General features: G+C 38.1%; 10 protein-coding genes and 1 long non-coding RNA gene across 53 annotated transcripts; 8 read left to right on the forward strand and 3 right to left on the reverse strand.

Moving 5' to 3' along the window:
- Positions 1-51,685: 51,685 nt before the first annotated feature.
- Positions 51,686-77,571, forward strand: LOC126368046 (synaptotagmin 1). 6 transcript variants are annotated; one of them, XM_050011909.1, is made up of 11 exons: positions 51,686-51,828; positions 62,475-62,594; positions 62,835-62,963; positions 63,887-64,029; positions 64,543-64,641; positions 67,904-68,098; positions 68,480-68,656; positions 72,898-73,015; positions 73,570-73,703; positions 75,155-75,362; positions 75,630-77,571. In XM_050011909.1, exons 2-10 carry the CDS (start codon positions 62,477-62,479, stop codon positions 75,347-75,349), a joined length of 1,308 nt encoding a protein of 435 aa, XP_049867866.1. In that variant the 5' UTR covers positions 51,686-51,828; positions 62,475-62,476; the 3' UTR covers positions 75,350-75,362; positions 75,630-77,571. The 6 variants fall into 6 exon arrangements, with proteins under 6 accessions (XP_049867866.1, XP_049867867.1, XP_049867870.1 ...); XM_050011910.1 differs by having other exon boundaries at positions 75,633-77,571; XM_050011913.1 differs by having other exon boundaries at positions 72,907-73,015.
- LOC126368102 (electron transfer flavoprotein regulatory factor 1) lies at positions 76,767-78,920 on the reverse strand. The gene is made up of 2 exons (XM_050011988.1): positions 78,762-78,920; positions 76,767-78,539 (listed from the first exon to the last, which is right to left on the reverse strand). Exons 1-2 carry the CDS (start codon positions 78,804-78,806, stop codon positions 78,330-78,332), a joined length of 255 nt encoding a protein of 84 aa, XP_049867945.1. The 5' UTR covers positions 78,807-78,920; the 3' UTR covers positions 76,767-78,329.
- A 2,079-nt stretch (positions 78,921-80,999) lies between these two features.
- LOC126368305 (cilia- and flagella-associated protein 44) lies at positions 81,000-103,934 on the forward strand. Its single transcript, XM_050012212.1, has 42 exons — positions 81,000-81,042; positions 82,065-82,242; positions 83,852-84,014; positions 84,561-84,715; positions 85,067-85,230; positions 85,528-85,658; positions 85,736-85,840; positions 85,982-86,131; positions 86,232-86,291; positions 86,370-86,612; positions 86,856-87,032; positions 87,639-87,830; positions 88,338-88,480; positions 88,640-88,773; positions 89,292-89,490; positions 90,494-90,659; positions 91,536-91,639; positions 91,888-91,993; positions 92,595-92,767; positions 93,257-93,466; positions 93,797-93,907; positions 94,290-94,458; positions 95,189-95,362; positions 95,574-95,771; positions 96,256-96,406; positions 96,535-96,634; positions 96,721-96,823; positions 97,101-97,220; positions 97,708-97,906; positions 98,096-98,258; positions 98,339-98,477; positions 98,554-98,756; positions 98,934-99,162; positions 99,276-99,380; positions 99,689-99,796; positions 100,280-100,434; positions 100,815-100,964; positions 101,419-101,560; positions 102,013-102,169; positions 102,511-102,624; positions 102,917-103,056; positions 103,356-103,934. The coding sequence occupies exons 1-42, from the start codon at positions 81,000-81,002 to the stop codon at positions 103,875-103,877; spliced, it is 6,648 nt and encodes a 2,215-aa protein (XP_049868169.1). The 3' UTR covers positions 103,878-103,934.
- Positions 103,935-105,448: 1,514 nt separating this feature from the next.
- On the forward strand, positions 105,449-122,700 carry LOC126367992 (signal-induced proliferation-associated 1-like protein 3). The gene is made up of 15 exons (XM_050011812.1): positions 105,449-106,407; positions 108,385-108,618; positions 109,179-109,464; positions 109,654-110,254; positions 110,881-111,016; positions 111,998-112,113; positions 115,279-115,411; positions 115,792-115,959; positions 116,452-116,621; positions 117,339-117,501; positions 119,269-119,411; positions 120,101-120,280; positions 120,916-121,017; positions 121,802-121,966; positions 122,475-122,700. The coding sequence occupies exons 1-15, from the start codon at positions 105,774-105,776 to the stop codon at positions 122,583-122,585; spliced, it is 3,342 nt and encodes a 1,113-aa protein (XP_049867769.1). The 5' UTR covers positions 105,449-105,773; the 3' UTR covers positions 122,586-122,700.
- Positions 122,701-127,019: 4,319 nt separating this feature from the next.
- LOC126368010 (zinc finger protein 64-like) lies at positions 127,020-135,607 on the forward strand. The gene is made up of 17 exons (XM_050011852.1): positions 127,020-127,201; positions 127,319-127,434; positions 127,906-128,248; positions 128,353-128,490; positions 129,351-129,479; positions 130,194-130,394; positions 130,966-131,063; positions 131,398-131,465; positions 132,000-132,047; positions 132,635-132,914; positions 132,995-133,080; positions 133,416-133,545; positions 133,620-133,691; positions 133,946-134,102; positions 134,851-134,987; positions 135,360-135,404; positions 135,485-135,607. Exons 1-17 carry the CDS (start codon positions 127,198-127,200, stop codon positions 135,545-135,547), a joined length of 2,115 nt encoding a protein of 704 aa, XP_049867809.1. The 5' UTR covers positions 127,020-127,197; the 3' UTR covers positions 135,548-135,607.
- Positions 135,608-136,403: 796 nt separating this feature from the next.
- On the forward strand, positions 136,404-150,353 carry LOC126368061 (galectin-4-like). Of its 3 annotated transcripts, none has more exons than XM_050011934.1 (7): positions 136,404-136,768; positions 142,572-142,681; positions 144,870-145,013; positions 146,338-146,557; positions 147,571-147,689; positions 147,991-148,195; positions 148,824-150,353. In XM_050011934.1, exons 1-7 carry the CDS (start codon positions 136,652-136,654, stop codon positions 149,007-149,009), a joined length of 1,101 nt encoding a protein of 366 aa, XP_049867891.1. In that variant the 5' UTR covers positions 136,404-136,651; the 3' UTR covers positions 149,010-150,353. The 3 variants fall into 3 exon arrangements, with proteins under 3 accessions (XP_049867891.1, XP_049867893.1, XP_049867892.1); XM_050011936.1 differs by lacking the exon at positions 136,404-136,768 and adding an exon at positions 137,239-137,304; XM_050011935.1 differs by lacking the exon at positions 136,404-136,768 and adding an exon at positions 137,452-137,788.
- Positions 150,354-151,599: 1,246 nt separating this feature from the next.
- Positions 151,600-162,149, forward strand: LOC126368001 (glycogen phosphorylase). Of its 2 annotated transcripts, XM_050011835.1 has the most exons (10): positions 151,600-151,757; positions 151,902-152,145; positions 152,422-152,653; positions 154,429-154,613; positions 157,280-157,391; positions 157,614-158,731; positions 158,922-159,029; positions 159,327-159,505; positions 160,234-160,435; positions 161,134-162,149. In XM_050011835.1, exons 2-10 carry the CDS (start codon positions 151,906-151,908, stop codon positions 161,284-161,286), a joined length of 2,529 nt encoding a protein of 842 aa, XP_049867792.1. In that variant the 5' UTR covers positions 151,600-151,757; positions 151,902-151,905; the 3' UTR covers positions 161,287-162,149. The 2 variants fall into 2 exon arrangements, with proteins under 2 accessions (XP_049867792.1, XP_049867794.1); XM_050011837.1 differs by lacking the exon at positions 151,600-151,757 and having other exon boundaries at positions 151,821-152,145.
- An 80-nt stretch (positions 162,150-162,229) lies between these two features.
- LOC126368116 (uncharacterized) lies at positions 162,230-163,809 on the reverse strand. Its single transcript, XR_007566541.1, has 2 exons — positions 163,709-163,809; positions 162,230-163,459 (listed from the first exon to the last, which is right to left on the reverse strand). It is a non-coding gene; the product is annotated as an uncharacterized LOC126368116 (long non-coding RNA).
- Positions 163,794-229,140, forward strand: LOC126367980 (Down syndrome cell adhesion molecule-like protein Dscam2). Of its 35 annotated transcripts, XM_050011797.1 has the most exons (43): positions 163,794-163,891; positions 170,123-170,297; positions 184,180-184,364; positions 185,709-185,847; positions 191,337-191,516; positions 192,883-193,032; positions 194,726-194,777; positions 195,998-196,020; positions 197,283-197,331; positions 200,240-200,388; positions 200,992-201,175; positions 201,262-201,365; positions 201,454-201,710; positions 202,250-202,407; positions 202,624-202,778; positions 205,423-205,710; positions 213,620-213,739; positions 213,822-213,995; positions 214,071-214,159; positions 214,474-214,681; positions 214,823-214,979; positions 215,070-215,321; positions 215,397-215,507; positions 215,583-215,824; positions 215,902-216,057; positions 216,149-216,297; positions 216,369-216,501; positions 216,594-216,703; positions 216,786-216,945; positions 217,223-217,374; positions 217,544-217,626; positions 217,776-217,952; positions 218,178-218,242; positions 218,322-218,423; positions 218,790-218,987; positions 219,324-219,500; positions 220,818-220,922; positions 222,388-222,560; positions 222,943-223,056; positions 223,665-223,803; positions 224,045-224,194; positions 225,601-225,661; positions 227,242-229,140. In XM_050011797.1, the coding sequence occupies exons 2-43, from the start codon at positions 170,249-170,251 to the stop codon at positions 227,318-227,320; spliced, it is 5,958 nt and encodes a 1,985-aa protein (XP_049867754.1). In that variant the 5' UTR covers positions 163,794-163,891; positions 170,123-170,248; the 3' UTR covers positions 227,321-229,140. The 35 variants fall into 35 exon arrangements, with proteins under 35 accessions (XP_049867754.1, XP_049867747.1, XP_049867745.1 ...); XM_050011790.1 differs by lacking the exons at positions 191,337-191,516; positions 194,726-194,777; positions 195,998-196,020; positions 197,283-197,331; positions 218,790-218,987 and adding exons at positions 188,053-188,214; positions 194,519-194,642; positions 218,596-218,769; XM_050011788.1 differs by lacking the exons at positions 191,337-191,516; positions 194,726-194,777; positions 195,998-196,020; positions 197,283-197,331; positions 218,790-218,987 and adding exons at positions 188,053-188,214; positions 195,209-195,332; positions 218,596-218,769.
- A 180-nt stretch (positions 229,141-229,320) lies between these two features.
- On the reverse strand, positions 229,321-232,099 carry LOC126368097 (ATP synthase subunit delta, mitochondrial). The gene is made up of 6 exons (XM_050011983.1): positions 231,955-232,099; positions 231,471-231,597; positions 231,104-231,194; positions 230,534-230,640; positions 230,012-230,116; positions 229,321-229,465 (listed from the first exon to the last, which is right to left on the reverse strand). Exons 2-6 carry the CDS (start codon positions 231,594-231,596, stop codon positions 229,400-229,402), a joined length of 495 nt encoding a protein of 164 aa, XP_049867940.1. The 5' UTR covers position 231,597; positions 231,955-232,099; the 3' UTR covers positions 229,321-229,399.
- A 222-nt stretch (positions 232,100-232,321) lies between these two features.
- Positions 232,322-241,300, forward strand: LOC126367989 (breast cancer type 1 susceptibility protein homolog). Its single transcript, XM_050011809.1, has 9 exons — positions 232,322-232,557; positions 232,858-233,057; positions 235,138-237,287; positions 237,381-237,568; positions 237,673-238,257; positions 238,513-238,609; positions 238,901-239,035; positions 239,420-239,549; positions 240,634-241,300. Exons 1-9 carry the CDS (start codon positions 232,478-232,480, stop codon positions 240,807-240,809), a joined length of 3,741 nt encoding a protein of 1,246 aa, XP_049867766.1. The 5' UTR covers positions 232,322-232,477; the 3' UTR covers positions 240,810-241,300.
- Positions 241,301-243,793: the final 2,493 nt, after the last annotated feature.

Below are 243,793 nucleotides of genomic sequence, written 5' to 3' on the forward strand. Positions count from 1 at the left end.
AAAAAGAAAGAAAAACAACAAAACATCATTTCGAAGTTCTGTGAAGTTGTGCGCGCGCGCGCGTATCTGTGTGTGTGTGTGTTTGTCAATACAACACAACAGAACCTACCTAGTAGAACGTGTACAATAGTGTAAGTACATGTTGTTTATGAAAGATCCCGGAAGTTGTTTAGTGTTCTACTTTTGCAGATCACGGATTGTTGTCTAATGTGATGTACTGCGCAAGTTTACGAGCAATAAATTCTAACATCTGGGTGTAAATTCCCCTCCGCCAAGAAACGTACGAAGCTAAGTGCGCGCCAGTAGGAATTATAGTCGAAGTTGCATCCCTCGTGCATCACTGTCGCTTATTAGCGCCCGCACCTGGCTGTACAGGATATACATATTAGAGCGGCAAGGATTTGTGCCGCGTGGCCATAATCAGAACTAACGCCGCGTACGTACGTACGTACGTACGTAAACAGCCTATATACGTCCCACTGCTGGGCACAGGCCTCCCCTCAATCAACCGGAGGGGGTATGGAGCATACTCCACCACGCTGCTCCAATGCGGGTTGGTGGAGGTGTTTTTTACGGCTAATAGCCGGGACCAACGGCTTAACGTGCCCTCCGAAGCACGGAATCATCTTACTTTTTCGGACAATCAGGTGATTCAAGCCTGAAAAGTCCTTACCAAACAAAGGACAGTCTCACAAAGTGATTTCGACAATGTCCCCATCGGGAATCGAACCCGGACCTCCAGATCGTGAGCCTTACGCTCTAACCACTAGACCACGGAGGCTGTTCACTTGAACTAACGCCGCATCAAAATGTAATTTTTTACGGTTGTTATGCAAAATGGAAAACGTGGAGTCCGCGTTCCGATAAAGTACCGCGGCCAATGCGCTGGCGTCGCAGCATCTGCATAGAATTATTACGACTTGTTTGTTCTATTGTCATTCGCGGAACTTCTTTTGTGGCGCGTACTCTAAGACTGACAAGGATGTTTTGGCGCGTGATTGACATTGGCAGGACCACTCTGAAGTGCACTATTTCCACACATCATCCATTTATAACAATTGAGAACCGAAGTAGCCCAGTTAGTAGAACGCTTGCCTTGCCTCGAGGTTGCAGATACGAATCCAGCACAAGTCAAAACCAGTGATTGTCGAATTTGTTTTCGAATGCATGTTTGGATCGTAAATGATTATCACGAGCTCAGCGGTGAAGGAAAACATCGTAAAAAAACCCATATTCCCGAGAAATGCATTATCGGAGGTATGTGACTTAACCTGTATTGGGCTGGTTTTCCCTTCGCGGGAAGGTCAGACAGGCAGACGCTTCTGTAAAAAACCGGACCTGTCAAATCTTGAGGTTTGATAAGCGGACCCTGTGAGAGACGGAATAACGCTAAGGAGATGATGATGACGATTTAGTTCCATTGTTATCCGCGAGACTTCTTTTGTGGTGCGTACTCTAAGACCAACAAGGATGTTTTGGTGCATGGATGACATTGACAGGAGCACTCTGAAGTGCACTATTTACAACGATTGACAATAGGCTAGTTTCCAACTATTCAAATCAGTTACTTTTTACTAAACGTCAAAACACGAACTTACTATGGAATTTGTATGAAAAAGCACACTGTGACGTCATAGAAAACGTGATAAAATGTCGGACTTATTAGTTCGTTTTTGTTGATTAAAATTCATAAATAAGTTAAATTTAATAGGAAAATGAAAATGTTTTTCGCCAGTTTTAGATCTGTCTTTATTTAGTAAACAGAATTTCATAATTTATCTTGAACCTAGTACACGTCCCAATTGTTTTCAGAGGAGGCGTTAGCTCGCCGTTTCAAAACATACATTGATGTAAGTATAATTACTATTAAGTTAGTAAGTGTGTTACTATTGGTTAACCTTATTGAAAACATCATTGTCGGTCTACTTATATGGAGATAATGCATACCAAAGCCCTCCAGTATCATCCAAGTGCCACAAGAGCCTTGGCCCGATAGCATAACAACACTCAACCAGTGTCAAAAGATGCGCTGCTTGTAATCTGAATATTTTAATGGGGTCAGTTTTCTTTACGTAACGTCGAGCTGTAAGCACAATTTATCTAACAGAACAGGCAAAATCAAAGTTTATCTACAAATAATATTGTTTTAATTTTTAACCCATCAAAGAACTGTTTACTTTGAGACGGTGAAATAGTGCATTTTCCCCATAGCCTTTTTTTTTCAATGGAAAAGTTTTTGTAATTTCACCTCGCAAAATTTTTCAGTGAAACTGGCAAAAGCACTTTTTAATTCTACAAACTGAAGTCTCCGCTAAGTGGCTATTCAGTATAAGAACTTGAAAATTCCGTTCCAAATTTTGCAAAGAACCCTTTACAAAGTGAAACTACACTTATCTAAAACACCATTCCATTTTCCATGCTGAAAAAATCATCTCTTTTGACTAGCAAGGTATATTATATAAGTATCAACCTTTGGGGCAATTTCCTATATGTACCTACTAACTGTACTAAGTTTATGATTCAACCCGAGCAATAGATAGTCATACAACGGCGACACGTAGTAATGCACAGACTGACCTATTGTGCTACTATTGTACGTACCGTACTTACCAATAAATCTCTGTCGGTGAATACAGCGACATAACATAGTGGCGAGACAACGACAGATGGATTTTCTGCTTCAAGTGCCGAGTTAGGGAACGTCCAGTAATAGTGATTTACGTTCTAACCGATTTAAAACTAGCCAGTACTTTTAAAGCAACAGTTATTTAGTATTGTTCCGTGTTCAAAGAGTAGTAAAATAATTAGTCCTAAGAAGCGGTTAATAGGGTTGCCATGTCCAGACACTTCAGAGATATTTTTAAATGGGATGACTTATCTTCTTCTATCGTGTGGGTTGTGAGGTAGAGTACCAACCTCATCAACCCCAGGGTTGATGAGGTTGACACCAGTGTCAGGGTTACTATATAAGGGCCCCTGACATGACTCATGTAACGACTACAATACTTATTACAATATTGGATTGGTATTTATTATTCGAGGTATACCTAAATATCTCAAATGTCAATTATATGTTTGTGTATTAGAATAAAATTAAAAAAAAAATAAAAGCACAAGGTCGAGTGAGTTCTTATACAAAAAAAAATACATTTTATTGTATCGAATCGTGTATAAAACATAGCATTAATATGCAGTAGCTTTAAACGATCATTACGGTGACTAAAACGACCATCAGTGGAGGGGTTAATGAAAATATTCGAATTTTAAACGGCTCTCCCGGGCGCCATTATCGACGCTTTGTGGCGCCTGCCGTGTGACGACATGAGTACACGGTACACCAGTTTGTACTCAATGTGCTTTCATATTAGATACGCATTATACCTAGCAAGGCAGCTGCAACGATGTAGAAAATTAAGCCTAGATAGCGTATCGGAACTCCTTTGATAGGAACCGATTCTATCCCTGTTTTAAATTGTAACATTATTCGGAATTTGAACACGGACCTGAGAAATAATTGTTGTTTTAGGTTGTTGCTAACTTATATTATGAAACGTCTTAAGTTTAAAAAAAAACTTGAATTTACGTAGATCTATCAAAAAATTAAGTAAGTCTTTCTTAACGTCAAGAGGAAGCCCGTATTAATTTTAAAAATATCAACTCAGTGGAAATTACCACTTAAGGATTTTTATAAAAAAACATTTTTTGCGGGTAATTAGTATTGTGTACTAACATGTAGTTTATATACATATATCAATTATATTTATAAGGTATATTTTTCTCAGAACAAAATTCTGAAATTGAACACATTTATTAACCAAATTTCAAACACGTACCTACTAACCTAACCTAACCTCCTATTAAATAATAATGGTAGCATTAATAGTAATAATGCCTGGTAAATAATGTAATAGTCATAAATATAATAGCATATAGGCATAACTGCGTGTTTTCATGTCATGCTTGTGTTGGTAGCTATATGTAGTGACGTAAGCAAAATATGATGTCGACAACCCTGTAACGCCGAGCAGGTGTTTCTGCCAAAGTAATTATTATAACCTAACAACCCAACCTGTTAGCTTGGTGCTCGCGGCTTTCCCCGAATTCATTTGCCTGTACGTACAAGATTTAATATACTTCGCAACAACGACAGTGTTTTGTAAACGAATTTACACTGACGTCCTATAAAAACAAATTTGTTTTTTTTAGTTTTTGAGTCTATTAATAGACTCACATTCGCTTTGGAGTTTTTTTTTTAATAAAGCGATCGAACCGTGTTATAGATACTTTTATATTAAGTTATGTAGATATTATAAATTCGTACCCTCAAATTAAAATGTTATGGCTGTTGAAATAAACCCGCCGTCGCTTATGACAAAATGTGCTGCGGACTCTTTTTTACGGAGATTGGTTGTCTATCTATTAAGTATATGAGATATATGCGAATATCTAATAGGTTTAACGTGAGGTGCAAAACGAACAGCACATGCTAAATCTCACTACTGAACATATGCCAGGGTATGTAGGGGTTAAGGAATTTTTAAGGTGTATAGGGTATAGCTAACGATAATGCAGATTCAGAAAAAAAGGTAACTTTTAAGTCATTCCTAACACTTTAATTACAATAACTTTAAATTAGACTTTAAATAAAATGTAGCAATAATAATAAATAGTTACTTAATAATTTCTCCGTGTTGTTAGTTGATTGCATCTCCATCATCCCATCTGTTTGATTGAGTGAACGCCTATGCATAGCAATGGGACGTACAGTTACTTATATTAATATTCACACCATTCATCATAGAAGGGAAGCTACAAAAGAGAGGAAGGGGAAGACCTAGAAGAGCTTATATGGAACAGATTAAAGAGAAAGTGAAAGTCGTGTCGTATAAGGAAGTGAAAGAATTGGCCTTTGATAGGCAAGAATGAAGAATGCTACCCCGACAAGAGCGTGGCTCTTAAATTAATGATGTCATGTTAATATTGTTGTTATTATTGTAAAAAGAAAACCTCTAAATGTATAAAATTCTATGCTAATCATCATTTATAAATGTTACAACCTGACAGTAAGGACTTTTCGTCCAGCCTTTCCTAATAGGGATTATTAGCATGTGTGTATAAATCAAAATTGGACAATTTGTAAACGAAAACAGGCCAACGGGAAAAGGGTCGGTAAACTAATCATCCCAAATATCGTATTACGCCGACCAAGCATGAAATATTGTCGACAAACCGCGCGCAGTCCATCAATCAATTCGCTAAAGAGAATGCATTGAAAAAAAGCCCACATCAGAGATCCCCATGTGCAGGTACAAGCTTAATCCGATCAGTAGCTCGCGAACAGGAGATAGGCAGATGGACGGGGAAAAGCCCCCGCCTAATGGCTTTCCATATTTCACGAAACGAAAAAGTAGTTAGTGCGAGACTGAAATATACTCGTGTTAATTTAATTCGAAAGAAATATTTGTGAAAACTGCGCGTATTGTATGCCCCATCCATTGTCTGCGAAAACAATAGTAGTAAACGTCGTATCGCGAGCGATCGCTTCCGCGGTCGCGGCTCGCACGGGGCGCGGCGACAGCGAGAGCAGTGAGACGCGTAAGTGCAAACACGGGGCTCCACAGGAAAGTATTTGTCGCACAGCCTTGTCGCTCCTTCCTTTCTCGTTATGATTAATGACACGTTATTTTTCATTGAAGCAGCTGCCGCGTATTTTTTCCACTCTCAAGTCTTCTGTTCCACGACGCGCACCTATTAGTCACGCTCTGAATGGGCTTCGATGTGGATTTTTAACGTTATTTTCGATTTTCCCTATTTTCCAACGCTTCGTTTGACTTTGACTCTGAGACTTTCGTGTAATCTTTGTCCTCTCGACCTTTTCCAGGGGTTTTTATTTGGAAGCGGCAATTAAAGGTCCGTTTCTAGTAATAGTCCCGATAGCATTTTGTTCCTTTGTGCAAAAGCCAAAGTTTGTCTGTGTCAGCCATTTTCCATACAGGTTTATTTTTATGTTTTTCCCTGTCGTTAGGCGTCCGCTAATTAACTACTTCTAACACAAATGATTAGTAGTTTTTGGATCAGTCTTTGAAACTAGTGCACATCTTGCAAATTCTTGGTACAATAACCTTCGTGGTTGTTATATGTCTTAGTACATAAACTGAGTCAAACTACTAAAAGCGCTTTTAAATGAAAATTTTACACAAAATGAAAATTTAGTTTCACAAAATTTACTTAGATAGCTCGACGGTTTTTGTTCTAAAATGTAATAAGCTTTTCTGTTCAATCTTGAATAATGGTTTTTCATTTTCATCGAAGTTGTTAGAGAAGAGTGGGATCTAGTGAAGCTCTGTGAAGGTTAAAAATATTATTTTAGTGAGAGGTCAGATGGGGTTGTAGGAGGTTGATTGCAAAGAGTCGCAACGCGCGCGCCGTTAACTTCATTTCCGCTCCCTGAGAAAGTTTCAGCGCTTCCTGGATTTAATGGATTGGACCTGACGGTAATTTTAATCATTTTACTAAAAGAGGATTCTGCCGCCTTCATCCTAAATAAGCAAAGTCTCGCTAAGGTTAAATAAAACCCTTCCTAGTTGAAACAACAAAATGAAACATTCATGAGCAATATATCTCCATCAACATTCTAAATTAGATATTTCTTCTTTGTATATTATTCAAACAGGTAATTGAGAAATAAACTAGTCAGACAAAACCCCAAGAGATTAAAAGGATATGCTTATGTTTCCGAATATTTGGCAAATACGTTTGGAAATGTGAAATTATGGGTGAACATTATTATATTGGAATATCTATCATTTAACAAGTGTACGGTGTGTTATTATACTACATTTTATAACGACTTACTTAAAGAAGAATCGTCATAACAAGATATTAAATAGGTATATTAGGTGTAAAATATGGTTACAATACATACATACATAAACTGCCTATATACGTCCCACTGCTGGGCACAGGCCTCCCCTCAATCAACCGGAGGGGGTATGGAGCATACTCCACCACGCTGCTCCACTGCGGGTTGATGGAGGTGGTTACAATAGATATAAAAAAAGAAATAACAAATAGGCACATAACATAACATTTAGAATTAGATATATTAACGTACGTACTTATTGAAAAATATGAAGTACCTACTTAAATTAATTTTTCTAACATTGAGTTTTCCGAGCATACAACATTATCCATCAAAACAAAGTAAAACATTTACTCAAATATTCGTGATTTAGCATTTGCTAAATGCGAGGTGGCTAATTCATATTCTTTAAGAGTCTTGAAATAAATCAACAGTTAATTAAGTTTGAGACGACCAAGTCCCCGGCGATTGTGTGAAGCAAGTTTAAAACAATAACTTGTAGCTATTATTTATATTCACGGGCGCATTATCTTGGAACTTCACAACTTGACTGAAGCTTTATAATTCTCTGTAGTTTTTTAATTATCTCGTCCTCTTTCAACGCAATGGACTTAACAAACCATGAGTTTGTAGTTTATAGTTTGTTTATTTTTACCATTTAAAGTTTATCGCTTATACTATATGTACGCTTAAATCTTTAAAACTACGCAACGGATTTTAAAAAAGAAAATAAAATAAAAATAAGCAAAAAAAATAATAATATGTAAATATTTGCTTAAAAGTTGTCCCAAACACGAGGATTGTTGGATTTTTGGTAAATAAATAACTTGTGATTTTTTTTTTTTTGAAGAGAAAGGTTTAAATGTATAATAACATCCATTAAATAGTGGAGAAATACTGTTACTTTTGAGGTTTTTTATGTGATGTCGAAAATAATTTCATATTTTCCTCAGCATTACACCCGAGCGAAGCCGGGGCGAGTCGCTAGTTCATTTATAAATTAGATAGAAATAATATGATTTCACGACTAAGTAAGAGCCTAGTACGTAACATAGTAAAATAAGACAGCACATAGTAAAGTAATGTTACCTATTGAAAACAATACCCAATAAACATTGTAATAGTAGTTACTATTCCGTGACACAGCTGGAAGTACGATTAAGGTATTTTGGTGTTTGTACCAGGCCTGGGGACGGGAAAGCGTCCACTAATTCAAATGCATATCTTCTGACTGCGGACATTACCAAATAGCTCGCATACCACGGGAGAGATGTACGTAATTTCATGTGAAATCCAACCACAGCCGTTACTAAAACTTTCCTCGAATTCCTATTATTTGGACCTGTATCGTAGACTGGTACCGACGTGAATAGTAAACGACAGTGCACTCAATGGTCATTCAACCTGCATCGACTACAAAGGCCTTCTGTGCAAACTAATTATTGTTCGGGAATCAAAACCGGGGACATTGTGTATAGACACTAACCGAAATCATTGGTTTAGGTCAAACAGGAACGCGAAATTATCGTCAATCCATGAGGTGTACTCAGAACAAATCTCTGTGTATAATCAAAATGTTCGCCCGGAATGGAACGTACCTTGCACACAACAGAGAGACGCACTGTCAATTCAACTAACCAGCCAACGGCACACGAAATCAATTATAACGACAACTGGATGAATGATGAACACTTCGACAACATGAAACAAACAAAATCTGTGTCAATAGTACATTTCAGTTAGAATAATAATTATTACATATTTATATCAAATTATTTATCATTGTAATGAACCGTTCGGTCGTTGCAAACCACAACAATTACCTCGTTTCGTTTCCTAATACAAATAAATCACGTAATATGTTTAAACACACAAAACTTTACTCACAAACACGATTATTTGTTTGTTCTACAATCACGCAAACGGCTTAGGGCGAGTCTACACAGTCGTTACAACAAAAACCTCGTTAAAAGCTAATAAAGCTGCCTAAAATGAAAATTAGATTTGGATTTGCTCGATTAAAGTGGGAATTGAGACTGCTGAATAATTATAATGAAATCGTATTTAGGTTGGTTGGTTTTGGCATACGAGTATTAAATCGCAGAGCACGGTAGAAACGCGATTACTTTTATCATAAATATAACTAGACATGCCAGTTCTGACAACATTGACCGAATATTTATGAACATGAAAAGTAATTTATTGCTTGTAATATAGTCAAGCACCCTTGCAATATTGAAAAGTTGCTATCAAATAAACACTCAAATACTTAAGTAAGTGCCTATGTTTATTTCCAAGCAGTTCTCAATAAATTATGCTCAGATTTTTTACTAGGACTAATGGTCGCATTCAAATTAGTCGCGTTACGGCAGCTGCGCGACTGAATTTGTATGGATTTACCTTGCATGGCGATCGTCGCGCTGGCGCAGAGGTAGCGCTGCACCAACGCGACCAATTTGAAAGCGCCCTAAAGTTCAAAACCTAATAAAAGCGTGCTATAAAAGTACTCGTCCCACTTTTCACATTCAACGTTTCCAATAGAATAATAGTGAATGCAGGAATATCTCCTATTTCGTCGGGTAAAATTAAGTGGGTAAACAACTAACCCAGTTGGTACAGCAGGTTCATGTTTTTGATATGTTTTGTGAGCTTAATCAAAGTCAAAGTTACGGTCGCGGGAGGCTAGAGAATTGATAATTCACTCTGTTTCACAGCTATGTATGATTGATAAGTCTGTACATAAAGCCGAAAACAGACAAAAATTCTTTCGCATAGTACGCGTTATCAGAATGTTTTTGTTTTATTTGGAGTTATGATTACTATTAAAGAATAGATAATATCAATTTTTGTTTGTATTAATATTAAACTCCACCTTGTCGCTTACCAATTAAGGTCAAATACTTCCAGATCAAGTTCATTACCATGGTCATGATTGCAGACCCATTACCATGGTCAATTTTCTTATGAAAGTAATCACGAGTATTCAGGACTTCTTCCAGGTTTCATTTAAGCGTAAACATTTCTTATGGCAATGCTCTAGTAATCGCAAACCAATTCCTGGGATTTAGTCAGGGTTGCCGTCTCCAATCAACCTGCAAATGCGACGGCTTAGAAGCTTTGCAGATAAACCAACCCACTGTGTTTACATTTGCTACTAAAATAAACAAGCTACACCAATCCCGTAATAACCGACAAATTAATGGATTCCATGCCGTGTTCATTGGGAAACCATCTAACAATATAATATTCATAATTTTGATTCCGGTAACGAGCGACTGTTTCAATTATACCACTTTATCCTAGATCAGAATTCCGTCCAGAATTAGTATAAAAAATAATAATTTATATTGTGTCAATATAAATAATATGATTGGTTCCATATTGCTGGCAATAATTACGTTATTATTATTATTAAATTCTTTATTCAAGTTACTAGGACTCATAATTTGTTAATAACAAAACTTATATACTTATATATCAAGGAAATCAAGGAGAGTTGAGCCGCGTTATATGTAGATAATAGTAATTCGCTTTGAAAATATCAGTAAATATTTATTGATAAAGTTATTTATGCACTTACATCTCAACTCCCAAAGATATTATATGAGTTTCCTTAAATGTATCCCCAAGTGTGATCCTCTTCGATTATAATGGAGGCGAGGCAGTAATAATAAATATTAGATACTTACTTATATAAAGAAACTTTTCCCCTCAGGTAAATCAAGTTTAGATGGGACGACCTCTAAACTTTAAAGAGTTAAATATTCCACGGAATCATTTCGTATTCATAACTTATGACACACGCAATCCGATCCACGATATAGGTAGTACATATATTTGCAAATTGGAAATTGCATTTGTAACAGATTATGAATTGAATACAGCCAAGTTGATTACATTGTAATTGCCTGAATTTAGCATAGCAACGCGTTAAATAAGTTTGAATTATTGCCCGAACGCTTATTAATTTAGACTTGACACATTAATTTATGATAATTGGACAACGATGTCCAATTTGCCCACCGGAATCGGGAACAATCACATTGTTTATAACCACGTAGCCACTTTCCTCGTTGCGGATTACGGTTTTCAACAACCTCCTAACTGCTTTTAACTTCGCAACTCGGCAAACTTTCCCGTTATTTGTACCTTTGCATTTGTTGAATCGGAAATACGTGAGAAAAAATATATATTCCAAACAGATTTCGCTCTAAACGTCGCGCTAAAATGATCGGATTTGTTTATGAATTTTTAAAGTCACATATTGAATATGCCTAAATCCGATTGATCCATAATCCGGTGAACATGTCAGTAGGTATGTTTTTCATCAAAACGCAGGAGTCAGCAATTTAAAATATTTCATTTTCTTTGTTGCCGATTTTTACATGAAAATCCCTTAAAATATTACTTTTTCTGCCTATAATACCAATATCAGTTGCACTTAATAGAACAAAGTAATTATAGAGGGTTCCCCGACACGAGGTAGAAGGAGGGAGCCGATAATCGGACACTCAGTTTTCAGACTATTACATTCGGCGAGATCAGATTATCTTCGCAATCTTCCCGACGAGAGGATTTCTCTTAATTGAAACTAAGAATTTGTGAATTTATTTAAAAAATTCTAGACGAAAAAGTCGATTGATTATTTATTTTCGTAAACTTTGAATGCACAGTTGTTCATTCCAACGTAAGTACGTTTTTTGGTCAGCAGATACAGCTATAAAGCATGTAGCGCCCTAAATAAACAACTTAAAAGTATTCAGTAAATAAAAATGTTTATTTGACCGTATAAATCCTCATACATTTTATATAGGGACCTAGGTAAATTTGAGTTTTCAGAGCGTCGTTGTCGTCGTCTAACCAAGCGCGGCATGAAATATTTCACCAGGGTAGGTGAGTATATTGGGGACAAATATTAAAGGAATAAACCTTCTTGCACCGCGAAAGTACTGTAAGTGTCAAGATAACGTCTTCATAGAGCTTTACGAGTACCTATATGTACTACAGCAACGCCTCGCCGAGGTGTATAAAGGGCGCCGCACAAAACAGCAAATTCAAATAATGTTTCGAACGATTTCAAACTTAGCGTGAATATCTTTCATTTCCTCTTTAATGGAGATTTGTTTGCAACAATTTAAAGTTTGTTCCGTCTGAATGGAATTAATAAATGAAAGTTTGTTAACAGGTTTTCGATTCAGTGGAGGGAGTGACCGCGGAGCTTATCGGTGGCGCGTATAATGAGCGGTACATACGTTCAGTTGGTTGACAGCGCTCATGTCTCACTAGTGGTTAGCAAACCAAATCACACGATATCAGCCGCAGTTGCTCGTATGGCTGGCTTCCATGTGTCGAGGTTATGTAACTGCCGTGTGTGCCAACCCGCACTGAATTAACTGTGGATCGCACACACGCAGTATTGTACCTGTGATTGAAAACTAGACTACATAGTCAGCGCGTAACTGCTTGAACATGTAACGGGGTAAAATACTATCTAATTGTTCACGGAAATTAGGAACCTCTAGCGACGATCCGAATACCAACTTTGGAAAGGCATTGTCACATCTCACAAATTAGGTTTAATGAATTTACTCAGTCGAACGAATCGGTCGATCGTTTCAAGTTGTAGTTAGTTAGACCCTGATTGGGATTCCTCGGTCGGCGGCAACTAGGCTCATTGAATTAAATCAGTAGCCAGTAAGCATGTCAGGGGGTAACAACCCATAACTCACAAGTAGAGAGCGTCTCGCGGCCCATAACATTCAATCGTCCGAACGAGGGGAGAATTTTGATGACCTCAAGGAAAAGTTTGCGCTCGGAACACTCTGTATAAATCCGGGGAGTCATGTCGGGATTTCCTAAATCGCCTTTTTTATTTATTGCGGCTACTACAGTAGGCAGCCGTTTAGGAGTGACGTTGTGTTACTTGTACGTGATATTTTTTCGGTCGGATGACGAGATATTGGTACCTATAACTCATACAGGCTATGGAGTGGTACCGACGCGTGCGAATTGATGGGAGATTTCATTCGGCTATTGACAAAATGGCACGCGTAGATAATGAATAAACTTTTTATTCTCATTTAACGTAAGTATTTCTTAAATGATTCATTTATCACATATATTTAAGTGACGAGTGTGTACGTAATATAAGTTTGTCTTCCTGGTGTTGCGGCTAGGAAAACATTTGAAACCACCAACTTAATAGTGGAAGTACATCACGAGCACGTTCTTTATTATATTTGAATAGAATAGGCAATAGAGGTGGAAGTTTGAATTTCGTACTTCGATCTTTTATTCGATTCCATATATTTGGTAGAAGTGTCTAAAATTGTATTGTTAAGTACTTAAACCTTATGATAAATATACTTTATTGGGCATACTGAATACAAGCCTTTTAAGAGTCAATTTTCGAAATACTTATCCAAAACATCATTATATCCACCTTAAAATTTTGTACCAAAAGTGGCTGCAAGTTGGCTCTGTCCACCCCCTTAGGTATCACTAGTGGGAGTTGTATTAGAGGTTGTACATTACCCCACTACTGATTATAGAACGAGCACCCAAGCAAACTCGAAACAATATTGAAACGTTTGATTAAATAGTTACTCGGAATTGAATTCAGGTCTCTACGATAGGTCTTTACCAACAGTATATTATCGTATGATGAACAACTGTGCTAAATGTAGCTAGGTATATCAAAAAAGCATTTATTCTTATACTGATATATTATTGAAAAATACACATATATTATTGTATGTACTCATATATTATTTAAGGAGAAATAATTGCGCTTCTCGAAATCCCAACTTGTAATTTTCGTAAAAAGCAGGAAGCTCTAGATTTTGCTCTAGATTTTGCAACAAAGAATGAGCTCGGGAAATTTTAAAAAGGGCTGTTTAAAATAAATGAACCCTTTGCTTAAAACGACAAATCCTGACAGTGACATGAGTATTAAACCCGAAAATGTACAAATGGCTCTGAGACATAGAATAAATATCGTTTTAGGGTTGTATACGGAAATCCATGCGTGGCTTTCCCTTAAAAAATATTCTAATAAAAACCTTACGTAGATTTTCGTTTCGGTTCGGTTTTCGGTTCGTCAATTTGCTATGAAATTGATATGGAACAATTTTGGTAGCAATTTTACTAGACAGAATTTAAACATAATTCTGGTAGACATAAAATAAATATCATGTAGTCAGACAACATACCTAACAAATAATAACAGACTATTATTTATTTTGTACAGTTTGCTTTCTTGGTTGTTTCTACGTTTAACTCGTGTTTCAAAAGTAGAAATAAATAAGTTCAATAAAATAGAACGTAAATATTTGAATTTCATATAACATACATAAACTCACGCCTATTTCCCACCGGGGTAAGCAGATACTATAGAATTCCATTTGCTTCGATCCTGACACACTTCCCTCCTTATGAATCTTCCTTCCTCCTACCTTTTTTTCTTCCTTTTTCCTTCTTTATGAATTTCACATAAAATTTACTTATAATTTAATTTAAAACAGCCTCCGTGGTCTAGTGGTTAGAGCGTTAGGCTCAAGATCTGGAGGTCCGGGTTTGATTCCTGATGGGGACATTGTCGAAATCACTTTGTGGGTGAATTTCAACAAGTCTCATTTTTTTATCATTTCGGTGAGATTTTTTATTTTAATACTTTTCTTCACATATTTGACGACAAATAAAACTTTAACCTATTTTGAATTATGTGCGTGAGTGGGCATCAAATACGATCGAAACTTACTGAGATATTTAAAATTGAATTTTTATGAGTCCACTGAAATGATAAGTACCCACTGAAATGATATAAATGTACACCGAAATGATATAAATGTACACTGAAATGATAATGAGTCCACTGAAATGAAATTAACCCACGGTAATGATGCAGTCAAGAAAAATTGTGCTGCTTAGCTAGGGTTCCGTACAAAGTGAAGTTCGATTTATAGATAAATAGCCTATATACGTCCCACTGCTGAGCACAGGCCTACTCTCAATTAACCGGGGGGAGGGTATGGAGCATACTCCATCACGCTGCTCCACTGCGGGTTGGTGGAGATCGATTTATACATTCTTAGATAAATAGTTCAATACTTGCTAAATAAAAAAATAGTTTAATACTATTTACTAATAGTAATAGATTGTTGTTCGTTTCTTTCATCGAGCAATAAAAAATGCATTTAGTTGTTGTCAATATGTGGAGCCGTGGTACCCTAGTTGGTAGAACGCTTGCCTCTCACTTTGAGGTCGCAGGTTCGAATCCAGCACAGACCTAAACCAGTGATTGTCGAATTTATTTTCAAATTCATGTTTAGATCAGAAATGATTGTCACATGCTCAGCGGTGAAGAAAAACATCGTGAGGAAACCCACATTCCCGAAAATTCCATTTTCGGAGGTATGTGATCTAATGTGTATTGGGCTGGTTTCCCCTTCGTGGGTTGGAAGGTGAGACAGGCAGTCGCTTCTGTAAAATACTGGACCTGTCAAATCTGACCTGTCAATACTGGACCCTGTGAAAAATCGGGATAATGCTAGGGGGATGATGCTTATTGGCAATATGTCTTTTTTGTGGCTATTGTCATTGCTTCTTTATTACTTACCTACATTTTTTAAAAATAATATAGGTTCACGTAGGACCACAATCTCACCTGATGTTAAATGACGATGTGGTCTAGGGTGGATCACACTTACCTAGCAAATGCCTATTCACCCTAGTCTTGAAGTCTCCTAGATTATAACGAGTTGGAAGTTATATCCATACCCTAGAGCTCGAGATGGTTGGTAATTCACTCCGGAAAGTCCCAGTCAGGAGAAAAGGACTCATGTCATGGAAGCGTTGAGTCCAACCTACTTGTTGTCACCCCAGTCTGAGACGGACTTAAGAAGCAGTTTCACACGATTCACAAGATCCTCTCTGAGGGCACTATCATCTCTGGTGCTTACGCGTGCATTGGATATGTATCTCTCCGTCACTGTGCTATCGTCTGCATGCCTAAATATACCGGGCATAATCAGCAGATCATTGATAGAAAAAACGTGGCGGAGAGAACAGATCCCTGAGGGAGTCCGGCATTAATAGCATGTAGATCAGACAAGCACCCATCAACTACTACCCGAATCAATCTATCCCTATCTATCCAATTACATAGGCTAGAAGGGATCCTGAATATATCAAGGGACACAACAAGATCCTCGCCTTGATTCTAGATTGCCTCACTCCATAAGCGTGTGGCATACACAAGAAGAACATCAGTTGACCTATCTCTGAGTAAATAGTTGGCTTCAAGGTACGCCAGGAGGCGGTTGTTCAGGATTAGCGGCGGTTGTACCGAGATGGGGCGGTAGTTAGCAGGGTTGGTTCGAGTTCGATCGAGAGTACGAGTGCCTTTTTTGGGCATACAGTGCACATTGGCAAGGTTCCATGGTTTCGAGAATTGTCCTGAACCCAGAGAGAGCAGGTAGAGGCGTGTCAGTAGGAGACTATTCAGGTGCACAGTTCCGCAGTACTATTGCTGGGATATCATCAGGATTACTGACCTTATTCACGTCTAGAGTGCGAAGCATTTTTATACGGCAGAAGTTTGCTTCGACCGATTTGACTAGCGGCTAAAAGGTTTTACTACCAGCTCAGTCAGTTTGGCATCAATTTGGCCAATATTGTCGAAACGTGCCCTGCGCATTGTCTTCTTGCAAGACTTTGCAGCGGTATTCAGGGAATTTTTCAGAGCCCGCATGTTAGGAGGCATATTAGAGCTTCTGCACTAGCATACTCCGCGATGTACCATGAGCGAGCCTTATCGTCAGATGATATGTCAGAAAATGGGATAGAGTATTCCATTGCCTGACAACTAATATGGCATCTCCGCAGCTCGTCGAGTCTTCTGAAGAAAAGCAAACCTCACGCCAAGGATAGGATGCGAAGAAGTGCCGCATCTCATCCCAATCTGCTAGCGTGTGTCACCATATTTGCCTCGATCCTCTGGGGCTAGAATCAGGTGGGGAATAGACAGACACATATCTCACCAGACAATGGTCAGATGTTCCCAAGGGGGAAGTCACTGATAGAGATTGATATTGGTCCGGATCAGTTATCAGCAAAAGGTCCAAGCAGTTGGCGCTATAGTTAGCAACGTCAGGTATCTTTGTAACGCAATTCACCAGATGTGAGAGATTTTGCCACACATGGCAAAAGCTTGCGCCTCTTTGACAGCATGGTTGGTCTTCTGGAATGGGAACAACCACTCTTGCTGGTGGGCGTTGGAGTCCCGGAGAAGAACAAGTTGCGCTGAGAGATACCTCCGCCGTGCCAACTCCAACTCCAACGCCAACTGTCCTACTGAGGTAGGTGAATAACCTGCTTGTCTCAGAGTTACCGCTGTGCGATCGGTAGACACTGGTGTAAACTATTTTATCCAGGCCAGTGTCTACCAGGATCTAAAGAATGGATAAGTCTGGGTATTCAAGGTTACCGAGAAAAGCAGAAAGAGGAGTTTGATAGAAGGTTATATGACGTTTTCCAATCACCCAAAATGGTTTTGGAAAACCATGAGATCATCTCGAGGAAAAATAAAATAGCTCCACAGAACTGTTAAAAAGGCCCTTAAAACAATACCTAATTCGAAACTAAAATTTAACACACGGATCTCTAAAACTTAACGGTTTTATCATTTCAGTGTTACTTATCATTCCCATGGACTGTTATTGGCATTTCAGTCCACCGAATCCACCGGAATGATAACACCGAGATGATAAAAAACAGGTTATTTTTGTATAAACTGTGAATTTAAATAACTATCGAAAAATCGACACTTCTCAAACAAAACAGTACTTGTAGCCGATTTGACATATTAATATGAAATAAATTGAACTAATCTAACACGAGTTATAATGGCTACCGAAATGATTTTTTACTGATTTTTTTTTGTCCCCCTATCACCGAAATGATAAATTTCTTTTTTTGGCGGGAAACCGTTACACGCTGTGACGGGTATGTTCACGTCTAGCGGTCGAGCCGAACCAATGCGAGGTGTTAGAAGGTAAGGAGGTGTCGTAGACGCAATGTTGACGGAGTTATTCTACCAAAACTTACTGTCCTCTGAAATGATAAATTTTTTTCGGACAAAATTTAACTGCCTGTCAAATGTATGAGAAGGAAGGTAAACAGACAGAAATAGTTTTTGTTGTTAGATTATTTAATAATTTAACGAAATTCTATCAATTTAAATCCCAATAATAGAAAATAATTGTAGAGCAAGACATTTTATAAGCGATAATGGGTTACGGACAAGCTACCGAAATGATAAAATGACACTTTAAAAAATTTTTTCAGCGTGTTACAGTTGCTGAAACTGAATGATTTTTTTTGCCAAGGTAGAGGACTACTTACTTTACCCAGAAAAATTATTCAAAATCATTTAGCAGAACTTTGCACTACCGTTCTCAGCCAAGACAAGTTTTTTTTTCGCTTTTGCAATTCACCCTTGTGAGACTGTCCTTTGTTTGGTAAGGACTTTTCAGGCTTGAATCACCTGATTGTCCGAAAAAGTAAAATGATTCCGTGCTTCGGAGGGCACGTTAAGCCGTTGGTCCCGGCTATTAGCCGTAAAAACACCTCCACCAACCCGCAGTGGAGCAGCGTGGTGGAGTATGCTCCATACCCCCTCCGGTTGATTGAGGGGAGGCCTGTGCCCAGCAGTGGGACGTATATAGGCAGTTTATGTTATGTTATGTATAAAATTTAATATAACCGTGTTTAGTAGCCTAAACCCACGCCTTTAACTCCAAAAGTTGCGAGTTCAAATCCCGCCTACCCATTCACCTACAAGTACCCACTATGTGCTTCTGTTCGAAATGTGCTCAGAGTCTTCTTCTTCTCTTCTTCTATCGTGTGAGTTCTGAGGTGGATTACCTCAAGCAACCCCGATGTCCAGGTTATTATTGAGCCACCAAAAGCCCCTGACATGCCTCATGCATGTAACGATTACTCACTTACATCAGTAATCAGTAACCGGGACCAACGGTTTAACGTGCCTTCAAAAGCACGGATCATCTTACTTTAGGCCAATCAGGTGATCAGCCTGTAATGTCCTAACCAAACTATTCGAACCCAGGTCCTCCGGATCGTTAGACCAATGCTCAACCACTGCACCACAGAGGCCGTACAAGTGGATCTGGGTTTTACATATATTCACATTATTACATATATTTTCCCCGGCTATACAGGTTGTGAGAAGCTGCAGTAGTTTTAGGCGGATGAGACGTTTGTTATGTAAAAATTGACGATTCAAAGTGTAACTATGTTACCAACTGAATAAAGATATTTTTGAATTTGAATATAAATAAGTTGCTATGAGTCGAAGTATCAGTCAAAAAAAATGCAAAAAGTAAGAAGCAAGAAAAAGTGAAAGACCGCCGGCGATGAATTAGTCAACGCATGTAAAACTTTAAATCAACTATTGACTTAGGTATTCAACGCAAAACTTTACTACATGGTTTTTATAATACGTATGATGTACGCAAACAAATCAAAACCGTGGTATTAGACCCGTGGTAGCCCAGTTGGGGGAATGCTTGCCTCTCACTTTGAAGCAATAATTGTCGAATTTGTTTTCGAATTCATTTTTGGATTCTGTGGGGTCATGCTGCAGATATGAACAGCATTTTTGTTCTGCAAAAGCGAGCCATTCGGGCGATTTACAAATTGGGACCCAAGATGTCACTTAGAAATAAATTTAAAGAAATTAATATTTTAACTTTGGCAACACAATATATCTTTGAAAACATAATATATGTAAAAAAACATATAGGATTATTTGCAAAAAATAGCGATCGGCACATTGTTAATACCAGGAATAAAAATAAACTTGCTTTACAAGTCAGTCGATTACATAAGATTACTAAATCTTTTAAGGGGCAATGTATACGTTTTTACAATAAGATTCCCATTGACCTTCAGAATTTGCCTTTCAACTGTTTTAAGACAGTAGTTAAACAAAAACTTTACAAAAAAGGTTATTATAAAGTTAGTGATTATTTAGAAGATATGAATGCATGGGATTAACTGTCTGAGAACTGATATTAGGCAGCTAAATTACTCAATTGTATACCAGTATTTTATGTTTTATGTTTATTTTTTTAAAGAACGTCTAGGGCCCTATTCCGAGGTTTTTCTTGCAGCTTCTTTTCCCCGGCTATACAGGTTGTGAGAAGCTGCAGTAGTTTTAGGCGGATGAGACGTTCGTTATGTAAAATTGACGATTCAAAGTGTAACTATGTTACCTACTGAATAAAGATATTTTTGAATGTGAATTTGAATTTGAATCATTAATGATTATCACGTGCTCAGCAGTGAAGGAAAACATAGTGAGGAAACCCACATTCCCGAGAAATGCATTTTTCGGAGGTATGTGACCTAACCTATATTGGACTGGTTTTCCCTTCGCTGGTTATAAGGTCAGGCAGGCAGTCGCTTCTGTAAAAACCGGACCTGTCAAATCTTCAGGTTAGGTAAGCGGACCCTGTGAAAAATGGAATATTGCTAGGGAGATGATGATAAAACAAATCAAAAATTCGCACATGCTATAATTAAATTTTCTTTTTTTTCCAAATATCGTTTTTAATACTCCTTAAAAGCAAAAATACATTATATTTACGTAGTACTTACCTATTGTTTAACTATCTTCTAATAATCTGTGGTAACCAACATAGAAAATACAAGCGATGGAATTTTATGGTCACGATGTTGAGTTTAGTTTACAATATGAGATATTATCCGGCATGTAAGTTGGTGGGATCGGGTCGCTCGGCTCCCTTGAGGCCTCGAGCTAAGGGGCTCGGGGAGCCAGAGAGAGCGGGCCGGACGGACGTGACGTCATACCGGCGCCCGCTTCCTCCGTCGACCTCCATCGTCACATCCGCCGCACTAGGGGGGAATTATTTTAACGCCAGCTAGAGCTTATACGAGAGCTGCCACTCGGCAATTACATTAAGGGCCTTTGATGCAAAGCTTTTTACTGCAGGAGCCCATTTTCAATAGAGCTACAGTATTCATTTCGCATACGCGGACTATAATTAGCAGATAGTGTTCGGAATTTTCCAGCATACACAAAATGCCCAAAGTGTACGTTATACCGATGATATACGATACCCATCAGTGGTACGACGTAATGGGCTCGGGCCTCGAGGCTTCGTTAGGCGTCGATATATTATTCACGGCTAGTATTTTGTATAGGCCTTTAAATGGACGAGCATAGGAACTATTCTCTTTTAGTTTACAAAAATATTGTGCAGTTTTCACGAATGCACAATATTTCATGCGTATTGCTTCAATTTTCTTTGAAATTCCTAGCAACAAATAATGTACTTAAGGAAAGTATGAAATACTGTTAAGTACTTTTAAAATATTTCCTCGACATCCAAATGACACAATAAACCTCCTTCGGAGTTCGGAAACGGGAAGATAAGTGTGACACGCTATCGGAGTTAAAAAGGCGCGTAAGATTGTTCGATCTTTGAAATCTCGTAATGGCCGAAACGACGTCTCGAGTACAAACCACCGTTTGTCACATCACTAATGGTGCGGAAAATCGGAAAAGTCGCGCTTTCTTAACAGCCAAGTATAAAATCGATAGATTTAAACGGAATAACGCATATGGATTTTAGCATACGTAGGCATATTAACTACACTGCTGAGTGTCATATAAGATTTATTTTACCTTATTGTAATATGTAACCTATGAAGCAATTACCAGAAAGACTCTTATCCAAGAGAGCGACTTATCCCAGTTGCCAGATACCTACTTCCTCCCGACTTGTTCTTTCTTTAGTACTTCCGGAGCCTATAAACTCAATCGAAGTCTTAACAAATTTGGGCAACAAATCCTCAGTACGTATACAAATCTTCAGTTGTCACGGTGATCCAAAATATTACATTCTTCTATCGTGTGGGTTGATGGGGTTGGTAATTCACCTCACAACCCACACGATAGAAGAATGTAATATTTTGGATCTCCGTGACAACTTGTGTCAGGTTTATTATTGAGCCGCCAAAGACCCCTGACGCGGCTTATCTAACGACTATTTACTTACATCAGTAAGTAGTAACCGGAACCAACGGCTTAACGTGCCTTCCGAAGCACGGATCATCTTACTTTCGGAGGTCCCGGGTTCGAATCCCGGTGGGGACATATCACAAAAATCACTTTGTGATCCCTACTTTGATTAGGACATTACAGGCTGATGACCTGATTGTCCGAAAGTAAGATGAATATTACATTTAAGTACTACTATTACTTCCCGAAAATAATATAATATATATTCTAGGTAAATGCTAACTAACTACCGGGCGATCATACGTACCTACGCGAAGAATTCAGTGGTTCAAAAGAAAGCCACGTTCCTACACCACTTTTCATAATACAGGGTGTCTCGTAATTAACAAGTAATTTGATAATTATTGGCTCGTCCTCCTTTCTCTTGCTTACTCCTTAAAGTCGCAATACCGAATGTCCTTTTTAAATCAAAACTATTTTGTCTGGAAGTCTCGGCCTTAGGAGGTTAAGGTTGCAAAGTTTTTTTATTTATTTTTAACTTTAACTTTTTTAAGTATAACTTTTTTGTATCGTTTTTTGTGAATCACTCTAGAATGGTGTTCGTATTCAATACACTAAATTGTTAAATCAAATTATTTTTTATTGATTAGGGAAGCTATCTCCCACTTAAGTTTTATCCATTATTTACGAACACCCTGTATGTTTAAAGAGGACATAAATATCTTTACCGCGCAGTGTAGGCAATAAATTAAACTCAAGTGTAGCAGATAATTAATGATATCCGACAATCTTCAACAACTCCTGGCTTCCCGTAAAATATATTTGAAATAAGTTTTCGCTCACCTATCGACTAGTTCGATATCAAACGCGACTTTATACTGATTCGAATCGACTTTCAATTATAGAGCTCGACTCTATACCGTCGGAAAATCTTTTGATCCTTGTGCGAGAGCACACTGGCTGCTCAATAAGCTAGATTTCTTTACTATTGTGTGTATTGGTATCATGAATGGATGTGGATTTTCTTAATAAAAATCTACGATAATATTCCTTTCAGAAAACTTATGTGAGTTTTTTTATATTATATATATACCTACCACGACGCCTCGAAAGAGATGGCGTGACGACTTGGACGCTTGCCGGAGTACGCACAGGGCCGCGAAAAATGGAAAGAGGAAGGGGAAGCTTTGCTCAGCAGTGGGATCTTGTAGGCTAGATTAGATTAGATATATTCCTAAGCCAATAAAGTCGAAATACGAAAATGTAATTTACTAATGCTTTGGAAATACAATAGTGTTTTATACTATGTAACATCACGCTAACTATAGAAAATCAATATTGTAATGGTTTACCTACATCTTTCGTTAGACATAAACAACTCACACTGTAAGTAGATAAGCTATATACTTACCTGAAAGTAAAACATGAAATAAAATATATTTAAGAAAAGAACGACTAATAACTTGTACACACTGCACATCATGTTTATTTATTACCTGTTGAATTTTTTCTTGCCGCCGCAGTGAAGATTACAAACATAAAGTTATTATGCTATGCATGTAGGTATGCTTATTTTGAAAACCTATCGCAATGTTCGCGTTTCGACGGCTTCTCCCCAGCGTAACAACTTTATCTAGCAATTTTCCTCGTTTCTTTGGGCACACACAGTAAATACTCTTAGTATCACACACGATAACTCTGCACACACCACGCAGTTCTGACGAGAACGTATACATTCATACCACAAAAGCGTACGGAACGCTAAGATTATACGCTTGCTTAAATATTTTCGCTCCAATGCAAATAAAGGCTGTAGGGAGGAAAATTCTGGCGAACTTTTCGATTCTATGTACATGTAACGGAGTACAAAGTACGTAACCGTAATCCGGGGCTTGTCTCGAATGAATCGGTACTCCCGAATTTGGACGCGCGTAAAGATTCTTTGAGTTCATGTTGCAAAGGATGCGACTAAAACCAGTGCTCGCCTCCAGCGAATTTCCAAATCCAATTTACGGTGACAAACTTCAGCGTTTTTAAAGTTAGCCGGAGGCTTACTAGGAAAATGCAATTTTCGTAATAGCTTGAACAAAATAACAATAAAATCAAATAAAACATTGATGGGTTTCCATTGTTCAGTTTTTAATCCAAGTGATTGTTGTCAGGTAGTATTGTCTGTTGGTTTTAAACATAGAGCACTCCATTTACTGTAATAGTTTATAAACAAAAATAAGCACAAATATTTTCATTTTGTACAAAGCTAGCGTTGGTTACGACGTAAACAGTTTCATAACTTAAGAAAATGAGTCAAAACTCACGCCACTAGCTCTCGGAATTTGAATATCATCCAAACACTACGGACATAAAGCCAACCTAAATACGCGAAAAGGGGACATGGGGCTTATTAATGTTGGATTATTTCGCAGGAAAAAGCGGGAGCAAAAAGTGGACCCTTCCTACTGTCCAAATAACAACATTATAACCGGTAACGAAGAGTTTAGCTCTGACACGGGGGAAGCAAAAACATAGCCCCGGCCGTTGATTCACGTCACAGCCGCGGCAAAATGTCGAGCCGTTTCATTTCCTCGCAGTATGAGTGCAAAAACACATTTGAATTCAAACTCTACCTAGTGTTCGGGATAAGCCTGGAAACAACTGTATTTGTGGATTTCTCAAAATAATCCATCGTGGTATGTCGCGTCGACTCAAATGCTAATTTTATATGTCATGTAACTATCGTAAATGTGGGTACTAAATGTGGTAAAACGACCGTAGATAATGTTTAACTAACCATATCACCTCCAAAACTGATATTGAATAAACTAAGCTTGGATTCTGATTGAAGCTAAAACATACATCCGTCCTCAGCCAGTTTGATACTTACACCCGGTAAATGTAAGTAATCTCGATAATTTTTGACTGTTGTTTTTAAAGGGACAGAATAACCGCGAAACATATATCGCCGTCCCCGGAGAATAAAAGTATAAGTGCAAAAAGTCAACTTTTCAGGAAAAATAAAAAACTGAAATATCGTCATAACTTTGTAACAAATAAACTATGTCAAACATCAAAGACTGAATTAAATAGCTAATTTTTTACACTAACGCTTATTTATTATTAATTTGCTTTTAAGTTTACAGTTTGGGAGATAATGTATTTTTTTTACTTTAGCAAAAGAACAAATAATTAATATTTTTTTAATAGTCACTTGTCATTTTATTCTCGTAAATTTTATTATGCAACATAAAAAAAAGGAATCAATATCATTTTATTCGTTGGAAATATTAGAGTGAAAGCTTGCCGATTATAGACAGTAGTATTTTTTTTCTGGTTATTTGAGTTATTGTTCAGGTTGGCAAAGTCAAATATAACTTTGTTCTAGTACTTAATATAAAACAAAATTATGTTAATGTTATATAAGTATATTAATTAGGAAATATTATTTTCATGAGATTAACTTTTTTTGATAGAGAATAATTAATTTAATAAAATTTTAAACAGTAAAGTGAAAACAATTTTGATAAACTAGCATTTCACCTACTTTTGCAATAATATTTAATTTATAATTAAAGGAAGGCAATATTCAGAATAATTTATTATGTTATACGAGTAATTAAAACTTTATGTTTTATCCATCAAAAAAACTAATAGAAAATATTGCTCAAAGTGCCATACGTTGAAACATAGGACTGCCTTCACCCCTGAGCAGATGTATGGAATCATCATAAATGCGATGAAGTAAAAGAAATGAATCAGTCTTATTTTTTCAATATTAAAGAACTAGTAACAGATACAGGAAGTAACTAGACAAAAGACTAAAGTGGACAAAAAATAAAATCATCAAAAATTATGGAGGTTTGCGCTTGTCATACTCATCTAAATGGCTTATATTTTTAATGTAATTTATACAAAGAATATTCTATATTGCATACAATTAATTAAATGTGTCTAGAACGATGAGACGCCGACGAACAGTGACAACCACTGCTGCTTAAATCAAGTTAAAGTAAACATATTATGGACGTTATTCAATAAGTTAAGCTGTGTGTAATAATTTGATCAGTATGTGCAATTCAGAGGCCATACCTGCCCACTATCCTACATTCTATCAATCACTTACCTTTGATGATGCCACTGTAGGAGGTGACAACAAAAGTGAACATAATAGATAAATACAGTTTAATTAACTTGTGCTTGATTTAACTCCTTAAATCTAGTTAGTAGCAGTGGTTGTCACTGTTCGTCGGCGTTTTATCTTTCTATACACATTTATTGTATGCTATTCGGAATATTTTTTGTAAAATCATTAAAAAATATAAGACGTTTTGGTAAGTATGACAGGTGCAAACCTCTATAATTTTTGACGATTGTATTTTTTGTCCACTTTCGTCTTTTGTCCAGTTACTTCCTGTATGTGTTACTAGTTCTGTAGTATTGTAAAAACCAGACTGATTCATTTCTTTTCCTTCATATTGAAGAGAAGTTACTTTCGCATTTATAATAAATGCATACATCTCTCAGCTGCTCAGGGGACAGTCCTGTATTTCAACGTATGGCAATTTAAGCAATTATTTCTATTAGTTTTGATATTTTTATAGTATTCTTATATCTTTAATGGATGAAACACATAATAATGAGAACTGCTTTTGGCAAAACTGTGTAGTTCTCATGGACAGTGTCCACAATTCACACATTTCTTAATTGCTTAATCCTGCATTGATAAAGGCATGGGACAGCTCAATGTTCGACTGTTGCAAGTCTTATCACCAAAAAGTGAAACACTGGGCTGATTTTTATACTCTGAAGTGGTACTTCACCTATTACTTGAATGTGCTTCATTGCAGAGTAGCTTCTGTGGAAGCTAGCTGACCTTCACTAATTGGGAACTTTTGTTATTTCATTTGCAATCAGTTCGTATACAAAAGATAGTAAGCGTAACAAACACCTTTAAGGGTGAGAACACGAGAGCACTAAGGTATGGTATTCGATGGACATGAAGTTTATTTGAAAACTCAATCTGGGCTACTATCACACCAATATTGACAGACTACTGATGTTCTTCAAGAGGCAGTTGCAAACCACATTTTCAACTGACGCTACCTACTTGCACAAATTACCTACTACGTATACATCCTGAAACACAACTACAGCTGTAGACGTCTTCTAAACCTCGTGGACAGGGTCCATATAGCTCAAAATCTGTCTATTCTGTGAACTCTAGTGGATACTGACATTAGAAAATTTAAGCCTGTATCTATACTAGTACAGCAATAATGCTGAGATCGCCAGACGCTTCAGCTAGCTCCGATACAGGAGAATTAACTCAGTAACCATATCCTCATGGGCCACTTTTTTCTGGAGTTTTTCTAGCGTAATCGGGTGCTATATGTCAGACGATGGAATATTTTATCGTATCATCTGACGCCCGTTCTTCATGCAATGCGGAAGTTACCAGGACCGAGGCACCAAAGCAATGGGCATAACAATTAAGCGCAGACCGATGGTCATATCTCCAAAGCTGACAAGTTTTCCAAGGGGTCGACGTGCAGGGCTCGTTTTAACTATTCATTAACAATCGGAATGGAAATTTGGTAAAGTACTCTTCTGGTAGTACATTTTGGTTACCATCTGGTGAAAGTGAACATTTGGTCAATCTCATCACAAGGAAAATGTTTCAGGTGGTATTCCGGCATTTGTCCCCTGTAACCGTGTGCCTGAATTATTTCGTTCCATGGCTGATGCGCCTCTGTTGTCTATCTGTGAGGACAGTACGTGTCTCAAAATCTTGAAAGGTTGTCAAATTGCAGCCTGTTCCCGAAAAAAAGGCAAATGGCGAATCAAATCCTCCATCTACTGGCGATCTTCTGGTGTGTGCAACGCCCCCGATTTCAGTGACTGAACCCTTGATGTCTGTTTGTCCGATCTACTTGGTTTTAATGCCTGTTTTCTCCCTCTTCATATTAAAGATCTGTTGTTGACGCCTAGTATCTATGGCTATGCAGACGATATAACAGTAACAGATAAATACTTGTTCAGTGCACGAGAAAACACAACAGATGTCTGTGCTTTCAGAATGTTCTTTGACATCGTGTGAATCTAACCACATAGTTTAAGTGGCCGCAAACTAATGTCATAGGGCTAGATTGCGGCCATGTAAATCTTATACATTCCTTAGGTAAACAACATTTTTAAAACATTTAAGCATAACAGCGACCGTAAACTAATCGAAATGTTCCTTACGCGCAATAATATTAAAAAAATAATCGTAACCTAACTTAACTTATCACATGAACCAGAAGGCAAGAAAACTTATACGATTCAGTACGTCAGTCACCTGCCACTCAGCCGTAAACCTGTAAAACTTATATATTAGTATGCGGCCGTTCTGATTTATACGTACATGTATTTTTGATATTTTTAACCAAATAGATTTGAAATTACGTTAGTTAACTAATACTGCTACTATAAAAACACATCGGAACTGTAGAAGTAAAATAGAAGACTTAATTATTTGCTTCGGAAAAGACACGTATTTACTTATTTTTTGTAACATTGCGAGATTTTGCTTAAGGTTCGTATGGGTGACGAATTTAACAAAAGTTTGTCGCCGTATGGTTGATATTATCCTGCCAATTAAATAGCCTTCAATTGTAGTAAGTAAGTAAATAGTACTATTCTACTTTTCCAAAATCGTAATTTCGTGTGTAAGAGTGTGATAAAACGCCTAAAATTTAAGTTTTTCTTCGTCACATCCTTCAAAAGGCCGCAAATCGGAGAGGGGCCGCCAACCGGTGCACTGGCCATACTAAAAAATAAAACAAACAAAATTGACCTGGACGAGGATGAGCAAATGAACGATATCGTTACCTTACTTCCTATTCCAAACATTTTATTATATAATAGGATAAGACAATACTAATAATCCTGATTAACGCATGATTTGAGACGACTAAACATTGCTTGAAATCAAGTTCGTGTTACCTTTGACTCCGATAACGTATTGTTATGGTGGAAGGTTTCTTTATTTTATTTTGCTTATCATTCATTAGTATTTAAATAATGAATGTATCAATGTGATAAGAAGATATTGATTAAATTTTATTATTATTTGGTTACAAGAACATAGTTACAAAATGTCTTAAAAATGATTGAAGATAAACGAATTTCACCAATAGACATTATCAAAGTAATCAGTGAAGTAAATTTTATTAAGGGAAATTAGTGAATGTAGTTGCTTTCTAGTTTAACAGAATAAAATGACAAGTGCTCTTAGCTATTTGAGTAACTGGATAAATCTAAGGGAACAATAATACACGTGCTATAACCAAATTAAAGTAAACTGAAAGTTTTTTCTAATGTGTTCATATTATAATCTTCTAGTTAATGCTGTAATTTAAAATTAAAAAGAATAAAATAATAATCTTCAGTATCTCCGTAAATAATCACTAGAAAAATGTGGAAAAAATTGACAAGGTGTATTTCAACTCATAGAAACAGAATATCAAAAAACATTAAAAAAACGATATATTCGTTTGTCATTTTATTCTCCGGGGACGGCGATATAAGATTATATAGTTGTAAGCCAAGAATACTTTACACGTCGAAATATAGCCAGTGGCGAAGGTGAGACACTCTTTTAAAGAGTGTTCAAACGACGGATAAAACGAAATCCCAAACGACAAAACACGGGAAACTAAGTACTATGAAAGGCAGATAACGAAGATATATCTAGTAGGTAAGATACATATTTGTTTATATATGTTCCGGGACTCGTAATCTAGTGGGTACTGGGTACAAATATTATTACAGGGTGTTAGTAACACCATAACGAAAACGTAGAGAGATGATTCAGACCATGATTCTGAGTTAATAGCAAGTGGAATTTTCCGTCGCAAAAGTATGGAACTGAAAATTATTAAAAAAACAGTAAAATGTTCATGAATGTTCCGACAGGAAATTCCACTTGATATATACTCAGAATTATGGTCTGAATTATCCTCTTCAGTTTTTGTTACGGTGCCACTAACCACGCTTACTTGTATGGCTACCTGTACGTACAAGTGTACGGGGCGTAAATAACATAGTATGACGGAAAATTCCACTTGATATTAAGTCAGAATCATGATCTGAATCATCCCCAGAGTATTCGTTACGATGTCACTAACACTCTGTATTTATTATAATAAACTGGGTAAATAACGCTCTAACCACTAGACCACTATATACCAATACCCCCTCCGGTTGATTAAGGGGAGGCCTGTGCTTAGCAGTGGGACGTATATAGGCAGTTTATGGGTAAATATACTGACTACATAGTCACTGAAATAGACTGTTATTGTAGTGACTGTGGTTCAGTGGTTCACCGGCTTGCTTCTCAAACGGAGAGCGCTGGATGGAATCCCGGTAACTACCAAGACTTGCACCAATGAGTTTTTAATTTATCTTAAGAGCAGTTTTCACTGACACAGATGGCTCGAACATTATAGACGGCGACACGGCTCAGCACCTATCACGTTGATCTAACAGAAAGCTCGGTGAGGTGTGGGTACTTAATCTTGCGATAGATGTACCTCTAACTTCCCCATTTGGAATATAGTCGTCAGCTTATGTTATGTTATGTAAACTAAGTAAATTCACGCAGTATTTGCAGCCTCAAGATTAGCCCGCGAATATACCAGGGGCTGACTTCCTTTAATGATTAAGTACTTACGTATAATTTGAAGGAAGCGCGTGCCAGGCTTTAGCTAAGTTTCAAACAATCTTCTTCTTATCGTGTGGGTTGTGAGGTGGAATACCAACCTCATCAACCCTGGTGTCAGGGTTATGATTGAGCCGCCAAGGGCCCCTGACATGCGTCGTGTAACGACTACTCACTTACATCAGTAAATAGTAACCGGGACCAACGGCTTAACGTGCCTTCCGAAGCACGGATCATCTTACTTTCGACCAATCAGGTGATCAGCCTGTAATTTTCTAACCAAACTAGTGATTTTTGTGATATCTCCCCACCGGAATTCGAACCCGGGGCCTCCGGATCGTGAGTTCAATGCTCAACCACTGGACCACAGAGGCCGTTGACGGTTATGACTGTGAAATTATGAAATCGATAGTCACAGTATTCAAAATGTATTGGTATGTCACCATATTGTCACATGTCGATCCTGAAGGCAAAGCACTGGCCTAAATTCGATATTGAGAACTGAAGACAAGGTACTTATAGGCCTACTTTTAATCGTGAATTTCGAATAATAAATTACTAAAATCAAGGATGTATGGTCCTCAATCAATTATAATATGTAGTAGTTTACCGTACTTACATTTAATTCGTAAAAATGAAATAAGTACCTACTCCAATAACTGTAACAGTGACGCTAACAAACATACGACGCTACCAATTATTAGTTCACTTCCCGCACACACGAACACTTTGACTACCGGCTCATACATTAAATAATAATTATGCTGCGGTTAGGTGATGTTGAATTATTACTCGGCTTTAATTATTTCCGACAAACAAACACGGTATTTTGGTGATAAAGAACATTATCGGGCTGGAGCGTCCCGTAATGCACAGAGTATACCGTGATACAGGAAGGAGGCTGGTACTAGCAACGCCAAATTGCTCGTTCAACCGTACAGGGCTGGCGGAGTCGTGTAAAGTAAATTTATTTGATGAGGAAAGCCAGGTGGACTGCGAACTTACTAATGTGATGAGCACAGAGAGAGGACGGCCACCCTCCCGGTACTATATTTCATTCCACTTCGTAGCAAGCATAAGTTTTAATTAATAGGTAAGTATTCTTCTTCCTTCTTTAAAGGAACACCGCCAAATCCTTCTCAAGCCCTGGCTGCTCAGAAACAAAACTAATTTATACATAGAAAGAGGTCCACATGAATATGTACATGAGAATTCATATTACAGACACGTCACACAGATAAAACCACCAATACCTAATCCAAGTATTGCAAGAATGAACCATAAAACCCCAAATAGTTACAGCTGTTAAAGCAACTGTCCCATATCGTCGATCTCGAGACACATTCGCATGAACGAGGTTCATATTCGTAAAGATAAAACCATCACGAGCTCTACGACTGGAGCAACGAAAGTTACCGATGAAAAATGTCTCCACTCAAATAAAATGAGGGTCACAGCGATAGACAAGATTAGGTCCAACGAAGACAAACTTCCGATGTGACACCTGTGTTTCCACTGCTATCACTCTACAAGAAAATGTATTGGCTGAGAAATAACGAGATGAACACTGTGTAATCAGTAGTGTTTTGTGATGCAATGTACTGGATAATTCCCGGGGAGTGTTGTGATGGAAAGCATGTGATAGGATCACACTAGAAAGGCAGTGGTCGTAAACTTGATGCAACGACTACCTCTGTAAGCTGTTCATACTAGACTTGTTTTATGGTGATTGCAACCATAAGGATATTGTAACATCTTCACTAGATTTTGCTACTATTTGTATCAATACATTTTATTTGATTCAACGTAACTTTTTGATACTCTCTTTAACATTTCATTTTAATAAAGATTTAATAACACTATTAAATGATAGAACGACTGAATATTAAAAAAATATACATAAACTGCCTATATACGTCCCACTGCTGGGAACAGGCCTCCCCTCAATCAACCGGAATGGAGCATACTCCACCACGCTGCTCCACTCGGGTTGGTGGAGGTGTTTTTACGGCTAAAAGCCGGGACCAACGGCTTAACGTGCCCTCCGAAGCACGGAATCATCTTACTTTTTCGGACAATCAGGTGATTCAAGCCTGAAAAGTCTTTATCAAACAAAGGACAGTCTCACAAAGTGATTTCGACAATGTCCCCATCGGGAATCGAACCCGGACCTCCACGCTCTAACCACTAGACCCCGGAGGCTGTTATTAAAAAAATATATTAAGTTAATATTAAATTACATACAATTAAAACTTAGTGATCAGGTTCAAGCATTTTATTACCTGCCGTCTTTGACTTTCCTGCTGTTATTTCCCTATTAATACTATATCAAAGGACACCCTTCCTGATCAAATTTTCAAAGGCTTTTCGTGGAAAATAAAGATAAAGCAAGCGAAGTGTAAGATATTCGTCAACCCTATAAGTATGTTGGGTCGTCTGAGTATATTACGTCATAAATCTAGCAGCACGCGGATCGCTGTCGCCTGTCGATTATCACGCGGGAAGCGATTCCAGTCAGCGATCGCGGTACAAGTCATGAGTAAACAGCGTCAGTAACTAGATACTTTTGTTATTTTACAATTTTCATTAATAACATTTCGGTTTTTGAAGAAGATCACTATTACGATGCTTTCAGAATCAAACAAAGAACTATTGATAGATTGTAAAAAATACAACATTACCAAAAGAACTGTCATCCATGTACCCAAGGGAAAACATTTTATTTATATTGGTATCCCTCTGCACGAGTTTTTCTGGGTAGTTTTGTTATCCGTAATACCTATTGATTGATTGCATAGAAGTATCCCTATTGGGGTTGTGTGTGTGTGTTGTTGTTTGCTGTTCTGGGATGGCGAATGATACACTTGTCACTCAATCGTAAACTGATTTATTGTTCACGGAAAACTTACTGTTAAATGTTGCGAAAATGTTATGAATGCACGTCCGGTACGTAAGATACAGATAATTGCACTGAATATGAGTTAATCGGCGGAATTAGGCCGCACGTGTTATAAGGTGTTCGATTACATCGAACAATCCCAATTACAGTCAGGCGAAGCTAATACACTGAGAATAGTTGGATGATAGGCTCCAGGGTAAGACTACCTGTGCAAGATAGCACATTTTTTATAGAGTTTTACCTCTTTTATATACATAGTTGATTCTTTTATTGTCTTTGATTTTGATAATGGCTTTTGTTCTTTTGTGCTTCTTGTAAAAATATATTATATTTCTGTTTGTACGAGAACCGTTTTTATTATTAGACGTCAATACTACCTATTAGATAACAGTTATCAGTACGTCCAAGATGGCCTTACAGCGGGAGATATTCATAGTCAAAGTCAGGGGTGTGCGAATACTCCGTTCCGTTCTATCAATTCGTTATTTGTAGCTGATTGTAACTTGTTTGCCATTTGGAACGTGTAACGACAAATGAACTCGTCATTTTGCATGGTTGTTACATTTAACTTTTCAACAAATTTCGCCCATCCATTATGTCTATTTTGCGTGTTGGCCACTCGCACTGATCATAGCGTCCTGTGTATCCTAAGTGTAACCACACTTTCATTAATGAAATGTAAATACACTTTGTACACTTACTCACTTAAAATATCACGTTAATAGTGTATTGTGTTACATTTAGTGATCATCATTATATACAATATCATATTCCCGTTATAACTTATAACTTGGGAGGAAATACGACGCGCTCAGAATATATCCCCTAGGTAATCGGATACGGGCTTTCAGCGAAAATTTTTGTCTCTCTTTATAAATTGATGTCGAGTTTGTGAATCTCTCCAAGTGTGACTCGATTTAGGTTCTGTTTGTACAGTCCACATCGACAGTTCCTGAAGATATTCCAGTAATGTACCACGCTAGGTTGCATTATACTTGAGGGTCTGAAACTAGGCTAGACCGGACACTCCATACAAAAATCTCGTTCTTATAGTGTGCCGTCTACCCCATGCGAGCCAGACAGATAGTCCATGCGCGCGCTCCCTTTTTCCTTAATAAAGTGACCCCTCATCGGGCGGGTAAGATCCCTCCAAGCTCGTATTGGTGCGGTGCAGAAGTGTCTCTTCTATTCGTAGTATTATTGGTTATTCTATGCCTCTAATGACGCTTTTATATCAAAGTTTCGGAATTGTTAAAATTGCATGTACCTATATATCCGTACTAAGCGATTTGTTAAAAGTTATGTTTATATTTTTTTACTTTCTTCATAGTTAGTAGTGTTATTTTTAAATAAATGTTTGTAATTGCTAAATTATTACATAATTCATTTCAATTGAGCCTTTTCAACTACTGAGAGCCATAAATTATTTTGGGCAACTTTGTTTACTCGATGGTAAATGATTGAAGTTTCGATTGTCCTTCGTATTCCTATCTTATCTATTCACAACAAGTAAAAGTTGTCTATAAAAAGTACTAAGGGAAGTATCTGTTCATTTAACTTATATAATACACGATGATCCACGTACCTATTTTCATTGTAGAGAACTAGTGCGACAAACACCTCGGGCCATTACTTACCAACCATTTGACAGATATTATAACTATAATATTTGAAACGTTGTGTGCCCACCACTACCACCACATACCACCACCACCTATCACCATCACTACCACCACCACTTACCACCATCACTACCACCACCACTACTACTACTTACCACTACAACCACCACCACCACCCACTACCACTACTACACCACTACTGTACCACTACATTATATTTCGTAATAACGCAACGTATTTAAATTACTTACATTCGGTTCTAAAAATCTCTTTCACTAAGCAAATATCGAATCATAATCATAATGAATTGAGCTAAAAGCTAAAAATACGTCGACGGACGAAAATTGAAAGCATTGACGCTGTTTTAAATCAAAAAGTCCATCAATAATTTAATAGCGTGATTAATGGATTCATCCGGCGCCCTTTTTTGCTCTAAAGAAAAGCAAAATTTAATCCGCAGCTTTCTTCTGCCCTCTGCAATCCTACATTTGAGTATTACCAATTTTTGTTCTGAAACTAGACGGATTTCGTTAGAAAAGTAATATTCAGATCCGAGGCGATGCATCCAATTCAAAGCTTAGGACAAACTCGCGCGGATTATGGTATAACCGTAAACATAGCCGCGGCTTTGTTTTCACCCATCTCATGGATTCTAAGAAAATAAATATTCGAGGTATTGTGGATTGCACAGCTTTTAAACTTTACAGTCACAATCCTAAATCCTGATGGCAATAAATATTGTTCTTTTTAGCAAATGGTAGTGGTGTCCTCACGAGGTGTCATTCATTCTAAACTCACAAATATATATTATCACTCCGGAACGTCAGGGGTAGATACATTATACCAGATTTCTTTGGAATAAAGTCTAAAAGTGTTTTTACTTATTATTTAAGCCTGCATCAATCGTTATATAAGTGAGGCAGAGAGAATATCGATATAACAAATTAACAGCATACCAATTACGATAAGTTAGTAACTTCGTAGAACAATAGCAATGAACGTCCAACAGCAAATAAGCGAGCAGGTAACGCTTTCAGTTGTGTAAGTTACAGGAGGAAGTTAGTACTGAACACTTGTGCAAGTTACTTGCAGTCTGTGACCGCTTATGGATAACTTGCTAGTACTGACTGACACTCACTAGCACTTACCTGGGTGGAGTACCTACTCCCGTAGAATAAAGAGCAATGCTAACTCTCCGCCCCCCACCAAATCGTGTCGGGCGCCGAGCAAGATTTACCTCACCCCCTCTGGGACGTACTTACTTTGTAAGGAGAAGCGAGCGCGAACAGTCTGTCTCGCTCACACTTACTCAGTAAGGCAGTACATGGTAAGAAAGAGGTTTTTGTATAGAGGTGTGGTACAACATAAATAATAGTTCATATAGCAAATGTAAATTGTTACTGGCAATAAATTTATTTTATTCTTATTCTATTCTTATTCTTACGCCCGTATTAATAATGGAGTGGGCAGAACCACAATAATTAGAAGACAACTCGCGTCTACTTTTGACACTAAGTGCAGATGGATATGATGAACTTTATAAGTAGTGGCAGATGGAGAGCTTAACCTCCTTATAATGTCCATCATCTTGGAAAGCACTAGATTATCCTGTCGGTTTTAACGACATGCCAAGGAAGATAAGCAGCTGAACGTGTTATTGCACGTTCTTTGTTTTTGTTTCGTTGCACTCTATTTCTATAATTGAGTAAACCCAATAATTATGTAGGTTAATTTTATTTTAAATTTTAATTTATTTTTTACTAGCGACCCGCCCCTACTTCACTCGGGTGTAATGCTGAGGAAAAATGAAATTATTTACGACATCACATTAAAAATCTCAAAAATAACAGTACTTTTTCACTATTTAATGGATGTTATTGTATATATAAACCTTCCTCTTGAATAACTCTATCTATTAAAAAAACCGCATCAAAATCCGTTGGGTAGTTTTAAAGATTTAAGCGTACATAGGGATATAGGGACAGAACAAGCGACTTTGTTTTATACTATGTAGTGATATCATTTTAATGTAACTATGGCTTTTTTGGCTGAAATAAATGAATATTATATTATAATACAACTCTGTCTCGTCTGGAAATGATTATAAGTAAACAATATACCTACTTTATTGCGCACAAAGAACAGTATTAAAGAGAAGGCTTAGATAGTTTTATGGTGCTTATTACCTTCCACTCCGCCCGGGCTTGCCTAAGCCCGTCTGTCTACTAATGGAGTGCTCAATAAATACTAAACCAAAATAGAAAGAAAGAAAAACAAACAATAATAATACTTAAATCAACACTACTACTGCTACTAACTACCTACCTTTTTTTAATACCGTTTAACATAAATAGCGTATATACGTCCTACTTATCATTACGGCAATGCAGGACGGAAGGGGCAAGTCACAGGGACTGTAACCTGGAACCTGTCAGAGGGCAGCAGTAACTGCCAGTGCTATTCATAGGCGGACGACAGGAGTCCTAGTATAGCTTTGAAATAGACTACTCTGGGCGCCATTCTACTCGAGTCAGACAAAGAACTGCGGGCCGGAAGGCAAGAGGACATCACTGCCCTATTTTGCCCTAAAAAGTGTTTTATTGATAGTTATTGAGGACAGAAGAGGCAACATGATTGGACACTTAATGAGACGAATTTATGAAAAATATCATAGAAAGGAAGCTGCAGGGAAAGAGAGGAAGGGGAAGACCAAGAACAGATTAAAGAGAAGGTGAACGTCGTATCTTATAAGGAAGTGAAAAAGTTGGCCTTTGATAGACAAAAATTGAGAATGCGACACCGAAAAGAGTGTGGCTCTTGAATGAATGATGATGACGTCCTGCTGGTGGGCACAACTTCCCCAATCAACCGGAGGTGGTATGGAGCAGACTCTCCCACGCCTAATACCTAATAAACAGAAAAGAGAGTAAAAAAGAAGAGAGATAGATAAATATCTCTTTGTGAGTTTCCCTAAGCACGGATGAGTGGTATAAAAACAAAAAAATAATACTTTATATAATAAATAAACACAGAATGCATTTCGCACAATACAATAGTTATTAAGACGTTATTTAATAGCGTCTCCACTTTCATAAAGGAATACAAAGAGAAAGCTTTCACCGTCTTAAGAGGAAAGTTGCAGATAAATATAATTGTATTAAACTTTCATCAATTAAAGAGCTGCGGGTAGAGACGGTAGATGTAATGTGGTTATATATACTTACATGCAAACGTAAATCACCATCAGAACCACATCCATGCGCATAACATGGCATAATATAAACTCACGACGTAAGATGAACTCACACACACACACATAGCAAGTTGCATTTTACCTTACCTATTATTATTATTTCTTTTTATTGTTAACTTGATGTTATTTTCCTCAAATTTTAAATATTATTGTCTCAATATAACAATATTAATTGTCAGCACCCTCACTTTTGGCTTTTTGCATACAACTTTTGGATGGTAGCTGGTATCCTTAGCTCAGTTTTAAAACTTTCAGGGATAACAGCTCTTAATAACTCATAATAATTATGTTAAGGCCTGTAACTACATATTTATAAATGTAAACAAATATTATCATATATTTAAGGCTTTAATGGTACAAATAAAGATATTATTATTATTGTAACTAAGTATCCACACTCACCGAGTTTTGTGTCTGTGCACATACTCGTAACATACGAAACATTTAAACAGCCTTTATACATACGTCCCACTGTTGGGCAGGTGCCTCCCCTCAAACAACCGAAGGGGGTATAGAACATACTCCACCAAGCCACGAGAACCACAAATTATAAAATGGTAACCCAAAGTCATAAAGTCAAAAAGGATCACCAGCACACGGACTTTTTACAGCTGGCGAGGGTGTATACTTATACACCTCTAACTACTCATTTGGGATATAGGCGTAAAGATTTTTTATGTTACAAGGACATTTGCCACTACACGTATGTTGCAGTCCTAATACATAAGACCACGCCTATCTCCTTTTGAGGTAGACAATGACCACAAAATTCCACTTACTAGGATTCTGAGACACCGCTTTCGCATCTTTCACTCTCATTAACAACTCCATGTGCAGTCATATGATGGATAATTGATAATATACAGGGTGTTAGTGACATCGTAACGAATACTCAGAGGGATGATTCAGACCATGATTCTGAGTTAATATCAAGTGGAATTTTCCGTCGCAAAATTCATGTTATTTTTTTAGTTTTTTAAAATTATTTTCAATTCTATACTTTTGCGATGGAAAATTCCACTTGATATTAACTCAGAATAATCAGCTGAATCATCCCTCTCAGTATTCGTTACGATGTCACTTACACCCCATACAAGTACATACAGTAGCCATACAAGTAGGTATGGGTGTTAGTGACACTGTAACGAATACTGAAGGGATGATTCAGACCATGATTCTGAGTCGATATCAAGTGGAATTTCCTGTCGGAGAAGTCATGAAAATTTTAGAGCTTATTTAAATTATTTTCCATTCCATACTTTTGCGACGGAAAATTCCACTTAATATCAACTCAGAATTATGGCCTGAATCATCCCTCAAAGTTTTCGTTACGATGTCACTAACACGCTGTATAAACTTGTATATTATAATCTGAAGCCCTAAATTCTTGTTGAGTTACTCGAGCCCATTATCTATAGTTAGTTCATAATAAGAGAACACATTCCCACAGTCCACTTATACGATATGCTCGAGAGGATAAATTGCTGAATGCACTTTCCCCTACTCCGTCCAGCACAGAAGATTGTGAAAGTATTTCAAATATTTCACTTATTGTAATGCGTGTGTATGTGATGTGTGTTTTCCGGTTGATTGAGGGGAGGCCTGTGCCCAGCAGTGGGACATAATATATATTATAATATATTATGTAGGCTATTTATGTTTTAATTTCTAAACAAAGGCTGTGAATTCAAATCTCCATAATCATAATAATTAATCTCTAGCAATTGATACAGGAAATCAGTAATTCAACCAACAAACTAAATACGGGCTTGTAATATCAAGCAGGTAATACGCAATCTCGAAGTTTACTATCGGCGTATACACAGGTAATGAGTTAATAAAGGGGTGCATTTGACTTGTCAGGACAGACTAATGTTGCCAAGTGAGTTAAGGATGCCAAGTATCTCGGCTGGCGCGGGACGAGGCGGCGTCCCGATGCCTAAAACCAGTAATGTCCTGATTTTCACGCATGTCGTTTTAGACGTGCAACATCTATTTCAGATTCGTCCACTGACATAATTCATCACCAGCCCATTAACGTCCCCACTGCTGGGGCACGGGCCTTCCCTATGAATGGATAGGGGGATCGGGCCTTAACCCTTAAACAGGCCCCGAAGAACTGCTGTAAGAAATAAAGTGTTATATATGGATTTAGGCTTTGAATAGCGGCCTGTATGATTCCTTATCAACACATTCAGAAAAAAAACACTGAAAGTCCTGAAAAAAAATGTGGGAAAACATAATCCCATTGCCTGGATAGAGACTATCCTTTATGTGATAGCTATATATAAATGTCGAATGTTTGTCTGTTCATAATTCTAGTGTTTGATTACTAGATCATTATTATTTTAAATTGTAATTGCTATTACTTATTTAATTATTTATTTATAAATAATTAAATTTAAAAATAATTATATTAATTTTTTATATTTATAGAGGTTATTATGTGGTAAGTAAATCAAATACTTTTTATTATAAATCCCATTTATTTCACATTTTATTATGAATCCCGAATTTAGTATAATTTGTGTATAACATAATCATAATAAATTTGTGTGTAATCGAAATGATGCGTAGTTTTTAGTAAAACAAATATGTTTAAAAAAAACACAAGTAACGTCGGGTGCAAAGGCTAGTATAAAAAAATTGGTGATTTGAACAGGCAAAGGATATATAGCTCCCACAAATAAGTTCGACTCAACAGGCTTTGGTCACATGTTCCCCACATTATTATTTGCCTTGTTTTAGACAATTTAGCAAGAAATCAACTAGAAATAATGCAAATCATGTTAGGAAAATTCAAAATCTCTAACATATCAAAAAATTGCACGACTTAGCTTTCTTTGTTTCGCCATAATCTGTATAAAACCACCACAGTCACTCAAAAACACGTCTCTAACGGACAGACGAAACTCGAATGGCTGTCAGTGTCACTTACGTTCGGATACACAAAGTTTGAAAATTCGGAACCATAGAGTATATATTTACGATTAAATTTTGACAGATTGTGGACTCTTTATTGCCAAAACCTGGCTACAGCATCGAAAAATCAATGTGGGACACATATGTCCGCGGCCTGCTTAAGGGTTAAACCACCACGCGGGCCCAGTGCGGATTGGTGGTTATTAACGACTGCTAATGCAGCCGGGACCAACGGCTTAACGTGCCTTCCGAAGCACGGAGGAGCTCGAGATGAAAACTTTTTCTTTTGAGGTCAGCCATCCTATGACCGGCCTTTGCGAAAGTTGCTTAACTTCAACAATCGCAGACCGAGCGCGTTTACCGCTGCGCCACCGAGCTCCTCAATAATCCTCCTGACATAATTACTATAAATAAATAGAATCACAATCGCCAAGGATTTTCTCTATAAAAGTTTACTACAGACCATGGTATAAAAAAACCAGGTATGCTCAATCCTATGACAAGCCGCTATTGCTAGCCCTTTGAAAACGAAGGTTTCAAAGGTTTAAGGTTGTCTTTAGTAAGCGATACCATTGTGCTACCATTAAATTGGTATCTCCAACAATCCAAGGACGTCAATTTTATTATCGAAAATTAAGTGAATTATAACTAATGTATTTAATTGCTATTAATTGTCACATATATAAAAATCATTAAAACTGGAAGTCACGCTTTCACTACATGTTCAAAATTTCCTTGCAAAGTAAATGTAAAAACATCGGTCGTGGGTAATTTATTTTTTACGAATTGGCTAGGCAGGGTGGAATAACTTCAGCTGGGCTAACCTTGAAATGTTAGCTGTCACTTTTGAGCATACCTGGTTTCCTTATACCATGCTATGGACAGTATTGTAAATACGTATACATTAAGTTAAGAAGGTAGATACAACAAGTTCATTTGCTCAAATTGAGATGTTATAGTTGTTACAATAAAAAGCAATATCGGTTGTGATATTAGTCATAATGTGCACTGCGGACGCCTTTTTACAGAGATTGGTAGTCTATTTGTTTATATACGAGGTCAATGGGTTTGGCACACATTTTACACACAGATATGGGAAAGTGTGACAAGCGGGCTGACCAGCGGAGTTTGTATGAAATTAGATTGATGCACAAATAAAGCCTGAAATTCTGCGTACCCTTTTCCTTCCTGTCCCACTTTAGCCACAAATTTACAACACTGCTGCCAACACTAGTACGCGGTACCTGCTTTAATCTTGAGACGCAGCATTATCCTGGCATGTTTACAGTGTTCGTTACGTCACGTCGAAACTCAGGGCTAACGCAGTTACCAACTTGCCGGTAGCGAGCGTCATGAACAAAATCTAAGTGAATTTGTCAAACGTGACTATATAATAAGCTTCCAGCGAAGTTACTTAGTGAGTTATCTGAGAATAATGCTTCAGGGCATTCGTATCGCTATGCGATACAAGTATGCAGCTCTTTTGTTTGAGAGGAGTCTCCCAAATTGGTTGTCTGCGGAGCCGTTGTTTGTTCGGTATCAGCACTTTTCCTTTTGAAAATAAACAACTAAGTATCTTGAAATAGGTACTTGTGTTCCAGCTGTAAATTGGTTTCTTTGATACATTGTTACCTTGAAAAACACGATTGCGACTTGTCAATGACTACCTCAATTGGACTAGTCAGGAACTTGTTACATTACGTTGACGGTGGTAGGCCCGTAGAGTCGAATATTAAAAGGTAAAATTTGGGAAATCACAAATGTGCAAAACTAAAAAGACTCATGTTATATTTCAATCGTCACTTTGTATACTTATTACGGATAAATAGATCACATGGAATATATCTATTGAATGGTTATTGCTAACAGAAATCACCGGGCTCCTATTCAATTTCAAAGCGGGTGGATGAAGCGTGCCTGATTGCGTATCCATCGCGCAGCAAATTGTAACGATTCCCACCCTGACAGAGCTTGTAAACTAAAACCACAATCACGGGCGGACACTGCCTTCGTAACGAGCAGCAGAAAGTGCCCGGCAAATAGGTAATTTTGTCACAAGTACCTACCTAGCTCAGCTTGTGGTCTAGTGGCACTGCCACATAGGACAAATCAGTATAGGCCCTGTTTGGACAGCGAGATGATGTGATATTGTACGTGTTTATGCGTGTGTTTTATTTATTTGCACACGAACACACATGCATCATAATATATAATCGCTATCGTTTCGAACTACCCCAAACATACCTACAGCCTAAACTGACATGGAAAGACGTGATAAAGTCCTAAATTCATAAAGTCTGAGAGCCCTATATTTCACGATTACATTTAAAAGTATATTTATAAAAATATAAGATCTACAAAACCGTAGCAACTGGTTTGGCTAGTACCTCGGCCGCTTTTACCAAACAATGCGCACAAACATTAAAGGCCTTTTATAAGATGTAGCAAACACAAAACAATAAGCCCACTTGAATAAAATTTCTACCGAAACACAGTCTCTAATTTGTTGCGAAATAGACTGTAATTTATGTTCCAAATTGAAAGTAATTTCTAACCAGATTAAGACACAAATCGGTATTTGTTTGAGGAGGGAAACTCAGCGACTATTACTACACAATGACGAGATTGAATTAATTATTAAATGGATGCCTAAATTTCTCCCCAACAGACTTAAATTAGATAGGTATTTCAAATCAATTTACATAAGTAGAAGCGGTACAGTTCTGTAGCGCCTGTTATTTGCCCTCTTAGGAGTTTTAATCCAGCACTTAACTGGAGGCAAGTTTAAGAAACGAAATTAAGTTTTGGTCTCTCACCCAGCGAGTGGGATCACAATTAATCTTCATGCTTAGTCTCCAGTAGATATGGTTCCGTATTCCATTTGTTTATAGCGAATTCGAGACAAAATATAAGCCAAGGATTAAGAGCTTTGGGAATTTTGCAAGCAGATATTCAACCGCATTTTAATCGAATTTTTATCGTATTAAATTACTTTGTTTAAAGCAGCTGCAGTTTAATAACGACTTACAAATATAAAACAAAAATTTTATTATTTCGTTCTTCTTTTGCCATGAATGAAATATAATTTAAAAATATATTGAATAAAATTCTTAACGGTAAATAACTGAATTCATATGAGTAACATTGTATGGAATTACTTATACTCGCACCCGTGAACATACATTGTATAAATAATCATAAAATTGATTAACACTGTTTGATTTATCATTAAGTGTCGAACGCCCGGAAATGCGGAAATGCCCTGACGAAATATGAACAGATTCATTAAAAAAATAAGTACTCCAAATAGGTAGCTACCGTGAAGCTCGTAAATAAATTTAAGCCTTCCCCAAAAATTTTCATTATAATATGGTTAACAAAAATATGAAGTTATTATTGTTTACTATTTTGAAAACGTACAAAGTAAACGTACATAGTTTTTAAGTGATCGTAACAAGTGAGCCTAAGTTGCCCAAATAAATACATATCTTATTTACTTACTTTTTTTTTATTTTTTATTTTTATTTTTATTTTTTTATTTTTACTGTTGTAGTAGTCGTTACATGAGCCATGTCAGGGGCCTTTGGCGGCTCAATAATAACCCTGACACCAGGGTTGATGAGGTTGGTAATTCACCTCACAACCCACACGATATAAGAAGAAGTATGTAGTAGTATATTATAATATTATTGTATAGTAAACATTTAAAATGGTTCATGTTTTTATTGCAGCATGATTTAAATGTATAATTTTAAAAAATACCTTCAATACTTACCTATGTATACCAGAAAGACGAAAAATTTAAAAGGCGTTTTGTTTCTCTATTAGTTTAGCAATGATGATAATGTTTTAATTTTTATCTAACTCTATAACAGTCACAGGTAGGTGTTACAAACATAAATATACACGGTTTTGTACGACAGTGTAGAACAAACACGCGATGAGAGAGATTCTGATTAATCTTCAGTTTGTGTTTGTTGAATAAATGAATCCTTTTCTCTCTCCTTTTCAAATAAGCGCAACTATCAATAGAAGGCTCTACAAAAGGGAAATAAATCGACAACATTTTGCTAACAAACGCTCGTGAGGGATCGTCCAATTTCGTGTTTGGACAAGTATCTCGATATTTTTAGGACGCTCTGAGAAAATACAAGAAAGCAATATAGAACTCCAGTGTGCTTTCATATTGTTTTATTACTAGGCATACCTATTATTAATAGTACGTATTGTATTGATAGAAAGAAATAAGAATGCTTATACGATACTAAAGCTAAGATAAGACAAAATTATATTAAAGTTTCCTTTTCGTTCTGGCGTAATAATGTTACATTATAATGAAATTGATCTCTGTCCATTCTTTCTTTTATCTATCTCATCTTAAGTCAGAAACTCAACGGAAAATCTTCAAGTCACGCAGAGTGAGTCCTTGTAGGATCAAATACAGGTCAAGTTCGGGTATCAACCAGCTTTGAAAAAAGATAAGTACTTACACCTGTAATCTCTAACAGAGTATAAAATCTTGGAATAGATATGATTATTATTGTGATATTATGAGCCAAATCCAACATGATAAAATATTATGATGATCAGTCCATCACTCATAAAATTGGTCAATTGTTCAAGAAAATAGTTACAAAGGAGACTTAACTAGGTACATGATGTTGGAACGGGTATAATCAGTCGGTGTTACAAGCCTGGGAAGACAAGTTTATGAAACCTCACGAAAAATGCAATTCCGGGCTATGTACTACATCTAGCGGAACCATGTTAAAACAAATGCTTGTGAAACGAAAGGCCAACTACATTTTCAGCAGATCACACGTGGTTAGACGTACGATCACGTTGTTGACTGTATAGCCATCTAGCGGGAGTTTTCCGAAACTTTTATCATCCTATGAAAGCATCAACGTGACACGCTGTGTGGAAAGTTCTATCAGCGCCCTCTGTTGTTCCTAGTTTTTAACAAGGTTCGTATGCCTGGGTAAGTAGACCATTGAAGTAAAAATGCTCTAAAAGGGATGTAGCTTTTTTATTACAAACCAACATCAAAGTAACTACTGCTATACAATGACTTTTAAACTGAAATGAAAGCTCTACATTTGAATACCGCTAGTATAAAGAGTGTAGGTACTTACTATACTAAAGTTTTTTTTTTATATTGAGAAGTTTATTTTCAAAGTAAGTTCAATTCATACATTGTTTTAAGTTGACGCGGTTATTATCATAATTAAAACACATAATAACGGGTTCTTACCGCGTTTAAATGGGGATATGAGACTCCCGATATTTCAAGTGCCATGATCACGGGATGACTGATGAGATTGGAGTGGAGTAGGTAGATCCATAATTTTCTACGGGCAGACATATCTGTCTACCCTCTTTCTTTGCCGCAATATCGGGAGTCTCATATCCCCATTTAAACGCGCTAAGAACCCGTTATTATGTGTTTTAATTAAGTTCAATTCAGACGGAGATTGCGTAAATTATTTACCTGGTAAAGATATATTATGGTAGTAATTTAACACACACCCAATATCATGTAGCTCCCGATAAGGTCAAATATTCTAAAAATATAACATGCTCGGGACGGACCTTTTGACCCAAACATAGTACCTTTGTTGCTGGGAACTGGGAATAGTACTTGACCGAGTTTCCTTCGTGAATTAGTAAGCAGAGTAGGGACAGTATTTCATTTACCTTACCCATTTATCTATTGCTATAGATCCACTACACCAGCTGATGTCCTACTGATAGCCAACTATCCTTCACCTACTAGTTAAGGCCAAAACGAATAAAATAGAAAAACAATTAAGGTATACACACCAATGTCAGACGACGTTGTTTACGTCATTAGTTTCAGTTTACGAGGTCCCTACCCTGTCGACTGCAAATACATACAAATTAACTTTATCCTACTAATATCATAAACGCGAAAGTTTTTATTTATGTATGTATATTTGTAACTCAGGCAAAAAACTACTGAACACGTTTTGATGAAATTTGACAGTAACATAAATACATCAGATTAACACATAGGCTTTTTATTATTTATAAAGATATTATGAAAACCAAACTTAGGTCGACGATAAGTTATCTCGGAAAAATAACTGCGATCTCTTTCAGCGTTCACTGGAAAAACCGTAACTTACACGAATATGTATAATGCGTGGTAGAACTATTTACCTTAATTAGTTCTAGAAAAAAGTCAGCCATAGTATTATAATATGTTGTGTATAAGTCATTATTACCAAAATTGTGAAACACACATACAATAATTGTGTCCGGCGCGGCAGCACCCCGATACAGACTCCGCCGGCGTGGTCGACGTTTTCCCTCAACCAGCGCTTCTCGCTATCGACCCACTACGGTCGATTAATTCTTTCAAATATTTTTCCTCTCAGACGACACCCTGAGCCGAAGTTCGCGCCCAACTGGGCACCCTCAGGCCTGTTGTCTTAAACGTTGTACCGGGTGAGAGCCATCAGCGCTCCCTATTTGTCCGGCCAAGTAGTTAATGCTATCTGCGGCATATCTACAATCATTCAAAAAAGCCGCGGCAGCGGTTTAGCGCACTGCGGGCGGGATAGGGGAAAACATCGCTCATATCCGAGTGCGCGACTCGAACGCGGACACAATAGGCTAGTTCCCAACTAGTCAAATTAGTTACTTTTTACTAAACGTCAATACACGAAATAGTAACTGATCTGTAGTAATTTACTGATGTAAGTGAGTAATCGTTACATGAGCCTTTGGCGGCTCAATCATAACCCTGAGGCCAGGGTTGATGAGGCTGGTATTCCACCTCACAACCCACACGATAAGAAGAAGAGAATACTCGAAATTACTATGGATTTTTTATGAAAAATCACAATACGACGTCATGGAAAAACGTGATAAAATACCGGAATTATTAATACGTTTTTCTTGTTTAAAATTCATAAATAAGTTAAAAATAAAAAAGAAAATGTTCGTCTTTATTTAGTTATCGGAATTTCGTAATTTACCTTGAACACGACCACGACACGTACACGACCCATATATTTTATGTTTATTAAAAAACAAACGGTCATTTACATGAAAAGGTTACATTACGGTATTTAAATTATCTTAGGGCATAACTGTATCTATTTGTCTGTCTATCTGTTTGTAATCATTTCACGTCTAAACCGTGGATAGATGTAGATAAAACTAGAAAAGTCTACGCGGACGAAGTCGCGGGTCGAGACTAGTATTGTTATGTATAAATGACTTACATCCCCTATAGGGATAGGCACAGACATAAGCAGCCAGAAGAGACACTGTTAATCCTTATTCTTTAAGAACTTTAAGTGACAGGTTATCATTCTATAAATGTTTATCAAGTAGACCAGACCTGATTATTAAGGCAACTTCTACCCTAAGTTATATGTATAATATAGTATTATATAGCTATTGTATATTGCTTCGAAGGGCACGCTAAGCCGTTGGTCCCGGTTATTAGCCGTAAAACACACCTCCACCCGCAGTGGAGCAGCATGGGCTCCATCCCCCCTTTGGTTGTTTGGTGCTCCAGCAGTAGGACGTATATAGGCTGTTTAAGTTGTGTATTTAGTTGTGTTTTGTATTGGTTTTTAGATATTAAGTTAGTATGTAACTTTGTAAATTTAGCTGTAAGCTCCTTAAATAAAATAAAATAAAATATATTATATTTTCTTTCGTCCGCGACTAGGCCGGTAAAGAAATACGTATAAAAAGGAACTAAATGGTAATGTTTATGTTAATTAAAAGTGACCTCGAGTCAGCTGCATAAAAATAAGTTAAGGTCTCGATCGTCAAATAAGATTTGAAGATAAAAGCGGTAGAAAATCAATGAGGTTTGGCAACACGAGGAAAGTGTTTACACTCTAAGCGAATAAAGCGCTGCAGAGTACGAATCGCTTACCAAATTGTTTTACTCGATTACAGCGTAGCAAAGAAGGGTAACGAATTTATCGTTATTTTTGTGCATTTGGATCAAACACATACAGGACAATCATCACATCACACATATCCCACACACACACACGCACATACCATATGACATCATCTGTCATTCAATGCTATTGGTTTATGTTATATGACATATAACATAGATATGTATATAACATGGGTGTGGAGGTACACACTACATTGTAAATAAGGTCCCAATCGTTATTTAAAAAGTGTGTTAAGTATTTCTTAGATGCTGAACTGGGAGCAGATAAAAAAGTTAAATATTAATAGGTAGCATTCAGCTGTTTACCTTTCCAACTGAAAGCTTATGTCTTTGTGGACCTTTATATCGACAATGATCACCTGTCACCAAGCATGGTATTATGATTGAAGTCATAATTACCTATATCAGTAGCGCTTACATGCGCATCGTGACAAAATTTTGTCACGTTCATTTTATCTGGCGATATAATTATGTCGTTTTGTCGATTAGTGCTAATATGTAAACCCAAATAAGTCATGTCGTTCTGTCAAAATACGTACAAAATCACGTGGCACGCATGTTAGGGAAAAAAAAAACTTATCGATTTCTATAAAATATATTGAATCGATCGATAGTTTTATGTGGAATACGTATCAAAAGTAGTTACAAGTTAAATTCTGATTACTTGTGACTCGGCCGTCCCATCTGGGATTACGAGCATGACTAATTGAGTATGAATATAGACATGCACTTGTACCAATATTATTTATGCATAAATGAGTGATCATCTCCCTAGCTTTATCTACCGGGTGAGAGCCTTCAGCGCTCCCCATTTGTCCGGCCAAGTAGTTAATGCCATCTGCGGCAAATCTACAATAAGTCACGTCAAAAAAAAAAAAAAAAAAAAAAACCTAGCTTTATCCCGTTTTCACAGGGCCCACTTACCTAAACTGAACATTTGACAGGTCCGGATTTTTACAAAAGCGACCGCCTGTCTGACTTTCTAACTCGCGAAGGGAAAACCAACTCAATACAGGTTAAGTGACATACTTCCGGAACGCATTTCTCGGGTATGTGGGTTTCCTCACGATGTTTTCCTTCACCGCTGAGCACGTGATTAACATTTATGATTCAAACATGAATTCGAAAACCATTGGTATGGGCCTATGGCCTATTCGAACCTATCCCCAACTCGGTTATGATGGTTTCGACTGGATGATTAAATGAGTAGGTAATGTACATGTATTGATAAAAATTCATCCTCATTCGTCGCCCACGGTTTTACATAACTAATATTTAACGAACTAACTGGTTTTAGATAACAACAGTCGTATGTAAATTGTGAATTTTGTTTATAACGATAATGGGTATTGTTACGAAAATGTTCAGGATCATAGTCAGTCTGATCGCCTGATTGCCCGAAAGTAAGATGATCTGTGCTTCGGAAGGCACGTTAAGCCGGTTACTACTTACTGATGTACTTAAGTAAGTAGTCGTTACTTGAGTCATGTCAGGGGCCTTAGGCGGCTCAATAGTAACCTTGACACCGGGGTTGATGAGGTTGGTAATCCACCTCACAACCCACACGAGAGAAGAAGAAGGATCATAGTACCTGATTCTATGGTTAGCGCCTATCCCATTGGGTATGTTCTCCACCATGAACCATCAATGACCCATGCATGTCTCTGCCCGTGAAAGGGTTAATGTGATAAATACCTAATCTCTCATTACTCGGGTAAGTACATAATTATTCCAAAATACAGGCAAAGCTTATATAAAAATAATTGTTTCTTGATATTTGGATGACTTTATGTGTAGAATTACGTTGCTACTACTTTACCTACTTTTACTACGTTACCGCTACGCTACTACTACGTTAACTACTTTTGTTAGACACATGGTATTGCTGGCTGAGGACTTCTAGACAGGTACGTTTGTACTTGTTCATACTATCTTACCTACCCTAGAATGACATAATAAAATATTGCACACCTACCCATACGTATTATATAAACAGCCTATTTACGTCTTAAAATGTGAAGCATATTCCAGAAGGCATAGATGTATAATAATGTTACCAGTAACACCCAGAAGGAGTTAGTTTAAAGTACCTGCCCACTCAAATTGGCTTAACGAGAGACTTAGTAGCGTATGACTAAGCTCTTTTTGTTAAAAAAAATACGAGTTGGTTTGTCACTAAATGGAGGTACTCACTCAATGCTACAGTTACGAAATGGTCACCTCTCTATTGACAAACTTGACTTTAATGTGCATAGCTTTTTATTATTGCAATCGAAACGCTACAAGTTCACCTTAAACCTCGTGTAAAACGGTTAAGATAATCGAGTAAATTCGTAGAAAATAAGATTACGGCCGGTAAGAGTGTTATATTGAGCGCTGTAACCGCTTCAGTTGTGCGTCGCGCGGCGCACTGTACTCAGTTTCAGACGCACGCCGCGCCGACCGCTCGTGTGACTGCGCCCTAACCCTGCTTACAGCAACCAACGACTACTGCGTGATGGGATTTCAATCTAGTGCCACTGTTTCACATACTTAGTGATCACCCAAACAACCAGTAAGTACATTTTAATACTTAAAAAATAATTAGTTAAGCTGAGCTGGAATTTTCCGAATAGTATAATCATTATTTATTTATCTAATATCCGCTTGCCCTTCACGTTGTGTAAGTTCGAAGCCCTTATAATGCTATTTGTGCGGATATAAGCAGAACAAACAGGCATTTAAGACATAGTGTGAAAATGATCGTGCGCATTTATGAACCCTGTTATTACCGGGTTTTTATTAAAAGTTTGCAACTTAAGTAGTCAAATCAATTCAAAAGCACGTATTCCTGATGTCGCGGTTTCATACTTCATGTTTTATTTTTACCGTAGCGTCTTGAGTTTTGAATTAAAACTTATTTAATACATAATAATGCTTTATATTTGTTGTTGTTAGTTTAAAATATACGAGCACGACTGAATGTGAATATTTATATACCTATCCAATTTTCTATATTATGATAGTCTGGTTGTGTAACTGACTATTAGCTATATTAAGATCTTATTTTGTTTCATAATAATATTACAGTTAAGCTAAGTACATACGTATGTACGCCTCATTTAAGTGCTTAACTTTTCATTTCTATTCAAGATATTTTTTATAAAAACAAATGGTTTTAGCGACCATTGCCAAACCTTTTTTTACTTATTTTGTACTCGTGTTTACACCGTGCGGCTTTGTATAAAGTAACATAAATAGCCTATATATGCGTCCAGGCCTCCCTACACTCAAACAAAGTAAGCATATAGAGAAAGTATAGAGTATAGAACTGATTCATGGTATACATACCGCATCACGTTACTCCGTTGCGGGTTAGCAGATACTTACATAAATCTGTTTATAAGAAAAAACCCTGAAACAAAGTCAATAGTCAAAATACGTAAAAACATTCAGTGTTTATTTCGATTTATTTACTAAAACATTGGTATATCAAATTCGTTTTAGCGTAAACACCATTCTATTTGCCTTTATCATTTGCTGCAAACAATCATATCGGAATGTCAATACAACTATCAGTTTATTAAATTCAAAAACATAGATATACCCGAAATACCGCTCGAGTATAAATAATACTTATAACTGACTTTGTTTTTACAACACTCACCCGTGGATACTCAGAAAGAGAAAGTCACCACTGGCATTCTGGTGATATAAATCGAAAAATTAGCTTGAACAGGATGAGGACCGGGGGGGTTTAAAAGGCCACATCGAAGTAATTCATCTAAAAAAGCAATATTGCAATTTGACATTTGCGCATATAAAAGTAAGTGCGCAATGCAAACAAATGTCAAATCACAATATTGCTTTTCTAGATGAATTGCTTCGATACGGCCTTTGGCTTGTAATGGTTAAGACGCTCATCCAGGCTTACTAAAAGCTCCAGGTTCAAATCCCGTGCGAGTCAGACTTTTTCATTTTCTCTTTAGGTATTTATAACTGTCTCTGAATAAACTCAATATAAAGCAAATAAAAGCCCCTATAGCCGCTAACGACCTTGAGCATTCCTTCAAAATCAGAGAATATTAAGAAAATGTCAACCGACGCTAGCGAACATAGAGACGTCACGGAGTCGCTTTACTATTTAATGTTTATTTCTTATAGAAAATATTATAATATTATTATAATAACTATAAGTGTCAATTCATAAAAAAAGTCAATCAGAACTATGTTAACTAATACTAACTAATTGTCACTACCTTGTCAAGATAACTGAAATACAAATAATTGGATTTATAAAACAAAAATAATACAGAATACAGGCAAAAACAAGATCTTGAAAATTTATTATTACTATATTATTATATACGTATATCGTAAGAATATGTAATGAAACAAATAGTAATTATTATATAATTTTGACCTCCATGAAATCTTCGGAATGGATATTAGACGAATGTTATCAAAATACATGGCTTTACCCAAAAATACTTACCGTTAGTACCTACCTAGCATTGCTGGTGAAATCCTTTTATCTTTACACTCCAGACGTAGCGTAGGGGCAAACCTACAGTAAGCCAGGTCAAAACTACCTAATAAAATATCATCATCATCAGCCGTATGACGCCCACTGCAGGGCATAGGCCTCCCCCAAGGATCTCCACGACGATCGGTCCGGCGCTGCCCGCATCCAGCGGCTTCCCGCGACCAGATCGTCGGTCCACCTTGTAGCGGGCCTACCCACTGAGCGTCGTCCGACACGTGGTCGCCACTCCAGAACCTTTCCGCCCCATCGGCCATCGGTTCTCCTCGCTATGTGTCGCTAATAAAATATACATTTACCTAATTAGAAATAACACCCACCTGTACCTATATTAAAAACTTCAAAAGTACGCACTTACACTCGTCGGTGTAAAAGTTCTCACATCATACAATTTTCAATTTGTCATTGATGATGAATTGTACGTGTACATCAAAATTGTATGTGTCGATCCATTATATTGTTTGTTTTGGACGCGGTTCACACAATGAGTGACTTACCAGGCAACGTTTCCCAAAAACAAAAACAATAATTATTCAAAAATACAATGTAACAGCAGAAGCATTCATCATCATCAGCCGTACGACGCCCACTGCTGGGCATAGGCCTCCCCCAAAGATCTCCACGACGATCGGTCCTGCGCTGCCCGCATCCAGCGGCTTCCCGCGACCTTCACCAGATCGTCGGTCCACCTTGTAGCGGGCCTACCCACTGAGCGTCGTGGCCGCTTACTATGGGTCGGTGTCGCTCAGCGGGCAATGGAGAGAATTATGCTTGGTATTTCCCTGCTTAATCGAATCAGAAATGAGGCAGAAGCATTATATACAAATAATTGTTGCTTGATATTTGGGTCACATTATGTATATAATTATGTCGCCACCTATATTCCTTCTCTTTCTTTTGATCATATTCCAATAATGGGTGGAATATGTAATTGTGCCTGGGTGGGACAGGGTCATCATTTATACCCAAAAACAAAGATAAATATGTCTGTTATCCATGAAATTAGGAGGTTAAACGAAAGAAAATCTTTACAGCGTTATCTATATTGTTTTTGAGGAAAGTAGCCTGAAAAGCTCCTCATTGCTTTCACAAATAGATGTAGGTAAACTTTTTTATTATTTATTAGGTTCCAACTTAGATTACTTAGTTCCAGCCTTAAACAAACACAATTTTTTTTCCGGATATTTGTATTTATAATCGCCAAACTGACTACTAAGTATTTATTTAAGTATCTACGTAGTCTTTATGACCTAACCTGTATTAAGACGTTCACTGTGTATGAACCACATATGAGGCAGTGAAACTCATACGTGCATGACCCATATGTGGGCCACATTTTTTTCTTGTCTAATGTGTCTATGTACATAAATACCAATGTGTTTATAGAAAAATAACATTGCACGCGAGGGGTTGGTATCTAATTTTCAGTTACACACTGAACGTGTTAAGTTTTTTAATAAGTAGTTATGTATTCGGCACGGATGCCTTTCTTTTCCTTTAAAGGAAATTTTACGAAAAATTCTCTAGTTAATCGTTATTATAGCATTATGTCGAGTCTACTGAGAAAATTGCCCAAGAGCAAATCAGACACGCCCATGATAAAGTCAATCCTAATGAAATAGGTACTTGGGCATAAATAATACTATACAGCCACCGCCAACCAAAGAGATTAACTAAAGTACCGGGTCGTATAATGCGACTTAAATGACAGGAAATCCAAACTCTTTAGACCTATTTATTTAAAACTTGTGTGTTGGATAAAATACTTTATGTATAACGTATATTTTAGATAGTTCTTTAGAAACTACACGGATTCTGAAGGAATTACATAGATAGTTGTTCTTCTATCTTGTGGATTGTGAGGTGAATTACCAACCCCGTCAACCCTGGTATCAGGGTTATTACTGAGCCGCCATAGGCCCCTGACATGACTCATGTAACGACGACGTACTTACATCAGTAAGTATTAACCGGGACCAACGGCGTAACGTGCCTTCCGAAGCACGGATCATCTTACTTTCGGACAATCAGGTGATCAGCCTATAATGTCCTAATACAAAGTGATTTTTGTGATTTGTCCCCACCGGGATTTGGACCCGGGAACATAGGTAGTTAGGTATACGTATAAAAACTAGACAGATTCCCAAAGCACAAACTCGACTCGATTAATACGAGCTTGACGACAGCAAAATCCTTACTTTATTGCTAGGCAGCGCTCATTAGCGTAAAAAACGTAGATCAATAGACTATTATACAAAGCTAGCTAGCTAGTGAGAAATATTGGGAAAAAACTTGGAATGGGTCCAAAAGGTTTCTTCGAGAGCTGCCGACGGCGCGTGACCTTGACTGCAGCCTCCCCTTTGATTACTTATATACGTACTGTTATATAATAATGTCAACAGTGCTTAGTTAAATGTACCCCGCCTTTTTCGTTGCGCAGTCGGGTAATAATAGGCCAAACACAATCGAGTAGATAACTGGGTCACAGATAAATTATAAAATACTATAAGTACATGTATTGTAATAGAAGATAAACAATTATTTAAAAAAATGCTCGTTACCATCATAATAATATATTTTTTTTCTTTATTCATTCATTTTTGTTACCTATTTTAGTTGACTTACATTTTTTTCTTAAGAATTACGTAACAAAGATTTCGATGTTTGACCATTTTTTCTGGTGATTTTAATATTTTAACCCATATTGACATTAGTACAAGTAAAAAGTATCTCATTTGACGAGCAAGTAATTATTGTAAAGTTGTCATCTATCCTATGCGGGTAGTTTTTTTTTATTTAACAATCTGTAGTAAAAAACAGTACCAGATCTTTTTTTGAGAAAGTATGACTTACATAGTGTGGTCACCAGATTCAAATCCTGATTCAAGCTCTATTAAATCGTGCTTAACCTTAACATACATACATAAACTGACGCTTATATCCTAGAGGAGTAAACAGAGATTATGTATGTATGTTCTTAACCTGTCAATGACCGTGAAACCGTATAAAGACCGTATAAGTACAGTCATGAGCAATATAATATACCCACTTTAGGACTCTGTCGCACTAATATGTTTGACATTTAGTGAGACTTACAGTTCAATTTGTCAAAAAAGTTAATGTGACATGGTACCAAAGTGTATACATAATTAATGCTCGTGACCGTACATGCTACTTAGAGCTTTCCTTTTAATATGATAAGACAAGGAAGGGATATGATAAGAGTGAGAAAGATTTATTATTTCAACGCATCGTAACGTTCTGTCCTATCATTGGCGACGTCAATGCCAATATTGACACCTCTACCCACCCCAATAGGGTTTACGTGCGAGAGTTACTAATGTATGGTCGTTACACTTGTTCTATTAATAAAGTAAATACCTACAATCGAAACACCCCATTCTATTTTTTTTTAGTCTGTAGGGATAAAAAGGCTACGTTAAAGCAATTCATCTAAACAAGCAATATTGCTATTCGACATTTGTTGATATTGCGCGCTTACATTCATATTCGCAAATGTCAAATTGCAATATTGCTGTTTTAGATAAAATTGCTTCGACGTTGTGGATGTAGGTTGTTTATTTTATGTTCAATAGAATTAGAGATACATCGATTGGTTAACCACGCACTCACTATTGCTTGTAAACAGTCAAATTAGATAATTATTATTGCGTAGTTTCCAAGACTATGCAAGGTGACGTGTGTGTCTAAACATGTCAAATTAATAACTTTCAAACTTGAGAGGAAAAAACATACATACTTACATAATACGTGCATAAAATCACGTGTGGTCATACAATCGTCGCAATCGGTGGTAACAAAACATTAAGCATTTTATTGCCACTCGATATTTGTAGCAATTCAAATTATTTTTATCTCCAATATAAGTACGGCACAATGTTTTCAACTTATTCTTCTACTATATCCTTGCAATGGTGCCGATATCCCGCGATATATTCTCGTATTTATTTCATGTCATCTACAAAAAGGCTCCTTGTCAATCGTATTAAATGCTAACCGGTTGCCTCTTCTTTTTTCCTTTTTAATCCTAGTAACATAAAGGCACTTCTTCAAAACCTAATCTGCTAATTTCCGCCTGGTAATGAGTCCTTCCTCACTGCGTAATGGCTTACTTGGTAGGCTCTACATATCTACGAAGGTAAGAGAAAAACGTAGAAGATACCCTACGTTTTTTCTCTTATCCCGGTGCTTGCATAGAAACAAAATTACTATATATATCCGATGTAAAAAGGTATTTTTTCCTCATAGGAAAATATATATCAGCAAACTGGATTAAAATAGCGTCTATTAAGATAAAATGCCACCATCGCTAGAATTTTCTCCGTCTAAACGGCACGGAATAGCGTGGGCGACCGCCGGCGGCATCCTTCGCGAGATAAGAATGTATGTATATCTACGGCTTTAGCCAGTCTGCGTAGGCGCTTAGAATCACCACAGGGTATTCGTATCAGCTATCCTGCCATGCGATATTCATTAATTAACTAGGATATGAACTATAATTATTATATGTCTAGCAACGAAAATGTTAACAGCAATTGTTGAGCAAAACTTAATAATGATACTACATTACCTAGTAGCGATTAGGTTATTTTAGTATAGTTTAGTGACTAGTTAAAAAGGGTATCGGTTTTTAACATTGTAGAGAAGAGAAAGAAACATGTATTGAAACAATATTTAGGTACTAAAATCTCGCTAATGCCTATTTATGAACAAAATCATCGCTTCGTATTATACGTAATAATTGAATCGACAATATGTTATGTTCAAGTTTTATAAATAACAACGAGCATGGTGGTAGAATGTGACGTTGAAAACAAAAATAGCTGCACTTAACGTATAAATAAAAAATGAGATAGTGTGTTATCCCGTAAACAAAATATTCAGGTAAAAGAAAAATCTAATCATATTTTTTATCACGTATATAAAGCTCTGGCATGATTTTTCATTAAGTTCGATATACATTTGACGTCGGCTCGCATCCGGTGTCCATTCACTGGCTTAACATTTTAGCTCGGTCGTCAATGTACGCAATGTGTGACGTAAACATTGACTGGGCCAGGAACTCGGGAACGTAAAGGCATCGCATCGCGCAGCGGCCATCGATCGAATGCGCGCGCACCACCCATCCGCCTTCACCGCCGAGAGAAGGCTCCACTCCGATATTATATCCAACAGATATGAACCAAACCAGTGATAAGTGACTGCCTAAATAGCATTCCGTAGTCAAGAAGTCGCAGCAGCGAGGGGAACAAACGAAAGGTCAGTGGTTTACGGCAGCACAGCGCATATCGGTTTTGTTAAGCCATAATGGTTTACACTCATTGCCTACTACGGTAATCGTGATCTTCCCCGATACAGTACGTATTTTACTCCGTCTGTGTAGTTTCTTCAGTCTTTCCACGTTATTTATCTAAAGACCGCAAAGTGCCATGCTGCGTTAATACATTTTCGTAGCTATGCCTAAGCCAATATGGTTGCCCGTGCCAATGAAGTTAGTGAAATCGAACCTCAAATTGCTTCCATATGTTCTCTTGTTACTTTACGTGACAACACCAATAGACCTTAATACAATATTTCCAAAATTTTCCTATATTTCTGTGTCTGAGTTCAATAATATAGTACGTAATAATAATTCGATTCTTATCTCCTGTGGCGAAAAGTCGATAATCGCTGAACGTGTCGCAAAGTCTGGCCCAAGATGTCAAGTGTCCCTTAACTTCCTCGTCGCTTTATCTTATTAACCACAGGTTCATAGTTTCGAGTGGTGTTTCCCAGTCGTTTTAAGGATAACTTACTTACAGGTCGAGGGCTTATTGTTCTGTCATAACAACAATGATAACGCGTAACTTGTCTTTTGTCTTTATTTTTGTAGGTAATAAAATAAGATAAAGTAGAAAGGATCTTAAAATTTGTGTAAAACAAGCGAATCGATCGGAACTGTGGAACTTTTCGCAAATCATGGTAAGCTTCCAATACGACGTGAGCTGTAGCGACAAATAATTTCCGATTCCCATTTGGAGCTGTTTCCATTAGGGCGCAGAAAGGTCTGCCTAGTTCATTCCGAGCACGCTCCGGCAAACGCAAAACAACAGTTATATCACATAATAGCCAGAAAATTGAGGACGAAGACTCAAGCTATATGAAACACCTCTTTCTGTACATTTCAAGCCTTATAAGAAAACATAACATAAACTTACTGCTATACGCCAATTGGGGTCATCATCATCAGCCCATTAACGTCCCCACTGCTGGGGCACGGGCCTTCCCTATGGATGGATAGGGAGATCGGGCCTTAAACTATCACGCGGGCCCAGTGCGGATTGATGGTTATTACCGACTGCTAATGCAGCCGGGACCAACGGCATAACGTGCCTTCCGAAGCACGGATGCCTTCCGAAGCACGGATTGGGGTAGTCAGAGGGATATCCATTGCAAGTTGAACTAAGACCCCACGCCTCATCGAGCTTTCTCTTAGAGATTCAAGCCTTATATGTAGTAGTAATCATACTTTCAGACTTCAAAACCCAACGCGCGTAAAATACCAAACACAAAATTTAAAACGTTTATCATTAAAGATACACGTGGTATTAACTATTTATGAACATAAGAAACATTCGCTCATGTCCGATTATGCTATACTGAAAAAAGGATATTTCTTTGAATAAGACTTTGTTTACAAATTGGGATCCATAACGTCACCTTATAATAAATAAATTCATGTTTAACATTATACATTTGAGATGTGACGAAAAACAATACTTTTTAAAACAAATATAAGTGCACTAGTATTTGACTGGCACTTTTTTATACCCGGCACAAAAATAAACTTGCTTTGCATGTTAGTCGTGTAAATACATAAAATCATCAAATTACGTTTTTACAATAAAATTCCCACAAACATTCAAAACTTACCTTTAGATAGTTTCAAAACTGAATTAAACAAGATAGTAACAATTTAAAAGACAGAAATGTTCGGGAATAACCGTTAGGGCACCAATATTAGGCAGCTGAAATACTGGATTTGTGTAAGTACAACATTTATCAAGAATGGCCCCGGTGCCTAGGCTTTTGTTGCAGCTTTTTCCTCGACTATACGGGTTGAGAAGCTGAAGTAGTTATATTACTGCGTATAAGACGTTCGACAAAAAAAAATACTTACTTATATTCAATCTGACTATTTAAAGTTTAACCTATCCAACTGAATAAATATATTTTCGAGTTCGAGTTTGAATACAACATTTTTCTCTATTTTGGTAAGATAAATCGACTTATGGCTGTTTTGATATTTTAAAATCGAGCTGCTACATATACATCGGGAATACTAGGTTTAACCTACAATTGAGATTACAAAGACAAAGATTTATCACAACATCGTACTTTGATATTCCTGCTACCTGTGCTCTCTTTGACTTGATAAACAGGATCTTGAATAAAACAGCAACTAATGAATAATATGTTTGTAAGAATCCAAACAACAACTTGATAGAATGTATCGGTAGAAATATACCTACTGAGATAAGTCAGTATACCGTTTTACATCTGCAAAATGACGTAGATTCAAAAATAAATGTAAGAAGTCGTTAAGTAAATTGAAATAGAAAAAGATTCTGATCCAGTACACGGTGATAGCAAACCTATGACGAAATCGAATTTGAATTCAAGTTAGTACTTACCTTCTTCTGACTTCAACGTGAAAACCTAGAATACGTACTTGTATTATTTTCTGTTCTGTACAATGTAACTAACACGTACTTATTGCTTTATTCGAAGTGTAGGTAGTAGATTAAAAATTGACTTCAGTGAAATTTTAATATGGAAAGTTTATTAATAAACGGTAGCTGTACCGTTTTAATACAAGTGGGTGTTGAGGGAATATAATATCTATGGGATTGTGCGCATAAGCAACTTAATAACCATTTTGCTGTTTAAATAAACAACATTACACGTTTCTTACTTACGTATTTTTCGGCGGTGAAAATATTCTTTTTACTTAAGTATAGATAATATTTTTGAATACGACGCGGTGCTGAGCAAACCTCCCTTCATCAACGGAAGGAAATATTGTATCGAACGGCATTTACCTACAACTTGATCAGAAAGAATTATGGTAAAACAGATAAGAGGTAGGTAGGACCCAATGAACCTCAAACTTACGTTCTGCAACGTGTCGGACCCGGCTACAGTAGCTTTAGGGAGAAAGACGTTCGACAAAAATATATTTATATCTTCTTCTGTCGTGTGGGTCTGACAATCAATGACCGACCTAATCAGCCCTGGTGTCAGGGTTACTATTGAGCCGCTAAAGACCCCTGACGTGGCTCATGTAACAACTACATACCGCAGTACCCACAGCGGGAATATTTATACATATAAAAAAATATATTGAAAGTGTAACTATGTTAACTGAACTGAACTGAATAAAGAGATTTTTGATTTCATTTAATTTACCATTAATATTAACAGCCAAGTTAAGCAAAGTCGGAGGCCTTCGAGCGGTGAGGACTCGTGAAAATTTGTTGCCTGCTAACCCAAACACCCCATCTTGCAGTGGAGCAGCGTGTTGATCGAGGGGAAACGTGTACGCAACAGTGGGATGTAAAACTTTTTTATGATTATTTGAATCTATTTTTTAAACTATATCTTCTTCTACCCATCAGGTATGTCACCGGTTCTGCACATCTTCCAGCGATGGCGCCGCGAAGCAGTGGAGGCGGACACGATCTCCGCCTCCTCCACGCCGGCCACCGGGACTTCCAATCCGAACACCGAGCCACCAGGTACGTCAACCTTTTTAACTTCATTAGTGTCATTTTCGAAAGTGCTTCAATATCAATTCCTTTTGATTCAAACATGAATCGATAATAAATTCGAATTCAGTTATGGGTATTCAGGCAATACCCAGTTCGCGGGGGTCCGTGTTGCTCTACGGGCAATACGATGTAAGTCGCGCTCTCAAGCGGGCTATCGCAGCTTATGTATGTAACTGCATAAATTAAGTATAAAGTTTTGTATCGCAGCGATGAATACATCGGACTCAGGAGGGTTGACGACGCAGCCGACGATACAGGAGTCTGTGGCCGAGAAAACAGCCGAGATCGCCCGCAAGATGAACATGGAAACATGGCAACTCGTCGCCATACTTGTTGGTAAGTTCCCAAAAAATATAACAAAGTTCAACCCCGATCCAAAGACATTTTAAACTCACTAAACCAAACAACAAACTAAAAACTCTAATATAACAGTCACTGCTGATATCAATACTTTTTAAAATATGCTATTTCTAAAGATGACGTTAAAAGTAGCTTTCTAAAAATTTTCTGGAGGATGAAGAAATAAGATCTAGATAGAGTCACTAAAGTAAAGACCCGTTTCATCCTTTTATCCTATTCCGCCTGGTCCGCCGACAGTAATCAATGCTCTTGACATTGCCCTCCTAAAATGGGTCGTAAAATTCGGACGAATATTTTTTTCCAGCTTATTCATAGAACCATTAAGCTCAGAAAGATGGTACTACTAATGACTACGGTTTTTCAGAAGACCTTTTTCTACTCGGTACACACACGAAGTTTTCCTGACGCTGCCAACCTTTCCTAAGTTATTAAAGTCCTTAACTCCCTTTGTTCTGTAAAGAGCTCGCTTCAAAAAAGTTTTAATTAGTTTTAACAGACTCTTTACTGCTTGACTTTTTATGGATGGGAGGTTATGTTATGCAAACATTTAAATGTCGACGTGTTTTGTGTTAACGTTATCGTGTTGCCTTCACATTCATATTTACGTGATCGTTATCGGACATTCAATCTAGGTATAAATCGAAATGATTGCTTAGAGTTATTATACATTATAAAATATGATGGTTAATGACACTTGCCCTCCTTTGTTAGTTTAGGGTAGCTAGAATTTTCTTTCTTAATGCTGTTTTAATACGTCTGTAGACCGCTACATACACGAATTTTAGTGTCCAGCGTGTCAAAAACCTGTGTTCAATAGTAATGTTTAACTTGTAGTAATTGTTGTTTTCTACCATTTCTTTATTCATAATATGCTATTGTAACCCACACTGGTTGTATAGGAGTGGCGGTGGTGGTGCTCGGTGTATGCTTCTGCTGCATCCGGCGGTGTTTCCGCAAGCGACGCTCCAAGGATGGCAAGAAGGGCATGAAGGGAGTCGACCTCAAGTCCGTCCAGCTGCTAGGTTCAGCTTACAAGGAGAAGGTAATGTTTCTGTTTAATAACAAGCTACGAGAACCCACGTTATGATGCACGTGGAGACGAACCGTCTCGTGACGCAAACAATGGTTGTGCCACACCTGTGTAGCTACATCCCACTATCAACATTGATACACACATCGTAAATCTTTTACAGTGTTTGAAAATGATAGCGAATAGGTAGCGCTATAACGAATGAGACGACAAAGAACGAACTGATCTTCAGTGACAAGTTGACACCGACACATTGAGGAAAATCTAAGTAAAATGAATATACGGGTTGCACCAGTATTTTCTTCCTTATTTTACCTTATTATAATGTTACTGGAACACAATTCGTAGAGAACGACGATATTCTAATTTAAAAAAAATACATAATAAAATTCTCTCAAAAATTGAGTTGCAGTTCCATGAAATTTTATGTTGTTTTTTTCAAGAAAACGAGCAGATTTAAGGTCATTGACTTATTATTAAGAAATGAGATATTCATGTGAAATTTGCCGCGGGACGTGCATGTAGGTTCAGCCGGACATGGAGGAGCTCACGGAGAATGCTGAGGAGCCAGATGATGGAGACTCCAAGAAGGAAGAACAGAAGCTAGGAAAACTCCAGTATAAGGTGGGTAGTGTGCCAGGATGACAGGACAGGACAGTATGCACGATGGAGGGCGATGGCGGTTCCCTACGGTCTAATACTCTTACTCGGTACGGTCTTAACATCTTTGCAAGTTTCAAGATTGTAATTTTTGTCAGCATTTTCTACCTAATTAGATTCTCCCATAACGACTATTATTGATTCCTGTGTTCAATTTGAAAGAGTAAATATTGTTTAGACTTACATTGGATATAATAAATAATATGTTGTTAGTTATTGACCTCGAAAAAATTATAGATATGAATATTCATGAATTTATTGGCTATAACAAATGGCTAGACATTGGAAATATTTCGACGGCGGAATCTTATAAAAAATGTAAATCAGAGCATAGGAACCAATAATCCCGCTTTCTCGCCACCGTAACTCATCTACTTAAGGTGATTCGTTTTCCATACAAAAGTTGATGCAGTGCTACAGGAAAACGGATAGAGGAATATTGTTATAAAACCGATAAATAGTAATATTTTGGTGTATTATTTTCGCAAACTAACAAAAATTTAGGGTCCGAATACGAGAAGTACCATATTTCAGACCCTCAATTTTGATCAATTCTACATTTGTAGTGGTGCAGATTACAGTGTATTTGCTGAGCGTGTAGAGGTGTCAATGTTAGTTTGTGTGCGTGATAGTTTTTTTTTCTCTAAAGGCTTTGACTACTTGACAAGTGTAATAGAATGTCAGTGACAATTTATAAAGAGATTTTGTATGAAGAGAATAAATATAAATAAAAAACTAAAAATACTACAATCTGAGAAAAGGAATATTGGAAAAATATTTCTGTTTTAACGCATATTATTTAAACATTTTTAAATAATGGGTAAGTACCGTGTTTTAAAAGAGGACATATATTATAATAAAAAATCAATACATAAAATGAAATGGCTGTATGGGCATAGTTCCCTTTGCCTTACCCTTCGGGGAAAACCAAATCAAAAAAAAAGTTGTTGCATTTGCCGGCCTAAATAGTAGTCATTTTTAATTAATTGTTTTTCCATCCAACATATTTTTGCAACATTGCCGCGGACTTTTTGGTGGAAACGGAAACGGGAAGGTTGATTTCTTCGTTGAATAATCTAAATAATCAATACGAAGTGGTGTTTTGTGGTTAATGATCACATTAAGTTAGTCGGAAAACATTCGGAATATTCAATAAACAAAGTGTACCTATCTATTTTCGCTTTGCGCCAACAAGCCGCTTACTTCGTTTGGGGTTCGGAGTAGGAGTCTGCTCCGAGAGTGGGGGCTTAGGTTTCATCATTTCATTAATCATCATCAAGAAAAAAAACACAAGACATGGCTGTATAGGCATAGTTCTCTTTGCCTTGCCCTTTGGGAAAAAAATAAGTTAAATTTTGAAATTCTTATGTATAATAAACAAACATCACAGACATCATGACAGATCTAAAACTAACGAAAATCTTTTATCTTTTTTCTATTTGACTTATTTATGAATTTTAATCAAGAAAACGTGATAATAAGTTTGCCAGCAACCAGTTCAGGTCCCCGAAACAGCCCATTTCAGGCCGCGTATATATGGAAATACTACTTCAATACGTCCCAGCCTCCTAACCTGAACTAACTAACCTAACAATAAACACCACGCGTAAATATAATTCCAGAAATGCGCTGCAAGTCGTCTGGACTGGGCGCGAAAACAACATAGAATTCGATTAGCTGCTAAGTGTCCCGCATGCTATCACCAGCTGTCACTGACATACGTATGAAGTCCCGCGGATTTTATTGGAACTAAATGACAAGTCATAATAATTATATGCGGATACTGCGACATCAGCGCCGTGCTTGCGGGACGTCCTGAAGCGCTATTACATCTTTCAAACGCGATGCGACAAAGTTTGAACCGACGCAATTTAGGAAAAATCTACCTTATTATTACTGTACTGTGATCGTTATTTGTAAAATCATACAATACATATACACAATTCTTTATACACAATATAATTATTATGACATATTGTGGACTTTTCGGTAGACTTACAAAAAAAGGAACAATACAACCATACGTTGTTTTGTTATATCTCAATGGGCTCAGGTAAAATTTTCGCCGAAAGCTCCAAGTCGGCTATATTTGTAACGATAATTATGTTTGACATTCATCATCATTTTTGAACCATTTTATACAAAAAAAAAATACTTGTATAAATTATATACCCTAAAGCACGCCCATGAATCACTCTACTCATTGGTGAAAACCGTATGAAAATCCGTTCAGTAGTTTTTTAGTTAGCCGCATGTTCACGGATGCGATTAATGCCTGTTAGAATTTTACAAAATAAAAAAATACGGAAATTACGGAAGGTACTTTAGTGCAAAGTACATTATTGTATAATTATAATATTATTGGTAAAAGTGATACTTTTTGAAAATTCCGTAACAAATAGACGGGTTCGCCAAATTCAATTGTAAAAAAAAATACAAAAAGTAAAAACAATTTAAACATGCACTTGGGTTTGAACCGTGAAACTTAAGAATGGCGGCGACTGCTTTACCAAATGCGCCATTTAGAAGTTAGAAGTAGACTTCAAATTATGCATCTCTTTTAATAGCTAACCTAGTTCGCATGTGTGTGTGACAGCTTCGTGTTTGTACACAAATTGAAATGACACCAACTTTTGATGCAATGTTTCAATATGATATCTGCAGTAAATACTTCAAAATTGTAGCTTAACTTAAAGATAATGTATGTAAGATTTCGCCACCTAACATTTCACTGGGTCAGAACTCAACACTAAACGAATAAATGGAAAAAAATACGAAAACTGCAGAAGTAACGCCATCTGCTGACGCAGCGTTACCTAGCTGACTGAAACGTATCACCTTAATGCGAATGCGTCTAATCGTATTGTGTGATATGCCATTAAACATTTACGACTTCATTCTCAGATCGTAACCCGTCATAGTCAATCAAGTTCACACTTAATAGCACCTTTATAGTCCTTAAATGAACTTTCACAGCTTATTACTAAAGTTGAATTTTGATATATAGGTATAGATTAAGTTATGATTTATGACGAAAGTAGAGCACGGTCGTACGTTTGATTGCAGTAAATAAAATTATAAAACACAAAGTATATGTCATATCATAAGTTACGTTGGGTATATAATTTTGTTTGTAGGTAGTGTAATCCGTAATCAAGCATGGCACTTTAACTTTTTGAGACAAGAAATCAATACAAAATCTGTAAGAATATATTATATTTCGCAGCTGGAATACGACTTCAACAGCAACAGTCTGTCAGTGACTGTGATCCAGGCAGAAGACCTCCCAGCCCTGGATATGGGGGGCACATCCGATCCCTACGTCAAGGTTTACCTCCTCCCCGACAAGAAAAAGAAGTTCGAGACCAAAGTCCATCGGAAAACGCTGAGTCCGGTCTTCAACGAAACTTTCGTTTTCAAGGTAAATTTAGCAAACATCAGGGTGGTTAAAACGGCCACATTGAAGCAATTCATATAAAAATGCAATATTACAATTTGACATTTACGCATGTAAAAGTAAATGCGCAATGTTAACAAAATGTCAAATAGCAATTTTGCTTTTTTAGATGAATTACTTCCATGTGACCTTTTTAACACCTCAGAAAACCTCTTGTGATTATCGGTGCATTTTTGTGAAACGTAAGTATCTCTTAAAGAAAAAACCGTTGTGCAGATTAATACCCTGAGGTAAAATGAAAGAAACCTTATTGATTTCAATGTCTGCCTATTTACTAATTATAAAATCGAAACCCTTATACCTTAGCAAGTATGAAAAAGGAACTAATACATGTTTTTTGTACAGAGCGTGCCGTATGCCGACGCGATGAACAAGACTTTAGTGTTCGCGATCTTCGACTTCGATCGGTTCTCAAAGCACGATCAGATCGGGGAGGTGAAGGTGCCGCTGTGCCAAGTCGACCTGGCGCAGACCATCGAAGAATGGCGCGAGCTGCAGAGCGTTGAGGGCGAAGGCGGTCAGGTGCGAATACAAACATACACACAAAAACCACCAACTAATTTTACAAAACAAACCGGCAACGCGCCTCAACTACGTACAAAGCCGAGGGAACTTGGTTGATCTAGCAGAAAGTTGTGCAATTTTTTCAATTCCCAAAACAAATTCTATCGGCAATGTACTGAAGGATGTTTTGTGAACATTCTTATTTGGAAAATGGTCCAATAGCACAATTGGACAGATGCCTTCTCTTACCAGATGCGTGACTATTCTAATCTTAACTATACAGTGTAACATAATACAAAAGGCTTTACTTTTCAGCATATACACCTCTTCACAGTGTGGTAACAGCTTTACTGATCCTTGTTTCGTACTTTTAGTTTTGAAAGTCAATTTCGATAAGTAATTACTTAAATCATCAATTTATTCATTTTACTGTAATCTGCATTTATAATAAGAAGACTGGGTACCGTATTATCAATGAGTACTGAATTGTAGATTGGAAAATGTATTTCCTTGGATCTTATAGTTTGCTTTCTTTTATTATTTGTATCATGAGATAGTTTGGTAATACAAAAATGTTTATTGACAAAGTTAACGAGTGACGTTGACGAATGCACCCAGGTCACATCAGCAGCCTATTCCGATTCACACGATACTTACAACTAGGGATACTGATCCCATTATTGCACTAGATATAAGGTTTCTTAAATAAAGAGATACATACGCCGATGTACCGACTAAGAAGACTATTTTATCTTTTTTCTTAGCTTAGGCTAGGCTGGCAAAACACACACACATACATACTCGAACATACACTGTATTACTTCCATATCTACATGAGTAATTTCTTCCTTTATATCATTACCGGTTTGTGTTTTGGCAGAACAGCATTATTTTAATAAAATCGTACTTTTCAACAAGTATAGCGTTAATATACAGACCTGAATATAAGTAACATTCGAATGAGGATTAAATTTTCTAAGATGGGTACCTACACATTTGTAAAATGAAAATATTGTACTTGTTGAAAGTTCGATCAACATTTTTGAAATTTTACTGCACTTTTTGACTAGAGGAACCTTGACTATATTACCGTACTTACAAGTATTTATAATATCATTGTAATTGTTGCCGTCACAGTTCAAGTGCGAACCTATAACCCCGTGCACTATTGCAGTATGGCAAGATGCTCCTAGTCAAGGCTGTCTCATTGATTGAGTCGTCATTTATTTTTCTGATAAAATTAATTTCGACAGCAAAAATGTATTTACTTGGTTTTCTCTTTTTCTCCATATTTTCTCTGCTCTGCTTGGCTGTGTTTGATTGTGTCCTGAACAATCTTGCATGCCGCTTCAAAAACGAAATGATCATTCACGTAAGTATTATTTTGAGACACATCAAGATATACATACGTAATATAAAATTGTAAATTACAACACGTTGTTTGATATTATACGATTGACTGTATTTTACGCTAAGTAATTTTAAAAAGTATTGGCTAATTTTAAAATCTGGGCCGATATTGAGAGTACTGTAGGTTGACGTAGGACGCTAGGGCACATCGTTGGAAGAGAAACTTTCGAAGAGTCGATCACCTTACCTTTATCACCTATCATACCTCATTATATTTTATTTTATTCGATTTTTTGTTTTGATCCATCCAACACTTTAATTTTCTTTTATATTGCGGCTGGGGAATGTTGCATGCCCGTCTTGGTGTTGTGCTCGTGTGTGCTGTCCGGATTGGCACGCTGCGGGCGATGTCCGCCATCTTCCATTCTCAGCATAATCTGATAATACTGAAAGGCCTCTTGCATCTGGACAGTCACAACATGCCAAATCGGACGCACTAACAATATTTGTCGTATTGTAATTGGCTGTTACATTGTACACGTATACATGAATTGGTGCCTCATCACATTTTCTTACGAAATTCCAAATTGTGCTCCTCGAAAAAGTTAAATTTACACGAAACATGCACACCAGTCACATGTTAAAATATTTTTTCGAGTACGTAATTATGATTCTCATCCACAAGCATAAATTTCAAAAGCAAGTGAACTGTAAAAATAAAATTACTTGCAATTTTATGATAAAATTATGATTCTGAAAGTCATGACATACCTACTTCATGAACTTAATTTCATAATGTCATTGTTTTTATATTCATTATAATTGAATAAAGATTTTATTTTCCATTTATAAGGACTTAATAAAGACATTAATATGATATAATATATACATCAGTATGTTTCAGGTCACCTCTTGACCGCCGCAAGAAGATGTTCCACTTGCCCTAATGTTGTTGTAACTGATGACTCTACCCTATTGTGCATGAATATAGTAAATTCATAGTGCGTAATTGTAAAACACAAGGCTGTAAATTAATTTGTATCGAACGAAATGTGATTATGGTCAAACATTTAAACCACAGAACATAGTAAAACTGCAGTAAATTAATTAATAATTCTCCATTTTCGATCCAAAATATTATGTCCAAATTACATTGTGATTTACAATAACCTTTCCGAAATAATTTAGCTATAATATCGTTTCTATAGTTTGTAATCTTACGTAAACATATCTGAGGTCTTTGCAGTTCCTACTCAATAGGGTGTGGGTTTAATATTATTTGTATGAAAAGAACTATATATAGCTAAATTACTCTATATGAGCCTTCCTCGCTGAATGTATAGTTCACTCACCGTAGTTACTTCACTGTGTGTCGATGTTACACCTATATATTTTAGTGTGATGCTTCTAATATACCTATAAGTCTGCACTTAGTTTTATATATAGTATATGTATGTACAGTAACAAAAATATTCAAAAAGGAAATTATTCGTAACTTTTGTTATATAACGGATCGTAGGTGTTAGAGATTGAGATTAGAACATTAAATACTTAAATCACGTTTTATTAGTGCCAAAGTTATATACAAAATAGGCAATTCAAAAAATGAATTCGTTTTTGTACCGCCGTATATTATACATTGCACGCAATTTTGGTATTTTTACACGAACGTTAAGTTTGATATAATTTTCAGGTTTAAAAAGACCTCTAAACGATGTTAGAATAATTTCCTTAGTAGATCTGTCGTAGCTGGTCGTAGAGCTATGTATGTATACTATATGTGTATAATATAGAATGATTGCGATCTGTTCCTAAAATGGGTAGTCTCTAGGCGACGTGGAACCGTGGTTAACTCTCGAGAAGGGTAGTTCAACATGTTCTGCAGGTGACTAGGGCCTCAAGGTGAGAGTACGTAGCAACTCATTGTAATCGATGATCTGAGCTGGGTGTTACATTCATTGAAATTGGCTTCATTTCGGCAACAGATCGTAATAAACAACACTACCTATCTTCTATACCAATACTACCTATATATTTCAGCGGAAAACGATTGCTTCTTTTAGGTTTGATATGAACGTTGATGTACCTTTATGTTTTGTTCGTCTTATAGAATTATGTTAAAAATATATTATGTATCGTGTATAATTTCATGTTCTTAGATGAAATGACATCTATGTGCTAAAACGTTATATGTAACGCAATGAAGTGGTCGTCAAATGTGCGTATGACTAGATGCAAACTCCATTCTCTTGAGGCTATAATTTTCTCAACCGTTATGGGCTATGCGTCCTGAAGCACGAACTCTGGCGCACAAATTTAGTTCGATAGTCTTGGTGCAATCAGCAATATGTGAGCTAGTTTTTTTAAGCCGTACGGAGTAGAACTGAAATTGTGTGCCGACGAACCCTACCATAAAATATACGCTTTTAGGTGACTACACGAAGCTGTTGTTATGTTTCATTTGTTTTTATTTCGTGTAACTCGTCTGTTGAGTACCCTGCTCCGCCCTAAGCCGCGTTATTTATGGCCCGTATATAATTTACATACCCATATATGTTTTATACAAAGCTTTTCGAACTCGTTCTCTGAACGCTTTATCCTTTACACGACTATTCCTATTATCTTCCATTATTGTCACATTGAAATGACTGATTACTATCCTACCTTACAAATACCTACAGATAAATATTTAGGAGTGATTCGAGAAGAGATCACTTTCGCTTGCTCTACGTCGACACAAATTTATATGGTTAACAACAAAGAACATTGTTATACCTATTGGTGCGAACGCATTGATTGTCATGAGACAAAAGATACTTTACAAGTACTCACTAGTAGTCTCATAGTTAACCTATTCAAAGTAATTTGTTTCATAAGTGGACAAATAATGTATGTTGTATGTATTACAGGACAACAAGTTGGGAGACATATGTTTCTCGTTGCGTTATGTACCCACGGCTGGGAAGCTTACAGTGGTCATCCTCGAAGCTAAGAACCTAAAGAAAATGGACGTCGGTGGCCTATCAGGTAACGTCACCATTGATAATTACTTATATCGATGTTGTATTGTGTATACATGCTACACTGATACCTAACACTTCTAATTCCACAGGGATTTTAGGGTAATTTATTTATAATATTATATTACAAGTGCTTATGGTGTGTACCCTTAGGGTAGATTCACATAATAATTTCAGTGCATGTTCCCCTTTTTCCACAGTATCTATACCTATAGTATGATTAGGATCCACTCATACATTTGCATTCACTTTTTCACATTAAAAGCTTATTCATGACTGTTTACAAGTTTTTGTACAATGTCCCACACGGTAAAGTAAAGACCCTTTTAAGATAGCTTTCTATTTATCTACATCTATTTTCACTACCTACCTGACACGAAAATATTGAAACTATTAATTCATATTCTGCAACATATTCATACCTATATCTATTTTTATATTCTGTTTATTAACTAGAATTATGTTTTGTTTGCAATCAATATTAGCATATAGTTAATGTATTAATATTAATGGTACAAATTTCTCTTTTTCATATCCCGTGACGTCAACGTGGGACATCAGATCCGTACGTAAAGATAGCACTCATGCAAAATGGCAAACGTCTGAAGAAGAAGAAAACAAGCATCAAGAAATGCACACTGAATCCCTATTACAACGAGTCATTTACTTTTGAAGTACCATTCGAACAAATACAGGTGCGAGCCGAGATTGTAACAAAATTCGATGTCGTGGCGCATGGCTTGGACAATTTTCTTTCCAAATTTTGCAGTAAATTCTTCAATATTATAACGCAGTTGGTAAAAGTAAATTGTCTACGGAAATTGTCCTCGCTATGTGCAATTTGATGTTGTGTATTAATTGTTGTGAATGAATACCACACCACCACTTGCATCCGTTCCGATCCTATTCCTGACATTCACAATCATTTACTTGGGTCTGAAGTTACTTGTTCTATATTTTATATGACTTATTTATGTAAAAAATACAGTTCTTTTTATTTCTATTTTTCGTTTGTTTTTTCAGTTATCGATGCGATGCTAGATAGATTATCTGTATATTCTATTAGCGTACTGTGTTCTGTGTCTATTATTTCAGATGTGTCTGTCATCCTTTCTCTCCCTTTCTACCTATATTCCTTCCCTATATTCTCCAAAACTTATATTTTTAGAATGTCTCCCTTTAGAATGATGACCTTTAGCCGTAACTTGCAGTTTCAGTTAAAGATTCTCATTCTTGCGAGAATTCCAAAAATGTACTCTTTGGTGGATACAATAATCACGTCCATTCAACTGAGTGGTGTTTGATAATCTCCCCTCGTAACTGCATTACAATTTGGTGACTTCAAATTGTAATTACTTATGGTTTAAGGAATCCAGTCCCTTTCTTCTTCTGCATCTTTGTTATGTCCTCTCTCTCTTTTCTTTTCACGTATCTATATCACTTCTTAAACCATACTGAATGCTTTACCCACTAATTTCAACCCTCAGGTATGTAAGTACGGCTACGAAAACTTTCGCTATGCACCGCACAAATAGTGTGCCTTCATTGTCGAACTCTACTTTCTAGAACTGAATAATAGGTACCCATTTAGAAGTTTTTAGAAGGCCTTCAAAATAGACTTCAATCTAATAATTAATTCACAGCTATTTAGATATTTTTAACTACCTGCACATGTCACCCATTATAGTAAACTTATTTTGAAACGAATTCTCTTCTTCAAAAAGCTTTTTCTATCAAGTAATAATCGTAGTATCAATAATAAAATACATTAAATTACAGTTGTCCCTAAGATCTATCTTGCACGCGATCCTTACCTTTCTATGTGCTTGTTGTATCTATGTATATACTTGCTTTCACACAAAGTAGATAATTATTAGATATACTGAAGCAATTTTATTTACATCTACTTCGTAAAACATCACATTTTACTTGTAAGCATCTGTATCTGTCGTCCTGGGTTTATGACAAGGTTATAAACATCAATATAAAGATAATACCTAATTGGATTTTTTGGACTTGAGTATACAAGTCGAAAAGGTAACCAGATACAACTATCTTGGAGATGAAAGTCAAACTCACAGGACGACAGTGCTAACTGCATGGCTTGGCTTCGACTAATACGGTTTTGTTCCAAATTGCACGACAGAAAGTGAATCTAGTGATAACGGTGGTGGATTACGATCGCATCGGGACGTCGGAGCCAATCGGCAAGGTGGTGCTAGGATACAACGCGTCGGGCACAGAGCTGCGTCACTGGTCCGACATGTTGGCCAGCCCGCGACGACCCATTGCGCAATGGCACACGTTGAAGGACCCAGAGGATGGAGAGAAGAAGGATTAAGATGAAGATAGAGGTCAGTTTATACCAGTATTACCAGACTTATAATACACAGGTTTCTAAGAGTGATATAATAACATGCCGGTCTCTTTATCGAATTTTAAGTCATCAACATTGCTATCGACACCATGTAAATTTGCATAAACTAAACTGACCAATGAATTAAACCTTACCCTTCAGAAGCCTTAATGTTATACGAGCTTACTGTCATGTTTTTTATGAAGAACAGTTTTTGTCTAAAATGTTATTATGTATTAAAGCGAGTGAAATTTTCACGTTTCAGAAGACCTTCGAGAAGAAGAACGAGTGTGAAGACATCTACTCATTTAGCAGTTTTGAGTTGATTCGTGTAATGAAAAAAATCAACGCAAGCAGATTCTCTCGCTTCGTCGATGTTGACTTTATATTTTGTAAGATTAATTTACTTAGGTACTCCTCTCGTTTAATACTAAATAAAAGCTCATATATAGGAAACTAATTCATTCTTCAATAGTATCCCAGCTTTTACTATAACGAGTGAAAAATATACTAAAAACGTTTACTGAAAAACCGTTACGATTTTCGAGATTTCTATAAAGAAATTTTATGTCGTTGGGCCCTAGTCCCATATAATAAATATAAGTTGTTCTGTATTGTACAGTTTGTTTGCCCTCGATGAACTAATACTCGTCTCTTGCTATCGTTGTGAGGCAGTTGGAGTAGCGCGATTTTAGAACGTGTTGTGAGGAGAGTAGATACTATTGTTAGTTTCCTTTGCAACTTCCACGACTTTCGCGTCTATTTTACTATCTTTATTATAAATTATTTTTGAAATAGTCGTGTTAAAGGAGTTATCAGCTTTTTCGAATTAAGTGTGCTTTGTTACTATCTCAAATATGTACTACAACATTGTTTAAATTTGGAATAATATTCTCTTGAAAAAAACCAATGTAACCAAAAACTATTACATAATGCTATGTAAATAAGTTGAATCCTGTTAAATTTATTACATTCTATTTTACTATCATGTAAGTGTTACGGTGTTAATACCCTTTTATTATATGACGCTCCTCCCAGGAAGAGACTGCTGGTTAGGTACTTATTTAGCTTATGGTTTGTGACAGTAGATTACTTTTTCAGAGAAAGCTTCTCTTCTTGCGAGGATCAATTAGGCCTATGGTATGTACCTAATTTGGATCATGACAAATTTTTACGTAAAGTATTACTTAAACTCTCCCATCATAGATCAAAATTTATTTCGCAGAACCTAACGTTTGCCCACATACCATCATACTCCATTGTAAGAGAGTGGTTCCCTTAGAATAATTTATTTTTAATTCGTGAACAATTTATATATATACGTGGTGTCATCGAAACTAGTCAAATGTGTAAAACTACAAATAAAATACATAATGTTATAATAAAATAAAATACTGTTAAATAATTTCAAATCGTTTATTCGTATTGGGTCTCTACGATAATGATACATCGTGAATAGACTGCCGCTTAGTAGAAATTATATTCATTTCAATATCTTTTCGCGGTTTCTTAAAATATTATCTATATACATATATACTTCCCTCATGAACGATCTATCTATTATACCTACCTAGCTAAAGCTTGACTGTTGTTGATCTCAATCCTATGTGTTATTGTGTATATAATGTAATCACATGTTAAATTTCACGATCACGATATGATATCTAGGTATGTATAGGAGTAATGGCGTCAGGCTTCAAGTACTTAACATTAGAAGTGCACCAACACGAAACAAGTAGGTATAGACTTGTTCAAGTTCGGTATTTAACAATAATAATAATTATGTTAACATATGTATGTATAATTATAGATTGTACTCATAGCACATTGCAACAGATTCATTGCCAATAGACATTTACAGTCCTTCATAATCTATCACAATTTAATAATCTTCCTTAATAATCGCAATAATAATTAGGAAACATGTGTAATTGATTGTGCTAAATGTTGTGCTGTGAATCTGTTGGAATACATATAATTCAACTAAGTACTTTATATATCTCAGGCCGCAACAATCACGCGGCCGGGCCTCAGTAGTATTGACAATATAGACATTCCAAATGCTATTTAATGATAACATTTTATAATATTAAGACGAAATGCCACGTATTATGTGAATAAACGCTAGAATATACTGTAAGACACGGCACATGGCATCTTGTCTGTATTTGAACAAGTCACTCTAAGTATCGACTAAAGCGGCACAAGTCTTGCAAAATAGACTCCATTTTCAAAATTTTTAGATTCATATATTGACTACGGACATCGAAGCTATTTGTCAGTTATTTATACACAGATATAACTAATTCTTTTCTTACATAAAAACATTGTATAAAGTTGTAAGGCTTGTGTCTTTTTGGTGTTTGTGATGAATTGCGAACATTCTACAAGTTGGCATTGGTGTTTTAAACTGTTGTATCGATTACTGTTTGTTAAAACTTAATTAAAATTACGAGTTGCTGATTCAGTAGGATTAATGCGATGTACCCGCCATATTACTTTTTTTAAAGTTTAGGAAATATACTAAGTTAATGCAGGGTTTATCTGTATATTCATTGACCATCTCTTGCACATTAAATATATTTTTATTTACATGTCATATTGTTATCGTAGATCTAATGTATGTATATATTTCTGATTGATTGATCAAATTATCATATCACTTGCCACTAAATAAAAATCATTGTCTGAATAACATTATGTTACAGTTTATTAAGAAATTGATAGGTATTTTATTTAATTTACACATTTTAATTTTAATAGAGTTTATAATAGTAATGAATTATGTAAACTATAAAGAATGTCTATAATACATAATTACATAGATGTGTGTTTTTATTGATCCTCCAGTTGTTTAGTTACACTTACAGTTGTGGTCCCCTAAGATTTAACTAGTATATATAATATATACATACCACAAATTGTTCTTAAATTATGGGTAAAACCTGTGCTTAGACAACTGGAACTACTGCTCGTCATAATACCTTCTCTTCATAGTTCTATATTTTTTAAGTTTGTAAAGAGCTTCTATTTCTTTGACGACGAACTCACCATGTTTTACCATCATTTGTATCTTCTTCGGATCGGTCTCTTCGCTATTCTTCGTGAAAACTTTGTGCAGTCGTTTTCTAAATAAGTCATAACCTTGAGGCCAATCGCGTCCCAAAAACAGCAACTGAAACAAAATTACAGCTGTAGCCATTATAATAATATAATAATATCTTTATTTCGTACCATTAAAGCCTTAAATAAATTGAAACAATAATGAAACACGTAATTGACGTGTTAATTGAGGACATTAGCAAAACATCTCACCGATAACGTCGTTGTTATCAGTAAAATATACTTTTCATAAGTTATGAAACTGAGATTGATATTACATAAATTGTTAACATACCGTTTTATAAAGGTTCAAAACAGCCTTCCGCTGTGGTTGCGCCATGATACCGCTTAATTATTTGCAATATTAACAATTAAATAATAGCTAGGTCATAGTCCAAAACACAAAAAGTAGCAAACATCTGACTTTTGTTGACTTGACTATTATTATGAAATGACAATGACATTTCGCATTTGACGTTGACAGAAATGCCGGCGTGCCAACATAACGAACATGGAGTACATTTATTTTGAATACAAAAAGTGACTTTTGAATGTGTAAAATTGGTTTAAAAATTTAAAAACAGTAACTACACTTCTCATCAAAAAAATCGAAACACTTCCGTTTTCATTGTTTCTGTCCGAATTTAACACAAAAAAGAATTCATACGATGAAAAAAAATACATAAATGTATAGCTGGCAGTTTGGCCATTACAGTAATAAGCGAAAATTCTAAATTCAAAATTAGAATTTCATTTGTTTATCTTATAAACGAAATGAATCACTGTTTTGAGACAAATGTGTGTTTAGGGTTGGAGTACATTTAGCGTTTAAAAACTAAAAATTGGCGCCTATCCTTAAACTTTTTGTTTTTTATTTCAATACTGTGACTTTGGGACGTCTGAAAAAGGTTTTTTTTCTAAAACGTATGGATACTTCGCCCACAGAAGCCGCCCAAGTTGTGGCATTGCTGGATTCTGGCCTTAGTCAGCGTGTTGTGGCTGCAAGACTGCATCTAAGCCTGTCATCTGTTCATAGAGTCTATAAACGTTATCGGGAGACTGGTTTGTTCACGCGCCGTTCAGGATCTGTCAGGAATCGGGTCACTTCTGAGCGAGATGATCGATTTATTGTAACAACTTCTTTAAGAAATCGACGCCTTAACGCTTTTCAACTGCAGCAGCGGCTTCGTGTTGTACGAAGGGTGGCTGTAAGTGACTCTACAATTAGAAGAAGGTTGAAAGATCGTGGACTGGTACCGCATAAGCCAGCAAATGGGCCGAAATTAACTGCAGACCATCGAAGAGCGCGCCTTAACTTTGCACGTGAGCACCTAAATTGGTCATACCTACAGAACCGCCACCATAGCTGACCTTTTCTTCAATGCAGCATTGTGCATAGCGTTCTCCGTCTCTTCTGTAGACCTTGTTCCTTCCGTCGTTACCATACAGCATAATTTTACACTCATCAGAAAAGAGAACTTTGCTCCACTGTAGGTATGACCAATTTAGGTGCTCACGTGCAAAGTTAAGGCGCGCTCTTCGATGGTCTGCAGTTAATTTCGGCCCATTTGCTGGCTTATGCGGTACCAGTCCACGATCCTTCAACCTTCTTCTAATTGTAGAGTCATTTACAGCCACCCTTCGTACAACACGAAGCCGCTGCTGCAGTTGAAAAGCGTTAAGGCGTCGATTTCTTAAAGAAGTTGTTACAATAAATCGATCATCTCGCTCAGAAGTGACCCGATTCCTGCCAGATCCTGAACGGCGCGTGAACAAACCAGTCTTCCGATAACGTTTATAGACTCTATGAACAGATGACAGGCTTAGATGCAGTCTTGCAGCCACAACACGCTGACTAAGGCCAGAATCCAGCAATGCCACAACTTGGGCGGCTTCTGTGGGCGAAGTATCCATACGTTTTAGAAAAAAAACCTTTTTCAGACGTCCCAAAGTCACAGTATTGAAATAAAAAACAAAAAGTTTAAGGATAGGCGCCAATTTTTAGTTTTTAAACGCTAAATGTACTCCAACCCTAAACACACATTTGTCTCAAAACAGTGATTCATTTCGTTTATAAGATAAACAAATGAAATTCTAATTTTGAATTTAGAATTTTCGCTTATTACTGTAATGGCCAAACTGCCAGCTATACATTTATGTATTTTTTTTCATCGTATGAATTCTTTTTTGTGTTAAATTCGGACAGAAACAATGAAAACGGAAGTGTTTCGATTTTTTTGATGAGAAGTGTAGTTTTGCGTACGTCACTTTTCAACATTTTATTAAACGATGTAATCAATACAAAGTATACACAACCGGAAATCAATGCGGAAGGTGTTCGCGCGCCAATAAAGACGTAATTCGAAAGTATCATAGCAACGGAATTACGGAACGGACCCGATACTGATTTATATTTGCTTTGGGAACAGTTAGATCAATAATTTGAACTATAATTATCGCATAAGCAATAAGAAATAATAAGTGTACAAATTAGTGTTTGAATATAAGGTTACTTTAAGTTTCCAAAGCCGAAATGTCAGACGACGATGATGAAATTATTGGGGACGACGATGACGGTAAATATATTTTTCATTAAAACTGCAAAATGTAATATTTTGTAACCGACACGCTACTTGCATAGACATATAGCGTCTCTACGCTATAGCAATCGTATTGCGTATAATATTTTCCTTCCGTAATGGTGCGGTATGAACAAATCTTTGAGACATTATGTACGTTTAGTCTAGTACAACAATTTTCATAAAACAACTTGCAGCCACTTCTGATACGTAAGTCCTCAGACAGATATTCTGACCAGGATAATTATGATGATGGATATGAATATTTGTGCATATATCTATCGATAATACGCTACTAGTTAGCCATTGATGTATTATATGTTACGAGTTTACCTACTGGTAATACAAATATTACAGAAACAAAGTAAAACAAACGTGATATCAGTACCTACTTAGCTGCTCTTGTGGCATGACGCTGGTGGACGATAGTGACATTTATAAGTACATCAATGGATGGTTGAGTGATGATATAACAACTAATATAAGCTCACGGCTAAATCTCAATTCGGGTAGGCAGAGGTGTAACCATTGCAAGCTGAACTGAATAGGTACCCGAACTCACCGTGCTTTCTTTGCTTTATTTGTCGCATGGCCAACAACGGCCTTCGTGTTCCAGTGGTTGAGCGTTGTGCTCACGATCCGGAGGTCCCGGGTTCGAATCCCGGTGGGGAAAAATCACAAAAATCACTTTGTGGTCTCAAGTTTGGTTAGGACATTACAGGCTGATCACCTGATTGTCCAAAAGTAAGTGATCCGTGCTTCGGAAGGCACATTAAGCCGTTGGTCCCGGTTATTACTTACTGATGATGTAAGTACGTAGTCGTTACATAAGTCATGTCAGGGGCCTATGGCGGCTCAATAATAACCCTGACACCAGGGTTGATGGGGTTGGTAATCCACCTCACAACCCACGAAGATGGCTAACAGCGTTAGTTCAGTTTAAGTGCTACACAATCCATAAAGTCTGGCCTCACATAAGCATCACACTTTATTTATTTCAACATCAATGACAATTTCAGACGCAGACGAATATGAAGGGCATTATGGTGAAGAGTTTGGGAAGTATGAACACTTGGACTTGGAGGCGGAACAAGTGCAGGAGGAGTCGGTACTCACGGAGTACGACCCCGATGACTTCGTTTCCGGAGCCGTTAACAGTCCATATTCTACCATACCTGTCGACTTGTTCGACTTTGAGTATCCTTTGCAAAGTATTGTAGGGTCAATACTAGATATTACTTATATACTTCTATTACTTCTATACTTCTATTACTACTTCTATATGTTTGGGGATAACATTTTCCTTGAAATCTATGTACCTTCATTAAAATACGAATACCAGAAGTGACTGCAAGTTTTGTCTTGGGATTGTTGCTATGTCTACCCTGTTAGCGATTATAAGCGTGATTTTTATTTACTTTTAATTGAACAGTGGCTGCAAGTTGTCTTTGATTACTTGTGGCTCTGCCCACCCCATTTGGGATTACGGGCGTGAGTTTATGTATGTGTATGTGTATGTTAATTGAAAATGTGTCTTTGAGCACCTTTAAGAACGTTAGAAAGTAGCAGCTACATTGTATGAGAATGTCAAATTTTCCTTCAAATCTGTCTGTCTTGTAATCTTTGAGGGCAAATTACATAGTTTTTTGCCCGTATTAGGGGTACTTTTTATTAATGTTTCTAAAAGCCTATTAAATGGAGCAGTTTTTAGAAATACTTTCAGTGTCCATGACAATCTCATGTGTTTATTATTCTTCGGCGAAGTTTTAACAATTGTTACAATTTTGGTCGAATTCTCACTTTGACTTCCGATAACTTTTTTTTTATGTTTGATTTCACTTTGGTTTATCATTGATTGAGCGGTACACAGACTTAGGCATAGTTGTGAAGTAAAATAAAATAATTATTAAGAAAGGGATAGCGACAAAATGATTATTTCTGAAGTAAGGTAGAAAATCGAGATAAAAGGTACAAAATGGGTCATATCTCCTAAACCGTAAATAATTGCTGAACATACATGGGGGTGTTTCTGGTAGCTAATGAGCCCCTCTTTCTTATTTTTCATTTTGAACCTGAACTTCTGGGCCACCCTGTATAATGCTTCTATTTTCTTAATGTCTTTCGATAATCATCGCATTTTCAAATAACTGTATGAGACCCGTCCCCCCTTTCCAATAGGTACTTTATAATACGTTTTAGCAATCTCATTTGTATCTGTAAAAAGAAAGACGTCATATAAGGAAATTTTAACTCACTTCGAATAACATATGTCTGGAGTCTATTGGTTGGAACATTGATGTACCAGGAGGTACCCAAAATCGTACCTAAAAACCCGAATTCCGACCTAACCATACGTATTTCGAAAAAGTCGCCATAGAACAAAAATATCAACTTGCTAAGACGCTTTGAATGAGATATGTCTGAAATCTGTTGGTGGAGGGGGACGTTTTGACTCGTCGTCCTTTTCATCAATTATAAGATTGCCATGTCACACTTTGCTACAAGATAACGAGAAGACAATTTGCAGCCACTTTTAATGCGAACTCCGTCTTTATTCTGGCGTGACTTATTGCAGATTTGCCACATATATCATTAACTAAGATGTGAACTCCTAAGATGGAATGGCGACGAGTAATCATTTTATCGCTCATTAACAGTTCATTAGAATAGAAACGACATCTCTCAGGATATGTTAAGTATACGAAAACTAAAAACTAAGTTTTCTTCCACTGTTAGGTATTACTACCTACTAATCCCTCCCGTAGACTCTCCTTATATAAAAAAAATCCTCAACAAGCTCTTAAAGATATTCGTATGGGTACGACTGTTTCAAATACTTCAACTTGTGCGCATGCGACGATTCAGTGGTGTGCTGGGCTGCTGGCAGTATCGTCACCTTTATGGACATCCACACGAAACAGACATGGTTCCGGAGGAGCACCACTGGAGGCACTGTCGGAAATATTGCTGTAAAGTGTTATTTATTATAAATCATGCTCTCCCTTATTCTACATTTTTTCCAAACTTAGGGCTTAGTCAAATTGCATTATGTTCCTATTTCTACACTCGCATCTTTTCGATGCTAAGTGTAATTCATTGAATTCGGACGGATTATACCTACATTAGCGTATTCGCTAACTATATTTAGAAAGAAGAACATTTGCAACCTGACTAGGCGCTCTTTTTCTTCTTATCGTGTGGGTTGTGAGGTGGAATACCATCCTCATCAATCCTGGTGTCAGGGTTATTACTGAGCCGCCAAATGCCCGTGACATGGCTCATGTAACCACTACATACTTCCTTACTAGGCGCTCTCAGGTATTTGTCTTCCTGACCTCTCGCAGTTGACTACATTGTATAGTCGTAAGTAAGTCTCGAATCAAATAGAACCAATTATTTCTGAGCCTATTCGATTACCTATAAGAAGAATGAACTATCGGTACCTACATAAACAACATATAAAAGCGCAAGAATAAGATACTTTTCAGGTTTTGATTTTCGAATGTCTTCTGCAGTCGTACAGAGTTGACCCGGATTACCGAATCGCCATAGCAGAAGCAAGAGAGGGCGCGAACGAGCCTGTAATCGTAATGTACACCTGGCCACAGATGGAAATAGATGCGGTGCTTCGAGAGGGCACTGAGAACGCCTACTCTATACTAGATTTTAGGTAAGTAATTATAAATCAACAATAAAACCTTGTGAAGACTATCATTATGCTAGTCCTAGAGTCGTAAACGAGAAACAAAAATAAAAAAAGTCTTCTTTTTTTTGTTTTATATTCTAGTTTCGTCATTTCATTTTCATTCTGACTCAGCCTGAATTCGTCCCACAGCTGGATATAGGCCTCCACTCAATCAATCAGAGGAAGTATGGAGCATAGTCCACAACACAGCTCCACTACGGGTTGGTGTTAGGGATAGTAGCCAACCCATTATTAACCAAGAACAAACTAGAAGCACCTATCTACTTCATAATTATACATACACCTCTACCTATTAATAGATATCTTTATTTACAGCCCCGATGGTGAAATGTTAGCCTCAGTAGGCAAAGAGCCTGACTACAACATCACTATTTGGAACTGGAAGCGACACAAGATCATGCTACGAACCAGTGCCTTTACATACGATGTGGATGCTGTTATGTTTTCTCCTTACTGTCCTGGACAACTTACTACAGGCGGTAAGTAAAGTATGCAATTCCATTTTTTATAGCTAGGTTTTTCCCAACTTAAGCTGCTCCACAGCAGGCCAAATCTATCTACTGAACTAGACCCATCTATTTCTCAATGATGGAGTCTCCGCAATCATGGGATTTTACGCTATTGATGTACTGGTTTATTAAATTCGAAAGAGGGTCTGTGAAAAATTATATTACTTTGATAAGGAACTAATTAATTTTATACCTATTCTATATTTTACTTATCGAATGAGCGCTGCGTCAGTTATCAACTTAATATATTATTCATCTTTATAACAGGACATGCCCACATCAAATTTTGGAAACTGGTACAAACTTTCACCGGACTGAAACTCAAAGGCGAACTTGGAAGGTTTGGCAAAACTGAAATTTGCAACGTGGTTGGAGTTTACCCCATGCCTGATGAAAAGGTTGGAAATAATAGTTCAGTAAAGTAATCAGTAGATCTTTCAGGAAATTAAGAATAGCAAGTTATGTTTTTAAACAGGTGCTGTCTGGTTGCGAATGGGGCAATATCCTGGTGTGGGAAGCAGGTCTTGTCAAGCTAGAAGTTACACAACGCGGACGTAAACGTTGCCACAATGGACCCATAGTAAGTTGGTTTGAGGATTACATGTAATAACCCGAGCGAATTAAGTTAACACCTCGCTTCAAAGGGGTGCATAATATATAACATGTCAATTTGTAGGCGTTATAGTTGCACGCTTAAAGCACTAATACGGCATATTTTCAGATCCAATTCATGCTAAGTCCTGCTGGTGATGAAGTGACTACAATATCTCGCGACGGTTGCATTCGGGCCTGGTATTGGGACACTGTGGAACAAGCTGATCCTCCGGAAGACGACCAGTTCGTTGAGCTGAATCCTGTAGCTGAGACTTGCGTATGACAATTCGTGATACCTACTTTTCTTAATAGAAATTAAAACATCTCTAGATGAGAGCTTTCAGCACTTGTATTTGTCATATTGAACCGTTTTACAGGTGCCGGGTTGTCAAATAATGTGCTTGAAACATCAAAAGGACCAATTTTGGTACGCCCAAGTAAGTATTCTGTTATTGTATTTTTCTTGTTGAATTTTAGAACATGAAATGTTAATGAATAAAATGTGTTTTCCTAAGGATGGCAATGGTGGTATTTGGACTGTGGAGTTGGAGCTTGATAAGCTGGAGTGCGACCACCGCAAGATGTTTACAACCCACGCTGGGCCCGTAGTGGCTATACTAGCCTTGCGCACTCACCCGATCCTGCTTACAATGGGAAAAGACGGTGCCATAATGGCATACAATATTAACACTCACGCACTCCTAGCCCGATATATGTTTTCACACGCAATATCCTGTACTCTATATGTACCACTAGAGGTGAATAAATTTTCTAATAAGGTTACTACAACACCGAAACAGTCTTCTCAACTTATTTGTACGAACTCCAAAGCATCCATATTCCGAGAACGAATTGTGGTAAAACTCTCCGCTCGCTTTGCATTATTAAAACTCAAACCTAACAACTGTGATAGAAATTATAAAATACAAAATTATGGATACTGCCTCGAATACACCTGGATGATAAATTATATTAACTTTTGACTAATTTTGTAATTTTAGCTTGATCACACATCTCGTTCGATAATGGTGGGCTTTGAAGACGGTATGATGAGGACGCTACTGTTCCATGCAGACCGGCTGTTGGAACAGAAGAACGTGATTGACATCAGAGTACATTCCGCGCTTACCATTCACAGTGAGGATTCCATTCATGCTGACGTCATGGATTTGGTGTCTGTACGTACTCATGCTTCGTTTAATTATCAGGATCCAAATGGTAATCAACTAGTCAAATGAGTTACGTCAGCGGGGTCGGTATCGGGGACCTGAGTCAAAACACGAAATTACTATGATATTTGTATGAAAAAAGCACACTGTGACGTCACAGAAAAACGCAATAAAATGTCGTACTTATTATTACGTTTTATTGATTAAAATTCATAAATAAGTTAAATAGAAAAAAGAAAATGTTTTTTCGTTAGTTTTACATTTGTGTTTATTTATTTATCAGAATTTCATAATTTATCTTGAACCTAGAACACGACCCAATTGGATGATGCAGAAAATATCAATAGAACAGCTTGTTATCACTCTACAGGCAATACTACGCGGCTAAATACAAGGGTTCCTGCTTTGACATCTTCTTCTATCGTATGGGTTGTTAGGTGGAGTACCAACCTCATCAACCCTGGTGTCAGGGTTACTATTGAGCCGCCAAAGGCCCCTGACATGGCTCATGTAACGACTACTGCTTTAACATTAGATTCGGAAACGTCATTCTGAGAAAAGGGTTGGAGCTTTCTTATTTTTTAAGTTATTACTTATATGACATTTCCATTGCAGTGGCTGAAACCCCACTCTAAGAAGCTAGTCCAGATGTCATTCAATACACAATACACATTGTTAGTTACGTGTGGGGAGGATTCCACGATATTCATGTATAAAGTTATGTCGGGCAACCCTTTGAAATTAGAAAGACTCGGGTTTATAGAGACACCTAACATTGTCGCTTACATGACCTGGAAACCTAATGAGGTGAGTTGGAAAACTACGAGTTTGAGAATTGCTGCTTATTATCCGTGGGTTAATAATTATGATGATGTAAATTTTCGGATTGAGTAAGATGTTTTTTCGTATGACTCTTTCATTTTATTAAAAGAAGATTTTTTTACATAACATAAACTGCCTATATACGTCCCACTGCTGGGCACAGGCCTCCCATCAATCAACCAGATGGGGTATGGAGCATACATCACCACGCTGCTCCAACAGTTGGTGGAGGTGTTTTTACGGCTAATAGCCGGGACCAACGGCTTAACGTACCCTCCGAAGCACGAAATTATCTTAATTTTCGGAGACTCAGGTGATTCAAGCATGAAAAATCCTTACCAAACAAAGGACAGTCTCACAAAAAGATTTCGACAATGTCCCCATCGGGAATCGAACCCGGACCTCCAGATCGTGAGCCTAACGCTCTAACCACTAGACCACGGAGGCTGTTTTTAATACTTTATAATTTATGTTGTTATTTTAACATTACAGGAAAGAGTTCTGCTTCTGTGCGGGCAAGCAGGATTAGTTATTGAGGCAGTGTTGCCTGATGCTGAAGTTCGCAAATATACTGAAATTACCACTTTTAAATTAGAATTTGAATCTCGTAAAGATGTTGTAGTAAAAAAACAATAGTGAGTATAAAACACTACATTCACCAGTTAGGATCCTGCAATATTACCTATATGAGAAAGAATTTGAAATATTTCTTTTCAATATGTTCAACTCCATGTCGCTATTTTTGTTTGTACTTACCTTTATCAAGTAAGTGCATCTTAAATTAAACTTCGCAGCATGCGCCACCGACCATTTCCAACTGAGGATGATCTAGCCAGTATAGATGAAGAGGCTCTAAAAGCTGCTGCTGAAGCGGCAGACATGGATAAAGATGAAGAAGAAGAGGAATGGGTCGGAGAAGTAGAGCTAAGTAAGAATTTTCATCAAATTTCGGTTCCACCGATTTTTATGTCTTTTTTATATTGTTTGGGGGGTTTAGATAGTAAACTGGCTTACTGTTAGGTGGCCCGGCGATCAGGCAAATCAAGGGATCAACTTCTTCTTCTTCTATCGTGTGGATTGTGAGGTGAATTACCAACCCCATCAACCTTGGTGTCAGGGTTATTACTGAGCCGCCATAGGCCCCTAACATGACTCATGTAACGACTACGTACTTACATCAGTAAGTAATAACCGGGACCAACGGCTTAACGTGCCTTCCGAAGCACGGATCTTTTTACTTTTTGGACAATTAGGTGATCAGCCTGTAATGTCCTAACCAAACTAGGGATCACAAAGTGATTTTTGTGATTTGTCCCCACCAGGATTCGAACCCGGGACCTCCGTATCGTGAGCACAACGCTCAACCACGGGACCACGGAGGCCGCTACTTACATCTAATGCGAGTCAACTTATATCTAATAAATAATCTGTATGTTGTATTTCTAGTTGAAGACGACACCCAACCACCCACTACTATAACTTGGGCGGAGTATTGCGATGACGGTATTTGGGTAATACAGAAAGGCACGGGAGCGTTACTACTGATAAAACCGGGACTACCGGTTAAACCGGGAGTCAGCAATATTCTCAAATATGGCCCTTTTCCCCAAGCATGGTTGGATGATTTTATTACGCTCAGATTCGTGTAAGTAAAAAGTAGTTCTTACGACAATGTAAAGATTAGGATAGGTTATAAGTAAAATACTATTTTAAAACAAACACATACAATAGCCCTGTTTGGCAGAAACACAAACATAGAACTTTCGCTGAGCTTTCTGTTAGACCAACGTGATGGTGAGCCGTATGATCGTCTCCCTAGCATTGTCCCGTTTTTCACAGGGTCCGCTTACCTAACGTAAAGATTTGGCAGGGCCGGTTTTTTACAGAAGCGACTGCCTGTCTGACCTTCCAAGAGTCTGACCTGTCTGACCTTCAAAGTAGAAGTGATAACCAGCCCAATAGTTTGGTTACATACCTCCGAAAATACATTTCTCGGGTATGTGGGTTTCCTCACGATGGTTTCCTTCACCGCTGAGCACGTGATAATCATTTATGATCTTAACATTAATTCGAAAACAAATTCCACAATAGTGAGTCTACAATTGTCGAGCCTGTTAGTGAAAACTGCACTTGAGATAAATTAGTTACTCATTGGTGCAAATTCGGTACCGGGGTTTGAATTGGCGCTCCAATGCGCCGGTGAACCAAAGGGCCACATTGAATACAAAAACGTATCTACTACTACCCCATTCCCCACTACACCCATCCACTACTCCATCTATTATTCATCTTCCGATGGATGTTCCTCTGACTACCCCAATATGGTATTTCCAACTAGTCAAATCAGATACTCTCTACTAAACGTCAAAACACTAAATTAATATGGAATTTTTATGAAAAAGCAACCTGTGACGTCATAGAAAAACGTGACAAAATGTCGGACTTATTATTACATTTTTCTTTATTAAAATTCATAAACAAGTTAAATAGAAAAATATAACGTTTTTGTTACTTTTAGATCTGTCTTTATTTAGTAAGTGATCAGAATCATAATTTATCTTTGATTTAGGAAACTACCCAACTCAGATATAAGTAGTCGTGAGCTTAGGTTATGTGTGTTAAAAGATTTCACATAATTTTATTAACAGATGTGACCGAAAATATCTAGTGGCTGGTACAAATAATGGTTACATACGTGTAGTAAGAATGCCCTACGATTACGAAGATAACCCTGACCACCACTTCCAAAAATGGATGACGGCGATGCAAATTTTACTTAAGAAACTAAAGGGCAGACGCTTAGCAAAGGAAGAGGTACTTAAGTATAATATATAAACAGCATATTCAAACTGCGCCACACCGCAGGCACTTCATACAAACAACCTCGTTTTACACAGACACCACACATTGACCCGTACCGTTACCGTACACGCGTATCTGTGTATGACGTCTAGCGCCATACGATTCAAATCTAAAGTATGTTCGATGGGGGTGAGGTAAACCTAGCTCAGACGCTGGTGGGGAGCGGAAAGTTCCGTTGTATATATACGTAGTATTATTCCTTATTCTATGACTGCGCGTCAAGTCTGTGTGCATGCATTCGCTGATCTAGGGAACGAATTCTAACAGAGTCAATACAAAGCAAGAAAGCTTGTCGCTACCTCCAGGGCGTTACACCCTGTATAGAGCACCTCCACTGTACATCTCATCGACTAGAGAAAATAGTTAAATCTACGTAATATAACATAAACAGCCTATTACGTCCCACTGCTGGGTACAGGCCTCCCCTCAATTAACCGAACGAAGAGAATATGTATGGAGCATTCTCCACCACACTGCTCCCCTGTGACTTGGTGGAGGTATTTTCACGGCTAATAGCCGGGGTTAATGGCTTACGTGCCCTCCGAAGTACGGAATCATCTTACTTTTTCGGATAATCAGGTGATTCAAGCCAGCAGTTCTTGCCAAACAAAGGACAGTCTCACAAAGTAATTTCAACCCGGACCTCCATATCGTAAGCCTAACTCTAACCACTAGACTACTGAGGCTGTTAAATCTAATTACCAGAATTTACTTACACACATACATATACTCACGCCTATTTCCTATCAGGGTGAGCAGATAATTTATTTTCTTTAGGCTGATAAGATCAATGAGTAACAAAGTTTCATTTTGCAATTTGTTTTTCAGACTCAACCGATACCTCGTATAGATTTCGTCGATAATTATTATCTTCAAATGCATGACCGGTATACAGGTGCTATAACTTGTATGGATTTCAGCGCCGATGGAAAGTATGTTTATAACATAAACATGGACGAAAACAGCTTATAATATTGTGATCATTAAGAAACTTATAAAAATAACGAATTTTCAATGTGTTGTAACTTGGTAATCAAAGAGAAATCGAAAATCGAACCTATAAGAAATTTGCAGTGTACGATTACTAACATGATCATATTTCACTCGACTCAAACTTTTAGTACCTTTTGTTAATTAAGTACCCCTTTTTCATTTCTTGTTGCACTTATTACTGTTTTAGGTATTTCTTCACTTGTGGTGGTGATGGAAACATATTTTCTTATTTAATAAACTTTGAGGAGCCGCTGTACCCTCCACCAGAATTGCCTCATATTCCGGAATTACCTGTAAGTTCATTGATTTGGTAGTCCTATCCTATAATATTTATCAGTTAGTATGCACTAGGTTGAGGAGCTCGGTGGCGCAGCGGTAAACGCGCTCGGTCTGCGATTGTTGAAGTTAAGCAACTTTTGCAAAGGCCGGTCATAGGATGGGTGACCGCAAAAAAAAAACATCTCGAGCTCCTTCGTGCTTCGGAAGGTACGTTAAGCCGTTGGTCCCGGCTGCATTAGCAGTCGTTAATAACCACCAATCCGCACTGGGCCCGCGTGGTGGTTTAAGGCCCGATCTTCCTATCCATCCATAGGGAAGGCCCGTACCCCAGCAGTGGGGACGTTAATGGGCTGATGATGATGATGCACTAGGAAAACACGCACAAAATAGTAAGGATTTTTCCAAGCTTGTGGACCTGATATAACTTCATATTACATTATAGAGCAGGCAGCTAATGCTATCAAAGTGCTTGTTTTAAATCTATAAAAGACTTGTCATAGAAATGTATTAATTTATCTGAGTTCTAGCTTATCTGACACATAACTCTTACTTGCTTCTAAGCTTACGTTTAGCTTTTCAAAGATAATAAATTAAGGGTAATCCAATTCGTTTTAGAAAGTTGAAAAATTAAAAGAACCGAGTACAGTAGAGGGACAAATAATGTCCCACGAACAGTTGAAACAAAAAGAAGAGTATGAGAAAATGATGGCGATCGCCAACGCTCACAAGAAACGTGTACGGGACCAGCTAGCTGAGCTCACTAGCGAATATAACAAACTAATCAAGGCGTAAGTAAATATATCTCCACCTAGTGTACTCATTACTAATACAGAAAAAGAAGAATCATTGTAAATGGCAGGAAAAGGAGCCCTATAATATATTCTATATTACTTATATAATATGGCCCAAAGGTTCACGTTCAAAATGAAAAATTAGATAGAGGGGCTCGTTGGCTACCAGAAAACACTGCCATGTATTCACGGTCATTTTATACCTTCAAGATTTTGTATCTTAGTTCAGAAATCATTATTTTGTCCCTATCCCTTTCTTAATCATTGTTTTATTTTACTTCCTACCTATTCCTAAGGAAGTGGAGCTAAAAAAATAAAAACAGCAAAATCGAACATAAAAAAAAGATATTGGAAGTCGTGAGAATTTGACCAAAATTGTTACAGTTGTTAAAACTTTTTTTATTACTACCAGCGACTCGTCATCTTGTAATTCTTATATACATTCTGTTGTTCCAAAACGACAAGCAACATGAAAATGTTTTCTAGGAACCGTGTGCTACCTGCTTCTCAACAAATAGACGTTACTCTTGACCCTCGTCCATTGGAAGTGCAAGAGCAAGAATTGGAGGTAGCCAGGCAGCTTGCAGTGAGGAAGGTGGCGCATCAACTGGAAGCGTCTGACTTGGGTTTGTGGAAGATGTACTCCAGGAATATCATTCAGCTGGATGTATTCCCATTCACATTGCGAGCTATTAGGTGAGTTCTAAGCTATTTTCGTAAGATACTCTTCCACCGTCGATGCAAAATTTTGGGTAACAAGCGAATATCAATAACTATCACTGACTAAGCTCGTTATTTTTATTTGGCTCTATAATCGAGTCGTTAAAAGCTACCTTGCACAAATCTTCACTCCGTCTGAAAACAAATGTTCCAATTTCATTGGAACTCATAGATTACTAATTTCGGGTTTTGAGTAGTCTGATCCTCCAACAAAGCGACTAGTTCCAAAAGCTTTGTAATTGATATTTTAATGTCCGATCATGTATAGAATGATTAAAAATGAACAAATCAACTTTCTTGTTACAGAGACCCAAAAGTAATGATAAGACCCTTACGCCAGAAAAACCTATCGAAAGCCTTCTTCGATCAATTGGAAGAGGTCCACCAAAAAATGGCTGAAGCTGCTTTACGGGGCAGGTAAATAAAATATACTTAACTTTAACGTTTACGTTTTTGGTAGGATTATTATTTTGTCGTTGGAAATAATTAAACCATGCGAACATTTTCATGCTGACAATAGAAGGAAAGTGGATTTATTTCAAACGGTTGAAGAACCTGTGTCCGTGTAAGTAAATAAACTCAGGGTTGTGTGGAAGTGCTTACCTACTGCGTATCAAAAGAGCCTCCTTTTGTATGTTATACTTATGTAGTGACTATTCATTACCAGGAAGATTTGTGTTTATGCCAAAGGATACCTTTCACTCGCACCTGCTTTTGCATGTCACATGACACATTTAAAAAGTACTTACCTACTTACCTACTTGCAAATGTAACAACGGATTATTCGCTAATAACACAGACGTACGGAGTCCTCAGTTCGTCGCATGGCTCAGAAGAGGCCCTCCTGGGGGCCACCACGTGTGGCCTCCTTTTTACTGGGACTTCCCCCGCGACCTCCGCATCCCCTGAAGAAAGCACTGCGAAATTACTATACACGCTTGCATCGCCACCACATTCAGTTCATTGAGGTAGGTACATTGCTTGATAAGTTTGTGTATAACCTTAGAAATAAGCGAGGTTACATAAATCATTAAGTAAGTAATTACTTATTCAGGTATCAAGACCTAGACAAATATTTTATTGTCATGCGAATATAACCGCTCGATGCAACGAGAAAGTCGTAGAAATTAATAGCAATAACATTCCGAAATCGAATGTACCAAAAGCATTGATGTATAATAATATTACTCATTGACTAAAATCTCTCGGCCTCCGTGGTCTAGTGGTTGAGCGTTGGGCTCACGATCCGGAGGTCCCAGGTTCGAATCCCGGTGGGGACATATCACAAAAATCACTTTGTGATCCCTAGTTTGGTTAGGACATTACAGGAAAAGTAAAAAAGTAAGATGATCCGTGCTTCGGAAGGCACGTGAAGCTGTTGGTCCCGGTTACTACTTACTGATGTAAGTAAGTAGTCGTTACATGAGCCATGTCAGGGGCCTCTGGCGGCTCAATAGTAACCCTGACACCAGGGTTGATGAGGTTGGTACTCCACCTCACAACCCACCCCATAGAAGAAGAAGAATTGACTAAAATTATAAATTAAAGAGATAACTTAGGTAACCTAACCTAATTAATTTTACATCTTACAATCTGCATAGACTTTCTGGGACAAAAAGAAATGAAAGCCTATTTTAATAAGATATTACAATAATAATTATGTTTACCCCCAATGTTGATTTTTCTGAAACTTTGCAGTGGCAAGATCATCTTTCTCGTAAACCAGATCCTAACGCTTTACCGCCTGGAGCTGCAGAGGCGCTCAAAGAAGCGGAGGCTTCGATTGGCAACTACCTACTGAAAACTGCACCAGACTACATAGCTCCACCCGGACACAACACTCAGCTTCGTCTTTGTCTTACTAGGCAAGAGGTACATGCACCTAAAATTGCTTTAGTCAATTAAGTACTTACATGAGACAACTGGAACTAAGTAGCTGTATCTACATCATTGATGAAGACGCTACATGAGGAAATCAAACAAAATTATTATCAATACCAACGCGTTTAAAAATATGAATGATACAAACACTTTGTAAGTTCACAAAAATGCACAAAACAAATAGGTACTGTGTATATTTTAGATTTACGAGAACAAGCGAGAATTCAACGCTCAAATTCTGGAACTTCGCGAGCGTAAGTTGGAGCTTGTCGACCGTATGAATAGTATTGGCGAGAGGTTGGGAGAGATTAGACTCGAAATTCCACCAAAATTGGTGAAAGCACCCCCTGAAGTGCCTTCGATTGACGAAGAACTGGAGTTTCCTGAGAAGAATCTTGAGGTAAAAATCCTTTAGTTATCCTTTAATTTAAAACTTTATTTAGGCTTATCTGAGCGTATTTCATCTCGAGCTCCTCCGTGCTTCGGAAGGCACGTTAAGCCGTTGGTCCCGGCTGCATTAGCAGTCGTTAATAACCACCAATCCGCACTGGGCCCGCGTGGTGGTTTAAGGCCCGATCTCCCTATTCATCCATAGGGAAGGCCCGTGCCCCAGCAGTGGGGACGTTAATGGGCTGATGATGATGAGCGTATTAGATATTTTCTCCATTTCACAAAAAGTTACTTATGTAAAAGCCGCTGCAGCGTGGGCTTCGACCTCTACGCTTTTGACCCTTACGGTATACAAGCCATAAATCACTATATCGTCCTATAGATATTGCCAAGTGCTTAACATACTAATAATGTGCTTTATTTCAAAACCCTTGCATCTTGCTTGTTTACCGATCTCTTGCTTTCTGCTGCAATATTTGACTTTAAACTTTTAGGTTAAACCAGAGACTGTGGTAGTGACTTTAAGGGGTCCATCTACTCCTGGAACTAAAAGAGGCTCCATGACGCAGGAAAAGAGAAAATCTTTATTATTTCCTCAACCTAGATTGCGGCAGCCCAAAGTACCACGATTCGTATCACTGGCAGGTAAAAATCCATTAAGTACCTATGTCGGAGACCAAAGTTTCAGAATCATTATTTCCAAACGCTAATTTATTAAACAAAATTTCTGTAAAAACTAAAAGACCGTGATTAGAATAGTGACGCATTTACAGAAAGTCGCCCATTAGCGGCATCTTGGGATCTTCTTAGACCAAGACCCGATCACCACCCCACACCAATGGAAGTTGAAATTCGCGAGAGGCGAATTGAAAGGTACCTTTACCTAATTGTAATAAGTATTATTTTTCATTGTCCTCACTTTCCAGTATGTTTTTGCATTCATAACATTTGCTTTACAGACATCTTTTTGAACAAGACATGTTGCTAGTAGAAGCTGATATATCAGTTCGTGAATTTGACTCACGTCTAAGGCAACTCCAAAGAGAACGTATTCGTGTTCAGGTAAATGGTGTAGCATGTTCAAACCTATAGTCATTGATCCATAATATTATGTTACTACTACAACCTAAAGACATGTGCCTTAGTAAAGACATATTTTCCTTTTTTCGAAGATTTTTGTAAGGTTCTCTGTTGAAATCGCTTCGAGAGAATAGTCTTTACTTATTTGTAATATTATCTCAATCTTGATTTCTTTAACTACATCATATACTTACTTACAGAATATATTCCGATATTTACTTACATAGATTTCATTAGAAAGTTGCCTAATTATTTTTAGGAAAAAAATCAACTGTTGGAACTACATTTGTATCAAATGCACCAAGAAATGAATGTGCTGAACCGTTTTGAAGCTCACGAAGACAAGCTAGCTGAAAAAGTTTACACGAAATTAATGCAGGTACTTATTAAAAAACACATTTGAAAAGTATATTATAATGAATACCTATAAATTATGTTGAATGAGATATAAAGATAGGGGTGTCGTGTATAGTGAACATGATATCTACTTATTTCAAGACAGTTACTGTCATAAGAATATTTAAGGTAGGTAAGTATCTACCTAATATATTGTTCTGAATATCCTTTATATTTAAATAATCAGTTATTAATTAATATGTAGAAACCGTAACAAGATGTTATATTTTTATGGGGTAATTCTAAACTGTCACCCCAAAGAAACCACTTGAGGTGATTTCAAAGAAACGTATCTATGTCCGAGAATTGAGCCTATTATACTATTGAATTTATTAGGGTAAATTCTTGGGCACACATTTCTCTGAATTCACCTCGGGTAGATTATATAAGGTGAGCTCGGAATAACCAATTGTTTGTAAGTAAGTATAAAGATTTACATTATAGAACATGGTTCATAATAAAATATTTAGGTCAGAGCTGTTCAAGAACAAATTCAAGAATGTGAGACACGTATAGAAGAATACATAGATGAAAAAGAAAATCTAGATGTTGAGTGTCAAGAAATACAATCGCAATTCAAAAAGCTGGTCCATGATAACAAATTTGCAGATTTTCTACGCAGGATCTTTAAGAAAAAATATCGTCAACCACGCACTCGTGATGATGATGGTAAGTATGATAAAACAGTATCATCAGTACTCGTAAGTCCTGTATCACTAGATATTGAATGGTAAGCACTTTGCGTATTTCACTTTTGTTTTCATCTGATTCGTCTATATAATACCCACTTAATAAAAGTGGAGGTTTTTAATACGATGTGTTCTCTCGCTTTACTTTTTTGTCTTTATTAATTTAAAGAGGGATCATCGGAGGAATCCTCCTCATCGTCATCAAGCGAAGAAGAGGACGAAGGCAGTCTGGACAGTCGAGACATTGGGCCTATTCGACTTGATCCCAACGTTTGCCCTGAGGGTTGCGATCAAGACCTTTATGACAAGACATACGAATTAAGGAATACTAGGTATAATTTTTAACTTAAAATATGTCAATAGTGTTTTTAATTTGTTTGTATTATATTAAAAATTTACAATAAAAATACAGGCATAAGTACGAACAACAAATGCAGGAACAAGATCGTTTAGTAGAACTTCTTAAGAAAGACATTGATGCACACAATAAAATCAAACGCAAGCTCTCTGTGCAACTTGACAAGAGGAAGAATAATTTAAGAGAATTCATGGTAAGATATCGCCTATTCAATATTATTAAGCATAGAATTTTATACAAAAAAAAACTTTAATTTTAACGTTTTACAGATGGAAAAACAAAGTTGTTTGAACGAGATAGATCAAGTGGTTATACTTCACTACGATCAGATTCGGGCTGCAGCGCTTCTCGGCTGCACGGGACCAGACGGATTGAAACATGCGGTTGTTTTTCCCGAACAACTTCTTTTGAAACTAAGGAAACGTGTACTGGAATTGCAGGAAGAAATAAGGCTACAAAGGATAAGAGCTAAGTGAGTCGTTATTTTATTTCAAAATCGTTTATTTTGAAGATGTACCTGTTTTGAAATGTAGGTACGATATATGGATATTCCATAATGTACGATTTGTGAACTAAATTATGTCATTCCATCCTTCATTCTTTTTTAAATAAGAACTTTTATAAAAAGTGTGCCCAAACATTATTTCAGGATCAACCGTACCCATTTGTTCCGCATGAACATTGATTTGCGTGAAATGCAACGATTGGCTGAAGAGATTCGAGCGCAGATGCGCGATGTGCTCACGCGCAAGCTGGGCAAACCTAGGAAAGTTGATAAAACCCTCGATGATGTTCTACGACAGATGGCTCGACGGCACAAGTACACTGACAATTTGAGAATTCTACCGCATATGTTACAACAATTTCGAACTTGGCGAGTAAGTAATGACGCTCACAAAGAACCAGAACCTCTTCGAATCTAGTAGTTTCCTTAGAGTATTTAATTATTATATTACCAGCTGAAGATATTGTATGGTGTGATCTTCCATAGGAGCGCCACAGTGAACTCGAGAAGAAATATCTAAATCACTTGGATCGGTATTCAAGTCGTCTCCGACTAGCAGCAGCATTGCAAGCTGATGTTCTACCGCAAAAGGTAGGTAGTTCTTCAACTTTTTTGATCAAATACTGGCGACCCGCCCGGGCTTCCAATCCACATCGACTTTTCTCCATGGATTTGAAAAATGATCTTTTTTCCTAACTTTGTCCTTTGTGTTTTGGCCGAATTGGATAAAGGCCATTCTCGAGCGATGCTCATGGTAGCGAGTGACTTTTATTCATACACATTTGATTTGTATTTAAACACATTTTCCAGTCAATTTATAATGAACAAATTCTATTTGTATTTCGCAAAGGCGCTTGATGGTATTCGTTAACCTAAGCAGATGATAATATTTTTGACAGCCGTGTAAAGATCCAAGTATAATGTATGGTGCATACAATCTGCAACATTACAGTCGCGATGTTGTTCGTCTGCGAATTGTACGTTCACAGCAACTGCAACAAATTAAGGTATGTATTCGTTTCGTGCTATACTGTATCCTGCATACTAATGATACTTTTAAAAAAGACCTTATTTAACTTAGTCTCTTATTTTCGCGATAGTGTAGAATTTGGAGTCAAATTATTCTGATGGGAGCTCATCTTTAACCATTTTCATACACTCATTTAGCAGTGCATTATACTTTTTATTGAGATAGGAATTACCTACCTCAAACTACCCCAAAGGGAAACAGTCGTGATCTTATAATGTATCCATGTATAGATACTTTTTGTTCAAATTCAAAATTACTAGATGTACCCTTATTTAAAAATAAAAACACAGATCTTTATTTGTTTGGGACCCAAATATACGGTAATATTTTATTCATTATCACAATGCAATTTACTCAAGTACCTATGTATTTCTCTAAACATGCAATCTGTTGATCGCTGCAGACAATGCTGAACACAGTTTGTATCTCTTTTGAACTTTATGTTATTATTGCCTTTCAGCAATTACAAGAGGAGATCGGCAATTTGCGACTTAAGCCTTCCGATAAAACGAAAATAACTACAAAACCGCCCCCTCTTGAGCCTGAACCTTCAGAAATTTATCTCTATATGATACCTCACATGCCTTTTCGAACACGTCACAAATATTTTCCGATGTGAGTACTTTCGTGCAAATTGTTTTACGTAATCACATAGTTAATGCGAAGGTCGTTGGAAGGGCTGGTAACGGAAGGCCTAGAAAGACGCATACATTTACCAAATTTAAGTTGTTATTAAAGGAACCGCGCATGTATGAAACGATTGTTGTAAGTCGTGGTGCATGATGTAAGTAAGCAAAAAATGTCAGCATCTAAGCAAAAGAAAACCGTAGTCTGTGCTTAGCTCGAGGGAAATAGTCAACTGGATATTCAACAATAAAATATATTCAACAAAAAATAGAGTGTTGCAAATATAATAACAAAAACAAAGGAACTTCTATAAGTACTATAAGCTCACTCCGCTCCAAGAAGCGCTTAATAAAATCGTCACTTCACAGAACCCCTCTGAGTTCGCAATCGAAGATGATACACGAAGTCAACGTAATGAAGCTCTTGTATGATTGTTTGGATGCCATGCGGCACACACGAGAAGACGCGGATCTGCTGCTTAAAGACCTCACCGATGCAATGCCAGAAGTTTTCTGCGGGTATTGTAGATTTGATATGACTTTGTTAATGCAATCCGAGGAAAATGTACTTATTTATATTAAATCACATCAAATAACAAAAGTATTGCCATTGAAATCGTGTTAGTCAAAACTGTCAGACTTAATTGAAATTTTGCATTTGTTTTGCCGGACATGTTTGCATTTGCTGATAAACACTAGGTGACTCAAAACAGGCTCTTTATGCACTGGGTAACTCAAAACGTTCACTGAAAACGGCAAACCCTCACACAGATGGCGTGGCAATAATTGACATCGATACTTACCAGTGAAACCACGAACCTACGAAAAATTAAGGGAAGCCTTCGCTCAGTAATGGGATCTTAATATGGTAGATTAAAATAGATTAAACTGTAATCATAAAACTTATACCCGCTACTAAAAATCTACCTACTATTCTGATAAATTGGTTGATTGATCTTATATCTAATTTCAGAGCAAGATCCCGTTTTGAAGTAGTAGACGAGCTAGTCCGAAAATGGCTGCTCAAACATGGTGGAGATCCGAGTCAGTATAAGAAGCAAACTCGGGCATTTGATGCCCTGGCCATGATTGCGGATACGCTTATAAGACAGCATGTAAGAAAACTAAACAGGCAGTCCTACTCATCACAAAAGAAATTCATATTTTTACTCACAAGCTCCTTTGAAGATGAGCCATGATCTCTGAACATCGAAAATTATAGTATAATAATATCTTGTTTCCGTGGTTCGGAAGGTACTAACGTACCTTACCTTAGCCGTTGGTTTCGGCTATTAGCTGTAAAACACCTCCACCAACCAGTATTTAGAGTATGCTCTATACGTCCTCCGGTTGTTTGAGGAGAGGCCTGTGCGCAGTAGTGGGTCGCATGTTTATAGTATAGGTAGACTGTTTCTGTTATCTTTAAAAATGTAGCTACAATAACTTAAGTACTTACATGTTCTGCTTTTGCTGGGCAATCTATCAGCAATCTCAAAACAAAATGGTTTTTTTATTTGACTTATAAAAACATTCAAAATACCAGCAAAATATTTCACTTTTCATGCAGCTTGAATCATTAGAAGGTGCAACAGACGACGACAACTTAGCGATGGACCAACTGGAAGCAGGTTTGAGAGGCGTGTCTGATATGGACCAGTCACTTGGTGTCCGCATGGCTCCTGTTCTAGCGGCGCTATTTCACACCGCCGAAACCGATGAATTGGGTTTGTCTTTTATATTTTTAATAAATAAATTGTCGCTAGAAGATTGAGTTCACCATATTAAATTGATTGTAACATAGTAATTGATCTGCCAATTGTTACAGATTTCAACCCTCGTGTTAAAATTATAATAACAATCTTCGCGTTTGATATTTATATATTATACGTATTTGATCACCCTACCTATGGAAGTTATATTTTTATGTCAAATCTTTTGAGATTGAGACCACGCGATTACTTGGCCAACGCACAAAAAATACACCCCAACCTTCTAGCTTTATTTTTATAGCTTGAAGCTTATTGATTCCTCCTTACAGCTTAATGATTTTAGGAATTTATTTCAGCTACTGAAGAAACTATGACGTCACTGGTCAACTCCCTAATTGACGATGACCATAAACTTACTGAAGAAGAAATAGACAACATAAACGTGCCCGCCATGGTTGAAGATATTAAAGGTACCAGAATTTTGTTGGCTATTGCCCTGACAACCATTTCGTTAAATTGGTTACTTATTCATGACAAGGAAAGCTTATCTTCCCGGGGAAGTCGCATACAACTAAAAACGAACAAAGGAATCGTGTCCTATAAATTCCTATCTAATACGACGGACCAATGATATGGGCAATGGATTGATCACCTGTCGATATACGGTGCATCATATCTATCTTAGGATATCGTATCAAAAGTGGCTGCATTTTGTCTATTATGAGAATAAAAACCCAACTAATCATTTGATGAATGTTTCAGACCTATCTGTAAGGGTTCCTGATGCAGAAATAGAGCGTATAATTTTATTGGCTATAGAATGCTTGAGGGCCCAACTGTTGTCTTTAAATGAAACAGAAGAAATAGAATTGGAGACAGAAAAAGCAATTGTGTCTGCATCGGTAAGTACCAATCGTGTTTTATCGGTAAGTATGAATTTCTCAACAGTAAAATTTCAATAAATTTTGAGGAGCTCTCATTTGGATCCAATCGAAACGGAGGGATTTTGATAAAATAGAATTTAAGGTGAAAATTAAGTGACATGCTTCTTCATATATTCAGCACCTACTCATAACTGTCTCGTTTTCATTGATTGAACACAATTCAAAAGCCAGTCATCAGGCTATACGAGTATATTCAAAACTAATCTGATCTTATTGTTTTTTTTAAATATTAATTTATTATTCTTACCGCCTTGCAGCAAGCAGCATTCCTAATAGCTGAGCCTCCGAACCGCACCTCAATTTCCCGAGATATGTCCATGGACCGAACTCACCGTTCCAGCAGAGAAGGAGACACAAGTAGGTCTCGACTGAGCACCGTCAGATCTCGCCAAAGTAGCCTGGTGAAACCTCGAGTAAGTCTTGCTGGCAGCAAGATTATAGTTGACCCCACTGGTCATACTGTCTCTGAACCCATTGCCGGTGGACCCAGTAAAATTGCTACTGGTCGGTCTAGTAAGACTGATACTTCAGAACATGCTGCCGGGAGGGGCAGTAAAACTGGTTCTTCAATTAAAATTGTCGCCGGTGAAACTGTTACTGAACCTGATTCCCATGAGCCCAGCAAAACTGAGAGTTCAAGTAAAGTTTCAAGCAAAACTACTTCGGACAGCACAGGTGCTGGAGGAGATAGTGAAGCTAGTGATACGCCAGTAGAGACACCAGTGGACACACCGGTAGACACACCGAGAGAAGGGGAGGGGCCAGCAGATGAACCATAATTTTATTTAGTTCTAATTATGCTTAGATTTAGTTAGCTTACGAATTATTATACTAAAGAGCATGTAGGCATCTTGTCTTTTGTAGGTACCACATTTATAAATTCTTTAATTTGATTAGATTATGTTAGTTTTGCACAAGAAAACATATTTTATTTGCAACTTGTTTTTATCTTTTAGGTAAAAATTTAATGCTTGGTATGTGTACTAATTCAATAAATATTTGGTTTAAATAGTTTTTTTTTTTTATTTAAGTATATCAAACTTCTCTGTTACATTCGGACCTAAAGAAAAAGCAAAGATCCGAGTTGTGGTTTAGCGCACGGCTACTATCACCATACAATAACCTTTACATCAATAGCGTACAGTCTCAAACTTTAAATTCAAAAGCACCTACCAGTTTTTTGCACAAATACAGTCGTCCATCATCATTAATTTACGAGGTATTCTCCATGCTACTTTTTTAGGGAAAAATAGGGCAGTGGTTTCTCCGCCACGCAGTACCTACTCTGTCTGACATGAGTGGATGGCGTCCAGAGTAGTTTATTTCAAAACCGTACTAGGACTCGACCTGTCCTCCACCTCTGAATAGTACTGTCAGTTACTGCTGCCCTCTGTCAGGTTCCAGTTTACAGTCCCCGTGACTTGCCCTTAACGTCCTGCATTAACGTACCTACCGATGGCTCCCATCTCCGCCTCTCCAACCGTTGATATCTTCACCCGTATCCTTGGGCAGAGGTACTACGTTAAACCCAGTAGGCCTGGGTCCCTATCCGATCTCATTCTGGCAAGGACGCGTCGAACAGGAATTGCCCCAGTGAAGGGCAGAAAAGATGACTCTGTCCTCCCTGGGGCCGAAATAATGGTCTTGTATGAAACCGGCAAACCAAAGGCAAGACAAACAAATACAGTACGGAATATTTAATACACAACATAATATATTATAAAATTAATCTCGTTCATTACTGCGTGTCGTCTGGTGACTTGCATGACACTCTGCCTACCACGAAAGAAAAAAAGAACCTCCTTACAGGTATAAAATTCGTGTTACGATACTGCTATTACCCTCTCGTATTAGAACATTGCAAAGAAAAATGTTTACAGCGCTATCTATATTTTTTTTTAGGAACGTACCCTGCAAAATCCAAGGAAAGTCCCTCATTACTTCGATCTAATTCAAATAAATTGCAACAGATGGCGTTTGAAAGTAAGAATGGCACAAAGTGAATGTAATGTTCATTCAGTTCGCTCATTCGTATCGTCACACCTGAGAATGTGACCAGTGCTAATATATTTCTACATAGTTTTCTATATTTTTCTTTTCAATGACTTAACTATTTCTAGTAGAATAGTTAAGTAACCGACTCATGTTTTCAATGCTATCGACGTCTACATACTAATTATTACACTAAAATGTAAATACAATTGTACTTTAAGTCACACTAATTCTTCCTCTTAATTATAATATCAGAAAGTGTAATCCGTGTGTGTTAATATGGTGCGGATTACGCAAAACAGTATGGCAACATTGATTGTGCATTTTTGATTTTCATTCATTTCATTTCACTTACAACTTTGCCTTGTTGTTTGCCTTTGCTAATGCAGAAAATCGTTTTATAATCAATGAAATCTTTTATATAGATTTTAATCAGACCTTGTAGAATCGTACAATAATAAACTACTAAAAAGTGTGTTATGTGCGTGTGTGTTACTTTTACGATGTGTAATCTAGATGCAAGTTTATGGATCTGTGAATACAATATTCAATCACGTATATTTTAGTATTTTGCTGCACGGCCGAGGGCTTCTAACTTAATTGCAATGTGCAGGTAATACTGTACCATCATTGACCCTAACTCCCACTTTATACAATGAAATAGTACTGGACAAAATAATGCCATGTATGCTCCAGATCATCTTCGAAGGAAGGAAGCCAGAGATGTTATGTACCGCAGTAATTCGAGTCTTGACCTAATATACGCAGAACATCCGTCGGGAAATGGTTTGCGACGCGAATACGGGAGTCATGGGTCAATCGACGTGATAGGTGGCGCAAACGACAGGGTGCCCGCTATGGTACATAACTACAGCGGAACCTCGCTATCCGATAAACCGCCGGGGCTGGGCCGCGAGCGCCTGGCTGACGTGATCGCCGGCGACCATGCCGACGGCCCGCCCCAGCGAGCCAGCGCCAGTCCAAAGCCAAGACTCAAACTCAACAAGCTATGGGGGGGTGCTGCACCTGCACTTTCCCGTCAACCACTCGACGACTCATCGTCTCTCACCCCTGAGCAAAAAAGGAAACAATTTGCTCACTATGACTGCCAATCACTCATGGCTAACCTGAGCTATGCTGCAGAAATGCGAGGTGCCCTTCTCAGTCGACGTCGCAACACAACCACCGGGGCGTCAGCTGCATCCCTACTAGCTACTAGAGGCTTGCCACCAGGGGAGGATACTGTACCAGATACAGGAGATGGAAGAACTAATGAATTAATAGAAAGTTGTCCCTTCTTCAGAAATGAATTAGGCGGTAAGTAAATTTCTTACATAACTGGTGCAGAGTGGATGTATTAACTTATACTATCAATTCTGCCTACCCCTTCAGGGACACATACTTGTTACATGCATTATGATAACAATAATAATTATAGAATATGAATAATCTGTAATAGCCACATATTTTTTCCTCTTTGAATAATAACATTTTTAGATTATAACTAACTGTGCAGTACTGGCAAATGTCTATAGAAAGAGTTATTGCACTCGCTCTCATGGTATAGAAACAAGAAGGGTTCTTTTGTTGATTACAATCAGCATTATACCATTTCTTTCCTTACCATTGTAGTCAAAGTATTACAACTTAGTACAGTGCAGAATAACCATTGTTTTGATGTGAATTGGGTGACACAAATATTGCTCTCACACTTGACATTGTTTCTTGGAGCACATGACTAATTTTATAGTTATAGTAATAGTGGTTGTGAACATAAAATTTGTAATAGGTAGTAGCCAAAAAGTAAAATTTTGAACACTTATCTTGAAATCAACACTACTACCATTACCCTTATAATGGCTAGTGACTAACATATTATTACAGTTATTGCTAAGTTGCAATACCCTCAACGCTTCCATTGAATAACTTCTTATTAGTGGACTAATTATGCCCCGGTCAGTCATGCATGGCTTGTACAGTCAATGGCATTAAAGATATGTGAAAGAGTGTCTATTATGTATCAGAGGAAAATTGTTTTGTAGAAATGCTATAAATTATTAGAAGTCAAAACCACACAAGATGCTTTGGTTAAAAACAATTGTTTTATTGTTTTTAGAATTTCCTATGTACATATCTATTCCAACTATTGTACTTGTGATGTTTACTGTACATTTGGTTTTAATTAATAATGTATAATGGAAATTGTTAATTTTTCTAGATAAGTGAATGATTCCACTTTCATTTGTTCAATGAACTGTGAAAGATTACAGAATGATAATTTATTGGATTCCTATCTAATCATAACATTAGCGTTGAAAATACTAAATTAATTCTGTTCTAAAATATTGAAAGAAACAGTTTTAAACTTTTTACCTGAAGTAAAGCCACACATTCTCTAAGGATGAGTCATCACAGTCTTAAGACAGGTTTGTACCAGATTTTATGAATGAATGTGTGCCTGTCTTACTCACATTCATAGTACAATAACAAGTGTTAATAATCAAACCTATTTTATAATGTCTTATTTGGACAGAGCCTTTTCAACACATTGTTAATTGTTCAAAATGTAAACAATGTTAGTTTCTTACTTCATCTCAAATTTTTGTTCATACACATTCTTTACATACAAGATCTACGTATCTACTAAACAAGCATATAAATCAGATTTTATCAAAGAAAATTTCTACTACATGCACATAACTAGGGATTAATGAGGCTTTGCATTTTTACTGGCAATTTCTTGTCAAAATTGATTATACATAAATTATGAATTTGTTCATTCTTCATTATAAAGCATGAACTGTGCAAGTATTATGATTCATTTATGGAAATTGGCTAATATACAATACAGCTCTCTATTGCACACCAAAATATATTTGAAACTAAACTATACAATAAGAAAAGACTACATTACTTACTGGTATTATGCAATTTTTTCCAAGTGGTCTTCATCTCTAGCATCTGAGCTCTAGAATAACACCAAAATCCCAAACAACACCACTTTCTTTTTCAGTTTTACTTTCTTATAATATTGAAATAGACTCCACCATTTCTCAGTGGACCAGCATAGTGAAGCATGCTTCATACCTCTTCCAGTGTAATAAGGTGACGCCTATTCCCAGTAATGGAATGTATTGCCTATTTAGGTATATTGTTGAAATAAATTTTATACACTGTTGTTGTGGATATTCCTTTTGTAATGACAGTTTCTGCTACAATAAACATCATACCTACTAGCATAGAGAAGAATAATATGACCTACTAGGTAAAACTACTGTTACTTTCTTTATCCAGGCGAGGAAGAGCGTTGTGTCTCGTTATGTTGGAGAACATCTCGCGGCGCCATACCCGGCCAGTCCGGTGGTTGGCATCGACCTAAGGCCGCTTACGGGGTGTCGGTCCTCGAGTTCCCACCGGGCAACTCGCACTGGCGCCTCGGCTGCCCCTTCGCGAGATCCGTAGCACCCTTACCCATCGAAAGCCAAGACCTAGGTGCCCTGTACTACAGAAACTATTTCTACACGCAACGTAAGTGTCCTTTTAACACCATATCATCTTACATTTGACGTAATAAGACATACATCAAGGTAAAATACGTCACAAAGGGAACTTAAGTCAGTATGCTGTATACCTTAAATATAAGATATGCCAATCTAGCCTTTAATATTATATCTGAAAGTAGTGTGTCAGGACCATATTAAGTGTAATTTCGTGGTCAATGTCTACCTCAACGGGACATAGGCGTGATCTTATGTATGTTCTATGAAAATCTATGTGTTTCGAAAACAGTCCTGGAGTTTTTAAAGATAGAATCCTTCTCTCTCTAGATAGATAGAGGATAGAGACAGGCATTTGCTAAGTAACCCTGTCCCACCTGAGGTCTCGTCGTCACTTACCAGAGAGATGAATAAAATAAATCTCATCTGTATAAGATGTTAGTGACATCGTAACGAAAAAACAGAATGTGTTCTTGGCTGTACTAAAAAGGATGGTGTTTAATTTTAATTAAGATTTTGAGTTTTTGCTGCGCCGTAAAGTTTTCGTTACGGTGTCACTAACAGCCTGTATTGTTTAACTTTCACCTACAGTTCATCAGAATTGGTTCGGCATGGACGAGACTCTTGGACCTATCGCTATATCCATCAAGAAGGAACGAGTGGAACTGCGTCGCGGCGGAGGCGACGTGTCGGCACCTACTTCGCAGCTCGCCTGGCAATATCGCCTTATCATCCGGACGTCAGAGCTGCTCACCCTACGAGGCTCAGTCCTCGAAGATGCCCTGCCCACCGCTAAACCAAGCAACAACAGCGCGACTTATAACACCAAAGAAGTTATAGAATACGTTGCGCCAGAATTGCAGCTTAATTGCTTAAGGTTAGTGTGTAATAACAAAAAATAAACAAACCTCGTGATTCTGACTCTGATTACAATCATTAATAGAAATTGCATATAAAAAAAAATACTCATTCGTTCCCTTTCGTAGCTATAGGTATTTAATTAGACAATGCCTTTTAATACTTTCACAATAAATTCAAAACAAAATGTTATTGTTTGATCTTCTAGGCTCGCGACTACAAACAGCGGCGCCGAAGAACAGTTGTTACGCCTCGATGAGCAATGCGTCATCAGGCATTATAAAGTCGGAGTAATGTACTGTAAGAGTGGCCAATCCACTGAGGAGGAGATGTACAACAACCAAGAAGCAGGGCCCGCCTTTGTTGAATTCCTTCAAATGTTGGGCCAAACAGTCAGATTAAAAGACTTTGACAAGTACAAAGCTGGCTTGGACAACCGAACAGACTCCACGGGGCTTTATTCTGTGTACGCTACGTACCAAGGCTGCGAAATAATGTTTCACGTGTCTACTATGCTTCCGTACACGCCGAACAATCGACAGCAGTTATTAAGGAAGCGGCATATAGGCAACGATATTGTGACGATTGTCTTCCAAGAGCCCGGTGCGGCGCCTTTTACGCCTAGAAACATCCGGTCGCAGTTCCAGCATGTTTTCGTGGTGGTCAGAGCGATAGACCCTTGTACAGAGAACACGCACTACAGCATAGCTGTCAGTCGCGCCAAAGAAGTGCCTTTATTTGGGCCACCCATCAAAGATGGAGCAGTGTACCCTAAGGGCGAAGCGTTTACCGATCTGCTTTTGAGCAAGGTAAGGTTAAATACAAGTAACATGTAAAAAATAATCAACATCATAATTTAAGAGCCACGCTCTTGTCGGTGCAGCATTTAAATACTCTCCATTCTGCTTTTTTAGGGAAAAATAGGGCAGTGGTTTCCCTCTTGCCTTCCGCCCCGAAGTACTCTGTCTGACGCAAGTGAAATGGCGCCCAGAGTAGTCTATTACAAAGCCATACTAGGACTCCTGTCCTCCGCCTCTGATTAGTACTGACAGTTACTGCTGCCCTCTGTGAGGTTCCAGGTTACAGTCCCTGTGACTTGCCCCTTCCGTCCTGCATTGCCGTACCGATGGCTCCCATCTTCGCCTCTGCAACCGTTGAGGTCTTCACCCGTATCCCTGGGCAAGGGTTCTACATTATACCCCGTAGGTTTGGGTCCCTATTCGAACTCGGCCACCATCTCACTTCGGCCTACTGAAGTAAGAGGCGCCCACCCCCGCGGCAAGGACGCGCCGAACAGGAATTGCTCAAGTGGAGGGCAGAGAAGTTGACTCTGTCCCCCCTGGGGCCGGGTTAATGATCTTGTATAGAACCAAGACCAAAGGCAAAAAAAAATATAATATTTGTAATCCGTAATAAAAATATGATGTATTTTAAGGTAATAAACGGAGAAAACGCAGCTATCCAGTCACCGAAATTTAGTACAATGGCAACGCGCACGAGACAAGAGTACCTGAAAGATTTAGCCAAGAACCACGTGACGGCCACCACACTGGAGAGCGGACAGAAGTTTTGTGAGTATTATAATTCAATTACAACAACCTTCTCCCTACTTGCCCAACAACTTTCAAGCAATCAACTTTCAACCTCTGTGGGTGTATTTTTGTTTTTTTTTTTTTTTTTTTTTTTTTATAGCAAAAATCTCAAAACACTAACGTCTTATCATTTCACCGAAATTATAATAAACAAGTGGACTTCATAAAACAAACGTTATGCCATCAATAAATATAATGACCATAATTTCAAAAATCATCATCAATGGAAATTTTAAAACCGATTTTGAAATAATAAGCTGCATTTATTACGTAAGCACGATAAGCGGCGCTACTAACCGCAGTGCGAAAGAATGCTATCCCATCCCATACATTTTTCCTTTGATCACTTCGTGTTACAGTATACACAGGAAAATAGAGAGTTTATATTATATTGAATACATATATTATACTTTGGGTACATACCTAACTTTAAAATTGAATGCCAGTTGCTGATAAACTGTGTAGCTTGTCTGTCGTATAAGTTACCAACAAATGAAAACCTCTGTGGTCCAGTGGTTGACCGTTGAGCTCACGTTCCGGAGGTCCTGGGTTCGATTCCCGGTGGGGACATATCACAAAAATTACCTTATGGTCCCTAGTTTGGTTAGGACATCACAGGCTGATCACCTGATTGTCCGAAAGTAAGATGATCCGTGCTTCGGAAGGCACGTTAAGCCGTTGGTCCCGGTTACTACTTACTGATGTAAGTAGTCATTACATGAGCCATGTCAGGGGCCTTTGGCGTCTCAATAGTAACCCTGACACCAGGGTTAATGAGGTTGGCACTTCACCTCACAACCCACACGATAGAAGAACAAATGGAACAGAACCTTAACTAACTAGTCTTTTTTAATCATCTCCGTCATACCTAGTAGGGCTGTATAAGCTCTTTTTCTTCTTCAGGTTAAGGTTAGCTTGTGTTCACAGACATATTTGCATGTACCTACTATTTTTTTACAGCAATATTTTCGTCGTTATTGATGAAAAGCAGTAGCAACACCAGTAACAACGCGGTTCTACCGCGCATCGACAGCTGCGCCAACGATGTGCTGGTTGGTGGCGCTCTGTGCTTCCATGTAAGTTAAATTATAACGTCAAATAGTAATAAATTCGTATATTTCTCAATACAAATTCTTACTCTGACTAAGCTGCACTTTACTGCCCGCTATTTCTCGCGCGAAACGATTTATTTATTTGTACACAATAAAACAGACACAAGGAACATACAAAGAAAACAGATAGTACAGGTAAGCTTATCTCTAAAGAGATTTCTTACAGCTGACCTACGTGACAAGAGAGACATTCAACGTATAATATTATATAGATAGACATAGACATACATACGCGTACAAATTATTTAGAAATTACTTATATTAATATAAAACAAAATAGAAACCTATTAACGACAACCTACGATTTAATAACAGAAAGCAAAACAGCACTGTCAATTAATTATTTATCCGGTTTCATAACTTTATTAAGGTGATGCATTTCAGTCAGCTAGGTAACGCTGCGTCAGCAGATGGCGTTACTTCTGCAGTTTTCGTATTTTTTTCCATTTATTCGTTTAGTGTTGAGTTCTGACCCAGTGAAATGTTAGGTGGCGAAATCTTACATACATTATCTTTAAGTTAAGCTACAATTTTAAAGTATTTACTGCAGATATCATATTAAAACATTGCATCAAAAGTTGGTGTCATTTCAATTTGTGTACAAACACGAAGCTGTCACACACACATGCGAACTAGGTTAGCTATTAAAAGAGATGCATAATTTGAAGTCTACTTCTAACTTCTAAATGGCGCATTTGGTAAAGCAGTCGCCGCCATTCTTAAGTTTCACGGTTCAAACCCAAGTGCATGTTTTAATTGTTTTTACTTTTTGTATTTTTTTTTACAATTGAATTTGGCGAACCCGTCTATTTGTTACGGAATTTTCAAAAAGTATCACTTTTACCAATAATATTATAATTATACAATAATGTACTTTGCATTAAAGTACCTTCCGTAATTTCCGTATTTTTTATTTTGTAAATTTCTAACAGGCATTAATCGCATCAGTGAACATGCGGCTAACTAAAAAACTACTGAACCGATTTTCATACGGTTTTCACCAATGAGTAGAGTGATTCATGGGCGTGCTTTAGGGTATATAATTTATACAAGTATTTTTTTTTTTGTATAAAATGGTTCAAAAATGATGATGAATGTCAAACATAATTATCGTTACAAATATAGCCGACTTGGAGCTTTCGGCGAAAACGCTGCCTGAGCCCATTGAGATATAACAAAACAATGTATGATTGAATTGTTCCTTTTTTGTAGGTCTACCGAAAAGTCCACAATATGTCATAATAATTATATTGTGTATAAAGAATTGTGTATATGTATTGTATGATTTTACAAATAACGATCACAGTACAGTAATAATAAGGTAGATTTTTCCTAAATTGCGTCGGTTCAAACTTTGACGCACAGGACGTCCCGCAAGCACGGCGCTGATGTCGCAGTATCCGCATATAATTATTATGACTTGTCATTTAGTTCCAATAAAATCCGCGGGACTTCATACGTATGTCAGTGACAGCTGGTTATAGCATGCGGGACACTTAGCAGCTAATCGAATTCTATGTTGTTTTCGCGCCCAGTCCAGACGACTTGCAGCGCATTTCTGGACTTATATTTACGCGTGGTGTTTATTGTTAGGTTAGTTAGTTCAGGTTAGGACGTCTTTTTTTAACGAGGACGTTAAAAAAAGACGAGGCTGGGACGTATTGAAGTAGTATTTCCATATATACGCGGCCTGAAATGGGCTGTTTCGGGGACCTGAACTGGTTGCTGTCGAACTTATTATCACGTTTTCTTGATTAAAATTCATAAATAAGTCAAATAGAAAAAAGATTTTCGTTAGTTTTAGATCTGTCATGATGTCTGTGATGTTTGTTTATTATACATAAGAATTTCAAAATTTATCTTATTTTTTTTCCCAAAGGGCAAGGCAAAGGGAACTATGCCCATACAGCCATGTCTTGTGTTTTTTTTTCTTGATGATGATTAATGAAATGATGAAACCTAAGCCCCCACACAGACTCGTACTCCGAACCCCAAACGAAGTAAGCGGCTTGTTGGCGCAAAGCGAAAATAGATAGGTACACTTTGTTTATTGAATATTCCGATTTAATAATACTATCGGGAATGTTTTCCGACTAACTTAATGTGATCATTAACCACAAAACACCACTTCGTATTGATTATTTAGATTATTCAATGAAGAAAGCAACCTTCCCATTCCCGGTCCCACCAAAAAGTCCGCGGCAAAGAGAATATAAATAAATCTGTATGTTGGATGGAAAAACAATTAATTATAAATGACTACTATTTAGGCCGGCAAATGCAACAACTTTTTTTTTGATTTGGTTTTCCCCGAAGGGTAAGGCAAAATGAACTATGCCCATACAGCCATTTCATTTTATGTATTGATTTTTTATTATAATATATGTCCTCTTTTAAAACACGGTACTTACCCATTATTTAAAAATGTTTAAATAATATGCGTTAAAACAAAAATATTTTTCCAATATTCCTTTTCTCAGATTGTAGTACTTTTAGTTTTTATTTATTCATACAAAATCTCTTTATAAATTGTCACTGACATTCTTATTACACTTGTCAAGTAGTCAAAGCCTTTAGAGAAAAAAAAACTATCACGCACACAAACTAACATTGACACCACTACACGCTCAGCAAATACACTGTAATCTGCACCACTACAAATGTAGAATTGATCAAAATTGAGGGTCTGAAATATGGTACTTCTCGTATTCGGATCCAAAATTTTTGTTAGTTTGCGAAAATAATACACCAAAATATTACTATTTATCGGTTTTATAACAATATTCCTCTATCCGTTTTCCTGTAGCCCTGCATCAACTTTTGTATGGAAAACGAATCACCTTAATATCGCTATCTAACGAAAATTTATCTCCTTACATTGGTGCCAATTCTGTCGGACAGTTCTTAAACTAGTACCGTCTTTCACTTACAATAAGTTCGAGAAAGGGATAAGTGTTTTAATCCTGCCAAATTAAATTATCTATCTAAGGACGTTTTCCTATTGTTTTAAGAATGGTTATTTCGTTCAAATTACTCCTCCTCTTACGAACCCCCATCTCCTTATCTAATATCGGTTCAAATTATCACAGTATTTAATAATATTGGATTATAAAATATTTTTCCTTACAGGTACAAGTACAAGACGAAGGTGCGGGCGGTTCACTGCTAGACTGCATCATGGGAGTGTCGGCAGATACCGTGGTGCTCATAGAAGAAGGGACGCGGCAAATTGTGCTGGTTCTACCCACTAACTCATTGCTTGGTATGTATTTGTATAAAATATTTTTAAATTGCTATCTTCGATAATCTTCCTACGTTTGACTGACGTTCTTGTTAATCTTTCCGCCCGTTTATATATCGCCCTATTCAGATAATTTATTCGAAGCTATTAAGCCAATCTAATCTTTTGTATCCGCCAGTGGATAATGGCCCCTTTTTTAAAGGTGGTAGTAATCCAAAGCGGAAACTAGAAATAGAAGATGCTCTGTCACTCTCTCCCAGGGATTGGTCGCTTCTTGCACGTCTCACGTCTTCTCTCCTCTTGATCGAAAGCCACCTTTTTTATTCTTAATCCACCCATTTTAAATCCAGTGTCAATCTATTACAAGCCTTTGCACATTATCTTAATATGAACTGTTCCAGGCTGGGTGGTGAGCGGCGGCTGGTCGCGCGTGTACTACCACCGCGGCGAGTCGGTGCGCGTGCGCGGCGGCGGCGGCGCGCTGCTGCGGCGGCTGGCGTGCGTGGCGCCGGCGCACGCGCAGCGCCTGCACGAGCTCACGCTCGAGCGCGGCGCCGCCTCGCAGCTCGGTATGCCATTACACCATTTTTATTACCATTTAGCCTACAACATCCCAGCACACCCTGTGCGAGCGAGACAGAGAGTCCGCGCGCACTTCCCCTTATTTAATCTAAGTCCCAGAGGGGATAAATGTAGCTCGGCGGCCAGTACAATTTGATGCTGGGCGGAGAGTTACCGTTTTATACCGCCGCTTTATAATGAAAACCAAGTAAACAAAACCTCGCAATGCAAAAGCTAGTTTCAATCCAGGTACAAAATGGTTCCAATTTTTACACAGAATGAAATTAATTGAAAGAAATCAAAGGTCGAAGAAAGGTTTTGACGAAAATATGATTATTTTTAAAAGGCGCTTGCGTGGTTTTCACTATCAGGCAACGATACGCAGTATTATTGTTTATTCTATGGCAACGGTCTTCCTTCAACTATAAGTAGTAAATCTCCAAAGAAATACTATCCAATAGCATGTTTAGGAGAGGTGTGATTGTGTGTCGTGTGCGCAGGGTTCCACGTGCAGCCGGACGGGCTGGTGACGGCGGTGGAGGGCGGCGGCTGCGCGGCCCGCGCGGGCGTGCGGCGCGGCGCGCGGCTGCTGGAGGTGTGCCGCGCCGCCGTCACCGCGCTGCACCACGACCAGCTCGTCGACCTGCTCAAGACCTCCGACCCCGTCACGGTCAGCGCTCCACTCTCATCACATCACTTACCACTTCACATCACCTCCATAACCTGTGCATTTGACTACAACTGCCGAACTATAGATTGTTGATAAATAGGCAACACTAGATTTGACGGATCCGAGATTTTTACAGAACCTTCCAGCTCGCGAAGGGAAAACCAGCCCTGTACTGTTATGTCACATACCGGCGAAACGCATTTTTCGGGAATGTGGGTTTTGTCACGATGTTTTCCTTCACCGCTGAGCTCATAATAATCATTTCACATCCAAATTTCAAAATTAATTCGACAAAGTAAGTCATCCTTCATTTCGTTCAGTAACACTGAATTCAACTGTAATAGGCTAGTTTCCTGCAACCTGTGACGTTATAGATAAACGTGACAAAATATCGCACATATTATTACATTCTTCTTTATTAAAATTCACAAACAAGTAAAATAGAAAAAGAAAATGAAGCGGTTGACCATTGCTATTCAGCGCGGTAATGCAGCGAGCGTTATGGGCACCTTTACAGCGGGAGCAGTCAGGGGTGGATTATTTTTTGACTGAGTTCATTTATAATGTATCTATAACTTTAACATTTGTTAACAACAAAATAAACTTAACAAAAAATAGACAACGTTTTTGTCATCTTTAGATCTGTCTTTATTTAGTATTTCATAATTTGTTTATGACCTAGGAAACTACCCAATTATAATTTACTTCATTGTTCAGGTAACAGTGACATTCGCGAGCAGCTCCAAGTGTCAGTGCGAGACGACGTTAGAGGAGTGGGCGCCGCTGGCCCGCGCCGACGCACAACACCCGGGTCGACCGCGACGCGCCTACGAGCGTGGACACTCCCCGCCCCGCTCCGATAGCTCGGGCTATGGCACCGGTGAGCTACATCTACTTGATTACTACAACTTACTAATGCCAATGTGAGATGACGTTCCAATGGACGTCGCTAAAACGGACACTCAATATTCAATATTCTTTATTTGCATACTATGATGGTGTACAAATTTGTAAGTTACATATGAGTTTCACAACACAGACCCTTTCGGGCACAACATAATTACCATTTTAACAAATCATCTTTTTAAATATATATCTTATTTTTATGTATATTTTAATATATAACTTTTTTATATAGTGTTTTCCATTTCCCTTAGCCACTTCGTTCTCTCTGACAATAGGGTCGTTGACAAGTATCGAAAATAACGCGTTTATCCATCAGTGTCGAAATTCGTTGAAAATTTAACAGTTACAACTACCCGAAATCGGATTTGAAAGAAATGGCAAAAGGAACTGATGACGTCACATGGTACTAGTGCTTGTAAGCTACATACAAAAGCCGTTTTTCTATAAAGGGACGGAGCATTTCTCTAACTTCAGCATGTTCACGTGATAAGATTGATGCCATAAAAAACCCTAACCCGAAAGACACAACCCCTAATTATTCCTTAATTATCATATTTGTACAATTCCCCATTTACTTCAAATCATATTTGCGAATCTTAATTCCGCGAAATGTGATAACGAAACATCCGCTACGCAGTTGAAATATAATTATCCCTTTTATTAATGTTTATCATATCGTATCACATATCATAATTGATACTGTGATGTCATTATCATTAATGATAAACATATGTTTACTAAAGATAACAGTTGCACGTAAATAAACTTGTTGCAAATAGTTTTATTTACTTTCGTGTGATGTGCGTAGTGCTTCAGGATATTGCTGTCTCGTATAGTAAACCTTACCAAAGAATAACAACGCAATATTTGAATGTGAATTTGACAATGATTGTCAATGATGTGTCAGAATGTACTCACGTTCTTGTGGCTTATTTAAACATGGGTAAAGTATCTAATAATAAGTGTTATTTTGAAAAAATAATAAAGATTTATTCTCAGACATTACAATCCATAGGTGTTAGTAATTACAATCTTATTTTATTGCTAGTAAACATACACATTTTAAATACAATGAGGATGAAAACTAGAAGCTGAAATTTAAGCGGCAGCACTGTTGAGTGTCCTAAACATAGGTGCATCCGATCTGTCACACTCAGAATACTGTTCGAAGTTTAGCGCATTCGATTTATTGTTACAAAATTTAAAAGTAAAGAAACGGTTTTTCTTCCCGCTTATTTGTACGACAGTAGTGACGTAGTTTCTGCCTCTACTCTAAAAATGGCGCTTTCTGTGTAGGTGTACAGTCATAAGCAATATAATGTACCCACATTAGGACTCTGTCGCACTAACATATTTGACATTTAGTGAGACTTACAGTTCAATTTGTCAAAAAAGTTAATGGGACATGGTACCAAAGTGTATACATATTAATGCTCGTGACCGTACTATAATCTAAACCGTGTACTCGATTTAATACTACACTGGGTGTTAGTGGCACCGTAACGAAAATTTATACACAATCTAAAAAAATAATATGTATGTGTGTGTATATGTGTATGTATGTTTAATATGTTTGTCATATAAATCTTTATTTTTAAAACTGCGAGAGATGATTCTTCTTTTTATTCTGAAAATAATTTAAAAAACACAAAACGTCATGAATATTAACTCTGAATCATGAACTGAATCCCCCCTTTGTGTTCGGTACGACGTCACTAACTCGGTGTACATGTCGTTGCAGGCGGGTCGGGGCGCAGCGCGCGGCGCTCCCCGCAGACGTCCCCGGTGTCGGAGGCGGCGCTGCGACGACGCTCGCACGACGGCGCCGCCTCGCCGCGGCACCCCCGACACAAGCGCGCCTCCGCCAACACCAACTCGCTAACGGTACGTTACTATTCTCACATTTAATGTTTACAGACACATTTTACGTCATTTGACGCGACGTGACTTGTAGTTCAATATGAGAAAACCACATAAGCGCCTTTTTAGAAAATCATATTCTGATGTACATTTTGTTAATAAAACCTTCTATAGACAAGCTAGTTTCACACCAGGTAAAATAATTGTTCTCAATTTTTACTCGGAATTAAATTATTTGAAAGAAATCGAGGTTTTGTTGTAGAAAATCACGTCAGAATGTGATTTTTCAAAATCGCGTTTAGGTGGTGTTCATTATAAGGCGATTATATGGATGGATGCCTCCATATAATCGCTTTAACAGCCTCCGTGGTCTAGTGGTTAGAGCGTTAGGCTCACGATCTGGAGGTCCGGGTTCGATTCCCGATGGGGACATTGTCGAAATCACTTTGTGAGACTGTCCTTTGTTTGGCAAGGACTTTTCAGGCTTGAATCACCTGATTGTCCGAAAAAGTAAGATGATTCCGTGCTTCGGAGGGCACGTTAAGCCGTTGGTCCCGGCTATTAGCCGTAAAAACACCTCCATCAACCCGCATTGGAGCAGCGTGGTGGAGTATGCTCCATACCCCCTCCGGTTGATTGAGGGGAGGCCTGTGCCCAGCAGTGGGACGTATATAGGCAGTTTATGTATGTATGGATGGATGTATGTTATACAGGAGGAGCTGATGCGTCTAATGGACGCGGAGCTGGGGTCAGGCGCGCAGCAGGCGGCGGGCCGCGGCGGCAGCGTGCCCGCCACGCCTGCGCCCGCCGCCGCGCCGCCGCTGCCGCTGTGTGACGCCGCCGCGCTCGACTGGGCCGCGCTCGTGCACACTGCCACCAGGGCCATGCTGCAGGTACATGTAACACTGGCATATCCACTAGTTTCAGTGGGGGGGGGGGGGGTTGTTGTCTATTGCTGATAAGGCTAATAGCCCGCTAATACGACACCTTGTTGCCATCACCAAGTCAAATTTAGTTTTACTTTACTAAAATAAAATTAAACAAATACAAACAACAAATGGAACTTGTTGTCTTAAATAAATAATAAAAGGAGGGATTGACTCTGAAGAAGGAACATTATGCCACTACTAGTACCGGGTGAGAGCCGTCAGCGCTCCCTACTAAATGTATAAGTCACTTAAAAAAAAAGTAAACGAAACGTATACCACACCGCGGACACTATACAAAAATCTATTTTTGCCGTGTGCCGCCTAACGTGGAATTACGAGCGAGACAGACAGTCCGCGCGGTCTTCCTTCTTTTAAAACTAAAAACTTGTATTGGGCTGGGTTTTCTCTTGGTTTGAAGGTCAGACAGCCAGGCGCTTCTTAAAAAACTGGACCTGTCAAATCATCAAGCTGCGAATCTCGTCAGGAACCGGATAACGCTAGGAAGATGAGATGATGATGGTTACAAGATATCTGTCTTGTTCATAGTCGACATATCTCGGAGCACACATTACCTGATTATCCGCTTTTTCGTTTTACAGATTTGCGAAGAACATCAATATCCGTCGATTGACAACCCCGATCCGATGTTGGACCCATTGACAAATGAACCGCCTGTCCACGACTCTTGGTCTGATGTACCCGTAAGTAGAACTCGTGCACGTTCAGTACTTTCCGCCCATTGTTTCTCACAAGACATGGACACTGTGGCGATACTGGTGAATAAAACTTAATTTCTACAGCTACAACCCTAGATAGGCTTAGCGTGATGAATTATAAAACTGTAAAAGTAATTACAGATAGCGTTATTACGCTAGCTAGTAAGCGTGCGTGCGGCGGCAGCGGAGTCGATCGAGAAGTGGGCGGTGCCGATGTGCGGCGTTCTTGTCGCCCTTTTCGTTTTCTGCGGGCTTAGCACCGTAAGCGTGCGACTCTTTCACGCCTCGACATACGTCACCCATCCCTCTCACACAGTACTGCACAGAAAGAGATGATCTCTGTCGCGGCGAGAAAGAGTCGCCTGCTTACGGTGCTAAGTTGTCTCTTTCTGCTGAGCCGCGCATGCGTGCGTGTTGGTGTTGCCAACAAGCTCGGATACATCGACAAACATCTCGTTCTTCGAGATAGACAGTCCGCGCGCACTCCCTTACTCCCTAATATCTTGTGCTATGTAGACTAAAATGGGAGAGTGAGGTAATTCATGCTTGTTCCAAGCTGATACGGGGAGAAAGCGAAGAGTGTCGATGTCGATTTTGGGATTGGACTTTTTGCGAATGGGACATTAAGCGTCTAAACCATTCCATGTTTTGATGTTTAGTAAAAAGTAAATACCCAATTATGGTTCTAATCTATTCTAATACATAATATAAACTCAGGCCTATTTCCCACTGGGGTAAGCAGAGAGCAATACTTGATATGACTTTGCAGACCACGGACACGAGCCCGCCGCTGCCGGCGCCGCCCCCCTCTGCCCCCGCCGCCCCCGCGCCCCCCGCGGCCGGCGCGTGCGGCTGCGGGCTGGCGGCGCGCGTCGCCGCGCTCGAGGCCGACGCGGCGCGCGCGCAGCGCCACCAGCACCAGCTTGAAGAGGAGGTACGCCACTGGCTCTATTCTACACTATACCATACAATAACGAATAATACGTATAGAACGGCAACTCTCTGCGGCTGAGCTAGGTTTACCTTAGCTCTCCTCAATCTTTAGTCTTCAATCACATGGTCGTCACACACTCTGATGCGCGTGTACGATGAGTCGTCTACTCATAGCAATTTGTAATGCCGACGCTTCATACGGGCCTAAGTGATCGCATTGCCAGATCCCGGATACTTCATACAAAAAACTCGTTTTACATAGCAAAGTCAAGCATGAAACCACGAAGGGAAATCGCAAGATTATCATACAAGCACAAAACTTGCAGTCCCCTTTAGTATTAAGTGTCTTAAGTTAGTACTGAGCGGCAACCACACCGAACGACATAGCTGCTGACTTCATCATTTACGTACATATTCCTGGAGTGGCAACAATAATTTTTCGTTCGCCCATAGAGTAGATCTTCAACAAACAACATATTTGCCTAATTGGCATGTAATACAACTTGCAGGTTCGTCGTCTCCGACGACACAACGCCCGTCTGAGAGAAGAGTCGGCGCGCGCCGTGCTACAACTGAGACACTTCACGCAATGGCTGAAGCGCACAGTCGACCGCCAGTGAGCACGAACATTTACCTTACACGACGTAAATACTCCACCGAAACGAAAAAGACATAATTACATCGATATATCATTCATTTGAATGACACACGTAAGCCCTAGCTAATGTAAGCAGAGCTACTCGTAAGACATACTTCAGTAGAGTCATGAAAATAAAAAAATATAATATGCTATAGTCGATACTGAACAGCGAATAACTTATGCCTTATTCTACAAACTTACATGTTACACGAATATGTGCTTAGCAATTATTCCGTCAATTAATGTTAAAATCAACCCAGTGACGTTTTTATTGGATGGCTAGTTAGGGTACGTCTTTTGACCACCATTGTAACAAAAAAAAACATAAACTTTGAAAGAAAATGAATCACAAACCTCTCAGAAAGCTGAATAGACAATGTTGTTACGTATTAGCAGCAACACGGGATAAGGAGTAGTCATACGCAAGCGTTCCTCTCTATCAAAGTGCACATTTGTTGCATTCGAAAACTAGTTTGTATCCTAGCTACTGATCTTGTGACCGAGCGATACCGGCCGAGTGCTTACCGGCTTGTAGATAGTTATCGATAGAAGTGTCAAAGAAAAGGAATATATACAGCCTTGGCTCTCGTGCATATAATCATATAAAAATAATATAAATATTGGTTATATTATAATTAAAATTAAAGTACCTAATAATTTGCTGATTATAATAACCACTATCATATTTTAACCCTAATTTCTCTGAACATCTTTTCAAATATAATCGAATATAAATGTTTGTATCGATAATGGGTATTACAAAAAAGTAACGGGTCGCAGATTGCAAAAAAATATAGAAAATTGTATATCGAGAAAATACGATATGACTACTCCCCTCCGGTCCGCCGGATGCCCGTGTTGCTTCTATGCATATTAGGCAAACATAACGTTACTCTGTATTCAAATAAATAGCAACGAACTAAAAGTCTACTGTTAATAATTTTACGAATAACGAAAATGATGGTTCTAATAAGTGCTATTTCAACTGTAGGTTTAAAATAGTTCTATTAAAAACTGGATAATATTTACATAAAATACACATGAGTGTATAGTTGAAGTCTTATGAAAATAAATAGTATAGTCGACATGGTGGTTTTTGCGCTGAATCTTATGAATTTTGTGCCTTTTCTGTGCTTCTAGAGAAGCCTTTGTTTTGGCGTATTTTATAGGGAGATATTGATGTTTCATAATAATTATATTAATATCGAACACGAGTAATTGTTTGGAGAAGTCTCAACAGTGTGTTACCGGCATGCTTCTCAAACTAAGCAAGCAAACAAATCTATTTTATGTGCAATTTTCACTAACAGTTAAATCGACCATTATAGACGGCGACATGGCTCACGACCATTACAGAAAGCTCGGTAAAGCGTGGGTCCTCGGTTCATCTTGCGATGGATGCACCTTTGACTAGCCCGATGGGGATTATAATCATGAGCTTTGTATGTAATGTCATTGTTTGCTTCATGGTATAAGAAGACTAGGTATGCTCAATCCTCTGACAAGCCTCCATTGCTAGTCCATTGATGACGTAAGTGTTACTATTCAATTGGTATCTCCAACATTGCAAGGACGTATTATTGAAAATTAAGTACTGTTACTGACTAATGTATTTAATTACTATGATTTGTCACATATATAAAAACCATTAAAACTGTACGTAAATCTTTTACTAAAAGTACAAAATTTCCTTGCAAAGCAAATTAAAAACATTTGACGTGGGTAATTTATTTATTACGATATGGCAACGTAGTTTGGGATGACGTCAGCTGGGGTAACCTTGAAAAGCTAGCTATCAGTTTTCTTATACCATGGTTTGCTTGACGTTTAGAACACCTGTATTGTAAGCAAAAGCGTCGTAAACCGCTTCAATTTGGAATGATAGTTGATATTATTGTTTTATTAAATTTACTGATAGTCTATACGACGTTGTTCTTTCAATTCGATTGATGATGTTATGTGTATTGTTCAAGAATTTATTCAGTTAAGATATGACATTGCTAGAATGGCGCCAGTTAGATTATACCTTGTATGTTTTTTCATTTGTTTTGTAAATTATTTAGTTGATTTTACAGAGCCTTGACGCACGGCGCTACTCGTAGCAATTAATACTTATATTTTTTTTTACATAATGAGGATGTTGAGTATTATTTCGCAGCGATACGATTTCTATATAAGGATACCCAAAATTGTAAGGTGAACACCAATTACTTTAAGGAATGGTCAAAGCCAAAAGTGTAAGAGATAAGGCAGTTTTCATAGATTTTGTATTTAGAATTAAGTATATTTATGTTTCAACTTACTGTATTTAACCTTACGTACACATTTGACTTTGACATAGTATCTATAAGAATTATGACATTATCCGACCGTATTTAGGTAATTATTACGTATTTAATTATTATAATTATCGTTATCCTATACAGACTTCAAACCTGCCAAATATTATGTAAGAGAAAATACACAAGCACAAACGTTCTATTTGAAACTAAGTTAGACTTAGTCAACAAACTTTTTGTCACTTGCAAAAACCTACACGTCCTGCCTAAAACTACTAAATAATCTGTTACCTTACTTGTTACTCGTACTTATAAACAGTTTGATAGAAGATGCACTAGGCCATTACATGTTTATTTAATATTTATATAGCAAACTATCTTAAATAATTATTGTTGCTGCAGACACCAACTTAATTTTAATTTCGTTTGTAACATCTAAAACTAGCTATCTCTGTCTTGCACTCGTCGTAAGTAAAGGATGGGACTATTTTCTGAGCTGTCACTAAAAATATAAGTTTTGTCTGCCTGAATCGACACCATTATTTGCATACCACACAATAGGTACATGTCGGTAGAATTTCATAATAAAATAAGTCCACAAAATCACATAGCCACGTTAATGTATTTTTGTATTTTCTTTTTGAGTAAAGCGAGTCTCAATATTAGATTTAATCGTCATAAAACGAAAGCTTTATTAGTTTAGGTCGTTGTAATCGTGTTTACTTGTAAAAGTCTTATTTTCACAGACATACAGTGAAACTTGTGCCTCAATGAAAAACATGAATGTCAATAATATTTTGTTTATGCTCTAATATTCCGGTTTCTTTCTTGAAAATAATATTAAGCATTGTGTTTTCCACTAACATTTAATTTAACAATTGATAAACACGTTTATATTTTTGAACCATTTTTTTAGTTCTATTAAATCGAAAGGGAAGCATATATTCCATTTTTACATATTTAGTTTTGTATTTAGGTAATTTTATTTATAGTGGTTTGTGTCACATTTAGATTTAGTGGCTTCAGTTTATAAGGAAAATTATCTAAGGTTTTACCCACCACTCATACTTAGCGTACTTTATTTATTCTATATCGTTGTCTTCGTTCTACGTACGAATATAAATAAGAATATTCTTTTTTATTGATGACCAAAGCATTACTGTTGACCGCCATAGATTTGGAGTTTGGATTATAGTTTTCATTAACGATATTTTCGTTTACTGTATAATTTTTCTTACAAGTTTTGTAAGTATTTTATTAATTATAGCGACATTCCAATAATTAAAATATTTACCAAAGTAATTGATGTGTGACTTTCATTTCGTTTATCCCAATGTGCTTGTACAAAAAGTTACTCTATGGGGCTTACCTACCAGTAGCAGTCGGTTCTAGAACAAATGCAGACTGGTCCTCCACATACTCCAATTTTTTTCATAGAGGATGATTTGACGCCTTTCCGACGAGGTCTGCAATGACAGTGGAATGTATGGGCAGTCTGAACAAACTAGGTACCTTCAATTCCGTAACACTAGATTGGATTGACGAACTCGTGAAAGAAGAATTATACGTCGCCTTCCAGAGCTAACAAAAGTACCTCAACTCAAGATTAACATCTTTACATAATATAGCTTTACCAACTAAAGCCAAGAGTTCATTTCTTGTAATGTTGGAGATAATGAGATCGACAACAATGACGATTTTTGTAATTCGCCGCCGCCACATGCGCAATAGGTAAATTATAACAAAACACAAACAGTGCAAGTCATTTGTGTTCAGAATACTAGGTAATTTAAAGCATTTATGACGTATGAAATAACATAGTTGAGAGCAATGATGGTTAACCAAATTATACATCAATGGATTGGAGAATAACATTCATATTTATTTAAAAATATTGTTTTATTTATTAAACAAATAATAACACAATCCTCCTTTTTCTTCGGCGCAGCTGGGTAAATTAAGTCAGTTCTCGTTCACGAATGAAACGAACGAATTTGTTTTGACCAAGTTTTGACGAAACGAACATTCACTATTTTGACAATTTCGTTTTTTTAGCTCGTTTTGGAAATCGACTGAGAAAATAGAAAGTTGAAGGCTTAGAAAAATGCAAAGGAAAAATGGAAAATTTCTGTTTCACTCTAACATAAAACTTGTCGTATGAAAACTAAAAAACGTTTTCTACCGGTTTCGGGTTTTCAGCGAAAATTGTGATGTTTATGTAAATAAATTAGTTTCAACTACCTTATGTTATTTATTTAGGTTTAATCGGTGTAATAACTTCACTGAAGTGCGTTATGTTTAAATTAGTGAACAATGGGTAAGTAAATTAGTCCAATTTGTTATAAATTAATCTTTCGATGGTTGTACTGTGATCATAATATTTGTTTTGATGCCAATATTCTGTTTTACCATGTTTCACGTTTAAATTTTGTAGATGAACACAACAGTAACCCAATCTTGCAGCCTTCAGCTTCGTCTGGGACAGCGAATTTATTTTTACTGCAGCTAGGTTCCACTTCAGAAGCTATACCTTTGCACCTGTTTATTAACGTAAGTTCTGCTACCGATATTAATGGCAATTGTTATATGAAATAGAATACTTACAAATTACAACACATAATATAGGAGAACTAGATAGTTCTGCCTATCACAGTTGTGTAAACTAGGTACCTATGTTACTGCTTGTTACCAAGTAGGACTTGTACCTGAGCTTGAAAGCGGTTAAGATATAAGAACTTGAATCCAACGTTATACATTCTGATTTCCTATCGGTCCTTATAATTGCTACCATAATTGTATAACAGTATCGACCTTAAGCACTTTCAAGCCCCGCATGGACCTTTATTTTGTTGAATATTTATCTCTTTTCATCTCAGGTCTTCTTGGACATTCTCCACCTAAAATTTTCATGAAATAATTTAATTTTATGTACCTACCTACATGTTGTAGAGTTCTTTGTCTGCATTAAATATCCCACCTAGCTAAATAGAATTATGAATATTATATTATTTCCAATTGCAGGAAGTAGAATGTGGAAATAAGCAATATTTTTTACCATTACTGAACACAAAGCAGAATGAGTCTCAACAACGGTTAATTGAAAAGAAAACATTCAAAGATAATACGATTGGAACCAGCAATGGACAAGTAATGGAAAATGAAATAATAGCATACCCGAGCACATGTAAAGTCACAGAACCGAATGAAAATATATTGCTATCAACCGTAAAACCATCTGCAGTTGAAGTTACATCACCACAAATTCAAAATAATAGACATTCCCCAGAGAGAAAAATAAAAACCGTACTGAGAGAAGGACACAGTAGTGGGAACCCAAAAGGATGCAACCAGGTCCAAAGTTTAGGTACCTAATACACTATTTGATCACTTGTTTATTGTTTCGATCTTTCATTCATTTTTTGCCATTTATCTTATTTTATTTATATCTCTCAAAATTCACTGTTCCAGCCTTTAGTACCCACATTCCAGACCGTGTGGTGCCACCTAGGGCCATAGCGGTACTACCACTAGCACTTCAATTACGTCGTAACTGTATATCTCCTCGACGCTCATTACCGCCATGTGTCCGCTTTGGACCGGTTCAAGGTAAATTATTTCGTAGATTTCTTATGAACCTTTCAAATATAGATTTTTTTTTTTTTTTTTTTTTTTTTTCATTTTTGTGCCCAAACATGCGATCGGTCGACTGACCATAAGCAGTTTTGATGGTTTGGTTTTATTAACATGCAGGACAGGCCCCCTCATTAGAAGGCTGCCTTCATTAAGGTGCTACTGTATGTTATCCCATATGTGCGTCCTTTTGAGGCGTCTCATATAGTGGTTGTCACTTAAACTCCGGGCCAGTTTGTTTTGGTGATGAGTAATTCGATCTCTGTATAGCCTTGTAGTTGTGGCAATTTCTTGCTTAACTGTCCTCATTCCAAGGTACTCGTGTAGTTCGTCCATGCGAGTGAACCAAGGTGCTTGCGCTATTGATTTGAGCACTCCGTTTTGGAAGCGTTGTAGTATTTCCATATTTGATGTTTTTGCAGCACCCCACAACTGAATGCCGTAAGTCCATACTGGTTTCAGTACCGCTTTGTACACCAGTATTTTATTTTCGACGGAGAGCCGTGATCTTCTGCCCAGGAGCCACTTCAATGTCCTAAATCGGTGGTTACATTCATCACGTTTCTTTTGGATATGTGTTTTCCAAGTCAAATATAGATAATGTATGTGTTTATTATTTTATATTACTGTGGGACTGTTATGGGGTGGTTTAGGAGATAATGACTGTGGTTGTGACTAGACTAGACACCCTGTATATGTATGGGCTTTGGGCAGCCTAGCCCATTTAAGGCTTTACAGTCTTTTATTGATGTGTCTTATTGTTATAAATATAGAATTGCCTCAAATAGTATTCACTACATCTTCAGAAATTCTTCAATAACTCCCTTATTTTTCAGGTGTCACAAATAGAATATTCCCAGCGGAGGCTGACGAGTTGATGATGGAGGCAGCTGTTGCTAAAATTGCCATATTTTTGTTGAGAAGAGATGAGGAATCTGTAGTTCACATTGATGTCTCTGATATGGGTTTGTTCATTTTTATTCAGAGATTTTCAACATCATGTTGACAACATGCATACATACATAAACGCCTATTTCCCACCGGGGTAAGCAGAGACTATAGAATTCCATTTGCTTCGATCCTGACACACTTCTCTTGCTTCCTCCACATTCATCAATCGCTTCATACACGCACGCCGGTTCAGAGTAGATCGTACTAAATCTTTTCTAAGGACATCTCCAATTTGGTCAATGTAAGTCTTTCTTGGACTTCCTCTGCCAGCCCTACCATCAACTTTCGCTTTATATACCGCTTTCGCAATTCTATTATCCTTGATCCGCTCTATGTGTCCAAACCAACCTAACATTCCCTTCAAAAGATCAAGATTTTCAAAATAACCTGTTTTCCAATCAATGCAAGACATAGGTAATTGATTCATCTCTTTCATGTCGTGATTTATACGTGTATGTTATCTAGGTGGACAAAATAGGCAGGTTGTCTATTTATTCCTTCCGACACACAATACTGAAAATGTCTGTTATATGATCCTGAAAATGTTCAATGTTTACTTGTATTGGCAGAAAGTTATTACCCAACTGCGGCAAAGCAAAAAGGAGGGTTATGTATTTGACTGCGAAACCATAGTCAATCTGTCCTAAACGAAATATTTTCTTGTTTAATACATTTTAGAGTGTGATTTTTCTTTAGTCAGGTTTTAGTTTTTATTTTATATTTTGTAGAAAGATCAAACTGGCTAAGTCTTCTACCACTCGGTGACGAATGCACGGCGAATGTATGGATATATGAGGAGGATAATGAATTATACGGTGTGACGACACAGGCCATAGCCCCGCGGACACCAATGGCTCTCGGGTATTGTAAGAAGTATGCAGAGAAACACAAGCTGCCGCCAGGACAACCAGTGTTGGACCTCGAAGAAGGTGAGTATGCCAAACACGTTGGAGCTTCTCTTCTTCTGGTGCCCCTTCAGTGGACCTTTAAGGAATACCACCATGTACAGTCATGAGCAATATAATGTACCCACTTTAGGACTCTGTCGCACTAACATATTTGACATTTAGTGAGATTTACAGTTCAATTTGTCAAAAAAGTTAATGTGACATGGTACCAAATTGTATACATATTAATGCTCGTGACCGTATGTGTGGAGCTTCTCCCTGAGTAAAAATATATGAGATGTATAAATTACAGTTATTGTCAATTTTCTGCCATGTTACATTTAATGTCTAACCATTTATACAATAAAAAAACATAAAAACATTTTTAAAACATTTCGCAACAGTACAAACGGGCGGCCTTATTGTATACACTTCATTGCTTCGAAATACAAAGGAAATATACACTTATTTATCCTTACATAAAGCACTACATTACTTACATAGGTGAGCTTATCCCTAATTGGGATTTCATCCAGCTAAACTTGGACAACCTGAAGAAACAAATGTCGCAGCATATACCGGTGTATTTAGTAACAGTGTGTTTTTTTTTTAGCATTGTCAGCCAGTCCCAAACAATGGTGGTGTTACGAATGTCGGCAAGCATTCGGATCTGTTGGGTTGCTTCAACGTCACCAAAATATATGCCATAAGGTAATGCAATAAGTTACCTTTTTAATTTTGTAGTATAGGAATATGCAAATGATAGTTTTATACTTCCAAACCAGCGACTGCTGCGAAAATTGATCGCTTATTCAGTCCATTATGGTCTTTAGTGCACCCTCTGTGGTAATTTGCTAACTTCATCGCAAGATTATCTAAGTACCCGCACCTCACCGCGCTTTCTGTTAAACCAGCGTCGACGTTAATTTGTTAAAGCATATTTTTGAATACATTTCAAAAAATGTTTACTTTATCTCTTACTCATTTAGTTATTATTTTACTACAACATAACAATATTATTATGTTTTTTGTTACATATTTATAGGACGAACAACCTACACGTCGAAAGTACAGGTGTTCATATTGTTCACGGACGTTTTCAAGACTGTTTACGTAAGTAAATTTATAGTAGTTCTAAAAGAATGAAAAATTAGTTTCATAATGTGTACTTTACATGCATATAAGTACATAAACTCACACCCATTATCCTTAATGCAGCTCTGTTACAAGTAGTCAAAGACAACTTGCAGCCAATGTTGATACGAAGTCCTAAAATGATGAAGAACTTTACGGTGACAAGGGTTGGTCCCTTTATTTCGCCTATAACAATTGTCTATTATATTAGAAAGAACAAAATCCTTCTGTCAGATTTTACGACATGCCCGAGAACTCCATCAGCTGAACGTGTTTCATGTTTTTTATTCTCCCCCAGTCCAGCATAACAGCTTAGAATTGTAGCAGTATCATTGTATAGTCTACATACATACGCCTATTTCCCACCAGGGTAATCGAGAGACTATGGAACTCCATTTCTTTCGATCCTGCCATACTTCTCTTGCGAAGTTTACTGTATAGTAGTAGTTTATGTATGTATGTGTATGTTTGTGTGTGTTTGTTTGTGTAGTTTAATGTTTTTTTACATTTCAGATTAAAAAGACATATGACGAGATTTTGCACTAACAAAACTGAAAAAATGTAAGTACTCTAAATAATGTTTTCTGCTTTATTTAAAAATTTATTAGGAATAGAGATGTGCCGTTACCGGAAGTGTTCCCGTTGTAAAAAACTTTTTAATAGTAAGGATCATCATCATTATCAGCCGTACGACGCCCACTGTTGGGCATAGGCCTCACCCAAGAATCTCCACGACGATTGGTCCTGCGCTGCCCGCATCCAGCGGCTTCCCGCGACCTTCACCAGATCGTCGGTCCACCTTGTAGCGGGCCTACCCACTGAGCGTCGTCCGACACGTGGTCGCCAAGAATACTAGCTGCTTTTTTACTGGCAAATTGTTCTCTCTTGTACTCTGTTCCTATCTGCTAGGTAATAAATAGGTTAAATTACATGTAAAAGTGTTTTTTGTCTGTTGGCAAACCTAATAAAATAAATAAATAAATAAAGCTCTTTTTAGGTACATAACTTTGCGCTTTTTTTTACTGCCGGGGATGTTCTCAAAGTGGGATCACAGCGAGGAACGGCACTTCACTAATTAATATGTCACTATTATAACGTGGTTCGGCGCTAAAGTTAGTCTGTTTTAAAACATGCTTTTTATGTTTTAGGAACTCTAGTATTGCGGAACAGTCTGAAGCAAAGGCGAAAATCGATGATATTGACTTTAACCAAAGTACGGAAGACAACAGAATACCCTCGGATGAAAGTTTTCAGAACTACACAACTGGTCTCGACTTCTCTACAAACCTTTTCGACACGGATCGTATGCCCAATCTAGATATGTCCGGCAGTTCTAGATCGGAGAGTGATTTTTTACCTTATCCTCTCGGGATAAAGTTGGAAAATAATATGGAGGAATCCCTTTCTACACTAGAGACTGATGTTAAAGTAAGCTATGTTGTTTTATACATATTATTAGTGTCGATTCTAACCCGACGAAGAAAATTTAACTTTTTATTGCGTTACAGAGCAAAGTCAAAAATGAGGAGATATTTGTATCATGTGTACATTGTAATCAAATTATTTCAAAGGCAAAAAAACGTCGGCATATAAGGTAAGAATACTATAAAATATAACGGCCTATTCTGGCCTCTTGTAAAAAACAAAGATTAAAGATAAACTGGGTTTAAAATTATGAATGTGCACCACGGAAGAAGTCAATTGATTTTAATGAGTACCTAATTGACATATCATAATAATTCTATGCAGAGTCTGTGATAGTAGCTCAGCTGCCGTGGGGCTTCTTTCGTGACACGGACTATATTTAAACCTAAAATACTAAAAGATAAACTATCTTTTAAAAGACTAAAAGATAAACTATATTTTATCTTCGTTTTGTAACAACACCTCTAACGTCATGTGTTGTATTTACGTACTCTTTATTTACAGAGAGTGCCCATCACGGCGTTTCGAATGTGAGTGTGGACAGATATTCCGAAAGAAAGATAGTCTCGCTCAACACATCTTTTTAGAACACAAAGATAGAACTTCAAACTCTTCTGAAAGTGTGAACCAAAAGGTGCTTATTTTAGCCAGTCTTAAGTCATCTTCAATTACCACTACGTAATTGACTAAAAAACTCATTTTTTACAGATTAAAGAGGAGCCAAAGGACCATAGTAGAGAAACACCCTATAAATGTGAAGAGTGTAGAGTATATTTTAAGGTAACATTACTAAATTATTTCACACGAACCCTCATTTGATAATAAGATGATCCGTGCTTCGGAAGGCACGTTAAACAAGTAGCCCCGGCTACTATTACCTTAATTATGTGGTTCTACTTGAGCCATATCGGGAGTCTTTAGACTATTAAAGCCGACGGAAAATTCCATTTGATATTAACTCAGAATTATGAGCGGAATCATCCCCCTTAGTATTCAGTACGGTGTCACTAACACCTAATATATTGTTGTTGTAGCGTCGCGGTATGCTAGTGAACCACCTATGGCGCGTGCACAACACGGTGGGCGCAGTACCGCTAGAGAAGCGCGTGCGCTTCTATCCGTGCACTTTGTGCCCCAACATATACCGCACGGCTGCCAAGCGGGATCGACACGTGCAGGTGCATCATCCAGGTAACACTCCATTATTATTTTATAAAAAGAAATTATACTCCTTGACTATAATCGACTTCGTAGCGTCACGGGTTTGAATCCCGGCTCTGGCTGTAAACCACTGAATTTGACTATTGAGTTTAAATTAATGTTTGAATCATATACGTAGATAATATCAGGTGTGTCGCGAAATGCGAGGAAATACAAGGTGCTTAAAGCTCTCTGTGTCACGCAGAGGCGGCAAAAGGCGTTCAGAGCCGTGAGTTCTGCACACGTATGCTCACGTCCACACAGCCACCGGGGCGCGACGCGACACAATTTCTTATACAATCCTGCACCTCGAATCGCAACACTCGCAGGCTCTTTGTGAATAGAGATTTATTGAAGAAGACGCTTGTGGGTTTTAGGGTCACTCATTTTACGACGCCATTTCTTGATTATTCCACGTGCCTAATAATCCTCATATTATGAAGATGAGTTTATTGCTACAATAAATAATATACCGTTTAATATACTAAGTGCACGTACGGTCACGAGTACTAATATGTATACACTTTGAAACCACGTCACATTAACTTTTTTGACAAATTAAACCGTAAGTCTCATTAAATGTCATATATGTATTATGATAGTGCGACAGGGTTCTAAAGTGCGTACATGACAATCCTACATCTATTGTTAGCATATCGTGTATAAATGTTATTGTAATGTTGCGTTCTCTACTAATAAATATTGTCTTTCTTTTTTCTTTCTATATAACTTGAAACAGGCGCAGAATTAATCCGAGCGCCACCAATAGAGGGTGAACGTCGGTCGTACGAGCCGGCCCGCTGTCCCGCCTGTCCACGCCAGTACAACACGCGCGCGAAAATGCTGCAACATCTACGAGCGCAACATCCACACTTGGTAATACATATCTTCGACATACGTATACAGGGTTTTAGTGACATCATAATGAAAACTTTGAGGGATGAAACGGAAAATAATAAAAAAAAAACAAAATATTATATGAATTTTCCGACAGGAAAATCCACTTGATATCAATTCAGAATTGTGGTCTGAATCATCCTCCTCAGTATTTGTTACGATGTCACTAACACTATGTATATAAATCAATTGTTATTCGTTTGTCTCGCTAAAACTCGAGAACGGCTGGTTTTGAAATGTTTGTTGTAGTCCAGGGAAGGTATACGGTGAGTGTTAGCGAAAACTGCATAATTTAATAACTCATTGGTGTTGTATTATTTGTGCATTTTTAATTCATTTATTTTGTTCCAGGCTATGCCAGCGAGAACTAAAACGCAAATGAAATCACCTATCAAGGTCAGTGATTTTCATATCAGTTTTAGTGAGTTATTTATAATCTGCTTATCAAAACAGAAAGTTATTTCTATTTTTTACAGAACAAATCTCCGAAATCGTCATTCTACGACACAGTGACACAACCACCACTAAGTTTTGATTGATATAATTTGATTGATAATTTCAGTTTTGAAACTTTTACGCTTAATAAAATTTTGACTTTAGTTAGACTTTGATTCCGTGAAAAAAATCACGTAAGTACATAACCTTTTCAATAACTATGTATTACTTACACCGTTTGATTATTATACAACACAAAACACTCCAATCTTCCTCGACTTTATCCTCAGTGGAGGCCACCTCAGATTTTCCTCAAACTTAACTCGAGTAAAGCATGACGTCATTCATTTCGTATTATTTTGTTGGCAGTATTGATATTCTCGACTCTAGTAAATGTCAATTAAAATACAAAAATTCTCAGCTGAGGCCGAGTGGAGGGATAGTCGAATCATAGAACGGGTGTTAGTATATATGCCATGAGCCATGTCAGGAGCCTTTGGCTTAATAGTAACCCTGACACCAGGGTTGATGGGGTTGGTAATCCACCTCGCAACCATAACCATAGAAGTATCTGTGGGTACTACAAATGCCCGAAGCAAAAATGCTTTTCTGTCTGCTCTGTGGTTCACTTTCACAGGATTTTTACATGGTTTTGGGAGGAGTTTGCTTACTAAACTTTTTAAAAAATATTCAGAAGGTATATTGAAGTTTACTAATAAATAGAAAACAACGTATTGTACGGGCAACAACCCGGCTTTCGAATGTTCCTAAAGCAAGTTACAAATTGTGCTCTTCCAATAAACAATACCTCATTTAAAACTGGTATCAATCGAGATATCCTGTCCCATAATCGGCTATGTAAATCAGTTAGACAAATATTACATCCTCCCCATATGTGATGCTACGTCCCTTTCTCTCGCCTGCTTATCAGTAATGAGAGACAAGAACGACAAAACGGTTCAAATGTCAGTGTCCCCTTCACATTACATCTGCAGTGCAGTGTTTCGTTTTCGTGCAATTTTTTTTCGCAACAGTCGACAATATCTATTAGGTACTTCTATATCTGAGTGTACAAACAGTTCATATACCCCTACAGCTACAGACATGAGTTGATAATGGTTTATCGCACCTGATGCAAAAACATACGTCGTTGTTTAATACAGCGAATCAATAGAAGTTATGTTTTAATTGAATTAAACAGTGAGGGAATGCCGGTGAATGGATCATGTGTCAGTTGTTTGAAGATGGAATACGGTGTGGAAGAGGGCATCCCGAGAGAATTCCTCGAATACGACTTCGTAGCTCAAGATGCTCTGGAGTTTGAGGTTAGTATCGATACAAACGATTTACGCTTACGCGATTGTAAACAAAGGAAACATCTGTTCTGTTTTCACTATTATTTCCTTATATAGAATACCTACCTATCGTAACAAAATTCAAAATATACTGAGGCGGTTTCAGCATATCTATCAATCACGTATTTAGACTAGAACCTTATTTATTACGTATTAAGTTTAAGCTCAAATCACGATAAACTTTAATGACACTTGACTCTTGAACACTGTATTCGAGTGGGACGTTTTTTTTTATATACCACTATTTGTTACGGTATTCCGCTTTCTAACGGTGCCAAACCCAGGTAGGTTGTGCCTTTTGTGCTCTCAGTGCTCTCTGTATGTTTAGTGGTCGCATACGGCATCTGGCACCACATAACATCGACTGCTAAAACCGGTTGTGAATATTTATTGCGACCTTAATTTGTTGATTATCTACTTACCTATACTGACGGAAAAGTTAACTACTTAGTAAGATGTTAAGTTGTATACCAGTGGCTACTTGTGACCGTAGTGTCCCTGGCATGGTAAGTCTCCAGCTATTTCCACTTAGACTAAAACAAGGCCATCTGTCGATGAACCTGGTTAGTGCTAACAAACTATGCACATAATGTGGCTTAGCTAACTACAAGGCAAACTTGGTAGTACAGTGGCGCACCGATAGATAGCACAGTTCCCTCGTATTTGCGATGCTCGCTGGTCGCGTGTAGGTAGTATGAGTTGATCGGGGCTTTCGACTCCGGCTACACACAAAACATAACAAAACGAATTCGTTGCCTACGTAAAGTTTCCCGAGCGACCAGGCGCGAGCGGATATTTTAGTGAAAATGCTAACTGACTCGCGGAGCTGACGTGCGGTGGTTCCAGTGAATGTTGCGATTTACAAGTGGTTAATATTTAATCGGCATGGTTTGCGGCGATAGATGCGGCTGCGGTGCGTTTTGCCGGCGGCTGTTTTGCCGCGCGCGCCCTCCCGAGAGTGACACAGAAGTGACAGCCCCAGTTACCTTGGTAATTGTTTTGAAGCACTCAAATGCACCTCTGAGAATGAACATACCTACATCTACATACCTATAAGTCTTATGTTTAATGTGTAAATAACACAATGTTATAAATTAGCGTTATGCTTTTATCTGTCGCACGAATAGACGTTAGAATTCAATTAAAAATACCCTTTATTTCACAATACCAGATTCAAATGTTTGTTTACGATAGGTAGTTAGTTAACTTTCAGTTATTTACTTCGAATAATCATAATCACACATAAATGATAGAATATTTACAATGTAAAAACGTCCTCTATTGTAAGTAGGTAACATTGACACGTCCATAAGGAAAACAATACATTTGTTTTATCAATTTACAATGACTAAAGAGTTATTTTTATTTACTACGCTAATACAAAATAATAATTGGCTGCTTAAAACTATAAATGATAAGATTATTGATAGTTACCATTATGTGTACGCGTGTAGGTAATGGTACCTATTTACCTACAAATACCTACCAAGGTAGGTACCTAACAATAAGACGTTCATTCATTACACATTATACCTACCTCCCAACATTCCATACGGAAAATGAATCATCAAATCCAACACACCTTTTTATAATAGACAATCAAAAAGTTGTATTGTTAGCATCAATATTAAACAACAGGCATCACAAAAAATGCGTGTGATTTAAATACTTCCCGATTTTAGCTGAAAGCTACTCAGGCCTACCACGGTGTGATTTATTTTTTGTTACACGCCGCGATGCCGAATTTTATTTTCAGTGTGAAGGCTAGTGCTAAAGACAGTTGATGTCATTCCAATTTTTATTCTGAAATGTGGTCGATGCCGCATTGTTATCGTTGGCGAATACCTGATTACTTCTGAGACATTTTTCACGGTAATTTTCACAATGACGCTGCGCTAGCCGTTTATTAGCGAAGTGCGGGATGCGTTATTCAGTATTTATACTGCATATTGTAGTTTGAAATCTCTCGGCGTCTGTCTATCTTTAGTCCGCCGAAATGATATGCCCCATCGCATCTATTGCACCTACTTCTGTTCCATTTACTGATTTATACAGTAAATATTACTAATCGACTAAAGATAATAATACGTCTGCCTTCAGGGATGCCCGCGTGATGCTATGTTATATTTATGTTGTTAAAGATAACGATTGAAAAGACGTCGAATCAATAAACTACAATTTTCTTACAATTAACTTATTTCTGAACATACTACTGGAAGTAAGGATCTGATCTCATAATACTACAAGTGCATTATAACACAACAGTATCGCCGTCAGCTATGCTTGAGGCCCATATAATAGGCGAAGCCAGCGCTGTGTTAACTAGGCAGATATCCTGAAAGCCACGAATAACACGCTTTTTATAAAACTACAGAAATACTAATATTATTCCGGTAGTACCTAGGTATTGATTAGACAAATTATAGAACTCCATGAGGTCGACAACGGCTCCGGCATTCGCCAGCCGCTATTGATTGTACTTCGTCACGCAACCTCCAGGGAACTTGTCTGGCACTGCCTAGTTAGTAGCCTGCTTTTCAATTACTTCTGTATGAAATTTTATACTTATATGCTTCCACGCTTACTTTTTCTGGGTAGACAGAAAGGGTGGATTAGAAAACTAGTTACCTACTCACGCACGCTTCATAAATCTTCGCACAGACAGCAGTAGGTATTAGAAACGATAAACACTAATTCTTATAGGTACTTACTAAAAATTTTCCGATTTGCTAAAACACTATCAAAATCGACTGACGCAAATAATAGCGATTGATTATATACGAGCTCTACTTATTACAAATATACTATGAGCGATGTAAGAAAACACCGCCAGAATATGTAAAAACTACAAAGACATGAATTTTATTCAACAAAACACAGCAGTCGAGCTGTGGGCTCCATACCTACCTCTCCTTAGTTGACCCCACACCTCACCCTTCTAGATGACAAAATTGTTTGTTTATATTTAGTGTCTTGATTCAATGTAGTTTTCGCTCGTGGATACATCATTTAACATTGTTTTTGCATCAATGTCCGTGTTTTTTCGCACAATGATGACGCAAAGAGTTAAATTTTATGTAACAAACATGGTTTGTTGGGATCAAAGACGAAAATTAAAAAATATAAACGCTTTATTCATCAAGAGTTCTGTACGTCAAAGAAGGACTACCTTAATGCGAAGATTTGAAATAACACATTGGTTTATTGGTTGTTTTACCATAGCTAGTTATTGGTATAATGTTCAACCGCTTTTCATTTATGTTCTAAGTTTGATCTGATGCACTTTATTATACCAAGTGGTAAGTTTCCAGCTCATCACTATTATAATATATTCACAAACAAGTATGAAACACGTAATCTTTGTCAACATCACTAATTAAATACATTTGCTCATACAATATTAGGTACTTAAGTATTTCAAGTCGTTATAAAAGGCACTTTGTTTACCAGTTTCAACTTTTCAAGTTATCGACATTCTTTCCGTGAATGATTTGGAATTCAGATCACTAGTCGACAGTGCCATGCAGTGCTTATTAAATAAACCCTGGCACCAATTAAAGTTAGACTGCCTCGATGACCTCAGACTGGAGGTGATTCAATGTCCGTACCTATAAGGCGTAGAATTCGTGCTCAGTGTTATGAATCTTAATTTGTATATTACAATGTAGGCAAGGAGACTATCGCTGACTTTTATCAGTAAAGCCAATATACGAACGTGCATTACGAATAATTATACCACAACCCAAAATGCATCATGTATTTAGGTGTTAGTGTTCATATTTAACTACATTTTATCTACCTAACCACGAACTAGTGTTATTCGACCTTATTAGTTATGTGTAAGTATGTAGGTACTTTCTTACACATTTTAACATAGTCACAATGTACATTCATAATTATACATACAGTTTAGAACCATGTCGGTGTCGCATTTACTGATTTGACATTGTAAGTGCATTCAATTTGTCAAATAAGTTAATACGAGACGGTTCTAAAGTGGGCTACATGTTGTTCGTGCTGAGCTACTTCGTATGAATACGCCATACTTATGACGACCGCCTTGCTTGTTAGCTAACTCTTAACAATATTAGCTTAGGTCAAAGAAACACTGGTATAAGGTATCTGGTATTACTCACGCCTGTACATAGTTTATGTTTGCATTGCCTGTCGTATACAAGAGATAAGATAGTAGATTGACCGCGAGTTTAAACATTCTGAAGATAACACCGAGAAGTATCGAAGTCCCTAAATTATAACATTTATTGGCTATACGGAAAATTGCTATTTTAGGATTTTAGTTTCCTTAAACTATCACACCTATCACGCTTGTCTAACGGAAACCTCAGCGAGGTGTGGGTGCTTAGTTCATCTTGTGATAGATGTTGGTACAATAAGCTGCAAAAGTGCAATCAGTTTCTTGCAAAGTAATAAATTAACTGGTTGCACTTAAGACCTCCTGGTTACACGTCGTTTCTTAATAGACAAAAACACCTACAAAAATATAAATTGTATAATTATGACACAAACAATTCGCTGGGCTCAGTGACAGAACTTTTGCTCGTTGATTGTACCTCTTTGTCTTTCTACCTCATTGAGATATAGTCGTGAGCTTAAGTTAAACTATTAATCCCTGCAATCATCGTAACCGACCCTAAGACGTAGGTATTTAATATATCAGATATGGAATAGTGCATTCGGCTTCTATGGGTCGATAGAAAATGTACTATTATGCCCTAGATGCACACGCGATGTTTGGAATCACCTCAGTCAGACAATTTTAGTAGAAAGAAAGAAACGTTTATTATAACCCCCAATGCTTTCCCATTGCCTATTAAGGCACATTCTATTGAACCAATATTTTAATGTTAGGTACCAGTAACCTAACGCGGGATTCGAACCTGTAACCTTAACGCAAACTGCTTACTTGACCGCGACCGTGATGAGTTCTTGACTGTGTTACTAGACCATGAAATCGCGATGATAGATGTTTGTAAGACTGGAATCTTAAATCTACAAACAGATAAGTATCTAATCATATTGATCTTTCTATAATTGAACGATACCTTAGAAGGTACCAAATAATACCTTCCAACTAAACATTGCGTGTTGATATAAAAGAGTCTAGTAACCTACCTGACTAGCCCTTTCGAGTGACAGTCACGCTTGCATAGTGTTATTCCATATTCTATGCTTGCGTGAAACATGCGTGAAAAGTTATATACGTACATAAGTAGGTAGGTACACACAACTGTGATAACAATGGGCGCGTTAGCTACAACTTCACTTTTACGACTTTTTACTCAACTCCTTATATTGAACACCACATAATCGCCTTTTTGAAAAAACACATTTGCACGTGAGTTTTGTAAACAAAACCTCTATTGCGACACGCTAGTTTCTACCCAGGTAACAATTCAAAATTTGTGGTCTCAATTTTTACCCGGATTGACATTAATTGAAGAAATCGAGGTTTCGTTAAAATAAAATCTAAGAATGAATCTAGAATGTGTTTATTTTTCAAAAAGGCGGTGACGGGTTTGCTACAATACTTATACTTACTTAGGTAATTAGTTTAAAATTGTAGCTAAATGATTAAAAAGCTGTTCACACTCACTAATCTAAGAGCCACGCTCTTGTAGGTGTAGCATTCTTCATGCTTCTTTTTGGGGAAAATAGGGCAGTGACTTTTCTCTTGCCTAAATAAAAGAAAAATGTTTTTAAAGAACAGATTAAAATGGCGGGAACTGTATGTACTGTTTTTTTGTTTTTTCAGCTTCAACTGGCAGAGGCACGAGACGTGAAGTTTACACAGCCGCTTTTGGAGCCTCTGTCTATTGGGTCACATATTGTTTGTACCGGCACTCCCTGTGAAGACATACCATGGTAAATATGCTACGTAGGTACCTTAGCACCATTTTCGGTTGCTGGGTTCATGACCAATATCTGTTATTTAATAAATCAAATTCAATTGAGTTTCGCAGATATATCTTCCTAGGTAATGTAGGTAGGTACTTAAGAAGTATCATAAATCTTGTCGTACAGGCTTAATACGTCTAAGTCTAGGTCATCCAGCACGTTAAACCTATTGGATCAAACTAATCGAAAACTTACAAATGCGCGAATTAGACAAAGAAAGTAATTAGGTACAGTTTTATTGATTTTATGAATCAAACTAACTAAATGTTTACTGACTTACCTTTAGTACTGGTACTAATGAATGACTCAAAATTTTAATGATGCGATCCGTCGCCGCGGTACTGATATAATTATTTACCTTGATATTAGCTGGTAGAAAATAAACGAGAGGTCGCTTACCGAGGTGACAACAACGTAGCGTAGTATAAAACAAAAATATCAGCTACCTAATTATAAACGGTATTCAGGAAAGCGAATGGGATAAAGTAGCGACTCTTTGCGCCAGATGTCGGAATTAATGTTCGATTCATTCTATTTTCAGAATGAATGATCGAAGCGCGTAAACTAGAAGAGTATACGGCTCATAGGATGTATTAAATCGTAAATCATGGAATAAAATTATAAATACATCGCAATGTACGAAATTGACCGCGTTTAAAATCTTTTTTCTTTGAGCTCCGCACTCTTTTTTACGATCAATTAAACACTGTCTAACTACTCGCAATTAGAGCATAATTTACAAAACACATGAACAAAATGAATGGACTAACAAGGCCATGGTTGAACTTATATTAGCACTAAATAGTAACTAGGTAATTATCCAACAGTATAGATCTTTGGGAAATAAAATCTAAGTACTTTAAGAGGACGCTTTGTCTGTGACAGACGGTAATTAAATAGTTACGGGCTAAGGACTGTTGCCAATTTCTGGACACTCTGAAAATGTTCATAAGTAGTTCCTGATGGCAAGAGTTGTCGATGACTTTGTGGAAAATAATCGCAGTTGTCGAGATATTGGTACGTACATGCGATGAAGGGTTAAAGTATTAGTAAAGTAAGCGATGCGAGTTGCACACATTTTTACGTAAGGCGTTGCAAGTTGCGCAACATAAAGACGTATGTGTGTCAACAGGTAACACATTTTTGTTGTTTAGGAAATGTACTTGTTGTAACGTTGTGACGTAGTTAACGATTCACCCCGTCCCATTTGAAAATCGAACACGAGATACCTACTGTTACATAATAAAAATAATGACACGGCCTCCCCTCAATCAACTAGAAGGGGGGGATCGACACTACTCGTCTCCCTAGCGCTAACCTGTTTTCACAGGGTGCTGTCTGACCTTCCATCCCGCGAAGGGAAAGCCAGCCCAATATAGGTTAGGTCATATACCTCCAAAATGCATGTCCCGAATGTGGGTTTCCTCACGATGTTTTTCTTCACCGCTAAGCACGTGATAATCATTTATGATCCAAACATGAATTCGAAAACAAATTCGAAAATCATTGGTTTAGGATTCGAACCTGCGACCTCAAAGTGAGAGTCACGCGTTGTACCAACTGGGCTACACTACTGCTACGGTTATTTTAGTAGTAATAACAAATTTAATACCTACCGGGTATATTTCACGATGTTATAAATAGTAAGAATTTTCAGTAGTTACTATGAAATACCTGTAATTACATGTATGCGCATATCTGTGGTTCTCTCTATTATATTCTTCTTTTATCGTAAGGGTTGTGAGGTGGCTTACCAACCCCATCAACCTTGGTGTCAGGGTTACCATTGACCCACCAAAGGCCCCTGACATGGCTTATGTAATGACTACTAACTTACATCAGTAAGTAGTAACCGGGATCAACGACTTAACACGCCTTCCAAAGCACGGATCAACTTACTTTCGGACAATCAGGTGATCAGCTTGTAATGATCAAGGCTAAGGCAATTGCTAGGTAAGCGTGATCCACCTTAGACCACATCGTCACATACCATCAGATGAGATTGTGGTCAAACGCAAGCCTGGTTTATTGAAAAAAAAGTGCGAAGTACACTAGGGATCACAAAGTGATTTTTGTGATATGTCCCCACCGCGATTTGAACGCGGGACAACGGAGGCCGTTACATTATCAACTGTGTATGATATCCTTGTTCCAGGTTTGCGATAAACATAGGATTTGGAGACGACAACGCTCCTACAGATATCGCAGTTCACTTCAACGTACGCATGCCGCAGTGTTACGTCGTGCGGAACACGAAACGACAAAACAAATGGGGGCACGAGGAAACTACTGCGTTTAGGTAGGTACCCATTATACATACACCAACATAGGGCAGAGTCTCTCTCCCTTTCTTCCACACCTCTCTATCTTGGTTTATCTTCAACTTATCAAGTGCGCATCCAACTCGTCACAAGCACCTTTTCCACAGTCGGGTACATCGTCTCTTGATATTCGGAACCCATATATTTCTTCTATCATGTAGGTTGTGAGGTGGATGACCTCATCAACCCTGGTGTCAGAGTTATTATTGAACCGCCAAAGGCATGGCTCATGTAACGACTACGTATTTACATTAGGAAGTAGTAATCGGGACTAACAGCTTAACGTGCCCTCCGAAGCACGGGTCATCTTACTTTCGGACATTCAAGTGATCAGACTGTAACTAAACTAGGGATCACAGAGATTTTTGTGATATGTCCTCACCGGGATTCGCACCCGGGACCTTTAAAATACCCGCTACTAAGTACAGTTCCTTTGTAAAGGTGAATGATACTCATTCGTAAACGAGAAGGACTGAAGGTAAAATAAAGGTTACTCCACCGCGCTGCTCCACAGAGGATTGGTTGAGATTTTTGCACTAACAGCTTGGCAGTGTATATCTCAAGGGCGAAATCCTGTTCAAATCGGTTCATCTGTTTGGGATCTGTGATTCGACAATCAAACACACTTTTAACGTATAACCTATTTCCGATTCTTGTTTCTCATGTCATAATCCACGTTTCATACAAAACAAAATAATAAACAATAGCTTAAATAAACACATACCACAATTATATGTAGCATTTTCAATTTGCCTACATATTAAAAACTACCAGCTATTATTAGCAAAGGCAAGAGACCCAACGGACTGTAAACGAAGTGTCTTCACAAAAAGGGAAATGAGAATAAATTGAAGGATAAAGGTCATATGTCGCGCCCTGAATGACGTTAGATTGACCTCATTGGGAGCTTTATTGACGTAGGAGGGATCATTTGCGAGGCATTGACCTTAATTGACACTCGTAATTAAGCCGCAAATCACATGCTATTTAAATGTTTACCTAAGACTTTATTGGAACTATATAGGTCGTAAGAGGCGTAGCGACCCGTATCCGAGTATTTGATACGTATTATTAGAACCTACTATTTTGCTTTGGATTTTTCCTGCTGCAATGATTTACTATGAAGGAAAAGAAAGAAGACTATATTTAATATTATGTAATTGAATGGCATTGATAACTACAAAATAGGTTAAACAGCAGGTGAAATGTTCCTTACCCATTTCAGTAATGGAAAGAAGCGCGTCATAAAGATTTGTTTCAAACACAACCCTATTAAAAAATCTGAACTAATTTTTATTTCAGGTTATTCCCATTCAAACTAGGCCGTCTATTTACGATAGAGGTCCTAGTAGATGAGAAGGAAACTCTTTGGGCAGTAGATGGGGAGCACTACTGTTCCTTCGAGCACAGAAATCCCTCACCACTTAACGCCACGTGGGTGCAGGTTTCCGGCGTCCGAGACGCCACGCTGACTATAAAGAAGACTGATATATACCCCACTTTAGCGCCTGCGTTAGTTGAGGTAAGAAACATCACACTAACACAGACACACACACAGACACAACACACAACACAGAGTATAACTCTCATGTATAATAATACACGATTATAGAGTAGGTAAATAAACTTATTAGTCTTCAATTCGAGACTCGAGTCGATTTTCAAGACACGGTTAATATTGGTCTTATAAGTCATGAGTCTTTCAAGTTTTACGAAGTCTTGTGAGTTTATGATGTCAGTAACACGTTGAATATGTAACTAGTTATAAGGATATAAATTTACTATTTTTTTTCCCTCATTTAAGTACCTAATTATAACTCTTCTTCAAAAGTCTTCTTAGTAATAAAAATGTTTTCGTTTCTATTCGAGTTGAAACTCAAGAAGCGCATTTTGACTTCTTTGAGCAAAATTTTTAAGGTGTGGTTTCTTATAAATTTTTATATCAGAGTTATGCAACTTCCTTCCCTGGCAAAATGCCCGGAAATGGATAGTTCCAGTTTGGCAAAAAAGCTGAAATTAAATTAGGGAACGAACTGCTTTGCCTAATTGACTTTGGTATATAAAGTATACTGAATACTCCTAAATTATTTTCTGATTTATACGTAGTGCATGAGTTGATTAGTAAATTATGCTGCCGTAAGCGAAAAACGAAGCAATTTCCTACCTAAATCTCTTATGGTGGTACTAATAAAGATCATGTCAATGTGACAGTTCTTATATAAAAACAGGGACTTGAGTATGATCTTGAGGGTAGTCTCAGCTGAGATTAGTTTATTAAAACCACCCTTAGAATAAGTAGGTAGGATAAAGGTAGGGTTACTACATAATAATCGTGCATATTACAACTACTTGAACCCCTCTCCCAATATGTATTAATCTGTCTTATTAATTACATAATAACTACTACCACTACGGCAACACATCACGTTGGTATAGTATGGTGTAACAGAAAGCTCATCTTTAGTTCATCTTGCAATACTCCTGAGCTTATGTTCTATTGTTAGGTATTAAATAAGATGTTGTGGTTGTTTTCAGGTGCCTCTAAGGTCCGCATTAGACGCTCCAGCGGAGAATGAACCCAGCTGGCGACCGAATGTCATCGCCACCATATCTAAAGGAATACCTGAAGGACATCAAATTGTTGTACATGGAAGGTAAAAGTCAACAATCGTTATAATCACAATAGTGTAATCTACCACCTACATACGTGTTATGGTACATGATAAACGTATCTACAAATCCTTGCCGGGACGACAGCCAACTCACACCAAGTTTATTTTTCTTTTGACGTGACTTATTGTTATAGATTTGCCACAAATGGCATTAGCTTCTAGCGCTCTCACCCACTGTGCGCGGACCCATAGTACCTACTTGGAAGGTTGAGATTATTCTTAAATGTTCGTACGTATTGCGACCAAGGTGCGACCGGTCTAAAGCAAATTTATTGGTCCCCAGACTCCGTCCAATGCTGCACTCGTTCGTGATAGACCTAATGGACAGCGCGCGCGAGTGGCCGCTTCCGAATGTCCTCGCTCACGTGAACGTGCGTGCCTACGACGAGTCGCAGCGAGACAGGCAGCTGGTCGTGCTGAACGCGTGGTTCGGGGGCTGGGGGCTAGAACGCCGACAGAGAACAGCTAGACTCGTGCCTGGTACTAATGTGAGTTTTATAGTCATTGATCCGTGCAAGTTGCACTCTTCCGTGCCCTTTCAGCGTGACAGGCAGCTGGTTCTAACGGCGATAGCTAACCGCCAAGTTCGTGTCTGGTGCTCAGGTGACTTTTTAATCATTGATCCGTGTAATGCTGTACTCGTCCTCGTGTACTTGCGACTTACGTGTAGCTGTTGCATGCGCACCACGTGTGCGTACGTTGTTATAGTGCAGAAGCGCCAATGCGCCGTGAAACTTTTAATATAAACAATAATATAATTAGACATATAAAAAAAACTTAGGTGTAAACAATATAAAAACATATTTAATTTTCACACATCATTCATCATCTCGCAGAACCTCATACACTCGCGACACACATACCTACGTCCACTCACTCACAAACAGATCACACTCTGGTGCTGATGCAAGGAGTGCATTAAGCACGTGCACGGCACGGAGGAGTGGCGAGTGTGTGCGCGCCGCCGACATGGCCAGCAGCGGGTGGCTGGTTGTGGGTGCTGTGTGTGTCATATCAGAAGCTTGGAGTTTTCGTTCTCCCGTTCCTCAACTCGCTTGTTACTGACTTACTTATATAGAAAGTCAATTGCACTTATAAAAAATATTTTTTCAACAGGCGACCTTCAGAATCGTCCGCGGTGGCGGCGAGTGGGCGGTGTACGCGGACGACATGCTCATAGGCGAGTTGGAGCACCGCGCCGCGCCCGAGGGTGTCAAGGCGGTGCGGATACGAGGCGACCTCTACCCTGACACAGTGTACCTCTGTCCAGCTACCTCCTCACCTGTCAAAGAAGACTGCTAGTCTACCAGTGGCGTCTTAATACCGCGGTTTTCAAACAATAGGCGCAGTGAATGTTGTCACACGTACGGCCATTGGTCGAAGCCCCGCAATTACTTAGCACTGCAAATAGTCGATATAAAAACCACAGGTTAAAAATAAGCTTACAGCGCCCCCATATAATATGACCCTAACGGATTTTTAATGGGTAAAAGCCTGTTGGGTTTTTATATTCCTGTTCAAACTTTAAAAAGAGAAAACTGGAAAAATACCTATCGTCTTCCTTCCAACTTCTTGTGTTCAGTAAAATCGGATGTTATCTCCTTTATTCTAACAGCTAGCTAATAGGTGACATTTAACTGCTCATCATCATGGAGATTTCATTCTAAAAACATAACTAAAAACGAAGAATTTGATAGTGTTTTTTTTTTCTACCAAGATCTGTTGTCTATTACTTCTAATTTCATTAGACTATTCTGTAACATTGTACTTAGTCATGACTTAATCCTGATGTCCTAGAAATAAGCAGACTGGTAAAAAAGTGTAGATATTGATTTGAGCTTGAGAATATACATTTTTGTAACACTGTTAGTAAATATATCAGTGTTGCCAATGGAAGAACTCACATTTTACTCTTTTTTGCCTCTATGCATAACAATTTGATGTGCTTGTGATATTTGTATTTGAATCTACCAAATGATCTATTTGATAAAATGTAATATGTTATTTTTTTATAAAAGTAAACTTTGATTGACAATAATGGTAACATATATTACGCGAGTTACTTGTTGATTCCCATTTTAAAAACGGGATAACGTGTTACTGAAAATCAAACTTTAACGCATGGCCTTTGGTGTTGGTTCATATAACGCAATGCGTGCTCATGCTACGAGGGTTGTTGAGAAGTAGTTACTTGTTTCATTTTCTAGAGGTAAAAATACGGAATGCTGGACATCTTAGGATAGGAATTTTCTCTAGCGCTATTGCGTAAATTAAGTTAATTAATTTTATTTTTGCACATTTTTCTAATAAAAAGTTTCAAACAAAGTTTTCTAGGCTAATTTATCTCTATTTTTAATATACAAACACTACATTTTATTTTTATATTTAAGTGTAAATGAATGATTTTGTTATGTACCTATCCTACATTATTATTGTAAAGTATAAAATATTATAGGTATATTGTTCGCTTGTTTTGAAACTGATAACATGACTTCTAACTCGACTATAGTTTTCTTTATTAGGTATTCGCAAAATAATAAACGGCCTAGGTTATGTTATTACAATTATAATCATTGTGAATATTTGCTATAACTAATTCTCACCAATTCACAGCGTTCAAAAATATATGTATAGTTGTTAATATAAGTTCGTTTTATTTTTAGATACCCTTTCATATATACCAAAAATAACAAGACAGTACAGTCTGCGCCAATGGACAAAAAAAATTATTTAGAAAAATTAATTGAGACATACTGAACTGATGCTGGATGTTGATGTAGTCGTTGAAACGAAGAATAGTGACGTGATGAACTACGAATAAATATATGGGCTGGATCCTATCCATCCGATTTGGCAAACATCTCTGCTTTATTGGAATGTCTTTGCTTCTCCTGATAAAAATGCTATCTATAGTTTTACAGTATTTCGTTGTTTCAGAGTACTCTAAACCGATGCGCATGCATAAAGTCTTTGATGTGGGTGGAAGAAGCAAAATTGATGAGTCAGGATCGTAGTAAGTGGAATTCCGTGGACTCTGCCTACCCCAACGGTAAATAGGCGTGATCTTATGTATGTAGAGTTTAGTCTTTAAAGACTACATGGGTAGATTGGGTGGGATGAGAGTACATCGTATTATTTTAATACACGTCACGTCACGTCGTTATGTATCAGTCATCCCGTGATCATGGCACTTGCAACAGTGTCGAAATATCGGGAGTCTCATATCCCCATTTAAACGCGGTAAGAACCCGTTATTATGTGCTTTAATCACGTCACGTCAATCATTTATTATAGACACATATATTAAAATAAATAAATATTTTCAACAACTAAGACATTTATAATAAATTATTTTATTCATGTTTAAATGTCAAATTATTGAACGAAAAAGTTGAATGTGTTGTTTTTAGACGAATATACAAAAGTCAAACATTTTGATTTTGACAGTTGTATGTATTGGTTGTTGACAACCGATCAGCTGTCAGGCTTTTTGGCGGGAGGCGGGAACGGGACAGTTGCTTTCTTCATTGAATAATCTAAATAATTAATACGAAGTGGTGTTTTGTGGTTAATGATCGCATTAAGTTAGTCGGAAGACATTCGCGAGTGTTATTATATTGGAGTATTCAATAAACAAAGTGTATCTGCCTATTTTCGCTTCGTGTCAGGAAGCCGCTTCATAACTCAAAAGTTTATGCGGACTTTTGAGTTAATTCGTTTGGGGTTCGGAGTAGGAGTCTACTCCGAGGGTGGGGGCTTAGGTTTCATCATCATCACCTTTCATCATTTCATTAATCATCAAGAAAAAAAATACGTCAGACATGGCTGTATGGGCATAGTTCCCTTTGCCTTACCCTTCGGGGAAAACCAAACAAAAAAAAAAAAAAAAAAACGATCAGCTGTCACTTTCGTTTTAATAAATTACATCGAAATTTTGAATTAAACTAACCAGAAAATACTAGTGTAAAACCAGAATTCATTAATTCTGGTGCAAATTATTTGTGCTATCAATTAGAATTGTAGTGGTGGACAATAGCAGCAGCAAGAGCGGTATGATGCTTTTATTTTACGTTTGACCTTGTGAAGGTGACCGATATCGCCGAGTACTTTGTTACCTACCTAGTATACAGCGGCGATAATATTGCCGGTTGCGTTAGTCTGGGTTCTGTGGCTGTACTAAGAGGGTTGTTGCAGAAACATGAGCGTGCAGACGGATCACGAGAAGAGAAAGCAGATCTCCGTGAGGGGCATCGCTTCTGTTGAGAATGTGACTGAGGTGAAGAAGGCGTTCAATCGCCATGTTCATTACACCCTGGTAAAGGACAGGAATGTGGCGACTCCGCGCGACTATTACTTCGCTCTGGCTCACACTGTCAGGGACCACCTTGTCTCCCGTTGGATCAGAACACAGCAGTATTACTATGAAAAGGATCCCAAGGTAACTATTTGTGGTTTTTATTTATTGTACCTACATCAATATTTTTTAACTGTATTTAAATTAAAGGATTTTACTTGTTTATAATATCTTAACAAGCATGTTTCATTAAAAAAATATTGGGTTTGAAATAATGAGAAAACAACAAATTATTCCATTTTTGAGAATAATCATTAGGAAAATAATTTCATCAATAAAAATTTCCAAATTTTTTATTGAGAATTTTGCTCAAAAATTATATCAATTGACAGGTTTTTAAATAATTCCATTTTTTTACAGCGTGTGTACTACCTTTCACTGGAGTACTACATGGGCCGGTCTCTGCAGAACACTATGATCAACTTGGGTATCCAGGGCACCGTAGATGAGGCCCTCTACCAGTTAGGTCTGGACATTGAAGAGCTGGAGGAGCTGGAAGAAGACGCTGGTCTGGGCAATGGAGGTCTCGGCCGTCTAGCTGCCTGCTTCCTTGACTCCATGGCTACTCTGGGTCTAGCTGCTTATGGCTATGGTATGTATTACCCATAATTGTAAAGTCATTTATGTACCATAAAAGGTAAGCAATGAAAAGTTTATCAAGGTAAGCAACTAAACTATGTATTACTACATATAGGTTTATTGCTTTCAATAAAGAATTATTTATTATAAATCTGATAATCTTAATCATACATAATCAAAGTCTTTGCATTTATAATGAATCTAATAATGGTTTTTCTTTGTAGGATTACTTTTTATTATATAAAGTTAAAAGACCATTTAAAGTGATTTTTTATGGAATTATTCTTTACTATTTTTATTAATTACTATCAGTACTTATTGAATTATTTATAGCTATAAATACGGTCTACACTTTTTCATTTATATTTTTTTAATAGAACAAAATCTGTAAATGTCTGGCACATTTTCCCTCTACTACATTACAAACCCTGTAATGGGCATTTACATTTTAACACACAGAAATAAATGTGGTGTTGTGTTTATGAGATGAAGTCATACCATTGGCAGCAAACTGCAATTAAATATTTACAATGAATTTTAATTATAAATAGGATGTTTGAAATCTTTGAACTTAGTAGTCAAGCTAAGCTTAAGCTCATAGAAAAAAAATGTAATAGGCTACTTGACAACCTAGTCAAATGAGATACTTGTTTCCGAAAAGTTTTCTTTGGAGTTTGTATGGAAATATTCCCCTGTGACGTCAGCAATAAAAGCGGTCAAATGTCGTACTAATTGTTTCTTCATTTATAAATAAAATTCGAAAATAAGTCGAAAAGTAAATTGAGATAGATTTTTTATCATCTTAGACTGACTTCTATTTCTAGATTAGAATTTTATAATTTATCTTTGACACAGGCTCCAAATTGCAGTTACATGTCTTTTACGAAGATTCGGACAATGAATCGAATCAATTGAGTTAGTTGACAACATGTTTTGGCGCCGTGCCAATTATATATCTCCGACCGCATGGACGATACCAAATCTCGTATAACTTTCCATCGCAAATAGAAGTAGAAAGCATTTTCAGGAATTATTCAAGCTATGTTTACAAAATGACGTAGTCACACGTCTATCTCAGATACCGCTACAAATTGACTCATATTATAAACATCTTGTGTGAAGGAGTATAAAAATAAGATGAACCTTGTTCACAACTTTTATTTGACCCAAAGAGCTCATAAAAAGTATTCTTGTGACCTTCAGCGGTCGTTGTCGCTCTCAACTGTAATTATAGGATAACATTCTCTAGTTCACATGATCTACATCAATGATACTCACGCCACGGTTCATGATTGAAATTACTCATGAAGGCTATCCCTAACAGTAATCGAAATAAGTCGGAATAAAAAATGAAACGAGACTATTTTTATTAGCATTAAATCATAATATACCATAAGCTTACGACTTCATCCCAATTGTGATAGTCAGAGTTACATTCATTTACGCCTCACCGAGCTTTATGTAAAAATCGATTTCACTAATATTAATTTTATAGAAACGATAGAGAGGTACTCCCAAGTTTCTACTAATAGTTTTATCACTTCCTTGGGGTCATTGACGTTTTATAACGTTCGCCACAGTAGGTAAGTACCTATTACATTTATTTTTTCATTCATAATTGGTTTTAATTGAAACCTATACCCTTCATAATAGGAATTTTGAAGTTATCAATGAAAAAAGTAGTTTCCATTGACGTAATCTCTCGTGTCGGTTGAGTTCACTGAACGTTGGTTCTGGTGTTAGGGTTATTGAGCCGCTATATTTTGAGCCCTAATATTGTTCCTTTAGGTATCAGATACGAGTACGGTATCTTCGCCCAGAAGATCGAGAACGGCGAGCAGCAGGAGGAGCCGGACGACTGGCTGCGCTACGGCAACCCGTGGGAGAAGGCGCGGCCTGAGTTCATGCTGCCCGTCAACTTCTATGGCCGCGTCGTCGACACGCCCGACGGCAAGAAGTGGGTCGATACGCAGGTATACCTCAAAACCATCCACTTTTAGGCATCGCTGCATCCTTACAACACACACACATACATAAATATTCCGTGGTCTCTGTTTACCCCAACGGGAAATAGGCGTGATCTTATGTAGGTATGAATACATTCATAAACTCACGCCTGCAATCCATAAAGGAAAAAATAATAATAAAAACACTTTATTGCACACAAATTCACAAAACATTTACAGGATAAACTTATTCTAAGGTGGGCAAAGGCGGCCTTATCGCTAAGAGCGATCTCTTCCAGACAACCTTCGGCAAAGGATATGGTACATTTGTACAGCTGCAGTGTAGCGCGCAGATACGACACAAACTAAACTAAAAAAAAAAAACACCAAAAAAACTAAAACTTAGTATACTATACTAACGTATCATACCATATGGGCGAGGGACTGAGCACCTGACAATGGTGACGGTGAATGATGGATACGAAGTATTGGGATATGTATGGAGACATCCAAGCAACCTCTACTTTTCCGTTTTCCTGCAGAAAGTCTGTTGATTGGCAAAGGAAAGCCTAAATCCTTGTATGATCCGATCGCGATCCGACGCTTCATAATCATTCTATCTTCTTCCATCGTGTAAGTTGTGATGTAGTTGACCAACCTCATCAACCCTAGTGTCAGGGTTATTATTGTAATGCCTAGGTACGTACTTACATCAGTAATTATTAACCGGGACCAACGGCTTAACGTGCCTTCCGAAGCACGGATCATCTTACTTCCGGATATTCGGATGATCAGCGTATAATGTCTTAAGTAAACTATCCTAAGCAAACTAGGTATCACAAAGAGATTTTTGTGACCGGGATCGAACCCGGGAGCTTCGGATAGTACAGTATAATTATACTATGAACAGACTTAAATAGTGAAAATGATGCTATTTCAGTCAAATAGGCCTAGGCCTGGTAAACCGAATAACACATAGGGAGCATTAAGCTCGCCACTGGTGCTAATTCCTGTAAATACCATTTAATTTTATTTTAAGTTATATCTGTCCTTTTCTTATCCGCCGAAAAGGAAAGGGACGGGTAATCGACAAGCATAAAATTTATGGAACACACGTCAATTTTAAGCACAAATCTAAACCAACCGTCTAAAAATTTTACGTCAGTCAATAACTCGACACATTAATTTACTCATTCTTCCTAAAATTAAGAGCTGTGAATCATCCGTCCCTTTCCTTTTCGACGGATACGAAAATGACGGATATAACCTAAAATAAAATTAGGCGGTGTCTGCAGGAATCGGGGCCACTATATTTCTAATTGGGGTAATCAAAGGTGCATACATACATTCATCGCATGATGAACTAAGTCCCCACACGTCACCGAGTTTAACGCCCGCGCTTTGCGGTACCCGCATAACAACCATATCTAAAATTCATTCAGGGTAAATTGAATAATTGTGAAAACATTAAAATGAGTATTTACTTCCGTCGTCTTATCAATACACTCATTCACCACGTATCAATACAATGACCTTTGAGACGTAACGTTATGCATCTTGTTGTTATGTGATAATGCGAACTATTTATTTGCACGATCGCAATATTAGATAAACATAATTATCTGGAATTATTTATGCTATTAGTTGTCATAATATTGTTCCATGTTTTACGAGAATGGGAAGGAGATAAACATGTAGTATAAACTGATTAGATATAAAAGATTATCAATAATAAGGTTATTATTAATAATAACAGTAATAAGGTTAAGAATGGGTCAAGAACATTAAGTAATGAATGTTCCTTAGAAGAGTTCCACATTTTGTGTATTTAAATTTTCTGTGTATTTTTATCTTTAAGTAGGTATGTGTTTTTATGAACAATAAAGTGTTTTACACTATATGGTAATGTTGCAATAAAAAAAACTACTTGCCGATGTAATGGTTACGTTGACTCTGATTGGCAAAGCAATCTTAATCTATCATCTTGTCATAACAAAGTAGATAAAAATTCTAGTTATAGGTAATCAACTCTGTACATTAGGTACATCGTGATAACCATTCCTCTTTTTATAAAACATCATGATCGCAACGTTATCAGCTGAGTCATACGTGATTTCGGCGTTCATAAATATTTATCGTGAAATAAATTCTTCAATAGTAGCCAGCTATCGTGGCTTCATATGATAATTGTCTACAATCGTGTTCTAACACGAGTAGGTATTGCTATAATTAGGTATATATAAGGTCTATAAACGGTATTGTGTTCTCAAGTAATAACGAATGCCTCCTCACATGCGGCTATCACTTGAACAAACCCTAAAATATTCGTTGAATGAGCATCTTCTTTCCACCAACTCGCAGAGGAGCAACATGGTGAATGCTTCATACCCCCACAGGTTGATTGAGGGCAGGCCTGTGCCCAGAAGTGGGACGTATATAGGCTGTTTATGTTGTAAGCTTCTTTAACTCATAAGGACGGGAATTCCAAACATTAGTTCAACAATAGGGATCGAATATACAAGTGACTTTTTACGTTTTTAATGTACTACATACATACTCTACTCACGCCCGTATCCTTACCGAAATCTGCACGATCATAATTCGAAACTTTCGCTATTGAGGGCTTAGCGTACCAACTCCTATGATGTTTCCATTCAATGTTTCCTAAGTAAATCAAGTATTTTAATGCCTAGGTGGTGTTTGCTATGCCATACGATAACCCCATCCCCGGTTACAACAACAACGTGGTGAACACCCTGCGGCTCTGGTCCGCTAAGAGCCCCATCGACTTCAACCTCAAATTCTGTAAGTACGAGCACATACTAGCTAGGGTCATGATGTGTCTAGCAACACTGATAATAATCAAAATAGAACAAACTCTTCAACTAAAGTCCAAGTCTAATAAATGATGTCACGGTCTTTTGATTTAGTTATTTATTCAGTTATGATCCGAGTTGACATCTTGTCTAGACCAGCAATTTAGTAACGCAACAATAGAATATATATATGATTCCTTTACTTTTTCAGTCAACTCTGGTGACTACATTCAGGCCGTACTGGACCGCAACGTCGCAGAGAACATATCCCGCGTGCTGTACCCCAATGACAACTTCTTCGAAGGCAAGGAGCTGCGTCTGCGCCAGGAGTACTTCATGTGCGCCGCCACGCTGCAGGACATCATCCGCAGATACAAGGCGTCCCAGTTCGGCAGCCGCGAGGCCGTCCGCACATCCTTCGAACACCTCCCCGAGAAGGTCGCCATTCAACTCAACGACACCCACCCCGCCCTCGCCATTCCCGAACTTCTAAGAATCTTGATCGACATCGAGAAAGTTCCCTACGATGAGGCCTGGAAACTGGTGGTGAAGAGCTGCGCGTACACGAACCACACCGTGCTGCCCGAGGCGCTGGAGAGGTGGCCGTGCTCCATGATGGAGAACGTGCTGCCGCGGCACATGCAGCTCATCTACCACATCAACTTCCTGCACCTGCAGGAGGTGGAGAAGCGCTGGCCCGGCGACTTCGACCGCATGCGCCGCATGTCGCTCATCGAGGAGGAGGGCGACAAGCGCGTCAACATGGCCAACCTCTGCATCGTCGGCTCGCACGCCATCAACGGCGTCGCCGCCATTCATTCCGATATCCTCAAGAAGACCGTCTTCCGCGACTTCTACGAGATGTGGCCAGAGAAGTTCCAAAACAAGACCAACGGGATCACGCCGCGCCGGTGGTTGCTGCTGTGCAACCCCGGGTTGTCTGATCTGATCTGCGACAAGATCGGCGAGGAGTGGACCGTGCACCTGGACAAGTTGAAGGACCTGAAGCGGTGGGCCAAGGACCCGGCGTTCCAGCGCGCGGTGATGAAAGTGAAGCAGGAGAACAAGTTGAAGCTGGCGGCGCTGATCGAGCGCGACACGGGCGTGAAGATCAACCCGGCGTCCATGTTTGACGTGCAGGTGAAGCGCATCCACGAGTACAAGCGGCAGCTGCTGAACATCCTGCACGTGATTACGCTGTACAACCGCATCAAGCGCGACCCCGGCGCCGCCTTCACACCGCGCACCGTCATGATCGGAGGCAAGGCCGCGCCCGGCTACTACATCGCCAAGCAAATCATCGCTCTCGCCTGCGCTGTTGGCAACACCGTAAGCTTTATTGTTATACTTACATTCTTATCTTTCCAAATCTTCGTTCTGGAGTGGATATAATGAACCGGTGATAAATTATCAGCCCATCATCGTCTAAATATCATATAGTCTTTAGAAATTGTGGTCCGGGGTCCTTATATAATTGTTTTTTGTTTTATATATCTAATATTTCCTCGCTCCCTGTCAGGTGAACAACGACCCCGACGTGGGCGACAAGTTGAAGCTGATCTTCCTGGAGAACTACCGCGTCACGCTGGCCGAGCGCATCATGCCGGCTGCCGACCTCAGTGAGCAGGTATGTCGCTACTTCTCTAATTTGTTTAGCCGCGCAGAGCTAACACACATGTATAGTTGCTATTGCGGGTCTCTTTCGGAGACTTTCGGGTCTTGCGTTAAGATCTTCAAGACAGTCAAAGCAATTCCGATTTGACAGCAAATCGCCAATCCAATCACTGAGTGACAAACTCTTAAGACACGCAACGCATGCCGAAACCACGAGTAGATAAAAGTACCGTTACTTTTGAAGATAGGTTTTTGAATTAAGTAAATAAATAAACGACTTTCTGTAAAAAAAAGTCCTTTTGCACTATAGATCTCAACAGCGGGCACGGAAGCTTCAGGCACGGGCAACATGAAGTTCATGTTGAACGGCGCGCTGACCATCGGCACCATGGACGGAGCCAACGTCGAGATGGCCGAGGAGGCGGGCGAGCACAACTTCTTCATCTTCGGCATGAGGGTCGACGACGTTGAAGCCCTGCAGCGCAAGGGGTGAGTTTACACAGACACCAAACAGCTTATACTTTTGACCAGACTTATTGTTACTCGCCTTAACACAGTGGTTCTAGGGTCATCAAAAAAATGGCTGAAGGTGCGTTTTCACTAATATGGATTGGTGCTGAGATTTGCAGTTCGACTAAATTCAGCGTGCCAGATAAAACGCTCTATGGCTCTCTCGTTTAAGGTTGTTAGTCGTTTCCTGGACATTTCCACACGAGAAGTGCAAATAGCACTACAAATTATTTAACTGTTCTATAAATTTATTCGCGGGTGTAAATGGTAGAGTTGGAAGAGGAAGACCGCGATCAGATCCAGGATATTTAAAGAAAAGCCAGATATATACATACATACATAAACTCACGCTTATTTCCCACCGGGGTAAGCAAAGACTATAGAATTCCATTTGCTTCGATCCTGACACACTTCTCTAAAGGCCAGATCAATAGTACTCTAAACCGACGAGCATGAATGAAGTCTTTGATGAGAGTGGAGGAAGCAAAGGTGGTATGTCAGGATAGCAAGTGGAAAACCGTGGTCTCTGTCTACCCCAAAGGGAAGTAGGCGTGTGAAGACCAAAACCCATGTATGTATGTATGTATAAAAAGCTCGGTGAGGTGTAGGTACTTAGTTCATCTTGCAATGGATGTACCTCTACACCAATTGAGATACAGTCGTGAACTCATGTTATGTTGTGTACTAATGTAAACCCTCTGTTCCAGGTACAACGCATACGAATATTACGAGCGCAACCCGGAGCTGCGGCAGTGCATTGAGCAGATCCGCAGCGGTTTCTTCTCGCCCGACCAGCCGGGCCGGTTCGCGCACGTGGCCGACGTGCTGCTCAACCACGACCGCTTCCTGCACCTGGCTGACTTCGACGCCTACATACAAGCGCAGGACAAAGTCGCTGCCGTCTATCAGGTAAGAGTTCGAAGATCTGTAAGCTCTTTTCTTGACCATCCGGCAACCACGACGTCTAGACAAGGTAGCTGCCGTAAGAATAGGCTAGATGGCAAAGATTGCCATTTGACTAGATAGTCAAATGAGCATTGACCTCGTATGTAAACAAATAGACTACCAATCTGTGTAAAAAAGTGTTCGCGGGGCTTCTTGTCACTAATCGACGGCGTGTCGAATTTAGTCGCTATGGGCGTAATGACGACACTGTAAAACTAATCTACTTGTTCTTTATTTTAAAAATAACATCTTTATTTGAAGGAACGAACTTAGACTACCTACATAATTGAATGCATACGTATGTACAACACAGTTCGGACGCTTTTTCAGAGAAAATCCTTAGCGATTGTAAGTCTATTTCTTTATAGTATGTCAGTGCAAATACTTTTTACGAAATATCGAAACAAGAAACTCGTATGGAAATACTTATAGTGATGGCGTTATCAGTAACCGTAGTCAATCGTCGTACTCATTGTTGCGTAACTCGTAAATCTCGTAATTTAAATTCGTCAATAAGTCAAACTAAAATGAGATTGTTTTTGATCATTTTAGATTGGCTTAGATTTCTATATTGGCATTTTTGTGAAAACGGAGTAAATGCTAGGGAAATGATGATGATTTTTGACCTAAATATTTTCGCTAATGTCCCTTTCTCCCCGCAGAACCAAGCGAAATGGGCGGAGATGGTGATTGAGAACATCGCGTCGTCCGGCAAGTTCTCGTCTGACCGCACCATCGCGGAGTACGCGCGCGAGATCTGGGGCGTCGAGCCGTCCTGGGAGAAGCTGCCCGCGCCGCATGAGGTGCAGGGTTAAGTGTCCACCGACGACCGCGGTAGACTTTAACGGGGGGCTCTGAGGGTGATTTCTATCAAAGCGGAGAGGAGAGGAGATATGCGGAATCGACCAATCACAGCGCGGGAAGACGTTCTGTTGTTTTTTCCCTCGCGGTGATTGTTCGATTACTGCATATCTTCGCTTTGATGGAAACCCAACCTTGGGACCAATTAACCACTTGCTGAAAGACTGACTGATCATACCTGCCCGACAAGTACTAGGTAGGCAAACAGATAGTTAACAACAAGTGGTAAAATGGGCCCTTAGTCACGTTACTACTTTCTACGAATCATTTCGATGATTTGCAGAAATGTTGCTTCTGTCTATCGATATCGACCACCCTGGTTAGATTCTACTTGGACACCTACATAAACAGGCTATAATATAATGTTCCTTTACCTCGGCCTAACTTTAACCCTTTAACTCCCGTTGTGAAGGCCAAGGGGTTAATACTATCTGCACGAAACTATATAGCCGCTCCTTTCCTGCAAAGGTTAGTAGTACACCTTGTCCAGGACAGGAGAGAATTACCCGTTTTATTCTACACAGAAGGCACAGGCACCTACGCCGGTAGAGCCTTGTCTCTAGTAGTTATTAAAAAAAAAGAAAACCTCATCGATTAAACATCCTAGTTCGAATTTAACAGAATTTATTACAAATACCTGTCTCGGTTATTCCTATGAAATCCGCACAATAAAATCGATTTTATTTGAAGTGAAATAAGATAACTTTCTGTCAATAAAATAGTAATTGAATTAAAGGAGACCTGATAATGGAATCTTATTGTATGCCATTCTTGTAAACTCTTAAAGAACGAAAGCCTTGGTGCTAGTGTTTTTCTTTTTTTGAAAAAAAAAAATGAAAAAAAGATATTGCAACTTGTCAAGATTTTATATTTACAAAGATCTTATTTTTCCAGTGAACTTCCTCCATACTACTTTCCTGTCTAGTCCATAATATTTCAGCGTGTCTATTTGGAGTAGTAATTTGAAATATGCGCTTGCAATCATCCAAGTATCGCACTATTATGTAGCAAAGTTATGCCTTAACAAATAATATAAAAAATAAATAATAGTTAATACATAATTTATTGATGTTAGAATTTAGAGTCAATTTGAAGGAATATAAAATGTTAAAGAATTATAACATTATGTACACTCACTCTATTCATATTTTCATAATGTTTTATGTGTATTTTGTTGAGATTATTATAAATATTTATCGAAAGAGGTGATGAAGTAAGATAAATAAGTGTGAAGCAGCTACATACATAATATTTCATATCAAATATTTTACAATTTATTTACTAGTAAAATTATGTGCCATTGGTATATTATTTTAAGTACATTTTGATCATCTCACGTAATCATTGTAGTGTAAGGATAAATTAATATTTACGTTTATGTGCCATAAAATCTACATCAGAGACGTTTTAAAGTTGGTTTTTATAATAATTGTACCTATAATGTTTTCGAGTGTTTTATACAAATGCAAACATACTGCCCTAGCAACTGTTAGGTGTACTGACATGTACTGTTATATTACTCTGATATTATTTTTAATAAACTACTATATAAAAGGTCGGAGTTTTATTTAAAATGAAATTTATTTTTAGTCAACAATATGTAAATCTAAAGAGTATTTTATACAGAAGCATTGTTCCGGTCCCAATTTTTATTCTCTAGTGTGAACTCTACTCTTACATTAATGCGATACAGTTCAAATACGACATCCGAATTAACTAATGCTTAGAAATGCTGTGTAATTCAAATATTCTTTATAAATTGAACGCAAATTCTCAGCGATACGAGATGAAGAACGAAATGCATATGATTTGCCTTTATCTTTAAGAATTATGAATACATTGCTTGGATCGTTAAGGAACTGTTATAAGGACTGTTTATATCCGATCGATGTACGACGAAACATTGCTAGGCACGGGTGACGCGTGCGTACGTACGTACGATAATCGCCCCCGGAGAGTCCTTGCGCGCGCAATTCTTGTCCTGCGAATCTTGCCACCCCGCGCCTCTCCCGCTGACCCTGCATCCCCCGCGTGGGCGCCACCCCCTGCTTGCTGTCGAAAGGGACGACGGAACCATCTGTCTTTATCTCAGCTGGACTATACTCGAGTGACGTGAGGACTGACTTCCTAGTCAGGTAGAACAGAACAGCAGACAATACTGGGTAAGACATTAAAATAGTTAATTTACAAATATAGAATATAATTCATGGGTACCTACTGCATAGGTACATAACACTTTTTAATCCATTAATTTTGTCTGATTTATTTATTAATTATCGTGTTACTTAATTACTTACATGTAAAAAGCATTTAATGTGCAGCAACGCACTACACGTTATCAAAATCTAACTAAATAATATTAAATCAGTAACTTACGCGTTAACTTGAAGTTCGAGTATAGTCCCGAATTCGAATGTCATCGGCCGTTTCATAGCTGTAGGTACTTGTGAGTCACTCCGCGTCTATCGCTTGGACGGGTTGGTTGTGCCACTCGTCTGCCGCGTGTGTTGTGGTTGCAAGTGTGTGGCGCAGCTCTGAGCCGCCGCTCCATCCTCGCAGGTAACTTCCCACCTTACCGCACAACCCGCAATAATACCTTTGTGTGATAAAAGTGATTTTGCGAACCACCCCGCCGCCGGTACGAACGCGCGGCTACGATCGATAACGATGTTGTCTTTCTTGACCGCGTAGTCGCTCATATCAGCCCTCATTACATTAGTCAATATATTTTGCATACAATGTTGTGATAATATACCGTCAATCCTATTTATAACGTTGCTAAAGACGTCTGATTTGGACGGTTTAATATACAAAACTACTGCTCTGCGTCGACCATGTGTGCGTAAGTCGCAGATCGTACTCCGCTAGGAGTTTCATACGATTTTCGTAGCACTATGGAAATAAAAGTGAATGGATATCATTTATCACCAGTGACCATTCACAAACTATGGTTTCGTAGTCTAGAAAAGCCAAAACATTCAGTGGGCGGCGGATGTTGGGAAACAGCGGCCGGTCACATTTTGTAATGTATTGATTTTGGCTGATTTGAACTCTCAATATAACTTTTTTAAAACTTTTATGACGTTCTATAACAACTGTGTAGCGATTTATTGTGGAGTTCATAACAAAAACGTGACAATTTTAAAATTACTCAATTGTAAGTATTCCAGAAGACGACATGTCTTCTCTTATTCGCTATACTAACACTTAGTCGGTTTCTTATAATCCGTGGGTACGTAAGCAATAGAAGACATGATTCACACTCACTAATACCTAATCTAATCAAAACATGCGACCGCAATCCTCCGGTCATTTTCAATATAACTTGCAAAATAACCATGCTTTTACTAGGTACTACATTACCTACATAAATGAATTCATAGTCTTCTAATCTATTATAATACTCATCGAACGTAATCGTACCCATAGACTTGGAATTTTTCACGCCGAATCGTACCTACCTACACCTACAAGTAATTATGAATTTCTGAATTAGTATTTAATATGTTTCTGGCTCTACCTATAGACCTTTACGATTAAGATAGTAATTTACTGCAGTTAAACCTAAATGGTGAAACTCCAGCGAGTTATTTGCTATCCGAGCTTTCGCTGTGGAAATCGCTGCCTTTCCATATTCACGTCGTCATACTCACTGCTACAAAAAGCCTAGTAATGACAGTTCATTCCTAAGAAAATCTCACACGTAGATACTCTGGCAAATCGTCTGTATATAATATGGCGGATGATTCTGAGAAATGTTGCTTATCACGTTTGCGAAGTGAGTGTGAAGGGAAAACATTTGGTCGGCCATTAATTTCGGCGGAGGGCCGCTCGACCCTCAGCCCTCCTGGCACGACGACCTTCCCCCAAATACGGACTGTACAGGGGTAAGGGCGAAACACGTGAAATGAGCCCTGCATACACATATCTAATACCATATGCAAATGTATGAATACTTACTTTCAATCTGTAGGCCCACAAGAATAACAACACTAACTTAATTCGATAGCCGAACTTTCTCATATTTCCTTACTCGTAGCGTTCGTGTAATAGTTTGATATTTTGTTTTCGACCCAAAATTTTCGATGTTCAAAACGTGTCGTAATTATGAATCAGATTACGAACACATGGTGCGTCCAACCAAACATACAAGTTGGCAGCAGGTGCAAAACGCTCAAAAGCTGGCTAAACAAGTTTTTATAAGGACGTTGTCGCAGGTAGAGCATTTCGTTTAGTCCTTTAAATGTATTTTTGTGAATTGCGATGAATTACTTTCTTGCAAGTTCTTTGTGACAATGAACTATACTTGTTATGTCGTTTAAGATCCGAGCAAGAATCGACCGTCAATTTCTAAACAATCGGGTATTTATTTAAACAACTTATATTTTATCTGGAAACTCAGGAAAGTAAAATACAACTACGTACCTATGTTTTCGTTACTATATAAAACAAACGCGTTATCTTTGCTGTACGAATGTCAGTAGTTACTATATTAATAAATACGACTAGGTAGGTATAATTAGTGTTACATAAATCTAACATCGACTAAGTAAATGGACCGGCCAATCCTAATTTCTTCCTCAAAAGATTCTATTAGAACAGCATCTCGCTAGGCTCTATTGAACTTCTAAATTGCCAATTTGCTCGGTGAATGCTTGTTAACTCGGTCTTGTTTGGCGAATATGAAATTTCAAACTGTTTTGCAACAGCGCGCGCCGATTTTTGTAAACATCGCGATCCTCAAATTACAAAACCAATGAAATACCTACTTCTATCTACGTGAATATGCCGAGGTATAAAAAGATGGTAATCAGAACGTCGTCGTACCCATCACGTACAAGTATACGACTGTTTGCGACATTCAGCGTAAGGTGAGAGGGGGTGCGTGGGATGAGGACATTGCTGGATGAACGGCATCCACCCTCTCTGGGGGGGTGGCCGAGGACGACAGCCTCCCAGACGGCTTGGAGCGCAGGGTGGCGATCAATTCCTCCTTTACATATAAGATTTGTGAAGGAGATTTGTGCCGGCTAAGAATTCAATAACACCGAGACAGCTTTATCGACGACTTGAAGGAAATCGAAAAGCAATTCGAAATGAACTGAAAAATGTTACAACAACATTATTATCCGCTTATGTGACTCAAACAGATAAGGGTTGCGTTAATAACATAGATAGTCAGCTGATATCTGTGCCAAATCGATAAAACTGGTAACTTCAGTAGTATTCAATAAAGACGTATAGTAACTGTTTGCGAGGAACATTTTAACTGCCCCACTCTAACGGATATAAACGTTCGATCGTGAAACCCAAACACGACCGAACGCTGGCCATTTCTGGATAATGGAGCCAGAAATAACCTTCCGTCACTCAACGTTGGGTGCTCCGTACCTTATTCCAATACGTAGTTCGCACTGCAGCCTGTCAATAACCGAATGATGAGAGTACGCATCTATGCTGAAAAAGCTTGACGATTTTGAAGCGTTCATTAATGCATTTCCAATGCATTGCTATTCCAATCACTTTGTCAAGTTAGAAGGTTATCGAAAAATTAATAACAACTACTTACATCAGAACAGTATGATATGAAATTTTAGTGACTGAGTCATGTATGACAAAAATATACATGACTAAGATATTAAAATTTTAAAATAAGTAAACGAGCAGTAACTACTAAAAAGAAAAATAATAGAAGCTACCTATAGCTAGCTATAAGTAAATTTTGATAAATTAGATAGATATTTGGTCATTTATAAGCGCTGGCTGACTCCAAAATAAACATCGCCCCATCGGCGCACGAGCAGGATCCGGTGCTAAATTGCTTGAGACTCAAATTGACGTGATGATGTCACTGTCAACCGTTAACTTGCCGAGGACGATCGCTCCACTGTCACTTCTGTTGCAGAACACATTAAAATTATTTTACAATTAAAGATTTTGCTTTAAACTGATAAAGGTGAATTTACGTTGGTAAGTGTATGTTTGTACAGTGAATTAACCGAAGAGGAGTAGATTATACTACTAAAATAAATAAAAAACAAAACTAAAACAACCGCATCACAATTATAACTCTTCATTACTTGTTGTGACTGCTACAACCATTTGTAACTAGATACGATCACTGTTTAGCGTCGATTGATATCGCAGCTGTTTCTAATATCTATCTGTGGCTACTGAAAGCATCAGATTGTTTCATCTGTGTCACTGCACTGCACTACGCTCATTGAAACATGAGGCTGTACGAGGGGAGGTCAAAAAGTTCGCGGAATGAGGGGGAAGGGGGTCGAAATTAAACACGAAACTATTTTTCCTTTTCAATATATTCTCCCTTAACCTTAACACATTTTCCGGATCTATTAAATAATTTGTTTATTCCATCATAAAAAAAAGATTTCTCTTTGCTGTCAAAATAGGCCGAAATTGCAGACTTGACTTCTTCATCATCGCCAAATTTTCGTCCACGCAGTTCCTTTTTCATTTTTGGGAACAAATAATAATCGCTGGGGGCCAAGTCTGGACTGTAAGGCGGGTGGTTTAATTTTTCGAACCCGCATCGGTGAATGGCAGCCGTCGCAACATGGCACGTGTGGACGGGTGCGTTGTCGTGCAAAAGGAGCACACCTCTTGACAGCTTTCCTCTTCTTTTTTCCTTGATAGCCTCTTTCAATCTATCCAGTAAAGAAGCGTAGTAATGTCCCGTTATAGTCACACCACGATCTTTATAATCAATCAGCAAATACCTTCTGTATCCCAAAAAATAGTGGCCATGATCTTTCCGGCCGATTGTGACACCTTAACTTCTTTGGAGGAGGTGTGCCTTTTTTATGCCACTGCATCGACTCTTGCTTCGACTCAGGTTCATAGTGGTGAACCCAGATTTTATCTCCAGTAACAATCCGGGCCATAACTTCTTCCTTATTCTCTCCACAGAGCTCTAAAAACTGGCGAGAACACTCGACACGCTCGCTTTTTTGAAGTGGCGTGAGCATTCTTGGAACCCATCTTGCGCTGACCTTAGTCATCCCAAGATGTTGAAGTAGGATATTTAAAATACTTGTTTCGGATACACCGACCATTGCTGCAAGCTGCTTCTTCTTCAAGCGGGTATCTTCTAATACAAGTTTCTCTACTTTTTCGATGATTTCCGGTGTGGTGGCCTCAATGGGCCGTCCGGAGCGGGGGTCATCTTCAATCGACTCTCTTCCTTGCTTGAAAAGACTATGCCACTTGTAAACCATGGTTTTACCAGGGGCAGAGTCCGCGTAAACTGCTAACAGCTCTTGAAAAATCGTCTGAGCGGATTTTCCTTGCTTGGTGAGGAACTTAATGACGGCGCGGTGTTCAATTTTCTCCACATTCGCTGAGTTCTTCCCGATTCACTTGTTTGCTGGTCGATAGTTCAAACGTTAATGACCCGTTTTGCTTCAAACTTGGTACATATACTGTTAATGAGGTGTGCAACTAGCGGCTACCTATACGAGCAAACCAACCCCCTCCAACCCCTCAATTCCGCGAACTTTTTGACCTCCCCTCGTAGTTTAGTCAAGTGCTTACACTTCCAAGACAGAAACACGCGTTGTTTCTGACGCAGATTAGGTGTTATGTTATGCTTGGTTGTCAAAACAATGTATCCGCTCTTACCTACACTTAGCACTTTAAATATCCATAGTAACCATACATCCAACAGCTCCTACAAAACGCGACCCAGAATAAAACAAATTAATTTCTGTAATCTTGTTGATTCATCAAAACGTAAGCTCCCCTTTTTAATAAATTAAAAGAGGGAAAGAACACACGACGAAAAATTTGGGGCTCGACGCCCTAACTTTGTATGTTCGCTTTATTCTATTTTTAGCCTGTACTGACACTTTCCAATATCGTCCTTTCCATCCTTAATTATTAAAGCCCCAATAAGACAAACTATTACCGACTGGCTTCGTAATTTTAGTTATAAAAAGTTTCCCGGAAATTAGATTGTATTATTCAAAAAACAATACTCAAAAAGTGCGTTACCGATTCCCAGCAAGTTGGGGTCGAGTTGATGCGTATTTAACGAGTAACATAGCGTGACGGCGCACAGTTCCGCCCACCAACCAGCAGTTTATGAGATTTTCCAGTCCAAAAGCAATTTTGACCACTCTGCGTTACTAATTGACCTATTTATTCAGAAATAAACCCTCTATAAACACGGCAAGGGGCGCTGCGCTGCAGGTGCGTCCACATGAATGAACTATGTCAGTCAACTTTACAACATAGGAACCAAAAGCATAAAATAAGTAATACTACGTACCGAAAGTTAAAATACAGACAACGGATCACGAAAGTTGTAAACGATTTTCATTATTATTCGATAAGAGATTCTCACAATTTTAAGTTTATTTGGTAGGCAAGTATAGGAGCTCAAAGTGCTACTAAGTCTGTTTAAAAAGAGATTTCATTCTAACGACTTGCGGTAGTTTCAGAAAACATCACAAAAAGTGCACATTAGGGTAACTGTAATTTAATGCAATGAGAAGAGTTTGGACAGAAAGCTCGGTGTAGTAGGGGTACTTAGTTCATCTTGCGGTGGATGTACCACTGACTAGCCGAATTGGGCTTATGTAATTATATAATTATGTCATAAGCTTATGTTAGAAGAGTTTGAGTCGGTTCTGTAAAATATAGAACTGTGAAATCTTTAGGTTAGGTAAGCTGGCCTTTTTAAAATGGGATAACGCCAGGGATACGGCGATGATGAGAAGAGTTCGAATGAGTGCGATATAATCTAAATTATTTCTTTGTTTGTTTCAGATTCGGGCAGTGCCCGGCCGCACTTGCGGCGCATCGAGTTTTCTTTTTGTTTTGTTAGTGCCATTTTTTGTTCTGAGTTCTGCCAGTGACTAAAGTGCCCTGTGAAGTGTCCCAGTGACTGTGAACATGGCTATGTTTACCGGATTCACCGCCCTCGTGGTGCTGATCGCTTGTGGTAAGTTCACATTTTATTCTACTATCTACTATAATTGAATCACAGATACAAACGAGCCAAAAGCACAGGTACTTTTATAGGCATTATTGACGAAAATTTCTGTCCATTATTTGCATTAGAACTTGTTATCTTACTCGTTAATCGTTTTAGACTTTCAATAAGATAAACCTTGACTAGGCGGTCCAGTCGGATCTGGCTGCTATTAACTATTTATACAGAACTGGTTTCATTAAAGCTTGAGGCGGTCGTGGTTGGGTGATAAAATTGCACTGCGCTGCGCATCATTTGCGCTTAGCTTTATATCGAGGGTTGAAAGGCAAATGGGTTTAAGCGACAGTTTGTGAACTTTACAGGAGAGCCATTTAAAGTTTTATTTTTTCAAAAAAAATTCATATAAAAAAAACTACTGAATCAAAAGTGTTCAAAATGGTAAGAATTATTTTAAATTAAACGTTGCACAATTCTGTATTTATTTGGTTCGAAAAACACATCAGTTATAGATTTTAGAAGTCGCTTAATACAAAATGCCTCAATTGAACTAAATTACAGTTGAAGGAAAAACGGTTGATATCCACTAGAGCCAAATATTGGCTAAAAGCAAAATGCTTTAAGAGACCTCTCACTTATTAGTTTGACTAAAGCTAAATGAGTTAAACGACTTCTTAAAAAAAGAAGACTAGAGGCAAATCAGCTTAACCTCCATAAAAGGTTATATGACAGGGAAGGAAAAAATCTTAAGTGACCATCCGCTACTAATTTCAATTGTATGAAATCCAAATATTAGTAAGATCGGAAATAAAGTCGGTCCTTAAGCCGTTTTTCCTGGGAGAGATTTTAGTCGGGCAAGGCATTTACAGATATTTGTACCTTACAATATTAGGAAAAATCACGGCGGATATAATGAGTAAATCGATTTAATTAAGAAACAGGATCTAGAATATAACCATAAAGATTGTTACACATGCTTAATTCGACTTTTTAAGTATATGGTAAACCGCGTATGATGGCGGATGACAGATGACTGTCACCAACTGAATGCGGGCAATAAAAGAAACAAATAGCTTTGAAAAAGTCTTAATATGCTTATACTCTGTGCTGAGTTTAATCTCACTATCACAACCTGTTTCCGATTTACTGAAAAATTTAAGACCACGTGGCTGGATGCAAGTTCCAAGCACTGGCTCCTACTAGATGGTACGCGGTACTAGGACAGACTGCAGTGATGTACTGATTGCTCTCATATTAAGACGCGGCCAGGGGTGGGTAGATCAGCGACTTGTTTGATCAAAATTTCTGTCACATTTGCGCCTAAAACCTCCACTTCAAGCTGGCCATAAGATACCGTCGAAGTTGACAAACAATAACAGAACTCGATCATGCTTTTAAAGCCGAGATACGTCGGACATCGCAGCAGACACATCTGTCGATGAGATAATATAGATGATAATAATAATAAATAGATGGTGTTCCTTTGCCGAGCATTTTTATAGCTGTGCTCTGCTCTACCGAAGTTATTGGTTGGTAAACCAGACCGCAAAACTAGATTGACTAACTAGATTGAAACACTAGAAACTAGATTGGTGCGATGGTTCTAACGTGAAAATCAGCTCGTGGGGAACTACAGGCGGGCTTTTCTGTCACCATATGTCTCAAAAACAAATGCCAGGTGGAATAAGCTTGTGAAATTCAGCTCTATGCTGATTCCTATCAATCCAGTTCCGGTAATTTTCGACAGTTTCAAGACTGTTTTCGGCCACAAACTTTGAAGAGAGTTTCAATCTACAACAAGGAAAAGACCCAACGCCTCACTGATCAGAAAGACTTATTAGCAGCGCTTTGGACACATTTTAACGATGTCTTAAATCCCAATAGTAATCCCAATAGTGACTTGTTTGTTACAACAAGGTCGGGGGTTTCGCTTAAGATCTAGCGGCACCCCCGACCTTTGAAGAACTTCTTACAGCGCTAAGAAGGATGACGAATACCTACACATCAAAAATACCATCTCAACTGTATAATATGCCAACACATTAATAACTGGTTATACAAACTCATCCTGAAGATATGGGAGTCAGCTGCTGGAATGATTTTAGCCTTCTTCCTCTTTGCGAGTCGATGGCGATCGATATTAAATTTTAGCCTTAACGTTATTCTATCCCGTGATGCAGAAAAGGTACTTCCGGAAACCCAATGATGATTTTGTCCGGACAGAGATATGGGGGTACGGTTTTGTTATTAAACAGATTCAGGCCAAAAGGCTTGAACAACATCGGCCTTTGTTATGTGCTGCGTGAGGCTTCACGCGGCTTGTGGATTGCTCTAAAGAAAACAGATTGTCCTGAAAAGTTATGACTTATCCTGATACGACAATATCATGACGACATGATGACGACAGTTTGATTTAGAAGTAACTTTTCAGAGCTATTCGTCGTTACCTACGGCGCGAAACAAGGCTATGTCATAACACATGGAGCCATGGTTCCTAGTCTATTTTCTTTATATATCGCTTCTGTATCACGCATAAGTGGGATACTCTATGGAATTGTTATCTATAGCTTAATTGAAATTAAGGTTAAAATGAATAAGATCATTTTTGATCTCTCACGTCTCACATCTATGCATCAGTTAACCAAACTTGCCGAGGAATGGCCGATTCAATTAAGTAACACACCATAATATTTATAGTTTTGTGCAAAACCCTTTTAAAATAACCATCCAGAGGATGCTCCGGGGATGTAGCTTCTTCCAATGTTGCTTTAAAGGGCGCTGAGCTGGAGGAAGTTTCAAAATTAAAATATTTGGGTTCTCAAATATGAAATGACTCCAAAGTCATCGGAGTTGCCAGCCCAGATAACAGTGGCAGCCTTTGGAAAACTTAAAATATTAGTGTACAAAGTCTCAGCGGCGTACTTGATACGTAACACTTTAAATGTCTAAGGTCCATCCTTCGCATAAAGCGGCAAGATGGTTTTCCAATAACATTAGTATTACGTCGTTCTGGCATATTCGGAATAGAAGCTCTCATCATAAAACATCACCTACGATGGTGCGGTCACGTCATGCGAATGGATGACAGAAATGTTTTCTATTTCGAGGTGTCTAGAAGGAACTGTAAACAAGGTGGACAATACCTGCGGTACAAAGACGTACTCAAGCGCAACCATGTGGCTTTCAACATGCCAACTGATAGTTGGGATGAGTGTGTCTGAACCTGGAATAGCGCGTGATATAGTCCTCGAAAATCTTAGTCCAAGACGCCAAATACGGAAAACTTAACGGAAACCTTCCTACAATTACACGGTAAACTCGGCTGGCCAGCTTGATTGTATGCCATGTGACCAGATCTTCAATTCGAAGTTCGGTTCCGCTAGCCACGTCAAAGTCTACCACAACAACGACTTGGGATAGACACAAATAGAAGTCACCATCAACGGATACGGCTTGGGTGACATGATGACACGCACACTCCCGGTCTTCCCAATCGTAATTTTTAGCTGTGTGAACCGCCCAACCAGGACCTGCCCATACTTATTTTGATATGTTGAAGTGATGCGGGCACAAGGTTTCATACAAAATTGCGATGACTGAAATGTTAACATTATTTCTTTTTTGTTTTGGAAAAACGTTTTAAGTCCTTTCAAAAGAAAAAGATAGTTGTTTTATACGACAAAAAAATTAAAAAAATGTAGCATAAATAGCTGAAGTCAAATTCTATGAATATTTTCGGTAAAGGCAAAACAGTTCAAGTGCCAATTTTACTTTTAAACTGTCGAAGGCAAAACGGTTGAAGCGACAATATTTATAAAATCTGGATTAAAGCAAAAAGATTTAAGCGCCAAATCTATTTTCGTTTCGTCTAAGGACAAATGATTTAACCGACTTATCTATAACAAAACACTGTCAGGGAAAACGCTTTAACAGCCTTCGAATCATGAAAATGAAAAGACATAACAGCTTATGTGACCGACTCATATCCCGGAATACGACTGATATGCCACCAGCCCAGAATTTTGTTCATTTTTTTGTCGGTTAAAACACGGGTTTTTAAAAATGTACCCAAAGTGCTAATTGGTTGAAGCGCCAAAAAGTAGCTTCGATTGATCTGAAACCAAGATCAGTCGACGCGGAAAAAATCGCTGATTCCGAATATATATATAAGTCAATTTCGCCCAAAATGTCGCTTAAACCCATTTGCCTTTCAACCCTCGATATGACAATTCGAGAGGTTCTAAAGCTGCGAGTAATGTAGAGCGCGTGTTCATTTTGTTCAGTCCCGCGACGGGCCGTGTTCTGTTATAGTAGGTATACCTACTGAGGGGGGAGGAAGACGCCCTGTGACGTCACGGGTCGATACAGCGACCGGGCAACGAACCAATATCTGCACGTCACGACATTCGTAGATTCTAACAAAACCTCACTATTCTATGTTTTATGTGGCCTTGGTTGAAGGCTAGCTTCAAATAAAATATGCAATGTTTGGGAGAGTGTTCGATGTTCTACCTAAATAACTTTTCTAAATGTCTGGATTTAAATGTTTCAAAACAAAGATTTGAGATTCAAATCTGATTACTTTATAAAGATAGTAAATCAACTACTTAGAGGTAGAGACCCAGATAGAGGAAGATATTTCATGGGTAGAGTCAATGTTAAAAACATTAGAGGTATCAAATAGGTAGAGGGGATAACAAAATATGTTTACGAAACTAATTATAGGTTCAATAATACGTAATCATTAGGTTCAAAACAGATTTCTGTTATAAACTGAAACATCCAATCAAACTATGATTTAGGTGCAAGTGCCATATTTTGAATCACCTTTAGGTATATCGAAGTAAAGTTTCAACTGCTTTGGCTAACCATTGATAGTACTCGGTATAGAAAGTACAAGTATTGGCGTGGGTGCACGGCAGAGGTCGAGCAACCTAGGCAGCCAGACTTCTAGCTTCATAGCAAACACAAGAACGTTGGCCTTTCGAGGCTGCGGCCGTGACTCCCGGCCGAAGGTTATCCTCCCGACTTTGCAGCCGCTGTTCTCCAAACTTTCATTGGCAACTCGTAGTACCCAATTATATTAGGATATTAGGAGTATTATGACTTAACTTATAAATTGCCAAAGTTAAAATGTAACAATTGTACCCAGCCCACCTTTTTATGCATTGTCCCATAGATGTATTTCATTACTGATGTCTTATTATCTTATATCATACCATAGTAGGTAACTATTGTAGGTAGCTACATAATGCAGAAAGTTCGGGTGTTGTAGTAACATGCACCTATAATGAAACCTTGAAGAGATTGTAATTTTAATAGCTCTACAACAGCAGCTGACTTACTAACTGGCTAATCGATTGTAATAATGGACTCGTCATTTTCTTCTTGCTTGCTCCTTGAAGCATTGGAATAAATCAGTCGTAAGCTTAGCCTTGTTTTTTCTTTACAAATAGGTACACCTACTTGAGTAGGTGTATTCAAAAACAGGTCTTACACAAGCCTACAGGTATTACGAACAATTTATTACGTTTATTTGAATAGGGTCGAATATATAACTTCCTATTCTGCAGATTTATCAAGAGCGCTTCTGTTCCGAATACCTACATTATATTCCCTACTTACACATACTTAACTCAAAACACACTCACTGATTTCCATAAAATTTATCAAAAAAAGATCGTCTAAAATGTTAACAAAATACTACCAACATCGATCATATATAATATACATATATCGAAGGTTTTCTATGTATAATTGTAAACTAAGTGATGCCTACACGTTTCATATGTAACCTGGGGTAATATATAAACTTGCTTGGTGGCTTTCTTGTTACTTAAAATATTATATCACTACTATGTATACTATATAAGCTGTTGATTACCTGAACAATAAATAAATAAAATACATACGTATAAATACGATCTAATAATAACACTTTGTTATTACTGTCTCCTATGATAATATGCACTATGATTTATGTTTTGTTTACACAATCGTACGTTAACCTCTGTTTTTACCCGAAATATAATTGTGTATTTATCTTAACGATTCCGGTGTTTTTGTTCACGTTGGTGATTATTTACATTCAGTAGATCAAATAAACAGAAGTCCGGGAATTCGGCTAAAATAGCCGAGAAACTTGGGTGTTGCGTGACTGGATTACATTTGGCTTTCTTAGATCAATGTTTTTTGATAATACGGTGGAATAGTGAGTGTGTCCATAATTCTTGCATCGCGGAGGTGTTATGTTATTTATGGCTCGGCCTCTCCATGTTTGTTTTGTTTCATTTCACACAACCTCATCCATACTACGTAGGTATATAAAACTTAACTACATGATTTGCTATTAAACGAAGCACATAATGGAAAGGTACTGAAAAATAGTAGGTATGTTAGTTAACCGTGTAAAGAAACATTAGGGACACTATCAGACATTTGAACTATTGTTAAACATTATAGGTATTTCAAATCAAATCAAATATACTTTATTGCACAGAACTAAATTACCTACAACAATCAGACATAAGACATAACACATGAATATAGTACCATTTGGGCGGCCTTATTGCTCTAGAGCATATGTCTATTTATATGTTTATTTATGTTTGTATTGTTTATGTTTTTTTGTATGTTTATTTATGTCTTTTCATTCAATAACTTTCGATTTTTAATTTTATTTAAATATCAGGCTGGTACTAGCCAAGATTCTGCGTCTGCAGTTTGTAATATAGACTATTAAGTAGATAGATACTACTATTATAATAATAGATATGTAATAATGTATTCGTTGATTCTATTTTATCCTTGGTTCTCCAATAGATGAACATTTCATTCTCAAGACTTTTCCAAGTCGAATCACAACGGCTCAACGAGCTCATACGCCTTCTAGGCTTTTCTATTTCCCAAAAGTGCTCAATTACTCCAAATTATCGACACAAGACAAGTGCAATCTTATACACAAGAACTATATACACTGCTTGTGGTGAACGAGACCGGGGCGCCCCGAAATCCAGCAGACGAGGAGCTTCAGGTCAGTCCAATTTTCTCTCTTTAGCTATCGAAGTCAAACTCCCTAACATTTATTCGGAAAAAAAACTAAAACGGAAGTCATGGGTACTCTACATGCGAGAGTAAATTAAGGTTTAAATAGTAAGTATAGGAAATGCTGACGACTTAATATAGGAAACTGGCATCTCCTATTTTCGCTGCGACGAATAATACCTACTTTTTAAGGCAAATTCCTCTTCGTGTAGGTAGTTACCAATCAGCATTCTAACATTTACTTACCAAACAAAACTTTTGCCATACCTAGAATGAGAGAATACCACATTATACCAACTGTATTTTGTACCAGCTAAGGAAGTAATCGCATACCTTAAGCTCGGGCACGTACTGTACACGGATAAACTGAATATTTTAGGGTAATATTGAATTGATGTTGGCAAATCCAAGACGTAGGTAGTGTCGTTATATGTTTTGTCTCTTTTTTGCCACAATATATGCGTAATCGTCAAGTTCTTGATAGAGTTCGAAAGTATCTACCTATCCACAATTTGGCGCCAGCTCTATTTTCAACCACATAAGGAATTAAACCTGAAGATATAGTTAATTTTATAATTTATAGTTAGGCAAATCGCGGATGTTAATTGTGTATACGATGACGTGATCTGACGAGACTGAATGTAAATATCAAAATAATTGTGAGAATTCTGATTCATAGTTGGTCTCAAGCCACCATTTTTAATGATTCATCCTAGTCACTTATGGTCTTTGTGTTATGAAAGAAATTATGTCTGTGGCTTAACCTTGTAGTACATACGAAAGAATTGTCTTTGTAGTTAAGCGTCTAGAAAAAAAAAATGGGTGAAAGTTTATGAATAGTTCAGAAAGGCATAACTATCATCTCATCGTACATTTTCTACCTACTTATGTCGCTATTTATCTTTGTTATTATTGCTTAGAATCATTTCCTAGGTAGGTACGCCTGCTCTATCTTCGATAGCACCGTAAGATCGTAACCTTACTGAGAGTACGATTGCGATGAAACACGAACCTATTTCTATAAAATAAAATATAAACAATGTAGGTAGGTAATACACAGTGTATCAATGTAACTGGAGGCTGGTAATAAAAATTGACGTCATTCACCTAGTTTTCCAAGGCCGACCTGCGCCATAATTTATGTCGCACATTATAAAAAACTGCATTTTTATAAAACAATACCTACGTACACGTTATGCTCTAGTTATTCACTACACGAATGTAATATCGCTGGGAGCTTTGCCAGGGTCTCGGAGTCTAGACCGGTTCACAGCAAATAAACGAGTCTACTTCAGACATTATACACGCTCGGCTGCATCTGTTATGTGTTTTTTTACTATAAAATTCAGCTAGATTGAAGTATTATCGTTTTTTAACGTGTAGATAATCGTATTGCTTATACACATATCGCGCTTGATTAGAAAATAAACTGTTCAGTAGCACAGAGAGCAAACCAATGTTACCTAGTGTATATTAAGTAGTACTTGATTTCTGACGTCTAGACTGGTATTTGTATACAAATAAAATAACCTATTTAAGACTTCGTATCATAGTTGTAACTTCATAAGTCTGACGATATTACGCTATGTCGACGTCCATAACATAACAGCAACAGGATCACGGAATACAAGAAAGAGATCGGAAAGGCTCTAACGCGCATTTTGAATGAAAACCAATGTCGTCAGTGCAACCATACTCTCCTTTACTAGCTCTACTGCCTTTCATATTCCATAGCCACTTTACCGGAAATGTATACTTATTTTATGCGATACACTGCAATTTTATCATAACTTTTCGTAAGATACTGCTTACAAAAGTATTTTTTTGATAAATAACCGATCATACTAAGGTTTTTAGCGTTCCTGTGATAAAGAGGTATCTCCTTGAATGATAGTAAATATTTGATTTTTTGCCCTGCAATTTATAATTTTATAATGCACGAAAAGACCTTTTAATATAATATCGCGGAACACCGTGCGTCGTAAAGTTTTCGGACGAATAGTTTCGGAGTGTAAAGTTGAAGTATCTACTTATGAACTATTCGCTCATATCTGTATGGCGCGTTGTGCTGGGCCCTTCCAACTTGTTCCTTCTATTTTTTGAACAGCATCATACCCGTATCCCACGAAGGAATAGGCAGATGTGTATAGTATATGTACCCAAACCTCGTCATAACCTCATTAATAGGTAAAATAAATTACCTACAGCAACCAACTAAACCCTTAAAGCGTCAACAACTAGCTCATACTCGTAATCTTCAGATTACTATCGTATGTCGCGTGGAATGCGCTCAGGCCCACGCGTTTCCAAGACCACCACATGATGTGGATAAAGGCTTACCTGATTATGCAACAGCTAAACAAACTGACTCCGCATTCCGGCATACTGGCGCATACAGTGACACGAGACAATACCTTCGTTCGTAACTTGTAAGGTTAATTAAGAGACAAAAGGAGTACCTATCTACCCACCTAAATACGAAAGAGAGTTCACGAAAATACCCTCAAAATATAATTGATCAAAAAAGGAAACAAAATATTTTCCAAAAAGAGATGGAATTCAAACAAAATCTAATTTTGTAAACACGGTTTGAAATATAAGAAGATACCTACCTACCACAACTCAATATAAGTGCCTATACCTACTTAATCCAATATGCCCCTCGATAGTCTAACGTCAGAATCCAATCGCAAAGTCTATTTCCTGAACGCTATTACAGATTTTTCGTAGGTACTGATGAATATAGGTAGATTTATGTAGCTATGTATGCTACAATGCAATTGCAGGCGATCACGTGAAAGGTAAAAAAGTTGGTACATATTTAAGACCAGTTGCTGCAATACAAAATTCAATAATCATAGCTGAGGTTAAAGTGTCCAAAATATACATACCTACTTATTTAGATGAAAGTTGAAATTGTGAAAAGTAGGCAGATGGTAACAAAAAAAGTTTAGATGAGATGGCTATAAGAGCAGTGCAGCAACCGTTACGAAATGTAGGTCACATAATTTCCTACTGTCTGCAAATAACACCGAATGATGTATCTCCATTAATAGAAACGAAACCATTATCTTTATCGTCTACATATCTCACCAACCTTAAATCTACCCAAGTAGGTGCGTGCAGTTGAGAAATAGTCTTAGATAAGGATAAGTGAGATAACGCAATTTCGGAAGCCAAGCACCCGAGGTGAATGGCCGGAATTTTACGGCCCATAGTCCAGAATGGAGCCATAACCATAACACACGCACCATTCGCGCGATGTTCATCATCTGCTAATGAATTAATAACACACCGAAATGTTAACACATGCTTAACGGTCTTTTGCTGATATTCGGATGTGTCTTAAACTTTTTAATACATTAACGTTTGTTTTGCTTTCATTCGTGCTCAAGGCGTTAATGTATTGATTCCATTTAATAATACCTATTCAATAAGATAAACACGCTACCTGTGATTAATGACTGATATTTGATTAGGTACCTGTTACAAAAGAGAGGAGCATAATAGGTAGATATTTAAAAACTTAGCTCATCAGCCGTACGACGCTCACTGCTGGGCATAGGCCTCCCCCAAGGATCTTTAGTAAATAAAAACCAGAACCTGCCGCGTGTTCTAATTTGAAAATAAGAAATACCTATAATGACAAATATGAAGTTATTTACTTCCAAATCAAACTAGGTGTTTGACCTTACCGGCGAAGACTATTATTTAACTACGTAGTTATCTTCGTGGTGTTGACTGAGTCGGAGACAGAAGCTCGTTTCGAACTAACTTGGTTCGGCACAATGAATAATGTAAAACCAAATTCTGGCACAGGAAAACAATACATACATGGTAACTTAGTCGCTGTGAGCATACTAAACTTGACTCGTTAGCGATGCAAGTTCGACTAACTACCGTAACTGAGAAACTCGCTGTATTATCTAAATAAGTATAATATTCTAAGCATGAAAGTTTACAGACTTGTTCAATAGTTGAGCTCGGTCTTCAAGTATATGTGTGCTTGCGTGTAGTTTATCGTAAATGCCTTAAGACTTATGAAGATGCTAATTTGAATCTGCTAATAAATTACTACTAGATAGGTAGCTGGTGTACCTACCTGTACTATTTTGAGCAAAAGCCGTCATTAGCTACTACATCGGATTCTTATCTGATTCGAGTGCGAAAATGACGGACAGTAGAAAATTATTATGAGATATGGGATGGTAGTACGTAACCTACCGTGGCTAGCGTACAAATAGTGGATCCGTCATTTATTTGACGGACCCTTATCGAAAAAGAATTAGAGTACAGTCATGAGCAATGTACCCACTTTAGGACTCTGTCGCACTAACATATTTGACATTTAGTGAGACTTACAGTTCAATTTGTCAAAAAAGTTAATGTGACATGGTACCAAAGTGTATACATATTAATGCTCGTACGTAACCGTACCTACGATACGTATCTGATATATTTTTCTGTAGTATTATTTTTCTTAGATCTGCAAAGAGGTAGAAAAACGTTACGTAATCACATTCGTAAAATTAATAACGCACTATATTTTTTATGTCATCATCACTCACAGTCGTTTTCTATTGTATGGAGATTTTAATAACTACTTATAGTAATTATCATTGTTGCAAGTTTTATCATTGTGGAATCTAATTTAGGAGTCTATTTTATTTATGATGAATTGATAATTTAGAGATTGTAAAGATCCGCTCTTCCTTGTTTTTGCACTTCATCATCATCAATGTAAGAGCCACGCTCTTGTCGGTGTAACATTTTCCATTCCAGTCTATCAAAGGCCAATTCGACTTCCCTATAAGACACGACGTTAACCTTTTCTTTAATCTGTTCTATGTGCTTTTCTTGGTCTTCCCCTTCCTCTCTTTCCTTCTATGAAGTTTTTAATAAATTCGTCGTGTCTTATTAGGTGTCCCCTCATCTTGTCTCTTCTGTCCTCAATAATTCTCAGTATTTGTCTTTTTTCCTTTACTCTTTCACTTATATGAAGATAAAACAGACTTCATAATATATACCTACCTACCTAAGTAAAGATAAACCTTTGTTTATTTATTCATTTATTTAAATACTGATACACGCGTAGACCAACTGAGAGAACTTAACAAACTGAGTGGGTTGGTTCTATAAGTAGATAGATATTATACCTACCTGATATCACATGATTCCTTGCAACAGTTGCAACCAGGTGTTGTGTATTAGTTACGAGTATTATCGGATACAATACATATCTCCTTGCAGCTGATAGGAAATGCTTTTTTATTTATTAAGATAAGTAGATAAGTATACTACTTATAAAACGATTCACTAGGAAATATTAAAACTTAGGCATGTATATTAGAGCTTAGATAACACGGTGTAGTAAGTACCTACCTACTTTATAAATACTGACTGATACTATTATTCGGTACGTGCTCATGAGTACGTTAACCTACCTTACCTACCAATGAATTCCATTCCACTTGTCTGTAATTGTAAATTTATAGTTGAAATTTCACTGAAGACAATGTCAGTCGTCTTAAACTGTGGACAATTTCTCCTCATTTCGTTATCTCAAACGACACTGTTATTTATTACACCGAGACGGAATCTCCGAGTGCTTTTGTTCTGTTCATTAAGTTTTGTTCCATAGCTTAATGAACTCTCATTTTAATCATGCCTAATTGGCTGCACCTGACGGGAACAGAAATCTATTTTGTCGTGCTGCATAGTATAAATCGCTGCAAGTGGCGAGATAAATCGCTTCGGATCCGGTCGGTCTCGGCACGTCTCGTCGAACATCTGTCCTGCCATCCGACCAATCAGGAGCGTGCGCGAACGCACATCTGTCGTACCCGCACGCAGTACGCACCACACCCGCGCTTTTTGTTCCTTTTGTCGCTATTTTTTATTCAAACCCAAGAGGCAGGGGATATTGAAAGCTTTTGTAAACTTTTTGTACTGGCCAACAATAATATCTTCTTCATTCCCTGCGCACTTCGTATTTTAAATATTATTGAGAAATCTTTTATTACTTATTTGAATTTAAATGAGGTTGCGGGCTTAGATTAAATTGGTAAATTACTAGGTAAGGTATATTGCCGATTGATTACGTCTAGATATTAAACAGTTTCTGTGTGTTTCAAACACTTAAAGTACCTACTTACCTAAACTACCACTACTTCGCCTTGTATCCCATCTCGGTAGGTACCTACCTTTTTATTCAATTGCACCGGAAACGGAATGAGGCCAGTAATTAACGCGTGCTTCGAGTGTCATGTCATGCGACACTCGTCATAGCTTCATAGGTACTTCTGCACCACGTAGGTACATCATTAGTACGAAGTACGAGGTCTTTTACAATATTTTTGCGAGCTTCGTTATAAAGTGGGTCGAGATCCCTGGAACTAGCGCAAAGGGTGTTGCGGCGCGTTTGAGTGCTCTTTGCTTTTCTATTTAGGTCTCGCTGTTGCAGACTTACAACCGCAAACCACGGCCATCTGCGCTTTAAAGGGTTAAATCTTAACATGCCAACCTGCCTAGCGTTCATAAAATTTCACTCCACAAATACATATCTCAAATAATATATAAGTATGATGCTATTAATTAGTCATTGTAATACGATAGGTATCGTATTACAATGACGAATTAATAGATTATTAGTAGGTACTAATAATTACCTATTTCATAAGTTGTTGAAGCTAGTTGGGATTCACGAGAACTTGTAAACCTATTTAAAATCCAAGCTTATAATATAGATAGAATCTGAAAATGTTTTCTGGTGATCCTACATTGCATAATATTTATATCTAAACGATTTAAAGATTTTTTTTAAACCAACAATATCTCCTTTCCACCGCAGGATCAGTGCTTTGCGAGGACGAAACCATAGGCCCGATCTTCATCAAGGAACCCCCGAACCGAGTAGACTTCAGCAACACGACCGGCGCCGTAGTGGAGTGCGCAGCACGAGGCTCCCCCGCTCCTGACGTTATCTGGGTCCGCGCTGACGGAACTGCTGTTGGGGACGTCCCTGGACTGCGACAGGTTGGTTTCCTTTATCTCAGGATCGGCTGTCTTTTTCTGGCGTGTGGGTTGGTAAGTCCCACACGCCAGAAATCCGTCATCGAGCTCTCTTTTTGGTCGATATCAGGGTTATTATTGAGCGGCCAGAAACCCCTCTCATGGCTCATAAAACGATTGCGTACTTACTTCAGGAAATATAACATCCAAAGCACGGAATTATATTATTAATTTCAGACAATTATGACTTAGCCCACAAAACGGAACAGTCTCACAAAGGTCTCACGAAGTAGGTAATGTCGCCAACAGGTCAGTTCAGTACTATGTGATAATGAATTATAGTACTTAGGCTCAAGTTTTCTTATATTTACCATGGACTTATAAAAAGTAGTATAATAATAAAAAAAAATATTGCGACGCAAGTGCATCTAAAGCACACATGCTTCACTACCGTCTTAGATTAAATATAGAGATGGAGCGTGCTAATGCATTCTGTCTATTTAACGTGGTCTACTAAATGGTACTTAAATTGTTTCCGTCATCTGCCGTCAGAGCATAATTATACTTGTATTGTGGGTATAAAGTACCCAGGCTAAGCTGGGTCGAGTCTCTGGTTCATTACAAAGCAGAGAAGTATAGAGAAGAAATAGAGACCTCGCTACAAAAGCTTATAAATTATAAAGCGCAAAAGATTATATCCACACAATCTGTTCATCGTGGATTGAGATCCTGTATGACTTAACAGTTAGCAAATCCTTCAAAAGGCTACTGCCTTGAGCTTTGAGTCACTGAGGAGTCATTATAAAGCGCCCGCGCCTACCTGTCGCAGCAGTAGTCATGAATTTCCGCCTCGTTACATCGCCCTTCCGTTGACACAAGACAGCTATTTACGACGACAAATCGACACAGACAGGATAATAAGGGAGAATTGAATTCGCCCGCTACTTAAGCGGTTATTTTAATCTACCTTAATTATAAAGTCTATTTGCAAGTTCAAAGAACGTATAAGGCTACCTTTCAATGAAAGTAGGTACTAATTTAAGTACGCTTCTACTTTTTTTTTATAAAACAGAACAAAAAGCAAACATTAAAAAACGGATCTCTCGAAAACTTCATTGAGGAATAGTTAAAAACCAAAACTACGTACCTAAGTAAAGAGAGTTAGTTAAAAGTCTTTTTGTAATTATTTGTTTTTATTTTGGTGCAATAAAGTGTATTTGTATTGTAGTGTCATTGGGGATGGTAGCGTGTGTAGGTCATATGCCGCCTGCTGGAGCCTGTGACGCCTATAGACTCAGAAGCTACCCTAACTATAATTCTGAAGGTACACCTACAACGTGTATTTCAAGCAATATTTATTCCGCTCAGGTGTTGCCGAATGGAAACTTGGTGTTCCCCCCGTTCCGCGCCGAGGACTATCGTCAGGAAGTGCACGCGCAAGTGTACGCCTGCCTAGCCCGCAACCCCGTCGGCACCATCCACTCCCGCGACGTCAACGTACGAGCTGGTAAGTCACATACCACTAGGTATAGGAAAACAAGAGACTGCTATTGAACTAGATATTCTGCAAATGTCGCTGTGGGGTGAAAACTGAAAACCTAATCAGCAATATTTTATCAGTAGGTACCGTGATGATGTGACCTCCTCTGGGCACATCATCCTGGCTGGCATGCGCGTTATTTATTTTAAAAGTTAATTAAATTAAAATGGAATGTCTTATAACAGGGAGTGTTTACGGCGTCGTGCGTTTAGCACCAGGTTGTTTCATTATATTTTGCACATGTATTCCCTTTCTGTTATTATTTTGAAGGCAGTAGCCTTTTGAAAACGACAGTGAATAATAAATTCGATAAACTACTTCCACCTCTCTGTTATTTCTAGTTTCGGTACTGTAAAACCTTTACATTACTTACTTACTCCTAAAATTCTTTCAATTTACAGTATTTTTTTTTATAAACGCAATGCAATGATTTTGATAGGGCACTTAATTCAACATGTTTTAATTCCACAACGATTATTAATAGATAAGTGTACAATTATCTACTATAAACAGTAATGTCAACAATTTAATAATTGAACCTATCCAAAATTGTATTTGAACGTATCAATGTAAAATGCAATTTCTAGTCGTACCGAAAAACAACCTACAAAATACAAGCAGTGCTATTACACATTTTATCACTCAAAGCATAAATTCGTGAAACACAAAACCAGTATAAATATTAAAAAACACAAAGATTTATTTTAAGCCGTTGCTGTGGTATGTGTTGTAGTAGGACCATCAGATCATTATGATAAGCCACTTGTCGGCTTTCATCTCTTAACTTATGACCCGTTGCTTTGTAATATGATATAAGTTGGTGTCGACTTCGAATGTAAGCAAGACATTAATAAAAGAGAAGAGTTGACCATGTTACGTGATATTCTTTACGATATCTTTTTGAGGAATCACCAACATAAGAACAAAAACAAACTAAGAACAGGGAATATATTTGATTCCACTTGTGGAGAATGTTATATGCCATTGCCGTTTTATGTCTGAGAAAACTTCCTTTGAGGATATTAAATATGAACCATACAATAATTATGATTCATCTAACGTTCTCTGGTTTGATTTCTAATGGACCTCCTTGTCTTTTGTTATTGCGATATCGTTTGTTATTATTGACAAGGTACAAGAAGCCCATCGGGAGTGGAACCTTTTGAGAGTTGTCCTTCGTATGATAAGCGTGCGTTCTGACTGCTATTTTCTTCCTTACGGCTTTTAAGGCATAAGGAAGTGTTAATAAAAAGCGATAAAATTAGTTGTAATTGGCTGCCAATACAAATTGCGACACGCGACAACTCAACAGATTGACGATCACCCCAGCCAAAGATCATAAGGTGACGGACTACATTATCAGTACCATAATTCTTTTGCACATTTTGCCTTAATTGTTGTTTAGATTAGCAAAATTCACAATTCAGCAAAAATATTTAGTAAGGCGGCTGGCTCAAATGCATTATACCTATCACGTGGCTTAAATTATCTTTCAGTATTACCTATTAAATGACGACCCGTACGTACGTACCATCCATTTAATAAGCCCTAAACCCTTAATTGATAATAAACATGTGACAGTTGAAGGGCCGACACAACGAAGATTAAATGGTTGATTGGTCGACACTGGGCCTTTAGCACCGAGAGCTAATAAGGTCAATTATATAATCAACCACTTTAGAGATAGGTGATAGATTCGGTCAATCGATTTTAAACACGTATCCACAGACATCAGAAGATCCGAAGGCCTGTTTTAGTTTAAAAGAACTATGAATTTTATTACACTCCATTCATGGTTTTGCATTTGTTAAACGCCCATTGACAATCAACTTTACTTTTTAGGTTGATGTCAGCTTACTATTTTACCATGCAAATGAACCCCTATTGTGTAATAGCACTGGACTTGCTCGCAGAATAATAATACATTTAAATAATATAAACTGTTACCAGCGACTGTCTTAAAGACCTGTGAATATTAATGACCCTCATAATAAAACCCTATAGTTTGAAGTTTACTACAAATTATTAACACAAGATATACGGTTTTGTTATGAGCCTTAATGTATGTTTAGCCGTATAATTAAAATGTTCTCTTTCAGCAGCAGCTTAAATGTCTACATTTTAGTAACGATATAAAGTTGTTAATTACTTGTTTATTTTTGAATATGTCAGTGGTCGCCCAGAATTACGACACTGATGTCAACAAGGAGTATGTTATATTGGGGAACAGTATTGTGCTCAAGTGTCAGGTCCCGTCCTTCGTCGCCGACTTCATTGAGGTTCTCTCTTGGCACACTGACAACAACGAGGATTTCTTGCCTGGCAATGACTATGGTTAATCCCGCGCCGTATTACATACTTACCTTCCTAACCATCCTACCCTTATTACCAAAACAAATATAATTTACATCCAATTCCACAGTGGTGCAGCAGCAGTATGAATCTGAAGTAAACAATGAATATGTAATTCGCGGAAATTCCGCTATACTTAAATGCTCCATCCCATCATTTGTGGCGGATTTTGTCTATGTCGTTGCCTGGCAGGACGAAGCTGGCAATTCATTCACCACTGAGGAATCTAAAGAGAGCGATGGTATTAGTTTTCCAATAATCATGAAAAATCCTCTTCCTCTCCTTCATTGCCCATAAAACCCATATTTAACGCATAGCATTTATAGAAATATGAATATTTCAGTTGTAACGCAATATTTCGAAGCGGAAGTGGTGTCGGAGTACGTAATCCGAGGAAACACGGCTGTATTAAAATGCAATATCCCGTCTTTCGTCTCCGATTTTGTTAAAGTTGAGGCTTGGGTCAACTCAGACGGCAGCGAGTACTTACATACCGATGATATCGGTACTCACATTTTTAAGACGCTACAAAATTCCAATTCCACTATAATCCCTATCCTATTCAATTAATTCCAAGAATTTTCGGTTCTATTTCAGTTGTAAATCAATTCTACGAAGCCGAAATCCTAACCGAATACGTAATCAGGGGAAACGCTGCTGTCCTTAAATGTTCCATCCCCTCCTTCGTCGCCGATTTTGTTAAGGTAGAAGCCTGGATTGACGAAAAAGGAACTGATATTACTCTTTCTGAGGACCTCGGTAATAATGGCCTCACTAAACAATCAAATGTCCACTTCCTACTATAGACGCCTGTCTCCACACCTCAACCTGTCAGTTCCCTTTTAAATACCTGTTTATTATTCTTTAGTTGTGTCGCAGTATTACGTGACCGAAGCCGAAAATGAGTACGTGATTAGAGGAAATGCTGCCATTGTTCGCTGCAAGATTCCATCTTTTGTAAGCGACTTCGTCCACGTTGAGTCTTGGATTATGGATAACGGAGAAATTCTTACTATTAACAATACAAACACTGCAGAGGGTACTTCGCATTAATAATGCATTATAATATTCTTGTTACCCTTTCCCTGTTCCCGCATTATTTTATTTTGTATATGATAGGACCAATATTTTCTATTTAAATGATTTTATATTTTCATAGTCGTGTCGCAGCCATATGAAGCCGAAGCTGACAATGAATACGTTATTCGAGGCAATGCAGCTATTATGAAATGTGAAGTTCCTAGTTTTGTCTCCGACTTTGTATCCGTTGAAATCTGGATGGACAGTGACGGAGGCACATACCATCCTGGGAATAATGAGGGTAATTCCTCGTACGAAAATTCCACATTCCTCACTCCTATCTCGGTTTCTCGCAGCTGTCCTTCAAGAATACGAAGCTAGAGTCAATGATGAGTTTGTTCTGCGAGGCAATGTGGCCATTCTCAAGTGCATCGTGCCTTCGTTCGTCGCAGATTTTGTTCATGTCGTCGCCTGGATAATGGATAATGACACGGTTACTGCAGAAGGTCAAACAGTCGAACCCGGTAGTAATAAAATATTTGTAAATATTTCCTTCCCTCCCCTCCTAAATAATCACAACATTTACTGTGCCTTTGAAATTAGTATTTTTCTGTCTATGTACAGTGATTCATCAGAGTTATGAACCCCGAGTTACTGACGAGGATGTTCTACGTGGCAACGCGGCGATCGTCAAATGTGTGATTCCGTCATTTGTAGCTGATTACGTGCAGATCGTAGAGTGGGTGATGGGCGAAGAGTCCCTCTCTGCATTTTCGTTGAGCGGCTCAGAGGCCAATTACGGTAATCGAGAGCGCCCGCGCGTCCCCAATTGCTCCTATCCGCTCTCCACCAAATCCCCGACCGTAACTCTAATGTAGGTATTCAATTGTAGCTTAACGTTTCATAATATTTCAGCGGTAAATCAATTCTACGAGTCGCAAGTTTATGACATGTATGTGATCAGAGGAAATGCAGCAGTGTTCAAATGCCATATTCCTTCGTTTGTATCGGACCACGTACAAGTACTTTCTTGGCACGATACTGAGAGTGGAGAGTACCAGACGAATGAAAATTATGGTATTTTAACCATGCCAGCCATGTGGAATACTATTATCCTTTATGTCCTCTCCTTTGTAATTTTTGTCGAAATATGGCTGTCATTGTCTGGTTTTGAAATAGTATTTGAATTTACTAGATAGGAATTATTTTTGTACATTTCAGTTGTATCTCAAGCATATACAGTTATATTGGTTGATGAAAATGTATTGAGAGGAAACGCTGCGGTCGTCAAATGTCTCATCCCGAGTTTCGTAACCGAATATGTGTCAGTCGCTTCTTGGATCATCTCCGAGGGAGATGACGAAATGGAAATTAAAGCAAATGATACGGTTCACAAAGAGGGTACTTTATACGATGTTTAAGCACTTAAGTATATGTTTTCCTTTACATCCTCACCTCTATTCCACGACCTTCTGGCATATAGTATAAAAATAACATAAACATTTGCTTGGTTATTCCAGTTGTCTCTCAAGCATATTCGGTTCACTTAGTCGAAGAAAATGTTTTGCGTGGGAATGCTGCTATAGTAAAATGCTTGATCCCGAGTTTTGTTACTGAGTATGTATCGGTCGCATCTTGGATTATATCTCAAGGAGATGACGAAAATGAGATTAAGCCAAACGATACTATCAACAATGAGGGTATTTTATGTTCAAGTCATAATTAAATTTCCAATTCCTTCTTTCCTATTCACGTTCAACACATAATCTAATTACCTTTTTGCATTTTAATTCTTCCTGCAGTTGTCACACAAGCATATACAGTGAACCTCATGGAAGAGAGCGTGTTACGTGGCAATGCCGCCATCCTAAAGTGTCATATTTCTACTTTCGTCACGGAGTATGTGAGCGTTTCGTCTTGGATTATTTCGGAGGGAGATAAAGTTGAATTGGAAATTATAGCCGAGGAAAATAGGGACTTGGGTATTTGTTTACAAATATTCCGTTATCACCATATCCCGTCCTTGCTTCCTCATTAGTTCGTTACTATAGTTTTTACTACTTTGCATTTTGTCATTTTTCCAGTTGTGTCTCAAGCGTATACAGTCAACTTGATGGAAGAGAATGTTCTGCGCGGAAACGCTGCTATCCTTAAATGTCACATTCCTAGTTTTGTCACCGAGTACGTGACTGTATCATCTTGGATCATTTCCGAAGGAGATGTCGAAGAATTAGAAATTAAAGTTGACAATTCTTCTAACTTGGGTATATTACTTATTCAACACTAATTACCTTCCTGGACTCCTTCCAACCCATTTCCTTTTTCTAGGGAGTACAGTTATTAACTAGGTTATTTTGTAGAACATCGTCGTCGCTATTGATGGTGACTGTATAGGAGAATTTGTTCCAGTGGTGTCGCAGTCTTACACTGTAAATCTTTGGGAAGAGAACGTATTGCGCGGAAATGCTGCTATACTCAAATGTCACATCCCAAGTTTTGTCACCGAGTATGTCACGGTCACTTCCTGGATTATCTCTGAAGGGGATAAAGATGAGGCTGAGATAAATATATCCGATTCTAATTTAGGTAACAACACGTTCAAGCGTACTAAATTCCATCGTCCTTCTTGTCTTTCCTGCATATCCATACCGATCCAAAAATAAACCTTCCTTCACTATTAGGTCGATATTCAGTACGGGGGTAGGTGTCCACACCTTTGTAATCACGCTATTTAGCATTATTATACGCGTTTATTGTTAACGCATTTTATCTTTTATATTTCAGTCGTTTCTCAAGCCTACGATGTAAAGTTTTGGGAAGAATACGTCTTGCGCGGAAACGCCGCTATTTTAAAATGTCAAATTCCAAGTTTTGTTTCTGAGTATGTCGCTGTCGCTTCCTGGATTATTTCGGAGGACAAAAATGAGAAGGAGATCAGAATAAATTCTACTGCTGATTTAGGTAGTTCTGGCAAAAGTTCATTATATCCTTGCATCTAATCCTTTCAATGTCCCACCTTATTTACACCTTATTTCTCGCCAGTTTAGGGACAACGTATCTATACGATTAGTATGATTTGCCAAACGCATCTTTGAAGAACTTTTCTGACCAAAAATCCTTGTTCCAGTTGTTTCCCAATCATATGCTGTGAACCTCATGGAAGAGTACGTCCTCAGAGGGAACGCGGCTATACTGAAATGTCACATACCAAGTTTCGTTTCGGAATATGTTACTGTCGTATCTTGGATCATCAGTGAAGGCGACAAGGACCTCGAGATAAAGCTTGAATCCGTTGAAAATTTAGAGGGTAACTTTCAACTGTGAGTCTTCCTTTATCTGCAAACCCTTTCGTTACAAAAAAGTTTTCTAAATTTTGATAGCTACACTAGGTTCTTTTTATCATCGATGTGGCGTTTAGGGTCTGATCCTCCGAAATGGTTTCCCGTGGTTCCATGGGCCTCACGGCCTACCTTTCCCACATTCCTCCTTCCTTAGGTTAATGCATGCTTTGATATATTAAGTAAACAGTAACCTTAAGTTGCGCTGACAAGCTTATCCATGATTATGAATTGCTTAAATTGACGTTTATATTAAATGTATGGATATCTATACCATTTTTGTGGTTTACAGATGGAAAATATCTAGTACTGCCATCAGGAGAATTACATATTAGAGATGTGGGACCAGAAGATGGCTATAAATCATATCAATGTAGAACTAAACACAGACTAACTGGAGAAACTCGACTATCTGCTACCAAAGGACGACTAGTCATCACTGGTGAGTGATCTTTTATTTTGTAATCGGGTGTAGCATGATGAAATCATTTTTAAAATGTATATTAACATAATTCGCTATAAATTTCAATCACCATATCAAGAAAAAATTGTAGGCAAGTACCTAATAAGAATATTGTTATTTTTTTTTAATGGAAATGTTAGATTGAATTCATAATGCTACACAAGCAGCTACAGAGAACGTGACAAAACCATATTTCTTTTAACATGCGATTAATACGACTATATTTCCAATTGGACAAGTCAGTGGTACATTCACCGCAAGATGAACGATTAATATTATTACAATTCACATTTTATAAATGTTTTTATTTGATAATGTAACATTCTCTGTAGTTTTCATTCTTATATTTTAAGAGAATATTTTCAAAAGTGGTAGTCGAAGTTTGTAATACCAAACAAAAACAAAATTATCCTGTGAAAATATTCTGTTTTTATAGTGTATAGGTACAGTATTCGCAATCTTTTTGAAGATATATTTCATATTATTACGTATGGAAGTTAATAACCACAAAAGTACGTTTGTAGAGATTATGAATACTGTGCTCTACTAATTTTAGGCCACAAATAATTGTGTTTGCCTATTCAATTTGAAATATAACTTGCCTGAATGTTGGGATAGGGTACCCTGCAGAGCCTTGACTCACGCGAGAAAGTTCCCGATTTAAACTTATCTGTGAATAGACGAGTAGGAGCGCAGTAGGGCATAATTATACGAAGTCACTATCCAAGTCCGATCATGGTGAACCCGCCTTCTCCCAACATGCGCAGAGCCGGTGGGTCGGGTGCCCCCCAAGTTTCCTAGCGCGGCGACTACCAGCGGTTTCCAGTTCAGCGTGGACTCCAGCCTCGCTGTACTATGCTCTGCACAGGCTTACCCCGCGCCCATGTACCGGTAAGACATCCTCGAAATTAACGCCTTTGCCTCGTTTCCCAGAGCCCATAGGGCGCGTGCCACCTAAGTTGTCAACAACTCAAGTGAGCATGTCATTTCTCACTACAACGGAAGCATCATTTACGTTGCAGTGCCCTGCTCAGGCATTCCCTGTCCCCGTGTTCAGGTAATTTGGGAAGCACCCACGCTCTATATTCTGTAAACAATTTTTAGAACCCGTTGGCCGCGTGCCCCCTAAATTTGCAACAGTGTTGACGGGCACTATGTTCGAAGTAAAGAAAAATGAATCTTACGCATTGCAGTGTCCTGCTCAAGCATTCCCAACCCCATTGTTCAGGTAACGAAAAGTAATTTTACTTTGTTAATTTCTCTAGAGCCCGTCGGTCGCGTACCGCCAAAGTTCGCTTCTGTCGTGATGGGGACTATGATTGGCGCCAAGAAAAATGATTCGTTAGCTTTACAATGCCCTGCTCAGGCGTTCCCAGTCCCACTCTTCAGGTATTTATATCAGTCGTTTTCTCATGATCGCAGAAATATTTATCAACTAGAAAGTAAATAATTTCTTTTGCTTCAGAACCTATGGGAAAGGTCTCTCCAAAATTTCCGAGTCTAGAGAAAAGTCGACTTTTTAATTTCGATTCAAACCAAAGTCTGTCGCTTATGTGTCCTGCTCAATCGTTTCCCACCCCAATGTTTAGGTAAGATATTGTACCTATAGTTTGTGATTTTTCTATTATAAGAATTATATTAAAAGTCAATACTTTTTAAAATATTGTCGTAGAACCCGTGGGAAGAGTATCTCCGAAATTCCCTACCGGGGACATAAGTAGGACGTTTGTAGCCAACATGGATGACAGCATCCCAATATTATGTCCTGCGCAAGGGTTCCCTGCTCCACTGTTTAGGTAACTCATTAAATTGTTTATATCCATTTCCTGAACAGAACCGCTGGGCAAAGTATCGCCGAAATTCCCGTCGATGGAAACTGGACGCAGCTTCACATTTTCTTCTAATTCATGTGTCACATTACTTTGTCCGGCTCAAGCCTTTCCAACTCCATTGTTCAGGTATTTCAAAACTTTACTTTGTGCAGTATATTTCTATCGAGTAAATACAGGCGAACTTTATCAAAACCAACATCACTGGATAACTTCAGGAACTTAAGCGTGTAATATTATGTCCAGCGTACACCTTTCCCGTTTCACGTATGCACGTGTAGTGTAGGTAATTATTACTATGATTTAAAACAAAATTTTATTCTTAGAACCTGTCGGTCGCGTTTCGCCTAAATTCACATCGGGCGACAAAAGTCGTGCCTTTGATGCTAATGGAGGTGACAGCATTACACTATTGTGTCCTGCACAAGCATTCCCCGCCCCAGCATTCAGGTAAATTTAATTCAATGTCTCAAACAAAATTATTTTCATAGAACCAATGGGTAGCGCCGCTCCAAAAGTAGCAACTAAAATGATCGACCTTTCCGAAGTGTCTTCAAATAAAACTGTCACATTGCTTTGCCCGGCACAAGCATACCCTGTCCCATTATTCAGGTAAACCATTCAAGTTGTTTATAATATATGAATATTGAAGCACAGATATTTCGTATTAATACCCAGAGCCAGTAGGCAGAGTACCGCCCAAGTTTCCAACTCTGGATAATGTTAGAGGCTTCAGCGCATTTGAGAATGCTAGCCTAACGCTGTTATGTCCCGCTCAAGCCTTCCCTGTACCTCTATTCAGGTAACACAATTGTTCTATCATTAACTCTTAGTGGTAATGTGTTTATTAATACTCATTATTTTGCCCGGCTCAAAAACTTTGACTTAAACGAAACACAACAGAAATTGAGGAGTTTTAGCGTTTACTACGGTATGCCCAGCCCCCACCTTACCCGACCTATTTTTTTGTATAGCGTACTTTTTACTATCACTTACACCAATATTTATTCTTAGAACCCGTCGGTCGTGTATCACCTAAATTCACTTCGGGCGACACAAGTCGCGCCTTTAATGCTAAAGGAGGTGACAGCATTACACTATTGTGTCCTGCACAGGCATTCCCTGCCCCAGCATTCAGGTAAATTTAATTCAATGTTTCAAACAAAATTATTTTCATAGAGCCAATGGGTAGCGCCGCTCCAAAAGTAGCAACTAAAACGATCGACCTTTCCGAAGTGTCTTCGAATAAAACCGTCACATTGCTTTGCCCGGCACAAGCATACCCTGTCCCACTATTCTGGTAAATCATGCAAGTTGTTTATAATATATGAATATTGAAGCAAAGATATTTCGTATGAATTACCCAGAGCCAGTAGGAAGAGTGCCGCCCAAGTTCCCTACTTTGGACAATAGTAGAGGTTTCAGTGCATTTGTGAATGCTAGCCTAACACTGTTATGTCCCGCTCAAGCCTTCCCTGTACCTCTATTCAGGTAATACAAATTACATAATGTTAAATTTTTAGAGCCAATTAATAGTGCCCCACCAAAGGTTCCGAGTAAGACAATAGAGTTTGTGGAATTTCCGATGGACATCAGCGTTACTTTGCTTTGTCTCGCACAAGCATATCCAGTTCCGATGTTTAGGTGAGTTCACTCGTTGAATAATAGACGACGCGTTTGTTTTAGAACCTGTTGGCCTGAAAGCACCTACATTATCGACGGATTTCAAAATGGCGTGGTATGTTAAAGACGTAAATCAGGGCTTTGCTTTGCTTTGTCCAGCGCAAGGATATCCGGCCCCTTTATTCAGGTATTTTAACAAATTCTTCTCTTTTTAGAACCTATTGGCTCCAAAAGTCCTTCGTTTTCAAGCGGGTCGAAATTAGCATGGTTTGAAATCCAAGGTGGCCATGATTTCGCACTTACGTGTCCAGCGCAAGGGTTTCCTGTTCCAGTATATAGGTGAGGGATATTTAAATTGCTCTCTTCCTTTCAGAGCCCATCGGTTCCAAGTCCCCGGCCTTTTCCACAGATGACAAATTAGCATGGTTTATAAGGCCTGTAGGGCATAATTTAGCCTTGTTATGTCGAGCTCAGGGATACCCTGTTCCAATATACAGGTATTTACATTTAACTATCAGTAACACATTAATTAAATTTTAGAACCCATTGGATCGAAAGCACCCTCATTCTCGACAGACAATAAATTTTCTTGGTATGTGAGGAAAATTGGCCAGGATCTCGATATCTTGTGCCCCGCTCAAGGCTATCCAGTACCTCTATTCAGGTGAAAAAGTTATATTTATGATTATTTTTAATTTATAGAACCTGTTAGCTCAAAATCTCCTACATTTTCAAGCGATGTGCAATTCTCTGGAATTACTCGTAGCTTTGGTCAAGATTTCGCTCTTTTGTGTCAAGCTCAAGCATTTCCTGTCCCAATATTCAGGTAAGGTTTAATTTCGTATCTTCCTACAATGAAAGATAAAATTCCATCACAGAACCTATCGGATCAAAAACTCCAACATTCTCACAGGAATATAAAAGTACTACGCTTACGAAAGCTGCTGACCAAGCATTAGCACTGCTATGTCAAGCGCAAGCTCATCCCTCCCCTATATTCAGGTTAGTAACTCGAACAACATTCAATTTCATACATCCGTCTATTTTTGGTTTAGAACCAGTGACTGCGAGAGCACCTGCGTTCCCCACGACGGCGTCATCTTACAATTACCATATCCAAATGAATGTTGGCGGTTCTATGCTTTGTCAAGCTCAGGGGTATCCACAACCAGTATTCAGGTAGGCCTGCGTTATCTTATATATTCGTACATCACTGATTTTAGAACCTGTTGGGGCAAAGGCACCGTCTTTTTCAACTGATTCAAAAAGCAGTACATTTATTAGAGAAATTGGTCAAAGTTTTGCTTTACTATGTCAAGCTCAAGCATCTCCAAAACCTTTCTTTAGGTAAGTGTATTTCATAATAGTAATTTCTCTTGTACAGAGCCCGTGGGTTCCAAGCCACCAACATTTTCTACTGACTTTACATTATCTGCGGTAACAAGACATACTGGGCAAAATTTTGCAATGACGTGTCAAGCGCAGGCATACCCTGTACCGATTTTCAGGCAAGTGACTTTATATTCTTCCGTGGTGAATTTATTTAATTCACCTTGCCTCCATAATTTATTTGTTTTGTGCAGAGCCGGTGGGATCAAAGGCTCCTTCGTTTTCGTCTGATTCGGCTCTTTCGTCAATTAAAAGACATGAAGGTCAAAGCTTTGCTTTACTGTGCCAAGCTCAAGCATTTCCTGTACCTTTCTTCAGGCAAGTTTCATAGTATATAGTATATATACTAATATTTCTTTCATTAGTATTTAGTGCCTTCTTTTGAATGTTATAGAGCCGGTTGGTGCTAAATCTCCAACATTTTCGTCTGAGTCAATGGGAAGCATATTTAGAAAACGTATTGGCCAAAGCTTTGCTCTTCTCTGTCAGGCGCAAAGTTTTCCCGCCCCAATCTTCAGGCAAGTGTGTTGTTTTTACTTCGAGTTTTTTATTTTCAAATGACAGAACCAGTTGGCTCCAAAGCACCGACTTTCTCAACGGATGCCAGTAGCATATCTTTTACACGAACCATCGATCAAAGCTTCGGGTTATTGTGTCAAGCGCAGGCATACCCAGCTCCCTTATTTAGGCAAGTATTTTCTTTCAATTACGCACGTCTACCTATGTCGCTGCAGCGTACACCTACCATCAAATAAAATCAAGGCAAGGTATGATACATATTAAAACATATTCTTCAGAACCAATTGGAAGCGTCGCGCCAAGTATCACTACAACTCAAAAGGCTGCGGTACACTATGCCCAAAAGTCGTCTTTGGCGCTTTTATGCCCAGCGCAGGGATTTCCTGTACCGTTATCCAGGTGCGTTGATTTATTTTTCAAATTACAGAACCTACAAACAAAATAGCTCCACGAAGTGACAAAAGTAAAAAATTTGAGGGTGGTGAAATATTCTTAGTTTCTCGAGACGACACTGTTTACCTTACTTGCGATGTATCCGCTTACCCAGCACCTATGTTTCGGTAAGTTCCTCTACTTTCATCGATCTTCTATTTGTTGGTATTGTTATCATTTGTAATAGGTGGTCTATCGATTTCGTACTTATTCAAGTTCTGATAACCGATTTTCATTGGAGGTGTTATACCATATTTGATAAGATCCTTCTCCGTTATTACAGAACCGACCAATAAAATTGCGCCTAGAAAAGACTCTACTAAACAATTCGAAGGTTGGGAAGTTTTATTCGTGCGTCAAAGCGACGTGGCATATTTAACATGTCAAGTTGCCGCTTTCCCCGCGCCCCTATTTAGGTGAGTGAGGCATAGTTAGTGACGTCCAGTTTACATTCCAGAACCATCGGGTAGGACTGCACCGAAAGTGACAGGCGATGGATTGAATAGACAAGTAGGTCGAAGTGACGAAAGTCTGGCACTACTTTGTGATGTCCAAGCTTTTCCTGCTCCCTTGATGAGGTATGATTCTTGAATAATTGTCCGGCCGGCAGCATCTCACGCATTCATATATCACGTAGTCATTTCATTCCATCCCACTGTACTGATGTGCGTTGTTATTGCAGTCTGTTGCGGCGGGGCCCACCCGCGCGTGACATGAAGGCGTGTTGAATCGCGGCCGGCCGCGCGCCCTTATAAGGTCCTCAGCCAAAGTAACGATTGAGCGGCGCAGACACCTCCTGGTAAGTTTCAGGGTGTTCTTGCTTTCATTCAAGCGCTTTAATCTTTACTTTGTGCTTCTCGTGAGTCAAGGCTGATCTTTATGTAAAACGTCTGAATTGCATAAAAACAGTCCTGGTTGATGTGGTAGCTTTATAAGTTTTGTCCTTATTGCTAGCTTTGGAGATTGTTTTCTTCTCATTAGGGATGATATTAGAAAGATACATTCACTTATGGCGTCGAGTACCTACTCATTATTCTTCATGTTTTGTTTTAAAAGTAATTGTTTTTTAATTATTGTTTTCTTCAAGAACCGACTAATAGCGTTCCTCCAAAGCTATCTAGTGGTCGTTTACAAGAATCGGAAGTAAGTTTGGGGCATACGGGAACAATTCTTTGCTTGAGTCAAGGTTTTCCGGTTCCTGCTTTCAGGTGGGTAGTGGGTGGTGTTGAAATACCCTACTACACGATTATTTTCAGTTACTATTTCGAAAATTACTCAGTACCTTAAATATATTCAAAAAGTGGTAATTCTAATAACACTAATGTGACTTAAATATTTAGAAATCTCCTTATTTCGTACCTACCATTTTCTAAACATTTTCTCTATTGTTACAGATGGTACAAGTTCATTGATGGCACCACTAGAAAACAGCCAGTCACACTTAATGACAGGGTAAAACAAGTTTCTGGAACACTTATTATTAAAGAAGCCAAGGTAGAAGACTCTGGGAAATATTTATGTGTGGTCAACAATTCAGTCGGAGGTAAGTTACTAATAGCTAATAATGTAGTGAACAGACCTTCAACGTTTCAGGAATTTATTCTAAAATAATCCACCACTGTTTTCTTTCCTCGTGTGGGTTGTGATATCAATGATCGACGTCATCAAACCTGGTGTCAAAGTTACTAATGAGCCCCCAAATGGCATGTAGTCGTTACATGGCTCATGTAACGAATACATGCTTACTTAAGAACCAAAATAGTAACCGGGACCAACTGCTTAACATGTCCTACGAATGGATTATCTTACTTTTGGACAAACCACAATGTGATTTTTTGTCAAATGGAATGAAATTGCGGGACCTGCAGATCGTGAACCCAACGCTCAACCACTAGATCACGGCCGTTTAATTCTATTGTGATTTTGTTTAATGTCCGAAGATCATTGGATCTCTATATTGTTCGCAATATTTTTCCTTCATCGACAACGGTAAACCGTTATTGTTTCGGTCTTCATTCTATACTCATGACAACTAAACCGACGTAATATAGATCCATTCCAAAATGACTATGCAACTAAAACTTGGGACAATAAAAACATCCTAATGTTTAATCAAAATTTTAAACTGATTGTTTTTAATTTCCAGGTGAATCAGTAGAAACTGTTTTAACGGTAACTGCCCCTCTAAAGGCAACAGTTGAACCAGCAACGCAAACTGTAGATTTCGGCAGACCAGCGGTCTTCACTTGCAGATATGAGGGTAACCCTGTAAAAACTATTACTTGGTTGAAAGATGGCAAAGACATGAAGCACCACGACTCTACATTAAGGTAATTAACAATACATATTTATGATCACTTTAACTTATAAGACAAAAACAAAACTGCAATATAATTATTTATTTTATCATTTTCAGGATTGAATCTGTAAAGAAGGAAGACAAAGGAATGTATCAATGCTTTATCAGAAACGATCAGGAAAGTGCTGGCGCTAGCGCTGAACTAAAACTTGGCGGGCGATGTAAGTGTTCTTCAAAACCTAATGACTATTTACGATTATAGAAGAAGTATTAGAAGTTAATATTAATTAATATATTAACTATTTTCAGTCGAACCCCCACAAATCAGACACAGTTTCGGCGAACAAACTCTGCGATCAGGACCCTCTCTAAGACTGAAATGCGTCGCGTCTGGTAACCCCACTCCTGACATTGCATGGCTCCTTGACGGTGAGAAGCTGACTAGTGGAGAGCGTCTACAAATTGGACAGTTTGTCACGGCTGAAGGAAACGTCGAATCGCATCTCAATATATCTTCAGTTCACACCAATGATGGAGGATTGTACTCATGCATTGCGTCCAGCAAGGTAATATTTGGTACACTTTCTATTGTCTCTTTCTCAAAACAACATACATTTCATTAGTCTTTTGAATTTTGCTTTCATCATCTAGTACCCTATCATCATTTCCTTGACCTAGCGTTATCCCGTTTTTACGGGGTCCAAGGAGACCCGGACCTGTCAGACAGACAGACTGACAGGTTACAGAAACGACTGTTTGACCTTCTCAACCGTGAAGGGAAAACAGACTAGCCCTATATAGGTTAGGCCACATACCTCCGAAATGCATTTCTCGGGAATGTAGGTTTCCTCACGATGTTTTCCGTCACCGCTGAGCACGCTTCTAGTACCCTATGTTAAGTTATATGATCCGTGCTTTGGAAGGCACGTTAAGCCGTTGGTCCCGGTTACTACTTACTGATACGTAAGAAGTCGTTACGTGAGCCATGTCAGGGGCCTTTGGTGGCTCAATAGTAACCCTGACATCAGGATTGATGAGGTTGATACTCCACCTCACAACCCACACGATAGAAGAAGTTAATTATTATTATTGTTGTTTGTCGCAGGTCGGCAGCGCATCTCATTCATCTCGCGTCAACGTCTACGGTCTGCCATACGTTCGCCCCATGAAGAAACGACCAGTTGTTGCCGGAGACACCCTTATCGCGCACTGCCCTGTTGCCGGGTACCCGATCGACTCTATTGTTTGGGAACGAGATGGAAGGTAACTACACATAGCATAGTAATATCTTGTATCGAACGTACCTTGACTTTAGCACCAGTGTTTTCGTTACATTAAAACGACGTTTGTGTTGTGACAATCGCTGATGGATGACTAATACCAGTCACTTTAAATTTAGTATGAGCAAAGCTGGTCAGCCATCTCCTACTATTTGATTCTTGTTATACGCATCTCTTTGCAACCTTTTCTTTATTTCAGAGTGCTACCGATCAACCGCAAGCAGAAAGTCTTTCCCAACGGTACATTGGTGATCGAGAATGTGGAACGCATGAGCGACCAGGCCACTTACACCTGTGTCGCCAAGAACTCCCAGGGTTACAGCGCCAGGGGCACGCTAGAGTTACAGGTTATGGGTAAGTTCCCACACTATTCTGAGACGATATGTCGGACAAGTTATCGTTGACGTGTTTTTTCTTGATCACGCGTATTTTTCTAAATGTGGATATTTTGCGGACCGTTTAATTTTGTTTGGAAAAGCAGTCAACGATAACTACTATGTCGTGTATTGTATTGCTGATAATGAAGTAATGAATCCTACAAAAATCTTCAAAACAATAAAAATGATTCCACTCTTATTAATATAACGAAGGCAATTCATTATTTTAATTAATCAACAATTTATTTTGATTTCAGTGATTAATGAACTGAACAGAAGGGTTAACCACTTACTTCATGGTCAGACAAAGTGAAATATAAAGTTATTTGTTTAAAACTATTAGGATCACCAGCAGTGGGAAATATCAAGAAAAACTACATTTATGAAATCTTAAATCAATATAAAATATCTTTGAAGTAAATGGCGGTTCACTGAATTTCAAATATTTTAACATTTTTGTGAATTATCTAAAGAATATTTTTCATATAATAATCTTAAGCTAAACAAATACATTTATACATACGAAATTCAGAGTCTCTTCTGAAAAATAATATCACAGAACACATTTTTAGTAAGTACTAGCGGACCCGACAGACTTCGTCCTGTCAAAAAGTTAATAGATATGATTGAATTTCAATTTTTAAATATCATCATCATCAGCCTATTAACGTCCCCACTGCTGGGGCACGGGCCTTCCCTATGGATGGATAGGGAGATCGGGCCTTAAACCACCACGCGGGCCCAGTGCGGATTGATGGTTATTAACGACTGCTAATGCAGCCGGGAGGCACGGAGGAGCTCGAGATGAAAACTTTTTTTTGTGGTCACCCGTCCTATGACCGGCCTTTGCGAAAGTTGCTTAACTTCAACAATCGCAGACTGTTTACCGCTGCGAATTTCAATTTTTAAATAATAAAACGCAAATTGACTCTGAAGTTAGGAACACACCTACATTGCTTAGACAACAGTGAGTGCTTGCAATATGAACTTTATACAATTATAATAAAGCTCAAATTGACTGTACGTTAGGAAACGTTTGTATGGGGAAAAGGAAAGGGCAGTTTTTAGGGTTTTTCCGGGAAACATTCGTTTTTTTCTCGCTGTAAAAACCATCATTGGATTTCAACAAACATTTTAAAAAAAGAATTGGCAAAATTGGTCCAGGCGTTGTCGAGTTATGCGCTTACCAACACATTTTGCGATTCATTTTTATATTATAGATTACATTTTTAGAAATTGTTTCTATAGTAGTCCCTATTCAACATTCTTATGAAATTCTGTGATACTATTTAATAATTTGTGTACTAATAACAATTTTCTTTCAGGTTATATGTATTTTTCTCTAGGTATTTATAAACAGGATTTTACATTAAATTAAATCTTTAGGAAAACGTTGTAGAAGAAGTTTATGCCCGCCAAAGCTACATCGTTTGCCACACACGCCCCTGCACTTATTTATTAGCTTACACTTAATACAAGTTTTATACAGTGCCTCCTCAATTGCTACCATTTGAGTTTGGTGAAGAACCAGCCAACGCTGGAGACACGGCGTCGGTATCTTGCGCTGTGAGCAAAGGAGATCAACCTCTAAACATTACCTGGTTTTTGAACGGCCGAATGATACCAAAGAACAATAATATGGGAATCGTTCTAACCAGCATCAACAAAAAGACCACGATATTAAACATAGACTCTGTAAGTGGCATACACAGGGGCATCTACCACTGTGTGGCGACGAATCCGGCCGGCTCCACCAATCACAGCGCCGTACTTGAAGTAAACGGTACAGAAATGAACAACAACGTTCAGCTTGCTTTCCTTTTGATTCAAATTGTATCCCCAAGTCCCTTCAGATATCCTTTCACACAGTAATCTCAGTTTTGCCTTAGTCCCCCCACAAATCACACCGTTCGAATTCGGGGAAGAAGTTCTCAATGAAGGAGAAACCGCATCCGTGTCTTGCGTAATGAGCAAGGGAGATCTACCGGTAACCTTTAAATGGAGATTCAACGGAGAAGAAATCAAGCCGCGTAACTCTCTCGGCATCGTCCTTACAACCATTAGCAAGAAAACTTCTATTCTAAACATCGAAGCGGTAACTGCTATCCATCGGGGGTCATACACTTGTGAAATTAAGAATGACGCTGGTGAAACCAATCATACAACTCTTCTAAGCGTTAACGGTTCGCGTATTTTTTTTAATATCTCCTTATTTTATTAGCTATGCTTTTTTATGTGCTCCAGTTCCTCCCCAAATTTCATCCTTCGAGTTCGGCGATGAACCAGTTAACGCTGGTGATCCCGCTTCGGTTCAATGCGTTATGACTAAAGGAGACTTACCAGCAAACTTCTCATGGAGCCTCAACGGAAAGCGGATTTCCTCAAACAATAGATTGGGCATTGCAATAGGCAGTATGAGTCGAAAGATGTCTATACTTAGTATAGATTCGGCGAATGGGACACACAGAGGACTTTACGTTTGTCATGTGGAAAATTTAGCTGGCGAGACTAATCACAGCGCTACGTTGGAAGTTAATGGTTCTTTTCCAGTTTATAACTCTTTTCGTAGTTTGAGAAATATCATTTTTTTTTCTTGTGTTCACTATAATATCCTGAAACAGTTCTGCCCCAAATCCATCCATTCACATTCGGAGAGGAGCCAGCCAATGCAGGCGATACAGTGGGGATCCAATGTATGGTGACGAAAGGTGACACTCCAGTCAACATAACCTGGCAATTAAATGGGAAACCCGTGCTCAATATTCCGGGGATCACCGTAACAAAGATCGGTCACAAATCCAGCAGCCTGTCGATAGATTCAGTTGCTTCTTTACATACAGGAGTCTATACATGTTCCGCTAACAACCAAGCTGGACATGCGAATTATTCGTCTGAGTTAGCTGTTAACGGTAACTTTGACTTAAATAACAGTATTTGCTTCAGATTTTATCATTGAATTGTAACATTATGCTCCTTTCCTTTTTCTTTATCCTCCTGTATTTATACTGAAAACGTCGTATGTTCGTAGGCGTGATACGAATTCACATCTCACTCCAAAAATATCGTCCGTTCTTCTTTCAACTACCAAAATACAAAATACTAACTTAACTGAATTATGTGAATAGTTGCACCACAGGTTCAACCTTTTGACTTCGGTGAAGAGATCCTAAACGCAGGTGACACAGTTTCGCTGACATGCACTGTGGGGAAAGGCGATTTGCCTTTAAAAATTCATTGGCAACTCAACGACAAAAATTTGAACTCGGGCAACGGTGTTTTTATAAACAGAAATGGAAAGAGAATATCTGTTTTAAGTATAGAGAATGTTCAGCATGAACACATCGGAAATTACACTTGCATTGCGGAAAACGACGCCGGCACTACTAGCCACAGCGCAATACTCAACGTAAATGGTATCAAGTAACAGTTACTTCTAAATTTCTTTCTCACAAATCAGCTTTGCTTCTGTGCGCACGACTTTATGACTTTTAAAATGTATATTGTTGTATTTTATGTTTATTTACAAATATAGGTCCTAATCAGTGTCCCCAAATTTCGGTTATTAAGTCATTAATTTTCAAACATTGATTATAATAAAATAGGTTTGTTTTAATCGAAGAACAATCACTGTTATACATTATTAAAATTTACGAGAGGTAGATTCGCGTGTGTGGCACAAAAACGATACGGGCGTATAGAAGAAAAGCTTTCAACCTTAACATGTAATTGTTGTGGTCATAATAATTCACAGATCCCTAAAACATTATCTTTTTTGGATCGCTTATAGTGTTCCCGCAAATTATGCATTTTGATTTTGGCGATGAACCCGTGAACGATCAGGAAACAGTAGTGGCAATGTGCACTGTCACTAAAGGTGACCTGCCTCTCCAAATACAATGGTTCTTCAATGGAAAGCCAGTTAAATCTGGAGCAAATGGAATCATGTTAACCAACTCGAAGCGCACCAGTCAGTTAACCATAGAATCGGTTACACATCACAATCAAGGAAATTATTCTTGTGTCGTCAAAAACCAAGCGGGTGAAACCAATCACACGGCCGAACTCTATGTCAACGGTATTTTACTAATCCGTATTTTTAGTTCGCCTGTATCCTTGTAATGTTGCAAATGCTTTTAGCTGACTCCTCTTCTCCTACAGTCCCTCCACAGATAATGCCTTTTGAATTCGGTGAAGAACCAGTCAACGCTCAGGAAATGGTTTTAGTAACTTGCACTGTCAGTAAAGGTGATCTACCACTGAAAATAGAATGGTATTTTAATGGAAACAAAATGAATTCGGGGGAAATTGGAGTTAACCTTGTGAATACGAAGCGAACGAGTCAACTTAGCATTGAGTCCCTTAGCCATCAAAACCAAGGAAACTATACATGCGTTGTGAGAAACGAAGCTGGTGCTAGAAATCACACCGCTCAGCTATATGTCAACGGTATAATTTTGGTCAAACTCCTTGTTTTGAGCCTAGTAGATATAGTGCCTGTCTTATTTTTAACACTGTCAGTTCCTGGCCTCCTATGTTTGTAACTTTGGCGGGTCATAAAAGGAAACATGCAATATAATTTCCGCGTACTTACACATATCTAGATTTAAAGGTTTTCAGGTAAAAAATATATAAGGCCAATTAACAAGTTGATAGGAAATTTCAGTGGCGCCTGTTATAGCTCCTTTTGAATTCGACGAATCAGTATTTTTTGGAGAGGGAGTTCAAGTGATGTGCCATGTTCCAAAAGGAGACAAACCTTTGAATTTCAAGTGGAGTTTTAGTGGAGGAGATGTGAGTTTACTGCCTGGATTGAACATCATGAACGTTGGGGACATGGGTTCAGCTCTCATAATACCCTCGGTGACTGCCAGGCATGCTGGCAATTACACATGCACTGCCTCCAACATTGTCGCCAGGGCTAGCCACTACGCCACGCTAAATGTCAAGGGTATACGTTCAAAGTGCATAATCTATGCTTTTCATGTTCTATCCTATCCCACATAAACTCTCTAATATAGGTAGTAGTGGTAACACAGTTCTCTTCGTAAACTTACATGTATATTATTGGTTATTTCTTCCAGTGGCACCTATAATATCCCCCTTTGAATTCGATGACGCTGTGTTTTACGGGGAAAGTATACAAGTCATGTGCCACATACCAAAAGGCGACATGCCCTTAAACTTAACATGGTACTTTCGTGACCTACCGTTGAAATCCAGTGACACTGTAACAATAACTAAAGTAGGAGAGAGAAGTTCAATATTGGTTATACCAGCAGCGACAGAGAAACACTCCGGAAATTACACGTGCACCGCTTCCAACACTGTAGCCAGCACCAACCACACAGCCATACTAAACGTTCAGGGTACACTTATTATTTGTGTATTGTCATTGTTCTTTAGTTAATTTCTTTGTACTTACCCTTACCAGTTCCTCCGCACATCGTCCCATTTGAAGCCGAAGAACAGATTTTTGCCGGTGAATCTGTACAATTGACATGTCACGTATCGAAGGGCGACACGCCTCTTACTATTACATGGAGTTTTCATGGGGAAGAGTTATCTTCACATCAAGGAATTACAACAACGAAGATTGGCGAACGAACGTCACTGTTGACTTTATCAGCTGCAACAGCGAGCCACAGTGGCGAATATTCGTGTCACGCTGCTAATCATGCCGGTTTGGCCGTGCACTCGGCCACGGTCAACGTCCATGGTAGCCCACTCAATCCGTTCACTATCCTTGCCTCTAACGCACGCTGCACGCTTGCCTCAATAATAAATATAGCCTTCTGAATTAACAGTATTACCGTACATCGTACCCTTCGAAGCGGACGAGTCAGTATTTGCTGGGGAATCGGTCCAACTTAACTGTCATGTATCGAAGGGTGACTTGCCTCTTGATATCAAGTGGCACTTCCATGGCTATGAAAATTCTTCGTCGCACCTCGGCATCATGACAACCAAAATGACATCGCGAACCTCATTTTTATCGATCGCTGCGGCTACTGCCAGTCATAGCGGCAATTATACCTGCGTAGCTGCCAACAGCGCCGGCTCTACTAATCATTCCACTGTCCTTAATGTTCATGGTCAGTTTCATTTACTCATGGTATCATAGTTATCATCGTATGTTATGTTCATTTGATGGCGATTCGATGCTGACAGACGTGTTAATAGAATCTGCATGAATTCTGTTTAATACTTCTATGGGCAGCGTACGCTTTACCTTTTGTTTGATCATCTCTTTATTTACCTTTCATAACGCATACTTTATTTTATACAGTTACACCGAACATTCTACCTTTCGACGTCGATCAAGCCTTGTTTTCGGGAGAGTCAGTGCAGATGATGTGTCACATCTCCAAAGGAGATACCCCTTTAGAAGTGCATTGGGAATTTAATGGAAAGCCTCTCTCAATGAAGTTAGGAATGTTCTCAAAGGTGGGCGACCGGTCGTCCGTGCTGATGCTCCCCTCCGTCACGGGCGCGAACACTGGCAATTACACGTGCATAGCCAAAAATCCTGCTGGAATAGCTTCATACACAACAATACTCAAAATTATTGGTACCTGAACCCTACCTAGGCTTGTTAACCGTTTTTCGTTTTTATTCTTTACCTATTTTATTAATTGATTTATTTTTCTTGGGATTCAAGTTGTTCCGCACATTATCCCGTTCGAAGTCGAAGAGTCTATATTTGCTGGGGAGTCTGTACATCTCACATGTCATGTATCGAAAGGAGATAGACCACTACAAATTTCTTGGAGTTTTCAAGGAAGCGATATACCTTATCACAATAATATGGGTATAACAACTACTAAGCTAGGAGACAAAGCTTCTGTGCTGAGTATTCCGACCGCGATGGGCCATCACAGCGGCAACTACACGTGTACGGCCAGTAACCGCGCCGGTCGTGCGCACCACTCGGCGCTCGTCAATATACATGGTACTCGATGTCGCCCCTCCCCTGTTTGACTTTGTCGAAACATTCGTCTAGATATTGCACGTTTAGATATTAATCTTAGAATTTATTATTCTTTTCCTCTGATCAGTTCCTCCTCATATACTACCGTTCGAGATTGAGTCCATATACTACGGAGAATCAGTGCAAATGGTTTGTCACGCCAGTAAAGGTGATCGACCAATGAGCATCAGTTGGACTATTGAAGGACGAGATTTATCTACACTTAAGGATATAAAAACTGTGAAAATGGCCGAGCAAACGTCTTTTCTATCAATTGCTTCTGTTACTGGATCCCACAGCGGAAATTATACGTGTATCGCAAGAAACAAAGCCGGCGAAGACAGATATTCTACCTACCTTCACGTTAAGGGTACTCTTAGTTAGATATCGCAGCATGCTTTAAATACTTTACTAACATTGTAAAATATTTCTTTGCTCAGTCGTCCCCCACATCAAACCCTTTGAATTGGATGAAGCCGTTTTTGCGGGAGAATCAGTGCATCTCGACTGCCACGTTTCGAAAGGCGACACCCCATTGAATATCACATGGAGTTTTCAAAGTCAACCCGTCACACGTAGGATGGGATTGAAGACAACAACATTAAGCGAACGAGTCTCCGTACTAGACATTCCGAACGCTATGGGTCCTAACAGTGGCAACTACACATGCACAGCGACCAACAAAGCGGGCACGACGAGTCATACAGCCATCCTCAACGTGATCGGTATCAAAACCTAATAATACCTCGGGTGATGCTTGCTTTCTGTTCAGTTCCTCCTGTGGTCCAACCCTTCTCGTTCGGGGAAGTCGCAATGAATTCTGGACAAGTCGTAACGGCCCCTTGCTCGGTTATTGAGGGTGACCACCCTCTGCAACTGCGGTGGCTTTTTGACAACGAACCTATCAAACCGAGATCTGGAGTCACCGTATTTCATATTGGAGAAAGAAGCGCAATACTTAGTATCGGTTCAGTATCACATAATCACGCGGGAAATTACAGTTGTGTAGCTGAAAACGAAGCCGGAACAGATTCTCATTCATCAACTTTGATTATCAATGGTTAATTTCCTCTATATTCTTGTTCTTTACGAATAGATTTTTATTATTATTATCATTTCATTGATTAATTCTGTTAAGTTAATTATAACACTATCCATTGTGGACATATTCCAGTCCCTCCCAACATATTGCCGTTCACTTTTGGCGAGAAACCCGCTAACGTTGGAGAGTATTTGCAAGCAGCGTGTACAGTTAATCTAGGCGATCTCCCTGTCACTATCACTTGGAGGTTCAATGGCCAACTTATATCTCAACGCAATCATCATTATGTCATAACAAATTCAAAGCGAAGTAGTCTACTAATAATAGAATCTGTAGACGCAAAACACGCTGGTTCCTACACATGTATCGGAGAAAATCGCGCAGGGCATACATCGTATTCAGCAGACTTAATTGTATACGGTTAGTCGTTTGAACATGGTAGAATCATTATTATTTTGTGACCTAGTTAATGTTTGTTTCAGTTACTCCTAAAATAGCACCTTTTGTTGCCGGACCGGAACCGGCCTTTCTTGGCGATTACTTTGCACTCCAATGCATAATAACGCACGGGGATCAACCGGTGCGCATAGAGTGGACAGTTAATAATCGATCGGCTAATTCTCTTCCTGGAACTCGTATCAGTAATGTCGACAGAAGAAGTAGTGTGCTAACGATAGAATCAGTCGATGCGAAACACGCAGGCCTTTATAATTGTACAGCAACTAATGCAGCGGGCGTGGCTTCCCACACCACCGAATTAGTCGTCAAGGGTGCGAAAAACAAATTAATTCAATTTTAGCTTCTGTCCTCCTCTGCTCCACTTTATTTTCCATACATTTAATTAATTATAGGATTTTTATTGTCCCAGTTCCGCCGGTAATTGTGCCATTCAATTTCGGTGAGGTGCCATCCAATCCTGGTGATACAGCGGTAGTGAACTGTGTCGTTACTAAGGGCGACCTGCCTCTCGATATATCGTGGACATTCAGCAGCGAAACAATAGACTCAAGTCAGCACCGTGACATCACGACGACACCACTAGGCACACGTGCCTCCGTGCTCACCATCAATTCAGTGAGCGCAAACCACCAGGGGAACTACACATGCATCGTGCAGAACACAGCAGGCCGTGTCGAACATGTGGCTACTCTTGTCGTAAATGGCACGTCTTAATTACAATATTACAATCTCATTACAATGGGGACTAACAACACAGGATCGCACCTTTAAGGGACCAATCCGTCCACAGTCACTCTATATCTCATATTTGACACCAGTTGCTAACATTGCCTGCTACAAAAATGATCTAACACAATTTTCTATTGTTTCCAGTACTGCCTCGCATAGTTCCCTTTTCGTTCGAGACCCCGCTCTTTGCGGGTCAGGCGACTCAAGTCACTTGTTTAGTCTCAGAAGGCGATCAGCCTCTCGATATTCACTGGTACTTTGAAGGGCAGCCTTTAAAGGAAAAAGCCGGGATAACGGCTACTAAGATAGGGCAGAGAGCTTCATTGCTTCTGATCGATCCTGCGGGCTGGTCGCACAGCGGGGCGTACGCGTGTCTCGCGCGCAACAAAGCCGGCTTGTCCAACTATACCGCCTCTCTCGAAGTCCACGGTACATCTTCATCGTTGTGTACCCTCACTCCCAGCACGGATGAGCTTTGCCTAGATTCATTATTGTACGCTTAATTACTATTTTGACTGGTTTTAATTCTAAGGCTCAAATCGTCCATCTGACAATATTATGATCAGACATTAATTAAACTTCACCGTTGTAAATATAAAAATGATAGACACGTTTAAGATCAGTCTTCGATTGTCGATTATAGGGACCGGCTGCGGCTATCATCGACGAAACCTTTTCTTTTCCTTCCTTGCATATTCTTACCTTTCCTTCCTTTTCCTAAGGATCCCGTCTTTATTTTATGTTGATTCATTAATTTGCATTCTGTGCCTTTTGGGTTTTAGTGCTTATGAGCTTGGCTTACTAACATGCCTGTTGGAATAATAATGATGCCTCTTAATTTACTACTAAATATAATATTTTAGTCCTGTGGAGAACTTTGGCAATTATTTCAACAGGTTTCCTGCTTTGTGTTGCATTATCATATGCTTTTTATGTCATATTATTTCATCTCTCTTTATTAATTATGTTGTAGTTTGCAAATATATTAATTTCGTCATCTGTACTTAACGTGATACGAAAGCTTCTATAGCAACAGCTTTGCCGATACCTTAATTATTGTTAAATAAATAATATTTAAGTATAAAAAAAAAACAAATAATTAGATTAATCGGAGTGCCAAGGTCAATAGCCAAGTTATATAGGAGCTTTTTGATTACGTAGTACAACAAAAACAAATTGAATATGACATTCTATACGATACTTATAGTTTTTGTTTCTGTAAATGTTAAAAGTTAGTAAAATGTTTTGCAGTGGCTGTGTTTAGAAGATTTACGTCAAATTCAATTTGTTTACTGCAAATTATAAATGTTTCAATGATGATGAAATATTTATTGAATTAATTAAAATCTTGCCAAGTTTGATAGTTAACTTGTTAGCACATTTTATTCGAACTCAAATTCTACTAAACGATATCAATATAAAGATTTTATTAAAAAACAGAAAGAAATATTGTCTATCACTACTTTCAATTAAGATTAATTAAATGCAATAATTAATAAACAATATATAGCATAATAAAAAGTTCATAAAGTTAAAGTTTAAAGAAAAATCTTTGCTTTTTAAAATAATGCCATTTTATTTTTGAAGTTCAGCAGTTCTAACCATTTGGTGAAATTTTTAGTGCCCCCGCGCTGGATTCTTGAGCCCACTGATAAAGCTTTTGCCCAAGGCTCAGATGCTAAGGTTGAATGTAAGGCTGATGGCTTCCCCAAGCCCCAAGTGACATGGAAGAGGGCTGAAGGTAATAATCTCATTTGAATTAAAACCCATATTTTTGCTACTGAAATAGTATGACCTTTACACTAAGTTTATTCTTGTTTTAGGGGATACGCCTGGCGATTACAAAGACCTTAAACCAAATAACCCTAACGTTAAAGTTGAAGATGGAACTCTATCTATTTCTAATATACAAAAGACGAATGAGGGTTATTATCTTTGTGAAGCTGTTAATGGAATCGGTTCAGGACTATCTGCCGTTATTCTTATCAGCGTTCAGGGTGAGTTAAATTCGGTTAAAATTCTAAAACATGCTAATAACGGAAAGAATTGTGAATAACGTAAAATATTTTCAGCTCCTCCGCAATTCGAAATCAAAATGAGGAATCAAACAGCCCGCCGAAGCGAACCAGCTGTACTGCAGTGCCAAGCCAAAGGTGAAAAGGTAAAATGATATACCCGTATGATTATATTTCACTCTTGCACATTGGAATAGAATAAAAAATAATACTGCGTATGGAAAGGTAATTCTCCGCCCCGCATCAATTCGTATCAGGTGTCAAGATAGACTTACCTAAACCGCCTCTCAGTCTTACTTATGTCTAAATAGCCGAAAATAATGGGACTGACTGTCTTGCTTGTCTTGCACTTACGCGACAAGGAGGCAAACAACATGTATGAATGATATTTTTGTATGGAGAGACCGGGGTATGGCATTGGTTTGACATTATAATGAGCATTTTGAAAACATCTTTACAGCCCATTGGAATTATCTGGAACATGAATAACAAACGACTCGAACCCAAATCCGACCCACGCTACACAATCCGTGAAGAAATATTGCCTGGAGGAGTTGTGTCTGACCTCAGCATCAGAAGAACTGAAAGGTCTGATAGCGCTCTCTTCACTTGTGTTGCCACCAACGCCTTTGGATCTGATGATACTAGCATCAACATGATTGTACAAGGTAAACTTTGAAAAACTATTACAGCAGCGTTTTTGTCTGAAGACAGCTACATATCACATACCTACCTATGACTAATGCAATACATGATTTCCTTGATTGATTGAAGATAAAAAGTTAACATCAAGTATTTTAAATTTTCAGAGGTTCCCGAAGCTCCTTACGGTTTAAAGGTCTTAGATAAATCTGGCAGGACTGTTCAGCTTTCATGGGCTGCTCCTTACGATGGCAACTCGCCTATCAAGAAGTTCCTAATTGAGTACAAGCGCGCTAAAGGCAGCTGGGAAAAGGATATTGATAGGTAATCAACTAACATCGTTATTAGATTATTGTAGTAAATTACAATTAAATTAACTTTACAGCAGTAATGCAAGTATATATTTCTTTGCAGAGTTCTTGTGCCTGGAGATGCGGCCGAAGCCGGAGTATTCAGTCTGCGTCCCGCTACCGCCTATCATATCAGGATTGTTGCTGAAAATGAACTGGGTACATCGGAACCCTCTGAAACCGTCACTATTATCACTGCTGAAGAAGCTCCCACTGGCCCACCCCAAGACGTTAAGGTTGATGCTGCAGACAAACATACCCTCAGAGTCACCTGGAAGCCACCCCCACCACAAGACTGGAACGGCGAACTGCAAGGGTAAATATTTTTAATCCATATGTTACTTTAGAGATTACACTCTAGCGCTTATTGACTTTTATTATTTTTTTACAGATACTATGTTGGATATAAACTGGCGTCAAGTAACAAATCTTTCGTTTTCGAAACTGTTGATATTTCCAAGGAATCTGGCAAGGAACACCATCTTGATATCATGAATCTGAAGTAAGGCTTTCTTCGTTAAGATTTTATTTAATTTGTGCTTTCTTTGGAACAGTTAAATACCTACTTTTTTTCTAGGACGTACACCCAATACTCAGTTGTAGTTCAAGCATTCAACAAGATGGGCTCTGGCCCAGTTTCTCAGGAAATCAAGGCGTACACTGCTGAAGGCGCCCCATCTGCCCCGCCCCAGGATGTTCTCTGCACTACCCTCACAGCTCAAACCATTCGTGTTTCCTGGATTTCGCCTCCTCTTGCATCAGCTAATGGATTGATCAAGGCTTACAAAGTTGTCTATGGCCCTAGCGACACCTGGTATGGTGAGTACAAACCTAACTCTGTAAAAATCCAAAACATGTCAGTCAAGATGAAACCTAACCTCATATTAATGTTTTAGACGAGAAGACCAAAGACACCAAGATCACGGCCAGTAGCGAAACTATTCTGCACGGCTTGAAGAAGTACACTAATTATTCAATGGAAGTACTGGCAACAACTAACGGAGGTGACGGTGTACGATCTGCTCCTATTCATTGCCAGACTGAACAAGATGGTAAGTTAGAATTTAAAACAAAACGCAATAGGTATAAAACCCTTTGAAAAAATAATTAAATAATTATAAAATTATTTTTAATTATTTACAGTTCCCGAAGCTCCTCGAGCGGTAAAAGCCCTTGTTATGGGAGCTGATTCCATCCTTGTTTCTTGGAGACCACCAGCGCAGCCAAACGGAGTTGTCACTCACTACAACGTTTACACGCAAGCCCAGAATGCTGAGCCCCACCCTAACAAGGTACATACACACAGTCAATGACAAATACAAAACAAAAAAAAAACATTTATATTACGAAATCACATTTACAGGTACCAGCTTCTCAAACCAGTTACTCGGCTACTGACCTGAAACCCGGACGATATGATTTCTGGGTCACCGCTTCTACGATTATTGGTGAAGGTCAACCGTCAGCTACCGCATCCTGTAGCCCTAGCGATAAAGGTAATAAGCATTCTTGTTTAAGTCTTATTTGATTCTTTCTCGGTTACAAAGTTTGGAGTCAACTACAATGTCTACTTTCCTATCTCTTTCAGTTCCTGCAAAAATTGCGTCATTCGACGAATCGTTTACTGCCACGTACAAAGAAGATGTCAAACTGCCTTGCCTTGCTGTTGGTGTGCCTCCTCCTAACATTTTATGGAAGGTAAAATGTTGTCCCGATATCCAATATTCTTGAAAAAGTCTGTTCGAACAATAACGAATCTAACAATCGTTTGAATTTCTAGGTTAAGGGCCAGCCGTTAGAAGCGTCAGAGCGCGTTCGTCAACTACCTGAAGGATCTCTGCAAATCGCTGGAGTTGCCCGCGAAGATGCCGGAGAATACTCATGCCATGTGGACAACCAATTCGGCACTGACACTGTTACTCACACGCTTTCCGTTTTGGGTATGCCCACTTATATTAACAAACTTATAATATTCCACAACTCGTAACCCTTAGCAATCGAATAACCACGTAATAGTTGTCATATCTGGTGAATTAAAATAATGCTTAACAACTACTGCTTAAGTGACTATATCGAAGAGCCGACAGATGCATATGCATGGTCTAAACGAATGTCACTATTGCTAGACAAGTGTCCGAACGCTAAGACAGTTTATCGCAATCATGAGATTAAGCAAAATCAATTATCATATTTAAAAACCTACCTTGAATTTTCCAGCTCCTCCTTTCCCCCCGCAACTAAGCATCGCGTCGTCTTCGGTATCGTCTCTGACTCTCCGCCTGAAGCCTTCAGACAACGCCGACCAGTCCCCTGCCGCCGGTTACACCATCCACTACAAACAAGAATTCGGCGATTGGGAAACTGTTCAGGTCAAAATATTTTTATGTCGTCTTCGACATAAACTTGAATCTGTGCCTGTGAATTATTTTAATTGTATTTACGTAGAATCTGTAGCTTCTTCTCCTTTAATGGAATATCTTCTTTGATTTATTTTAATATCATCAGACTAAACAATTTAAATTAATATCTCCATTTCAGATTCCAAGCAACACCGACACGTACACTTTGGAGAACCTGTTCTGCGGCTCTAGATATCAACTATACGTTACGGCTTATAACAGGTTAATATTGGTGCTGATTCCTGTAAACACCATCTAATAAGAAAATTACAGGTGTCTGCAAGATACGGGGCCATTGTCAAAATTACGACAAATAAAAGTCTAAAACTTGTACTAGATTTCTAAATTTTAACAAACCTCTTCTAATCCAGCATTGGCACTGGCGAAGCGTCTGACGTGGTCATCGCTCGTACCCGAGGCTCCAAGCCGCCGGTACCCCGCGCCGCTGACTTCATTGAAGTAGGAAGCTCTTCCGTCACCCTGCATCTAAAACAATGGCTCGACGGTGGTTGCCCTATGAGCCATTTCGTCGTTGAAAACAAGAAGAAGTAAGTGTTTATTATGATTATCGTGTCCGTTTTTTCTACATAACATAACAGATACTTCCACACACAGGAAATACAAAGTACAATAGGCGACCTTATTGCTAAGTAGCAATCTCTTCTAGGCAAACTTTGAGTACCTACAGCCACCCAGCCAGCAAGTCTATCTACAACAAGTGACTGTTATTTTTTTAAATTTAGATTTAGCTAATTGTGGTTATTTGTTTCTAGGGGTGCAGCTGAGTGGAATCAGATCTCAAACGCTGTGAAACCAGGAGGCAACTTCGTAGTACTCGGTATGTGACGCGCTGCAATATTTTTGCGCATAAATGCCAAATTAAAACCAAAAATGACACTTATTCGTGATGATTTCAGACCTGGAACCCGCTACTTGGTATGTCTTGAGGATCACTGCACACAATAACGCCGGCTTCAATGTTGCTGAATACGAATTCGCTACTCTCACTATGACTGGTGGTAAGTAAAGATACATTTATTCTGAAATATGTTTTTTAAATATATTAAGAAAATTAATATAATGAGCAATAACTAACTGGGTTTCGCGCAAAAAAATATACCTGAAATGCATCGCCTTTTATAAGTTCTTTAATTCCGTTACTCCTTTCAATAATGTGCGATTGCATTTCAGGTACTATTGCACCCGCAAGGGAGGTCGGCGACGGCTCTCTGACCACCGAACAGACGCTCAAGATTATCCTGTCGCACCTTAACCTTATCGTCCCTGTGATCGCTGCCATCCTCGTCATTATCATCGCTATCGTGGTCGTGTGCGTGGTGCGAGGCACGAGGGACCCCCACAAAGGTATCTCTATTGTGTTATAGGAACCGTTGCTCCCCTGCCCGGCAACGCGTACGAAGGCAAAGAACTACCTCCTTGGGTAAAGGCTTGGTTGGAACCCGAAGTATTAGTACCGATCTTGGCAACGATCGTGGTGTTCATCGTGGGAGTGGTGGTGATCTGCCTGACCCTTGCGCGTAGGAATACGCCCCACCGTCTGCGAGGTCAGAAGGACGTGTACTGTATGTATGGTGGCATGGCACACCGCTTTATGTCTTATTTTATTCTACATTCGTCCTTCAAAACTTGTTTTTAACTTCTTAGATGTCCTTAAACAAATATATTTTTTTATAACTCATTTAAACGGAGTCCCATCATCCGCATGTGAATATATCCATTGTTAACGTTACATGTTCTAATTTTATATTAATTTGTGTCAAAATTCATTGTTTATATTTTTTGCAAAACCATTTAGCTGTCTGTCTCTGTAATCAACTTAATCTGAATCTGTATATAATGTATAAATCAAATAACAGACTATGAGCGAGACTTCATCATGTTTACACTTGGTCATATAGATGATGCAGTGTACAACGCCTCACAAGCGGCTTTGGGCGGCGGCAATGGAACCTTGGACAAACGTGGTGGACTGCGTGACGAACTTGGCTACATCGCACCCCCCAACCGCAAGCTGCCCCCCGTACCCGGCTCCAACTACAACACATGTGACCGAGTGAAGCGACAGGCTGTCATCAGTACGTACTATACAACGTAACAGCACAACACGAAGCCTAAAGAGCTTCACAGACGACTATGCAATTTGGTTCTAATTTCGCTACTGCGCCCAAATTATGGAAAAATTGGAAAATCATGTATCTATGGCATAATCATTCGAAGCTTCACTATCATTATTGTTTTAAACAATTCTTCAAATCAGGTCCGAATTGCAAGATCGTGTAGAAGACGCAAAGGCACATATTCGACTGATCACTCTAAACTCTTGCAAGTTTACTCTCACGCACCCAAAATGGAACGATTAGGCAACATTTTAGCACCATTTCTATCTCCTCTAGCTTTACGTTGTGCACGGCCTAAGCTATTTTTACCTTTATACCTAATTTTCCTTTCAATGAGGATAAAAACTAGAACCTCAAATATAGGCGGCAACACTGTCGAGTGTTCCTAAATTTTTACAGTTCTCCATACTGTCCAGCTAGAATTCGTGATAAATTGCTATAAAATATGGAGCACCGTGAAGTGTATCCCGTCTGAAGCATGGGTTACGAAAAAGAAAAGCAAGCTGTTCAAAGTTTTGATTGAAAATAAGATTTTCTAAATTTTCTTATTTCCGATCTTTAGAACAGTATGATTTTGCAGTTAAACGCGTCGCAAAGGGTTATAGTGTAAAAATATAACCAAAACAATATAAGTATGTTTGTTTTCTCAAATAGTAAACTGTCAAAATTTAAGAACACTCAACAGTAGCGACACCTGATGGGAGAAATAGGCAGTTTTTATCCTCATTTGTAGATATTGTAATTTGAAGGTGAAGGCTATTTATGCGGTCAGTGGTTGTGGTGGGTTTAATTCTCACAGTAAAGACTAAAACGTTATTTTCAAATGTCTTTAGTTTCAGTCCCAGTTGTCCTTTAATTACGTCCAATTATCCGTGTATGCTTTTTGTTTAAACAGGCATATTCAGTGTTATCAAGATGTATGCTTATGTCTGGTTAAACAATGTATGTCAAATCCTTATTATGGTTTAGGTGTGCAACCACTAGGATGTTATCTCACTGATAGGACAGCTGAATTAAGATTAAAGGAATATCAATTACGACTGAACTTTGACTTAGTTCAGGCTGTTTGTCACGACCAGTTCAGATATAGTCACTGAGCTTTAAGCGAGTTTTAAGCGATCTTTAAATGATTTTTAAGATTACTCATGTTACATTTTTTGGCACATGGCCATAATTGGAACTAACGTCGCATCAAATCAATAGTTGATGTGAGATGATGTCTAGAGTGGTTAGGCTATGTGCGTAGCGCATGCGTAAAGCAGTAGTGTGGTTCAGTGGGCGCGCACTCAACGTGGGACCCGCGCAGGCATCACTACGAGCGCGTGCGCCGACCGCGGTTGCCCATGCGCCGTACTGGATCCGGCGAGACCATATCCACAGGTAAAATGCTTGCTGCGCTTGCTTCAGTAACTTGACTAGAAATGGATAGACTACTTAAAGTTCTCATTAATATATAAAAGAAGTAGGAATAATAGCTGAGCAACGTTAATCAAATATCCAGTTAACTTCGTTAATCTAAAATCAGTTAATAATGTTACCTTAGTTAAAAGTTAAAGCAGTGATTAAAGTTAAATTAAAGATATATAAATAAAAATAAGTAAATTGTTGTTTACTTTGTGTTTTTATGTCTTATACTTATTGTTAATCCGTTACTTGAAATATTAACGTAGTTAATTAACGGATTAACAATCTTGTCCGGACCTGTGTGTATAACCAGTCTTATTGTCACTGTCATATACAAATCTATCCATTTCTTAGGACAAGTAGTTACAAATGTAAGAGACGATTTCAGTGGAGTTGGATACTACTAACAATGCCTGCTGTGTGAGTAAGTAAATAACATAAGTATTATAATCGCGTAAAAAGGGTATAAAATGCTCAAAAGGCCATATTTTTAAGTCCTCAAAAGGCCATATTTAATACAGGTGTTAGTGACATCGTACCGAAAACGAGGGGTGATTATGGCCATGATTCTGAGTTGATATCAAGTGGTATTTTTCGTCGCAAAATTTATGCTATTTTTGTGTTTTTTAAATTATTTTCAGTTCCACACTTTTCAATCATGGTCTAAATCATCCCCCTCCAGTATTCGTTATGATATCACTAGCACCCCGGTTTTTCAGTGACCAGCACATTATATTCTAACAGTGCTGCTAATTAAAAAAGTATTCTACACCTTTTTTCCGTCCTGTATGATAACTAATACCTGCATCTATTCGTTGCTATTTCTCTAATCCCAGTTATTTTTGTTTGCATTTGGTAGTTGCCTACATATTACGTACACGCATGGCTAGTATTCAAGCATTTAGGCACCTATGCATTTACACAACACACGACAGATTTTCGGGTTTGAAAATTTTATTTATCCATATTTATACTCGGTGCCAATACACAAAGAGATATGCCTTTGAACACATTCCAAAATAATAAGTTTATCACTAAGTACCAACTAACATGGATGAATATATTGGTTTGCATTGACTATAATAATGTTCACTGAATGCCTAAACGCACATGGTCTACTATATTTGACAAATATATGTATATTTATGGTAGAAAAAGTGGAAGATAAGAGCGGATTGGCGAATCACATTCATAGAACAACTACAAAACACGTTCCGAAAACATTTTGATTATTAACATATGTCACTCAAACAGGGTTGCATCCTTAAATGTAAAAGAAAGAAAACTATTGGTGCGTCGATATAGATTCCTATTGCAATTCGCAGTGAACTGAGAAACGCACGTGGAAATGATACATTACAATGTCGAACTACTACATACTAAACTCAATATATCCTCCACACTAGTAAACTTGACTTGATAAAGAAACCGTATGACACAGGCATGGAAGATGAGATCTGCCCGTACGCGACGTTCCACCTGCTGGGCTTCCGCGAGGAGATGGATCCGAGCAAGGCGTTGGCATTCCCGCACCACCACCCCGCGCACGCCGGCACGCTGGCGCACCCACACCCCCATCACCCGGCACACTCCCGCGCTGGATCACAGAGCATGGTGAGTTAGCTTGACGGATCACATAGCGTGGTGAGTCATTCTCAACCGAGGAGATGGACCCGAGCAAAGCGCTGGCGTTCCCGTACCATCCCGCGCACGCCAGCATGACAAAAAACCAACTGAACGATAGTTAAGAGGGCGTCGTGCCAAATCTGCCAAAAAAAACATTATTTGTTGTAAAATCACAATGAACTGCTAACAGATCGAGGGAATCCAAATATTAAAATAATTTCGGTTTTGATTGGCTGGATAGGAGGTGACATCTTACCTTACAAGTAGCCATAAAAAACTGCTTATTTTGTCTCCATTAGCCAGCGTACCCATTCACAATACGAGTTCTGAAGATAGCATCACAAACTATCATAACGCCATAATATTCCAGCCCCGAGCCAACAGCCGCTACGCCCGAAAGAACTCGCAGGGTGGACAGAGCGCCATCTACTCCACGGCCCCCGAGTACGACGACCCGGCCACCTGCGCTGAAGAGGATCAATACGTACGTACCTCTCCTACTAGTTCATATTTTAAGAAAACGCTTAGAGTCCAAGCTATTTGAGCCACTGGTACTGTATATGGTGCCAGTGTTTCTGCTTTTGTACTATATCTACCCAAGTAACCCGAACCCACTCATACTGCCCCACATTCCAATAAACTACCCGCGAGTGCAGACTTTTTGAATTGTCACTGGATATGATGCCTGTATGGGCTACTGTGCTTTTCCGATTCAGTGTAGTCTCTTTAATTTTTCAATACTACTACTTTTTTCTAAATACACAACCAACGAGATGTCTATCCTAAAGGCCGCCTGTCTCCTATACAATATGATTATTAAAATATCTGACGTAGTCTACTGTATAATATAATAAACAGTCTATACGTATACGTCCCACTGCTGGGCCCCCCTCAATCAACCGAAGGGTTTCACGTGCCCTCCGAAGTACGGACTTCTTACTTTTTCGGACAATCAGGTGATTCAAGCATGCAATGTCCTTACCAAACAAAGGACAGACTCACAAAGTGATTTCGACAATATCCCAATTGGGAATCGAACCCGGACCTTTGGATCGTGAGCCTGTGAAATTATAAAGGTATGTTACATTCTAGCGTGCCCGCTACTCTCGCCCGATGTACGCCTGCGGCCCTGAATACGACGAGCCGGCTTGCTGCGCCCCCGAAGACGAACAATACACCGGCGCCTACGGCACTCCCTACTCCGATCACTACGGCTCTCGTCCCAGCATTGGTAACAGTACATCTATTACTGTATTTAATTCGTTTGTTTTTTGGGAGGATTAATAAGATATGTAGAAAAAACGGTGATTTTGTCATTGTGCTTCTGTATGTCATCGGTGGCAAGGAAATACCTACAAATATGCTACCAAATAAAGACAGTCTAGCTCATTTTGAATCCTTCCTGACATGTATATTAGATATGTAATCTTCACTTACTGATACTCAAACACCAAATACCCCGGCGTACACAGGTACTCGCAAGTGCGGCGGATCCCCCGAGCCTCCCCCACCGCCACCCCGCAACGCCAACAACGACAACAACTGCTCCTCCTCCTTCAACGAGAGCAAGGACTCCAACGAGATCTCCGAAGCCGAATGCGACCAACCACGCAACTACCCCGGTACGTATATCCACTCACTAACATCAATCATCCACCTAATTCACGCTCCAAGCGAAAATTATATCATCATGAAACATCGGTGCCGATTCCAGCAGACAAACTTAACCTTATTTCAGTTTGCCAGCTTCTTAAACTAATGCCGTCCTTCACTTACGAAAGTCAAAGAAAGGGACAGAACTAGTTTTTTCAACTGGCAAATCAAGTTAGAATTAAGTCGGTGTCTGCCAGAATCGGCACTTTTATAATGATAATAAAGATCTTGACCAGAAAAATAAGTCTCGAGAACCATTTGGATTGAACGCATCACGCATTACGTTCATCGTCACTTCTGACAGGGACACGACCCAAACCCATTGAATATTTCATTCACCATTTTGATAACTGTCATACTTTTTTATTTAACCAATAAGCTATGATATATGATAATATTAATACGAGTAATATTGCAATCGACTAGCTTCAAAGCATATAGAAAACACACGTAATGGCTTGCACAATTTTTTGCAGCTTATTCTGTAATAATATGCACAATACGCTGAGGTTTATTTTGAAGCGACAATAATATAAAAAAGTATGACAAACACTTTTCCATTATTGTTCATCAGTTCTGTCTGTGGTATTAAAACCCATATTAATTCTGAATTGGTCCTTACGCACGCGGGTGTCACCTGAACAGAAGACGGTAAAACAATTTTGGCTCAATAGTTACTTTTTCTTTGTTTTAATAATTGTGACTGACAGCATGCAAAAACTTGTCTCAGTGATAACAATCGGAATACAAGCTTCTAAATTAGATTTTTCATAATTGGCTTACTAGTCTCTTTTCAAAATTATTTGGAATATTTCTATTACTGAACATATCAGAAGACAAAGTGATTTATAATAATACTTGATTTGTACCTTTATAAATGAACGGTAATCCTTAATTGTCTAAAGCAATATATGAGTCACTTTGTCGCCTGATATTGTCTATAATTGGGAACTTTAAAATTACAACTCCACTCTGGAATTTATTTTAAATGTTTAGCTGTGATTGTGTCAACTAATTCTTTCTCTTTTGAATCAGTTATGTAGAATATTAGTACATGTTTTAGACGACTTTGTATAATACCCATTCTACCTACTCATTTAACCAACAAGTTAACAGTGACTTAGCAAGATTGCACCAAAATTACCTCTAAACAATTTGTTCTCGGTAAAATAAATACGATAGTCATATAATGACTTTCTTGTTGTCTTTCACACTTTCAAGCTTACACCACCTTCTCTGTTAAATTGGCATGTATTGCTCAGTCTATAAATGCTAAATTGCAAAATGGGTATTGTACGAGTAGTCTAGTAGAGGGCAGGCGTCTCCGAGTCTCGTGGCTAGAGTAGAGCGCGTCGTGACTTGTGTGTTGTTGCAGTAAGGGCCCACACTGCCAAGGACGGCTTGCACAGCGAGGAAATGAGGAAACTCATTGACAGGTCAGTTCATCCCGACCTACACATCTAATACCCACACTGTTTGTATGTCAGTACTGTCCACAGACAATGAGAGATAAACACGACTGTTTATTACTTACACTAGATGGCGCCGCTGTGGCGAGAGCGAGGTCCGATTATCCGATACGACGTTTTTTTAATTTTCAGTTCTTATATTGCAGGCTGTTCGTGTTTTCAAAATAGTTTCAAATTAATTAGATCTCTTTTCTTTACTTATTCTCGCTTAGATTAATTTATTTATATTTTTTTACGTTTAAATTTATCAAACTTACCTTTTAATTTGACCTTTCAAATCAGTGGCGCCACCTAGCGAAAATTAGTATTTTCTCTCCCATTTAATAAAAGTGCTTTCATATTTGCGAGCAAACGAGAAATACTTGCACCGAAATGTTTTGATGTGCAACGAAATATTGCATGAACTTAAATAATACTTACAAGTTTGTCTAAAAATCTACTAAAGCACTAAGTACGTTCTAAATAGAATGTCTACCAAATGTGGAAGTTAATAAACAAAATAGAACGAGAATAGGGTAGTTTCCAACTAGTCAAATCAGTTACTTCAACTAAACGTCAAAACACGAAGTTACTATGCAATTTGTATGAAAAAGCAACCTGTGACGTCATAGAAAAACGTAACAAAATGTACACATTATTATATATTTCTTTATTAAAATTCGTAAATAAGTTAAATAGAAAAAAGAAAACATTTTTTGTCACCTTTAGATCTGTCCTTATTTGGTAATAAGAATTTCATAATTTATCTTTGACCTAGGAAACTACCCAATTACATAATATGTATTATATTACTTACACATACATACATTATTAATAATAATAAATAGGTAGTGAGTTAGCCGAGTCCTGGTGTGTGCGGTAGCACCGATTAAGTAAAATGTCTTGCCATAGACTAATGTGATAATCTAAATAACGCATCGTGTCTAGTCTATGCTCGTTACTAAGCATGTGTTATGTTCTGCATCCGTCGTCTACAGGAAACAGTAAGTCCAAGTATGTGGAACAATGTATTTATGAATGTTCCTTCGTTTTGCCTGATATTTTGTTTTCAATAACCTTACGTGGCTAACACTTATTTATTCTGTGCACTAAACTATTTCTTTTTGCTGGATGAACCTGTGGTGAGCTAGTTGGGCGACCTACAACAGACCGACAGCTAATTTTCTTATTTTAAATACAATTTTTAAACGTTACGTTGCCTAACAAGGGCATGCGTACCTGTTTTTATTACTGTGTTATATTTGTTATTTAGCGCCCTGGCACCGAATTTAATAAAAGCTCTATAGATTTATTTCAATAGAACTGCTAGATGCTGAATTAATTTAGCTCTTATAAAATAATCTTTATATACATAAATTAGTGGCATCTGCAATAAAAAAAGGAAACTATATAATTAATTAACCTACAGCCCTTATTTGAATACCCTTTTCACTCCATTCATATAGAATTCATCACTCCCTGATTGCTATGTGTTCCTGATAGAGTAGGGTCGAGGGTTGTGCAGGTAATGTGTGGGCTGTTACAAACTTTGTTGGACTATGTTTCAGACCAGAAGCAACCACCCCAATCCCCCAGCAAGCAGTCCACGGGCGGGGACTCACAGCCTACGATACTGTGGCAGTGTAACCTGTAAACTACACTAGCGCTGGCGCATGCGCACGCGACACACGACTACTCTTCTTTATAATCTTTTTTTACCGACCATCGCCATCCTGCTGACGCGACGCTCATTCGCTTCTCTTTTATCTTTATATTACGTTCAAATCGTTCTTATCACTTATTGTTTCTTTTTTCTAATTCGCTCCTAATAGACACAAAACTGCTATCAGCAGGATGGTGATACTCGTGCCAAATTTTTAGATTTTTTACAATCTTCGTTTGTGTGTCGCATTTTTGTGATGCCGTTTAAATTTACCCCAACTTAGTTGGCTGGATTCTTCTTTTTAGTTAATTTGTAAGGCGCACATCGGTGCCATAAGTAAACCTTAGTCCTTAGTTCGGGCTCAATCTGCCTGCGGTAAACTCGCAACCTCGGGTGATATGTATATTATCATCTACCTATCCTTAGTAGAGGCAAAGCAGCGTCACTTTTTAGTGTTACCATACGAAAACAGAAAATTATGGTTGTGGTAGTTATTTCAAATTGATATATTTGATTAAATAGAGAGGTGACGCGTTCCTATTCCTGTCCAATAAGGTATACATTGTTTCCTACCGCCCGCGCCCGCGCCGCGCGTCTGCCGCAGGCATCGCTAGATCGCAGTACATAGTTTACCTTATTTTTTCTTATTTGTTCGGCTTAATTTAAAGAAAGTTAGACAACGGCTGGTAATTTGGGGTGAGGAAAGTTTCGATTTAAATTAAGCTCAACATGTAATAATGTGATATTTTGTATTTTTATCCCGTTTTAATTTTTATACTAACATAACGTTATTTATATTTGTGTACTCGTAGCAAGGTAATGTTTAGGTACGCGCGACCGTCAGGTCGATACGATGCTTCCTTTAATGTTATAGTTTTCGTGATGCTTTTTACCATTTTGCGTTATTGCCAAGTCCTAATTTGTATTATTGTAAAATGTTTTTTAATGTTTGATTTGCATTTAAGCGTACACTACTTTACGATAAGAATAGATATTAAGCTTCTTTATTAGTAATTAATCAACTTTTAAACAAAATATATAATCTGTAGCTAGTTAGTAACATATTATGTGTTACTCAATATTACATAAAATTAATGCTAATCAACATTAGGTACACCACCCTATATATACAGTGGATTGCAAAACCATACCAGTTACGGATACGAACAGCCGTGCTCATCTAGATATACCATCAAATATGTAACAAATATTATTGAAATGGAATTTGAAGCTTTTAATATTACTCTAGTATAATAAGGTGCATTTTTAATAATCGTAATTTTATCCTTCTATATGATATGCAAACGATTAGTCGTAAGACACAAGAGTGTCATTTTCTAGATGTTTCCTTATATGTTGTGCATCGTCGTGTAAGCTTGGCAACGTAGCTCGTAGGTAGGTTCCCGCGGCTTCCTAGCAACCGGTATCTTCTCTTAACCTTCCACTTAGAAATTGATTAAATAAAAAATACTAAAATTTAATGTGAACAAATTAAATAAGAAGTTTAGTCAAAATTATGGAAAATTAACTACTAATATTACTTAAAATATCTTAAAAGTGGAATTAAAAAATAGTAGGATTTAAATAAAAATTATAACCGATTTTGATTGGCGTATTTTTATGGGACTGATTTTATGAAGATTCTTTAGGTGTATCGCTTATTGTCTTCGTGCGTTTGGTTTGCCGCTAGTAGCGAGTCGGATAAGTTTTATAATTATATGATACAACATTGCTAACCGCAGCTAACTGTTTGTACCAAAGTGTTTGATTTGTGTTGAATAAACTACTCAAACTTCAACTATGACCTTGTTGTTTTATTTCATAAAAACCTTGGTTGGCATTTTGAGATTGGAATTTTGATTTATATCCTTTAAAATAAATTTTAAATTCCTATAAGAAAATAATATAAAGAAATATATAAATAAACAGAAGAAAGACTATAATTAAATAAATAATTTATGGTTTTGGAATCAAAATAGATATGTTCTACAGAGATGGTATATTTATTTATACATAGTAGTTTATAATTAAATAGTTGTTAGACTAACGGTGGCAGTGATATCTTAGGCTGTGGCCGCCTTTACGATCTCCTCGGCGACTTCCACTGCGATCGCCGCCTCCGCCTTAGCCTACAACAATTCATAAATCTGAATAAATGAAATGAAAACTAAGTCCACATATTAGCCCACAACTGCAGCTGCCGTGCCGTTGGGACTAAAATTTAGTTTCTTTTTTGGGCCAATTCAACTGTAAGCAGATTCCATATGAAAGCAATCATGAGCACTAACTATTCCATTATTACAATAGAGTACAACTTAACACAGACTGTCGCATATTAAGGTGGAAATAATACTTGTCAAAAAAATTGTTGATGATTAAGGTAATCAAAAAATGGATTAGGCCTTATAGTAAAATCCACGTAAATATTTTTTGTTTGAAAATCACATCCGTATGTGATTTTTATTAACAAAACCTCGCAATAGACGAGCTAGTTGCAATTAATTACAAGAAATCGAGGTTTTATTGAAGAAAATCACATTAGAATGTGACAATTCTAAAAGAAGCTTATTTAGTTTTTTTTTAGGGAAAAATAGGGCAGTGGTTTCTCTCTTGCCTTCCGCCCAACGACGACGCGACCATATGTATGTATAATAAAAAAGAAAATAAAGACATACCTTATCGTTGGCAGCAGAGCTCATTGCGGATTGCGCTTTGCTGAGCGCGTCCTGCGCCGCGGCGCGGTCCAGGCTCTCGAGGGGGTGCGCCTCCTCCGCTAGCACCTGCAATCACAAGCCATTCCGAAATAACATATAGGAGCTTCTTGCGCCGCTTCTTCTCCTCAGCTAAGTCAGCCATAACACTGTCTGGAGTAGTGGTAGATTACAGTATTGTATGATCTACAAGGGGATCTTGACTTTGCCTGAGTGTTCTCTGACATTGAAATTAATTGAAATACATTGAAAATAAGTTATTTTTGAATGTATTTTACAATACTTGAGATAATTTATTCCATTCAAAACCATACCAAATACAAAATTGAATAGGAACGGTTGGTGTAATCAGTCTGGTAGTAATAAAAATGTAGCAATAGCAAGACATAAATTGATGAGAAATTAAATCTTCCTGTGCATATATGGAGTAAGATTTTTTATTTCTTATTGTAATTTAATTCAATTTAATTATTAACATGAATGTACCTGAACGGAAGAGTCATCGTTTACAGTGATGGTGCCGGAGGACACAAAGATTTTGGTCTGTTTGCCGTCATTCTCTGTGACTGTAACTACGCCGGGTTTGAGAACAGCTGTCAACATCAAGTCATATTATAATTTACATCTAGATATTCACAAAAAAGTGTAAGGAATCATCCACTGGCAAAAGTACTATTTATTTATTAAGTATACACAACAGGTTATAGACATAAATATCTTATAATTCTGTAATATGTTCTACATTCAGACTACAACTCAACAAATGTATATAAGTACTTGTTTGCATGTTACTGTCTCTACTGTGCAATAAACACAGTACATCAGTTTTTAAGCTTTCTACCCAAATTAACCTTCAATAAAAATAACATTAAAATACTTATTTTAGGTTATATAAAAAAGGGTTAGGTTACAGTTTTATGTAGTAAAAAAGAAATGACTGAGAAGGGATTTTAGCAATTGTCCTCCTAGGTGACAAGTGGGAAAAAAATTGTCCAATAGGTATATTTTTAAGAAATTGGACTGTATTTCCTAATGTTATATACTAATCAGACTCACCAAGTGTGGGCACATGTTTGGGAAGGATACCAAAAGCTCCGCTGAATGATGGGACATCAACCTGCTTCACAACCACCTGGTTGTAGAACACCTACAACACAAAACATACATGATAAACAATCATCAACCACCTCTATTTGTAGATGCCTGTCATGATCTAAGTATGTATGTTATTCAAGTGAAATTAATAGTAGTAGTTTTATTTATTAGCCTGGAACAATCCAGGCACAACCTGGGACAACCCACTGCTGCATAGTAGTATATTAAAGCAAGAATCCTTTCAATTTATACCTACTTAGGAACATTAAGATTATAAAACCAACAATACTATTCCAAAAAAGAACCCCAAATTTTTTTGTATGGATACCTTGTTGCCGGCAGCGAATGTGAGAGCCATTTCTCCCTCCTTGGGAGCCTCTTTGGGTGCCTTGGCGGCGTATGTGCGGACCTGGAGCCCCACTCCCCTCAAAAAGCTGCGCATTGCCATGGCCATTCTGTAGCAAAAGAATTTTCATTAAATTACACTCGTTCAAACTACAGGACAGTCAAATAACCTAAATATTTCCAACTAAACTTATTGTACCCCTCGTTACACTCACACTCTCAAAATCTACATAACCTAACCCTGTATAAAAAATACAACATTTTCACACAGATCTCTTATAAGAAAATAATACATGAGCCCGATATAACGATTTCTTCATTAAATCTCTGCTGAAAACCTTCAAAACAAGCAGAGGTTCCGCCAGATTATGTAATAATTTCACAAAGAACAAAACAGATGTAAAAAGTTGTTAATGCCATATGTAAATGAAGAATTAACAAATATTGTAGGATTATTTAGCACTTACATTTAACTATGAAGTATTTCTAAGGCCGTAAGAAGAAAATTAGATGAACTCGGCTAACACGCACGGCAAAACGCACCCCTTGAGCGATTGATTGACAACGGTTGACAAATTATATACTCGGACTTGGGTTGACAGTTGAAGTTGATGAAAATATCAGCCAATGATTGACAATTACCTACTTGTGTTACTATAAGTAAAAAAATAATCAAATGATAAAATAATCGTTATCGCCGACCTCGACCCGACATGTCAGGTCATAGATGTTTTTTTTTTTTTTCAATAAGAAAGCATAGAGTATCAATCCGGAGGTGGTTCCATAGACAACAAATATCATATTGATAATTATCATATCAAAAATAGCGCGGGAGAACGCGAAACAAAATAATTTTGTGAATGACAGCTTCATTATTAGAATTTATTTTCTATATTGTTACAGATTTTTGTGATTTTGTCCAATTGTGTATTACTTTTATTTCAATTAATGTTTTAGTGTGACATAAAGTGTTCTTATAGCGCTACTGAAATGGTTATTGATGGGTTAGATCCTGTAATTCTATCAAAACTAACTTCTCAACAAGTGGAGCAAGTAACTTGCATAGAATGGTTTGTTTACCAATAATATTAAATCAGATTTTTATTTTAAGAACTTCATAGATGAAGGTTTATATTCTACACATTTAAAGTACAATATACAAGATTTAAAATTCCTAACCTTAATTTTTAAAATTCTTTACACGGTTCTTTCTGTTGTGCTTTTTAATCATTTACTTTCTGTAAAATTTTTGATACATCTCAAATTATGTCATTTACCTATATTTCATTCAAATTCATTATTTTACTTTCAATTGCATTTCATGTTATGTTCAGAACAACAATCATAATTTGCACTTGTAACTATTCCAGTTGTAAGTACTTCATAGCCCCAGCCACAGCGGCGTGTGGGCACTCACTCTGCCATGCTTGTTGGAAGGGTCGGCGCTCCTGCCACACTTGTGCAGCTCCTGTGGACAAAAAGACTTTGAAAATAAACATTCCACTGCAAACCCTCACTGAGCATGTTCACACTCTTAGTGACGCATTCGAAAAGCTTTTTAATGTCAAGTGTAAGTTCATTGTTTAATTTTTATATATTTTTTTTTTTAATTTAACTAATACCTTAATAACCCTACGATACCTTTAAATTATTCTGGGGTCTTTTTGTAGCATGTGCAATATTAATAGCATAGCTGACTGTTTTTTCTTTTCATAAATCTAGTCATGTGAACATGCTTTAGATTAATGCCAGAGATACCTATTGATAATTAAAGTCTAGTCTCTTCTCATCATCATCATCAGCCGTATGACGCCCACTGCTGGGCATAGGCCTCCCCCAAGGATCTCCACGACGATCGGTCCTGCGCTGCCCGCATCCAGCGGCTTCCCGCGACCTTCACCAGATCGTCGGTCCACCTTGTAGCGGGCCTACCCACTGAGCGTCGTCCGACACGTGGTCGCCACTCCAGAACCTTTCCGCCCCATCGGCCATCGGTTCTCCTCGCTATGTGTCCTGCCCACTGCCACTTCAGCTTTGCAATTCTTCGAGCTATGTCGGTGACTTTAGTTCTCCTGCGGATCTCCTCATTTCTGATTCGATCGAGCAGGGAAATACCGAGCATAGCTCTCTCCATTGCCCGCTGAGCGACACCGAGCCTCCTCACGAGACCCATAGTAAGCGGCCACGTCTCACTGCCGTAGGTCATCACTGGCAACACGCACTGGTCAAAGACTTTCGTCTTGAGACACTGAGGTATTTTGGACGAGAAGATATTCCGCAGCTTCCCGAACGCTGCCCATCCGAGTTGGATCCGACGAGAGATCTCTTTCTCGAAGTTGGACTTACCTAACTGGATTATTTGTCCTAGGTAAATGTACTGGTCTACAACTTCGAGTGTAACGTTCCCAACCTGAACTGGAGTGGGTGCGACATGGTCGTTGGACATAATTTTTGTCTTTGCCATGTTCATGCTAAGACCCACTCGTTGGGATGCGTTACTGAGATGCTCGAGCATGGTGTTCAGGTCTTCCAGGGTCTCAGCCATTAGGACTATATCATCGGCAAATCGAAGGTGCGTCAGGTACTCGCCGTTGATGTTGATGCCAAATCCTTTCCAGTCCAGAAGCTTAAAAATATCCTCCAATGCAGCAGTGAACAGTTTCGGAGAGATGACATCTCCCTGTCTCACTCCTCGCTGCAGTTGGATCGGATTAGAGCTCTGGTTCTGTACTCGAACTGACATAGTGGCATTTTGGTAGAGGTCCCTTAGCACTTCGATGTACCTATGGTCCACTTGGCACCTCTGAAGAGACTGCAACACCGCCCAGGTCTCGATCGAATCAAAGGCTTTCTCATAGTCCACAAACGCCAAGCAAAGTGGCAGATTATACTCTTCGGTCTTCTGTATAACCTGCCGCAGCGTATGGATGTGGTCTATGGTGCTAAAGCCTTTTCGGAAACCGGCTTGTTCGGGAGGCTGGGAATCGTCAAACCTGCAAGCGAGACGATTCGTAATGACCCTCGAAAACAACTTGTAGACATGGCTCAGAAGCGAGATAGGTCTGTAGTTCTTCAGTAGGGCTTTATCACCTTTCTTGAAGAACAAGATCACCTCGCTTCCGCTCCATGCCCTCGGCGTTTTGCCCTGAAATATGACGGAATTGAAGAGCCTTTGGAGGACTTTAAGTATTGGCGTTCCGCCCGCTCTCAGAAGTTCTGCTGTGATTCCGTCATCTCCTGCCGCTTTGTTGTTTTTGAGTTGTTTGAGGGCCATCCTAATCTCGTACAGGCTGACGTCCGGGATATCTTCAGTGTAGTGTCGGGTAAGCTTGGCTCGAGGGTCTCGAGCCATGCTTTCGCCTGATGTTTTCGTGGAATATAGCTGTCTATAGAAACTCTCAATCTCCCTCAGGATTTCGGGAGTCGACGAAATGATTCTGCCGTCCTCAGTTTTCAGTCTCGCTAGTTGACTTTGCCCAATAGACAGATCTTTTGCGAACACCTTGGAGCCCTTGTTCCGCTCTATAGCCTCTTTAATACGTTTAGTATTAAAGTCTCTTCTCAATTGGCTATCAATTTATGGCAATTTTGCAAATAAAATCTTTTAACACTTAAGTGAGTAATATAATATCCCTTATTTTCTTTTACAGTAGATGAATTTGCATTGGATTTCCCAGAAGTCATGCAGTCAAGTGATCCAACTAAAAATGTGAAAGACTGGCTGGCAAGCTCACAGAATCACTTCTCAGCTCCAGTTCTAAGTTCTCAGACATCTGAACAAGACCAACATCAGTCTGTAGAACTTTCTAAAAGTAAAATCCAAATTCACACTCATAAAAAGAAAACTGAAAGTCCTGAAAAAGTAGTTCAACCTCCACAACCTCAAGAAGATTGGGATAAAATAGAAGTCTTACCTGATACTGAAGATATTCCACAAAAGAATAAGGAACATGGTATTGGTCCCATGGATTTAGAACCATTTTTCTTTGATGAAATAGAATATTCAAATGACAATCCTCGTAGAAGTTCCAGAAAGAGAGAACTAAAAACATCTGACACAGATCCACCAAAACGAGATGTCTCCGTTGATAAAAATAGTGCAAAGAACTCTAGTATTGACACTGATAAAAAGTCACTTAAAACCAAACAGACTTGGAACAATGTTAAAAAGATGAGAAAGGAATTTAGCCGATTAAATAAAAAGAATAAAAGTAAATTAAATGTTTCAATTGAAATGTGCAAAAAGGCTCAAAATGCTGCAAATAAAGCTAAACTTGTGGCACACCAAACTGATTCAGAACAGGCATTATATAATATTGATGACAATACACCAGTTGTTGGTAAAAAACAAGCAGAAAGTAGTGACAAATCTAACCCAGACAGCCATATTAAAATGGCGAGCTTATTAAGTGCAGGTATTAATGAAAAAGACAAAGAACAAGGAGGAAAAGCTGATAAAACAAAAAATTCTCAGAAAAAAGCAACCGATGAAGATATACAAATGGAAATGGAAAATATGGAGAATATAGAGAAGGTTGCTGACACTCTTCGAAACAATGAGCCATCTACAAATCTACATTCAAGAGACGATAATGGTGAAGCCAATATGAATAGTAATAGTGCAAAAGCCCATATGCCATTTATTAAAAAAAGTTCATTATGTCAAAAAAAATACAACTTAGATGACAATAGTGTACAAATTACCCAAAATGAAGTTGACACAAATCCTAAGAACGTAAATACAGATGACATAGAAATTTCTATAAAAATAGGAAGTACAATTACTAACATAGTTATAAAAAATAAAAAAACTGATGTAGAGTTGAAAGTCAAAACAGACCGTGAAGTGCAAACGTCTTTAGGACCATATTGCCTATCTAATAAAAATGATATAGGATGTTCGCCACTTAAATCTGTAAATGTTCAAAATATTGAGGTAAATGTTGACGAAGGGAAGAAAGTAGTTTTGAATAAATCTGCATCAACAAAGAAACACACAGCTTCAGCAGATACAGCTACAGCTACCGCGCAGTTTGAAATTACTGATAGTGTAGAAAAAGAACTCTCAGATGTAATGGATTGCATAGAAACTAAAAGCAATAAAAACAAAATGACACAAAAGTTAACATCAGTAGTTGCTAAATCTTCTCAAGTAAAGGAATCTAAATGTTCTCAAATAAAAGAAGGTGGAGACAATGAACAAGCAGTTGCTGAAGATATGGAATATTTAAATGATATAGATATATTCAATAGTGGTTCTGTTAAAGAATCTAATGTAAAACTGCTTAAAGATACAAAATATGCGCCCTCTGAAATTTTGATGCCTACAATGAAAAGTAAGAAATCTCAAAAGGTGGTTGATAAGAGAAACAGAGGTGTAAATGATGATATAGAATTACCTAGCAGCAAAAAGCAAAGAATTGATTTGGATGAGTCCGATAAATGCGAAAATGTTGCAGCTATACAAACACAATCTAGACCTGTGGCAAACGATAGCGAACCTATGAATTACGACGCGGTAATGAGCCAGGTGTTTGCTACTATTGATGCCGAAATTAAAAATACCGATAGTACTAAGCATACACAGAACATTAGACCGAATGAAAGTGATCAAATTCAACAACCAAGTCAAATAATTCACAAGACACAAAATTTACCACGCAAGAATGCATCTGTAACTGAAGAACAGAACATTTCTAATGTAAAAGAAGTAACAAATCAAAAGTACAGTGAAAATGTGTTTTCTATGTTGGACAAAGATAGTGAGCCTCTTAATGTTTCTGGGAAGAACAACAATCAGGTGTGGACCTATAACAAGTTATATTATACTTTTACTACATATAATTACATTTGATTGTTATTTTTATCAAATAAACTTATGATTACTTCTCAGCTTCCCGGCAGCTCTACCCAACAACACATAGAGAACCTGCTTACACCAGGCATGTGTCGTGATTTAGCGTCACATGACTCTAACACTCAAATGGACAAAGACATTGAAATGATAGAACCTGTACTTGGAACTCCAGTGGTCGACAATGATGACTCAGACAAAAGTGTAGTTGAGGAGACACCACAAAAGTTTGTATTATTTTAATTTGTAATATTTTATCCACTTTTTGTTGTTGTAGGTTGAATCAGAACAGAACATTTTTTTATATTTTCGTAAACTTTTTTTCTTGTAGGAATGTCTCTTTTACAAAACCGAAACAAACAGATGCATTTAAAACCATGAATATTGAGAAGCAAAAGCCAAAAGATGTGGAAAATAAAATGTCAGATTCTCAAATAATAAGAAGCATAATAAACATTTCGGATACGTCGGTAGAAGCAAGTAAATTGAAAGACACTACCGTGATTGATATAGTCAAGAAAAAGCAGACTTTGGAGACCCCACTTACCATCAATAAATTCGTTAATCATATTAAACATAATTCTACGCCGGTAGCAAGGAAGTCGCTCAATTTCGAGAACGAAAATCTGGATGATCCAGAACAGACGTTATGCCCGACAACGACACAAGAAAAGGAATTTTTAGCTAAAGCCTTCGAACAAACGCCTACTTCTCCTGTAAAGAAGCCTTTACCGTTAAGGCAAATACAGAAAAAACTTGATAAAAAGTACTTTGTTGCGGGTTCGTGTTTGAGTTCCGCTGAAACCAGGAACTTAAAGGTATTATGTAATGAACGTGGCTGGACATACCTTGACAAATACACTAATGATTTAACACACCTTGTGGTGGGCGTGGATGAGGAAAACAAATCACAGAGGTTGGTGGATAGATAGATACACATCAAGTGAAACTTTTGTAGTAAATTACTGGACACTCAGGCACTCAGGCAAAATTAAATTAATTGTTCAGGAATTATCACTCCTGAACACACCTAATTTTATTTTAAGTTATATCTGCCATTTTCTTATCCGCCGAAAACGAAAGGGACGGACGATTGGCAGCTGATAATTAAAAAAAATGATTGAATTAATGAATAACTATGTGCTAAAATAATTATATCTTTAATTTGCAGATCAGTAAAGTATATGTGTGCCCTGGCGGCATCTAAATGGATTGTCTCTTACACTTGGGTCGAAAAATGCTTGCAATTGAAAACTTTCGTTGATGAGGTAAGCACTATCATTGTGCAATTTTGCCGTATATATCTCATGTAGATATATCTACACCATATGTATATCTTCCAACATGTATTTTTATATCAACTTCGCCAAGCGAGTTATAACTTAGCTGCTCTTTATGATGGCCGTTTTACATTTGTCCCACTCATGAAGTTTTGTATTAATTCATAACTACGTTAAAGGAGCAAATTGCTGTATGTATTATGTCAAAACGGCCATCATAGCGTGCCGCTAATTTAAGTATTGTGTGTCCATTTTTAAATAATGATCTTGCCTTCCCAGTTGCCTTACGAAGCCTTAGACGCGTGTGGCGAGCCGGGGCCTAGGCGTTCTCGTACTGCTGTTAAGAAAATCTTCGATGGAATGACCTTCTACTGTATGCCGCCGTTCAGTGTACTAGATGTTGACACTTTGAAGGTAATTATGTTTATTTTCTCGAAATTAGCATTAGGTAAGTGTCTATTACAAAGATGAGACGTCTCGAGTATTTATCAGAATTCTTATTGCACCTTATTTGAAAAGGCAGTTACAAACATAAAGAGAATTGCTATTATAAAATACTACATGGTCATTTAGGTAGTAGCCGGGACCGACTGCTTGCCTTCGAAGCACGAATCATCTTACTTTCGGACAATCGGGTGATTTACCAGCAATATCCTAGCCAAACTGGTGATCACAAAGTGATATGTCTCCACCGGGATTCGAACCCGGGACTTCCGGGTCGTGAGCCTATCGATCAACCACTGGGCCATAGAGTATTATACTATATACACATAGTTTTATTTATTTGCCCTTTTTTAGCAAATGCTAACAGTAGCTGGGGGTCGTGTGGTGGAGGACCCTCGCGGAGTCAAAGTCACTCCTGACAACTCTTCCAAAGCGGCACTCCTGCTGGCTGAACCGGAACACACGCAAGAGGATCGATTTGTTTGTAAGTCTTAACATTGTTATATTCTACGTAATTATATATTTTTTTTCATACCTAGGTACTTGTAAAGATTAGTGACAGACATGTCTTATGAAAGTAAATCGGGCAGTGGCATAGAACAAAGAATACGTATAGAACGGCAACTGTCCGCTCCGCACCAATTCGTATCGGGCGCTGACCTCACTCCGGGTCTTACTTTAGAATCGTAAGACCAAAAGTTATTTTAAAATAGAAACCCTATTGTTTAACTATCGTGTCTGAAAATCTCGGTCTTACGAGGTTAGTCTTACATGGCCGGGTTTCCACTGAAGCGGAGATGGGCGGAGAAGAGCGGAGATGTGCGGATTTGACCAATTACAGCGTTCGAGAGAGCGAAAAACGAAGTCGCTTTGTCACTCTCTCCCTCACGGTGATTGGTCGATTCCTGTACGTCTCCGCTCATCTCCGCACAGCTCCGCGTCAATGGAAACGCAGCCTAAGCCGCAAAGGAGTAAGGGACCGACTGTGTCTCGCTCGCACTTTCGCGTTAGGCGGCACACGATAAGAATTAGATTTCTGGAGTGTTCGGGGTGCCGATACATCACAGCATATTTGAATACACTGCACTTAATTATAACTGAAAATAATTAGTTTCCTTATCGCGTAGTCAATAGAGTTTGTTCATTTATCGCGTCCCGCGCGATATGCAGGCAGATTGCAATTGTTTTTCAATTTAATCGTGCCATAGAGACAGCCAATCAGCTCGCGATACCGAACCCGCCGGCGTGGTCGACGATTTCCCTCAATCAGCGCTTATCGCTATCGACCCACTAGGGTCGATTAATTCTTTCAAATATCTTTTCCTCTCAGAAGACGCCCTGAGCCGAAGTTCGCGCCCAGATGGGCACCCTACCGGGTGAGAGCCTTCAGCGCTCCCCATTCATTCGGCCAATTAGTTAATGCCATCTGCGGCAAATTCACAATAAGGCACGTCAAAAAAAAAAAAAACAAAAAAAACAATTTTATCGTTGTTTCACGCAACTGTTAACTAACAACTTAGAGCGAACGCAAGCATCATATATCTATAAATTTCTTAATGTTATTTCAGACCTGGCTATGGAGCATAGTGTGGTTCCAGTGAACTACGAGTGGGCACTCAACTGCTTAGGCACGTACACTGTAGGCAGCATACACGACCTGTTACTGTGTCCATCTACCCTGCTCCCGCCAGCTACCGCCAACTGGCCAGCCATACTACTGTTACATGAGGAAGATGACGATTGATGACGTCAAGAAAGGCCATTATAATGATTTAAAGAACTACCCAGATCAACACACACAACAAGCACATCACATCGTGAAGCACATAATGGCGTCTTGTTCATGTTTACTTCATTAGTACTACCCAAACAAAGAAATCTGTGACCAAAAAGATCGGATCATTTCGGCATCTTCTGAATTTTCCCACAAATTATTATCGAAGGCCTTTAATCACAGAGTTAAAACACACGTACAGATTTATAATGTATGTGCAACACACGGCTAATTTTGCAGTGATATAATCGCGATTGTAGAATTGCAAGAAAGGGGCTAGAAATAATGAATTAAAGTTACAATGAATCACAACAAAAAAAGGTGTCTATGTAATCTATATCTAATTATCTATTATTTTGACTGGTCCGCTGCAAAAATCGCCATGTTTGCACTTATTGAAGAATAAAAAATGTATTTTTTGTAAGGAATTAAATGTTACGTTTACATTTGTAAACTCATTATCATTATGTTTTAATAGTTTATAGTTGATAATAAAAAGAAAAAGTAAGTTTTTGTAAATAAATAAAAAATGTGATGTTACGGTATGAATATGAATAATAATCAGGTACAAGTAGTAATTAATTATAGTTATGGGCTTCAAAATCGAATACGATATATATAAAAAAAGAAGCGCAGTACCTGCTCTGGAAATCCACGCCCGCAATGATTTCTGGGGTAAGTAGAGACACAAAAATTTAAGATATACCTAATTTCGCTTCGTTAATTAACTACTTACTACCACAGAATAAGGAATAATGCTACGTATAGCACAGCGATTCTCCGCTCCCCGCCAGCGTCTGAGTTAGGTTTAGTTTACATCATCCGTTTAGTGTATGTAGTAGAAAAATCATAGTAATTTTCTACTGTCCGTCATTCTCAGGCTTCGATAAAGGTGGGTACTGACTGGTGTTACGAGGCGTAATGTAATGTGTTACACAGCGAGCGTTCGTGCTATTAGTACAGGGAAATAAGGCGTTCGTAGCGAGCATCAACACTGATTTTGATGACGTAACATTTATCGTGCTCGCTGCGAATGGTACAATACGCATCCGAACACCGGTCAGTACTCACCTTAAAATGCAGAGCGAAAACGCATTAATTGAGATGATGGATTTTTTTTACCCCAGTCCATGCATCGATCAACCGATTCTTACAAAGAGGATGTTCCAAGCGATTACTCACCTATGTCGGGTGAGATATCTCACTCGACCTTCACTATGTTCGAAGTTCGGTTTTGCTAGTCATATTAGAGCCTATCATAACATCGACCTGGGATAGACATTTAGGAGTCGCCGTCGCCGGACACGGCTTGGATGAGGATGATGATGATGATGATGAGAGTTAAGCTTACTTGACTAAGTATTATTTGTAATAAATAAGCCTACATCCGTTTCATGTGGTTATCTTAAAAACAAAGTTCCTCTTTTTCACCACGTAAGTATTACAACAACAAACGTGTCTTCAAAAACACGTGAGTTTGGTCAAATGAAGATTAATCGGTAAAGATTAGGCTTTGTAAATCGACAAGTAAACGATTTGTGACTCGACAATTTGGCCGATAACGGATAGGTAAGTATGTTTGTTTTGCTGATTTGATCCATATTATTATTATCAATATCCGATATTGTAAAGTAGCGTATTCATAAGTTATTATCACTAGTTAATACAATAACAATGACGACCTGTCATCATCGAAAAAACGTTTTGCAGCTAATATCTTCAAAAGGGACCTAGGTCAATGTGCAGATTTTCATTGCGAAGGAACCACGGGGATCCCGTGGATTTCCGTATGAAACCATTTTGTATCATCTGCGCGATGGATTTGAAAAGGCTCGCCTGAGCCAAAACTATCCCTGCATAGGTCATGATCAGACGGATGCAGGTCGTGTATATTTTCACCTTATTCCTAAGGGATAATTTACTACGCTTGTTAAGGGGACAGTGAAGACGGCCCATTACAAAAGCATCGCGATCACGCACACGTTTGATATGGGCCTTTGACATCTATCTAAGACTACGCCGGCCGAGATATTTTGACTTGCTCCTCCCAAGGGATTGGGTTGCGGCGAAAAATTATGGGATATAGAATTAAAAGGGATGTTTTATTTATCTTCACTAACAATGCATCCTTTAGATCAAGTTTGCTGAAAACCTTGGCTCCTGATAACACGTTAATAAGATCCTCTATGACTGGTAAGAGGAAGTCATCTAAGGACCATCTTGCTGACTTGGTGATCGTGGCGTGTTACCTCGATTCTCTCCTTTTGCGAAACCACTTGCCCAACGTTGCAGAATTCCGGTCATCACAACTCGATCGCAACACTAAGGATAAATGGTTGTGTCATCCACGAATAAAGCTAGTTCGGTATTTCGGGGAGATGACGGAGCCTTGTGGGACTCCGGCATGTATCGGATGCGGTGATGAGCGTCCCTTGCACAGCGCTACCGCTGTGGTAAGTAAAGGTTCGATTTGAGAGGGGTCAATGAATAGTACTTGCAAGTGTACTCGTAAATATAGCGTGTGTAGTCTACAAGTAAGTACGCGTGAAACATTAGTGTAAGTATACTTACTTATAGTTAGTACCTAACTACTATGTATTGTATTTATTTCTTGAAGGCCGTAGTTGACGCATACAATAAGTGATTATAATTATTACTCCAGCTTAAAATCCGTTGCGTCATACACATCATCATTAATAGAAAATATTTTCAAGAATAGATAAAATGCCTTAGGTAGGTATATTTTTAACTGTGATAGTTACAAGGTTACAGACAGGTTTAAATTTACTTAAATTCATTTATTGTAACATAATAATAAATACAATTTAAAAATACTTAGTAAGTACTTAAGTACCTAGGCGTAATTTACAGGTGAGTACACCTCCTAGTCTGAGAGCTCGAAATCTATTTTATCTCGTGTTATTTATGAATTATGCATTTATTGACGTATTTTA

The sequence above is a fragment of the Pectinophora gossypiella genome, chromosome 7 (genome assembly GCF_024362695.1).
Source record: "Pectinophora gossypiella chromosome 7, ilPecGoss1.1, whole genome shotgun sequence".
Lineage (NCBI taxonomy): Eukaryota > Metazoa > Arthropoda > Insecta > Lepidoptera > Gelechiidae > Pectinophora > Pectinophora gossypiella.

What these genes read in the sequence shown, in the direction of transcription:
- LOC126368046 (XM_050011909.1), top strand. Translation starts at nt 62,477, where the DNA reads ATGTCACCGGTTCTGCACATCTTCCAGCGATGGCGCCGCGAAGCAGTG. An exon ending in ACTCGTCGCCATACTTGTTG is followed by an intron (nt 62,964 to 63,886) that starts GTAAGTTCCCAA and finishes CTGGTTGTATAG; the next exon opens with GAGTGGCGGTGGTGGTGCTC. An exon ending in TTGAGGGCGAAGGCGGTCAG is followed by an intron (nt 68,657 to 72,897) that starts GTGCGAATACAA and finishes TATGTATTACAG; the next exon opens with GACAACAAGTTGGGAGACAT.
- LOC126368102 (XM_050011988.1), bottom strand. Translation starts at nt 78,806, where the DNA reads ATGGCGCAACCACAGCGGAAGGCTGTTTTGAACCTTTATAAAACG. An exon ending in TTTTGAACCTTTATAAAACG is followed by an intron (nt 78,540 to 78,761) that starts GTATGTTAACAA and finishes ATTTTGTTTCAG; the next exon opens with TTGCTGTTTTTGGGACGCGA.
- LOC126368305 (XM_050012212.1), top strand. Translation starts at nt 81,000, where the DNA reads ATGTCAGACGACGATGATGAAATTATTGGGGACGACGATGACG. An exon ending in GTTGTAGTAAAAAAACAATA is followed by an intron (nt 88,481 to 88,639) that starts GTGAGTATAAAA and finishes TAAACTTCGCAG; the next exon opens with CATGCGCCACCGACCATTTC. An exon ending in GAAGCTGCTTTACGGGGCAG is followed by an intron (nt 93,908 to 94,289) that starts GTAAATAAAATA and finishes CTAATAACACAG; the next exon opens with ACGTACGGAGTCCTCAGTTC.
- LOC126367992 (XM_050011812.1), top strand. Translation starts at nt 105,774, where the DNA reads ATGTATGCTCCAGATCATCTTCGAAGGAAGGAAGCCAGAGATGTTATG. An exon ending in CTTCAGAAATGAATTAGGCG is followed by an intron (nt 106,408 to 108,384) that starts GTAAGTAAATTT and finishes TTCTTTATCCAG; the next exon opens with GCGAGGAAGAGCGTTGTGTC. An exon ending in ACCCACTAACTCATTGCTTG is followed by an intron (nt 115,412 to 115,791) that starts GTATGTATTTGT and finishes GAACTGTTCCAG; the next exon opens with GCTGGGTGGTGAGCGGCGGC.
- LOC126368010 (XM_050011852.1), top strand. An exon ending in CTTTGCACCTGTTTATTAAC is followed by an intron (nt 127,435 to 127,905) that starts GTAAGTTCTGCT and finishes TTCCAATTGCAG; the next exon opens with GAAGTAGAATGTGGAAATAA. An exon ending in AGTGTAGAGTATATTTTAAG is followed by an intron (nt 133,692 to 133,945) that starts GTAACATTACTA and finishes TTGTTGTTGTAG; the next exon opens with CGTCGCGGTATGCTAGTGAA.
- LOC126368061 (XM_050011934.1), top strand. Translation starts at nt 136,652, where the DNA reads ATGCCGGTGAATGGATCATGTGTCAGTTGTTTGAAGATGGAATACGGT. An exon ending in CCCTGTGAAGACATACCATG is followed by an intron (nt 142,682 to 144,869) that starts GTAAATATGCTA and finishes TCCTTGTTCCAG; the next exon opens with GTTTGCGATAAACATAGGAT. An exon ending in CAAATTGTTGTACATGGAAG is followed by an intron (nt 147,690 to 147,990) that starts GTAAAAGTCAAC and finishes ATTGGTCCCCAG; the next exon opens with ACTCCGTCCAATGCTGCACT.
- LOC126368001 (XM_050011835.1), top strand. Translation starts at nt 151,906, where the DNA reads ATGAGCGTGCAGACGGATCACGAGAAGAGAAAGCAGATCTCCGTGAGG. An exon ending in ACTATGAAAAGGATCCCAAG is followed by an intron (nt 152,146 to 152,421) that starts GTAACTATTTGT and finishes ATTTTTTTACAG; the next exon opens with CGTGTGTACTACCTTTCACT. An exon ending in CGACTTCAACCTCAAATTCT is followed by an intron (nt 157,392 to 157,613) that starts GTAAGTACGAGC and finishes TTACTTTTTCAG; the next exon opens with TCAACTCTGGTGACTACATT.
- LOC126367980 (XM_050011760.1), top strand. Translation starts at nt 170,249, where the DNA reads ATGGCTATGTTTACCGGATTCACCGCCCTCGTGGTGCTGATCGCTTGT. An exon ending in AGGACGACTAGTCATCACTG is followed by an intron (nt 193,033 to 198,840) that starts GTGAGTGATCTT and finishes TTCAAATTACAG; the next exon opens with AACCTACAAACAAAATAGCT. An exon ending in AGGTCAGAAGGACGTGTACT is followed by an intron (nt 218,988 to 219,323) that starts GTATGTATGGTG and finishes TTGGTCATATAG; the next exon opens with ATGATGCAGTGTACAACGCC.
- LOC126368097 (XM_050011983.1), bottom strand. Translation starts at nt 231,596, where the DNA reads ATGGCCATGGCAATGCGCAGCTTTTTGAGGGGAGTGGGGCTCCAGGTC. An exon ending in CAAACATGTGCCCACACTTG is followed by an intron (nt 230,641 to 231,103) that starts GTGAGTCTGATT and finishes TGATGTTGACAG; the next exon opens with CTGTTCTCAAACCCGGCGTA. An exon ending in GCTCTGCTGCCAACGATAAG is followed by an intron (nt 229,466 to 230,011) that starts GTATGTCTTTAT and finishes GAATTGTTGTAG; the next exon opens with GCTAAGGCGGAGGCGGCGAT.
- LOC126367989 (XM_050011809.1), top strand. Translation starts at nt 232,478, where the DNA reads ATGGTTATTGATGGGTTAGATCCTGTAATTCTATCAAAACTAACTTCT. An exon ending in CTGGGAAGAACAACAATCAG is followed by an intron (nt 237,288 to 237,380) that starts GTGTGGACCTAT and finishes ATTACTTCTCAG; the next exon opens with CTTCCCGGCAGCTCTACCCA. An exon ending in TGAAAACTTTCGTTGATGAG is followed by an intron (nt 238,610 to 238,900) that starts GTAAGCACTATC and finishes TTGCCTTCCCAG; the next exon opens with TTGCCTTACGAAGCCTTAGA.